The following is a 286,759-nucleotide window of genomic DNA, read 5'->3' as shown; positions in this document are numbered from 1 at the left end:
GCAAATGACCTTAAAGGCACTGTTAAATAATGAATGTCCATTAACTAGTCCTGAAATGATTGCATTTAACCAATTTCATGATCACATGGAACCTCATTTTACATCACAGTGAAGCAAGATAAAAAGGGCGCTACATTGTAGATAGGAGCCAATAACAGAGGGAGCCGTGCGAGGACGGTTACCATTCAGGACATCACAAGGCCAAGGGTCCCCAAAATATGGCCTCGCTAGCCTGTGGCACCAGCCTCCTCTACTCTCGTCAGGAGATAAACTAGGGACGCGATCAGAAAGGAGAGAATATTGTTAAAAATGTTGCTCTTAAAAGCAAATATGTGACTGGACAGAGAAGGTAGGCTCCTTATGTAGCCTCCACCACAAATGTGGGTTTTTCCAGTTAGCTATGCATCCGCTTAGAAGGTAGAGGAAACCTGCCCATAGTTATCGACAACCTAGCATATCAAGGATGCGAGCTATAGAAATACAGGACGTTATTTTGTCCTTGGTACGTTTGTTAGCATCTTCTCTTTGGATCTCACGTGAAGCGTTTATCATGGTCATTATCACCTGAGTGTTTATGTAGATATCAAAGTGTTCTAATACAGTGATTGTCCGTGTGACGAAGAACTAGACAGAGAAGCCTGTCCTTCCTACTCTTTCATCTCTCTACCTTAAGGAGGGATGCAGAGAGGGAGGGGAAAGAGAGAGGAGAGAGAGAGATTTCCTTCACAAAATAAAAAAAAATTCTAATTTACATTATTGGTATTCAGTAAGAAAGTTCTTACGCTTCTTAGGAGGTGCAGGGGAAAAAATCTTTAGGGATAAAGTTAGCATGTCATGAAACTACAGGTAGTTCTACAAAGAGTTCAAAGTGAAGAACTTAATGGCAGTTATAACCAAAAAAGGACACCATTTTAAAGATGTCAGTTGCCTTGGTGACAGCCCAGGTAGGGACAGAGTATGTCTGGCAGCCATGTGATGCCCTACCTTGATGGATCAGTATCAGGGCAGATGTTCACTGTGTGCTCCTATTATGTTATATGAGATAAAGGTGCATTCTACGCAAAGAGTGCATGCATGTATTATCTCATGGTTTCTGTGGGCTGAGACCCCAGGCACAGCGGGCCTGGGTCCTCTGGTTGCGGATCTCTCACACTGACGTTGACTGAGAAGTCTGTCTTTGCTGGAGTCTTTTATGAAGGCTCAGCTGGCAAAGGATCTGCTTCCAAGCCCATGTGGATGTTGACAGTGTTCAATTTCCTGTCAGCTTGGGCCATATTTGGCCATTTAGGCTTCTTCAACATGGTGACTTTTTCATTAAAACCAGCAAGGGAGAGAGTCTACTGAAAAAGTAGAAGTCACTCTTTCATAACTTAAACATAGAAGTGATCTCCCATTACCTTTGTTGTTCAGTGTTGGTTGAAAGTAAGTCACAAATTTCATCTACACTCAGGAGATTACACAAGAAAGTGAATACCAAGCAGTAGAGATCTTTGATATTTTAGAGTTGGACAGAAACACTGCTGTGTCTCAAGACATTAACTGATGCTCTAGAAAACAAATTAGACTGGGTCAGTGTTAGTGATTGTTTTTCATGTATATGTTCTTAGAAAGAAAAATGCAAAATATACTTTTATACAATGGCCCCAAATATCATCTGTCACCCCCAAGAAGACTTTTATTAAAAGATTAACACTTGGTGTAAGAACGTAGTGTTTACCTTCTCCACATTGTATAGGCAGCAGTGATTTCAGGTTGATCCCTGTCATTATTCAGATCAGCTGCTATATGTTACGTATCTTGTCTTACGATTTCAATATGAATTAATATTTCATGTTTCTTATATATTAAATATTTATACTACACAAATTCATTCTCTACAGATCTGTGGCTTAAAAAAAAAAAGGATGTTTTCAAGTAGAGAGTCTTGAGATTCTCAAACTATGCCACAATCGAATAATCAAAAGCTAGAACCTATAAAAATGACTACAACCTTTGCTTTCTAAAAATGCTTGGATGCAAGATGTCCAAGGTAAAACAATGAATTATTCTGGAATAATCTACATCAAGAGTACCAAGATTTTTCACAACATGAAATTTGGGCTCTTTTCTCTATAACACATATGTACAACATGGATTTTTTCAATGAAAGGAAAATATAAACTTAATTCTGCATTTAACAACTGGATTTTGATTCAACAATATCGTTCCTCTAATTAAGACAATCTATGAAAAAAACTATGATATAAATGACACAAAAGCTCTGTTTCCTTTAAAATATTTCATTTTCTAATTTTTGTTTTGTGACAACTTTATGAAAAGGATAAAAATATTAAACCTTAAATATTCTTTTCCTTGTATCTTTGTTTTGCAGAAGGGATTAAAAGGTGAGAGAAACTATGAGCAGGTCAATGAATTCACAGAAAAAGATCACAAAGAAAAGAAAGTTAGAGGCAGAGAAGTCATCGGAATTTCTTGAAGACAGAGTGTTGAATAGGAAAATTTGGATATTGTAGGTAGGCTTAGTTATCTGCAGTAGTTATTTTTTTCATTAATTTTTTTCATTTATACAACAAAAATATATAGAACTTGTACTACATGCTATACACTTTGGATCCAAAATACAAATAAGACAAGGTCAGTCTGACGATGGAGACAGCCAAGTAAAGTAGAAGGATTCAAGTACAATACAAGCATCACAAAGGACAGTCAGGGTCCAAATTTGTCATTCAGAATTTCACCCCTAACTATACAACACCTGGTGTATAATAGGTGCTCATTAAATATGCACCGAATGTGTGCATGTGACAAAAGCACAGTGAGGTCACAGGGAGATAGGGAGGAAAGGGAGGACTCAGACATAATGAGCTTCTAGGGTAAGTCTGGGGTAGCCAGCGTCCTCCAAAAAGGAGAGCAGGGCCTGAGTTAAGGGCTTGCGTGCAGCTAGTTGATCTGAGGAAGCAAGGCTAGGGATGCGAGTGGGGCAATGGAGAGAGTGGTGCAGGGAGCGGGGAAAAGCCGACGCATGGGTACCCCTGTGAGTGACCGCCACCGTGGGCGCGGAGCGCTGGATCCTGCCTTCGGAAGCTCTGAGAAGCCACTTGGAATGAACTTCACAATGTGCCCACTGGCATCTCTCAGTCAAGGGCTGCCTGCTGTGGCTTAAGCTCCCCACCATGGATGCTGTACCCATGTGCGTGCCAAGCAGGCTTCTGAGTTTCCTACTGTAAAGCCTCCAGAAGTGCCCGGTGGAAATTAAAAGATAACTGAGCACAGCTGAGGCAACATGCCGTCAGGTTTCCACGTGCCTGAAGCTGGTTGTCACAGCCGTGGCTAGGGCAGAAGGTGGGCAGAGAGAATGTGAGGTGGGGCACAACAGGTGCCGTGACCATGCATGGGCAAGAGCCATTGTCTGTCAAAAGCAGGTGGGAACAACCAGGAAGCCAGCACAGGCGTAGGCGCCGAAGTGCCACAGATGGATGGCGTTAGTAGGCAGAGGGCCATCAGCCCTCAGCAGCTTCGGCTCAGCACTCCAGAGGAATGCCAGGCTCAGCCCTAAGGACGGAGGCCGAGGCAAAGAGCCATGTCATCCGGGCTTCCAGATGTCTGCGGGGACCAGGCAGGTCTAACCGGACCTGGAGATCTAACCAAAGCACAGCTGAGTGAGAATGCAAGCTGTGGCCTAATCAAAGGTGCTGTGAGGGCACAGCAGTCTGGTCTGAATAGGGAAATGTGTGAGATTATCTATCTATCTATCTATCTATCTATCTATCTATCTATCTATCCATCCATCTATATCTATATCTACATCTCTACACCTACATCTTTATCTCTATTTATTTATACACATATATGTATATAGGTGTGTGTGTTTATTGGAGATTTTTCCAGGGAGAAGCTTGAAGGAGAAAAGAAAGCAGCACTGAACTAAGCCTTGAAAAGCTCCAACTTATAAAGACATAATTTATCTGATCCACTTGGCAGTTTTATTCCTTGGGGTAAATTAACAAGTTAGCGTTCTGATTCAGATACAACTCTCCTGGGGTTTTGTTTAGCCCCTGGAGCTCCCCGGAGTCTGAACTCCGGCTTACAACTCTGGGCTTACTAATGAATCAGGTCTGTGGACCTCCGAAGCAGAGGGTCATGCCCTGGGACTCAGCGATCACACCAGAGAGGTGATGCCCCGTGAAGTCTCGCTCACCTCCTTCTCTGACACTTTAAAACTAATTTTCTGACTTCAACGCACTATATGTGTGACAGATCATGGTACGGAACTAACAAACATCCTGTCTATGTGGCATTAGTTAACTATTGCCGCATAACAAACCAACACAAAACTAAGACAGTCCACCTTTACTGCCTCTGAGTTCCCGTGGGTCAGGAATCGGGGCATGGCTTCACGAGTTCCGGTCCTTCAGAGTCTGCCGCAGACCACGATCAAGGTGTCAGCGGAATGTAGGCATCTTAAGGCTGGACTGGGTATGGTTTCAAGCTCACAGTGTTGTTGGCAGAACTGAGGTCCTTGTGGGCTTATGGACTGAGGGTATCAGTTTCTTGCCAGGTGTTGGCAGAGACTGCCCTCAGTCCCATGCCCCAGGGCCCGCTCCTACATGGTTGCTGGCAGCGTCGAGGCCGGCAAAGGAGAGACGCTGCCAGCAAGAAGGAACTTAGGACCGTTTGGAACTCAGTTATAGAATCAACCTCCATCACATCTGCTGGTTAGAAGAGAGTCATAGGCAAACCCACACTCAACAGAAGGGGACTACACAAAGGCGCACCCGCCAGGAGGACCACCTTAGAGGCTACCTGGAGTGGCGTAGCAGGGACTCTGGTTCAGTAAGGGTGCGAGATAGGCTTCTGTGACACAGGCGTTCAAACACAGTGGCTTCTGTGGGATAGAAATTTAGTTTTCTCTCTGATAACAGGCCGGAGGTCCGCAAGCGGTCCAGGGTGGAGAGGCGGTAGGCCTCTGCAGGGGCCACAGGTCCATTTACCCCATTGCTCAGCCCACCCCAGGATGCGGTTCCAGCCCCTTGGATCAAAACCAGTTTACACCCCATCTGCGTTTGAATCCCTGGGAATGAAAAAAGAGGGGAATAAGAAACGAACCAAATTTGTTTTAAGCATGCGATGCGACACCAAAGTTGCACCAATCATTCTACTCACATGCCATTGGCGGGAAGAGGGGCATGTGGCCATTCAAGGTGGGCAAGGGAGGTCTACAGTCATGAGCACACGCAACACATTTATTCTTGTATTGTTCTTTATTTATTATATTATTTCCTTGTATCATTTTTCTTATTATTGTTGTTATTTCGTTTCTTTACTTATGATTTGCCTTTTAGGTAATGATGGCCGGTAATACGAGCTACTTCTGTCCCCGCTGTGGATGCAGTGGCAAGGAGGGGGGTGAAATGTCATCTTTTGCGGGCCAGCTGTGTGTTCTGCCTAACTCTGAGACGGTACCCCTGGAAAGGGAGATAAGAGGTGGATACTGGGGGGCCACGAACAGTCTCTGCCTCAGGGGCCAGGGGTGACTAGAGGGTTGAGCTTTTCATTTGTTACTTTCAGGTCATAAAACTGATGTTTATTTGTCCCAACTCTGACAGACTGTTTATAGTTTATGACGGTTACCTAGAAAATACTGTTGGTTGGCAGGCATGGCTGCCAATTCTGGATGAGCACACTTCTGCTTGATTAAAACATTAATTCCAGTCCAAATGAGGGTCAGTGCAAGGGAGGTGTTTTCCCAAAGTAGGGAGAAAAGTGAACCGCATCACAGATGACTTCGTCACTGCACGGCTGTGCTCTCATGAACATGGCTTGAATGCTAAAACCCAAGCTTACAACATATTCAATCATTGGGTAATTATGAATATAGGAGAAGGATTCTTAACTTTTTGTCTAGCAAATCAAGAGGGCCCCTAGTGCATTTCATTTACTGTGAAAAGTTAAATTATTCAATAAGAAAAACTCATTCCTCCATTGGCAAGAAACAAACTGGTACCTGATCAATTTTATCAGAAATAATAAGTACTGATTAGGTTTTTTGTTACCCAGAATTACTTTATTTTAATTTTTTAAATGTATTGGGGTGACTTGGGTTAATAAGATTATATAGGTTTTAAGCACACATTTCTGATACATGATCTGTATATGCACCGTGCGCCCACCACCCAAAGTCAAATCCTCTGTCACCATCTACACTTGACCCTTTACTACCCCACCTCCCTTTCCCTCTGGTAACCACCACACTGTTGTCTGTGTCTATGAGTTTGTGTTCATTTTTCTTGTTTGTTCATTTGTTGCTTTCATTTTAATATTCCACCTATGAGTAAAATCACATAGTTCTTTACTTTTCTGTCTGACATTTTGCTTAGCATGATATTTTCAACCTACGCGTCCTCTGATAGAGTATTGGATAAAGAAGATGCGGTACATGTATCCTGTGGAATACTGTGCAGCCATAAGAAGAGATGAAATACTGCCATTTGCAACAACGTGGAGGGACGCTGAGAACATCAGGAGTAGGTTTTGATTGACACATAGTGTCATTTTCAGACACTGGTGGTGAACTCGCCCCAGCAGACAGGAAAAGATCAAAATAATGTCCAGTTTTCCTTAATTCTTTGAATGTGTGAGTTATCTCTCAGGAAGACACTTAACTTTTAAAAAAAATTATGATTTCTTTTTAAAAATTTTTTATTGTTGTTCAATTACAGTTGTCCCTCCCCCCCATTACTCTCCCCTGCCGTAACCACGCCCCACCTCCCACCTTCAATCCTCGCCTCATTGTTTCTGTCCAGAGGTCCTTTATACATGTTCCCTGAAGACACTTTACAGTGAGCAATCTCTTCTCTGTTGTGAGGAACACTCCAGGCTTTCTGGAGTGGAATAAAGTTCTTTCTACTTCCTTTATTTGAAAAGTTTTCGCTTTGTGCAATAAAACTTTTAAAAGACGTACAATCTGGAAATCTATCGGTTATTCCTCCTGCCTGTGCCTGAGGCTGGTTCACTGATCCTGACCTGAACCTGCCCCTGGCTGCCAACCAAGGGTCCTGCACACCCCGCTTTTCTTGTAAATTAGTATCCTGCCTTTTTCCTTTCTTTCATTTTTTCAATTACAGTTTACATTCAATATGATTTTGTATTCATTTCGGATGTATAGCTGCGTGGCTAGACAATCATAAACTTTACAAAATGAGCCCCCTGTTATTTCTGGTCCCCAGCTGGCACCACACACAGTTACTACAAATTAGTGACTATATTCCCTGTGCTGGGCTTCACATCTGTGAGACTGTGCTGTAACTACCAATCTGTCCTTCTCAGTCCCTTTACCGTTTTCGCCCGCCCCCCGAGGCCCCTCCCCTCTGACAACCATCAGTCTGTTCTCTGTGTCTATGAGTCTGCTGCTGTTTTGTTTGTTCATTTATATTGTCCCTTAGATTCCACACATAAGTGAAATCAGCTGGCCTGTACCTTTCTCTGTCTGATTGACCTCGCCTAGCTTAACACCCTGCCCAGCCCCTGCCCCGGGGTCAACTGGACGTCACATGTCCAGTGAAAGGCAGAAACCATGGAAAAGAGACCTGATCGCCGTGAGCGCGAACGGCATTGTAGGGAGGGAGAAAAGGGACCTGCCACCAGCTGTAGGCTGTAATCCGAGTAGGAGGGAGCTCTATTCCTCGCCGACTGTGACATCACCGCACCTCGAATGGAAACCATGGCAATGAGTTACTAATGTGAAACAGTAATCACCAAACGCTGAAACTGAGGGAGAGGTAGAACAATGGAAAGGACCTGGGAGGAACAGTGCCATCCGGGACGAGTGTGAAAGGCTGGGTCCTGGTGTAATTAACACTGAGCCCTGGGGGAACGTGGCAGCTGCTCATGGTGCCACTGCCCGGGACATGACTCACCTAGGCCTGTCAGGTGACACCCAGCCTGAATAGGAACATTGCCTGACACCATAGAACCACTGTGCTTTGATTCCGTTCCATCAATGGGGAAGTGAAAAATTAAGCACAGCACCTATACCACGGCCCCGTGCACCGCCGGCCTTCAGAAGAGTTGCCTAGTGGGGGCCTCTGCCTCCCGGCTGGCCCCGCACCCTTGGTGCCATGAGTGTCCTCCTGTTTCACTTCTGAATTGGGACTGTGGGTATCGAAAGGCCCGCCAGGAGGGCAAGGGCTCTCCTCTGCCCAGTGTCAGGGGGCTCTGGAGTCGGGGACACACTGGGACATGAGCCATTCTCCAGCGACCTGCCTTCTGGATTTGCCCCGGCTTCCCTCTGGCTTCCCACAGCCTCTCCTGCCCAGGGTGTGCTTCCTCAGGGCCACGGTTACTTGGCGGTGAATACCTGGAAAGTCTCTCTCTTCCTTCCAACACTTTGGCCATGAACTAATTCAGGCCTGAAATGCCATAATTAGAGTCATTCCCATCGTTTGATCATAGTTAAAAGTCAAATAAATCTACAAGTAGAGTAAAAAAAAAAAACTGTAAAGGCAACAATATCCTTTCCTTCTTATTCTAGCTTCTTTAGCTCCTACCTCTTACATGGAGTTCTCCAGACTCCTTAGCCCACCATGGTCTCCCCCACTTCGATTCCTACAGGGCCCACCTTTGTGCATGAAGCACCCTAGTGCCTGCTGATCCGCCGTATTGGATGGTTCTCCAGTCCAGTGACTCTAACTCAGGGCAACTTTGTCTGTTGGGGGATAGTTGGCAATGTCCTCAAACATTTTTGGTTGTCACAGCTCAGGAGAGCGCTAGTATCAGCGAAGGGGTGGAGGCCAGGGAGGCTCTCAAACATCCCGCAATGCCCAGGACGGCCCCTGCAACAAAGAGTTATCCAGCCCAGCGTGTGAGCGGTGCCGAGTTTCAGGGACACGTCACCTCTGCGCTTTCAGCTGTTTTAATATCATTTCAGAAATAACCCAAACCACATCAGCGACCCACTGTGCAGGGTGAGTGACTTTAACAGGCCCTTTGTGAGAGCAGTTTGAATGGGGAGAAGTCGGACTCTCTGGACAGTAGTGGAGGTAGGGTGGTGAACGTCGGGACAGTTTGAAGGTGAAACTCCAGAGGAAGTTTCTCTGGGTCAGATGCAAAAGGGTTGCTCGCTGGTTTTTTGTATGTATGTATGTATGTATTTATATTTTCTTCTTCTAATGCAGTTAATCAGAATATATATCAAGCTTCTCACAGGGGAGCTTTCCCCAAAGAAACATGCTTGGGCTCCATCTTTGACTTACATTCAGAGCTGGGTCTGGGCACGTATTTTTAAAGGGCTCCTCAGACGCAGTCCTGGTTTCAAGCCAGCGTGCTAAAGACCATCCGCCCGTATGGCCACTCTGCCGGACTCTCTTCCAAACATGAAGTTCCCACTTTGAAAGAGCTGTGATTTTCCTGCTTGATGGCCCCTGTAAATTAAGACAGAAGGACCCTTCCTGCCTGGGCTTGAATCTGCTGCCTCAAGAGAGAATACCCGCCCAGGGCTGTTTCTCTGTTTCCATTACCAGATCCTGGCACAGAGATGGCGGTACCTGAAATGCAACTTCTACTCTGAGTGATTCCTGGATCCTGAAGACTGGACACGCATGAGAGAAGCTACACTGGGAACTGGAATTTCAAAACAGCTTACTTGCCCTTCAAAAAAAAAAACACATTATTTTATTTATTTGCTCCTCATTCTGTCAGTCAGCCAACAGCTGTGTTGGAGACTCCTTGTCTATAAAATTATATATACCCAAGATGGTGATATCACAATAATAGCTTCTTTGGGGAACTTACAATCTACTAAGGGCACAGAACAAAATGAAAGCCATGTAAAGATGAAAAAACAAACGGAAGAAAAGAAAATATTTTGGACTCTGGCCAAATAAGTCATTCATCTCCTTTGGGTCCCCATATCCCTGACTAAATAACACGGAGGTTGGACTGAATGGCCCACAATACGCCATCCAACTTCCAAAGTCTCTAAGTCTGTCATGTCACAAGTGTATAGCCCGCGTGCCTGGGGGCTCCGTGACAGAGCTCCCAGAGGGCTGTCACGTCAGGGGACGAAACCTGCTTCAGGGAAGCCACCTCGGCGGCTCCCCTGTAGAAGGTACCCTCCCGAACCAGAGGCCTTGCCCCTGGCTGCTGCCCAGTCAGTCCTGCCGTGGACGAGATACAGTCTCCCAGCTCAGCCTCCGCTGGCGGGGTTTGGACTTCACCGGTTCTCAGACCTGCTGTTAGCCTGAGCACGCGCTCACCTGCCTGATCCGGGCTGCCCGCCCAGCAGGCGTTAGCTCAGTCTGGATGTCTGGGCCTGGCTTTTGCTTCATCTTCTTCCATTCGTTCGTTCCACAAATATTTGCTAGATGTGTGTCCTTATCAGGCACTGTCTGTGGCGTCCAGATACAGTGGGAGACAAAGGAAAGGCAGGGCCTGCCTCGCGGAGCCTGCAGCCCACCTATGCCTGGCACTGGGCTCTGAGTCCTGCCCCCAGCCCGTCTTGTTGACTGCGGTCCTGACACCATTTCTGCCTCCGTTACACTTCCGCTCACACGCCAGCTTCCGGCTGGGGTGCTGCCGGGAAGGAAATGAATGCCGCCGACGGCCTGGCCTGGGCTCTGAGCACCTCCTCTGTGAATCGGCCCCTTCTCCTTTCTCCTGAAAGCTCCGCAGGGGCCTCTCGGTCCCCACGTGGCTGAACTCTCCCACTCTGGGTCCTGTCTGGCCCTGCCTTCCTCCACCAACTCATCGCCCTGTTCGTGAGGTGCCACTTGCGGCCAATTCCACCTGAGTCTTGACAGAGCAGAAGAATCAAGTCACCCTCGCTGCCTTGGTCATGGTCAGGAACATTTTGATTCAATATGTCCTTCCAGCCTCTTGTCAGAGATGGCTCACAATTGAAAACAGGAGCCTTTTAAACAGATGGCTGTACTGCTGATACAGTAATGGAGCATTAATGGCACTGAAGTGATAGCTCAGGGCTCCCTACCAAACCCTGGCACCTAGAGCCGTGTGCTGCAAGGACAGAGGGGTGGCAAGCGTTCTGCCAAGACTCATCATCAGCTTGCTCTTTCTCTGCAGGCTTGCTGCTAGTGCAAAAATAACGCTGGGGACGGGCAAAGCCAGCTTTGCTTGGAAACAGCAATCCGAAGGTTCCTGTTCGTGCTCTGCGTTCCCCTCCCCCACAGCACTCATCCTAGTAGCAGTGGAATATATACAGCACTTACGCGCCTCTCTTTGGCTGGGCCTAGGACTTTGCTCTGGGACCTATAAGGCATTGCAAACTTAAGAGCAAATCCTCCCTCCCCAGCCTCCTCTAAGCCCAGCATCCCCTGCAGCAAGGAGCAGAAAGGCCACACAAGCCCACGCCCCCCCTTGGAGGTGTTTATCCAGAGTGAGCCACCAGCCACCGCCCTAACCTTCCAGACACTGTCAGCAAAAGACAGGTCTCTGTTTTAACACAGGAGAGACTTTGAAGCTGCTGTTCCCCAGCCCAAGGAATTCCAAAGGACAGTTGCAATGGAAATTGCTGTGACCGATGCAGCGGGCTCTAAATAACTTTCTGAAGTCATCAGTATGTCATCAGCTGCCCTCCTGTCTTGTCTTTCCATCACCTCGGTTGCACACCCCCGGCCAGAGGGGTAGAAGCCCTCCTCACCACTGAAGGCTACTACAAAGACCCAAGGAACAGGTAGAGAGGTTTGACATCATCGCCTCCTTCCAGCTCTCAGAGGACGTTCTAAATCGCCAGGCATCCCTGAGCACACTGGAGAGCGAGGAACACGAGCGGTAGCTGTGGCCAAACAGCTAGCTATTCATGCCTCCTTTCAACATCCCCCACCACCACATTGGTAACAGGAGGGTGGCACTTTACCTGCCTGTTCATGTAAATGACTAAGAGGTGCTTGGAGATCACAGAGACAGGAGAGCTAACACTGAGCGCACCAGCCTGGAACCTGGCCCGCAGGACTGACTCATCCTCATGTTCACCTGGGAATTAGGTATCATCCCTAATTTTCAAATGAGGAAATTACATTTCAAAGAGATAGAATTGGTTCTGGGTTATACAATTGGTAAACTGAGCTGGAATTCTAACAGTATTGTGTGACTCCAAAGGCTAATGGCTAAAATGGTTCATTCCCCTCAAGTCTGATTATATACAATACCTTCACAGATTCACTTATGCAGTAGATAATTCTTGAGTACCTATTATGTGCCAAATGTTTGTGATAAATCAATGAACAAATTAACTTCTTGATGAACAAAACTTCTTGGCCTTATGGTTATACTCTAGTGAGAGGTATGGCCAGAGAAAGAAGACACTTTATAGTTCTTCTTGCCTGAAATTCCAAAATGTGCATTTCTATTGAAAACGTGAATAGGGACTATTAAAAACACTGTGTGAAAAATACAATATGCCCAAATGAAACTGAATTGATTACAATGATCAAAGCTACGAGATTCACTGTTAGGAAACTATATAAGAAAAAAAGAGAGAGAGAGAGAGAAAAGCAAAGATAAAAGGATTTCATTCCTGAGGACCTTTGTTGAAATTCGGTATCATCAGTCAGCTATGGAATGCTGTTCGTATCCAAAAACTTGTGGAAAAGATTAGATATCTGATAGTTAATGATTTGTTTTTACTATAACCTTCAAAGGCCTACATTTATACATCCATTTCTAGGTAAGGAAACTCACTTTCCAGGGGATGAGTTATTCATAGTCATTCAAAGGTAATTCCGATAATGGAAAAATGCAGCCCTGAGTGCAAAATCAAACAACCGATTTATTAGCAGAGGTGTAAGAGAAATGCAATGAATGGTACAGGTCATGGTCTTGACCTTCCATTCTTTAAGCAATAGGTGTCAGTGGCAGTGGCATCAATGGGAAAAGCCTGTAAAAGTCAGACTTCCCCTCGTAAGGCCCTGACTTCCCCCATAGAAAAGATTTCCTGATGGTAGAATTCCCAGAATGTGGTCCTAGCGTTTCCCTGCGGCTCGGCGAAGATGAGACAAATGGCGCAGCACCTGGGATAGAAGTTGCGGTTACGGATGTGGGATGAAGTGAAGCACTGGGTCCATCGCCAGGGCCAGGGCTCTGAGTTGCTAGAGTGTGTAGGGACCCCCCCAGCCTCAGGTGACCATTGTGATGACCGCCAGTTCACCGTGAGATGTCGAGACGAGCGTTTACAGACAAGTGGCACCACAAGGGGCCTATGCTCTGACTCTGCCACTTACCACCTGTGGGGCCTCGGCTCAATTACTTACCCTCTGTGTGTGCCAGTCTCCCCACCCGTGAAGTAGGGATAAAAATGGTGCCTGCGTCCTGGAGTCATGGTAAGGGTTTGCAGGGTTAATACAGGACAAGTACTGAGCCAGTACTCATGAAGGAGAGATGTTACTATTATTTAGGATTGTGTGCCTGCCTGGACTAATGGTGTACTGGTCGGACACAGCTCGCTTGTTTGAATAGCACTGGAGATTTCTTTTTCTTCTGTGGTGGTTAAAGTCCTTTGGAAACAACTTTCTGCCATGCCTGAAAGATCACGACATGGGTGACAAAGATACTCTATGTCGGCAAAAAAAAAATTGGATTCAAAGTACCTCACAGCCCATCCGGTGGCCAAGCACAGAGTCCACTTACATGCCTGAAGCCACTCACTTCAACGGCTGCCTGTTGAGTTTGCTTGGCCATTTTGATCGCCCTGTCCAGACCTGACCTAAGAGTGTCTGACATCCCCCCGGGGTGATCAACCTGCGTTTTCCTGTTGTCCCTGAAGTCTCTTCGACTGATACCTCCAACTGCTAAGAGAGCCTGAAGTGTCTGGAAAAATTTCTAAATTTATATCAAAAAATGTTTTGCTGTATATTTGTACACAACTTGCTTGTATACTGAAGAAATGTAAATGTCCCCTGTGGGTTTTAGAGTAATTTAATAATCAAAAGCACCTATAGATTTTATCAAATGCCTGACTTGATACTATTTGACTATAGTTTTTAAGTACAAGGATTCTGAGTATAATAATTGAAATTATTATTGGTTACTACTAGTAATAGTAACACTAGTTGGAAAACTTCTGTATTTGCTTAGCCAAGTATGTTTTCTGGGAGTAAAATTTCCACCCTAAGAAAACAATGGAATGTTGTCTTGAATGACGTGATCCTGTTAAGAGGCATGAGTCCACTCCATTCACTGCCATCAGCAGCAGAGGAAGCTGGGAGGAGAACGGCAAGCCTAAGACTGGGAGAAACTCCGAGGGGAGCGGGAGTATAAAAACTGATCTTGGAGCACAAGGACACGAACGGCAGGAGTAAAAAAAGATGCAAGTCTACCCCCAGGGGCTGGAGAGCCCCCGTGCACTGTCCGCCCGCCCTCACCAGGTGCTTCGCAGAAAGCGGAGCGGGGACCTGCGCCGCACGGTCCGCGGTCTGACCCGGACTCTCAGCCCCCGGGGCGGAGCCTGGCTGAGCCAGGCCTGCGCTGACCCCCCACCGTGCTCGCTCTCAGGAAGTTTCTATTTGTCACCAGGGCGACAGGGCAAGCCAGCCGGTTTGGCCAAATAACCAGTTAATTTCATATGAAAATGCCAACCGGTCATTTGAAATTCATAAATCAAACTATTTGAAGTGAAGGAAGCTATAGCCTGTACAGACTATTACAAAGTTTTTTGGTCTAGCAATCTGGGAGAGGGGGCGGGGGGTGGGGGTGGGGAGGGTTGGGGGGAAGCTGTAAAATTTATTGGAACAAAGCCGTGTACAAATGTCAGATATTATCACTATGCCATTATTTCCCTGCACATCTATTATTGGGTTCGCTTATGTTAGTATCACACTTCCAGTTTGGGCATGAAAGCTAAATTACTGTAGTCTAGAAAATGCATATTTTGGTACCTACGTTGAATTTGTTTTTTTAAACACACAAATAAAATCATATTAATTGCCCTTGTTGGCAGTCATGGATTTCTTGGAACTTTTATCTGCAACCAAACTAATTGGCCTTGAATCCATTCTGACAACATTTTAATTATTCACTAGTTAGTAATTCTTAAAAGCAACTTCAACATTAAAATGTCTCTAAGAGCATTCAATCCCATATGATAATTTCATACAATATTCATATCACCCGGGGTTTTCTCTGAGATCTTTAGACATATGCATAACATATTTTTGCATTCAGAAAAGCAACTTTAAAATTCTAATGACTGTGTGTGCACATTCTCCATACACCTTGTGTTTTCGTATAGTTTGAGAGTATATGAAAACTGATGTCAGTTTTCAAGAACCAGTTGAGAAAGCAATAAAAAAAAACAGTCCAGTCCTTATTGTGTGCGAAACTATACTGTGGGGAGGGCAGACAAGGGCTCGGGCTGCATCTGCCGCGCTCTGCGCAGGTCCCTATGGAGCCCTCTGCTGAACTTAGGAAAGCAGTTGAAAAGAAGAAAAAACTGAACTTAGGAAAACAGTTGAAAAGAAGAAAAAACTATGAACAGCCCAGGCTCTAATGGAACAGGTTTCTGTCTGGGGTGGGACCCGCCAGACGCAGATCCGAGTGAAAGTGGCTTGGGGAGCAGGGCCGCAGGGCCAGGGAGGGAGGTCCGTCCTGCGGGGGAGCTTTGAAGACGGGGTCTGGCCAGAGGCACCATCCCTCATCTGTCACAGGCCCTGAGGCCCTGGGCGGGGCAGGGGAGGGAGGCTGGGAGGACTTCTAAGTTGCCAGGTGCTTCCTGCTGTCTGTACAGGCAGGCAAAGCGGGCCACAGGGGAGCGGCCTTCCCACTAAGAGGCGTGGGTGCTGGCCCTTGGGAATGGAGGTGTGTCTTCGGCGGGAACAGCGTCCCCAGGAGCAGCCACACGCACCGATGGGATCCAGGGGGACGGACAGCACCTGACTTCTGCAGTGGTTGCGCTGGGCTGCTTGGGATTAATCGCCTGATTCATTACATTCGCAACAATTGCTGCGCTGCCGCGAAGAAAGGAGAGGTCCCCTGCTCACAGCAGCATCTGATCAGCTCCCTTTACTGCAAATTTTACAAGGACAGGCCTGTCCCTGCTCATTGCCACCTGTGGGTAGAGGAAAGTCCCTCTACTTCCAGAATTCTGTATAAGGCCGTCGCCCAGAGACACTAATCCACATTCCACAACAACACATTATCAGTAGCAAAGGTGACATTCTGATCATCTATTTTACTCCTTGTATGTATCTTAATTGGTTCAGTGCTCAGGTGGGGAAATGTGATATTATTTATTGGTCCTCTTCAAACCACAAAAGAACAATAATAGAGGATATCTATCAAGTACTAAGCCTCAGGAACAATTCTAAGCGCTTTGCAGAAATGATCTTGCTACATCTTTTCAGCAGGCCTGTTCCCCCTTGCCAAGCATGGAAGCTGAGGTACAGAGCGGTGAATCAGCCTGCCCAAGGCCGCACCACTCCAAGCTTTGGAGCCAGGATTTAGCCCATATTTAGCCTAGGGACAAAGCTTCTGCTTTTAACTGCTAGGTTAAAGACAAAAGAAAATATCACGTGTTTAACCAGGAACTGGTGGATAATATAGAATATGGGGAGGAGTTGATTTGAAGAATAGTTCTGAAAAATGGACATCCTCTGACTCAGCCATTTCCCCATCCTAAAGATAGATCCACAGAGGTATTGAGTACACAAGGATGTTGACTATTGGTTGCATAGGAAAGTGGTGATGGAATGTATCTTTTATGCATACATGAAATACTAGTAGCCATCAGGAGGTAGAGCTGTATGTGGTGGCAGGCAAAGCTCTACAAGGTCTATTAAGTGAAAAGCAAGTTGAAGGATGGACAGTCTCTATATTTCGGCCACGTGTGCGTAAAATAGTCAAAGAAACAAAATCATATGGGATGTGTATATTTATACAGAAAGATACTCATCAAAGTGTTGACATTTTTCCCCAATAAGTAGACAAATCAGAGGGAAAAGAATGAAGAGATTGACATTTCTGTCCATTCTGTTTTTGTATTTTGTATTATTTAAGTTATTTATAATAAGAATGTGTTTAAAAATTAGTAGTATCATTTTTAAGGCAGTAACTGTAAAATAGAAAACAACTGATGCTGTGGACCTGCCTGAACGTACACAGGGGGCCGGGGTGGTGAGGGTTGCATGTGACCCATTTCCGCTCTGCCAGGAGGCATTTCTGTGGGGTACTTTGTAGTACAGAGCAGGCTCTTCAGTGAGAAATAAATATACATAAAGCCTTTGTGTCTCTGCCTCACACACATATAGACACAAAGACACATTAATTCATTCCCCAAGTGTTTGTTGACTACAGGCCGAATTCTAACGCTGCTGTAAGTGTGAAGTGCTGACACTTTCTCATCACCCTGTGCAGGTAAAAATATGCATTTTCTCAAACTTTCTGGGTCGCCATGCCGGCCTGCAGGACAACACCGGTCTGCTGCTGCTGCTGACGATGCGTGATTTGAGGCAATTTCAGGTGAGCTGTCCTTCCCTGCCCCACGCCCACCTCAGGCTCCAACTGTTTAGACAAAGCTGAAGGAAGCAGGGTCATGGTGAGGGAGAGTTTGGGGTTCCCTGTGCAAAGGTGTGTGCAGTATAGACATGCCATCTGAGCTGTAGGAAGGAGCTATGAACCAGAATCCTCATAATATCACAAGAACCATGCACCAACTAGTCAACCGTGGCCCTTCTTTTTTAAATAGAAAGAAACAAAGACAGTAGTTGTATCTCAGGTATATACTGCATAAAGGCAGCATGAATACAGGTGGCCAAAATAAACACATACAAAAAAACAGGCATTGGAGACAGCACAATTAATTTACAGAACAGAAAAGAACTAACAACAACAACAACAACATCTTCTTTTTAATATATTCAGAAATTTGAAAAGATATTATATAATATCTATAAAATAATAAAATGATATAAAGGGGGAGAATATAAAAATTTTTGTCAATATAAGAACTGCAAATAAAATTAAGAAAATCTCTCAGAACAAATAGTAGAGGACAATCTAAATATCTGATTCAATGTCAGACTGATATCTTAGGAAAAAACAGAGAAAATAAAAGGAAGGGAATCTTTAAAGGAACAGTCATTTTACATTTCTAAAGATTAGATTCTTTAGAGGGAAAAGGGCACTCTTGTAATGGGAGTTGTAATGGGAACAATAAAAATCATCATACCTCACCCCATGGATAGGAAATTTCAGGACACCGAAGACAAAAGAGAGATGCTGAAACTTCCAGAGAAAATAAAACAAGCCATCCAGAAAAGAATGGGAATTAGTCAGCCATCAAATTTGTCTGTCCACATTGGATGTTCAAATACTTGTCTTCAAAATGTTTTTTCAACCGAGAGTTCTATGCACATAGATAGCATGTGTGAGCGCAAAATAAAATATTTTCAAAGATACAAAACTTCATCCCTTCTTAGGATATTACTTGATGACAGACACAGCAAAAAGGAGGCAAACCAAGAAAGAGATGATGGAATCCAGAGAGCCAACCCAGGAAAGCAAAGAGGAAGGTTAGATGTCGGCCATGAAGCTGGCCTAAATTGGACCAAGGACTCCAAGAGCAGGCAGGTCTCTGGAAACACATACTGTCGAGTAGATTAAATGAGTTAAAGATTGGAAAAATGTGAAGATATGATAAATTAAAGAAAAGGAACAGAAAATTAGCAGCTCCAGGAAAAACAGAAAGCTATCCAAGAAAGACATAGATCAAATATTAGACAAAACAAAACCATCTTGAAATGGTAAGCAACTGATACAATGGAAGAAAGAATATCCATTTGACCTTGAAGCTAGGAATATTTTATTTTAATTAGCTCCTGGATTTTACCACTGGACTCCCAGAAAGGTATGCAATCCTAGTCCTCAGCATAGCCTAGGAAAATAACATAAACCATGTGTTGATTTTTAACTCTTAGAATCTACTACAGACAGCACAGAAGAGAGACTTGGTTGTTGTTGCAGGAGCAAAAGTATGTGTTAAAATTTTACAGTGTACACAGTGTACAAGTATTAGAAAGATTTGGCTGGAAAGGCCAATGGAATGGGGAGAGGATAAAATAACAAAAAAGAGAAGAAAATATCTTCATTTCATGAAATGGAGAACTAAGTGATTCTGTACAAAGCTGATATAACAAGAAGTAAAAATTTCAGTATATTAAAGAGTCAAGTTTGAAGGTGACCAGTAGAAGAACTAAAAACAATAAAACATTCAAACACTGGTAGGAAGACAAGGGGAGAAAATAGGATAGTGTTAGTGAGTTAAACATTTAACTTTCATAATGAGGAGTCAATAGGTATACGTGGATAACTGAAGAAAAAGGAGTATAAACACATTATTTAGCTGTTTGGATGCATCCCAAAAAACTAAAAGTAGAAACAAAAGAGCTTGTTTCTGGAAAACAGCATTGTGGGTGGAGAGAAGTCGAGGAGACTATTGCTTTTCAACAGAAGTTCTTTGTTTGTTTTTAGGGTATGGCGTAGTCTCCATAAATCCCTGTCCCCCTTTGTCCCCCTTGGTGGCGGGTCATTTATCTGTGAGGCTACCCTCCAAGTTTCCTGGTGCCTGTCTTCCTGCCTGCCTTTCCCACACGGCTCCTTCGGACGCCATGTGAATCCTCTTCCTCCTCGCTTCCTCCCTTCTTCATCTTACCAGGTAGCTGGAGTCCAGCTCGAACTCTCCTTTCCCACAGGCAGATACTCTGTCTGCTTAATTACCCTTCTCCTGCTCCCCTTTGGGCCTGGACCCCCCTCCTCTTGCTCCCACTGGTTGCCCCCCTGCTGGCCTCAATTCCTGCCTGGTTCTTAAGCATCAACCCAACAGAAATATGTACATAGCAGTCAGGCCAAGAGAAGAGATGTCAAAAAGCAGGACATGATTAATTGCCAGAAGCATTGTGCAGCTGCTAATTGCCATAGGAGTTCAGAGGAAACACCACGTGAGCACACTAATGAGTCATTTCTCTTCCTCCCCAACAATTCTCTCACGTGACTGTTGTCTATTTAACCATTGAGGTGGTTCTCAGAAGGCGGGACCCGCAGCATCAGCAGCTCCTTGTTTGGAATTGTGAGAGATGCCAAGGTCTGGGTCTCACCCCAGACCCACTGAGTTAGAAGCTCTGGCAGTCAAGTCCAGCAGTCTGTGGTTTAACAAGCTCTTGGGTGATTTTAATAAATGCTGAAGTTTGAAAACCACGGGACTAAATTTAAAAACTCCAGACTCTGATGGCAAAGAGTGCTTTGAGTTAAAAGAAGGAGCAATTATTTTTTTGTGAACTGAAACAGGCAATACATTATTTAATACCTCCCCACTTCAGGATCTACATTTTATAGCTGCCAGCAGCCTATCTCATCCATCACTCAAAACCTACCACTTCCCAAAGGCCTAGAGACATCCATTGTTCTTTCTCTTGATACTACTACAGGGGATTCCTTTCCCCACCTCTACAAGTTTGAAGACAAAATTGAACCCCATTTCAGAGATGCTTAAGACAAAAAAAAAATCAAGATAGAGTATCTTTCTTGTTCACTCTTATTTCCTCATTGTCCAAGAGGGCCCATAGCATATAACAAATGAGAAATAAATATTGGTTAAATGAATGAACTGAGTATTAGCCCCAAGTGAATGAAAACTTTCTGACATGTAACAGAGAGGCGGGGAGAGAGATGTGAAAAGCCTTTTCACGGCTTCTCTTTTCCTTTAATCAGACCGTGTCTAAAGAACACTCATTCTCCGGACCTGAATTTTACTCATATCTCTGTATGATCTAGCGAGGCCAGGAGAAGTTAATGGAAAAATCCCAAGTGGTTGGTTTTAGGCTGCTCTTAGCATAGTGGAGGCAGGGTACTTTCCTACCCTCCTGTTCCTTTGTGACTGAGCAGGTGCCATGATCCATATCTGGCCTTCAATGTAGAATAGATACCACACCATGTACAGCAACGCATTCTCCTACTGGAAAACTTTGCTTCAGAGAGTCATGGACGGAGTGTTAGGTTGACTGATTCCTCCTCCTGGATCCAACTAGAGCAATATTTGATAACCAATTAGCTCCAAACCAGGGGAAGCTGATTTCTAGAGCCTCATTGCTTAAAGCAGCTCAACTCAAAAAAGGTGCATGAGAATCACTTGGGAACCACAGAATTTTGGGACCCACCACTAGCGAGTCAATCAACCTGGGATGAAGCTGCATTTTTCACAAGCAGCCCCAAGAAATACTAACACGCGGCCAAAGGGACATGCATGCCGACGCACACGCGTGTGCACGCACACTCACATGCCCCTGACTTAACATAAAGGAGAATGCCAGCTTGCTTCTTTCTTTTAAGGATCAACTTAATTCACAAAGAAAATGTTCACACATATTGGAAAAAAAAAATCTTGTTATTACCCAGTTCTATACTTTATCCATCTTTGTTAATATTGTTAACATTGTTAATACCTTTATCTCAATAACCGTTACTGTTATGAAACACTACTAGTTACATGTTTTGTTTGACCCACCCAATTGCCCTTAGCGAAGCAGCTCGATGAGAACCTGAGAAGCAGAGAGACTGAGGTGGTCCTAGGTTGCTCAGCTAGTAAGTGGCAAAATGTTGGCAAATTATTTGAGAACACCAAAATTATTTTTGTGTGGTCCCAGTAGTGAATATGAGTTGATCTCTGGTGCTTCCTTTTCACACTCGAGTCATTGTAGGTGCTACCAGCTCCTAGAGTCTTTAGACCGAGGGCCTGGGGCCCAAGAAGCTTCCTTGGAAAATCAGTCAAGACCACCCCTCTGCCACGCCAGGCTGCATCCTGGCTCTACCCTTCGCCTCTTTCTTCGCTTCTGTTGATTTCAGTCAGGATTGTTCCCACCATTTCCCACTGCTTTGCATTTACTCTCTAAGCCTTTGGTGGCTCCTGGGTCTGTGTGAGCAGTTGTGGGTACCTTGGTGTCACTGTCCCAGCTCCACCAGACATTAGAGTTTTGTCATTCCAAGTGTCTGGGGTTGCCTCTTAGGACTTCTGTCCAGAATTCAGCTTCGCCCCTAGTTCGGAGGCCACCTTTGTCCCACACAGGTGGAAGATAAGATTTGTCTAAATTCCCTAGACACATTGAGAATTTTCTTACTGGGAAATAGAACTTTTATTTGCAGAGAGTGCAGCTGTCCTGTCTTTTGCTCTCACATGCACAGGCTCTTATGTGTCAATTTCCCTGGGAAAGTCCTGTTTTATGCCCGGTTTCCCAGCATAATTATTAATAGCTCCCCTTTCACTCTCCAAAGTGTCTCAGATTGGACAATAAATTAGATGACCATCCAACTCATTTGACATCTCTCCACAGGAATTCAGCCCACATGTTTTAAAATAACTGCTAGTATTTGGTGCTTCTCAGCATCGGTTAGGAAATATTATCCAGGGAGCTTGTAAAAACTGATTTACAACCCCTCTACTCCCCTTCCCTGCCCCAGACTACAGAAACAGCGTCCTTGGGGTGGAGCTGAAGAATCTGTATTTTGAGAAAGTTCCCAAGTGATTCTGATCATATTTCTCTACTGACCCAAGTTTCCCTCACCTGTACTTCTGCACTAGCCCTTGGTAGCTGCATGACCGTGGACAGATGACATAAGCACTCTAGCCTATTTCCATCGGTGACAGGAGGGAAGTAGTCATAAAATGCACCCTGAGGATCTCAGTGGCTTGACACAACAAAGGGCTATTTCTCACTCATGTCGTTGTCTGGTGCAGGTTGGAAAGGGGCTTCATCTCACACTGATGCTCAAGTCCAGACCCCTTCTGTCAGACTCCATTGTCCCCTCAGAGTCCTCTGCTGTCCTCCTAGCCAGGCTGGCAGATGAGGAAGAAGAGAGGGCATGGAAGGCCATGCAGAAGGTTTTATGAGCCAGGCCTGGATGGCATACGTGACATCTATCCCAAACTCCATGACATGGTTGCCCCTAACGGAGGGGAGAAAGCGTTGCCTAACTATGCACCCAGGAGAAAAATGAGTGGCTGGATAAACAATTGTCCAGCCTCTGCCATAGGTTCCCATTCTGGCGGTCACTTTGCCTTCCACAAAGGCAATCCACAAAAGACAACCCAAGAGCCCCCAAAGCCCTTAATCAATCTGTGTACCCAGTTCATGCCTAGGATTTTCAGGGGATACATGGCCCTCTCCACTCAGTCCAGACGTGGCCCTTTCTAGTCTAAAGATCTGTGACTTAGATTAAAAATACAGTTTTTCTCCTCCCACCCCAATACACACTCAAGGCACAGTAATGATTTAGGGGACGGAAATTGTATTTACAAAGAAGCGACACACACAACACCATTTGCCCGCTGCTAGACAGGCATTAAGAAGACCCCCTTCCCTGAGGTTGGAGAAGGACTTTCATTTGACTCTAATTTTGTTTTCTGGGAAGAACTCCCTTGCCACTCATTCTCTGCGGCTGCTGACTCTGCTCCCTGTGGTGTTTCTCCCCGCCAATAACCTCTCGGCCTGTGTCTGAAGGGAGCACGGGGCGGGGGGGCGGGGGGGGGTGTCTTCCTCAGGGGTTTCATGTGAGGCCACTTCCTGCTGAAGCACGTTTGGGAGCCCAGTGGTGGTTTCACATCTTGGAAAGTCCGGGCTCCTGATTTCTCTGGCAATACAGTCCTTTCCCATACTTCACGGGCTAACGGTGTACCTGCCACGGGTCCGTTCCAGGAGCCGGTAGCCACGCCCGAAGTTCTTGCCCAGATACAATCCCCCCAACCTGGTTTCCTTCTTTCCCCCTTCGCCCCTGTCATTCTCACCCCCTGCTCTCTCACTCGCTCTCTCCTTAATGGTGGCCACCTTGACGTCGTCTCAGAGTGTGAAGGAAGGACACGCACTTTGTCTGATTTTTGTCAAAGGGCCAAGTTACTTTGTTCCATTGAGGAGTATTCCTAGATCTTTGTCAATCAAGGCTTTTTTAAAAGTCTTAGCTTTGGGGGTCAGGAAAGAGTCTTCTCAAATCTGATGCCCGCAATTCCTGGACCCCTTCTACTCCCGTAGGTAGTAGCTTGTAAACTGGCCAGTTGACTCCTGAGTGTTGTTTGCTTGTCACACCTTGTTAAAGACGACCAATAAGAGTCACACTTTCACTACCGCTTTGATAATTTCCCTGGAGTCCCTGGAGCTACAGTTTCATTACCCACGTAAATGGCCTCCCGAATGAAGGGAGGTGACAGTTTTACCAAATGTTTCTCCACTGCACAACATGGGCGGCCACCTTCTCAGCCTTAGATGTCAGCCTCCTGGCTGCTCATTACCCAGCTGCTAAGCCAATGCCGTGTGAGTGTGTGTGTGTGTGTGTGTGTGTGTATTTTATTTGCTAACCCCCCTTCAGGACACCAACATAAGTGTGCCATCTAATATTAAACAACAGAATCAACGTTTCTTTCTGGCTTGCATCACCGGGTGTGCCCTGCCCCACACGCGCACCCAGGAACCCAGGCTCCTTCTGTCTCGCAGCTCCAAGATTCCCTCCGAGCCTGGAGGTCCTCGGCTGGATCCGCTGCTTCCATTAGGCAGGTGGGGGAGGAAAGACAGGTTGGAGGCCGGGGTGAGAGGTTTTTGCGGGCCAACGGCGCTGGCCTTTATGCCCACACCCCGCAGCCACCCCAGCCGCAGGAGTGCCTGGGGTGCGTGCTCTAGCTGTGCGCGCAGAGAGAGAAGAGAAGCGGCGTGAGCGCTCACTGGCTCGTCGTTGCGCACCTCATCTGTGAAACAGGGAAGATAATAGAATCTAGCTCATAGGACTGTTGTTGGATCACATGAACTAATCCGCGTGAAAACCTTAGGCCAGCGTCAGACATACGGAAAATGACCAACATATACTATTGCGGAAATTGCTGTTTTACACATTTTCAGTGTTGGCTGAAATTAAACATTGTGTGCAAGATGTTTCTATCTAACTAGAAATAATAAAGCTCTCAACTAGTTAACGGCTCTGTTATGAGAAAAAAGCCACCAGAGAGGAATGACTGCCCCAGGCACCACTCTGTGCTGGGTTTACAGACGACAGAAGGGGTCCCACGGGGGAGGACCCTCCTCAGAAGGTCACTGTGGGAGAGGAGCAGAACAACAGGAGACAGATCTCACTCTAGTCCAGAGTTGCATTTCTTTGGGGGAAGAAAAATCCAACAATCAATGATATCAGGGTAAGACTTCTCTGAAGGACCATGGAACCTAAATGCGCACTGCAGAACTCAGATCTGCCAATGCAATAATTTCTAGCTACTAAATCTCTTTACCTGGCACATTCTGAGTCCGGACCATGGAGAAACATGTGCTTGTCCCGTGGAGTGCACTTTTCCAGATTTCTGACCCTCACTGGGGCACCTATATGATGTGACAATAGGACTCTTGAACACATAGGTTCTACATACTTAATAAAACCTTAAGGCAATAATGAAAGTCATAACACTAGGAACATCCAAAATCAAGATCATGTGCACATTTTTCTCTCTCCACACTCCCTTTCCTCCCCCGCAACACCTGCAAAAGAATTTGAGCCACTTATTTTACGTCTTCCTTCTTGCCTATAATCTCCGTAGATGTGCAACGTTGCCAATTCTACTTAATCACTACAAGGTTATTGTACTGTAATAATATTTCTCTTAAACAACTGCCAAAAACTGTATTATGTTGGTCTCTATTGACGGGGTGGGGATTTTTTTCCCCAATCTGTTTCTGACCGTACTTTCAGTCTCTAGGAACAAATCTTGAGAAATAAATAAACAAGCAATGAAGCACACTGAGAAGTAATGAGGAAAATATGTTAACAAAAATGAGAATGCAACTTAGAACTTGAGGCTGTATTTAAATATAGCCTGTCGATGAGGGTTTTGTGTTTTTTGAGCAGTTTGGACAGACATTTGCTAGTAACACAGATGTGCCAAAAGGCCTTTCAAGCAAATATTGATTACAGTTGACAAAATCTGACATTCCCTCTGGCTTTCCTGACCCCATGAAGGCACTTGCCTCTTAGTGTGTGCGTGAAGGTGGGAGGGCAAATAAGGAAGCGGGGGGCACAAGAGAAAAATTAACAATCATCCACAGAGGACAGAACTTCCCACAATGCAATGGTTTCAAACCTGGGGCAGAATTTACAAAATACACACAGATTCCTGGTCAAGGTCAGATTCAGAAATTCTGGGGAAGGGCCCAGAGTCTGTATAGGTGGAGTCTCTGAGGATTTTGAGGGACAAGCAGGTTTGGAAATGACAGCCCTAAATTAGGCTCCTGGCACAGTTCTAACCACTGGCCCAGCACCTCGGCCAGCAGGGCCCCTAAGAGCCAAGGCAGACTAAGACGTGAAGGAGGCGTTGACCTTATGTTCTACAGGAAAGTTCCCTCAAGGTGAGAGTTGAAGCAGATGGCCCCTGCCCTGTTCCCACGTCTTGCATATATAGCAGATTTTATCCCGCAGGCTGCCAATTCGGCCTCCGTTTGAAGCATTATGTTCACTTAGCAAATCAGAAAGCGAGGCTTTTTAAAAACACCATTTCAGTTAGGGTAAACTGCAACTGAGAACACCCCTATTCTCTTTATTATAGGTAGCTGTGATCACTCAAACATAACGACACCTTGTATTTTCAACATCAAGGATCTAAGGCTCTTTTGAAAATCAGTCAATCAGCCATATGCAGGAAGTGCCAACTATAGTCAGAATAATAGAAAAATGACTGGAGTTAGTGAAACATGGGTGTGAACACTGTTTCTACCTCTTATTGGCTCTGACCGTGGACCCAACTGCTTAGCCCTGGTTCTTCAGTGCCCTGCTCTGTGCGATGGAGGAACAACAGTATTTACAATATAGAGTTCTCATGAAATTATAATGACAATACAGGTAAGGCCCTCATATCCTTGTCTAGCAATCAAGTGTCAGCTGTTAGAGTTGTTATGATTATTACTATTATTTCAGACATAGAGCCAATATTCAATAGATGATGATCATGACTATGGAGGAGTCAACTGAGATTATCCCTCCAACCCACCACCTCTATCACCACCCCAGTTCTGGGGGTTTCACTAGAAGTAATTATGCTGTTATTCAGAGTCAAGTATATGTAAGATGAGCTGTGAAATAACTTAGGGCAGAGAGGAAGCCGTCTGCTCTTCCCTTGCGAAATAAAGCTGATGGAAGTATCACACAGAAAAGAGAGTCAAAGTTATGTCATTAAGAAGAAGAAGAATTTTTCCTGCAGACCGAAGAAAGGGAAATCAATCTTCATGGTGGCGTTTGATTTTCAATACATTCAAGGCAACTAGCCAGTCTGGAGAAGGACCTTTAGAGTTGCCACCCCCCCAAACATGGGACTAGATCCTGGGAGACACACAAATACAGGGACGGTCCCCTACCCCACCCCCGTCCCCACCATTAGCATTCAGTGATGAACACTGGAATTTATAAGACCTGGGAGAGAACTTAAACGTGGTATTTCCCATAGGGCGGGCATTCTGAGGACAGGGGAGGGCACTGGAAGTGGCCACGAGTGAAAAGGCAAGGGCTCTTAGAAGACGGAGGTGAGCGGGCAGCTTAGGGCTGAGAGACATTAGCAAGGCGCCCTCCTGTTGCCTGGGAGACAGCAAGGTCAGCCTTCTAGCCGGTCTAGGCAGTGAGATCTTGACTCTTGTGCGATCTGGAAGGCCCACGAAAATAAGCTGGGGGAAATGCCAACTCTTCCTCCATCCTTAAAGGTCTGGTCACCAATTCTAACACGTGTGTCTTGGGGTGGGGGGGAGCATTCCCCATACATTCAACATTCTCGGATACCGGCTGGTGCCCCACAATTCACCTCAGTTCTGACACTATCTACCTGGAGGCAACCTCAGATCCCATGGGTTAAGGGTTTAGTCCCATATTTTCAGATGCCAAATGCAAGTCCAGGTTGTTAGCTTGGTTTCTGACAGCTACAGGTCAGAGGTTCCCATAACCTCAGGATCAGTTCATGTGTTAGAGCAGCTCACAGAACTCAGCAATGCTTAGGGACGAAATGCACGGGCCACGTATGGAGGAAGGGCACCGAGCTTCCGTGCCCTCCCCAGGCGTGGCCACTCTCCCCAACTCCCACCCTTACAGGTCTTTATGGAGGCTGCTTCCATAGGCACAAATGACTCAGTCATTGGCCACTGATGCGGCCTACAGTCCCTCTCTGCTCCCCGAGGTCAGAGGTGGGACTGAAATTCCAATTCTCTAATCACAGGGGTGGTTCTGCAGGCAACCAGCCCCAACCTTAGGTGTAGTGCAAAAGCCACTCATTAGTGTAGCAAAAGACATAAGATTTCTTTATGGCTCCAATCTTGTAGGAAATCCCAAGGGCTTTAGGAGCCTGTGCCAGCAATGGGGACAAAGACCAACTGTATGTTTCTTATCGTAAGTCACAACATCGCAGTTCTCTTCTCCACTCCATGCACCTTTGGAAAGATCACCTACAGCACTTCATTAAAAGCATATCATGCCTCATTAAGTCCAGTGCGGGGTTGCTTCAGGGAAAGTAAAGAGGGACAATGTTTCTTGTCACTGTTCCATGGGTGCGACCCCCCCTGTGGATCACAGGACAGCAAGAAATCATCAGTCGTTGCCTATCATCCCTCACTGCCCTGACCCCTCAGAAAGGGTAGCTAAAGACACACCCTTGGGGACAGGATGGAGAGGGACTTATTTACATCAGGAGTTAAATGGTAGCTGTTTGAGATGCTACATATGTAGACTCTATATAGAATAGATGTTTGGGGACCTAAGGCAGCACAGACAATGTTACATACCAAGCCTTATCAGGATTCAATCACACCTTTTCTTAAAAACCTTTTATTCCGTGGAGTAAATTTGAAGATCTAATTGTCTTTTATTTAGGGATCCATCTAGCATCTAGAAGGGTGCTCCCAGGGGTTGTACTGAAAGGAAGGTTCTCATAGGCAGAAGGAGGGAGGGGCAAGAAAGTACAATATTAACAAAGAAAAGGAAGGAGTGGTTCAGGCCACGTCATCTTTTGGGGGGGCAGGGGGCTGGAGTGGGGAGGTGGGGGGTATGGGAGGTGGGGGGGTGGTCATGGGAGGAAGCAAGGGTTCCACGATGCCTCTCACCTCACAACCCTTAATAAGGAAAAGTCACATAGACTATCTAAAGGTCACATTCCTGAGAAAAATCAAAAGCATAATTAAGTCTCGGTTTACTGTCATGGGAGCAAATGACTCCATGTGGGGCTTATAAGAGTTTCTTTTTCAACACTTTATACCTGCTCACTTTGCCAGTCTGAACCCCCATCAGGGAGGGGTCAGCAGGGGTCAAATGCGGCTTCATCTCCCAGAGACTCTGGTGGGAGGATGGAGCTCTGAACACCAATCAATCGGTGTGGTTTAACACAACTGACTTAAAACGTAAGAATTCTGCTTATACTGTAAGTGTTCAGGTCAAGTCACCCTAAGATGGGCCTCTGTAGAATGCGAATTATTTTGAGCTAAAGGCCACCAAGACCCTGAAGGCTGGAGAGAAACTTCTACCTTGCCTTAATTACCCAGAAGAATGTAAATTACAAGCTTTGCCCATAATAGGTTATCAGAGATAAATGTTGGGACCTATCTATCTACAGGTGAGGCAAACGTCTAATTACTGAACATCTGCTCTTCTTATCATCCTGCAATGACCCGCCCCCTCTCTTAAGCTCCGGGACAGTTTACCCCATCCTTAGGCCGGAACGCCGTACATGCTTCCTTGTAACTTTCTATCCCTGAACCTCTCGCATATGTGGGGTTCCCATATGTACATATGCAATTGAATTTGGTTATTTTTTCTTGTTTCTCTGTCTTATATAGATTTAATTATTAGAACAGCCTAAAGAAACTTGAAGGGTAGAGGAAAGTTTCTTTACCCCACAATAAAAATAATTTTTTACATTCTGTTTGGCTTTGTTCCACTGAAATAGAAATTGAATTCTTTCATTTACTCAGCTCTCCCCCGACTCCTTCCTCTGCAGAGCACTGTGCTAGAAGCCGTGGCACAAGGTACAGGCAGGCCATCGTGTGGAACTGTGGATGACTGGCCTTTGAACAAGGACACTAGACTTGTAGGTCAGAGTTCATGTCAACTGGAATCTCCTTGTGCCTGGACAGAGACAACAAGTAAGGATGGACAAGATAGGATTGGTTTGCATTATGGTCAAAGGGAGAACTCAACTTTGATATTCAAGATAGCTTGTAAGACAGAGAAGCATCATACGGGTCCCAGGCTGAAGACTGGACAGACCAGACCTGGCCAGCAACGCTGGCTTTAGCCACTGAGGAACACTGAGCCTGTGCTGCTCTGACCCTACCGAGACTCCAGCCCGTGATTCCGAGACCCACTCTGTTAAAACTTCTTGTAAAATGGGACCTGTTTTCTCAGCATCAGTCTGGGTTCTTCCTTTCCTGCTGGTGGCACTGCCACCATGTCTTCTTCAGAAGTGTGTCTGGGGGTCGGGGGGTCGGGAGAAGAAAGGATGCCCCTCCATTGGGAGCCCCAGGGCCTGAAAACCGCAGGGAGTCCTGGGGTTCAGCCCCGGAGCCCACAGTCTTCATAACGTCCCGTGCACATCGCCATGTTCACTTGCATTTACTTCAGAAGAAACGGAACTAGAAGAATTGTGTAGGAGACGAATGAGGAAGAAGATTGGAAAGATAAGGTTTGGGCCAAATCATGAGGATCCAGAACAGACAGACCAAGGGAAGATTTTGGGAAACGCTGTTTTGGTGTTTGTTTTTCCTTTTAGAAACACATTTTGCCTCTTGTAAACCAAAGATATATGTAGCTGACTACTCTTCAGCCAAAGATTTTTATAGCATTTAAACACTGGCTTTGTACGTTTGCCACAATTTATGCAAAGAATGCATTCCCCAAAGGTTGTATTAAAGTCACATGTTGTAATTCAAATCATATTTTAAATGTACTTCAGGGATCTTGCTATTTAAAGAGCCCCTTATAAGCATTTTGTCTACTGAACACACATACACACACCTATGTGCATGTGTGAGAGTGTGGATGTATGTATATAGTAGTTTATTTTGCTTTAAAAATTGGATAAAACTGTGGTTTACTCATCCGCTAAATTTACCATTTATTAAACTCTTATTTGCTGTCTTTTCCAAAGATTGAATGGCCTGAGAGAGTAAAAACACAAAAACAAAACCAAAAAACAACAACAACAAAAAAACCCCAACAAAAAACACCCTAAGTTACCGGTCTAATTTTCAGACAGAAAGACACAAGTTCATTGGCATTTGCTTCGTGCCCCCATGAGCTGTCTGCGGTGTGAGAGTGTCTAATGAAACCGCGTTTTATTTTTAAGGGTTTAAGAGAAGGAGGAAGAGAGCTGCCTGGAATCTCCCCCAGATGTCTGTGTGGAATATTGTTTGTCTGTTTTGAAGGACAGGGTGAGCTGGTGAAACGGGGGTGGGGGGAGGGCGATGACCTTCTGGAGGGAGACCGAGATTGCAAAATCCAGCTCGGAGAAACTCCCCAGATCAAAGACCTGTGTTGCTAAAATCCTGCTCCCAGACCTTTCTGAATCACTCAGCTCAGCCAGACAAAAAAGGAGCCTGTTGCTCAGATTCATACAAACAAAACAGACTGACAGCTGCCAGAGGGGAGGGGATGGGGGGTTGGGTGAAAAAGGTGAGGCGGTTAAGAAAAAACAGCAGTAACAACAACAACTACAACAAAAACAACGCGAGACACAGACAACAGTACGGTGATGACCAGAGGGAAGCGGGGTGGGGGGTAGAAGAGGGTCCGGGGGGATAAATGGTCATGGAAGAAGCTGTGATCTGCGGTGGTGAACGCACAATACAATATACAGATGCTGTATTACAGAGTTCTTCCCTGGAAACCTATATCATTTTATTAACCAATGTCACCCTAATAAATTCAGTAACATTTAAGAAACATTTTTGTCATGAGCCTGTTGCTTGAATTGCCCCGCTCCTGGCGCTGGTTTCCCCCTCGCTGCGGCCGCGGGAACCCTCCCCACGCACGGTTAAGCACCGCCCCCACTCGCAGGCAGGTGCCATCTGTTTATTTTGCAGCTGGCACAGGCTGGCGGGGACCGTCTCTGAATATTTTCCTGGTCATCTCGAACTTGAACAGGCTCCTTCGGCGCCCCCATATGAAGGCTCTTTTGCACAAGACTTTCTGTTCCGGGATAACGTGTCCTGGGGCAGAGATTAGCACTCTGCCAGGGAGATGAAAAGTCGCCAAGAGCAGAGGCGGGGCCCGGGCACATCCCACCTGCCTGGCTCCAGGTTCACAGGCTCCCAGCTCAGCCACACCACGTCCCTCTCCACACATATTCATGACCCCTTGCAAACCTGGACCAACCACAGGCAGTGGGTCCCCGAGCTGGGAGCAGTTGTACAGCCAGAGGCTGTTTATCAGCCCAGAACAAACGAAAGCCAAATCTGAGGATATATTCATGTGACGCTTAAACATGCATTGGATTCATCCCACTGACCAAAAAAGCCCACTAATTATCTAAATTCTGTCCATGGGGGTTTGACTGCTTTTGTTTTTTAACAAAATTGCCTGACCCTTTAGTGCTGTGTTGACACCTCATCGAAGTAGCTTATCTTCAAAGGAAGGATTTCCGCCTCCCCCCCAACCCTACCATGCCCTTAGATAGTCAAGGGAAACCAAGGAAAGAACCTCAAGGCCTATGAAAAGAGCAAGTGGGGAGAGGAAAACATAAAGGATGATTTACTTGTTTTTATTTTTTGCAAATTTGCACTTAGAAGCACAGTTTGAGAATAGCGAAGTAGGAAGAGGAATGGGACTCCATGCGCAAAGCAGGGATAAAAGTAACCAAATTTCTCTGTGTGTTATTCCCATTTCCTTCCAAATATTTACTCCATCATTGGTATTCAAACACATAGATCTCTCTATGAGGTTTCAATACTTAAAGCCACTTCTATCAATATTGTATAAGAACTGGAAGCTGGTCTTTTAATAATTTCCATATGACCTCATATAATTCATAATACCAGTGACTACCATTACTGAACACTTATCCAATGCCAGGCCTTGTATAAAGAACTTTGCAAACATTATCTTGTTCAATTAATTTTCATAACAACCTTATGTGACCTGTATTTCTCTTCCTATTTTCCAGATGAGGTCATTGAAGCTGAATGTAGTAGACGTGACTTGTTTTTGCCTGCCCAAATCTCCTTCCTTTGAGGACCAGACTGTCCTCCATTCTGTAAGCTACTAAGGTTTAAAATTCCAGCTCTATCCAGTCACAGAACCACAGAGATAGACACGTGACCAAGACAGACCAATGAGCATCTATCCTGAGAATCTGAATTCTGCGCAGAGAAATATTCAGGAATCAAGAGCATTAAAGTGGCGTTGTCAGAGCTGAGCAGCCTAAAGATCCAAGAGCTTTCACAATGCTGCCAAGATCCTTGGACCTGACCTAGATCCTGTCCTTCTCGAAGCCTGGGTTTTAGCTATTCCTTTGATTCTGGGAATGACCCCATTCCTTCCAAGAAATTCCTTTTGGGAGTACTTATGTTAGCCAGAGCTAGTTTCCATTCCTTGCAACCCAAGAACAGCAACTGATGTACTTAAAAGGCGTTTAGTAATTGCTTTGGTCCCACAGGTACGAAGGGGCAAAGTTGGGATTTTAACTCGGTCTGTATGACTACAAAATTCTACATGTAGCAATTGGTTACGCTGATTCATCTACCCCATCTCATTCAGCTCAAAGCTTTTGTAGTTCTTGTAGCAACAGGTTTTGTGATTTTTGATTTTCTGCTTAAGACCTGGGCCAGTTTCTTATTAAACCTCAGCCATTAGCGGTGGTTTTTTGTTGTTGTTGTTTGTTTTGTTTCTTAATTTCTGCCAGGAAGCACATTGTTAATACTAATCCTGTAATGTTGGACCAGTTACTTCACTGATCTGGGTGTCTGCCCCCTCATTTACTTTTGACATAAAAGGGGGGAAATGCATATAATTACAGGCAGCTGTCAAAGGATGAAGGATGCAGGTAATCGGGGGTCCTCCCATAGCTGAGGAGGACATAGAAGTCAGCCACGTGAGCTTAGAGGTGCTAAGACAGAGCCAAGCTGCCCAAAAGCCCAAGGAAGGCACCAGGGCCTTGGAGACAAAGGACAAGTGCAACCAGTAATTTTCAAACTAGTTCACAGTCTCATGTCAAGTATTTTCCAGCATACACCTCCTCCCCCATGTGTACGTTATATGTGTAAATGGTCAGCATTTACAACTAAACCGTTCTATCACATTATAAAATAGATGCAAACATATTTTAGAGGATACATCAAAAAACATAAACATAAGTTATAATATTTTATTTCTGCATCTGCATAACTGTTGCCTCTACCTCCTAGGAGTCCCACCATTTGGACACCACTGGGTCAAGAGAAAGAGATCCCTGTAACACATCCAGATGATGGGTCTTTTGGACTCTGATTTTTGCTAAAGGATTTTTTAAGGCCTTCCCCTACTGCTGAGGTCCACATATAGAAATAGTGTTCATGTTAATAAATCAGCACTTATTTTATAACATGAATTATTTTTATGTGTATTTCCCCATCAGGCCGTGACATTCTTAAGGGCAGGGGCTGGGTCATATTCCCAATGTACAGCTCTGACATAGTAGGAGCACAGATAGGTGTCCAAGAAACAGCAGCTCCATTTAATAGAACGCTGCACCCTCTAGCCCTCCTTCAAGAACTGCTGGCCCAGGCACCCGCTCACCTTTGTGGTGGTCAGGACTGGGCTGCCACCGTCACCAAGCCCATCTGAGCAGCTGGCTAGGGTCCCGAAGCTCCGCAGCTGGGGTCAACAGCAAATCATTGACACATTTGAAACACAAATACAGAACTATCAAGAACTTAGCCAGGGGCCTCAGCAAAGGGACTCTATTTAAAACAGCAATATGGGAGAAGCTATTTTTGCCTTTAGATTCTGTCTCCGTTGGAGGAATGGGCAGTTTCCACTGTGCCACGGAAAGGACACTCCCACATGTGTCTGCAGGTGCTGCCCACAGCTGTGATGGAAGAGCCCCACGAGGCATCAGGACCCCTCCGCGGGGAGTTACATTTCGGTGGCTCTTTGGTCTGCAGGGAATCAGGTTTTGTAATCGAGGTCTTTAATTGTGCTCAGGTCAGGAAATCGTGCATATGTTTCTTGGTTTCTCTAATCCCTTGACTCTATATTATGTGAATTTATGGGGGCGTAGGTTACATCTCGCATTTTTGTGAGATGATGCAATTCCGTCTTCCTGGGCGTCCCACAAGGAGCCTGGGAAAACTCACAGCTTCAAGCTGTTCTCTTTCCCAGCAGAGAAAGTGGAATTCCGTTCCTTTGTGCCGCAGTTTTGCCCCACAGAGGACAGAGCTGCGTTGGAGAACAATTATCCAAGCAAGGTACTACACTCCCATCCTCGGGGAGGGGGAAATTACTCTGATTTCCAGGGCTGTCCCCACTTCAAAGACTGTTCCCCCCAACATTTTCAAGTGACAGAACAAAAAGGACTATCAGGCCACATCCCCTGTCTGGAGAAGGAGGTGGAACAACTCACAGTAGGAAGGAAAAGAAAAACAGAGTGAACAGAGAGACGTCGAGGAACTAAGCATGTCCATCCTGCCATCCCTCACAGAGCAGGCTGGAGAGGGACTAAACCCAGAAGGCTCTCTCCTGGAGGCCGGAGCTGCATGAGGCTTGACGGTCCTTGGACAGCATGACCGGCCCCACAAAAGGGTTTGTTCAAGCCCCCTCTCCTCCAGCCCAAATGCTGCCGCAGCTCTTTGCAGCGGGCACCAGCAGAGGCAAGTGCAATGCAGGGCAGCCCACCCTGGTCTCAGTCCTATCCCCTCGCTCCCCAGTCCAGGAGAACCGGCTGGAACAGCAATACTGCCGCTCAACAGGTAGTGGCATGTTGACGCGCTCACTGTGCTTTAAAAAAATGAAAAATAAAGGGAAAAGTCTTGATAGCGTTTCCCCCTCCGACAGAGCCAATTAGTTATGGGCTTTCTTCTGACTCATTGCTATTCAGTGGAAACCAACCAAATGGAACCCCTAACCCCTCCCCTCTCTGCAGTTCTCTAAGAAATTCACAATGGACCCACCAAGGGAGTGTGTCTTTCCTGGGCTGGGTTTTTCTCTCTGAATCTGTGGACAAAAATACTGCTGTAGCGTGCATCCCCCTGAGCCCGGAAGAGAAGGAAATGTTCACCGTAGAACGTTTGGAAACTCTCCTTGAGTTTCTGTCGGGGCCAGATCAGCAGCACGGGATGGAGTGGTCTGCAGGCTGTCAGCAAAACCGTATGGCCCCTTTGTGGCAGGGTGACAGGCTTCACAAAGGGTGAGGCTTAGTTTAACTGCGCACGCTGGCTGCCAATGTTGTGAAGAACAATTTTTTCCCACAGGACATATGCTAATTAAGAAAATGTATATAACACAGACAAGCCGTAATTCCACCACTTAAAGGTAACCATCATTTGCACTCGATATATAGATCTTACTTGTCTTTTTCCTATACATGAATTTTCTTTTTGACCACCTGAAAATCAACTATATATATATATATATATATATATATATATATATACATACACACACACTGTTTTAAGTACTGCTTTTTTACTAAATGAAATGTACCATATGTATTTTCATATCACATATTATTCTGAAAATTTATTTTTGAAGTGTTTTATATATGTATCTATATGAGTGTATATACACATATTTTTTTCTTACCTCGTGAGTCTACCATAATTTACTTAAGTGATTTCCTATTTTGGGAGACATTAGAAACTTTCCCTATTGAAAAAATTCTTTGGATAAAATATATACTTAGACACATTTATGATAATTTCCTAAAGATCAATTACTACCAGAAAAATTATGATTCCCAAGGTAAACAAACGAAAACTCTTTGGACACATCACCAAATCTTCCAAAAAGATTACATTAATTTACCAGCTATGTATAAAATTATTTTTAATTTCTGACATTTCAATAGGTACCTACCAAAAGGTGTTCTATTATTGTTTTGGTTTGCCTGTATTTAAATAAACATTACATTAAGCTTTTTTAAAAAAATGTATTGCTCATTTGTAGCGCCTCTTCTGTGAATACGCTATTCATGACTTTTACCCAGTTCTCTTTTGGGAACTGAGTATTTTTCATATTGATGCAGAAGAAATCTTAATATACTGTTTTCTAATGGGTAGTCATCTGGACATTGTATTTTTCCCCCTCAGTTTGATGTTTGACTTTCAATATTGTTAATTCTGTGGGGCATATAAAATAATTTTTCCTTCGTATATGTTTACTAAAAGATTTAAAAATACAGAGAAGCAATAAGATAAAACATACCATATTTTTCCATGTATAATGCACACCTTTTTTGGCCCAAATTTTTGAGGGAGAAATAAGGGTGCACATTATACATGGCTATAATGATTATATACCATGGGCATAATAATCACGTGTATAATGCGCACAAAAACGTACCTAGAGACAGTCAAGACATGCAGAAATTTTTACTTTTAGTATAATTCAAACAACTTAAATATTTTCTTTCATGGTTTCTTTTTTGTTACTCTTAGAAATATCTTCCTTATTCTCTAATCACCTGCATTTTCTTCTATCCTCTGATTAACATGTACATCTTGAATTCATCTGGAATAATTTTGGTATAAGGGAAGGGTGTAACTTTACATCTTTCCAAATTCTCTTTCTTCTGCCCAGTATATTTCTATCTATAAAGACTAGATAGCCAATTCTCTCTCTGTGTAAGTTGGGAACCATGAATATTGGAAACTGTAAGCCAAAAAGTTCTGGCAAAAGTAAGAAACTCTACCGATAACAGTAAAACCGATCAGCCTGAGTGGTTGCACACATCACCAGGCCAAAAGGAGGTCCCGCAATAGGTGGTGAAGTGACAGACCACCCAGAGATGACGAGAGGTGAGCTGGCTGTCGCCACTCAATTTCTAGCCTCCGGCTTCCCTCCTCCGCCACCACCCGCCGCCACCGCTGGAGGGAAGGCCCGAGCCTACTCAGGAAGATGAGATGGCGTTAAGGCGTCATGAGGCACGGGAACCCCAGTGGCCAATCTCAGGACCAGGACTTGATGGCAATGGGGTCAGAGAGTTGAAACACCAGGGAGCGCGTCGACTTTCCCCGGTGCCACCTCTGGATGACGGAGTGCAAAGCTGGGGCTCTTCACAAATGGCATGTGGAAGATGGTTGGCGTCTTCGACATTAAATAGCTCACCTGCTCCCAATGACCTTAGAGTGACACGGTGTATGACGTGGCTTAGACTATGTGCCACCCTTACCTATCACTCTCAAACTATCTGTTACTGGCAGTGAGAGTTCCAAGGCAGTTAAAATAAAACTTTGAGTTTATTTTCACTGCTGCAGAGGTTAATAATAGTTTTTTTCAAAATGCATGGTGAAATAAAGCTTTTCCTCCTGAGTCTTTTGCCTGGTATTTTTTTTTTGTTTGTTTCAAATGTGTTCAGTATTGCTCACTGGAGCATTTTATAATGGCTGCCTTAAAACCTTTGTCAGACAATTCTAACATCTCTGTCAGCTCACTGTTGGCATCTATCCATTGTCTTTTTTTTATTTCATTTGACATCTTCCTAGCTCTCAGTGTGACAAGCGAGCTTTGATGGGAAATCGGACATTTGGGGTGATGTGTTTGAAGACGCTGGGTCTTACTTAAACCCTCTGCTTCAGCTGCCTTCCTCTGACAGAGCTACAGCAGGGGGGAGGGGTGGGCGTGGAAGTCAGGGTCCCCTCCTTGGCCACTGACACTGGAGGGGGCTGGTCCTACTACTGCTGGGCAAGCCTGAGTGTTTTGACTCCCTCCTCGGCTCCACGGACACCCCCTTGCTGGGAGGCATTGGGGCGCCCCCTAACTACTCACCACGTGGCCTCCACTGGCGGAGCATGGGGGCCCTAATTACATGTGGGTGGATGTAAAGCCCACTCAGTGAGGCCCGGTCTGGCAGGACGGGGTACGGGTGGGGCCGCCCTCTTTTCTGTGGTGTTGGCAAGAATAGAGCGATGGTTGTCTGATGGGTTTCTGTCTTGCTAGGCTGCCCTTTTCCTGGCTCTTTGACTAGAGAGAGCAGGCTTTTGTTAGGGCTTTTTAACTCCACACCCACTGATGTTTGGGGATGCCAACTTCTTGGGATCTGAGTCTAGAGAACACGAAGCAAAAACAAAACTCACTCCTCGCCACTCCTTGGGCACTAAGGGCCTTAGCCAGTCAGCCACCCTCTCTCTTCTTGTCAGAATTATCTTACGTTAATTATCCTAAAGTCCAGGGTTTTTAACTGTACCTAGTGGGAGAAATACCAAAAAGTATGTCTATTCTATCTTTCCTGTTCCTTTCTTTCATCTAAAAAACAGAAACAAGATCAGTAATGTAGCTATATGAAAATATCTATCTCTCTCTATATATGAAACATATATTTAAAACACAAACACACACATACATTGGTTCCTACTATGGGGACACCAAATTCCATGCTTCTTTTACCTAGTTTAATTTGTCTCACTATTTAACTGAATAGGAATAGTTTATGTTCAGAGAGAGTCTTGTCAGGAAGAGTCAGAATCAGCTACATGCAGATCATCAGTCTCTTTCAACATCTAATTAGACTTGTCGCTGTCAGTCCTTCCTTGGTTACAGTCATCAGTAGTTCTTATAATTATGTCTTTGTAAGGAAGGGCAGGGCGGTTCTCTCTGATGCCAGCAGTTCAGAGCAACAGAAAAGCAAGTCTAAGTTTTTATATGGAACTTACATGGAATACCCAAATGTGTGTGTGTGTCATACGCATACATATCTATATCTATAGATACTTACTGGTGGCAAATGTTTAAAGTCATGCGGATGGATATCCTTTGAGTGTAATTTAAGGAAGAAGCAAAATTTGTGTCTTTTCAGAAATAAAGTTGAGATACAAAATGTGAAGGTATCTCCCACCAATACGCTTTTGATCAGCATAGCGCTCACCCTGAAAAGCAAGGCGAAGAGTGAAATAAGATCCCCACTGGCAGCCAGGGGCCTAGATTTGCTATTAGAATCATAGCTCAATCAATCCGATTAACCAGGTATTGGACTGAGCTGTTCAGCTTTGTTCAGTACCCTTGGTCTGGCTTTTTATGTCTCCAGGACTGGCCAAAATGCAGTGACACCGCCTCAGAGTAGAAGAAGGTAAGAGAGAGAGCCTCTGATACTGAACCTGGGTCTCCCCAAGACGGAGTCACCAGACCAGCTGTAGAAGAGCCATCTGCCTCTGAGTTGCTGAGAGCTTCCTCCCATCTACCCACACTCTCCAGGGACCCAGCATAGGAGGGAGCGAGGAAGTGCAGACGGCTCTCTGTAGCAGTCAACACAAGCCACTGACAATTGGAGGGAAGGTCCTACAGGTAGACCCGCTGGCCAGACAGGCTGAGGGCTGCAGAAGACGTACCTAAGGTACCTGAGGGGGCTCCCAGATCATCATGCCCAGAGCCAGTGCATGGTCAGTGCTGGCTGGTGCCAGACCCCATGCTAAGCGCATTATGTGTGTTGGCTCACGCAAGTCCCGTAACAACCCCAGATGTGAGGTGGGTGAGAAAAAGAGCTGTCAACATGGCGCCAAGAGTTTGAGCCTGAGCTCACAGAAGCCTAGAACTTCAAGCTAGACGAGACCTTAGCATTCATCCGTTTGACCTTCTTGTTTAATTCTGTGGGAACACTGAGAGGCGGGGTCTGAATGGCCACCCTGGTTACACAGAAAACTGGAGAGTAGACTGCGGGTCCTTAGTCCCAGTCACTGTTCTGAGTCTGCTTTCCAGTTCTCTTCTGCTCAGGCGACAATATGAATTTAACTTCCTTGAGTCCATAAAAAGAGACTCAAGGGAGAGAGATGGGCAGGCCATTTTCTAAATGGAAAGTCAACCAGGGATAAAATGAACTTCAAACAATCCCCCAAAAGGAAGCATGGTACGTGACTGGCAGTTGAACACACACACCGCACCAGGCGATGGTTGACCCTTAAATTCAGCTGCCTCTCTTTCCTGTCTCCGTTCTTCCTTCATTAGCTTGATTGCCATCTCAGCCATGAATAAATGACTGTTCAGAGTAAGGTGACATGCACTATTTAAACATTAAACGGTGCCAGAGACACGAGGGGAGATGTACAGCTCTAAGCACATGAACTTGAACTTTCTGGAAGATCCTGACCAGCAAACTAAGAACACTGTGGCTGAGGAGAAATGAGCTCATTGTTCATCTGTGGAGCTGGCCTGGGGCAACCATTTTGCCCACGTTCTACCCGCCACGCCGCCGTCCCTGTAAGACAGGCGTGCTCCCAGGAACAGGTTGTCGCGGAGGACTCCAGGATCAGCCTCCAGGATCAGCCTCCAGTGTTCCTCAGAGCTGGTACCCTGATCTTTCCTCAAGGTAGGACCCGTTGAAAGCCAAAAAGCTTTCTGCCTCAGGGGTCACAGGAAGGGACAGACACAGCTCCAGTGACTGAGCCAGCAAGTGGGCAATAGAGGTATGCAGAAGAAATCTGTTCCCTCTAATTAAATCATACACCACAGAATTGAGAGGACAGAGGAGAAGCTGGGTCCAGTGTCCACATGAGTGGCTGCTCTGTGTCAAAGGGGAGGAGGAGCAGGAAATCTTGTAGGACAATCTTGCTAATTCCTAAAAAGACTGGCAGCTTTGGGGGGTTGTCAGTCCATTCCATGCTGGACTGCCCGTTCTGGGCTTTGACTGGGGAGAAAAGTGTTGCAGGGAGAATGACGAGGAGGAGCTCAGGAATGAGTAGCCCAGACCTGCCTCTTCCCCGGTCCTGGTCCGATATTGCGGAGTCCGCACTCCACTCTCCTCTCTTCCCAGCGCACAGCACCATGCAGACTTTCTAGGTCCGTCCTAATTTCCAATACTTTCTCCCACGGCCCCATAAATACTCAAAACTGCGGGAAATGCTAACTTGTCATCACGCAAACTGCATCCCTTAGACTATTTCCTGCATCTAGAAGTGAATCACCAGCCCTCGTTTGCGTTCGCACCACATCCCTCTGCAACAGAAGGACCTGGCGGCAGAAGGGAAGTCCCCGCGGGAGTCCCCTTTCCCAGGTGTGGGCATCCACCGCCTCACTGCGCAGAGACCATTGTGATTGCCGCCTGCGGGGTCATGGCTGCGCGGGGGACGGGTGGGATGAAGAAAAGCACACGTTACAACGCAAAAGGTTCTAGCGTCAGAGGGTCGGCGTTGCCTTTATTGGCGCAGCCAATAAAACACGTAAATCATGTGACAATCCGAACGGCCTTTTCCCTGCCACTTTCCATGCTTTCAAGTGCTTGGACACATTCTTAGAAAAACTCCCAGGGGGAAGTTTTGCTTACACTCAGACCTCCCATTCCCTTCCCTTCAACCCAGTACTTGGCACCATTCGCTTCATTAAATGGCACTTTCCAGGAGCTTGGCAGGTATTTCTGTTCACTCACCCTAGGAAATCCATCTACTAGGTGCTGTGGCTTTACCAATGTGACATCTTCCTGGAGAACTTTTCATTAACACGGAAAACGTTAGTCGAACAGACAACACAAAACCCGCCGGGGCTACAGAGCACCGTTACCTTTTGGGTAATCGAGGGAGTGAACTCACCCCTTCCTTTCCTCTCCTCTTTGTAGACAAGTTATCCCAGTTCCCTAGCAGGTATGCGGTGCCCGCCACGACTGCCCCTTTCTGACAAGTGTGGCCTTTCCTCCTTCTGCTCTCCCTAAGGGCAAGAGCTGGGGCTAAGCGGGCAGAGTCAGCATCTCCTGAGCACGCTCACTTCTTTCTCTGCACGTGCCTTTGCCTGCGCAGTTTCCTCCAGCCACCAGAAATGTCTTCCACTCAAATTCCACCCGTTGAGATCCTACCTGTCCCTCCCAGTCCAATTCCAGTGCCACTTTATCCAGGAAGTCTTCCCTCGCCTACACCTCCCCGCGCCCCTACTGCACTGAATCTCTTCTCCCATTGCCGGGTCAGGACGCGTGATTATCAAACTGCGCCTGAAAGTCATCAACAGTTAATTACCAACAAGTAGTTCTCTCATTCAAAACATTTATTTTAAAGGACTTGAACTTGAGTATTTTTATAATTATCATGGTACCTAGGAAGTCACCTTGCCTAGAATACTTAGGAAATTTATAGGATACACTGACAGTAGGTAGGACTGCACCTCCAAAAATTCTGAGTATTTAATAAGAAGAGACAAAAATAATTTATATAAAATTGCTGTTTTTTTTTCTGACCAGCTGCTATGGACTCTGAAAAACAGTAGTGATACTGTACTTGTTGGTGGTTGTCCTGTTAGGGATCATAGGCTTAGACCACACTCTAGGGGGTAAAATTGAAGGTACCTTCAAAAAAAAATCTCAATTGTTTAATGTTGGGAAGAGAGAAACTCTGGGTCAGGGGATGAAGCATCAGATGGCAGGTCTGAGTCTGGCAGGAGGGCAAAAGTTCCTCTTTTTGAACCACAAATGAGTAGGTCCCAGATGTGGAGACATGGAGATGCCTGTGCAACTCCAGCGGCGGGGGGCGAGCCCCCCACGGCTGACAGATGTGAGCTTTACGTGAGGCAGGCACAGGACCCGCAGACGTTCTGGCCCTGGGCGATGTGGTTACCTCCTTTCCTTTATCCCCAAGCTCTGGCAAGTACCCATTACCTGTAGCAACCTGCTGCACCATGTGAAGTGAGGGGAAAAGGCATTCTCATCTCACACTTGAGATGAAGGAAGAAGAGGGAGAGCAATCCTGTGTCCCTACAGTCAGAGGTATTGCCACATGGCGGGGACTCATCAAGGTGACGCCACAGGTCATATGGGGAGCTGGAGGAGTGTGCATTGGCAATCTGATGCTGAAAAGAATGTGATATTATTAAATACTTTAGGTAATTAATCACTTCCTAATTAACAAGTGTGCTGAGCTTTTTATATCAGGTGTTCTCAGAATGGTTGATGACTGTAATTTATTCAAGCGATCGGAAACACGTCAAAAGTGAGCACACGTCACGAAGGTGCCGTTAAACATAACTGAGGTACCAAGATGTTCCAGCACTTTGCATTAGGGAATACACTACGTGAAAGGAATGTGTTGCAGAAGTCAATACTAAATCAGGTTAAAGATAATTAATTGCAGAATGTGTATAAAAGAACATCTCATATTAATTTCTGAAAATTATGTGCCAAGAGATTACTTTTTTGGAAATAAAGTCCATTTTGTTCCATAGTTTAGGCACTTTTTTTAATTGATATATATTTAGAGAGAGGGGAAGGGAGGGAGAAAGAGAGGGAGAGAAATATCGATCCGCTGCCTCTGATACTTGCCCTGACCAGGGACAAAACCTGCAACCCAGGCAAGTGCCCTGAGTGGTAATCGAACTGGTGACCTTTCATGTTGTGGGACAATGCCCAACCAACTGAGCCACGCTGGTCAGGGCCACAGTTGGGTTGCTCTCAGCCTTGGGCCATCTCTGAAAGTACCTATGACATTCAACCATTTTAAGCAAGAATTTATAGAGTATCTACTGTGGGCTCTGACCACACCTTGAGAGACCCCTTAAGTATTAAAACATAATCCCTTATTTTAGGGAGCTCATAGGTTAGTGGAGAACCCAGACTCCCTAGCAGATGGTTAGAAAACAAACAATATAGTGACTGCACTGACTGAGATGTGCAAGGAACATGGGAGTTCGAAAGGGAGGCTCCTTATTGAACACTTTCTGATGACAAATCCATAAAACTTCTTGCTTGCACCTGTTTCACACAGAATTAATTTTTTAAAATTACATGAATAGATTTTTAATTGCTTGCAATTATTTTGCTACCACCCCAACCAGTAACATACCTGGTTTGTGGCTAGAAGATTTGGTATAATTAATGATAGTTTCAAGCATCAAATGGAGGTGCTAAGATAGCTGGGTACTTCCAGAATGGTAGAGTGAGGTCCTTGGCAAGTCTTCAATGGTAAAACTGAGGAAATATCAGAAGCAATGACTTCAGAATTCCAATTCACCAGGAGAGAAAAGCTAAACCCCAGAGACTCCAGACGCAGCAGGAGCGTGGGTGTCACCTAACGGAGAGCTGTCTAAACCAGGTACGCCATCAGCCCCAAGAGGTCTAGCAGCAAGTAACAAAAAGCCAGTCATGGGAACTGGGAGAACCAGGGGGCTCCAGTTTCTAGAAGTGTGCTACTGGAAGTGGACGGCAGGGAAGGGTCCCATCCCAGGGGAGCAGGGTTCCTGGGCAGGTTTTAAGGAACCAGAGCAGCACTCAGAGGTAGGGACTGCACGAAGAAAAGGAACCTCTTACTGGAAATGCAGTGAGAGTCAGGAGGTCGGCACAGGTCAGTATCAGACAGGGATTAACAGGGACATCGGCTCGGTGCTGACTCTCTGGCATAGTTTGGTCAGTACATAGTGCTCGGAGAGTGGAAAGATGGCAAACGCTTGATTAGCACTGCACTTGGCTTTTCCAAAAGACAGCGTTTATTATTGTTCCCCTAACTTTCAACTTGGCGGAGACTTTTATCTGATGTTCTCAAAGCATCTTCATAACAGCGAGGCTGGACATTAACACAGAGGCTAGTAGGGCTAGTATGCTTCCTAGACTGTGCTCCCACCTGTCCCCGTGGCAGGGGACTTTTGATTCCTATCTGCCTGAGGCTTGTCTCCATCTCTGGAGCCTGTCCTGGTCTCAGTGGGAGAGACTTAAACCTTCTCAGCCCAATCAGGAATCAGAACCAATCATGCCCACGCTCACTGCTCCTCCAGCTTTGTTTCTGGAAACTCTGCCATGTTTCCAAGAACCAGGACCTACTCTTGGGCCAGTTTTTGATACCCGAGATCCTATCTTCTCTGTATCTCAGTCCATGTCATGTCAACCTTGGAAAGTCTGTCAATTCCTTGCCCAAGACCTGGAGTGAGTACAGAACTTGTAAATCAACTTGTGTTCTTTCAACTGTGACTTTTTCTAAGAATTCAAGACAGGAGAGATAGCCTGAGGAAAGAATTGATAAGCTGGACTCTGTTGAAATTAAAAGGTTCTGCTCTGCAAAAGATAAAGTCAAAAGAATGAAAAGACAAGCCATAGGCTGGAAGAAAATATTTGAAAAAGACACATCTGATAAAGGACTGCTGTTCAAAACATACAAAGAACTTTTAAAACTAAAAATAAATAAATAAATAAATAAATAAATAAATAAGCAACTTGATTAAAAAATGAGCCATAGACCAAAGAAGACATACAGATGGCAAATAAGCAGATGAAAAGATGCTCCACATCATATGCAATCAGAGAAATACAAATTAAAACAACAATGAGACACCACTACACATCTGCGAAAATAGCCAAAATCCAGAACGCTCGCAACACCAAATGCCGGAGAGGATGTGGAGCAGCAGGAACTCTCCTTCATTGCTGGTGGGAATACAAAACGGTGCGGCCACTTCGGTAGACAGTTTGGCAGTGTCTTACACAACTAACCCTCCTCTTACCATATGATCCAGCAGTGGTGGTTCTTGGTATTTACCCAAAGGAGACGAAAACTTACATCCATTTAAAACCTGCACATGGATGTTTATAGCAGCTTCATTGATAATTGCCAAAACTTGGAAGAAACCAAGATGCCTCTCAGTAGGTAAATGGATAAACAAACAGTGGTCCATCCAAACAATAGACTGTTTATTATTCAGAGCTTAAAAGAAATGAATTACCAAACCATGAAGAGATATGGAGAACACTTAAATGCATACTGGTAAGTGAAAGAAGCCAACCTGGAAAGGCTACTTTCTGAATGATTCTAACTACGTGGCATTCTGGAAAAGGTAAAAATATGGAGACAATTAAAAGATCAGTGGTTGCCAGAGGCTAGCGAGGAGGGAGGGCTGAAATGGCAGAGCACAGAGGATTTTTAGGGCAGTGAAATTATTTTGTATGATGCTATAATGGTGGATACATGTCATTATACTCATACATGTGTCTACACCCACAGAAGTACAACTCTAAGATCGAACCCTAATGTAAACTCTAGAGTTACACTGTGGGTGATAATGATGTAGGTTCACCAATTGTACCACTCTAGTGGGGGATGTTGATAATGGAAAGAAGGAAGGAAGGAAGGAAGGAAGGAAGGGAGGGAGGGAGGGAGGGAGGGAGGGAGGGAGGGAGGAAGAGGAGAGGAGAGAAAGGGAAGGGAAGGGAAGGGAATGGGAGAGGAAAGGAGAGAAAGAAAAAAGGAAGAAAGAAAGAAGGAAAGCCAGCCAGCCAGGAGCCCAGCAGGCTGTGTGGGGAGAGGACGGGTGGCATTATGAATCCTTGAGTAATGTGTGCTCCCAGCTGTGTGAGCTAGCTCGTCTCTTTCACAACTGCTGACTAATGCCCTCTCTCAGCCTCATCTTGGAAATGTGATCCCTTTCCTATGCACTCAGTGAGTGCACTAGATATGACCCCTTGATTGGAAGTGCCAATACCTCTGGAAACAAGTAGGGGAGAGACGGACGGGGCCAGCCTTGGATGAAGCTGTTTTCTAGTGCTTGCCATTAGCTCCATCTAAACTGACTCCATGTGGAAGACTTGGCTCCTGTGCTCCAGAGAAAGTGCCTCTAGTCTTGCTCCTATTTGATATCTGGGCTCCAGAGTTGCTGGGCCGGGTCCTAACATTTGGTTTGAATTACACACACGTTGCACAGATCTGCTTGAGGGAATTCCAATCTCTCTTTTAGGGTGGCCTCCCTAGGAAGGCAGAGGGAGTCAGGATAGAAATTGCTATTTGCACTCAATCATGACACGACAGATTGTACCTTAGGACCTGGTGACCCAGTCGTCTTGGAGTTTGTGAACCGAGAAAGGGATGCTGGGAAACTTTTGGCAGGAAAGCAGGAGTCAGACCCTCCAAGCAAGATAGGTAAATGCCATGACCCGAATTCTACAGGGGACATGGTTAATTGAAGGAAAAGTTTCCAAACGAATTTTAAATATAATTCTAATAATGTCATCCCAAACAATCCCAATGATGATTTCAGTGGAGCTGGCACAAGTACTTTGTGTGCGTGTGTTTCTTAGTTGAAATTTATGAAATTCTTAATGCGTTCCAGGAACCATGCAAAACCCTTTACTAACACTGTCTCACTCAATCCAAAGACAACTGTATCTGTCGGGTGCTGCTGTTCTGCCCATTTATATTCCAGAGCGCCAAGGTTTACGTGGCTACGTTATTTGGTCAAGGTCATACAATAGGTAAGCTTCCCAAATCTGATTTGAACCTAGACAGTTTGACTCCAGAGCCAGTGCACTTAACCCCAACCCACAGGAAAGAGGGGCAGGGACCTGAAAGGACACCATCAGGGCGTCCAAAGCCCAAATTAAGCTCAAGGTTATGAAAGTACTAACTTTTTAACCAAGGCAGGAAGAGGCCCATTGTTTGGAGGCCAATGACAGAGCCCACGATAGTAAATGGGTTTCCATTTGCATGACAATTTCAGGCGAGGCGACCAGGAATGAAGGAATGTGGGGTTGAAGAGGCTTCTGAGACAATGTCCCGGCTTCACTGGAAAGAGCATTGGGATTAATGACCGATGTCTGCCATGGGCGCAGGGGCTGCAGACCGTGGCGCACTTGCTGTGTTTGCCCTTCCTCTCAGATGCCCACAGATGGCAGAGAGAGCGGGACTCCTTCAAGGAGACAGGCAGAAGTCAAGCTGGGTGTGTGGCCAGCATCAGAGGGCCAACCATGACAAAAGGTGTCTATGGGAAGGCTGGCTGCAGGTGGCATTGGGAAAGGTCCTTGCTCGCTCTTCTGAGTCAGTAGCCAGGTATCCAATAGTAACTAGTAAAGGTGGGATTTTCCTTCCAAAAGAACAGGCTCTTGGAAAGAATGCAGCCAGTGACTTAGTGACTTGATATATTGTCTCAGAGACAAGGCAAGAGCCAGAGGCCTGGGCCCTAGATGCTATTGAGTGAACATGTGCACTGTGCAACTGTCGTATTCAAAATGGCTGAGCAAGTAGAGCAATGAATCTCCATCAAATTTTGCATTAAACTTGAACATTCCTCTGTGGAAACCATTCAGATGATTCAGAAGGCCACAGCTATGGACAACTGGTGATTGGCAGCTTCATCACAACAACGCACCTGTTCATGCATCACATCTCGTGCAGAGATTTTTGGCAAAACATCAAATCACTCAGGTGAATCAGCCCTCCTATAGCCCAGATTGGCATCCTGGGACTCCTGGCTTTTTCCAAAACTAAAATCACCTTTGAAAGAGAAGAGATTTCAGATCGTTGATGAGATTCAGGAAAATATGACGGGGCAGCTGATGGCAATTGGGAGAACTGAGAGTCCCATCATGCTCCAGCTCTGCAGAACTGTCTGTGCGGGATGCGTGAGTTATGTCCCTCACATAAAGGAGAGAACCCAAATTCATTGCCTCCAGCTTTTTGGCACCTTTTCATCCATCCTATTACTGTCCCATTGGGGCAACTGCATAGAATGGAAGCTTCTGTCCTGTTCGCCATGGTATTCCCAGTGCACAAGCAGAGCAGAGCAGGCACTAGAAAACTGTCTTTTCGAAACTAAGTAAAAGAGCAGTGAGAAATCCGCCAACAGTGAAAGGGAGAAAATTATAGGATCACCAGGGAGGAACTGAAGGTCAGCCTGTCCCTCCAGAGGTGTCCCTCACTTTGCGGTCATGGAGTACCACTCTGACCAACAGCCTCTTACCAGGATCTGTGGGGTCAATGGGCCCATTAGGACATTGTTCCCCACCCCTGCCTCGATGGGGATTCTTCCATAATAATAAAATCCTCTGAAATTTACAAAATTAGAAGACCTGCCCTTGTTGCTCAGGATGATCCTAAACTCCTTTTCCAGACTTATTCTCTATAATCTTGACCACCAGGACTCAGTGTCAACCTATAGCTTTGAACTTGTCCTGCTTTGACCTCCATCCTCCACTGAGGCTCACACCTGTGTCCTGGTCCAGCTCTGCTCCTGGGGCTTAGTTCCAGTTACTCTTCTGGGTTCTTCCTTGTCCCCCACTAATGGGATCTGGAAATGTGCCAGCATAGATTGCACATATCACTTGAGGAAACGAGAAAAATAGAACTCCCAGTGAACAAATCGATCCTCTGTGTGGCAAATAAGGAAGGACTCCTGCAGAAGCAAGTAATGACCCTGGAGTAGGCTGGTCAGGGGAACTGATGGTCAAAAACAAATATTTGAGAATCAAAGGTGCAGGAGGTAAGGAAGTTGAACTCCAAAACCTATCAGTTACAAGCCATCGATCAATCTAGGAAACAGCAAAGACTTCTCTTTGCTACCAGTGAGCTTTGTTTGTCAAAGACACCATTTAAAACCACACACCATTTGAGATGGTTTGTGTAGGTGGATTACTCTGAGGAAAACACTGCATCTCACAACACTGACAAGGAAGGACAATGTAGCAAATGGAACAGTCAAGCTGACTGTTTCAAAAGGAGTCAGCCAAAGGGAGTTTCTAAACCCACAGGGACTGAAAAATAGAGCTGGAAGAGATGCAAAACTTCCTAGAGCAAAGAACTAGGCTTTACAACCCTCCCAATTGCGCTGCACCTGGAGTTCCTCGGCACCTGAGAGCCGAGGGCAGGTCTGTCCTCGCCCATTCGGGGCCTGCCGTGCGTGTGTGAGGTCTGGGGGGACCTCAGAGCCACTTGGTTCTGATCTGCCCCATGGTGGCCCGAAGTCACTGGACCTATTTCAGAGTGGCATGGTGCCACCTGTCACCCCGCATGCGTGTGCGCGCACGCGCGCACACACACACACACACACTGCAACAGCCAGCAGTTCTTTCAAGGGAGGAGACTGCATTAAAATCTCAAGAGGGGAGAGAGTATCTGGTTTTTAAAAGCACGTTCAAAGTGCTTCGGGTTTACTAATAGAAATTACAGGAAGCCAAGCGCCACAGAAATCTTTGCATTGCTGTGCATTAGCAGACAATAGAGTGAGGAGGGATGCTTTGCAAAGAGCTACCAGGCTTTTAAACAAATCGCTGAGAACCACTGCCTGAGTGTGCCCTTGTCATTGGCGAGGACGGTGCTTTGGGGCCGTCCATCAGCAAATAGCACATAAGTCTCAGTGTTTGGGGGAAAAAAATAATCTGACCTCCAAGCAATTGAGGCCACAGGAAAATCTGCTTGCATTAACCAACTGGGTGCTGGAAACATTTGCACCTGCCTCGTAGAAATTATTTCACCAACAAATGTCTGATCTCCACCTGAAGGGATTACTGACCAAATAGCAGCTCTGCCTCAAACAGCAGTTTAGTGAGTCATCACTGATGGCAAGCAAGGCACTGGCTGAGACACTTGGGGATATGCAGTTGGGGGGCGGGGCTCTGTGATCTCTGGGAAGGTAGCATCTTGATGAGGAGACAGCACTAGAACCTATACGGTGGGACTTTTAATACATTGAGATTTTCTACAAGGAATATAGAATGTCAAGGCTCGTCAGCTGCAAATCAGAGCATTGATTCCAGAGCTGAAAAGAGTTCTTCCGCCTGAAAAATTAAGGCAGCGTAATACTCTGACTGTCTTTACCTGGTAGCAACATAAAATTTAAAAAAAAAAAAAAAGATTTAAGCTGTCAAGATTGACAGTGACCTTAGAAGTGAGTGTGTCCAAGCAATAAAGAGGTCAAATTCTAGAACCCCCAAAGAAACAGAAATGGAATAAAAGGGGCTGAAGTACTATTCTGTTTAAATGTTGGGGAAAAGACCTACTGAACATATTCCAAACCCTCCTGAAAGGTGTAAATGTGTCTATATGGACACATACATACACGCTCACCCACTTCACACACACACAACACTCATACTTAGACTCTTCGAACCTTCCGTCCACAGCAGCCTTGCCTCTCATTAGATTTGTCCAGAAAGATTTCGAAAATCCTGACGCTTAGTCCATACTCTGGGCCAATTAAGTTAAACGCCTCGGGGGGTGGAACACCTGTGCAATTTAAAGACCCCCTAGGTGATTCCAGTGTGCAGCCAAAGTGAGGAAGTGCTGCTCTGGAGAGAGAGTGGATTCATCATTCATTCATTCAACAAATATTTACTGAACATTTAATATGTACTGGGCACTGTACTAGATGCTACGAATGAAATGGTGACAAAAAATGTATGGAATCTTTAATCTCATGGAATTTCCAACTTAATGAGGGGAGACTAACTAGCTAATAATGAATATGTCATTTAGAACTTATTAAGTGTTCTGGAGGAAGATTATCGTTCTGTGAGCTGAAATAACAGGGTCTAATCTCCGTGGGAAGTCAGGAAGCTCCTCCCTGACAAAGTGACATGTGTAACGAGAGCTTAAGCCTGAGTGGAGCTAACGGGCAAGGCTCTAACCATTTCTAAAAAGGGAAGCAGCCCGTGCAAAGGTCCTCCGGCAGGAGGGCGGCTAACCCGTCCAAGGAAATGGGGGGAATGTCAGTGGGGGAGGTGTAAGCGATTAGCAGGAGTGGCCCAGGGAGACACGGGACAGGTCAGTGAGGGCCCTCTCGTCATGGCCCGTCGGCCACTGTGCTATTCAGGGCCTATGCCGGACAAGAGAAACCACTGTGAGCATTTAGAGGAAAAAGTAATGCAAGGAATTGGTTTCACAGGTGAAGGACAGGGAGGACGAGGCCACCTGGAAATTAGCAACAGCAGGAGCCACTTGGAGCCCTGGCCTTGGGGGTGTGAAGGCGGTGGCAACAGACTCCCCTGGGGAAGCTGGAACCCCTGTGGGTCTGCCCAGCAAGCCCCAGCCACCACGCAAACGAAGACACTTGTACCTGTCCCCAGCGAGCGGACAGCCAAGTGCCTTCAGTCTCCACATCTACCTCAGGTCCCCAGGCAGGTGGAGTCACCCCCACCGGGTGCGGAGTGGCCTCTGCTGTGCGCAGGGGATGGGCGGTGAAGGAAGGAAACCGTCGGCATTTTGGGGAATGTAACATTTTTCCTTGTTCTATTCGAAGTTATATTCTTATTCTGCTTCTCCACAAAAGCTATCTGAATATATGTTATGGGTAAAAGTTTTCTATGGGTAAATAAATCTCTTTGATCACTTCATCATACCTATAATAAAAATATGCATATTAAGATTTTAATATTTGTTTTATTTCTTGTGATCAAAGGTATTAAGTGTTTTTAAATATTTTTTATTGCACTATCATTATAAGGGTTATTAACACAACTGATAAAAATAAATATTCTTATAAATATTGATAATAATAAAACAGAAAATTATTTTGGGACTACATGTCCTAGTCAGATCAAATTTTCTCTCTATATACAGGTTTGGCCACAAGCCTATAGTTTCCTTTTTTTGCTAACGAGTTAAAAATAGTTTAAACATTTTACAAGATGAAATAAGGCTTGATTGTAACTGAAATAAATATTTAATAATATAATTTGAGACTATAGGTCTGAACCACCAATTCTGAAAAAGAACTCACATAAAAGTTTTCTCTGTGTGCTTTAGCTAATGTATCCTGGAAAGAGCCTCCGGTTATACTTAGAAGAATTACTGTCACTCTCTCTGTTACTGTTCATAGATTCCTTGCTTTCCAAGGCATAAAGGAGTAAGCAGCACTCTTGAAAATAACTAAAAAAAATTCACATGTAATGTCTTAAAAAATCTATTTTAAACATTCAGTATTTCTTACTGATGGCCTCTGCTTTACTCTTATGCGACTCTCACAAGAGTAAGGGAATGAAAGAGGCCAAGTCACCAAGCAAAACTGTCACTTCTCCCACCTCCCCACTCAGTCATAGATCTGAATCAGGACTTTCCATCACAGAGAAGGCCGCCCTCCACTGTTAACAGAAACACAATACAGCCAGGAAGGACAGCAAGCCTAGAGACTCACGGGGGCCCTTGTTCCCCTTCTGTGTCTTGGCACCTGCAAGTTTTTACATCCGCGCAATGTGCCCATGGGGCATGTCCTTAGGCCAGCATTTCTCAAGCCACCTTTTGAGCACACAGAAAACTCTTAACACAAACATACCACAAAACAGTGCGCTGCAGCCTCCCACCCGGGAACGGGAACGCTGACAACGGTCCTCCACTCTCATCCCCCACCCCGTTTGTTTTGCCTTCTGTTTTGGTCATCCGTGGTCAACCGGGGGCCAGAAATACTACATGGAAAATTTCAGAAATCAAAACCAAAGTTTTAAATGGCTCGATGTTCTGAGTTACGTGATGAAATCTCTTGAGTCCTATGTCTCCATGCTGTACACAGTCCATGCACGTAAGTCACATGGCAGTCGTCTGGGTTTGTCCGCTGATGTGGGATCTCGGTGCTTGTGTTCAGTCACCGTTAATCTAACTTACTAATGGCCCCAAAGTGCCAGAGTGGTGATGCTGGCAATTTGGATATGCCAAAGAAGCCAGAAAGGGCCTCGTTTAGTGTGAAAAGATGGAAGTTCTCAACTTAATAAGGTGTTTTGTCATCTCCCATCATCACAAGGACGGTGAATATAGTATAAGATATTGAGAGAGCATGTTCACGTAACTTGTATTGCAGTATATTGTTGCAATTGTTCTCTTATTATTAGTTATTGTTCCTCTTTCAAGGTGCTGAATTTGTAGGTTAAGCTTTATGATAGTTGTGCATGTGTAGGAAAAAACATAATATGTGTAGGCTCCAGTACAATCCACAGTTTCAGACACCCACTGGGAGACTTGGCACGCTTGCCCCGTGGTGAAGGGAGGCTACTGAATGGTGTTCCTCTGTGTGAGTGACTGGGTAAATTAACAAATTACTGATCCTAAGAAGTCATGGAGTAAGGGAACCATTCTCCTTGATTTAATCCAGCATTTTCCAGATTGTTTATAGCACAGAATACTGCCTTCGCAGCACATTTATTAACAGTCTATGGGTTAATGTTTTCCCTAGTTTGGGAAATGTGTCTTAGGCAAAACCTAGTCAGACGTCTGAATTATGATCGTGGCTAGGAATCTGGGGAGCAGCAGGGAGATGGGGCTGGGAGCAGAGAGGGTTGCAAAAAGAAGAGCTTGTGGTGTGTAAACCACACTAGTTGATGCGAGAGTCACATAGATAAGCTTCATTGTAGAAAATGGATTATTGAAGATCAAAAAATTTGATACATCTGAAATTTGGCAATAGCGAATAATGTTTTCTTCTTTAAATACTAATCCTCTTAAGTTTTTAAATTATCCCAAATTCTGTTCGTTAGCTCTTTCCAGAGCCAGAGTTCCAGACGATTTTCTGCTTTCTGTTTTGGAAGACGACTCGGTAGCCTGCCCAAACTTGGCCGTGAAATGGTTAAACAGTAAAATCTGGGCTCTCTGTAGCCAGAGTTCTTCCTGATGGTGCTGCTTCTGGCCTCTGAATTCTTCCCAATAGCCAAGGCCTCTTCACTCCAGGTTGGAGCTACACACTTCTTCCCACTCAAAAGCCAGAAGCCGCTAAACAAGCTTCCTCAGCTCCCACCACTCTGCTTTCCCTTCTTCCCCATTGGCAGCCTGGGGCCAAATTTGCCGGCAGCAGTTAAAAAGCATTTCAGAAACCAAAAGTGTTGGCAAATGACAAAAATACAGAAAGAAACCTCTTTGGAGTGATACATAACTGGTAAAAGGCACTATTTGCAAATAGTATTGGAGGACAGCATTTTCTCTAAACTGCAACTGATGAATTGTCAGTTCTTAAAATCCAAACTTTGGGGTACTACAGGTAACAGAATGAAAATTCTCTGTCGATAGTATAAGGTCCTTCCTATCAAAACAGTATAAGCTATAAACAAGAGCGTCTGGCCCAGGATGAGCAAACTTGATCAGAACAAAGTCAAGATACACAAGAATTTCAATAATCTACTATGGAGAAATTTGCAGTTCATTATTTGAACCACAATAGATAGTATATCTAGTTTTATGTAGGTATTATGCTTGACTGAGTTTATTGTAAGGCAAACAATATATAGCTAATTCATATGTAAATTTAGTCATTCAGAGTTAACAGTTGTCTGCTGTGTTTATAAAATGTATACTTCTATAACCCCTTTGAATATGTATATTGACACATTCACTTATAGTAAATACATTTTTCCTGACAACTGCAGACCACAAATTGTTTTTTAGAAGGAAAGACCGGATAAGCAACATGTCTTGTGAGAGGCCACTCTGGCCAGGCTTACTCTTGTCTCATATACCACCGTTATCCGGCCATTTATTGGTGGCTTGGTTTTCTCCAAATGACCATGGCTATAGATCAGCTTTAGAAACTCTCAAACTGACCATTCTCTGTGTTTTGCTGAAATGGAACTCTGAAGCAGCACCATGGGTCTCCTCCAGACGCATTAATGATCTGATCCAAAGGGCATCAAGGCCTTACTGTTTTCTTGTCTATTGTCTGGGAGTTTGTGTTATCAATACATCACAAGGCTGTTTTGACTCTGAAAAACAGAGCTGCTTTAGGATGCCCACTCTCTCTCTGAAAAGTGGGATGTTGATACATAACTTTCCCACCTACCCCCAGAGCTGACAGCCACCTTAATAAAATAATCAGTGTTTTCTAATACCGGAAGTGTTGAGAGGGCGGCCAAGGAGGAAACAGTGCCACCGATCACTAGGCAAGGGTCTCACCATGCTGCTGGCCACATGATGCAGATTTCACTTAGAGGGGAAAGGTCAGGCATAAGGAGGGAATTTCCCAGAGGCACACAACCTTTCAGGGGCCTGAGAGGCAGGCAGAAAGCTCTCCCTCCTCATCACCCGCCCCTCTCCCACCTCACTCTTCCCCTCCACACAGTGTTTTCTGTCTGGATCATTCATGTTGCTCTGAGAGTGCAGGGGACACCCATTCACCACAATCAAAGCAGCATTTGTGAGGACTGATTGCCCGCTCCTGCTCTCAATGCCTTCTGCTCACTGGGAGCAGAGAAAGAAAGAAAAAAAAAAAAGAAAGAAAGACTGATCCACACACCCTGAATGTCCTGTGCTGAGGGGCGGAGACTCCAGATAAGCTCCACACTACAGTCCCCTGGTTTCTTGCCTTCCTGGCCGCTGTGGGGGAATGTGAAATGATGACCAACTCCACAGAAGGTCAACTGGCCCTTAGCCCTTACGGAGCCAGAGGCACCTCACAAAGGAGGGGCACTTTTTACTGTAGGTCTCCCCTCCCACGCTGGGAGAGTTTGAATACCCTCCTGGGGGCTTAGTCAACATTCTCCTCTGTCCACTCCCATTGAGAGTCCCTATATTGAGGAGACATATCACTAATGATATTGCTCACAGCTCTCAGTTTTGTCACGTCAACAAAAACGGAACAAGAAACCCTTGCTAGAGCGGCTCTTCGCTCAACCTCTAATAAGCTAAACCTTTTGCTGAGGAAGAATGCTAAAACCCTGCTGGCAGGGAGGGCTGCGACTAATTAAGAATCTGAGTGTTCCTCAAGGTCAGGAACATCCATTGAAGGACACTGAAGGGTCTGATTGGCAAGCAGAGGAAGGGCTGGGAGATTAGTAGGCAGTGAGGCCAGCAACACAAAGAGTGGCCCGGCTCCCGTTGTGGAGCCACGTTCAGAGCAAAGGTCAGAGGCAGGAACAGTCGTGGAAGACAGTGGCTGGGAGTCTGCGCTGCAGGGGCGCTGAGCAGAGCGGAACCAGGGAGGGGGGCCCAAGGAAAGGCGTGTCGTGGAGATGAACCCCTGGCCGCCTCCGTGGCGAGTCTCAGCCTCCACAAGGCCCTCCTGCTCCCCGCAGGTGCCGGCCTGAGCACGTTCAAGTCTCGGGGGCAGCTCTGCTAACAGGTATTAGCGGATTATCCCTGGGCCTCCAGTGCCACGCAGCATCCTGAAGAAGGTCATTTTACTTGAGGAAAAGAAGGCACACTCTCCCATTGTTTGCCTGTGGTCTTCTATACGAAATAATTGCAAACGTGTCTTATTCAGGGAGAATATTTACAGCAACATTTCAGCTTTTCCCTCCTTGGGGTCTCACCCCACACTTAGAGAACTCTGACTTGCTGGAGTGGAGATGTGTTCAGGCCGGTGGCACCACACGAGCATCGTCCTGGGAACTCCAAGGCAGAAGCCTTGGACGCCATGCCTCTTCCTCCTACCCCCAACCCTGCAGACCTCACGTCTTTCCTGCTCTTTGGCTTTGCACAAACGTCAATAATGGCTGTGATGGAATGCCTGCCTAACAGGCACCTCTGGACAAGAGAGACAGCTGCCACAGTCATCGGGTGGCCAGAGCTTAGTTGTGATACATCTAAGGAGTGGCGGAGTTAAGAAGGAATGTTTTGGCTCTTGTTTTGTGAGGTTACCATCTCTCTCAGTTCCAATTTACATTTCACTCTACATAGAAGGCAGATTTAAGATAAGAAAGAAAAGCTTCTGACCCAAAGCCTCTTGATGTCTTATCCAGCCACTGGATTTGGACCATTGCTTCTGGGATTCCACCTGTGTCTTTGAACACACCTTATAAAATGAATTAAATCTAGAGCTCCCAGGTCTCTCCAAAACGAGAAAGTAAGATTCATTTAACTTTCAAATTATCATGGGTCAAAACTTTAGTCAGAGAAGATCAAGAAAAAATGTGAAGATTATATCAAGTTGGTACGGGGTGTTCTGGCAAGATTTCTGCCATATATCTCCGGCCTTTGTCTTGAGCTGCAAAAATGAGCATCATTAGCGTCCTTGATGACAACTTGTAATAATTAGTGTATTGCTACAAACATGAAGAAACTAGCCTTCTCATTTCCTTTACTGAACAAAATGTGCTTCTTCATGAAATGGTCAAGATGTCACTTCAGTTCAATGTTAACTGTAATTAATTTACTATGAAGTAACTTGGTAGATCCAGCTATTCCTTATTCTTACTATGACTATTATTAAAATAACATACAGTAAGTATGCTATAACCTGTCAACAGAAAGATATAATTTGTTTTATATTGAAATTATCCATTTACAAATAACTGAAAAAGAATGAAATGTGACAAAAATTCTGTTGAGTAGAATTTGGCCTTTTTGGTGAAAGGTAGTTTAGAATTGTTATCATAAACTTTCATTGAACTGTAGTCGGGTTAAAGTGTCAGTTGGAAAGTGTTCCTGATTTCAATTTGTTTTAATACTTCAAATTAAGAATAAAAGTTCAACCCCTAGAAATAAAATATATTCATCTGGTTTACAATGGCACCTCAGCCACAGCCTCAGCCCAGCCTCTCTCAAATACCTCTAAATGCCTAATAAATATTTAAAAAGGCAAAATCTCACATCACCTCCTAAAACTAGGACTCACAATCATGCTGTTGCAAAAGTCTCAGAGATATTTTCATTAATAATAAAGCTGATGAAATGAAACGTACAGAAACCAGCAGGGGCCTGTGTTTACTTTGCTGCTGAAAACATAGCAAACTTGTCCATCTAAAAGGAGGTAGGAAGATGCTTTATGATTTTTCAGACTGCTGCCTCTAGTTAGAAATGGCATATTCTGGAGGAATAAGAAAATTAGGCAGCAAAATCCAGGGGTACAAGGTTGAGGTGTTGTAACGTGGTTGGTAAAGTCAGGATAGTGGCTGACTACTTAGAGCCTCACAGTAGCTACATAATACTTTTTACATATAGTCAAGATTCATTAGAAGTCTCAAGATTTTTAGATTGTGAACACCTGGGTACAGGGATTTTGTTTCTGGTTCACTGTAACATCCCTAGCATCTAGTCGAGTATCAGGCACACAGAACATGTTCAAAAAATAGCTGAAAGAAAATAAAGAAAAAAGGAAGGATGAGAGGGAGGAAGGGAGGGAGAAAGGGAGGAAGTGGGGGAGAGAAGGAGGGAGGGAGGGAGGGAGGGAGGATAGACCTGCTTATATCCAACAGTGAGATTCTAATACTTCTTGGGAACATATTTTGTCTAAAATATTTTCTCACAATTAGAAGTAACTTGCAAGTCCAAACCTCATTCTGGGGAAATTATTTTGAGACGACTTCTATTATATCTACACAATGACATAACTAATCAGTGGTGTGTGATGCTAGGTACATACCCACACTACACATTATGCTTGTCTATATTTGAATAATAGGCCAAAGTATTTTTATGGCCCCTGTCCTATGCCATATTATCCTGCTGGGATCCTTGGATCTAGTCAGAATAAAATCAGTAGGAAAGGACCTTCCAGCCTAGTCCCCCTGCGCCTGTCTCCTCTTTTCAAGGATAGTCTTATCAGGAATACACTGAATCCTCCCTGCTCCTCCCCACCTCACTCCACCTGCAACCCAATTTTAAGGGGTTCCTGAAATTCATGATTCCAGAAGATACCTTATAGAGCACTGTGCCATTCACCCCAGAGAGACCAAATAGAGGCATCTGCAGTTAAATGTGAGGACCTCCATAATAAAAACAAGGTAAATAAAGGAGGGCTACTATTTCATAAGAAGTAGGGTCAACATAATGTTAACTGAGGTCAGCAGAAAAGCCAAAGCGGTTCTCTTTGTGACAGGGTATGACTGCTCTTGGGTTCTGATCAGCAGGGATGGAAAATGATGATGGAATTGAGACCCGGAAGCTGAGCATTTGTTAGAGGTTGGCAGATCACTTATCTTGTGTCTGTGCCTATCTGAAATAATCTCATACTTTCCCTGTGAGATGCTACTACAGATTTTCTACCCATTTGTCAAGAAGAACATGAAGAAAGAGAGCAACGTTGGAAAACTGTGTATAAAATAACTCTTTGTTGCTATTGGTAGCCAAGATTTGGAGTAAATGGAACTATAGGAATCTATGCCCCTTTTTGATTTTCAGATGGTTGAAACTCTTAGAAAAGGACTTAGTTTATTTTTGGTTTTTATGGTTCAACTATTTCTCAGAAGGTCAGTTGGCCTTGGGAAGCTTTATAACCCATATTTAGATGACTAAAGCCATGTTTTAAATAACAGTATTTGGGACTGATCCAAAAATTGAACTTAAAAAAAACAAAGGATTGTAAGATAAGTAGAATTTCAACTGCCACCCCAACCACTTGTGTGGGCCTGCCACATACCGCTCCTTCATGGCAGCCATGGCTCACCCTCCACACACCTTCCCAGTGTCCTCTCTCAATTTGTTTTTTCGCTCAGCCTTTACCCTGTGCTACCCTTTGGACTTGACGACAGAATCTGGCTAACCTAGTGTATACATCAGGATTTTTGCAATTGCAGGTAACAAGAGTATTCAACCGAAACTGGCCTAAACCAAACAGGAAATGTGTTGGCTCATGCACTGGAAATTTGAGAAGTTCAGGCACATCCCGGTACAAGGGCTGAAATGATATCTCCAGGACCCCCTTTTTTTTTTTTCTGTGCTATGACTCAACTTCCTCTGTGTTGATTCCATTCTCAGATAGAGCCACCCCTTAGGCCCCCAAATGGCTGCCACCTGCTCTGGGAACAGCTTCCTTCGAGGTTCAAATTTGGGAGAAAAGCGTGTCTTCGACTCAGAAGTCTCAAAAAAAAAAAAAAAAAAAAGGAAAAGAAAAAAAGCCAGAGATTCACACTGCAGTCTAGATGTCATTTCCACCCTTGTTCTAAAAGAATATGGCACACCAGTTGGCTTATGCCTCAATCCCATATCCACTCCCAGAACAGAGCCCCATCCAGACCACAAAGAACAAAATAGAGAAGGAATGGATTCCCAAATAAGCAACAAATATCCATTATATCCAGCTTTGATCATTAGTTCTTCCTAAACTCAGATTATACTCCACACTCCAGCCACATGGAGCCCTCCACACCCCTAACTCACCACGCTGTCTTTCCTCTTTGTGGCGTCCTGCATGCTGGGACGCATGGGATGGAGTCTGGCCTATCGCCTGCCCTTCATGAAAGAGAGTAAACAAGCTTGTCCTAGGACATAGATGCACAGGACTCCATCCAACGAGGCAGTCTAGTGACACTGGGGTTGCTCTGGCCTTATAGAAATGAGCATTGCGGCTTCCAACGTGTGTTGATCATATACACTGAAGCACATCTAATTCTCAAACTCTATTCTAATGGAGGAAGAAGGATGATACAATGTCTGCGTCAGATGTGTAGGACCCAGACGCACTTAGCGTGGTGGCCCGTAGCACTCGGGAGTGCTTTCATCTCTGCTGTCTTCAAAACATTGCAAGACTTACCCTCCAAGCAATTAATTCCTTTGAAACTACTGGGCACCTGACATAGCCATTCAACCCAGAGGAAAGAAGGCTCACTTCCAACTCTAGGAAGGACTGGCCGCTAAGGAGTCAAGGACAAGAAATAGAGCTATTTTGTGATTCTTTAAATGTTTTTGAGCACACGCATAGAGCTAAAAGGAGAACTTCAAACACAGCACTTCTCATCCAACATCCCTTTGTCAAGAGCCCACGAAGAGCCAGAGCCAGGCCTATCGCACCGACGTGAAATCAGTAAGACCTCTGCCCTCCAGGTGCAAATAGCCTGGCAGGAAAGGGGTGTCGTGAGCCACACACAGAGCAACGCACACATTAACTGCTGCTCCCCAAGGGGGCAGTAACCATGACAGAGAGCCACTGTGCCCTTCCCACTTCCAACATTCCCACCTGGAAAACAGGAGAGCGGTCCTGGGCTTTCCGACACGCTACGCCCTCTTTGGCATCTTCCAGCTGCCATTTCCTCCTCCCATACTTTTTCGCTTCCTGCTAAATCCTGCTGCGTAGAGTCCAGCGTGGCGCTGGGCTGTGGCTTTCCCTGCTGCCGTGAGAGGCGTGGACTGGAAGGTGGCTCGCTGAATAATTGAAAGGCAGCGTCTCCCTTCCAGGAGCAGTGCTCCGGTTACCTTGGATAGCATCCGGCCACCTAGCCTTCCACCTGTGCCTGAGACAGGTACACACTGGAGGCGGCTTCCGCTAAAGTAGCCAATGAATCAGCAGTGCCAAAACTACCCCTCAATTTTCATAAATTATGGACTCCCCCCCAAATCGAGGGACGATGCTGTGTGTGGAGGGGGAGCTGGTTAGATCTGTAGGTCAGCCCCAGGATAGCAAGCAAAACCGACCACCTGTGCAGTAACAACACAGCCATGATTACTGATAGTTTTTAAATCAAGCAAGGATGTTGTATGCACTTCCTCCGAGCTGCCAGCAGCTCCTCAGCCATTTCAGTAAGCACCTTCACCAGGGAATTCGGAGAAACACAAATCATTAATGCACTTGTGCTGCAATATAAACAGAAGTGAGCCTCTTTCCTGTGGGCAAAACAATATGCCGAAAGATCTGGAACTCCCCAACAAGGTTGGCCTATTCAAATCCCCAACCAAATTTAGTTCTAAAAATTCCTTAAATTGTGATTGTACTCACAGGATTTCTAGGTGTGACTATGGAAATAGGCTGATTTCATCGGGGCTAAATAGTGAATACAAAGCAAAATTGGAGGAAGCATGGAAACTAATCCAAGAAACAGGGTCCTCTTTATATCCAGCCTGTGAAGGTGGCTCTGAATAGTTTAATTAAGCTCCTGGATTAATGTAGGTAAGCCCCTCCTGATTCATTCCTTACTCATGCGGGGAACCCAGCGTGCTGAGCTGGGTTCACTCCAGGACTCAGGCGGGTTGAGGCGTGTTGAAGGGCGGGGTCGGGGGACGCCGTTTGACAGGAATTTGCCTCCACAAGGGACAGAGGAACCTTCTGGAAAAGATCTCTCCAGGAAAGAGACTTCTAAGGCAACCATGTTTGGTAAAGGACAGAGGTCCAACATGGAAGGGATAAAAGGGCAGAAAGAACGAGGTGGGGGCCTCTGGAAGGTTGAGGCAGCCCCAGACTATTTCTGTTTTAGAGGCTCCTGAAATATTGCAACAGTAACAAATACCAAAACTGGGTTATAAAAACAGACGTATTTTATAAATTTACATTTACATTTATCATATTAATGTTTTTAACGCCAAAACGGAAATGCATTGCAAATAACTGTGCCACCCCCAAGACAATGAAAGGATTTTTAAGCATCACTAATTGGTAATTTGATGCAGGCAGGACGACCCGATAGGAGCACAGGGCAACGGCTGCACGGGGTGGCATCTCTGAGATGAACGACCTGGTTGGGAGCCAACCCCATGAGTGGCCTGCAAGGGACTGTGTCTGTCCCTCAGACTGTCCCCCTGCCCTGCCCTCACTGGCCCAGCCTGAGTCTGAAGCCTGAGGAGCTGCAGAGAAAGAGCCTGTCGAAACCGTAAGAGCTCTTCACCCATCAGCTCAGAGAGATGCTGAGCTCACAAACCTTCTGGCGCCAACAACTTCTTCAGCAACTTTGGTGACTGCAGCCACCACGGGAGTTGGCTCAGACACCGTCGCCTCCTCCAGGCACAAGCAGCCTTGGCGCAGGTGTTGCCGGGCCATCACAGTCCCAGGAAGGCCTTTGACACACACCAGCTGTGGTGGCATCTTCCAGGCATATTGCCAGCGACCTGTCACTTTATAGTATTGATTATAAGGACGATCATCAATGAGAGCCTGACCACCAATGGCAGGAAAATCGCAGGAGCCACGCGATAACAAGAAAGATCTCGTTCCATCGATTCATCCTTCCCTGTCCTTGCCCTCGGGGACCAGCTTCCCCCCAGAGAGAACACTTTGTTTCTCCATGGCTGATTTTATAGGGAGGGACCAAGCAGAGAGTCACTATCCGTGACTGTGTGGGTGATTCTATTTAATTCTGGGGTTTAGTATTTTTTAAGCCCACCTGTCCATGGATAGAAGGTTCACTCTCCCGTATAAGCTTTAATCAGGAATTCTTTTAATGCTACAACTTGGATTCTATACGCTGGTTCTTTTGTCTTATTTCTAGATTGTTTCAGAACTCAGAAAAGAGAAGTGCTATTTATCGAGGCTCCCGAACACTCATCATCATCAGCATCACTGTATTCTCAGGGCTGGTAGATAGGTTGGCTGTAGGAGATACATAAGAACATACTTGAGGGAATGAATGAATGGGAAAATATGTGCAGTCCTCATCCCTGGGCAGTAGCAGAAATATATGTTTGGAATTGGAAGGATGTGCAGTGGGAAGATGACGTATCAGGAAAAAAAAATTGATGATTGTTATAGTGACTCAATTTTTTCCCTAAAGCTGGTATCTCCAGTAAAATCACCTTACTCACTTTTTGGCTTCTTCTTTTCAGAAATATCCTTTGGGCATTTAACATGCTCCAGGCACACGGAAAATGAATCCCCATCTTTTAAGCATTCATACTCCAGTTGGGTATGCAGACCTGGGTGCAAGTAACTGGAAATGGTTTACCAACAGCATAAACGAGTTACTGTAGTAACATACGGGAAGTGACAGTTAATTCTGCCTGTCAAGAGAGTTAGTGAATTTTTAAAAGGCCGAGGACTATAAAACACCTCCGTAAGCCCATGGATTCACAATATGGAAAAGAAAAAAAAAATGCTGGGGACATCAAGCAAACCACTGGGTAGCTTTCAGTTCTTCTTGAAGCCAGAAAATGGAGAAGATCTCAGTTGAAATGAGCTAGTGACCCATTCATTCACTGAATGTTCGCTGAGGGACTACTATTTATAAAGAACTGCCCCCTGGGTCCATGGTTGATACAACTATGACAGAAGGAGGACCCAGGCACCTACCTGGAGCTCCATGTGTAAGGGGGACCTAGACCCTCCCTGGCTGCCTCCGCAGGCCCTGCATATGCGCACGTTCCTTTCCTACAGGAATTCCTGCAAGAGGCAGTGACGGGTGTCAAGTAACTTGAGCTTTGACCTCTACTTGAACCTATGATCTTGGACATTCTGATGAAGAGGATTAGATCCAGAAAAAGCTCAGTAGCAAACTTTCAAGCAATTTCCTGTGTTACTACAGGCAGTAGAAAATATAATAAAATTATCTTAGGACAAGGATTCCTTTGCTCTGGAAACCCCAGTTATCAAAGAAATGGCCAGTTTCGAGTCTGATGCCAATTCTGACATGGATTTTTCCCTGAGTAGTTCTCGGACACCAGTGGGTGACTTCCAATTCAACTCCGTGCTGGCACTGCCTCTCTGGAGATGGCGTCAGATTCTGTGCCCCCAACACTTCAGATGTCCACTGCAAGTCCAGCCGTGCCTCTGACCAACCGGCTGTTGGCGGAGGTTCCCACAACCCCCTCTTGTGATTTCCTTCTCTGATATTAAAGCCTTTGGCAGTTTTGTTGTTACAGTTAGGCCTTGTCTCAGCTCTATGTAAGGGAAGGATCGGTGTGGGGTGGTAAAGGGGCAACAGACTTTCCTCATCCCGAGGTCAGCTTCATGATAGCAGTGTTGATTGAAGGAAGGTAGAAGGTTCTAGAACTGCAGAAAGTGGCCAGCAGGATAGGGGATGGTGGCCCACAGCGGAGTGGAGTTCGCCAACTGGTAAGGCGTAAAGCAGGGGCACAGGTGTGGCACGGCAGGCCTGGGAACCAGCATGAGGTGACCTTCCGCCACTCACCTCTACTCAAGCACGCGAGAGGTAGGAAGGACTATGGCAGAGACTGGGTAGTGCTCAACAACGTCTCTCCTGAGCACGCAGAAGACGACGTCTCTCAGACCCTTTGCAATGGCCAAAGGAATGTGACCAAACATGATACAGGCCCCTTTCAGGCCCGGACCCTAAAATCACCATGATGTCTTCCACTTGATCTCTCATTGCTTGCTGGTCAGCTCAGTTCACACGGCAGGCAGAGGACTCCAAGAGGGCCCCAGAGGACAGCAAGCCCAAAAGAAAGGAGGAGGCTGAATCTGAGTCAGCACTCAGGGGAGAGCGGTCAGACCTGTTTTGAGTTGTGACCTGAGCAAAGAATAAACATTTATTGTGTTAAACCACTGAGATTTTAAGGTGTGCTGCTCACATTAATTACCCTAATAGAACAACACAAAGAGATGTCTGAAGTCCTACTACACAGACGAGATTCTTTTGAACCATCAGAAATTCAGGTTACAGAAATATGAATCAGAAAGAGCTTGCAATCCACAAAGAGGTTTTAGTGGTGATAGAAGGAAAAGCAGGGACCTAAACATGACTTTGTTTTCCTATTGCAGACATTGGTGATGAGGTGCACAAAATGCCTCAGCAAAGATTCTCACAGTGCTGTTCCTTTGTCAGAGCTGCCAGGACTTGGGAGCTTGCCGACAGCGAAAAAGCCATCGATGCTACCTATTTTCCTCTGTCATCTGCTCGTAGGTGTCTGTTTACAACCTTGATTTATGCATTGCCACGGTTTTATCTTTTACTTCCCCATGGCTATTAAAACATAAAACAAATTTAAAAATAGTATGCCAAGTCAGTTCTTCCTCAACCAAGACTTTGCAAACACAGTGCTCTTTTAGTAGATAGAACCACGCACCAAAATATGACCAAGACTTTTTTTTTAAATAGTTGACCCAGCAGCCCTGGAGGAAGAGCGGCTCACAGGGAATGGGATGTATAGACTTCACTTCTTTTAACTCTCTTTTGGCATTTCCTTGGGACCTGGATGAGGCACAAAACCAGAGGTTCGCCATGGTGGTTCTTCTCACGGAGCGCCGAGTAAAATCGGGTGAGACGAGGCACCAGCCAGGCAAAGTGCGTGTGTGATTTTTCTTTTTTTTTTTTTTAATTTTATCCAAATGTAACTTATGATCCATGCTACCGCATGGATGAAGCTTGAAAACGTTAAGCTAAGTGAGAGCAGCAAGATCCAAAAGGCCACATTTTGTATAATCTCATTGACATGAAATATCCAGAATAGGCGCATCCATAGAGAGAGAAAGCAGACTCTTGGTGGCCAGAGGGTATGCCTGCTGTCCCATAAGGTCAGGGCTGCCTTTGGGGATGATGGGAATGTTCTAGAACTAGATTACAGCGATGACTGCACAGCACTGTGAATGCGCAAATCTAAGGCAGTGGAGAAAATGATAGGAAAAACGCAGGGCTCTCTCTCCGCACAGGTAGAGCAGGTGGCCTGTCTACCTGGGATGATTTGAGAGGCCCTCCGAAGTGAAAGGCCAGAACTCTGCCCCTCCGGCTTGCCCAAGCCTGCTGCTGCTTGAAATTCACAGGATCTGAGCACCCTCCCTTTGGGGAAGCACTGCCTCCAATAGCATCCTGTTGTCAGTTGCATCACTCATTAGCACCTTAGCCCACATTTGGGTATAAATAACTACATATGACCTTGAAAAGCACTGAACTCCTTCCCAGGGAAACAAGAGATAATTAACAGTGCTGATGTGGGGAGGGAGCCAGGAAAAGTCCCGGTGTTGGACTTGCTCTGACATCACAGCCACACAATGAGGAACCCCAGACAGCACTGGGCACAGGCACGGAGGAGACTGTCGGCCAGCGTAAGGGCTTTGCGAAGGCAGGAAAGATAAGGAGGTTGGAGTGAACCCTGATGCAGACTCTGGAGTCCGGGTGATGCTGATGGAAACGCAGGCTCATCGGTTGTAACCAATGAATGTCCCTCTCTGGTGGGCTTGCTGGTGGTGGGGAAGGCTTGCGTCTATGGGGACAGGTGGTGTATGGGAACTCTGTGTACTTTCTGGTCAATTTTGCTGTAAACCCAAAGCCACTGTAAAAAACAAAGTCTATTTTTAAAAGGATAGGGAGTTAGGATCAGAAATGTGGATCTTGTTCCGCTCCAGGCTGCAGCCAGCTGCTTCCCGGGAGTCTTCTTTCCCTTCCTCTCACCATTTAACAGCCTCCAGCGTCTCCTACCATGACGGTAACACTGACAAGCCTTGCGCAGATGTGATTATAACTTAATAAATCAACAGGGGTACATGTGTGGAGTTACACAGCCAGAGTGATGGGAAAGATGAGAGAAAGAATCCCCCCCCCCGACTCCCGCAGCAATCAAACTAGCAGAGCTCATCAATAAGAAGCTAACAGAACTCATCAAAAAACTCTTAAGGTCGTTCTTCCCTTTGAAGGTCGTCTCTTCTTTGCTCTTTAGACCAATTCTTATGATTTCTCTGTTTTTCAAACATCCCAATTTCTTTTCAGATGCACATTTTACTTTGTTAACAGTGACTGCCTGGTTTTCAAAATAATACATTTGAACATCTTTTCAAAGGTTTATTTGACTTCACTTCCCGTGACTCCTCCTCTCTTCAAATTGTGTACTTGGATTGCTCTTCAATGCTCATATCAGAAAAAAATATTTTTGATTTGTCTTCCTCCGCTTGAAAGTTTTTGTGAGGACAGATTAAGCTTCACCTCCCTATTTTGTGAACAACTTTTCCTGAAATGAATCATAGTTGACACAGCTGGGGCCATTCTAGGAATCCAGAATGAACGACCACCATGCCAGCCTCTCGTCTCTGCAGAGATGGGGTCACAGGGGGTGTCTCATTTGCCTCCCAGGTTCTCACTGTTTTTCCAAGGTGTTGCCTTTGAGAAGTTGTCGCCCCCTCCCTGTTCCAGTCCACATGGGAATATCTTCCCTTAGTGCCCCCAACGTGATGCTGGGACAAATGCAGCAGATGGCTCTGTCTTCCCAGGAGTTAGCTCTCAAGGTGGATGCTTTCTGCTTATTTCACCAACATTATAAAGGAAACCATGCAGCATAAACAGAGTACCTGGAACCCGAGTTCCATTGATGACACATAGAAAGCTACTTTTATAGCCTATATACAGACCAGCAGAGAAGATGATGATGTAGTCAATAAGCAGGAACCGAACACAAGATGACATTAGGATTACTGGTGCATTGTGTGGCCAGCTGTCTCTGGGACCCTTCCTGGGAATATCAGCCCCATAATCGCCAAACAGAGGAATCACATGGAGCAGGGGCTGTCTCCTGGGCTGACGGATTCTCCAGCTCCTCTTGATCTGAAGGAAGGCAAGCAGGGAGGCCAGGGAAGGCATGCTCTGTGGGGCCGGACGTGGCGTTGGATGTGTTGAAGCCATTTCTCAGCACAAGCTCTTTACTGGGCCTATTAGAAAAGCTGATTTCATGTCTGTCAGGCAGCATCCACTGGAGTCACAAGACACAGGCTCATGTCCTCGTGGCGGAACTCACCCTCAGCAGGGGCATCCAGGGACCGGCCGTGCTCACGGGTGATCCTGGCGGGGTCGTGGCTTCTGGGCTGTCAGTAGGGTCCGACAGCAGAAGCTAAACCACAAGAGAGGAAACAGAGGCTGGAGACGACTTTGTGGTCCCATTAGTGCCCAGGATGCTCTCGCTTTCCTGAGTCCTGCCCTCCCGGTAGAGCCTCCAAGGCGGCTGAAAAGTAATAAAAGTAGCATCTGCTGTTTGCCTGTGTGGCTTTCATCTCTGCTCACTCAGAAAGAGCTGCAATTAGGCGGGCTCTTGGACAGGCGGAGGCTGTTCCAGGCCACTAGACAGCATTCCTGCTGGAGGTGGGGGCACCTCCTAGCTGAGAACATCCCCGACGAAGAACAGGAAGGGCTATCTCGTTTGTTCCTGTCCTCAGTTCCACGACTTCTTGTCTTAGACCTTGTTTTCCTACCCCAAACTCAGGACATGTGGTCTGAAAATGGATGTCTGTGCCGCTCCCAGGGGTGTGAGTCATTTGGGAGAACCAGAGTTTAGGAACACAGACGTTGGGAATCTGGGCACATCTGGAGGTCAAGCATAAGAGAATAACATGGAAGAGTGATAGTTTGGGGGTCAGGCGGCTGTGAGTAAAAATTATATCTCCACTTCTTACAATAACAACCATACAGTCTTGGGCAAATGTGACACAGCTTTCTCTCAGAGAAAGTGGAGCCAAGCAGCTGTTTCATTGAGCTGCTCAGAATATTGAGATAATACATGTACATTAAATTGCCATAGTTGCTTTCTGTGGGATAGGGCTCTTGAGCTTCTTCATGGGTCTACCGCTTTTCTTAGCGAAGAAAGGAGAATTTTGACTTTCTGGGAAGGTCCAGGAGGGATTCCTGGAGAGTAGAATGAAAGCAGGGTAAAAAGAGCAGGTCCAGTGGGGTGGTGTGAGGCTGGGGCAGAAGGCCCTAAGCGCCTCCTCTAAGCCTTGCCGGACCTGGGTTCAAATCCCACCTCTGCCGCTTATTAACTATGGAGCTTTGCACAAGTTCAGTTTTTGCATCTGGAAAGTTGGGGTCATAATACTGCCCCCTTAAGGCTGCTTTCAGAGTTAGATGAGGTGACCATTGTGAAGCGCCTAGGGCCGGGTATCTGTTGCTGCTCCTGTTGCGAACGACAGTGAGAATGTATGGTCTGGTCTTCCTAATGGAGGGCATTTCGTGAAAGCACCTGTGGGGCTCTGGGTTTCTAGGGCGCTTTGTCCTGAGAGCAGCGACGAGGTTTCCTCCTTGGTTTTCCTTTCTCGAGGCCATGGCTGCACTCGGCTGTCGTGACCACCATCTGTACATTCCCAGTACTCATAGGGATTTGCTTTAGATCGGAACAACTGTCAGAGTAAGTTTTTACAAAAGTTTGAGTGTCCTGAACCCCTCAATAAGTAGAGACATGGGAAAGACTTGTGATCTAGGATGTTCAATACAATATTAAGTATAAAAAAATATAAATATTGTAACTAATCTAAGCTTCTAGTTATGGATAGGTAATAAATAAATTATGACACTATCAATATTATACCACCATCAACAATTATACCTTGAAATAATTTTAACATCATGGCAAAATGTTTATGATACAATACTGAATAAAAAGTCCATGCAAGTATATATAAATATCTTTCAATTAAATGTCTAAAAATATATACATATATGCATTGAAAAACAGAGTTAAAGGGAATGTATCAACAGATGGGACAGAGATTTTCCTATAATATGTAGTTATTGTCTTTAGAATAAGAAAAAAATTAGGTGAGAAATCAGACTGTCTCTGGCTTATTAATTAATATCTGGTGACAAATAAGATAAATAGCTTTTCCTCACTTGTTCTCTTCCTCCATTCAGCTCTGAGTACCCTGGGACTAAAGGCGCTGTCTGCTAGTGCTTTTGTTTCTTCCTTACAATGCAGGGCTTTTTGAACACAGAGGCAGTCAACCAATGAGTCTAAGAAGCAGTAGCTAATACCATCAGTTCAATTGGTCTCTTCTAAAAAGTGCCTGTGGTCAACCTGTTAACAGAAGGACTGTCAGCTCACTAGGCGAAATTCCACAGCAAAGAAGGTGCCAAAATTCCCAGTGTAGAACAACAGCCAAAAATAAATAAATAAACATAGGGCCCAGCACACCTGAGTGCCAATCCTGACTTTACCACTCAATGGCTAAGTAAATTTGACCAACTTACCTACGTCTGGGAGTCCCAATTTGATCACCAATAATAATACCATTCCTCAAGGTGATTATAAGAATTCAAGGAGGTACAGCGGCCAGCAAATTCTTGGTATTTTCCCTTCCCCCTTTTGAAGCATGAATCATGTTACTAAGAAAAGGATACTGTGAATAATTAAAATTGCCATCCGCTCTCACAGTTCATTAAACATCTTCTTTGGAAGAACTCAACAGATTTAAAATGAAATTTTAAATGGTATTGTGTGGACAGAATTCACCCACATCTGGAAAACTCAAAGTTGAATCTTTATTCCTGTTGCCAACTATTATATTTTTCAGTATTTCCCTGAAAATCTCTTGCTGTTTCATCAAATCTAATGGGGGAGGAACCCTCAGTTCCCCGAGGTCTGGGGCTAAGCATCAGATATTAAAGTCACATAGAGACCAGGAGAGATGTCTCAGCTCATGAGGCTCCATCTGCTGCTGTGAGAAAGGCCCCGGCTACTGTTTCTAGGCACAACACACATTAGAGTTTGAATGAATAAGGATATTTCAAAGGCCTTATGAGGCAGGAGAAGAGGTAGATGGGAGGAACTTTGAAAGAGTAACCAGGCTTATGAGGCAAAAGGATCTCATTTTTATCATTCAATACTGGGAAGCAGGATTATCTTTGATAAAATAGTTTTCTTGGAATTGGAGTAGCTGCTATTTCTTTTGTTCTCTCCCTTATAAGTACAAGGACATTATAATGAATGTAATAAAGTCATAATAAGAATTTTTCATCCTACCCCATCTCTGCCTATCTCTCCTTGTGTTTTGACTAGTTAAGCAGTAATTTTCAAAATAGTCTTATTCTTAGTTATCTACCATGTATTTTTCCTGTATTATCAAAACAATGCTGTATTCTTTCCATTTGTTTTGTGGGAAAAAAAATGGGCCTTTCTATTGCTTTTACTTCGAAAGTGGAGGCAATAATAATTAGCTGAGGCTGTTTTGCGTTAAACAAACTGGTCATTTCTGCAGAGAAGAGAAATGGATAGTAGTAATGGTTGGATTTTGGTGTGTACGAGTCAACATTATTTAATGTTAATCTGCATACAGCCCCACTTAAAATAACGCCGTTCCCCACCACACTTCGGAAAACACTGCGTCTGTCCTTGTATCATCCGTGTTGCAGAATCCTTTATTCTTATGCTGCAAAATCCTTACTGTAGCTTTTTTCTCATGGTCTCCAGATGGCTGCTTTCTGTCCTCCAGACACTGCATCCTCATTCCAGGCAGGAGGAAAGTGAAGCGACCGCAGAGTGAGCATGCCAGCTACTCTGATCTTTCAGTGGAGAGCAATAGTTTTCGTAGCATTTTTACCCAATAGAATGTATCTTGCATCTCACTGGCCAGAATTGTGTTATTTGTTTATTCCCAATAGCAAAGGAAACTGGGGGAGTCATCCTCATGAAATTGTTGCTGGTGCAGTTGTATCACATCTGCCATCAGATGCAGCTTCCTCCTGGGAGACACCCCTCCTGGTGTGCTCTGCTGCGCTTCTCCAGTCTGAGGCGGAGACACTCCGGGCTTGCTGCTCAGCCAGACCCCAGGACACTTCCGCTTCCACCATCCATGGAGCTCCCTTCCTTTTGCTCCTCTGTCAGACCTTCTGTTTCTTGGATGCTTAGTTCTTAGTTTACTCCCTTCCCAACTTTTTTGATGGTGCACATCCTTCAGTAGCTTTTTGAAAAGAATTAACTCCTAAGATCTTACATGTCTGAAAATAACTTTTATCTAGTGTCACACCTGAATGATAACTTGACTGAGTACATTTCTAGATCAATACTAAAATATATCCATTATATATATAAATGTTTATATTTAATTTTTAAATATATAAAGTTTTAAATATAATTAACAATATGTATTTTCTGGCTTCTGAAGGTATTGCTTCATTGTCATCTAAATTCCAATGGTGCCATTGAGAAAGTCTGATGTCATCCTTATTCCAGAACTTGTGTATATGTCCTATTTTTCTCTCTGGGAATTTTTGGTGTGTTCTACTACTGGTGTTCTAAAAGTTAGCTTGGTTCTTTATTTATTGCACTGAGCACTTTAGGGCTCTTTTAATCTGCAGATATATGTCCTTCAAGTCTAGGAAAATTTCTCGTATTATTTCCTTGATCATTTCCTTCTCTCCATTGTCTCTGTTCTCTTTTTTCTGGGAAATACCATTAGTTACATATTGCACTTCTTGGATTGCTCAGTGGGTCTTCTTGTTTCTGTTTTGCCTCATTAGCCATTGCTTTTACTTTTCATTCTTCTTTCTTATAATAAATAATGTGTTAACATGACATACCTTTTCTCATCATTTTACTTTTAACCTGTATCTTTCTATTTAAAGTACATCTCTTATAAAAAGAGTCTTACTCTTTATCCAGTCTGACAATTTTTGTCTTTTAATAGGTTTCGTACATTTACATTTAACGTAATTATTGATATGGTTGGGCTTAAGTCTTGCTATTTGTTTTCTATTTGTCCTATGTGTTCTTTGTCCTTTTCTTGCCTCCTTCATGCCATTAATTGGATTGAGTACCTTTGGTATTCAATTGTATCTTTGTTGCCTTTTTGGTTATACCTTTGTTTACTTTTAAGACACAAAAAAGGTTTCAAAAATATTTACCCACATATTTATGATTTCTAGTACACTTCATTTTCACATAGTTTTGAGTTTCTGATATCATTTCCCTTCAGCCTGAAGAACTTATAGCAACATTTCTTGTAGTGAAGGTTTTGTGGTACTGAATTGTCTGTTTTCATTGTCTTGAAAATGTCTTTATTTTGCCTTCACTTTTGAAGACTATTTTCCCTTGATAAACAATTCTAGGCTGGAGTTTGTTTTTTCTTTTATTATTTTAGAGATGTTATTCAACAGTCAGAGACAGACATAGGGGTATTTGCTATTATAATTCCAGCACTTAGCTAACTGAAACTATTTGTTGGACCAGGAGAGTTTCAGCAGGAAGATGTTGAGGGCAGAAGGCAATTCATTCAAATTCTAATGTGTGTTGTGCCTAGAAACAGTAGCCGGGGCCTTTCTCACAGCAGCAGATGGAGCCTCATGAGTCTGCACTTGTCTGATCTGAAAGGCCCTCACACTCCTACAGATTCTGCTCTTGCCTTTCTGCAGTGTTAGGAATCCAGCCCTCTGTAGCCTCTCAGGCAAGGAGGGTCCCCCCGAAAACCTGGGCTTCCATAACACATCATGGATCACAAAGGAAATTATTTGTTTGCTTTCTGTTTTCTCAGGTAGATTATAAACTCCATGAGGGTAGAGATCATGTCAAGCCCTAATCCTCTCCCACAGCAGACTGTTCAATAAACCATTATTGACTTGAGTGGTTCACTGCAGCGATGAGGGTCCCCGCATGATGTCCCCTTGTTCAATGACATTTCATTATAGTGTTGGTGAGATGCTGTAGGAATTTAATTTCTGTTTGTGTCAACTGGCCTATGGTAAAGTGGGTTGTGTTGCACGTCATTTCACTTTAAGTTACAGAATGTATCAGCGACATTAAGTGAGGACTTGCTGTGTGTATTTGGAGCATAATGATGTTTGAAGACAAAATTTGGAGAGGTGGGAAGACTGGGTGGGAACTTAAGCAGGGTCTAGCAGCAAGATGTTTTTACAGCCTATCTTTTTATGTTAAAAACGCCACGCACAGAGGGAATCAGACGGCAGAGTAGAGACGGGCAGATTCAGAGCTGAGCAGCTAGGCACTCTGCCTTCACGGGAAGTCCCTCCTGTGGTCTTTGCTGAAGGAGAGTCAGGACAGAAAGGTCACTGTCGCCGAGCAACATCTGCTCATCAGCTGTTGATACAAGCAGGTGGAAACGGAACGTAGTGAAGTCCTGGCTGCTACCCAGTCTGGCTGGGACCAGACAAGTCATTTTAAATGCCCAGTAGTTTCTCCTCCTCTGGTGGAAGTCAGGAGGCAGACAGGCGGTCTGTGGCAGGGATAGTGTCTTCTTTGTGTACCAAGGGGGCAAAAGTGTATAGTGTATCTTTAAGTGTGAGAGAACCAAACACAAGAACAAACTTCTTGATTCTAAAGAAGAAATTCTCAATATAAGAGAGAGCATCAACAAGGGGAGAGGCAGTGACATTTAGTTGGAAAATTGGATAATTTATCACAACTGTTCAAAAAAATTAGATATACTACATAGGTATAGTATATTAGATATACTACAGAGATACATAGATAGGTTGATAGGTAGCTTTATGTTTCTCTTTAGGTAGAGTGTGTGTGTGTGTGTGTGTGTGTGTAAAGAGAAAAATAAAGCATATGGAAAAATGTTTTTAGTTGGTGACTCTAGGTGAAGGATATAGATGGTTATTTCTTTTAGTGTTCTCTAGTTTTTTCATACATTTGAAATAGTGTAATGAAAAATATCATCATGAATAATAAAGACGAAGCATTATATTCTTAGAATATTCTATTTAGCCCATCCAGGCAGTTTGTAGGAGCTTCATTACTGAACGCCACATTCCTTTCCCCAAGATTCTGTCTCTCCACCCACTTAGCATGCAGAAGAATCTCTGCTCGGGGGACATGCCCCAGCCCTTCCCCCTCAGCTCTCCTTCCGGACATCCAGCCTCTCCAGCTGAGAGCCACTGCTCTAATGGTAGTGACATCGGAGCCACTTACCAAAGCAGGTTATGCACCATAATTTCCCTGGAGAGTTCTACACACTTTGAAGTTTCAGATACAATCTCCTTTAGAGACAGATGGTTGAACCAGATAAGCCTCCCAAGGCCCTTTTGATTTTCAATGTGCCTGAATGCTGAGCGGTGAGGGTTTTGAGTCTCTGAACTAAGTATTGCAACTCCCTTCCCCCTGGCGAATCGACTACTCAGATTTTGGAAGCTGGCACGTAGCTTTGGTCTCGCTCTGCTTGGTTTGCGTTTCTGCCTCCTGCGAGAGCCATGATCCAGTGTCTCCTTGGCAAAGTCACTAGCGGCAGCATTCCTGGAAGCTCCCGCCTCCAGATGATGTCAGACTCCATGTGACCCACCACCGAGCATGTGGAAACATGACACTGTTCCAGGATGTGATTCCTTTTGATGCACAGCTCCCTGTTCTATGCCAGTCTTGCTGCTGCCTCTGCCACCATGAGCAACGAGCTGTAACCTCGGGTGGCGGCAGCTTTGTGCAGGTTGGCAGTATAGCAAGGTAGACAGCAGGCTCACCTGAGGGTTGTACTGCCCTTCTTTCCCCAAAAATGCAGTGACTTCTGGAGCAGGCCATCCAACACAGTCAACATGCATAAAACATTCCACAATTGAAGATCCAAAATGCAAGGAAGGGGGCTTTTTCCTGGCAAGACATAGCAGCATGTGGTGCAAGTTTTGCTGAGTCGGGCATTGTGATCTGTCAGGTGTGGGTTGCATGGGTAAAGATTGGAGTGGATTGTCACCTAGGGGCCGGAATGGGATAGGAAGCCTTTAAAGGGATGATAAAAGAAGTCAAGGCTGGCTTTAAAGACATTTGGAATCCATAATCCCCTTAAAGTAGTTGTAGAGGCACAACCTGGGGGTGGAGGGAGAAGCTGAATACTCAATACCCGTCTGTAAGGATTACTATAAGTAGACCAACAGAAATAACATCATTGATTGAGCTCTTACCAAGTGCCAGGTGCTGTTACCATGTGTCAAGCAAGCTCATGGCTTTGCTAACAGTGTGACCACCTAAGCAAGCGGCCCTTTGCCTTATGGTGATCTTAACCTGGAGTCCTAGGGGGGTCCCGACAAGGTCCAATGGACCTTTGTCCCCCTAATAGTAATGCTGAGCTCGACGGCCTCAGTCAGGAGGATGTTAGCCGTCCCGCAGGCGTTCAGCCACCACGGTGGGTCCCACTCTAGTTCACCACGAGTGTCCATCAAAATGGCCTCTGCATCTATCATCTCTGCCCCATAAGCCTCCTGTTTCTGTGTCATCTCTACAGCTCCCTGGGGCACGCACCACACGCACGGCCTCACCCGGCTTCCCTGCCTCGTATATCTAAGCCCTTCGTGAAAGCTTGCTCCGTTTGCTTCCCAACCCACCCTATTTGGACTTCAGCTCCATTTGAAACCTGGATCAGGAGTCTAGAAAGTGTTTGCTTTTCCACTTACTGCAGGCCTTCCCGGTGAGCTGAGGCCTGCCAGCCCCTCCGCCCCTCTCCCAGCGACTCTCAGCCCTCCCATCTGGGACGGGCAGGGGTGAGACTCCATGAGGCATGCTCTTTGCTCCCGGCCCCCTGAGGTAAAGGATGGCTGCTTCACAGCCTTTAATAGTACAGAAAAAAGCATTCACTGTCCCTGGTCTATCGAGGACTCAGCCCAGAGGAGCCCAAATCATTTGCCAAGGTGGGCAGGGTCACACTTTGGGGCTAAGAGCAGAGATTTCTTTTAGAAATATGCTTAATGATTCCTTACCCAGCTCGCCCTAAGGACTGATGAGAAAACAGTAGGGTTCAACATGATATCTTTTTGGTACAAAAACAGTTAGACTGACTTGCCACTCACAGAGGATGTACTTCTGTTGTTCTTTGCGAGTGATGTCATTTTAGAGCCAGGCTGTGTCTTAGGATCTTGTCATTCAAGTATCACATTTTTTATAACCTGGTAAACGGAAGTTAGATTACTCACTTGGGGTCTCCCGGTAAGGCAAAGATGGAGGTGGGACTAGAACACGATGGCCCAAGGCTCAGACCAGTGCTGCCTCACGGCCCCATGCTCCCTTCCAGAGGCAGTGCAGAGGTGCGCTGGCCACGTGCATTCACATCACGCTCAAGGCCATGTGTTGCAAAACAGCTGGAGGTTTTTAGAGGTAGGTCTTGTTATAGACAGAGCAGAACTGACTGAACCACATGACCTGTGCTCTTGGCATCACCAGCAACATGTTCATTCAGGTTGAGTTAACCAGGGCAGTGAGGATATGCAAAAAAAAAAAAAAAAAAATCTAATCGCTATTCACCACTGAGTCTGGTATTGGAAGATGGAGTCTTGGCTTGGCCCTTACTTTAGGGCCAGAGGAAAGGTGATACTACCCTACGCCAAGTTTGATCTGCCTCTGTACTAGTCAAAATTCTTCATTGTGACAAAAATCTAACTCAAGAAAATCTTCCTTTAAAGAAAACGTAACAAAGGAATTGATAGGCTCACAGAGTTGGAATAATAATAACTGGGCAACTCTGTAGACATGAGAAGCTGTAGAAGCTAGGGCCCAAGGGCTGGGGTTGGGATTCAGCCCTCCACCCGGCTATTCTCTCTGGTTCTGTGACTCTCATCTCTTCCAGTAACGCCTTCTCTATTTGGTTAGGGAGATGATCACAGTCACTTAACTTCACATCCTTCTGGCACCATAAGCCCTGAGACAAGACAGCTGTTCCTCCAATTTCCGACTCAGAAATTCCAGAGCAGGATTCTAATAGACCAGCCGGATTTTGTACCTTCTCCTGAAACCTCACTGTGCCTGGGAGGAACCAGAAACTGTGATTAGCCAGACTGGTATTCCTGGTCGGTGCTCCTGTGATGGGGAGGGAGAGGGAGAAGCTCCAGGAATTAGGGATAATAAGAGAGCTTGCTTCTATAAGCAGAAGACCATAGCTAGAACCAGTGGCGCCCACTACGTCTTGTTTTCTATAAGTGCTGGATTCAGCACAACTGCCTCATGCTACTCCTCCCTCCGGCCCACACGCATAGATGTGGACCACCAATAAATAAACTTGGGCGATGACACTGGCAGGCCAAGGAATTCTTGGCAAGTGAATCAGCCTTGTCAAAACTGATCCTTATCAGTGGACCCTGCAAGGATCCTCCAAGAACAGGCAGGCAGGGGACTGCGTGCTGCAGTGAAGAGTTCTGGAAGAAAAAGCAAGAGGTCTGGGTTTTGTCACTGACCAACTCTGTAACCTCAGGCCAGTCGCTTCATCCCTGAGAGTGTTTATGAAACACTCAGGCCCAGGAGACCTCTGAGGTCCGTGGGCGCTAATGTGCTGCAGGTGCAGTTAAGGTGCAGCAACAGAGCATGTCGCTGCGCCCTCTAGTGGTTCATTTAAAGTAGGGCGAGCCCTCAGAGTATCTCCGTTTTGAAAAAGAGAACAACTTTCTCTATACAACCTGACCAGCACGTTCCCACGGACCAAGGTTAAAAGGCAGGGTGTTGGGGACAGAAGGACACCACTGCTTTGTCAATTCAAGCCCTGGAGACGTGCGAAAGCAGAGACCTCTCTCGGCATGGAAATGCCATAGCCACCTTGACATCCATTCACGAGGAGGATACCATGTGTCCCTCCATCCAGTAGAAATAGGAAACTGATAGAAAAAAAGAAACCTACTTGTGGAAGAGCATTAAAGAGCTCTGTGTACAAGAGAGGATGAAAAGGAGAGAAAGATTAGTCTCCCAAATGCTATTGGTCAAAACTCATCTGTTCCAGAAATGTTTATTGAGCACCTACTGCACCCTAGGCACTGCATCCTAGGCACTGCTTCTGCACCGTAGCACTGAGGAGGATAAGAGAATGCACAGGCCCAGCCCTCCTGGGGTTCACATTCTAGTAGAGAACACAAGCACAAGTAAGTGCCATCAAGTGGAAACCTAGGGTGTTCTCTGAGCTCACACCAGGGAGCCCAGAGCTTGCCTTTGGCGTCAGAGAAGGGCTCCCCAAGGAAATGAGCATGAAGCCGAGTTTTGAGAGCACCAGCAGGTCCAGGTAAATTGTATGGGGTAGGAAGTCAACAGGCAACAATAAGCAAACTTTTGTGAGAATTAACTTAAAAATTGTAACACACTATTTAAATGGCGACCACATTCTGTACTCCTAGGATGCGATGATGAACAGACTATAGCATTCCTGCCCACACAGATCGCAGTCCGTGGTAAGAGAGGGGAGGGTTTGGAGCCAACAGTAGCTGGGTTCCCAGAGGTCTGTGGTTACGAATCAGGGGGAATCATGGTTTTAATAGAAATGTGGAAGATATAAAAGGGAAAATGTGTGTCCATGCTCGCTATACTTTAGGAACTGAGAGTTTTGTAGCCCTGCATCTGAGAGGGAGCCTCGTAGGAGAGCGGAGGAGGGAGTGAGACAGTGAATGTCCTTGACGACTTGTGGCTTATCAAGTCCTGTGTCCCCAGCACAGCGCGCACTGCACTCGGTGGGTGTTGACTCAATCAATGAAGTTGCTTCCGTAAGACCCCCTACCTGACCTGTGGCATCCATTGAGAATGTGCAGTGCACACAGACAGGGAGACCTGAGAGGGAGGGGGGCAGGTGGTGTCAGGCCCACACTTGGCGCAGAGCGGTTTCTTAGTTAAGCGTTTAATGGTGGCCTGGTTGAATGAGTAAGTGAGCAGCTCAGACTGAGCTGAGTCAGCACGTCAAAGACAGACGGAGACTATGCTGGAAATGAAATTATTTTAAACACACCAGATGTCTCATCACGTAAAGGAAGAATTATTATTCACAGAGGCCAATGTATGGACACAAATGAAGTATCCTTCGATAGATAACTGGATAAAGCAGATGTGGTACATACATGCCATGGAATACTACTCAGCCATAAGAAAAGATGAAATACTGCCGTTTGCAACAATGTGGATGGACCTTGAAAATATTTTGCAACATAGAGACTATGAGTTTAGGAAAATAGCAATGATCTTCCTAGTGTTTGTGTTCAGAATTCACCTTGGCAATCTATTTTAAGTGAGAAGAGTCCCAACAAGTACAATGAAATCAGAAAGTTATGATAAATACATATCTTTGCCTTTGAATGTGTTAAACTATTAATGAGTTCATTTATTAAAACATACTTAAAGCGCTCTTTTCATATTCATTACTGACTTCTGTTAAATATTTTATCTATAGATCTATGGTCAACAAGGCTAAATAGTTGAAGTTGTAACATATAAAACATTCAAAGAGTTTCACTAAGATATTAACGTGCATTAACCAGGACTCCACTCAGCCCTGAAATATTTATTAATACATTAGTGAATTATTTATTCCCTTGTTTTATTCATTGCTTAACATCTCAGCACTTTTGAACGTTAATTTCTCTAGGAAAAAAAGTCTCAAAATGGATTTTGCCAGGTTTATGGAGCGTCATGTAATACCGTACAAAAAATTTTGTTCTCCAAAAGGTATGCGTTTTTAGGGAACTGATTTAGCTGGAACAGCTGAGCTTTACCAAGTCTGCACACAGTGAGTACACAATTAGGGTGCAAAGACGTAGTGAAGATGGGAAAGCGGGGAAGAGGGACAGAACAGACAAATGAAAACAGAATACAAATGAATGCCTAAGGATTAACAGTATGTGGCTACATTAGTTAATAAAATGAAAGGTGAGATTACACAAATTAAAAAAATAAATGTGGGTGGCTCATTTCCATACAAACTCTATATCGATTTCATACCATCGTTAATGATAGTAATTTTTTTAAACGGACAGTTATTATACATAATCACAGAGTCAGAGTCTATCTTCTGATTAAACGAAGGCTGGCAAATCATCTCCTTATCTCAGCGGTTAGGAAAGGCACTTGGCACATGAGACTCCTAGAGCTATGTACAGCATAAACCAAATAATAAACATTTCTTGTTTCTACTCCTTTTCTATATAAGTCATCACTCTCCAAGCGTTTGGTGATAAGAGCAGAACTCTTTCATGGCCTCTGCTGGGTTTATATCTGACTAACACCTACTCAGTCCTTCTGGTTTCAGCCTAGATGACGTTTGCTCCAGGAAGCCCTCCCTGACCCCCAACGCGAGGGGCCCTTTGCACACGCTCCCTTGCACTGCTCCTAACCTTGCCCTTTCCCCATGGAGTTATAATTGCTAGTTTATCTCCGTGTGTCACTGGAGTCTCTGATCTGTTAGGCCAGGTATGTGTTTCTTTTGTGTATTGGGTATGAGATGTGTATATGTTTAGCTCCTGGTACCTAGTAGGCTTTTAAGAAAATGCATTAAGTGAATGACGACATGGACAAATGGATGCCGCAAAGGTAAACAGGTCACAGCTCTGCCCTTGAGGACATCACCATCTAGCGGGGGAGGCAAAAATGTGGATAAGCTACAATCAAGGTGCTAAGTTTTAAAATAGCTCCATAGTAAGAAAACTATGGGGGTCCAAAGTGACTGATTTTGCCTAGGGAAGTCAGGTCCCTTGTCATGAAGGTGATCATTGGAGCTGGGTTTTGAAGGCTTTCAAAGGCTCCTGGGTAGAGGAGAGACACATAGCAGATGCTCAGTAATTACCTCCTTTAGAATGTCCCAAGCATACCTTCCAGGTGCCTATCAGGCAAGAAAGAAAAGCAGAGTATGGCCATAAAGGGTTTTATTAATGAGGACAGTGGGAAGGATTGCATTTGTAAAAATGATTCAAAAAGGCAAGTGTCAAATACAATTAAGTCAGTGGCTACCAGCAGGACTATTGTCACTGACTATGAACTACTGGAAAGAAGCCAAATCAACAAGCATGAAACACTTGATTGCCAAATGCCGGTCCACATGGGAGGAGAAATCAGAGAGCCAGAGAGAGGGCGTGTCCCCTGGACATGAACAGGGAAGTTCCACGGCCACCGCACCTTCAGTCTGCAGACCGAGGCGGGACCAGAAGCCACCAGCATTCAGTGCACACCCAGCTGCTCATCGAAGCTGGCAAACGTGTCAGGCGGAGCTGGCAAACGTGTCAGGCGGAGCTGGCTCAGGTGAACGCACCGTCACTCCCAACCTACAGAACCTCGGCCCTCCCTATGGCCCTTTTGACTGCAAACAAGCAGTGGAAAACGGTATTCATGAAGAAAATGAACAAAAAGGAGATTTTTCTCACCTTTATGCAAGCAAAGAAATGTTGATGGGGCCTCAGTCTCTGGAGGCAATGAAATGTGAGGAAGTTTCCAATCTCTCAAGCCACCTCTCTGGACTCACTCTGACCACAGCATCACATTTCCTGTTCTACAAAGCAGCAGCTTGTGTTCCTCTGTGCACACGAGTTATTGCTGCCCTTAAGTATAGGGTGATGTCGTTGGTTTTTTAAAAATAATCTTTACCTGAGAATATGTTTCTTGATTTGAGAGAGAGAGAGAGAGAGAGAGAGAGAGAGAGAGAGAGAGAGAAACATTGATGTGAGAGAGAAACACTGATCAAGCTGCCTACCGTATGTGCCCTGACTGGGGATAGAACTCACAACTTTTTGGTGCTTGGGACGACACTCCAATCAGCCAAGCCCCCTGGCCAGGGCATGATGTTTCTTTTGCCCAGGTAACCTTCTCTCCCTTCTACATCATCATCTATTCCACTTCTAAGTCTTAGTTCAAATATTACCTCCAAATAGCCTTATCTGAACCTCAAGTTTGTGTATTTGCCTCTGCTTTTTCTACTTGCTTGTATCTTGGTAACTCACCACCTCCACCGATATGAGGCCTCATTCATATTTATGTCCATAGGGACTCTGGCTATTCCTGGCACCTAAATGAGCACCCAGAAAATAGTTCGTAAATGAATGAACAAATTAAGGACCAAGGTAAGGTGTTATTGGTACACTTACTAAGTGACATGATTGGACTGATGTGTCACTCCACTGATGTGTGGAGCATGACTGAACTGGGAAGACACCAGAATCAGAAGCAAGAAGAACCAGGGCCCTAAAAAGACTCCCCAGGCAAGGGGTCATGTGGGTCTGGGTTACAGAGATTTGGATCCAAAATAAATATTGGGAAATATAAATATTATTTTCTTATATTAAAGAAAAAAGCAATAAAACATTCATTGCTTAGTGAAGTTAGTTGTCTTTCTAACTGGTAAATGCCAGCAAAAAGAAAATCCTTTTCACCTCTCTAAAAAGTTTCTCCTTTAGCCAGAGTTAAAGGCAAAGCTTGCTATAGCTAGCTACTCTGTGGCTGTTTAAAAAATAACCTCATCTGAAGAGAAGTTACAGAATGTCTGCTAAGGAAACTGTGTGGCTCATCTGCAAGCTGGGTAATCACTTGAGACTTCCCACCTGCTACATGCAGCCACACATCTAGCCTGCAACTCCCCGTCGGCTCTCTATTGTCATCAGCATGATGGCTTCACCGTTTGTGACATTTCCTTCTCCCTCCCTTGATCTCTGGGACACCGTCCTACTCTGTGTGGTTTAGTTCTTTGCTTCTTTTCAATCCCCTTTACTGGAGCTCCCTCCCCCACCCATACCAAAAATAAACAAACAAAACCCAAACCAGTCCTCCCAGCTTGTCTGTGGGGCCCATCCTTCTCTTACTCCATGTGGGGACCAGCGACACTTTTGTTCCCGCCCTTCAGTGTAACCTCGCTAAGTAGCATCATCAGTCTGGCCTCACTAATTCCATATTTCTAACTTCCCTTTATTAAAAAAATTTTTAAAAATCTAGTTCTTCAGAGGGCACTTTACATTTAACAGATTGAATACTGAATTCATCTCATTCCTGTTTGTCCCCAAATCCACTCCTTCTTTTGCACTCTTTATTCTGGTTGCTGACATGGCACGGCCACCTCTCTAGTTCTTTAGACAGAAAACTTGAATGTCATCTTGGGTCTCATCTACCCTCCCACAATCCACACATCATCATAGGTCAACAGTCCTTTGCCTCAGCCTCCAGGGTGGTACTGCTTTTCCATTGTGATTTCTTCCCATTGAGAATATTGTGATGAGAACCTGAAGTGTCTCCTGCCGCCAGTCACGCCACATACTGATTCTCCAACATGACCCAACTCCTCAACACGAAATCTTCAATTGGCTATACCTTGCACACAGAGTAAAATTCAGACTCGAGTATTGGAATGTTGAGGTTCTTCCTAATCTGGAACCAATCTGTTTATCGCCTTTCATACCTCTTCGCAACAGGCCCTCTTCTACAAGACAAAGTGAGCGATCACAGTGAATGTCTCCCTTATTTCTCCCCTAGCCCCTTCTGAGCACCAGAAGTCACCTCATCGCACTCTGCTTCTGTCAGTTCTTCGTGTTGGCCTGCTTTCCCGGTGAGGTAGTGAGTCTCTGGTGGGCTAGTCCTTATCGCCTCACTGTGCTCGGCACAGCGCCTTGAGCGTGTAACAAGACAGATGTTATCCATCCTCCGTGGACGTTTGCCAGGTCAAACTAGTGGCTTACAGACCTTGCTTCTGTTCGCATTGCAATTCAGCCTTCAAGGATGACCTGCGGCCCGGCTGCGGTGTAATGCTTCCGAGTCTCCCTGCCCTCCTTCCACGCACTGAGACACGCGGGGCCCTCGCGGTCACTGCTGCCACCCAGGCCTCTTACCGGGATGCCTACGTAGACTACCCCATTGGAGCAACTCCAACTCCGGGCCTTTCCTTCCCAGTTTCTCACCAAAACCCGCACGTTCCTGAGATGGACTGTGGAGTTCAGTTTCTTCATTTTACTGATCAAGCCAGTAAGGTCCAGGAAGGTGACGTGCGTTGCCCAAGTGCCTGTGACTATATTAGCGGCCAAGCTGAGACAGACCTTCGGTCTCCTGACTCCACGTCCACTGCCCCACCCCCACTTCCCTGCCACCCTGGATCTCAATACCGTCAGCCTCAGGCTGCTGGTAAAGGCGTGGAAGGCCCCGCTGCTCAGCGTGCTCGGTAAGCCTCTTTCTCTTAATGAGTTATCCGTGCTGTAGCTCACAGTAATGGATACTGGAGAGAGTTCACATTAGTACTCTCCTGCGATTGCGTTGGTCTTATCGCCTTTCTCAGCTCCTGAGTTCGCACCTCAGGGAGAGACAGTGTCTCTCTGCTGGGCTGTGCAAAGCCCGGGCGTTTCCTGCAACGTGCTTTCTTAGGAGTGTCCAGTTAGCAACATCCACTGTCCAACACAATCCTCCCGCACTCCGCAGGAACCATGACAGCAGAACTCCCGGCAGCTTTACAACTTCCTGGGGGAAGAGTGCAGTCCATGAATGTGTTGTAATTTCTGTGAAAGCTATCTGAAGTCCTTAAAAACACTCATGAATGAGCCTTTTCAATACCACTTGGACAGAAGTCAGGAACTTCACCATTGAAACTGAGCGGTAATGAAATTCAGTGGCCGCCACACAAGAGATGTATGAATGCTCGGGAGCAGAACAAAGGCCAGCTGAATCAGCCAAAGGCAGCCACTTCCACAAAACGCACTTACCTGAATAGGAACTTGAATGGCTTTCAAGCAACCACACTATGTGCTTCTAAAAAGTGTCACCTGTTCTCAGCTGTAGAGCTGAGTCTAAATTTAAAATTTATTCTATTTTGGTATTATGGTCATATTCTGGGGTTTGATCATTGGGACTGGATGATCTGAGGAAGCATGGCATTTTTCTCCTTTTTTGGATGGAAAATGGGAGCACTGAACACTTGCCTTTTCTGCAAGCTTTGAATACAGAGTTACAGGTCTCTGATGTGTAAGGAAACTTAGAGCACAGCTCATCCGATCATCTCTTTTATAGGTGATCCATGGGTAATCTGGTAACATAGGAATTATCAATCCTATTTTGAGAAGTTTCTTCTACTCTAGAAACAGGAACTAATGGAGTAGGAACCTAGGCACTAAATTGTAATTGTTACTTTTTTTTGGACTAAGGGTGTACATGCAGCCCTGACAGATATAAATGGTCTGGTCTTCACCTATATGCCTTCAATTTATTTCCATCCCATTTTCTGCCACACAAAGTGGACGGCCACTTTAGGTTTCTTTTGGCAAATATATGAGTGTCTGCAGTGCTTTGGGTTAACATTAAAATAACTCCTTCTTTGGTTTTTACTTTTTAGAAAAATAATTTAAATGAACGTCGAGGCTTCTCAAAGACACTTAAATTTCACTTAAAAATTAGGATAAGACACTTTCTAGATGACATTGTGACTATCCAATTGGATAATGTAGAGAAAAGTACTTTTAAAAATACAAAGTACTTTGTAAAAAAAGAGGTCATTCTGTTTACTTTATGTACACATCCCATTTCATTTATTCCTTCAGCAAATATTTATTAAGCACGATATGCCAGGTCCTATGTTAGATAACTATGGACATAAAGTGGCATTAAATGAGATCCCAACTTCCAGGAATTTACAACAAAATCTGTACCTGATCCTGGCAACTGTGAGCGCCCATCCCCCAATAAAATAGAACAAACAAACAAAAAAACTAGGCAAGATTCCCTGTTATGTTCTGTTATAGCACTTTGTACTTCCTTCCTTCCTTACCATTAGCTGTTAAATAGCTTTTTTCATTTCAGTTCAATAGTTGAGTAATTAACTGCTCCTAGAATTTTCGCTCCACGGGAACAAGCATTTAATGTCTTTTGTTCTCTGCTTTATACTCCACGCCTCGCGTGTCTGGAATAGAAACGACGAGCAACACATTTCTTGAATGGGCGGATGAGAGAATGAATGGAAAATCAAATGCAGGTCGACAGACCGTGTAAGAGTGTAACACAGTGCGACGCGCGCTGCATTGGGCGTGAACAGCACCATGGCAATTTGTCGGGGGAGCATTTCAAGCTAACCTTGACGGAGGAGAAATTAATCTTTGCGACCTCGGACACTTCCATGACACCGTCCCCCACTGTCCTAGTTTTAACAGGGAGTATTCTGAGAAAAATCAGGACCGTACCAACAGCAAGACACCAACAAGACTGGTCAAATTACCAAGGCCGACGCAGACATCATCCAATGAGGTACTGTCTAGCTAAAAGCCATAATGAATAAAAGAGCTCCTTCCCGGGTGGAGGCGCAGAACCCCGACCGACCTCGGTCTGAGGTCTCCACGTCGGCGTCAGAGCCGGCGACAGCCGCTGGTCACGTGACTGGGAGCGCGTCCGCCGGCGCCGTTCTGCGCAAACGCAATACTCTGGAGCGGAGCACCCGCGTGCGCTGACAGCTTCCGGTTCGGTTTCCCCGCCCCTGCGCGGCTGAAGCTGTCCGGGCTGGGCTGTGGCCGCGAGGGGTGGCGGGGGGCAGGGCGTGGTCAGGTAAGGTGCGTGCACCAGCGGGGCTCCCCGCAGCCATGGCCTGTTCCATTGTCCAGTTCTGCCACTTCCAGGACCTCCAGGCCGCCCGCGACTTCCTCTTCCCTCACCTGCGGGAGGAGACCTCCATCGGCGCCCTGCGGAGGGACCCCAGTAAGTGTCCCCCGCTTCGCCGCCCCTCGCCCGGCGGGTTCGGGTCTCCGTTCGGCCCCGCCGTCTCTGTCCTGGGGGCCCCTACTTCCCCGCACGCCTTCCAGCGATGACGCCCTGCCCTCCTCGTCCTGTACCCCCCTCCGCCCTGGTCGCGTCGGTGTCGCCCTCCTGTCGCCCCAGCTTTCTCCTAAACACCTCGCTCTCGGGCCAGAAACTGCGTCCAGCTTCCTCTCGTCCCGTCTCCCTCTTCTTCCCACCCGGCGCTGCCTGTTCCGTGATCGCCTCTTCTCCCCGGGGATCCCCTGCCAGCTGTCGGCGGGCGCTCCATCCTGATGTTGGCCTTCACCCCGGCTCCTCCACCCCGGGGTCTGTGGCCCTCGGCTGCCTGGCTGCCTGGCTGCCTGCCCTTCCGAAAGGGTTTATTGTTGCCCAGGGCTCTCTTCTCCCACCCCCGCCCCGCCCCCCTTCAGATTTAGAGAGTAAATGGCTGATTGACAGTTGAGTGACCCCTAAGGAGGTGAGTTAAGCGCTCCGAAGTCGGGGTAATAACCTGTCAGGAGGTGAGCGAGAATCTACAGCAAGAACTAAAATGACATGGAACGTGTCATTTCCGTGTTAATTACAGTAACGCGGCCACGCACAGTTCAGGCGCTTCATTGAGGTGAGAAGCCTTCCACCTGTTATTATCATCAAAGAGTGTGGAGGCTTTGCCCACGGAGTGTGAAATCCTAAGCCTGGTTTATTAGACTCTGCCTAGTTCCTCGGAACTTCCCACAGGTCTCCCACTGAAAGGCTGTGTGTTTTGTGTTTGTTTTCTTCCTATTTCCGATCTGAAGCGCATTTAGCTTGTAGTACGGCGCTGTCACTTTGGTCTCTTCTGGGCTGGTGATCAAAGCCCACTACATAAGTTCCTCTCTGTTTTTTAAATTTAGAAGGTATCATACCAAAGCAAAGCAAATCGAACTGGTGGTCTCTGCCCTCTCGGAGCATATAATTTACTGGGACAAATAAATTAGCAGCTACCATGCGGTTCGACTAAGATATGTACATATATAAACATGTATACTATATATTGACAAATAAGTATGAATCTATAAATATAGGTATGCTTATGTGGGGCACAAGGGACACTTCCCTGAAGTGGCAATACTTACGCCTCCCCTTGGAGGAGCAGGGAGGTGAATAAGGGAAAGGTTGTAACACGCGCAGAGGAGGGGCGGCCTGGAATGGCACGCTACTGAGAGATCAAAGAAAACCTGCGAGGGGACACCAGGGAGCCGGACGGTCACGAGAAGCCTGTGAAAGTGGCAGGGTGCCTCTGGGAGACCCGAAGCTGAGAAAGGACGTGGTCAGATGTGAACTCAATGTAGTCGGTAGAGATTGTGAATCGCTGTTATGTGCTTTGACAGCTGTGTGCAGGAGAGATGGGATGCAGGTGCATTGGTTGGGAGACTATTCCAATAACCCTTGTGAGAAGTGATTGGCGTTTGAACTAAAATAGCCCGAGCAGGACTTGAAAGGCAAGGCTGGATTAGAGCGCTCGTAAGGGGGTGGAATCTGCAGGACCTAGTGGAGACCAGGCAATGAGGGGCTATCAGAGCCGATGGGCGAGAGTGGGCAAGGATGCCTGTGGGCTTTTGACTTGAGTAAAGGCCTATAAAGAGAGAGAATGAAGTGGATAGGTTTTGGACGTTTGGCATTTTAAATGTTTGTGGTCTGTGCACGGGAGGGGGTCCAGCTGAACGCTAGATACAGAGGTCTGACACTTAATAAGGATTCCTGGCCAGAGATGTTGATTTGAGAGTTATCAGCAAAAAGCGTCACACCTGTTTCAAGGATTATGTATGCATACAGTCATGCCCCGTGCGTTGTCGTGTGCACATCATAGAGTGCACTTACACAGACCTGGATGGCTCCACCTACTACTGCGATTGTGTGTGCCGTACTTTTATACAACTGGCAGCGCAGTAGGTTTGTTGACGCTGGCAGCACCACAAACTCAGGAGTGACGCGTTGTGCTGTGACAGTAAGACGGCCACGAAGTTGTTACGCAGTGGGAATTTTCCAGCTCTGTTGTAATCTTATAGGACCACCGTCGTGTATGTGGTCTGTCATTGATGGAAACATCTTTTGCGTCACTGAGTGACTGCAAAGTGATGTGAACTGAGTACCGAAGTTTTAAGCGTCAAGTGGAGGTTAATTGGAAGAAGCCTGAGGAAGAGTTACAGAGCAAAACCACGTGAGCATGATGGTCTAGCAGCTAAGGGAGGAGAGACTTGGATGAAAGACGAGAGGGGTCAGCAGTTGCAGGTGCAGCAGAGGTCAGCTAAGATGAGGACAGAAATGTGTTCGTGGGTTTTGGGGAGGTGGCGGTGACTGGGAGCTCAGAACAGGCTTGGTGGAATGGTTGGGGCAAACAGCTTGTTCACGGCGTTTTGAGGAGTTAATGAAGTTGACTATTTCAGGGATCCAGGTTGTGAAGGGTAGTCGCTACAGGACTGTAGACGGAGGATGTAGAATAAAAGAACACATTTCCTATGTCTTGCTGCCCTAGTCCAAGCCACCGTCTCTTCTCACTTGGCCAGTGACATCAGTCTTCAAACAGATCTTCCTGCATCTCTCCACTCTTGCTTTCTTGTAACTAGTTCCCAAAAGCAGTCAGAGTGAACTTTTAAAGGCATACATTGTCTATATCATAGCATTCCCCTGTTTATAACTCTCTATGCTTACAAGTGCACTTTATATAAGATCCAAAATTCTTGCCTGGCGTACAAGACTCTTGAGGCCCTGCCTCCTGCCACTTCCTGTACCTCCTGCTCCTCTCCCATATTTCTTATGCTTCAGACACTTTGTGCTGTTAAGACAGCCAGGCTCATTTGCACCTGAGGCCTTTGCCCTTGCCCTTGTCTCTACCTTGGATGTTCTATGCAGGCCTTTTGTGCTACCTGCACCTTGTCATGCAAGTCTTAACTCAAATGTCAGCATCTCAGGGAGGCCTTTTCCACCATCTAATCTAAAGCAGTCACTCTTACCTCCTTGGCCTCACCTGTTACTCTCTATCATATCACCTTGTTTATTTTTCATCGCAGTCTGTGCCGTCCAGTATGGTAGTCTCTAGCCACATCAGGCTGTTGAGTTCTTGAAATGTAGCAAGTGCTACTGAGGAACTGAATTTTTTATTTTACTTAATTTACATAACCAGATGTGGCTAATGGCTACCATACTGTATGGCACAGTTATAGGTGCTAAAATTTAGGCACACAGGGATGGACTAGTTGTCCAAGGTCACACAGCAAAGGGTAGTTTGAGGATATGAACTCAGTCCAGGCAAGTGGGGATATAATCATACCCCATACATCTCGGTTAATTTGCAATATGCCTATGAGTTTGCAAATATTTAATTCATTACCCTTTTAAATCAAATTCTTAGGTAGGTATTTATGGGTATTATTGTGGCTACTCTCAGTTCAGGTAGAAAAGAAATGGAGAAAGAACCTCTTAACCAGTGAGCCCATTTGCAAAGCCCGCATTTTACAGTTAAAATGGTGCTTTCATTTACAAATAAAAGTCAGGAAAAGAGCTTGCCCTCCTATAGATAGTTTACTTGGAATTCTAGGAATGGCAAAGGCCATGGATTTTGGTCATCACTCCAGGCTACCTTTTATTACACATCAGGTTTTGTAAAGAGCTCTATCAGAATTTGTGGTGGATGTATGTTGTTGTTCTCATTTATCTGCTTCTAACAATAATTGCAGTAAGTCAAGTAAGAAGACAAATTTTAATACTTAGAGCCTTATGATCACAGGAAAACTTGTTTTTTTTTTTCAGTTCATATCTCTTTTGCAGAAAAATTTTTGGCCTGGTAATAAAAATTATATTAGAATAGCATTCTTTGGAGGAAATAAAGTGGAAACAGAAGGAGAAATAGGACTTATAAAATTACTCTTAGAGAAGATCATCATATTTCTTAATGGATGTTGGTAGGTGTCATTTCCCGATAATATTCAGAATCTGCTAACTTTAAGAGGATGATATAAATATATATTGAAATGTCCATGTTTATGGTATATGAGAACTTACATCATACTAGCGAAGAACTCTTTGGGGGTATCTGTAAGCAAAACGTTGGAAGACATTCTTCTAGAGGAGTCAGACATTCCCAACTTTTTTTTTTTTTTTTTTTGCATCATAGCATACATAAAAAATGAGACATGGACCCTGAATAGTGGAAATAATTTTGAAAAAGAATAAAAATGTGGAGGACTCATACTTCCTGATTTCAAAACGTATTGCAAAGTTACAGTAATCAAACTTGTATGGTACTGACATAAAAACAGACAAATAGACTAGTGGAATAGAATACAAAGCCCAAAAATAAACCCTTATATATATAGTCAAATGATCTTTGATGAGGATACCAGACCACTCAATGGGGAATGAAGTTGGACCCGTATCTTACACCACGCACAACCATTGACTTAAAATGGAATTCCTTGTCAGGGTAAACAGACGTGCCTCTGTACATGCATACTCGTCATCATTTTATGTTACCAGTTCCTTTGGCTTTTGCTCGCCCAATAAATGAAAAAGTGGTCCTCATGTGTTATTAGGATTATTATCAGACTTTATCTGTATTTCTTTTTAAGCAGCAAGTAATAGCAAGATTAGGCTGGTAGTGGAAGAATTTAGTTTAAGGAAAGTTTTCTCATAGGGACAGAATATTGGAATGGATTTAATAAGGAAGGTGTCAAATTGGCTTCTTTAAAATATGCAGACATTAGCTTTAACTGGCAGTATTTACGTACCTTCACCCACATTTCATAATGGCTCACCTTCCCTCGCCTTATTCGCTATGCCTGTCTATTTCTGCTGCTTTAGGTATGATAAATCAACGTAAGTTAGAAGGTGTAGGAAACAATGATAAGAAATATATCAGTTCTTTGTAATTACATACTATGTTATTGCCCTTACTTTGAAAACAAACTAATAGAAAGGAATAGGCATATTAAATTTCTTTATCTATTTATTATTTTGTTATATTATTTTTGTTGTCAGAAGATTTGTTAGATTTTGGTGGGGTGGGAAGAGAGCCTGTTTAATAACCCTTTTAGAGAAGGAGGATATGCTTAAAGATATTTTCAGTTCTGTAACTTCGTGGATTGGCTACCAGAAGCTTTGTTCTTATGTGATGGAGGAGATCACTTCTTTGGCAACATTAATCATTAGAATTCTAGAGACCTTAAAGGTCTAGTCTAATTTAATCATAAAGATTTGAAAGAGTTAAACGCCTGCTGTTGAAAATGGGATAGCCTCCTCATTTTAGATTGCTACATATTTTTATGTGCTAAAAGAAATATGCTCATAAGAAATTTATTTTCCCATTTCCATCTCCTTAGTAATAGAAAAAGATTAATAATTCTGAGGCATAGGAAATTCAGCAGCAGATTCTCTATTATTTAGTCTTTTTTTAAACTTTGTATTGCTATGTGATATTTTTCCTTGTTTTGGCCAGGAAGACCCAACTAAATTTTGTCAGGCCCCCGAATTATTTACAAGTCATAGCTTCTAGAGGTTCTTCCTCTTTACCGAAACAAGTACATTATCTCTGTTTTTTCTTGCCTCAGAAGAAAGGAAATGAATTTGCTTCTGTGCTAATAAGATCTTTTATTCAGCCATGGAGATTAAATTAAGTTTTCCTTTTCCTAACATTTAATGATTTCAGTTTCTCATTTAGTTCTTGATCTTGACATACTCATATTGGGAAAAGCAAATACTGTCAAATTAATTGCCCACTTCTAGAATTCAATTTCCTTTCTAGCTTCAGGTTCTTGTTAAATGAAAAATATATACTCAGTTTATGAGGACAGACTGTTCAAAAGCAAAACAGAATAATGTATTTTTGTAATTAAATAGAGCTATGGAAAGCAGAAGTTGAATTTCTTATTTAAGCTTTTGTTGGTAGAATAATTCATTCATTGGATATACCGCCCCCCCGCAAAAAAAATCTGTAACTTTTTTTGATGGTTGAACTAAAATGTGTTTTCTCAGTGGTTTGAAGGTTTGCATAAGTATATCATTTATCAAGTGAGACACTGAACAGTTTTTTTCTATACTAGTATAATAAAATCTCTTCAGGGAAAAAATTCTCTCCAGAAGGAGTTGTATCTACATTTTATATTTTGAAGTCATTGGTTTCATTCATTCAGCCAAAACATTTAACTTGATAAAGGTAAGAACAAGGGTTTATGCTTATGTTATGAATTATTCTAGTTTGAAGACACTTCAAACTAGTCTTCAGTGATGGGTATAAAAAAGTTAAGGATTGAAAAGTCAAGTTATTAGTCAACAAGGAAGTAGTTGCTTTTTGTTAAGTTGGTTAGAGACCAGCTTATGAATTTTATTTAGATAGAGGATTCAAGATGAGCTGTGCCACAAGAAATAAGGGCAATTTCTGCAAAGGAGGTAGACTAACAAAATACTTTAAATGGACATTCCTCTTGAAAGACTCTAATTGGATCTGTAATACAGTCCTTGATTTTCTGTGAATTTTAAGGAGAGATGGCTAAGAATGTGAAAAGAATAAAGAATAGATTTGAAAGGCAATTCACCCTTCAAGAAAGGTTGCCCCCCCCCCAAAAAAAAAATTAAAGACTCCTAACTAAGCAGAAATACGTAATTACTTGGAAATGCCTTTTTTTTTTTTTTTTTTTTTTTAAGTAGGTTGTACAGGAAAAGAGGTGGGAGAGCCCAATGAAAACACAAGCCTGTGAAATACTCTGCTTCTGGCCGGACACTGTCCCGGTGTAATATTGTACAATGCCGGCTCCTACCGCAACATCCAGCGCGCGAAACATAGCACGGAAGTCACACAATGAGGGCACATTCTCATGACCTGTTTTTAGATTCCCCTAATAGCCAATATTTTCCGTTTTTAAGCTGCTTTTTGGGTGACCTGTTTTATTCACTATTGGCAAAAAGAATATTTGCATAATAGAGTGCAGGCCCAGTTTAAGAATGCTGCAGACGTTCTCCAGCCCCCTATCAAAATGGTATGGTGTTGATTGGGGAACTTGGTGTTCTTCCTAGTTGTTTTTTCTAGCTGACCAAAAAATTAGGTTCTTGAAAATCACATTTAATTGAATGATGATTTACATTGAAAAATAGCTAATGATGTCAATAGTTAAACATAGCTAATGTTGAATAACATTGTCTCTCCTGTGAAGGATTTTATCAGGCAGTCTGCCTTTCTGGTGACTTTTCTGTAAAAGATGGCTTCTTCATTCAGTATCACTATCGGTGTTTTTTAATTGGTCATTGACCAAGGTTGTGGATAACCAAAGCAATGCGCTTATAGCATGCAGGGTAGGGCAAAGTAGATTTACAGTTGTGAGTACAGGAAAAACAGAGTTTGCATGGTTTGAAGGCAAAAGAAATAACCTTGGTAAAGTGCTGGCATTCTGACACTTTTTAACAGCCAAAAATAGCTGTTAGATAGCAACCTGCAACACAGCATCAGATAATTTTCAAGGGAAGTCAGGAGGCTGCAGAAATTGTATCATTGGCACTGCATAGAAGTAGCCACAGGGTAGTGCAGTTTGCAGATTTTTTTAATGTTTCTCATTTTTCAGACAACTAGAATTTGGAATGCATTTTCTTACAGAATTATAAAGAGCATTGGGATTCCAGACTGACCTTCAAAGCATCGTTAACCTGTCCAAGCTTTGTGTCGCCTCCCTTTACTCTGTGAAGCACCATGGCTTCTGTGGAAAATGTATTCCTGAGGTCGAGGGAGATGCCTGATCAAATTCTTTCCCTCTGTTTAATAGAAACGCCCCCACCAGGGGCATTGAGAAATGGCTAAGCTGTCATAAACACAAATATCGTGTACAAAGAAAGTATGTTTCAAGGTCTTCCTCTTCCTGTGGGATCTGAATTGCGGCGTAAAGGGAGATTGGACCTCTGCAGGAGCAGGAAGTCCAGACTGCTGCTGTCTTCTGTTGGCTTGTGTGAGTCATTTGCGAATTGAGTCAGGTGCTTTTTACATCAATATGGAGGAGAAATAACACATTTTTCATGGTTTTGTTTTGTATGGCATTCAAGAGAGGTTATGTGCACACACTATGCTCTCTGAAGGCTTATTTGCTTTTGTATTTCCAGCACTTAGCACAGTGCCCACGACAGAAAAGAGGCTGTGTTTCTTGAATGGATGGATGAATGAATGAATGAATGATTGAATGAGTGAGTGAGTGAGTGAGTGAGTGAGTGAATAGCCAGTCTTCACGAAGTGCTGTAAAGCCTACATGATTTTCAGAGATTGTGGTAATTTGATAAATACATTATTCTCACAGCAATTTTAAAATTGACTCATGGCTTTTAGAGCAATGAACTTTTCTAGTTACTTGGCTTTCTCATATGAGAACCAGTGTGTTTTCTAAAACTGTAAATGGGATGGCCTAGTTGCCATCAGTCTCACAGTAAGGCAGTTGTTTGTGGTGCAGTGGAAAAATTAGCAGAATAGAGATTGCCTAACTGAATTAAATTGCCAAAGAACAAACTGTAATTTTCCAAGTTACAAAAAAAAAAAAAAAAAAATTCCCAATCTCAGTAGCAAGGAAATGTTTCCATTTTAAAATAATAAGCATTCTTACTTTTGACCTTAACCACAAGGCCCACTGTTTCCTAATTGTGTCCTCCATCAGCCACAGGAGGAAGGGATGCAGCAGAATGCCCGCTGACGTGGGCTCCGGAGCTCAGGCCCCCTGACCTCAGGCCCCTCCGCCGCTTCCTCCTCGGTGGTCCTGGTTGAGCTGTGTAAACCAAAGGATGTTTTTCTCATTGGGAAAAGGGGCTGATAGAGGACCCTTGTCATACTTACGTGAACTGAAGTCTGTACAGCACTTGGCGTATAGAAGCACTGCATACATATTAGTTGTCATGTGATCAGCCCTTTACGCACATTGCATCTTTTGGCCTTTCCTCATGTTGACGTTTTTTTTTAAAGTGTATTTGAAAAGCTCCTAGCCACATTTTAAGGTCTTAGTTTGAGGTGATTCTTCACTGTGTTTTCATCTCTCCCTGTCTCACTGCCTCCTCTGAGTTCCTGTAGTAGTTGATCGCAGTACTCACCAGGTATTATAATTACATGTCTGTCCCCTACACTACACCACAAACTCTTCAAGGAGTATGTTTGTATTTTTCTCTGTTCCTGCTGCATGTGGTATTTAACAGAACAGTTGTTAAATTGTTTAATAGACACGTATATCGAAATCTTCTATAAGTTGTACAGTGTTAATCAAAGGATAGTACTCTTTTACGACTTAATAGTGTGCTTGGCATAGTAGGAAGTAGTTAGTGGTATTTAAATATCAAAGATGAGACTATATTACCACAGAGCTCATTCAACAATGGTTTCAAATACTAGATGAACATTTTTTTACTATTTGTATCCAATTGATTTTAGCAACTTGTAAAACCTTATAGATGTGAAAGACCTATTTCCTTCCTTTCTACTGCAGGCATTCTAGATGCCAGGTTCAGTCCCATCATTTTAACTGATTCTCACTCCCCCCATAAGATCGGAAAGCTGATTGATTAAATACAATATTTACATTTTATAGTATTTTAACGGCTAAATCTCGATGACTGGCCCCGCGAGCTCGTGTGCCAGGCGCTGAGGGCTTCAGTGTGTTGTCTGATGTAAATCCTGCCACAGCCCTGCCAGCTGGAGGCACTATTGTTTCACACGCTTTTACGGTGGGAGAACGAAAGCTTGGAGATGTGGGGTGACTTGCTCTAGGTCACCCGGCTGGTAAGTGTGGGGTCCAGGCTATGAACCTAGGTAGTCAGAATCGGGGGCCTAAACTTATAATTCATTCAGCTGCCCGTTCTTTTCACATTTTATTTGAATTTTATCTGTTTTTAACTTATTTTGAGGTGATGTGTATAAAGTGGCTAATGTTTGACTCAGAGTAGATGGTCAGAAAATGATAGTTTTATTTCTTCTTTCTGATGTGATACCATAAGAAATAAATTTAAAAAGATATAAAAAGAAGTAACATGAACAATGTAAGGAATCATGCTCTCCAAACCTATACAGACTTCTGATCCTTTGTTACCGTGTTTGTTGAACATCTTATTTTACTCCACAAAAATATTCTCATGTGTAAGAAATCACAGAATATCAGAAAAAGGTAGAGAATAGTAGATCTGTCTTATTTCAATATTCAGTTTTCTTTTTCATTGATACCTTGTCTTATCAAAAAACAACTTACTTTTTAAGACATCTTTGTGAAGTTTTAAGGGTTTTTGTCACTGTGTATATTTAATTTGTCTAATGTCTTAAGTAACCAATATTTGTCATTTTGGGATATTTTTTAAAAGTCACCTTTGCAGTTTGATTTAAATGTGGATAAACTTGATGTCTAATATCTTAAGATCCAAATAATTTGCACAGTTTTACTAAGACATAGATTTGGAAATTCAGGTAAAATGTTTCCGGATGATTATTACATAAGCAATATCCTGGTATAGTCTAGTGTTAACATTAGTTTCTTCCTTATCATCAGCACTATATTTATATAATGTTTATTGTATATCAGGGTTGGCTTTATTATGTTTAGAGAGAATGTTTTAAAATCTTTTAAGCTCTGTATTTCATGTAAGTACTTTCTATCTTTTTAAAAATAGGTAAATCAACGAACTGGGAAGATGATGGTTGGGGAGCATGGGAAGAAACAGAACGCCAAGAGCCTGTAAGTCTTTAGAAATGTATGCTTGCTTCTCGATAGCGGCATTTTCCTTGTGTAAAGATGGTGACATATTCCGATGTTAGGCTGACATTTAAAAATCTTGGTCACAAACATTTCTGTGCTTACTTAATAGTGCGGAGTAGAGACCTGTTATTCCTCCTGCTGTCTATAATTATGAGCAACTCCAAAGGCATAGCCAGCCCCAGAGACATAACAAGAATCAGAGTAAATTTTGGCAGTTGTATGAAACGCAGAAGTGCATGCTGTAGTCAAGGTAACAGGCGTAGCCACCTAATCAGAATGGAAACAGCAAACCCAACGCCTGCCTTCCCTGCGAGTTGCACTGGCAGGTCTTGTCCACACGAAAGATGAGACCAGTGTTGGAAGAGGCAAAATGTCTTGAAGTCAATTTCTGGTTGTGTGGTTACTGGAAAGGGACCAGGGCCGAGGCGGACCTGCCCCCGCACGGTTGGGAATGTGTGGGTTCCTGACTGTGTGCAGGAAAGATTTCATGACAGCAGTTGAGGCGATTTTGAAAGTACGTTTATTAAAGCTGGGGACAATGAAACAAAGGAAGGGCTTAAGATCGAAGAGGTAAGGTCATAGCAACAGGAGGGAGCCTAGGTGTGGCTGCCCTGGCTCTTTAGAGAGAAACTCACAGAGGCAGACGGAGTGAGCCACATGGGGCCGTGGGGACTCAGGAAACAAGTTACAGAGGCAAAAGGAGGCCCTCGGAGGCAGGTTCAGGGGTGAGCCTGGGAGGAGCTGCCAGTGCCTGCTGCTCCCCTGGTTGCAAGTCTCCTGGGAACACTTAGCGCTTAGGAGAAAGGGAGCAAAGGTACACACACCTGAGGAAAGATTGGGGGAAAGGCACAGGCGTGCTCAAGGGAGAGTGTGCAACGAATGGGTCCTTCGTCTGAAGGGTTTTTATTTGCTTTCAAAAGGCAGGAATGTTAGGAGACATCTCATTAATCAGAACATTCATCAGCTTTTTTGGTGTGTCTTTTGATATGCTGATGCATCAAAATGAGCATATAGAGGCATCAGGGTCATTCTCTGCTCAGTTTCACCTTCAACAAATGTCACCTGAAAGGGATTGTGACCAGGCCAGGGGTGTCTGCCCTATCCCAGTCTGGAATGTATAAATCATTTGCTCCTAATTGTCCTTAGTTAGGGAAGAGAAGACCTTGCAATCTGTTATCTGGCTGTGAATTGCTCAGCTGTCCAACTCTCTTCCTCATTTTTTGGTCAAGGAAAGCTGCCAGCACCTTACTTGCCTGCCTCAGCGTCAAGGTGCCGCAGCCGTAGGAATGGGGGCAGGCTGTCCGCCGGTTCCCACGGGCTCATGGCTGTTAGGACCGGCAGAGGAGAGTAACCTTTGCTTTGCCAGCCTGGCTTAGAGGGGCGCGGTGTCTGGGTCTTCGGGGGGCTGTGGAGGTGTGGAGAGGGGCCGCAGGTGCTGACCCAGGGCCGGCCGGCTGCGGCTGAGCCCGGCAGAAAACTGTGACGGCCTCAGGGCGCTGTTTGTTCCCATAAGTTTGTAGGTTCAGAGAATTGTTTTAATTCTATTTGAAATGAATTTCTTACAAGTAATGAATTTGTTTTTGAAAATAACATGTTTATTACAGAAAATTCAGATATTATAGAAAAATAGAAGGAGTAATCAAGCAACTCTTAATGTCTAAGAATAATCATTATCATTAACTTCAATGGGTTATAAAAGTAGGCATATTGCTCTGGCTATACACAGGTTGAGTGGCTGGATGAATGGGCAAACAAAATTCTATTAAATTATATATATATATATATATACACACACACACACACAATTTAAAAATAAATAATAGAATTAATCCCACTTGAATCGAAAGCTAAACTGTAAGAGTTACTGAATTATCATTAACTTCCTGTAAATTTTGGAAGAAAAGTAGTTTTAAAACTTGAGATTGAAGTTGTTGGTTTTTGTGACTAATTATGTTTGTAAAATTTTTTTCTTTGGGCCACCTGTAATCAAATTAGTAGTCACATTTAGAAAGAGCCTCTTTTCACTCTGAAAAGACCCTCGGCCTTTCGCCTGAGAGCCGGAGCCTCCAGTGTGGATGGCGGCCTAGCCCGCTGCCTGTTGTTGGGGCGCCAGGGTCCGCGAGGGGCGCTCTATTGCTCCTCAGCTCCACTGTCATCTGTGTTACACAGGAAACTATTAAACTGTTGCATAAGCTTTTGTTTGGGAGTAAAAAGTCCTGCTACCTAAGAAACAAGGTTTACCATACATCGGCATTACATATATGTGAACAGCAGGCTGGGGAGGGGGGAAGGAGAGGCACCCGCTTATTTAGCCTTATTTACATTTTGTGTTTCAGAATCCTGAAGCGCTTCTGTCTCTTGGTTTAAAATCTGTAAATGCCAATTTCATTTCTGTGATTTAGATGGTACACGGCAGAGAGTGACAGTGAATACATACACAGCCCCTGATTACGCTGGCTTTTTCTGGCCCCTCTGTAATATGTAAATGTCTGGAAAGTTAGCCCAGTGGCAGTGACAATGTAAGTCACTGGGGGACTTGGACGCAAGCTGAAAACTTCGAAAAACCATTTCTGCTGCTCCAATAGCAACCTGGCCACCCCAGCAGCTGAGGCACTAAAGCCCCTGTGCCACTATGTTTACGGACCAGCCCTGATAGTGGCCAGCTGTAATTAAAAGCCTGGTTAAACTCCTTAAAAAAAATTAGCTTTATGAAAACTTTTTTCATAAAGCCTGTGAAAGCCTCCCTAGCAAAACTTGCGGATCTCTTCCGTTCCTAATGCCTCACTGAGAAGGAAAAATGAGTGCGTGTCTATTCCAGAGGCTTCAGGCCTTCCTGGAGATGTTCCTGCAGGTGTCCTGGAACCCATATTTTATGCATGTTTTAAATATTTCTTTGATAGCATCCCAGCAAGAAATAATTTATCTTTCCTAGAAATACCACCGTAATATTTCTGACAAGGATGATTTATTTTGCTCTTAAAATCTTTTAAATTTTATTATGCTAGTAATTCATGCCTATTGAAAGCTTTTTTAAAAAGCATAAATGTGTAAGCATTTTCCAGAAAGAATACAGCCTGCGTGTCTTCCCTTCTCTTGCCCTCCCCCCGCCTTGATTAACTTGATCTAGAAGCAGTCACGTAGGGTTGAGTCTGCAGGCCATAAAACTTAGAAGCTGTAAGTGATAGATGGATAATTTAGCTACATAACATTAAAAAAATGTTTACACGAAAGAAAGTAAGCTACCACAGGGACCAGGAAAAACTATTTACAACTCTTATGTTCAAAGGGCCAATTTTCCTTATATGTAAAGAGTTTATACAGTTGATTGGAAAAAGGGCAGCAACTCCAGTAGGAAATCTGCAAAAGAAAGGAGATAACCTTTTCTAGAAAAGCCTCTTATGCATATGAGAAAGTGCCTGTTCTCATTCCAAAGAACGCAGTATACTGAGATTCCACGTTCATCTGTTAGATTGACAAAGATCCAGAGTTAAAACATCTTTTGAAACACTTCTGGGGAAACAAGCACTTTCAAAACTTGCTGGTTGGGTTGTAAATTAACACAGCTTCTGTGGAGCAGAACTGAGGTATAGCTAGCAAATTTACTAATACATATTCCCTTGACCCAGCAAATTCAGTTCTAGGAATTTATCCTACTGACATATGCCCATGCCAACTGACAGATGTATCAAGTTCTTCACTGTCACACAGTTTATAGCAGCAAGAGAGTGTGTGTACACATCACAGGTGTCCATCAGTTGGGGGCTGGGAAAATAAACTGTGGTGTGTCTATACAGTGAAATACTGTGCAGCCACTATAAGGTAAAGACACTTCAGGTGGAATCAAGCCTAAGGTATATGATAAGAGAAAATTAAAAAAAAAAAAAAGACTGAAAAAACTAAAGTAGAAGTGTGTACGGGGTGGGCAAAAGTAAGTTTACAGTTGTGAGCTGAAACATGGAATTTATTCTTTTATTACTGTTAATTATTGTGTTAGCTGTCTTCTTCTGTAAACCTACTTTTGCCAGGCCCTGAATAATGTGTGCTACCATTTGAGTTAGGAAAAGGGGGGAAAGGTGTGTATGTATATGTATGTGCAGAAAGTATCTGGAAATACACCCCAGGGCCAAGTGCATGTGTCGTCTCTGGAGTGGACAATGGGGCGGCCAGAGCTCAGGGCTAGAAGAGAGGCTTTCCAGGGAAGCTGTTGGTTTTTATGCCCCCAGGAACTTACCTATATAAGGAATAAATTTGCAGTTGAAAAACAAAAACACCTTTCAGGTCGAATAAAAAGAAAAATGGGTCAAATTTATCAAAGTGCACAGGCCTGACCGCTGTAATCGTCAAGCGGTTCTCACTTGCTGTCCAGCTGCCGACACCGCAGCTGCTTCCCTGGAATAGGGCCATCACTACATTTTTTAATACCGAATCATTTTGGAGTGGTCCCTATGTGATGTTGTTTTAATATCCTTCTACTCTGTGCTTGTTTACATTGAATTTTTTTTTTTTTGCATTGGTATTCAAAGTTGTTTGTAGTAGGTAGGTAGTTTGTCGGTCATCTTCGACATGTTTTGATAAGAAATATTATCGAGACTTTATGAAAGATTTGGGAAGATTCCTTTCCCCCTTTTACTTCCCCCTCGCCGTTCAAGGCAGACAAGTTGAGCTGACACACTCCACTGCTGTTGCATGTACATTCATTGGAGTTTCACCCACAGGAAGAAGAAGGAAATACTTGCAAAGCACAGAAAACTTCATGGCTTCAAGACTGTGTTTTATCCTTGTCTCCAACCAATGATCTTATGGTCCTGGCTTGGGGGCAAAAAGCTGTATTTCTAGTGCGTGAGTATCTATCGTTTCCCAGTGGCCTTGATTTTAATGCATTGAATTGAGCAGAAAATGTATTAGAGGGGAAAAAAATGTTATTTATTTCTATTATATGCATTATATAGTAGTCTTCGATAGTTTATGTTATGTAGTTTGTTTTATATGTTGTTTAAAACGTGTTCTTCCCTTTTTGGTATCTCTCTTTTTTCCTTTTCTGTTTTTTCGCCCCCTTGGCGGCAGATCCTTTAGCCATCTCTTTGTGGCACTTGAGAGACAGGGCTGGACACTGCCTGAAACCGAGGTTCTGGGTTTGCTTGGGGTCTGGAAACCTCGCCGATCCAAGGGAGGTCACGTAGGAAATGGCGATGGAACAGCCTTATCACGCAAATTGACCCTCCAGTGGTTAATCAGGAAGTTTGTTGGCTACCTGAAGATCAGTAGAAGTGGTCTTATAAATAAAATAGGTGGGGTACCTAAGAATTAAAAACTGATTATATGGATTAAATTGGAGGAAGGAGAGACTAAGGGTAGAGTTTTATAAAAATCTTACACAAATTTTAAACATCATCTTATATTTAAGACCCAAATTTATTCATACAGGACTATTAAATTTTGTGCTCATCATTCTAAAAAGGAAAGAGTCAAATTTATAAATTACTGTTTTAGTATACTGTAGTTGAAGTTATTTTTATAATGGAACTTAATTTTTTCAGCAAAATGGAAATATAGTGATAAAGGAAAGGAAGAAATGCAATTTGCTGTTGGTTGGAGTGGCTCTTTAAATGTTGAAGAAGGGTAGGTACCGGTTACTTTTTTGTCTCTGTGTGTGTTAAATGTGCATGTGAAAGTGTTTGACTTGTAAGTGAATCTGTGGAGAAGTTTTATCCTTTGGAAGGTAAATGTTCATTCCAACTTTGAGGTTGTAGAGCCAATTCAGTTCACAAACCTTAAGTTTACTCATCATGTGATTACTTTTAAAAAACCCAGCTATTTGGAGAGGATTTAAAGAAGCATTCAGAAAGAATATTATAACATCCTTCCTACATTTTATCTTTTTCTGTTTTTCATTACTGATTTTATTCAGCCAGAAAGTCAAGGGCAATAATTATTTTCTCTGCTTTCCTAGCATTGAGTTTGTACTTAAAGGCAACAGCGCTACATTAGTTCTTTCTTTCTTTATTTTATTGAATTTATTGGAGTGACATTGGTTAATGAAATTATATAGGTTTCAGGTGTATAATTCTGTAATACATCATATATACGTTGTATTGTGTGTTCGCCACCCCAAGGATACATGAATTCGTAAAACTCATAAATACTTTAGAAATGCAAGTTGGTAAAGTCAGGTTTCCTGCTGACTCAGTAAGAGTTTTAAAATCAAATCTCTAGCGTGGCTATGTGATAGAGCCCAGCCCAGAGTCTGGAGCCAAAAACTGTTTTGAATTAAATGACTCAAAGCTCTCTGATCAGAATAAGCAAGATTTTTCACTTTAAATTCAGAGAAAAGACAACCAAGTGGAAGCCGGTAGTACATGCCCGGCACATTGTAGATACTCAGTGAAATGTCTTCTCAAAAAATGAACAGACTTCTCTCTGAGCCATTTAGTCTAAAACATTTTAAAGACGTTTAATTTCCGTCACACATGCAAAGCAAAAATAATGGCTGAATCACTTTAAAGAAAACAAAAAGATTGATTCTGTTCAGTGATTACCTACTATGATGTACGGGGCTAGAGTGTTTATTGTTTCTTTCTTTCTTTGTTTTTTTTAATCGTTTCTTGAATAAGCTGGTGATGGTCCTGCAGTCTGACTACTTCAGTAACAGTCAGTCAGGGAGTTATTTTAATTTCAAGGCTTGGTCTCTGAGCTCCTGGCAAATTTTTCAAGTCTGCCTGTCAGAAAGGAAATCTCCTAGGGAACATCTGGGCTGGCATGTGCTTAGAAACAGGTTCTCAGGGGCAATCTCTGCAAAAGATGAAGCCGCAGCCGCCGCCGGCGCAAGGACAGTCAGTCCCTAGGGGAGTGTGCTCTGCAGACCTGCAGGAATGGGGCCGGCGGACCCTGCCGCCCTCTGCCCGCGGTCTCAGGGCTGCGGAGGGGCGGCCGACAGTGGGACGCGGAGGCCGCTGGTGGGCATCGGTACTTTCTCAGCTCCGCGTCCGAAATCCGCCCACGGTCGAGTTTGACGTTCTTTACTTTCATGCTTTTCACGACAATACAGAATGAAGAATACTGTTTGTTTTTCTTTTATTTACCTCAAGAGAATGGGACATTACGTTTCATGGCAGTGGGTTTTCTGATCAGACCTGGGGCAGAGCTTGCAGGTGAATTGGCTTGGGTGTTGAATCAGACTGGCCCACAGAGCTCCCTCCCTCCCCGCCCTCCCGCAGTGCCTGAGCCTGGAAGGAGAGCCATGGGTGCCTGTGTTGGATAAGCACACGATGTTGTTTCTGTTTTCAGGGAATGTGTAACCAGTGCTCTGTGCATCCCACTGGCGAGCCAGAAGAGGTAAGGATAAGTAAGAGCTGTTGGCTCGCTTTGCTGTGCCTTACGAGCTGTCCCAGTCACGAGTTTTGTCTGTGGCAGGAGTTCCACCGGGCGTCCCGACTGGACCTGCACTGTGCTGGGCTTCACCTCTGGTTCCGTGCGCTTCTACACGGAGGTGAGCTCAGCGCCCGGCAGGCGGAAAGCCCCCGCTGCCCGGCACCCTGGTCTTGCAGCCCCGTTGTGCTCACCGGGGACTCATTCCCTGCTTCTGGAAGTGTGTAGGTGACACTCGATGAGGGTAGGGGCTGCACAGGGCAGGGGTGGGGGTAGGAGAGCCTGGCAAAAGCGGTCAGAAGAGAAGTGGCACATTCTTCCGAGAGGAGAGGGCCTGGAGGACTAGGTGGGGAGACGGTGCTCTCTGCTTGGCCGTGCCTGTTCAGGTGTAATGCCGAGAAAACAGCAGGGCTCTCCTTTCTGCTCCTCCTAGAATGGGGTGCTCTTGCTCGCACAACTTCTGAATGAGGACCCGGTGCTGCAGCTGAAGTGCAGGACGTACGAAATCCCCCGACACCCTGGCGTGACCGAGCAGGTAGTGTGCGAGTCTGCACGCGGAGTACCAGTGGCTTTCCCCTGAGGAGTCCCTGGCCAAAGGCATTCTGAAATGGGTTTTCCATTTATTTTTACTTTTTCCCCGCCTGAAACTGTTTTGTGTGTTGGTGGGTGACAGTTGTGTAGTCATAGCATTTTTTTTTTTACATCAGTCATGACATTTGGCTCTAATAGAAAAATGGACACTCTTATTTGGCAATGATTATTTTCTTCTTCCCTTTTCCTTTGGTAGAATGAAGAGTTGAGTATCTTATATCCAGCTGCCATTGTGACTATCGATGGATTTAGCCTTTTTCAGTCTCTTCGTGCCTGTCGAAATCAAGTAGCAAAAGGTAATTTTTTGGCAGGAAGTAGCAAACTTGTGACGACGTTTGACTTGTTTAATTGAACCTACCTAGGCAGTTAAATATGTCTACTGCATTAGAAAGGCCTTCCCATACTGGATTTAAAGGAAAAAGCCCGCTGCCGTGGAAACGGGCGTACGTTGCTGGCCAGGCGGCTTAGTCAGACACAGGCGAGAACGGAAACATCAACACCGTTGCCGTGTTGCCGCAGAGAGTGTGCCCCGCGCAGGAGCAGCTCAGCAACATGTCCTGGCCAGTTAGGGGAGATTTGCAGCTGTGTCAAAGCTGAGCCACCAAATTTCTCACTCGGTTGGCAGTGGCTGGGCCAGTTTTCCTCCAGTGAGAGACACACCCCGTCAGTTTTACACCCCAATTTCAAAGATGGTAAAATAGGGGGAAGAAAAGCCTTAAAATCGGTAAAAATACCAGGATCTATACCACCCTGGGCAGGGCCACAATCTCTCTCCAGGGGAGAAATTGCTTATGTGGCTCCAATTGTGTTTTGAATTGAGCTTGATTATTAGAAATAGTCAAGAAGGTTAAGTCTTCGCCAGTAATGAAGTTAATTGCTGGAGTGCTCCAGAACCTCCCATGACAGCCAATGTGCTCTTTTAATGTTTGTTTTATGTGCATTGTCTGGGCGGGACGAGACCTCACTGTATGCCTTGTTTAGCATTACTTTGTCCTGTTATTATAAGTTGAAATTTTAGAATAATAAGTGACTACATTCTATCCTTTGTAGTCAAGTTGGGTTTGTCTAATTTTTGACAGCTGCAGCATCAGGCAATGAGAACATACAACCACCACCACTAGCTTATAAGAAATGGGGTCTACAAGACATCGACACCATTATTGATCATGCTAGTATTGGTAAGCATTACTAGTTCAGTTCTTTCGGAATTTACTTCTTATACTTTTTGATTGAAGTATCTCACTGATTAGAAATGTAGATTTATTCTTATGTGAAAAGAACATGCAACGCTTTTAATGCGATACTTGGAAGTTTGTTCAGACTTACAAATTATCACAGATTTATGTCGTTCACAGTTTCCCTAATTATGCCTTCAGCAGCAGCATTAAGTCACTCACTACTTGACTTAATTTTTCTGCAGAAAAGTTTAATCCCTATAATTACCATACAGATTAGTCTTTTTTTAACATAACCCTTAAACCAGCAGACTGCAGGTAAGAGCAGGTTTCCCCTTGCGACCAGGATTTGAAGGCCTACTGTGCTAGGCGTGAGGCGACCAGGGGTGGAAAGACAAGCACGTCCCGCTGTCAGGAAGTGTGGGTCCCGCTGACAGAAACGTGGGGCGGTCACAGGACTGCGGTCCCAGTGGCTGTGGACAGCGGACTGGCTGGAGCGGAGAGAGGGGGGCGGACGTGAGACGCATTTCGCCCTTGTAGAGGGATGGACTTTTGTTTGGTGGTTGCGGGGAAATAGATATCCTGACTTCATTCTCCTTAACTCTCTCTGATCTCCTGACGGGGCGTCTGAACTGCCTGAGCCCGACCGGAAGTCCGCATAATGCACACAGTGGCGCTGGGAGGGAGCAGGGAGGAGGGGCCGGAGCATGGACCTGAGGCCGGACTGGAGGTTCCTGGTGCACACGCCCCCTGGTTACTGTCGCATAGCATCCTGTGGACTACTCTGTGCTTAACGTCTTAGTGATGGACCTTCAGTTTGTCTTTACTCTTTTGCTACCATAAAAATGCCCCCGAATTCCAAAGTGGTAAAAATGCTACAAAATTCCAAAGTGTTGAGTTCAGTGCAGGGTAGCGTCCCTGTTCTGTTAATTAAACTTTGGGACATTGTAACAGGCTAGGGGAAATGACTGGATAGAAAATATGACTCTATTCATTTATCTCCCGGCCTACAAAATGAACAACAAGTGCCGTGAACTTTAAAGTTCTGACTAGTTCATTCAATAAATAAATGAACAAGTAACTACCTGTTGTGTCCCTGGAGCTAATGTCGGTGCTAGAAATGCAAGGCAGACGGGCCGCTGCCTGCTGAAGTTTGCGTCTGGCAGTGAGCAGACAGACAGTACACGATCAAACCAGGTGTATAAATGTGGTAACACCAGACTGTTAGTGCGCATCATGAAAAAAATCACAGGGTTGTGATAAAGGCGGAGGGTGCTCCCGGTGGACCTCAGAGGAAAGGCCTCTCCTGGGAGGGGACAGGGCGTTCAGAAGGGCCGGCCCGGGGAGAGGGGCGGGGAGAGCGTTCTCGGCAGAGGAAGCAGCAGAGATGAGACGCAATGTTTTTATAGCTCAGAGGAATGGCAGACGGCAGTTTTAGTCTAATGCGTATGTTATGACATTAATTTTGTAGCGTTCAAAAACTTCTTTTATCTGCTAAATAAAATTGAGAAGTTAGTATCTTAGAATGGAATTGAAGTAAACATTCAGTGACCTGCAATGGCAGTGCCACTTCAGTGCATTCAAGTCATGTGCTGTTGTCACTTTATCATTAGGCATTATGACGCTGTCGCCTTTTGATCAGATGAAGACTGCCTCCAATATAGGCGGATTTAATGCAGCCATTAAAAACAGCCCGCCTGCCATGTCGCAGTATATCACTGTAGGGTCCAACCCGTTTACCGGCTTCTTCTACGCTTTGGAGGTGAGAGTTCCATCCCTGAGCATGAGTAAGGCCACCGGTCGGTTTTTCAACTACAGAATGGTTGGCTACAGAATGGGCATGGTACCTTAGCCTGGGAAAAATTAAGCAGTTTACATTGTTAAGTATCAATTTAAATGCAAATAAACCTCAGCTCACGTTTTTTCTAAATTCTTCAAATGAACTGGAAAGGTGCTAAAGTCAATGTAAAATGGGCTCTTTGTTTCTGAGGCCCAGAGTTCTCAGACACTTGGGCTGTCTTTGGGGAGTGGGGCCGTGGTCCGGAGCGCAGGGCTGGGGCTGGTGGCTGCCAGGGACGCGCGTCCGCGAGGACTTGTCAGCGCAGAACAAGCTGCCAGCTGCCATCATCCACGTGGTGAAAACTGCTTCTCAAACCGGGGGAGTCAGGTGTTCGATGTGGCAGCTCTCATTTCTCTCTTGAAAAGCAGCCTTCTCGGGATTGCTCGACCTCTTTTTACTTTAATAAAAAGATTTTTTTTTTAAAGAAAAAAAGAGGGGAAAGGGCCAGTTGTGTGTGGATGGGAAATCCACATCCCTGCTTCAGTAATGCCCTCTTAATGCCCTAGTTTAAAATTTTCAATTAAATTACAACTTAAGGAGGGAGTTCCTAAAGGTAAATAGACTACCAGTGATTTTGACATTTACACTATACAGTTAAGCTTTTGGCAATGTTGCTGCGTCCTACCTTGAAGACTCTACTGACCGTCTGAAAGAAGCTGCCTATTTTGCTAGTCCAGGCTTTGCAGCTTCTCAAACGTTTTACACTGGGCCTCGTTTAGGAAGCGCATCGTGTTCCCCGCCAGCCCTTAAGCTTTCTCCCCGCGCGTCCTGTTTTCCAGGGAAGCACACAGCCGTTGTTGTCTCACGTGGCCCTGGCCGTCGCCAGCAAACTCACCTCCGCCTTGTTTAATGCCGCCAGGTAATCGCATGGCAGTTGCGTTCAAACTCATCTGATCCCTGTCCAGCTTGGTCTGGGCCTCTTATTTCAGAGTCTGCGCCTTGACCCTCCAGAAGCCCTGGTTTTATCTTCACCTTCCCTCTTTTCAGTGGTTGGCTTGGCTGGAAGAGCAAGCACGAGGAAGAAGCTGCCCCGAAGCAGAAGCCAAAGGTGGAACCGGCCACCCCGCTGGCTGTCAGGCAAGTCTGCCCTGCGTGTCTCCATCGTCAGTGCTGGCAGCGGTGGGCTGGGAGGGGGCGGCCTCCCAGTGAGTCTCACGAGTCTTCGGGGCCTCTGGAGTCACTGGTTTGGGATGAGTCCCCCAGCGGAATGCCGGTTCCAGGAGAACAGTGGCTCTTCCTGCCTCATTCCCTGCTGCCTGCCTGCCATGTTGGCAGCTGTTCTGTGTGCATTTGTTAACATAGCCTAAGTGGCAGGGAAGTTAATTTTGTGGTAGCTGATGAATTTATTTTTAAAAATAGTTTTGTTCGTCACATGCGTTCAGGCCCTCCTCAGAATGCTGGCTCTATTTCCTCGCTTACGTCAGTGGTGCATAGGACGTTTAGTATATTTGTCAGGTTTGGGAGGAGAGGGTGAGATATTTGCTGGATTTTGTTTTAAAATTAATTTTTATTACCTAATATAAAGTATTACTGTGAAGGGAAATAGGACCTCCTATCTTTAGATGCCCTTCACCTAAAGAGATAGAATGTTATCAAAATGTATTGAAGTTTATCTTCTAAGGTTTTTTGATTTTATTTTAAAATGCCAATTTTTAAATTCACCCAGGAATGAAGAAATGAGCCAGATGGCCCTGTGCGTCCCAAATCTGAGCACTTTGCCTCAGGGACTTTAGTCATCGTGAGCTCCCCTGGCCCGTTCTCAGCACCTCTTTACTTTTATTTTACTCAGAGGTCTAATGAGACTGATTATAGACCAAGAGCAGCTTAGAGGTAACTATGTAGAAGGGAAGTTCTTGCTTTAGACTGATAACACTGGAATCAGGAAGATATGATACCTATCAAAAAAAGAGAGCAGATTAGGAATAAGAACTTCAAATAGCCAAAAGATGCCTGGACAGGAGCATAGTTTTCTAAAATTTAGTTCATTGTGAGGGTATTGTTTTCTACAACATAACACTTGATTAAGGAAAGATATAATGTACTTGATGTTCTTTGAAAATATAAGGTTGTGGGTATTTATATAGAAGACAGATGGAATAAAATATAGATGTTTTTATTTTATAATGGTAGAAACTTTTTAATATATTTTATAGTACAAAATGTTAGGCATGAATAGTTGATTATTAGTCCATGCAAGGGTCATATTTCTTTATATAAAAACAGATTCAGCCTGTTTCATTTATGTATTTTGTTCTTGTGGTATATATTCCTAGCTTGAAATAATGGTTGGAGCTTTTTATTTTCTTTTGAATATCAGATTTGGGCTTCCAGATTCTAGACGCCATGGTGAAAGCATATGTGTGTCTCCATGCAACACACTGGCGGCAGTAACGGATGATTTTGGCAGAGTTATTTTATTGGATGTAGCCAGAGGAATTGCAATACGCATGTGGAAAGGTACTTCCCTACGAAAATCCAGAAAAAAAGGCTAATTTCTTTTTACCCCAATAGTTAAGCAACATTTTCATCTTTTCGCTACTGGTTGATAACACAGTTTAATTCTTTATCTTTATGCTTTTTTTTTTTTTTAAACATGAACTCATATCAGCAACACTTGATCCAGTAATCCAATTGGTGTATCTTTAAGTTTGATGAACTCATAGGCATTTCCAACCTCTTTTTTACATACTTTTCAATTCTCACTATGATTGTCAATTCCTGAACTCACTTTTTTGCCCCTGCTACATTCATTCCACTTCACAAGGCCGTGCTTGAGTCAGATGTTCTTCCCAAATCTAAAATGCCAAGTTTTTCAGATTTCAGTTAGCAAAATCTTGTAAAATCTATCTTTGCTGAGTTGACTTCCATATCCAATGCCTGGGTCAGTTCACTTGGTTTCTCGGTAACTTCGTCAGTTGGGAGTTGCATTTAGCTGCTAATAGCAGATTCAAGTACAGGACTGATACGAAATCACCACAATATCCTCAGGAACCCAGTGTCTGGCCAGGTAGCTTTCCTACCCAAGGTTACCTCATGGTGCAAAGGGCCGCTGGAGCTCCGGCCTTCTTATCTCTATCCCAGGAAGGAGGAAGGGGCCAGGAAGAACTGCCAATTGAGTCAGTCTGCTTTGGAGATATTTCCTGAAGTCCCTCCATCCTTTTTCTGTAAACCATTAGCCAGGAGTTAGTCATGGTGTTACCTAACTGTGAGGGGGACTTGAAAATATGAAGGCTCACTGTCAACCCGAACAAAATAAAATGTCTCTGGCTAAGGAAGAAGTAGAGAACGCATCATTTGGAATCATCTGGAATAGTAACACGTCAGCACAGGTTGGAAACACATTATGGTGCAGTCTGGTCTGTATTGAACAATGTGAGGATTTGAGGACCTTAAAGTATCCTGGAGCAGTTGAATCTCCTCTCATTTTCTTGCCAAAGAACGCCTGCAGCGCTTACCTGCCACGTGTCTGAGCGTCTGTAGAAGCAGGTTTCGGTGCTGCAGCTCCATCATTCTCCTGGTGTTTGTCTTCTGAAGTAGCGTCAGGGGCCGGTTCTCAGCAGGACTTTCCCAGGACACAGAAGACAGAGGCACAGCAGCCGGTCCCAGTCCTGGTGGCCCTCCTGCTGCTGGCCTTCTTGCCCGCCTGCTGGCTGTTGGTGCCGCCGGTCCCCTCCCTGTGCTGGGAAGGGAGGCACCAGTTGCCTGTGAGCGGGGCGTCCCAGGAAGGAAAACGTGCCGGCGGCATCTTCTCACGTGTGGGCGCCGCAGTCTGTCACCCCCTGGCTCCCTACCACCAAGGGGACTTGAGTAGCAGGAGATCAGTTTGATCTCTTTCTTGTATTTTAATTAGACTTTTATTTTAAATCCAAACCGATCACCTCCCCAGAATGCTTTAAAGGGGAAGAGGTTTTTAAAGAGAGGGAGGCAAGGGAGTGGGGTCAGAGAAGGGTACTCACGAGGCCGCAGCGAAACCTGTTTCTTCGGGGGAAAAAAAGTGATCTGAAGCAAATAGAGAAAAATATTAAGAGTTACTAAAACTTCACGATTGATTCTATATTTATTGTAATTAATACAATTTTCTGTTGAAGATATTTTATAATTTAAAAGTAACAGTTTTATAGCTTTTCTTAAATCCCTCCCCCTAAATCCCATAGTGCTGCAGAAGGCTTCTATTAAACTTCAGTTAACGCACTAATTCGCATCCCTTTTCTTCTGTCTCTAAGGGTATCGGGACGCCCAGATTGGTTGGATCCAAATTGTAGAGGACCTCCACGAAAGGGTCCCAGAAAAGGCGGATTCTTCCCCGTTTGGAAACGCTCAGGGTCCCAGTCGTGTCGCTCAGTTCCTGGTCATCTACGCCCCGAGGCGGGGGATTCTGGAAGTGTGGAGCACACAGCAGGGGCCCCGAGTGGGGGCCTTCAACGTGGGCAAGCACTGTAGGTAAGCTGCACCGCCGGCGGGCACCCTCCCCGCGACGCAGGGCCGTGCTCGCGCCAAGGAAAGCTGTCCTTAAACCTGCTTACTGCTTTGCACATTGAGACGTGAATTGTTTTTTATTATGGCTTTTCCTGCACGCACCTAGTAACGAAGAAATCTGTGAAAAGGCCTTAATGTGCTACTGAGTGATGGTTAGCCTTTGTACTGCCATTTGTCCTCGTCCCTTACTTGCATGGTGGAGGCTCTGAACCGAAGGTGCCTTCAGCTGGTAGACACGGTGAATGCTCTGTTTGTCATTGCAACACAGACCCAGGCTTCTGTCATCTTCTCGCACATTTTAGCAGGTAGAGTGCTGCCTGTCGGGTCCTGCTTCGCTTGTGGCTTTGGTAGCAGTTTCTGTTTGTTTACCTTATTAAGGCTCCTGAATTGCTGATGGTATTGGAGTCCTTTGCTCCAGCAGAAGCGCCTTTTGGCATCTGCCCGTTCTCCGCTGGTTTTACATATTGGTGTGTGATTTCCTCAGGCTCCTGTATCCTGGCTACAAAATAATGGGCTTGAATAATGTCACCAGTCAGAGTTGGCAGCCACAGACTTACCAGATCTGCCTGGTCGATCCCGTGTCTGCAAGTGTGAAAACGGTGACCGTCCCTTTCCACCTGGCCCTGAGGTGAGACCATCGCGTGTCTACTCACTGACCTCCCTCCGCTGCCTTTTTCCCAGTCCTGTCGTTTGCTGTTTGTTCTGTAGTTACTGTTTACTTGTTTGTTTGTTTGTTTTTCTTATTAGAATGAGACCTTTAAAGTTAAATAGGAAGACTGTAAAGGACAGAACACAGTGAGAGTGTCAGAAGTAGAAGGAAAACAATTGCACGTTCTGTACGAACTTGTGTTTATTGTTTCAGCGACAAGAAGAGCGAACGTGCCAAGGACATGCACCTGGTGAAGAAACTAGCCGACCTACTGAAAACAAAGTCCCCCAGCCTTGGTAGGTGTCCTGTAATAAGGTGTCTGCTCTCTTAAAAGTTGATGGTATATTCTCAACGGAGCGGTTGAGATCCTCGGGTGCGACTGTGAGCGGAGGCAGCGCCTTCTCAGAACGAGGCGCGCTGCGGTGGCGCTCTCCGGCCGCCTGCTCTGGCAGCGTGGCTCGCCGTTGCAACAGCAGCATGAGAGACCCCAGAAGCCCTCTGAACTGTGGTGCAAATGTATGCATTTTTGTTTCAGAATAAAGTTTACCTGTAGTAAAATGAAAATTTTACTTTGCTTAATTTTCTCTTTCTAGATTTGGTTGAAACCGAAATAAAGGAAGTAATTCTCGATATTAAGTACCCCGCAACCAAAAAGCAGGTAAGTGTCCATGTGGACTTTCCTGCTGAGCAGCTCTCACATATCCCTCTGAAGGAAATCTTTATTTTCTTACTTCCCCTCCAAACATGACAGGCTAGTCTTCTTTTCATGTTCTTATTCATGTTCATCCTTTCTGACATTCCCATGTGGCAGTTCCTGCTGCCCCTTTTTTCCTTTCTTTTTTTCCTGAAGTAAGTCATATTACCATACGTGCAAGTGCGTGTGTTTTATACCCCCCATAGGTAACATATATGGAGATGAAAGAGTGATAGAGGGAGCCCGTGGGATGGAGCCCGTGGGAAGGCCCCCGCCTGAGGAAATGGAGTGTTTCCAGGGCCTCTGAGGAGCCCTCCTCCCATCGCTGAGGCGGCCCGTGTTCAGAGTTTGCTTTCTCTCCGTGGCTGTTCTTTAGCGTTCTGTCATTTTCACTTGGCTGCTTTAAAATACATGGGTGTGTTTTCCGCCTTTTCAAGTGTCTGTAAAAGGAGTCCTGGTCCTTGTCCGTTGTGATGTCACCTCTGCCCCGTGTCTGGGCCTCGCCCACACTGACGCTCACGCGTGCGACGATCGGCCGCCGGTGCCGACTCCTCTCTGACGGCACTGGAGTCCCTCTCCCGTCACGGATGCGTCGGTTGTGACCAGTGTCTTGCTGTCATAAACCGTGAACTGTGATTACGCTCTGCGTGTCTGGGTGGGGTGCCGGCGCACAGGAGTTGGTTGGTGCACTGGAAACCTTGCCCTTCGGCCTGTGCCATTGGCTGGGCTCTAAGAAGCTCCTACCACAATTGTCTGAAAAAAAAAAAAGAACTTGTCTTGCATTTATATCTAGGGGGCACTTGCTAGGCTCTGAGCTGCTTCAGCTGCACTGGTTGCTGACGAGCGGCCCCTGAGCATTCCGTCCTGACTCGTGTTCCCGCTCGTGCTGGGTGAGGGCCCTGCGGCTCCCCAGCCTCGGCTCCGGGTCTCTCGTGTGGTGACTCGTGACTTCTTTCATCCCCGCGCCTGTCCCGGCCCCTGGCAACGCCGCTCTACCCCACCTGGCGGGCCACTTCCATGCCCACGGGCACAGCGACCGCCACCTCTGCTGCTCGCCAGAGCCAGACAGCTGAGGCTGCTGCGCTTCTGGATAGTTCATGGCTGCTGGTCACAGCTCCCCAGCTTGTTCACCTTTCGCTCTTCTAAGCTCCTTCGAGGAGGGGCCTTACTGAACGTGTCATTTTTATACTCCACCATACCTAAAACGATGCTAGATACGTGGGAGAAGTCAGTGAAACTGATTCCTTTTTGTGCCTTTTATCTTATTTTTTAAAACACTTGGTTTTGTTTTATTGTAGAATAGGCAGGTCCCTGTGACTTTCAGTTGCGTTGTCCCTTCCTCTGGCAGTGCTGTTAGGCTCCCCTGGTCCTCGGGCAGGATGTCAGGTATAAGGCCGACGCTGTTGGGACACGGTGGGCATCTGCAGAGGCAGCCTAGGGAGTCAGTCCCGGGGCCGGGGCACCAGAACCCAAACGGCCTCTCGTCTTGACCCCGTCTTTCTCCTTCTCTTACATGATGGAACAACAAAACCGGGAAACTTGCGCCTAGTGCAAACTGGCATCTTGATTTTTTTTTCCTGTGCTACTGAATTGTGTATGAAACTATGAATTTTATAAAAAAGGCTAGAAAACCTAATAGTGAAAAGCATGTATTGCTTTTGACACTAAAGGGAGAAAAGAAACCAATTTTGGCTTCGGAAGACTGAATAGTAGGGAAGAAGGTCAGCCCGCTGCTGGCTTGTGTCACGTAAACAACAGAGGCAGGTGATGTTTTCTGGAGCATTTGCCTCCCTCTGTGGCCTTCTTTACATTCTCCAGGGAGTCGCGTATTCCTAGGCCTCTCCATCCTCTCGATCCACCTGTCTGGCCTGCTTCTCCCCACAAACACACAGGCGGTGCGTTGTGATCTGGGGGTTGTCTCCTGCCACATTCTCAGGCGTGAACCTCAACTGCTGCGTCTCTCCCATTGGTGACTCTGATGGTGCTTCTTTTGGAGTGAAGAGGTGCTCAGGAACGGGTGGCGAAGGCTCTGACATTTCTGCCAGGGGAAGGAAGGCGCAGGCGGGGTGAGGTGCCGCGTGGGTCCATGTAGCCTGGCCTAAAGGCTCGGCCGTGTGCAGTGATTAAGGAGTGATTAAGTTGTTGTCAGCATTTATTACTGGTAGGACAGTAACAGCCTCTACGTTTCATTTATGTTTCTATAGTGCAGACTTATTCACACTCATCTCAGTAGTGAGTAGCTTTCTCTTTTTTTCCGTTTCTCTTTTGTCCTGGCTCTTCTGTTAAACATCAGTTGCTTCATTCCCAGCCTGGACTTTTTGTCATATTTGTCATGACATAAAATTGATTACATATTACTTATGATGCAACTTTAATTCACTGGAACGTATGCTAAAGCATCTTAAAAACAGAGCTTCCCTTTTGGGATAGTGAATGTATAGACATAAATGTCAAATTTTAAACAAAATCATTGCCTTCTAATTACTGGAACTGCTCAATTTTTCTTCTAGGCTTTGGAAAGCATTTTGGCAAGTGAACGTTTACCATTTTCCTGCCTTAGAGATGTCACGCAGACTCTTGTGGACACTTTAAAAAATCAAGGTTTGTATCCATTGGTGGTCATGGACTCACCTCAGACCTTCTAATTCTGTGAAAAGCTATTCATGGCTTACACGGTCCTGTTCCTTTAATGTGGAAATCGTGTATATGAGGTAAAGGCAAACTTGATTCATACCTTTAGGATTTGGGGACCTTTTTATTCCCTGTCCATTGTATGCAGTTGCTCTTTATCTGAGCTTTCTCTGAATATGTTGACTCTGTTCCTTACTGTAAATATTTATTTTTAACCCTTCCCCTGTGAGGAAATACCACTGTAGAATGATGAATGATTATTCTGATACAGTCATAGAAAATTTGAAAGCCATGGGCAAGAGGTGAAGTTCACTTCACTGCTTTTTTATTTTAACTTCATGGGAGGGCAGAGATTTTTGAGATGCGAATTCTATAATGTTTCGACTGAGATAATGATGAAAAATATTTATGATTTAATTAAAGTTCTGTTAGTGTATGGAGGCCACATTTTAACCTTCCCTCATAAACAGTTACCACTCCCAAAATCACAGGCTCTGATTCAATAATCGGTCCTGAGTTTTCTGGTTGTTTTACTGTTCAGAATTTATCTGTCTGATAAACAGTTACATCTGTAGCTGTGGGGCTTAACTCCATACTCTAGCCAGCTCAGGTAGCAAAATTCAACTTATTCTGATTTTCTAACATCAATTAAATTGTAGTGTGTAGGGTACTGACTAGTCATGACTTTTTGCTTGTGATGTTAATTATATAAGCCCAGCTTTCTAGTGATTGTATCTAAGGCAACTTAGAGTGACTTAATAAACGAATCATAATACACCCTTTCAGGACTTCAAGCATCCTCACGTTGAGGTTCTTTTTTCAACACAGATGTAAAACTAACTTTTGGTAAACAGTGGACTCCTTCAATGGACAGAACTTATTAAAAATACCTCTTTTAAAAAACATAGTGCACTTATAAAGCCCCTCCTTCCCACTGAGCTTAAACAAAATATCAATTTATTAAACCAAAAATTATCGTGCACTGGGCTGGGCGTAAACCAAACACCATTGTTGGAGTTTTATAAAATCATCATTGTTTTCAAGTTCTATCCATAAATGAGAGTCCTAAAAATTTCAGGGATTTAGAATTCTAAGTTTTATTGTGGCTACAACAACTTTGACACATTCCAGGTCACTAGATCCTGAATAAGAGTTTTGGGGGGTCTTCAGTGTCTACCTTTTTAAGGAATAGACATTTGATATTTGATATATAAATATTTAATTTGTCATACAGGAATGTAATATATAGTGAGTATTTTTTCAGTACTAATCTTGGAGGGGAAAAAAGCCCTGATTGAAAGAGAATATTAAGTGGAATTCTACTCATGGTCTCTTTGCCAACCTTTCTTGAGGATCTGTCCCCATCCACAGTTTCTGGTTGAATTATATAATGTCCTTGAACAACATCAGAGCAAAAAGAGCCGGCTTGAATTTTGTCTTTCTTCACTGTGTGAGCCTAATTACCAGGCAGCCTATGAGTTAGGGACTGAGAGAGAACATTTTTTTTCCTTTTTATTGAATTTATTGGGGTGACACTGGTTAAAAAACTGATGCAGGTTCCAGGTGCCCAAGCCCGCAATACCTCCTCTGTACACACTGGATTGTGTGTGCGCTGCCACGAGTCGGGCCACGTCTCCGTCCGTCACCGTCTGTTCCCCGCTGCCCTCCTCCGCCTCCCCCGGCAGTTGCCACACTGTGGTCTGTGTCCACGAGTGTCTTCTCTTTCTTTTCTTTTCCACTAGACCCCTCCACACCCCCCGCCCCGCACCATCCCCCCACCGACAGCCATCAGCCTGCGCTTCGACATGAGTCTCTCCGTTTGCTTGTCAGTTAACATTTTCAAAGCATTTCGAGGTCATCTATTTCAATTTGAGTATTAGACCTTTCTTTTTTCTTTAGTTATTTTTTTTACTGCTACTATTTGTGCACCTTATTTCATTTAAAACTTTAGATATTTTGCTATGAGAGAAAAATTGTCTTCGCCTTATTAATCGGCTGTATCCTAAGCATCCCGGAATCTGATAAAATAGAACAGGGAATTACGTAATATTAAGAGATTGAATGAAGAAAAGCCTTTTGTGAATCTGTTAAATATGTCTCTCTTAATGGATTTTTTCCTTCTGCCTTTTAGAACTTGAGTCTGTTGACGAGGGGCTGCTGCAGTTTTGTGCCAATAAACTGAAATTGCTCCATCTTTATGAGTCTGTCAGTCAGTTCAACTCCCTCGGTCGTCATTCGGACACATCGCTCTCCGATCATGTGAGTCTTCCCAGTGCTCATTATACAAAACAAAATAACCTCTTTATTGTCCATTTTTAAAGTTGGTAGTAAAGAAGTAGAAAATTAAGAATTTTATAAAGCATAAAGGTGTATTTTCTTTACAAGACCCCCTGCTGGCTCTCTCGGCCTTGCTGTTAAATTTGTGTTACTTACGCTAGAAAATTAAATTCTATTGTTAATCCGTTTTTACTACCCTAGAAAAATCTAGTTTTTCTCAACTCCTTTTTTTCATTTAAGGTTACTTCTTATAATTCAACTTTTGGACAAGCTTTGCCATTTAAATGATCGCAGTTTACTGAAGTAGCAAAACTTTAATTTCCGTCCAAGAAAATAAAAGATTCTGCCAAGCAGATGACAGCACTTTTTCTGTGTTGTTGTTAGCAGATTCATACACAGCTTATCCATTGTGTACTATATAAGAAATACATTTTTAAATGATTCTTACATCCAAGTGTTTAAAATAATTATAGTAAATGTCCTATGCTTGTATTCTGTAAAACAAAGTGATGGCACCTTGTAATCTTTATTAAAGTGCACTATTACTCATTTCTGAGGGCTGTTTATAAAATTCTTACTTTCTATACAGAGAAAGAAAGTGTCTTTAATGGGAAACGGAGAGAAATACGTCCTCTCTTCCCCTCAGATCACTGCGTGACCCTGGCTGAGTGTCTGGCTCCTCCGGAAGAGAGTAGCCATGTCAGGTTGCTGGCGGTGCTCTTGAGAAAATTATCTGGTGTCTCTGACAGTTAGTGGAAGCCTTTTATTCTAAATATACACACATGACTAAAAATCTCTTCAACATAAAAATTAGAGAAGATTTTCTTTCTGTAGTGGAAACGACCTACACGCTTTAACATCTTGTTTATCTTTCAAGCACCAGGAAGGTTTAAGTTGGTTAAGTTACATTTGTGGGATTGCCTGCACATCTCATAGATTCTTTAGTGCCGAATATTTTCATAAGATCCCAACTACCTGTCTCACGCGCTGCCAGAGAAAGTTAAATGTATGGTTGTAATAATCTCCTGTAGAATTCAGTTTCCCTTGATAGCCCCAACATAGTGTGCAAAGATAAAAGAATGACAAAATTTTAAAAATCAGTTTTCAGATTGTTGTTTTCCTTTTGAAGAACTTTTTAAGAATTAAAACCATATTTGCTATAGACTTGTTTGGATCCTTTACAAAACATACAGGCAGCTTCTAGGCTGAATGGCTACTTTTGCGCATACAAAACTAAAATTCAGGTCTGAATTAATTCACATTTGCTGTCTCTGGGACATAGTTCATTTAAGCTCATATATAAATTCAGCATAGCATTGAACTACCGGCATGTGCGCAGTAGCATTTCGCAGTTTACTACTTGTTTGTAAAAACAGCCACCTTAAGTGAATAAATAAAACTGCCCTGTTGAAGGATGCAGCTTCAATCATGTTCGTGTGGGGGGAGGAAAGCTTTCCTTGCAGTGGCAAATTTATGATCCTTAAAGTGTGTGTGCGCGCGCTTTTCTCTAGCTTAGAAAAGTAATCATGTCAGGAGATAAGAGTTATCTCCCGCACATCCAGGATACAAAAATGGTTGGAAAGGGTGGCAGGTTGTATGTGGGAGTGTCACTCTCTGTGTCGCCGAGAGCCACACTGAGGATTTATACGTAGATACAGGGAGGCGTGCTTTCCATTGCCTTTACATTACAGTGTGGATGCTGCTTCAAAAAGAGGATTCAGTTTCTTATTCACTAGTTCTTTAGTTGCCTCAGAAGCTCAAGAGTGGCAGGTGACACCCTGCTAAATCTTTTTCCAGTTAAGCAGTAACACATTTATTAAAACTGGAACATTTTTGAAAAGTGTAATCTCAAGAAACTTTCTAAAAATGGTACTGGTAGTTTACTTTATTTAAATAACCTGCTACGCAGGAACGTGAGTCAAGTTGTAAGTAATTTGAGGGTATGGTTTTAAGTAGAGTACATTATAGCAATCACATTCATTGAAGCCCACCTTGGATTTATGGTCTTGCATTCATTTCAGATGGTGGCATTGACACATATGGCAGATTTGGAGAAGGAGACCTGGTCTAACCAGAATTTGTCCCTCCTGTTTTTAAGGACTTGGCTGTCTTACTAAGGCTTGACGAAAACGAACTCCTTAAGCTCCAGACGTTGTTAGAGAAGTACAAGCAAGAGACTGCCAGGACTGGGGTTCGATTTTCTGACGATGCGGACGGCACGTGGCCTGTGAAGACATTCCTGGAATACTTAGAGTGTGAGAAGGACGTGATCAGCGTGAAGAAGATAAGTGAAGAGGAGTACGTGGCCTTAGGTGGGTAGAGGGGTGAGCTGCTCGGGTAGAGGGAGCCCCTCCCCCTCTAGGAGAAAGCCTGGGAGGAGCCAATAGTGTCTCAGAGATGCCGCTTATTTTGAAATTAAATCAATGGAAGCACTGAATGTATGTTTTTCCTTAACTGAAGATGCTCTGGATATGTAGGCGCCGTGTCGTGAGAGTCGTTTTGTGTTGATCAGTGTACCCACGAGACGGTGTGATGCTCCCTGCCTTACTGAGCCAAGCAAACGGAAGGGCAGCTTCTCTCCCCTTGAGCCGTGCTGCTGTTCGGGGGTTAGACTGCAGTTCAGGAAGGTTGTCCATGTGGTAAGCAGCCACTGGGTAACGCATTTTGTTTTTGTTTACTAGGCAGTTTCTTCTTTTGGAAGTGTCTGCAAGGAGAAAGCTCCACTGAGGACATGTGTCGCACTTTGGAGTCAGCTGGACTCAGCCCTCAGCTGCTGCTGGTGAGGCTTCTTGTCGCTGAACGCGGTTCTTCCTCGCTCACGTCATCCAGAACTGTCCATTCCTTTTTATCATTGTCTGAAGTACATCAGAGAACATACATGAAGACCTTCCAAAACTGGTCAAAGGAATTTATAATCCCCATATTTAATTAATTAATAGTAATTTCTCTTTCTCATTCTCTGTAGATTGTAACAAGCATAATCCCTGGTTGGCCTAAAACAAATTTAGAATCCGATCATCAGGAACAGTGGTCACGTTGGACAAGGAATGATCTAGAGAACAACATGAGCTTCCCTGACAGCCTGCAGAATTATCAGATACCCCCAAGCTCAGACTAGGCCAGAACCTAGTCTCTGTGCCATAGGAGATGTAGATACAAGGGTCATCCCGCAGACGAACCACAGTGCCCAACGTTTGCTTGTTCCGAAAGGGGCAAGGAAACGAGCCCCCGTCACAAGTTCTTCTCTCACCTCCCCCACGTGCACGTGGACACGGCCCTCACACACAGCGAACAGTTATGGATGGTGAGGGGAGAGGGGACTTCTCTAAAAACAGAAACAAAAAAGAACCCAAGAATTAAAGTAAGAAGTTGCGTGTACAAAAAGACAAGCTACTAAAAAAAATTCTGCTTGGTCACAGCGGTCACACAGATCAGAGGAAATGGCATCCGCTGCCCACTCTCCTTGCTGCACCCTCGGGCCGTGGGAAGGCTCTGTGCTGGGTTTGTGTGCCGGGCAGTGAGCGTGCGTCCTGCTCACGTCCTCGTTCCCAAAGCAGTCAGTGCCCAAGTGGAGGCCAGCGGCATCTTTCTGAACTATTTCAAATAGTGTTCAAAGACAGTAGATAAACTTCTCTTGTGTTGCATTAAAAGAGTAACAGACTTTTAGATAGAAAAACCATGACCAAAAAGTGGTGTCTTTCTCTGGAAAAAGCAGAGATGGGAGGTCAGGGAACCTACAAGCAGAACATGGGAGCAGACTGACCACAGATGGACTTTGGTGCAGTTTTAACTAATCTGTTTAAAACACTGAAAAGGATTTAAATTTAATTTCAGTCTCTGCTCCTGAGTGTCTGGCTTTCTAAGGAAAAGGACATTCTGGAGAAGCCACAGTCTGTCTGCTGTCTCCACATGATGCTGTCCCTCCTGAGCAGGATGAAAGGTACGATGCCGGGACACTGGACGCCGGCACCCACGGGAATGTGGTCACCTTCCGCTCTGGGAAGCACCTTGGTGTTTGAAATGCCACAGAAACGGGGGTGTGGGAGGGGGGAGGTTGTGTCTTCTAACGAAGGAGACTGCAGTCCACCAAGCGTTTCCCTCCGGGGGTTCTTTTGTGTTCCCTGAGGAAGCTCTTAACGCACTTCTAGTGTGTTTTATGAAAATTATGTTTGTGCTATCATCAAAAATCATGTAGTAGTGAACAGTGCATTTGCTTAACTTGGGTCAGTCAAATGGTCTTGGGTGAAGGTTATTGTTTTGCTCATGAGAACAATAATCTCCGTTGAAACATTTCATAGTAGCTTTCTGCAATGATGAACTATTCCAAACAGGGATTTAAAGTTGATTGAGAAGTAAATGGAACATACATGCTCTGGCTAAAATAGACTGAGGACTTTTTTTCCCAGTTCATTCAGAAATAGATGAGTCTATCTCTGGGGCACTGAGTTTTAACACCATGTTGAATCTGAAAGATTGGACCCAAAACCGAGAAACTAAAGATTGCTTTTGAACTTGGCAGTGGCCCTCGACGACTCGTGGGACTCGCAGTCCGTGTCTCCTTGGTGGCAGCAGATGCGTGCAGCTTGCATCCAGTCGGAGAACAACGGGGCCGCCCTGCTGTCTGCGCACGTGGGGCACGCTGTCGCCGCGCAGATGTCCACCGGCGGGACCGAGAGGAAGGTTGGTGGCCGAGGTGCTGCCCAGCCAGTGGGGGGCGGGGGGTGGGTGGGGGGCACGCTGCGCCCCCTGCTGTGCGGTGTCGGGATCTGAACTGTGTCCGCAGGCTCCTACTCGTCTTTTTTGGGGTCAGGAGGGGGGCGAGGGGTGCTGCCCCTCATCTGTTTATTCGGACGACACGCACACTGAACTTAGCTGCCACCACGTGGCACACGGGGGAAAGTACTGCACTTGTCCCTGCTCTCTGACAGTGGCTGGCGGTCGGTGGTGGGTCCCTTAAAAACAGGTTTCGTGGCCTCAGTCTCCTCATCTAAAAGAGGTCGGGGGAGGCTGCATCATTTCTCAGGTTCGTTCCGGTTCCTGAAAATTCAGCGACTGTGCTCACACCCTCCTTTATAAACAGATTGTTTGGGGCCTTGTGGCACCGAATGACTCAGATAAAGGTGTCCTGTTGACCATTTGCTTTGTGGTTTTTCCTCATCTCTTGGAGACTCATAGAAAGGAGAAAAAAAAAAGACCGATAACATCACGTATAGCTTCTGGTAGCTCAAATACTTTTTGTAGGGGGATGTTGCATTGAACGGGATGAGACACTTAAATAGGTTTGTGGAGAGTCACGTCACGTCATCAGTCAGTAGTTTCGAGGCTCAATTTAGTATTATTAGCTTGACGTGTTTATAATAATGCAGAGGGAAATTTGAGACACATTTTTATGTTGGTGAGTGTGTTCTAAAAAGAGGCCAGTTTCCCGATACCGATAGAAACGCTGTGACCCGTCTCAAGGGTGGCCCTGACAACGTGGGGGTGACCGCAGGTCTCCTGGGAACGTCCAGACCCCATCCTCGTTGCCCTGGCATCTCCCAGCCACTCCTGACCCTCTTGTTTCATCCAGCCAAGTAGTAACGTGTGTGGCCATCGTCTTTGTGATGTGCCCTGACTGTCCGTGAGCCTTCAAGCTCAGAGCTCATTCAACCTCACGGGGACCCAGGACCTTTGCCAGGTTGTCACCAGGGCCTTTTCCGTTAGTGTTCCCCGACAGCGCCGGGCGCGGACGCCGAGGCCCTCACGGACTCCTGGGAGGCCCTCTCCCTGGACACCGAGTACTGGAAGCTCCTGCTCAAGCAGCTGGAGGACTGCCTCACGCTCCAGACGCTGCTCCACAGCAGGGCGGGCGCGCGCCCCTCCAGGGCGCCAGCGCTGCCCGCGGAGCCGCTGCCCCGGCTCTCCGTTAAGAAGCTGCTCGAAGGAGGCAAAGGTAACCGGAGTCTGCTTGGGCCTTGGGGTCGACGCGCCTGGGTTTCCGTGGTACATGCTTTGGTTTGTTTTTTATAGAGATGACTGAAAGAATAAGAAAGAGAAATACACTCAGATTTAAAAAATATATAAATAGCACACACTGCTCAGTCTTTTCAAAGTCTTCCTTCAGTTCCCCTGCGCAGGGACCCCCGGCCTTACAGCGTCAGGGGCCTCAGCAGTGCCCCCACCTTCCCAGCTGCGTGTCTGTGCGAGGCCACGTCTTCCCCGTGCACCTCGCCCCGCTCGGCAGAGCCCAGGGCTCAGGGCGCAGGGGCTCGCTGGGGACCCCAGCCCGAGCCGGACGTGAGAGACTTGCAGAGCGTGGTGCCGCTTCTCCCCAAACAGCTTTGCTGGGCTCTGGGAATCAGTTATTTTCATAAAATACTAACGTGCAGTGGGTTTATTATTTTTATTTTAAAATGAATGTATAAAGGTTTGGGTTTTTTTACAGTTTCTCCATTTTAATTTCTAATACCGTAAATATTGATGAATGCAACCCATAAGGTAAAGTTCTTCGGGGGCTCTCCATAGTGTTTAAGCATTTAAGCAACTAAAGCTGAGATGAAGACGTTCAGAAACTGCTGGAACTGAGTGGAAATTCGAAGCTTGCTCTCCAAGACCTGCTGACTTCGAATCCAACCCTTCTCCAGTTCTTGCTTCTCGCCATTTCCCTGTGAACCCCCATCTGGGGGTCTGAGCCCGGGCTCCTCCCCCGCCCACTTTCCTCTTCTGTGTCCCTTTGAATCCCAAAGCCTGCTCAGCTCCGGGGCTGCCTCCTCCTCCCCAGGAACCTCTCCAGGGCCGCGGACTGCAGACTTTCCCCTGTTCTTCCCCATTTCCGCAGAGCTCGGTGCCTCCTTTCCGATGCACGACTTCCTGCCCCCCGGTCACCGGGCCCCTGTGCTTCCGTCTCGCGGGGCCATGAGCCTGTTGTGCCTTGAATGATCTCGACGGTTCCTCTTTCCTTCCCAGCAGCCCGGTCAGGCGTGGGATACTGGACTGACTGTTTCTGGGTTTATAAACACCCAGGTATCTAGAGATTGTTATTTAGTTTACTCGTTTTCACGTTCTTTATGAGACGTGAAATTTTCCATGACCAACTCACTGCGCCCCACGCTGCCACCTGGTGAAAGGGCGGGGACGCCGTTTTCGCATTCGCCGGAGCAGCGGCACCGGGGCCTTGATTCTGGACTGAGAACTCGCCGGTGACTTGGAAGCCAAATGTAAGACGTTAGGCCACCCAGCACACGGCTGTCATATACGCTCCTGATTGTTGCGGCTGTACCGTGACCCCTTTTTGTGGAAAGGTTCACATTTGAATCACAAGAGGAGAAAGACTGAGAGAAAACATCTGGTAAATTACAGAAGATGCATAATTTGTTTTAGGTAATAAACAGGACTCTTCACTTTGAATGTCCCCTGGGCAGGTATGATTGTTTGGACTTTATTGATTGTAACGTGGCCTATAGCATCATGTTGTTCATTAACTATGGCTACATTTTGCCACTAAATAGTCCAGAGAGGCAAGTCAGTTGACCATGAAAAGGAGCATATTGCCCTAAGAAGCCTAGGCAGATACGCTGATTCATCTGTATTCGCTCCTCTTTAAATGCGAGTAGTTGAAAGATTCATTCATCCCTTCGTTTCTGTCTGGTAAAGAATATTTTGAATTGTGAACGTAGATGGAATGTGGTATCCAGACACAAGTATTTACATGTGTCTGATATTTTAGGAAGATGCCCGTGGCTGGCACACAGCCCGCTTGCCCTCAGAGGCTGAGTAGTCGGTGGTAATGCTGCTGTGAGTCTCACGGGTTTGGGCGTCGTTTTCAGCCTGCACACCGAATGTCGGCGCTTAGATCTCGCCATTGGAAAGGCTCCCTTCTGCAGACACTGCAAATTTTCCTTTTCTCTCTTGTCTCCCAACTGTAGGTGGCATCGCAGACAGCGTGGCCAAGTGGGTGTTTAAACAGGACTTGAGCCCGGAAGTGTTAAAGCTGGCTCACAAAGAAAGAGATGCAGACAACCCAGACGAACCCAAAGAAGGTATTCACAGAGGTTTACTTGAGGCGTCCGCGGCGGATGTGGACTTGGGAGCCATACCAGGTAGCACTTCTGTGGGAGCAGCAGGAGCCCCCGAGGGCAGGGCAGCGGGTCCAGGGGCGGGACTCACGCGCCGTCCCTGCCTTGCAGACCTGCTGCGGGCGGTCTACGAGCAGTTCCCGTGCAGCCTGGAGCTGGACGTGCTGCACACGCACTGCTGCTGGGAGTGCGTGGTCCAGTGGAACAAGGACCCGGAGGTGAGGCTGCGGCCGCCGCGGGGCCTGTGTCGGGGCCCTCGCTGTCCGCTTACCTCGCTCAGTAGGAGCAGGGACGTTCCTCTTGGGGCATCTCTCCCCCGAGAGCTGTGCTAGGCCCTTCCGTCAGTGAACCCGAGAAGTGCGGGTGTCGGCCTTGTCGTTCCGCTCGGAGAAAGACCTCATTGATACATTAACAGTGACGATAGTCCTGCTTCCTCAGAAAAGGTCTTTAATATGCAACCATTTACTTATTCAAGGAAGGCATTTAAAAAGTCAGTGCTTTAAACAGATGTGGTCTGATCAGCGAAACTGAACATAAAGTGATTTGGGGGCAGGGGACCTTCTGGATGCCCTCAAATCGCCCTCTTCAGTTGGTGCCACCACCTCCTCATCACATTTAGGCTCACTCCTTAAACGGGATACTTTTCCTATGTGAAAAAAGAATGTTACAGCTTAATCGAGGACATCATAATTTCAAAACTCTGAAAGAACCAATTCCAGATTCTGGCCCAAGACGGTGACATTTAAGAGAAACGCCCGTTTTCCAAGCTCTCACTCACGAACGTCTAGAGCCCTTCGTTCACTGTTTTCTCCTTAAAGTAAATGGGGACCTAACAGTAGCTGTCTCGAAGGCTTAGAGCAGTTTCTAGAGGAGACTCGTGGAGTGCCCAGCATTTCGACCAGTGTTAGCTTTGTCTGATAGTTACTGCAACTGTTCACAGGTGAAAGAGGCGGCCCCTTTTCTTACCTGCTTGGGTTTTTTCCTGTCACCTATTTCTCTCCTTGCCCCGTCCAGTCCCATCCCAGTTCCATTTTATACACCCAGCCATGCTGGGCTCAGAAGACTTGTTTAATCTTTGTGCAGGCCACCAAATTATTTATCAAAGATCTAAAGAATTTCTGGGTAGTTTGACCTACTACATCTGAGTTTTAATGTGTAAATTACCTTGACTGGAAAGAGTGGAATTTCAGGCGTCCCCTCTGATTTTCCCGTTTCCCCTCATGGCTGTAACGTGTGCTCCTTGGCATTTATCGCTGACACCCTGCTCCATTTATGACCTACCCCCTCCCTGGGATGTAACCTCAGGGCAAGGATTTGGGTCTGTTTTGTTCACGTCAGTATTCCTGGTGCCTCATATAGCATGGAACATAGTAGACGCTCACCAAATATTTGTTGACTAATGAATGAGTGATGTTTGCAAAGAAGTAAATCCATTGTTTTCATATCTGTGTGAAATTCAAGTATTATTGAAAAGCACACTGCTGTAGAGCACAAGTCACAGACATCTTTGAACCTGGATATCAGCATATACGACCTGGAAGTTTCTAGAAATCAGCCATTATAGAGGTGACATGAATTTAAGAGAGACCATGACATTATCTTATGAAACATTTACTTCTTACCTAATACTTCCATGTTTTTATTGCACCATTCTTATGTAGCTTTATATAGACATTTATGTAAGAAGTCTCCATTTGTATTTGAAACACCTATTAATGGTTTTTTTTCTCTCTTTTTTCCTCCCTTTATGTAAGGAAGCACGTTTTTTTGTTAGGTCTATAGAACACTTGAAGCACATTGGCAATGCACATATTCAGAATGGTAAGTAAACAGGTGTTAAAAACATAACTGATTCAAAAGAGGCAAGAATCTTTAAATTCACATCCTGTTAAATTTTCATTCAATGTTCCTACCACCTGACACATTACTCTGTGTGTGTATGTGTGCGTGTGTATGCACATGTGTGTATACTGTGTGTACATACACACACAAAAAAAACTGGCTTTCTTTACTGCTTAGAAAAACACTGTGCAGAAAAGGGAGGGGGTTGGCAGTAATTGTCACCTTGTGTTCCCAGCCACCCTTTCCCAAGCCAACTATCCTTCCCAGGTGTGAGGAGACTATCACGCACACACGCGTTACTCATGCCCTCTTTGGTGCACGGGTGGGTGAGGGGAGAAGGCTGGGCTGCGCAGGACTCTAACTCCTGATTTAAAAGTTAGGCAGCCAAACTGCCTTGTGTGTCTTTAATAAACGTGCCTGTTCCCCATGGGCTCCTGTAGCATGGGGACAGCGGTAAAAAGTGTGACCGTTGTAGGAAAATTGTAAACAGGGCACGGGTCCCGTTTGATAGCTGACGAATTTCCTGTGAGAATTCACAGGGAGCTCAGCCCTAGGCAGGGCGGGGCGGGGAGGGGTGGTGAGTCCTCACGCCCAGGTCTGAGGCTGGGGCTGGGGCAGGGGCTGGGACTGGGTAGGAGGCAGCATCACCTTTATGCCCCGGGGATAGATTCTGGAAAAGCTATTTCTTTCTCCTTCTGGACCGCCTTCCTGTGGGTGGCATGAAGTCAAATAGCAGAAATTCTAAAATGTCTCATTCTGCATGAAGAGAACTTGAAAATTATTTGATTTGATTCATCTTTTTAGATTATACCTTTCTCCAAGGAAATAAGATTTTAAAGTGGTTCATTGGGGAAGTTTGGCCTCTAGATACTCTATCCTCACCCATCAAACTGCGTTACCTACTGACTTCAGGCTGGTGCGCTCTGTTTCCCGCTCGGGCTTGGCGCCAGCTGGTGCACGGAGCTGCCAGCCCCCCGCAGCCCCCCTGCTGGGCACAGGAGCGGCTGCGGGGAAGGGCCACATTCACGCTGCCTGGGTGTCAGCTGTTGCAGAAGTTTTCATTTACATGCCATAGTTTATTAAATATGAAAGTATAAACCCCATCTTTTGTTTTTTTTAATATATTTTTTGATTTTGTTTTTAATATCTTTTTTTCTAATCTATCACTTTATTTGATGGCTCTGTATGGGAAAAATCGGTTGAGGGACGTTGGGTTTACTTCCCACGTTTGGCTGTTGTGAATGAAGCTGGGGGCGGGGGTCTCAACACTCTCGTATGTACCTTTGTATTCATTTCTGCAGTGGGATCCCGCTGGCTCATGTGGTAGATGCGTAATTAGCTTGAATTCACGCTGCCAGTTTTCCAAGTGGTTTTACCAACTTATTATACTATCAGCATTGCAGGAGCGTGCATTCCAGTTGTTTCCAAATCCTTGTCAGCACTTGGTATTGTCACTTTTTAAAAATTAGCCTTTCTGTTGGTTGTATAATATTTTTGTCATTTTAATTTTTCTTTCTCTCATAATTATGGGAGCCTTTCCTTATGGTTATTGTCCATTTGGACATCCTCTTATGCAGACCAGGTCCGATTTTTGTTACAGAATAAAGATTTGTATTAATTTTATAAGTACTATCATGCAAACAGCCCTCATAGTTTTTAAGCTTCGGGAAGACAGTAATTCGCGCTGCATGATGAGAGAGAAAACATGCAAGCCTTCTGTCTCCTGCTTCTCTTTTCTCATGCCGTAGGTGTTGCTCTGATGATGTGGAACACGTTCTTGGTTAAAAGGTTTTCTGCAGCTGCGTACTTGATGGATAAGGTAATTTTACATTTCACATACTGATTTCTTACTTGGTTCCCTTCATTGATACTAAAAAGATTATGTACACTGGGCCTCGTTAGACCTTTTTATTTGATACTACACTTCACTCTTGCTCAGTGAAGTTGCCGGCTTTTTGATGACTTGAACAGAAGCCCCAAACCCTCAGAAGAGAGCATTCCCCCGTCAAAGCCTCTTAGCCCAGGAGACTGGCAGTGGAGGTTGGTTCCGGCAAGGAGTTGCCTTTATTTTAAATTAAAACCTTCAAACATGCTCTTACTCACTGAGCCTGGGAGGGAGGGCCAGACCTGTTCTTGGAATGGGGTCGATAGCAGTTCTGTGGATTTCCTAGTAACCTCCCTTGCCTGTGGTGCGTTGCCTGGGAGCTCTCGGTCCTGTTTCTATAAGGTTGTGGGACTGTCTGAGTGCAGAATCTTTAGATTTTTGTAATGTATCCCTGATCTTTGCAGTTGTTTCCTATATCTAATCCGGGAGACCAAGGAGTTCCTATATCGTTTTTAAAGCATTCAACACGATATTCATATACACAGCTTCCTTTTTTGTCATTCACATTTACTCAATTGAATTAAATTGCAATTGCAATCTGTATGCCCGGCCGAAGTTGACTTGGGAAGGGACAGAACATGTCAGCATGCTCTGGCGGAGCAGAAGCTGTCGGCCTGCTAGACAGGAGCCCCGGCCGCAGGCCCCGTTCCCGGCCGGTCCACCACCTCGCGAGAGGTGATGAGGCAGAGAGTCCTTGGTACCGGAGCCCCTTCCTCCATCATCACTGTCTCCTGCGAACTGTCCTGCCAAGTAACGCTCCCGAAGGGCAGGACTTCTACCTGCCACTGACTACCCTGCATCGTGCAGTGAACAGTGCAGTCTTCTTATCTATGAAGTCAAGGCAATCACCTGACTTTCTCAGCTAGAAGGGTGTAACTTGTGCTTTAGATTGTCCCTTCTTTCTAACCCCTTAAAATCATTGCGTATCTTTGTCAGCCAGCAAAATTCTTTGCTGCTCTTTGTGTGTAACCTTAAGCTTGGTTTTGGGTTTTAAGGCAACCCAGTTACTTGAACCAGATTTTTCAGTTTTCTAATTTAGTAGTTCAAAAATATTTATTTTTGAGAAGGATTATTTGTGAGCCCAGGGTGATTTTCTTTTCATATATGTTTTTACATTTCAATACAAAATTATTTGCTTTATGGTATAGTTGGTTGCCACATTTATTTATAGGTGTATTTGTATTTTTTAGAATTTGGTTACTTGTTACTTCCTGTACCATAATTATGTTTGTACTTAAATTATTAAGTAAATATAGCATTCTGTTTCCTTTTGTCTTAGGTTGGAAAATCGCCGAAGGATAGGCTATGCCGAAGGGTAAGTGGATCTCCTTATCTAGACATAGAGTTGTTAATCCTGCAGTTGAACTAGAGCCTCATTAACTACAGGGGCGAACTTTGCCTTTTGCCATTTTGATAACATATCAGAAGATAAGGGAAGTGGAAACAGAATACTGTATCAGGGGAACTGCTCGGGAACAGCGGCCGGTTTTAATTTGCCTTTGTGGACCGTCAGCACGCTTCAGCTGGGCTCTCACCAGACGTCTTCAACTTCGGACTGTGGGCAGGAGGGTAACACGATGCTGTTGCCGTACACTTCTGCTGCCCTTCAGATGAGAAGCTTACAATGGGCCATCCAACATCAAATTGAAGTAGAGTCATGAGTAGGAAATTTGACCTGCCTTTATGTGATGACCATTTACGGAGTCTGCAATAACATTCGGGTGGACGAAACTGGCTTTTGCTCAAAACTTTGAAATACCCTCATTACAAATATCTGAAGAAATATTAGGGCATACAAACCCAGCTGTTACTGGCTCTCGGTCCTGAGAAGTCGCCATGGCCGAAGACTTACGGTGTGTGCTTGAGAGAGTCTATATGGCTGTAGTTCCTGCACGTGCACGCCACACACACACACACAGTCTGCATTACGTAGGGGTTATTGGTTGTTGGTTTACAAAAGATGGTCTGTGAACACAGCAGCGCCTTGGACAGGCCCTTTAAGGGGGTCAACCGGCCTGGTCCGCCGCCCACAGCTTCGCCTGGTATTTGGAGGGTTCGCGTTTTGTTCAGAGGGCTCAGTTCAGTCCCTAAAAGCTGCTCTGAAACCAGACCAGGTGGTTTTCTTAGAACTTTCATGTCTGACCCTGATCATGTGGCCACTGAACGCCCGTGCCCTGTGAGTTCTGGGACAGTGAGCGCGACGGGAGCACCACCGCCTGTAGTAAATGGTGACGGCGTGTGTTTGCACTAATTTTAAAGTCAGTTAAATCTGAAGAAAGGCATTAAAACATGCTAATGCCTTGACTTTTAAATCCTTGCCTTTCTAGTCAGTGTAGAAAGTCAGGTTTTTTTGTTTTGTTTGCTTTTCCCTGACAGCAACGGTAGAGTCTTGCTGCAGGAGCTAAAGGTGTTCCTTTTTGAAAACAGGACGTGGGCATGAGCGACACGGCGCTGACCTCCTTCCTCGGCTCCTGCCTGGATCTGCTGCAGACGCTGATGGAGGTACAGCTGCGCGTTCCCTTCTGCACGGTCTGTGCTGCGACAGATCGTGAGAAATCACTGGACTGCAGGGCTGCAGATATATTTTCATGTATTCATTTCAGAGTTTTAACTTAGCCTAAAAGTCATGCTGTTTCTTATTAGAATTTGATTTTTTAAATTATGATTTGGGGGGTGGGGAGAAGCAGAGGTTTGCGCTCTGCTACTGGTGAGCACATCGCCGAGTAAGACACGTGCCAGCCATGGCTCCTCCAAGGCTGACCGGTTCTCGCTCTCACACACGTAGGCAGACGTGAGCAGGGACGAGATGCAGGAGCCAGTCCTGGACACCGAGGATGCCTGGCTCGCGGCCGAGGGGCCCGTCTCCATCGTGGAGCTGGCCCTCGAGCAGAAGCACATCCACTACCCGCTGGTGGAGCACCACTCCGTCCTCTGCTCCATCCTGTACGCGGTGATGAGGTTTGCTCTGAAGGCAGTGAAGCCACTGTCGCTTTTTGATAGTAAGGCAAGTACCTCAGGATTCCAGAGCTGTGTGGGAGCTGGGCACTTAGCAGGTGTGAGCAGGACCACTGTCGCTGGGAGGCTCTCTGCCCCGTCAGAGCCCCCAGATGCGGGGGTGGACCTGGGCTGAGAGCCGGGGCTTCCACCTCAGAGGCCGGTGCTCTTCGCGCTCTACCCCACCTGCTTCCCGGGGACTTAACCCTATTTCCTGACACTCTGCTTTGGCTCCTCAGACACACGCTTGGTCTCATACAAGATGTTTATAGACAGTTCAGTGTTTTTAAAAGGATTTAGAGTACACATCGTGTATTAGTTATCTTTTATTGCATAAGAAATTATCCCAAAACTGAGTGGCTGGAAACAGGAGTTTGTACCCATTTTTGTGGGTTGAGACTGAGGGTGTCTCTCCTGAGTCTGCAGTGAGGGTGGCGGCCAGGGCGGCGGTGGGGGGCTTGGGGGAGCGCCACCGTTGGGGCGAGGGAGGGAGTGTGAGCACACGGGGCAGAGGCCGCCGTCCTTTTGTGACCTGGTTTTGAAAGGGACTCGCTATTATCTGTGCCTCAGTGTTTGCTAGCAGGGAGTCGCCAGCCCACACGCGGGAGGAGGGGCTCCCTACCGCACGCTAGATAACTTAAATAAAATCCTAAAATGCTCTTGCTCAAGGAGGGGGAAGAATGAACCATGAGATAGTCTTGAGTGATTTTTAATCTCTCTCCTCTCTCAATAATAATCCACGCTTGTCTTCCCTCGGTCTCTTCTTTCTCACTAGGGGAAAAATGCATTTTTCAAAGACCTGACTTCAATACAGTTACTGCCTAGTGGGGAAATGGATCCAAACTTTATTTCAATACGACAGCAGGTAAATTAGTTACTGGGTTTTGCTTCTTGGGAAAAATAATAGTGAAGTAAAAATCTAGCGGGCCTTCGAAGGATGACCACTTCCAGAGTGTTCTTGAGAGCTAGTTTACCTTTAAATTGTGTCTGTTTTGAAACTTATGCATTTTTACTGGAAAAGCCACTCTGACAGGACAGGCAACAGGTTCAGTCTGTTAAGGAAACATGACATACTAACATGACGTTGCTGTATCTCCTTCCCACTCTTCAAGTTCTTACTGAAAGTTGTCAGTGCCGCTGTCCAGGCCCAACATTCGGGTGCAAAGGACAAAGACACCTCAGAAGAGGCACCAGGCACTCCCTTTAGGAAAGACCAGGATTGGCCAGCCCTCGCCGTGGACTTGGCCCATCACCTCCAAGTCAGTGAAGATGTCGTGCGGAGGCATTACGTGGGGGAACTCTACAACTACGGAGCCGACCACCTGGGAGAGGAGGTAGCCACCACCCTGGGCCGGGTAGCTGAGCCTGATGGGTACAAACTCGATGGTGGGAGTCAAGGACCAGTGAAGCTTTCTGCTTTTCCTTCTGTTAGAACTTCTGGGCACAAAAACAGAAGAATGTTTTAAAATAAGCAAATTCTTGTTTATTGTGGAGTAAAACTCCGGGGTGCCTGGCCTGCTCTCTGCAGGGGGCCCTGCAGTCAGCAAAGCAGACAGAAGCTTGGAAATGGCTCATACGGTTGTGCCGAATTGAAAAGTTAGGTGACGGCCGAAGCTTGGGTTTTTACTGCTGTTTCATTTGGGTGGTATTTTGATTGTACAACCCACCCATGAGCACCATGGGGGTTAGAGGAGCCAACCCCGTGCAGATGAAAATCTGCCTATAGCTTTTGACTCGCCAGCACTTAACTACGAGTAGCCCACTGTTGATTGGGAGTCTTCTTGTTAACAGTTGATGAACACATTTTGCATGTTACTTGGGTTATATACTGCAGTTTTACAATACAGTAAGCTAGAGAAGAAAATGTTATTAAAATTGTCAGAAAAAATACACTTGCAGCATTTTGTTGCTCAGTGCCACGTTGTTCAAGGGCCACTGTGTGCACGGCCCTGAGGTCTGGCAGCCTGGGAGCCCCTACTCTAGGGTTGTACACGTTCCCCTCCCCAGGCCATGCTCCAGGTTCACGACAAGGAGGTCCTCGCCTCCCAGCTGCTGGTGGTGACGGGGCAGAGGCTGGCGCACGCGCTGCTGCGCACGCAGACGAAGGAGGGCATGGAGCTGCTGGCCGGGCTGCCGCCCACGCTGTGCACTTGGCTGAAAGCGATGGTGAGTCGGGTGGCGCAAGGGACCGGGCACCACTGCGAGTCTCCTTAAGTGCAGTCAGCAGCAGTTGAGGCGATGTTAATTGTTAGTTTAATTGACTTAGCTCTAAAGAAAAGCGTTTTTGCCAGTAACGATTATTGCTTAGGTGCGTAGAGCTGATGGGTTCTTTTTGTGTCCCGTTTGCAGGACCCCCAGGATCTTCAAAACACGGAAGTGCCCATTGCAACAACAGCTAAACTGGTCCATAGAGTAATTGAGCTTTTGCCCGAAAACCACGGGCAGTACAGTTTAGCCTTACACCTCTTCGAAGCCGTGGAAGCCATACCCCTCCCTCCCGCAGGGCCCTGCCTATGACAGGCTCCCCCGCGTGCCTGGCACGCCGATCAGCGCATGGCGATTTTACACAGCGGCGGCCGGGCTTCGTGGAGGAGGGTGTTTTTTTTTTTCCTTTTGTAAAATGAATTTAAATATATATTATATATAACTTTTAAAAAGTACAGTCCTGGCTAAATTCCACTCCTTTGGTAAAATATAAACAGATATCAATTATACTATTAACTACTCATACAGATGTTTTACTGTTTATTTCTAATTCAAGCACTTAAGTAGCTTTATTGTTGAATTTTGCTATTTAAAATGGGTTATAATTTACAGATTATGTTCTTATGATGAGATTCTATATTTCATACTCAAATGTTATTGTTCTAAGGAAGTTTCGGTGTGGTCATGTAAATAGAGTCCCATCGGTAAAGTCAGAGAAACATCCCACTGTCCTGTGACAACTGTTGGGAGGAGGCTTTTGTCCCCGCTCACACCCCCGCTGGATGGCCCCCCGGAGTGCTGGAGGCTGGCAGGCGCCTTTCCCAGAGGGCATTCGGCCGCCATCAGAGGACAGCGGCTGTGGGAAGGGATAACGTGTTCAAGATCGTCACAGTCATCAGGAGGACATGGAACAGGACCCTTGTCCTAGTACCAAAGCACCTGTCTGTACTTGCCAAAACTGCGAATCTGAGATGCGGGCAACACACCAAAATTAATTATAATACAAGGTAAGATTTGCTTTTTGCCAAGATTCAAAGTTCTCTCCACATCAGGTATGAATTGTAAAAATGTATTATCTTGTAAAACATGTTTTAAAAAAGGGGCAAAGATGCTAAAAATTTAAGTCCTAACTTTATTTTTAGAAACGTCTGCTTCTGAGATTTGATAATGTTACGTATCTGTTCTTGGGAACAGTAGAGAAAATGCTTAGTGACATCGCAGCTTTAGTAAACCTACCTCACAGCTGGGTGGAGAGGATGAACTACAACTGACTTTAATCCCTATAGTGCCTAGCGCAGTCCAAGTGCTGGATAATTATTTGATTAAAACCGAATTAACCAAAACTCTAAAAAGTGCTTTGAGCTCTACCAATACCAAGTATGTATTATGGTGTATCTCTGGAATGTAGCCATACAGTGCAATTACTGATACCTGTCCTGGATCACAGTTGTCATTCATAGTGATCATTGTGATACAGAAGTTTGTTTCTTCACTCCCTTGTGAGAAGCCAACTCTAGCAATTGTACAAAGTTCAGGAGACAGTGTCTGAGGATATCCCAATGTGAATTCTTTTTACCTAAAAGATCACATCCAAATAAGAACTTCCCTGTCTAAAACTGAATTATTTTTTAATTTATAATCTCGAAAAATAAATATGTAGGATGATTGGAGTATACAAGGTGCAGGCCTGTAAGTCTGACTGAGGTGCATGCGTGCGGGCAGGCTCCATGAAGGATCTCACAGGCAGGTCCAGCCTCCGGGCCTCTGTCTGACTCCTCGCCCCACCCAGGCACAGACACGTGACCGCCTGTGAGCCTACGGAGCTTCCGACAGTCCCTTGTTATAGACATTTTCAAAGACTGGTTCTTTCTGTGACTTCCTAAATATTCTGGAAGTAATTATAAACTTTGGAAGCTGGTTTAAAAACATAGAATTCCAGGCGTTTTTAAAGATTAAATCTTCACTTTGATTCCACATCATCTGGGGAAGGGGGCACCTAATCAACATTTCAGCTAATGGAACTGGTTTAACACACAATCAAATGTGAGGATTGTTGAGAATAAGCAGAAATACGGCAAAGAACCTAACAAATCATCAAGTCTCTAGCTGGACCAGTAATCCTAGAATTTACCACTCATAGAATTTTAAAATTGAATTCTGAGATGTAGGGTTAAAAACAGTTAAATATTTCACTATTTCATCAAGGGCTTTTAAAATAAACCTGTACATTTGATAGAAGAAAGACAAATAAACAGCTCTGTGCAGGCCAGCCTCGCTTCACTGCACTTCAGATGCCGAGCTTTTACAGGTGGAAGGCAAGACCACCAGCAGAGCGACGAGGACTGACCTTAGCTAGCGTGCTACTCACGTTACCGCGGCGGCCTGGGACGGACCCTGGAGGTCTGGCTCTGACCCGCGGTCGCCGAGGTCTGCCTGCCCTGCACCCGTTCCGTATCTAGGAAGAGCCTCAAATCCAGGAATGAGGTTCGGTGTCGAGCGGTTGGTTCTGAAGCAAAGGGCCTGCTACACTTAGGGGCACTTACTGCTGGGAGGCCCACAGCTGGTAGCGATTTCCTGGATCCGCTCTCCCCCACACCGCTCATCATTAGCATTTCAGAGGCCTGGGGTGCCTGTTACATTCCATCGTCTAACGGAAGGAGAACGCACGTTCACATAGACACACTTTCAACATTGCAGGTTGTGTTTAGATGTAGACTCCCAAGAGCCAGGATAAACGTAGATAAAGAGGAACGCATCAGGCTTCTAAATGCTCCCTACCTTTACAAGAAGGAAAATAAATGGAGAAAAAAGTATTTCACCTCAGTTATAAAAATTCATCTTAGGCCAAAGTAACCATTGTTACATTTAAATTGCTTTGTTTAAGAAAAAAATGATTAATTGCAATTTAAAGTCACAGAAATCTCAGATTTAGTAACGCTAAGCTTACATGGACTATAACATTCAGTTAGATGTTGCTGTGCTTCATTTAATTTTTAAGAGACACACACTTTCAAAGTACTGATAGCAATAGGGAAAGCCCTCTCTCGCCCTGGCAGGAATGGATTTGTTGGACTTATAAAAGTTTGAGTTCTGCTGAGTAGAATTAGCTATCCCTAGGAAGATTTTGATCCAATACCGAGTTGTTTATAAAATCCTCTATTATCTAATGTAATGTACTGTAAGTAGTGAAATTCTGTATATACTGATGTTTTCTGTGTCTGTTCATTGTTGTGAATTTATGTATATTAGTGGAATAAATTTTCAGCTTTCATCTTGTTTCGTTACCATTCATAAACGTTAGTACATGCCTTTCATTTTTTTGCCCTCTTGTATGAGAATAACCGGTTTAGTGGTATTTTCATTCCAATTCAACCAACTACCCTAGAAAGGCTGGCGTTCACCAGTAAGGCGGGACTCGGTTGCCCTCGGCATCTCTCCCCTCTGCCGCTCCCCTTCAGAACCACAGTTCACAGCTTCTGCACCAACAGCGTCTGTAATTTTCCCAAATGCCTTTATTTGTAGACATCATAGAACTTAAATACTGAGCCAAAAAGAAAGGGCTGATAAAATATAAAACGTTCCCTGCTCAGCCACACCAGACAGTGAGTGTATTCAGTGTATGCTGTGTTCTGTATGGGTCCACGGACAGAGCAGTACCCACCCGCGTGTATGTATTTCTGCACGTATATATACACATTATGTTCACGTAGTTACAGGAAAAACTTAGAACTCTCACTCTCTCAGCCTCCACCACTTGCTCTCTACTCATGGCCCAAGTTGGGATTCCCTTCCAGCGTGGTGAACAATCCGCCCAAGCTGCGCTTAGAACTGCTGGGGTCTTGCCAGAGCGGCGGTCAGCACCAGAGGGAGGCGCTACTTCTCACGCACGACTTCTGCACACCGGGCACAGAGCGTATCTGAAGACTCAGCTGTGTGTTTCCAACAACGAGGGCACTTCTCTTTGGTAGTTGGCGCGACGATTACTTTATAGGAAGACTCTTCACGAATATCACCACCTGTGAAAGAAAAACACATGCGTATTTGCAGGTGCTCCTTGTTCAAACTTCCTCCTTCCTGCCTTGGTAAAGCTTGTTCCAGTACCGATGTCATATTACATATACAGCAAGATGGCGGAACCATGCGACTGCACAGAGCTGAGGAAGCCGAGACCCCGAGAGACACTCTGATTTCTCCCTGACTCTCTGGGTTCTGCACCTGACTCCGCAGAATGGGCCTTCTAGCTCCTGACCCAAGCCCAGTTCTGGTAAGTGTGGAGCTGGAAAGGCAGTGAACCTTACGAATTTAAAAGGGAGCCAAATTATAGGCCAACGGCAGTGCCTCCACTTAAAACTTCTTGGTTTACAATGAGGAAACAGGGCTTTCTCCACTATTAATACTCTTGGACCGCAAACTGGTAACATAGAGTGAAGAAAGTGTGTTCTTTCCTGGTCATGGCACAAAGATTATACATTCACATTTTCAAGAGCATGTTAGGCCAGGATTGTTACCACGTGGTCAAGCTGCCAGGCCTCCCACCTCCCACTGGGACTTGGAAGCTGCTCTGAAAGATACAGGCAGCATCACTTTTCCTGGCACATCTGCGTGCCACGCTCTGTCCGTGTCCGGCAACGAGACTGAATGAGGGTGACAGAAGTACCAACGAGATGCCTGCTCACGAGCGGCCACTGCACGGTGGGTTCCCTGCGTCTTCAGAACTCCTCCCTTAGAGTGACTACATGATATTTTCATTTGGGGTCTACACAAGACATTTTAGAGTCAAAGCTGGGGATGGGTAGGTAGGCCTGGGCAGTTCTAGGACAGTGAGTGTCACAGGAGAGGGACACAGAAGCCGAACAGGAGTAAGGGCGGCTGGCACCACACGCAATGACAACCACTTTCTCAGAGCACAGGAAGGAAACCCCGTCTTCTAGCCCTAGTACTGTGTCCCCAAGATCACTGGGTGGGACACTTTCGAGAGCCGTTGCCACAGGAAGCTGCCTCCAGAGACGACCCCCGGTCCTCACTCGGTTCGCCAGCTGGCCCCCGTTCCCCTCACCTCCTTCCTCCTTACCTTCCAGGTTGATGAGGAAGGTCCCCGTGTGCTCGGTGGCACCTGCAGCCATCACCTGTGGCTCCTGGGGGAGCAGAGTGGTCTGGGAAGACATCATGAGCTCGTTCAGCTGGGAGGTGCTGGAAGTCTCCTCAGCTTGCAGCATCTGAAAGCAGGCACGTGAGAGTGACCATCCAAATTAGATTTCCGCTGTACACTAAGGTTATTGACACTAAGTTCTTGTATTTAGTGAGACACCCTTTGTACCAGTCCGTCCTGATGCTAATACTATTAAAACACATCAGTTCTTACTAGTACTGGGAACTGAAAACTTCCAGTCAATGATATATACTGAGAATATACTCTATGGCAGCTCTTCACTTTGCTGGATGGTTTCTCATCGCTACAAAACACCCACACGGTGTTTAGGTCCCCCGTGTACACATGGACAATCAGGCGCAGAGAGGTTAGCGAGCCTGACTTTCTCCCCGACCCTGTGGTGGAGCCGCGACCCAGCCCAAGGCTCAGCTCCGGGGCCCACACTCCCCGCGGGTCACGCTTCTGACATTCGGCGAGGGGGTGAGACGGCCAACCTCACAGGGGGGCCGACCTCACAAGGACGGCCATCTGAGTAAGGTGCCGACCCTTCTGAAGGACACTGAACTGGGGTATCTGACAGGCCCTTTTACATTTTTCATTGTAATTCTGATCTTTAAAATAAATTTGTGAGCTACTACAGACATTCCTTTTTTAAAAAAGCTCATGAGGAAACAGATTCAAATAGGTTTTAATGAATCATGCAATTAGTAATTGTTCAAATGAGGATTCCATCTGACAGCTACTTGGTGTGAGTCCTAAGGAAAAATATATACACGTTTTTGCATTTTTTCTAATATAAGCGGCATTCTTTTTAGCTTGCCACTCAGCGCTTGTGAAGTCAAAGGGCACACGGCACGCAGGGAAAGCCCAGCGCCGGGCTGCTTGGCCTGAGCAAGGCTGCGGCCTCGATGGTGCCGTCTCCTGCCCGTAAAGCAAAGGAGTCGGAACTTTCCAACTGTACATTGTGAAACGTTAACATATTCCCAAAATTCTCTTACCTGATTCACAGTCTCATATCTACCGGCTATTTCAAGCCTCTAATCTTGATCAATTACAATATTGAAAATTTAAATAGAGTTTTAAATAGAGCCAAATAAGGTGGCCATTTTTTGGAAAATACGATACCTGTAAAAGTTAAGCTATATTCACTGCCAATTCTCTTCTAAGCAGTACAATTACAGAAAAATCTTGATTCCATATATTATGCTCTAAATCTGGCCAATCAACCCCTAAGAATCCCAAGAAGAAAAATTTGATGGATTTAGAAATAAAAATACAGTGAGTACTTTGAGATCCCATGATAATAATCTGCTGGAGCAAATGAATTTTTTCCAGAACTCAAGGAAAAAAAATGGAAATCTTGTTCTGGATTTGTTTTGAATCTGGGCCAGGCAGACAAAATTGTCAGAAAACTACACCCTTAAGGCAAAACGCCCAACTTCTGTGTGTTCTAATACTACTCCCATGGACTGACATGTCTGAACAGCCCTGAGGGCTTATACGTCATTTAGAACTTAATTATACCTTCCTTGTCCCAATACGCAGATTTTTAAACATTTCCAGTGAGACCGTTGATAACTAACACCATTTCAAAAGGTACAAATGACAGCTGACCTCTATTATCTCAAAGAGCAGTCCGGGCTCTATGACGATGGTGACCTCGTACTCGGCGGCGTTTCTGCCCGGGATGCTCCTGAGAAACGCGTCTCTCATGGCGCACGCACTCTCCACCGCCTCCTCCAGCCCGGGCTTCTTCCAGATGGAATTCGTGTTAATCCACCCGGTACGAAAAACACTCCTGGGTTCTTAAAAGTTAAGTATAAAAAAATAAAACCCACGCATGTGCATACATTCTAAACTAAATATAATAACCATTAAATATTTACTGTTCACCAGAAGAAAGAATTGTCATTTAAGGTAATCATGGGATAAATATGGAGCCACCCTCAATGCTTCCAAACATGTATATGAACATTTGGAAATAATGATGCTAAATAAGTGACTCTTCCTTCTCTCTCTAAACTTCTAATAGTTTCTGATTTTCTATAAATTTAATACAATTAGAGGAAAAAAGCTATTATAAAAAATACTGAAAAGCACTAAACTTTGTTTTAATAAAATTGAATGTATTGCTGATGTTCATAAATTTTTAAGAAAAAGTGGTTTCTCAATATGGTCCAGTTGCTAACCTTTCAGAAAGCACTTGAGGGCCCCTTGAAATCCACCCTATTCCTCTACAGACAGGCGCGGGAGGGAGCAAGACACAACCCCATAAACCTTTCACTGCAGATGGGTAAGTGCTCCTTAGATGATGTGCACACAATTAGAAGGTGCACCCTCATCGTCACCTCCCTCATCTAGAAAACAAGTCAGCGTCCTTACCTTTAGAGTAAGGTATGTGCTGGAATACCTCCTCGGCCAAGTGTGGAAGAATGGGCGCAAAAGAACGAACCATCACATCCAGAATTTCAGCCAGTGCGGTCTGACAGGAGCGTCGTCTGGGATCGCTTGCCTTCTCACAGTAAAGCCTGAACGAGAACAACCCCCTCAGCGGCTGATGTCACTGTGCTGTGGTTGCCAAGACAGGCCCTGTCTCGGGTCACGCTCATTCTCACAGTGGCTAACTGAATGGGCCTAATCATCTTCAAATTAAAGAAGATACTTTAGCATATGCCCTCCATTGTACTTTCCTCTTTCCAGGCACGCCCCCAACCTCCAACGCTTCTCAACAGCTAAAATTCCATCTTCCAGATACGGAAGTCTAGACTACTGTATCAAAGGACCACTGAGTTAGTTGATCTTTACATGTGGCTTTCACCCCTACGAGGCTGCCTCCCGCTCAGGCTCTACAAGCTCCCCAAACAAGACACTGTTCACGACCTCTTCTTAGTAGCTACTGTTGAGCACCTTACCAAACACAGCACAGTACAGCACACATTGCTGATATACTCTCTTTTCATTCTGGTAACCACCCTGAGATGGGATTAGCTTTTCCATTTTACGGAGGAAGAGACCGATTAGAGGATGAGCTGCCCCAAGCGGAAAACTAGGAAGAGGCAGGGCAAAACATGCACAACCAGCCTTCACTCCAGAATCCAACGTAACAACTGCCGAGCTTGCTCACACCTCGACGCCTAACATCTGAGCAGAAGAGACATTCAAGAACTTCTTGTGAAGTACTTTACTACCCAGCCATACGTACCTATCTTTGATTATGCTGAAATAAAAGTTAGAAAGTTCTCTGGTGTAAAAGGCTCGCAACAGCCGAACGACTCTTCCAAAATCGTACTGCTTGTATGAATCGGTTATCTAGGGAACAAAGCCACATACGTTTGGAAGCCGGGGATAAGCAAATGGGAAGGCAAGTTGTCATTAGCAAAACATTTTCCTTCTGAAAATATGTTTCAAAGGCAGACAAATACAAAACAGGTGGCAGGCAAAGCTCTTCGGGGTGGGGAATCTCCCAAACATTACTTCTGGTTCAAGTTTGACTGCCTTGAGAAAATACTGAACATTCTGCTCTGGAAACTATAGGAGAACACTCATCAACGGAAAGGATCTGGTTGTGAGGGATGAAACAACACCATTTAAAAACGGCAAAGAGTGCACGTCGCCGTTGTCACCTCATTTATGCCTGAAAGTAAAATTGGCCAAAAATCCGCACGTATGTCTCTGACTTATGGGTACATGGAAGCAACCACATTTTCAATGTTTGAGTAACCAAAATTATCTGTGTTTATATATATGATAAAATCTCTCACAAGATACACAGAAACACTTATTTCAGTTATTTCTAGACTTTGAGGGGTACATCTGCAGATAAACAAAGCACAGCTCTATTCCTTCCAGTTGGAGAAATATTCAACACATAGAGCTGATCTTGAGAGAAAATGTCGTCTGAGACGTCTGGGCCTATTGTTTCCATGAGGTAATTCTCTAGTCTTCCGAGAAACTGGGAAAGAAATCGTAAGACTTTAAGCCTAAGGTGAACCTAGGGATGTGTGGAATTTATCAAGCATAATTTTCCTCAGTGTTGTTGTTGCCATTTCTAGTAAAGGCTGGTCCCACCTACATGTACATCAGACTTCAACACATATCAGCGCTGGTGCCTCCCTTTCCCAAAAGCTTACTGTTCCCCACTTACCTTGCTTGCTAAGTCCTGCAGTAAGTGCAGCATGTACTGGTCTATGACATACATGTTGTTAACAGGCACAGAATCTGTCTCTGGGTTGAAACCGGCCACATTTCCCAAAAGAAAGCGTAGTGTATTCCTAAGCTTTTGGGACAGAAAAAACAACGTGCAGTCAAAAAAAAAAAAAATTTACAAGGCCGTAAGTTCTTACTGAAAAGTTATTTCATTTCTCTACAATTAGGTTTTATCCAACTCATTATTTTCTTAATGGGATGCTTTTAAAATGACATTCCTAAATGAGACTACAAATGCAAGGAAAACCAAAAACATCCTCATTTTAGTAGCCCAGGTTAAGAAACGATCCCTGGATTTTACACATGAAGACTGAATTTTCATTCCATTTCTTTCTAAGCTTAGGGCAGATCACCTTTCAGGGACCTAAGTTTGTTCACCTGTGTAGGTGAAAACAAAGAGAAATGGAATCAACATGAAAGGTCACTGAGCACATAAAAAGTATGTGAAATTGTCAAATATAATAGCATAAACATTAACAAATGAAAAGTAAATCTTAAAAAAGTATATAAAATTAGTAAAATTTCACATATTACATCTTTGATTACACAGTGTCTTTCTTCTCTCCAGTCCCCACAGATTTTCTTTTAAAAAAAATTACACATTCGGATTGCAGTAGACACTCCTTGTGTATTTGTATTTATATAATTACTAATATGTGACATTAATATTGTGTCAAACCTCCTTATGAAAATGAGTGCGGATGTACATGGTATGTCTGATTTTTATCCACAGAATGAATCTGATTTAGAATGCCTTTTAGCTGACAGAGAGAGAGCGCGCCAAGTACTTTAAGGCAAGTCCATGGTCTGAATCCCTGAGGGAACCCCCCCCCCGCCCCCGTCTCTATGGGAAGCTTTATGAATGCATTAGTCCTTATAGTGGGTTTTGTGCTCAGGATTTTGGAAGGGAGCCACTGACGAGGCAAAGCACTGCCTCTCAGCGTCAGCCTGGGTGCACTTGGGAGGAACTTGGCCGCTTTGTGCCTGGCAGGTCGTCATTTTCCCTTTGACACGTGGCCTTTCCAAAGTGAGTGGGAGGGGCTGCTGGCACTTCAAGACTTTCCCTCTTTTTTGTAAAACTCGAGGAGGTGTTATGGGGGAGGGAGGAGGACAGAATCTTTGAACCTTTTACTCGGCTCCTGTTAGGACCGTGTATTTTGCACATAAGGGGAAACCCTATCTTTAAAGCTCACGTCTAGACAAGAGTTCAGCTAAGGAAGAAATGAGCTGCACTGCAGAGCAGTGCCCGTGCGGACACATCTTCACCTGCCGGGAGGAGAGCGCTGCGGACGAGCCGAAGCGCACCTGCGGGTGGGCTCGGCAGGTTCTGCCTTTGTTTACGACACTCAGAGGGTGTTGGCAAAACATGGGTGCATTTTCAGATAAAACGCAGCTTCCACAAAATGAGTATAATTTCACGGATTATGCTCTTTATTTAATAAAATAGAAAAAGAAAGTATATAAAAGGATATTTTTAAATGCACACAGGTGTAGAACTCGTTGTCATTCAGTTTTGCAGTGCCAAGCAAAGTGTACCTCGTTTTTAAAAATAGCGGTTCTGTGAACTTTTCATTCAGAAGCAGGAAGGGCAATCACTGACCTTGCTAATATCATCTCTGGCCGCACTGAGTGCAGACGGACCAATGGTCACTTCAGTGAAGACATTGGACTCGGCCACCCACCAGCGAAGGACATCAGCACCGTAAGGAGGCTCCTTGTTTTGATCCTTTACATTTGAGGGGGGGAAAAAACCCAAACAAACCATACACACATATGAATGGCTTTCAATTCCAAGGAGGTGAACAAATCTTTCAGGTGGTCCTATTCGAAAATAGGTGAGCACAATAAAACACATGCATTGTAATGAAAAGGGCTACAATCTCAGAAATCGGGGTGTGTCTAAACAACACTGAAGAAAAGAGAGGGTGCTGCAGTCCTGCTTGACACCCAGCCTCCTCCCTGGTCGTGTCCGGGCCCAGCAGACCCGCAGCAGCGCTCGGCCTCTCCCGGGGGGGGGGGGGGGGGGGGGGCTGCCCCTCCCTTCAGCAACCCCAGCAGCTCTGCGCACAGAGAAATGATCAGTGCACAGGAGGCGGGCGGTACGAAGCCAAAGGGGGAACAGGTAAGTGGTGTCTTTTCTGCAAACAACTTCAAAATGAACCAAATTATCCGCCACCCCAGATTCGACGTTCATTAAGGGCACGCTTTCAAGGGTGTAATTTCCGAGAATAATGAACCGTGCATTTGGAAGTTGCAATCTCGTTTTTTTTCTCCTAGCGTTTCCATTTGAATGTAAAATGGCAGTTTAAAGCTCAAACCATTAAAAAGGGGGTAGCAGGAACTGCCTAGAGATTCAGACCCAAAATGAGCCAATCCCGCAATCCCAGTCTGCCCTGTTTTCATCTAAATCATGCGTTATTTCTGAGTTTGGATTTAAGACATGGTAAGACATCTCTATTCCTATAAAAGATGTTTGTGTTTTTTAAAAACATTGAAGTAATTACATTAAGGGTTTTGGCTGCCAACTTGAGTCTTAAAACCAAAATAAAGTCAGTTTTAGACGACCACCTACCTGTCCTCCGTTGATGACAGCATCGGGATCAATGACGTTCCCAAGAGACTTAGACATCTTTTCTCCCTTTTCTCCAAGGGTGAACCCATGAACCACCACGGTCCTAAGAAGGCAAATCAGCTATTATAACAACACAATCATAATGACCTTTTTGAAGATGACTTACAACTTAGAAGTGGTATCTTAGTTTGCCATGAAAATAGGATTTTTCTTGACAGATTATGTATGAACGCTTCTCTTGAAAGGCTAGAGTTTAGCAGCTCATTCATGATTGTTAAATAGTAAGCTCTCTACTTATGAAGAGAAAAACTTTTGAGGTTTACATTCATTAACCAAGTATTTTCTGAGCGTCTATTATATACTGGCTTTGATTATTAAAACTAACCAGGAAAAAGTGTATCTTAAAAAAAAAAAACAGATTATCACCTCAAATTATCTTCAGAAAGACAATTCCAGAGAAAAACATCTGCTGGTCTACCGGCCTCCAAAAGCATGTTATATAAGAAAGAAACACTTAAATTGTTCTGGAATGGGTTTTCATTGTAAGACAGCAAAAATCTTGAGCTCTTTAAGAATCTTTCTGATTAGAACCTCTACCCACATGTTTGCGTAAGGAAAAGCAATGTTCTACAACCAAAAACCCCAAGTTTAATAAAATTCACGGAAGGGAGGCTTCAGTTCCTTGGCCACTTCCGGAGCCCACAGGCTGTCTTCTGAGTGGAGCCCGACCGGCCGGAGACTGGCCTCTCGCAGGTTCCCCGCTTCCGCGGTCCGTGCCGGGCTCCCTCTTCTCGGAGCTCTGACCTATCTCAGTGACAGGACTTAGTCTGTCCGGTCACCTCCTTTCTCTCTCCCCCTCTTAAGAACTTGCTTCAAACTCTTATCTCCCTCGAGCCTGGAGACTGTAGACTAATACATAAACTATCGTGCAGAGGGCTCCCCACGCTGACAAGCACCCAGCAGAAGGACTCAGGGTGGGCTGGCTTGCTTAGCTCAGGGACAGTACTCACTTAAAAGGGGCTTTCTTCCTCGCTGCCACACTTGTTAACAGGGAGGACTGAAACCAACCGCCCAGCTGGTCTTTTCCTTCCAAGTATAAATCTGCCGTTTGGTCTGGACCTCGAAAATAAGTATTAACAGAGACAGAAATTTAATAAAATGCAGGCAAACAGAAATGGACATGTATTAAAGTACTGAAAGGGTGAAAATAATGATATCGTTATTTCATGTGTCGGGCTATACCCAATGGGTAGATTGCATTCACTGGAGCTATTCCTCTCACTGCCAATTTATTAATCAAGATAAAGAAAATAAACTTTGGAGTATGAACTTCCAAACCATAGGCAATTGTAATACTATCTGAATTAGGGTTTGATTCATAATTACTAACATCAATATTACCAGTTACATACTTGATGAAAACAAATTACTATTCTTATTAATCTAACAAATACTTGCTGAGAATCCAGTAACTTTGCACGTTAATTCATTTGGTTCAGAGTGACTCCGTAAGGTAGGCACTCCCACTTTCCCCCCTTTACAGGCGGGGAGGGTGAGCCCTCAGAGGCTTTATGGCTTGTCCAAGGCTACGCAGATAAGAAGCAACAGTAGGTGTGGATTCTGAAGCCAGACAGTCTGGAGGGCATGTGCTTAACCAAGAAATTAAATCAGGAAAAACATGTCTTTGTACCGGGCAGATTATAAAACAGCCACATGAGCCAGGGGCTGGGGTGGGGGTGGCCGGGAAGAGTGGCGTAGCACGGACGGATTTTAGGGCAGTGAAAATGCTCTCTGATCCTCTACCGATGGGCATGTGTCACTCTACAGCTGTCGTACAAACGCCCAGAATGTACAACACCAGAAGTGACCCCAGTGTCAACTGCGGACTTGGGGTGATTATGATGTGTCAGTGTGGGTTCAGCAGCTGTAACCAAGGGACCGCCTGGGGTTGTTGACTGGGGAGGCCAGGGGACGGGGCAGGGCGGGGCAACAGGTACGGGAACTCTGCTTGCCACTCCACTTTGTGATGTGCTTAAAACTTCTCTACAGATAAAGTCTATTTAAAATATAAAGTAAGCCATGGGTTTTGTTTTTTTTTTTAGAAATCACTGCAATAATCAATGCCTTTGCCAAGTGTTTAAAGAAAGTTTTAGAAATACAGGTATGATTTATTGCCTATATGGGATTCACTTAAAAATGCTACTCCCTTTCAGAAGTTTTCAAGTTTCAGCTTCTTAAGTTCTATTGACCTTGAACAATGAAACAGGTGCTCGGCCCGGTATTAAAATTCACAAGCCAAGCCTCTTTCACAGCTATAAAATCTGTCAGCAAAAATTAAAACCAGTTATGTATGCAATATAATCACCAAGTTCATCTCGTTAAGTAACAGTAGATACTGATGAAGTCTGGCAGCTAAAATTAAGCTCAAAATCAAGCTGATTGTATTTTTCAATAAATACTCTCAAGGAAATAGAGAGACATAGATGTTAAATCATTTCAGATTGGACTTGATACAAACCATTTGAGAAAGAGAAAGAAGTACGATAAACCTGAGGAGTCAGTGACTTCTTGGTTTTTTTGTTTCCTTTCTTTTTGTAAGGCAAGTCACCTTTGCTTTGTGGCGTTTTAAACCATGAATTCACCTACTGTCTTGACTCCCACCCACTTCTTTGTTACTGCCTATCTTTTGAAGCTTTTTTTTTTAATCACAAAAGAACAGGAAAATAGAACAAAATAGAAGCCAGTTAATCTAATTTTATTGATTAATCTCATAAGATTATTTACTTTTTGAGGAGGAATATGAGTTTTGAATGGACAGGCAGGAACTACAGTCTGAAGTTGGGCTTATGCATTATCCATAAATACGTTCTGACAGTCCCCTACACATGCAACGCGCATCTTGAAATAACAAGGTTTCTTTCTCTGAATTAATTACCTACATGCAACAGGAAAGGAAAGGAGGGTTTGCTGACCAGGTGCTCTTGCCACTAACTTCATTTAGTAAGTGTTTCTGCCCCAGTGGTCGGTCGAGACCACCACCACCTAGGAGGTGCCTGACCGCCGTCAGCACCACGGACAGCGACGCAGGGCCCGCGAGGGGCGCCCTTGCAGGGGCTGCACTGACGATGGGAAGCCACTTCCGAAATTAGAAAGCAGCCAGGCTGGTAGCAGCGATCCACACCAAGGCCAAGGCAGTTCATGACCTCGGAAACATGCTACACAAGCACAGTTCACATAATGGCACGCTCCTGACATTCAGATGGTAGCAGGTTAACTTTGTCCTGTTTATATTCTAACGCTACTTAACTTACCTGCCTTATGTAGTGCTGTTTGCCTACATTTTCAATGTAATCTATGAGAACAAAGTATCTAAACTTGCAATATTTTCTCTTAAATACGGGGAAACTTATGAACTAAGAATTCTGAAAACTACATAAAAATTATAAAAATGTTATTAATATGTAACTTACCTTTGGACATTATCATTATGTATATTTTCACTATAATACAGAGTCAACAAGAATTTACTTGCATTTTACTTTTCAAACTTCCTAAACTGAAAGAAAGGCCTAAACGAAGGGATCTATTTGTCTACTGCAACCACACTGCTCTTCTCTCCAGAGTGAGGTGCGGAACCAGTATACGCCAGCTGACACTTGAGGGCAGTCCCTTTCAGTCCAGTTAACCACGGCCTCTGTACAGACAAGCTCTTCTTCCCACACCCCTCGCTTTAGAAGGCAAACAGGGTCTCCTGGGCCAGAGTCGGCCCTCAGGCAGCGCAGGACCCGCCAGAGCTGCCGTGGCGCCCCGGGCACCTAGCCCTGACTTGATCCGCACGACGACGACCAGCCTGCCACAGGCTTCACTTTACCTCTAACTTGCCACTCAGTAGCCTCAAGAGCACCTCTTCTCAAGCATCTGAATACGTCCTCTGATGGATGCTTCCCCTTCTGCTCCCTGCTCCTGCCAATCGCTCCTTTCCCTCGGGCCAGTAAGTCAAACCTTCCCCTAACGGCGAGTCGCTGTCAAATCAGTCAGTTGCTCATAGGGCGGGGCGGGGTTGGGGGGGTGGGGGCGGAAAGCGATGCAGGAGAGAAGACAGAGCTCTCGACTCTGACTCTACGTTCTGTGACCATCGCCTCCCTTGCCTCTAATTCAGTCTCAATCCCCCCTCTGAAAAACGATGGCGTCGGACCACTTCGGTGACGTCCAGACTTTGGTTATAGAATCGCTGCCTTGGGGCTACAAAGGTAAGGGCCGGGGGGTGGGAAGGAGAGAGAAAACCCCCCTTTTTATCCATTGTACGTATTGGGGTTCCATGAAAAATTTCATTTGGACAAACAAAAAGTTTACAAATCTTAGGGTAAATGATCTCCGAGGATCTTTCCAGATTTAAAATTACATTAGAGCAGATCTTCCGATAAAGCAAAAAGAATTGCTGGTTGTAGATTTCTTCTAAGTAATGTTTATATATTCTCAAAACTGCCTGATTGGTATATAAACTATTACCTAAAATTACCTGGGAGGACATAAGACCACGACGTTCCACTGTCAAACCAGATGTCCAAAATATCCCGACCCGGCACGAACTCCAAGGCATCGGCACCACCAACCTGGTAAGACAACAGAAAAGCGTTTCCATTATATTAAAAACGTGGACAATAAATACCCCAAAACGTCAAAAGAAAATGAAATGCTTACAACCATTGCACTCACATTTTAAAATACAATTTAAAACATTTAAAAACACTCCACAATTATGTACAACGGATCATTTGCATATAAAAATGACTGGCCACTTAATTTACATATTTATTAACGTAAATATAAAGCGTTTTTATTTTTTGCTTTTGTTTTTGTTTTCTTGAAATTATCCTCCGATTTGGATTTCTGGCGTACGATGCCATCAGTCACCTCTAATTCGGATCCTACAAAGTCCTGATGTCCCAATGTTTAGGCACTGTTCTCACAAGCAGAGCTACTTAACCAGATCAGTTATAACTCTGGCCCTCGATGAGATCAATAACCCTCCCATGCTACTGCCACATTAAATACTAAGCTCCTCTAGCTAAACAAAAATGTCTACTCTCAAAGTGCACTGACTTCTCATTTCCAGTGGCTAAATTCATTCACTTTACATGATAATGTACCTACTTTTTTAACTCCCAAGAATCCCTTCTGTAGCTATTAAGTCTTGCAACGCACCCAAGGCTGTTAAATAAGTAACAGAAATGTACCTGAGCGAGGACTTCTTTAGGGAGAAGCTGCTCCGGGGGGAGAGTCCACCAGACATCACTGCCATGTTCTTCCACGAGTTTAACAATGTGCTCAATGGTTTGGCTATTTCAGGGGGACAGGATAGGGTTGTTCAATTAACTTATTGTGATTAATACCAAGCATTTTAAAATTAAAAAATAGTAATACTTTTTCCTTTCTGTAGGAGATTTTCCTATCTTTCCCCCCAAACTTTAGTGACACCCTCTTCAATTATTTGCTACTTGGCTGTCATCCTAATTTAATATAAATAATATCAATATTAATGGTATCTCAGAAATAAAATTAAGTCATATGTACCCCTTACAAGAAGAGAAAAGACTTCTCCTTATATCTCTATTTTGGTTGCTCATTTCCCTGTTTCCATCCATCTATTTTCTATTCTAGTACCTGTATTCAAAACCCCTAATTATCTCCCTGATTTCCTCCCCAAATAAAGCAACACATTCTGCCAGTCCTACCTTTGAAATATTACGCAGACTTGTTCTTTGACCTCACTAATACTGAATTAGTCCAACCTCACCACTTCAGTTCTATTGTAGATTGATGCAATGACTTCTCCCCAGTTCTCATCCCTTTAATTTCATGGTGCATCTTGAGAGAAAAGCATTCCCCAAACTGCTGCTATCACACTAATCCCCTCTCAGACACTTCCAGGGCCCCGCTCACAGCTTACAGGACTGAGTGCCCCCCGACCGCCGCTGCCACAACAGCGATGCCACGTTAAAGCATTCCCTTTGACAACAGATAGTCGAGCTTATATCCTGACTCTGCCACTTTCGATACCCATGACCATGCACAAGTACTAAAACATCTCTAAGTCTCGGTTGCGAATAATAAAATTCATTTGTTCAAAAATATTTACCGAGCACCTCCAATGTGTTGGATATCGTTCTGGGCACTGGAGAAAACAGCCAATAAGGCAGGTAAGATCGCTGCCCTAATGAAGTTACGCTTTGGTGACCCTTCCTACTTCCCTTAGAATGACTGCAAACTGAAAGAGCGGGTCCAGGTATAGCTGAGCACACTACAGAGAGCCAGTAACTGCACATCAAATGAATACCGAAATCGGCCCTATCTTGGGGAAGATGCAGAGTTACAAATTATTTGAAAATTAAACTCAGGGGAAAGTTTATACCAAATTCTCTCGCAGGAACAACATACTTTTAATTTATTATCACAGCTTTACGGGCTTAACAACTTCCTCTAGTGCTTTCTACCAAACCGCAGTGTATACAGTGTACCCTGGACCCAGCCAGCGCCGGGTCCTGGCTCTTTCGCTTTCTAGCTGTGTGACGCTGCGGAAGGCAGTTACCATTTCTGTGCCTCTGTTCGTAAAATGCAGATAAAACAGTATCGTTAAGCCAGCTATTCTGTACATTAATCCAGCTTATATAAAAATGCCTGGAACCAAGTCTGGTGCCCTTTAGTAAGAATTATATAAGCATTAGTTAGCTATGACTCAAATGAATTCACTGAAGTCAGGTAAATTTAGACAGCTAGTTTTGTTAACCAGTTACTAAAACACATACCATAATAATATTTAATTAAAATAGACACACTAAAGCCAACTCTTCTACTATCCTCCATTCTACCGCAGGCCATCAATGCAAGTCACTAAGGATTCATCGCAGGTTCACGAGCCTGGGTGACAATGGAGATCATGGGGAAGAGAAAGCTCTAAGTTCTGAACCTGGATCTGCTGCTTGTTAGTCATGACTGTGCAGGGCAAATCATTGAACCTCACTGGGTCTGATAATTCGCTGATAAATGAAGTGATTATTTAAAAAACCGTGGGAAGCCAAAATCAAATGGGTGGTATAAATTAAATATGCTCTACACATTGAAACGTGAAATACCTTATAAGAGCAAAATACCACGATGAAGCAAAATAAGCTATTAAAGATTGAAAAGTATAATGCTCCCAGCATCTGTTCTGAAGAAATTATAAATAATAAGAATGTTAAAATGGGCACATGTCCATATAGCTAATAGGGTCACCCATTTAGGTAGACTTTTAACAGTAAAGATAAACTTTTGTGGTGAGACCATAAAAACGTCATGCAATAAGTATCTAATTACATGATATTTAGTTACTTATTACTATTTTATGCAGTTTGCACAGGACATTTTATCAGTTAAGAAAATATGAATACACTATAATAAAAATTCTGAATAAACATTAAAAAATGAGATACTAGCGAAGTACATTTAGACATATAAAAGTGCAGTAGATATACTGTAAAAATGAGCTGCAGTATCAGGTAAATAGTACAGTAAAATAGAAAACCGGTCTTCAATGTACTGGAAATACGTAGATAAAAACGCTAACCATGAAAGTAAAAGCCAATGGTTCAAATTTCATATTCATTTAGATAATAAGGTAGAAATGTTGGGGACCAATGCTATTATCAATCAAAATAAACATGTACGTGTACACCGCACATCATACTTTTCAAAGCCCTCTAAGCATTCTCTAACTGGATTCACAGAAAACATCGAGGAGCTCTGTCTGTGTCTCGGGCTCCTTGCCAGTCACGAGCTGATGCAAGTGACACAGTTAAAGCCGGGCCTTGATGTCCTATCTCCTAAAATCATGGTTCAGACGCCTTCGCTTCTCCATTCAGCGTCTAGAACTCATCTAGGAAGACAGCCACTGTACCGTGAACCCCCACTCCCAGTGTCTCGGGTTTGCTAAGCAAAGGCAAAAGGACTCTTATCAGCCAGGCAGAAGGAAACCGCAAGCCTGAGGTGGAGGCAGGGCCCCAGGAAGTCTCAGGAGAGAAGTGTAGACAGAACTGGCCCAGAGTCCAAAGGCCGGCTCGACCTGTCACTTATCAGATACCGACAGGAACACACCAGCCTCTTTTTCTGAGCTTCATTCTCTATGAACACTGGGGAAAAGCTGTATAAGACATTTGAGTCTTAAGAAAAAGAAAAGGCCTAATATTTTAGTAACTTCCAGCTACAGATTCTTCCAAATACAGAATAGGTACAGATACATATTCATTTTAGAATCCCAAAGTCAACTCTAGTGGACTGAGTTCTTCTTTGTATCCCTAACTAGCAGATAATTCAACGAAGATTTAATATTATATTTTAAGTATTACTGAACTACATGCAAGTATCTACTGAGTCTGTAAATAATATACCAAACAAAGGTTCCGATTTTGCGGCTGGCCTGTTATTAAGAAACTCTAAAACCCCCCGCCTCTAGTCGAACTAAAATTCATCTTTTATGGCAACATTTTCTCCATTCTACTTTGAGATCTTAGACAATCACATTACATACATTTTTAAAACAAAAACAAATTAAATACAGTTCTGGAGTTAGAGGATGAAAACCGAACAAAATTTCTGATATGTAAGAATGCAGCTTTCAAAGACCAAAACATCCTCACATTCTAAACAAATCAAAAGTTAAGTGCATAGAATTGGTATCAAAGTGAAAACTTTCTCTTGATTTGTGCTCTGGTGGTCTGAATGATCCTAAAAAATTCTGGCATTGAGTTTTAAAAACAAAACTTGCAATAAAAATTAGCACATGCATACAATCTACAGGCAAGGTTTGCTGGATTGCAAAATAAAAATAAATGTAATGTTCAAACTAAATCTGAAAAGATAATTTGGAGAAAAAAATACAGGCAAAGGCTGCACAAGTACCCAAAGATACTCATTACAGCAAAAACCTAGAAAGAGCCAAATGCCGGATGGGCTAAGTTTACATGATTTTCATAAACAGAGAACTAAGCAACGATTAAGAGCCGAACGACCATGTTTAATGGCTGTGAATTCATTCTTCTGAAGTTGAGTTAAGTGATCTCTTTTTTATATCATTATGTCCCTTTATAACAACTGTATTAGACCGCCTTACATATATTATCTTTGTGTGAGCCACGAGTCCTCTTACTTCCCTGGGACACTCAGAAGTGTAAGTTTTCATAACAAAACTAAAAAGATCATGCTTGAAAAAATTCTTATAGGCATTTCTTAGTGACAATAAATATTCTTCAGAAAAATATAAGGAAGAAGTCAAAATTTATGTTTGAAAATTTAAGAATTTCCCCATTGTGTTAATATCCTAGACTTAATGCCGTTAACTTACAACCTAAAGGTCAGCGCAAATTACTGCTGACGAGGGAGGTGAGACCACTTATCAGCCTGTAACCTATATGCTTCCATTTTAATGCTGTATTTCATTAAGCAACGAGTCCATCATAAAACTTTGTACTTTACTCAAGAGCCTTATCTAAACACAGGCACGACGCCCCTAGGTTAATCAGCAAAAATCCCTCGGTAGTATGGGCAACTATACCACCAACCAATCACCCTGCACTTTGATATCGACTAGGCTGAAAGCTTATTTAGTCGGTTACTGGAAATTAGGCAGCACTAGGTTTACCAGCTAATGAAGAAAATGGTGCTGTCTTCCAGCGTTTCCTGAGTTTTGTCTTCCTCAAAGCAAAAATGTAAGGACTCTGCACTTTTCTTCTTCTGTAAGTTACCGGACTAAGGTAAGAGGCTAAATGTTTCATATACATTTACTAAATTTATTTGTAGAACAACATTGAAATTTGAGAAGGAAACTATTTTGAACATAGTAGTATACTTATGTTTGAAAGGTGACAGGAAACAATTCTGGAGAAACTTTTCTTTATCTAATAAACATTATGCCTTCTTTTTTTTATTTCCCAAAAGCATCATTAACATGAGGAAAAATCTGAGGTAGCTAAAGCTTACGCTCAGATTAAACTAGAAATTCCTGGTTTCTAGGAAATTTCTCATAATTTCCAGAAATAGGAGCTAAGTTCCTTAAATACATGTTAACTATTGCATAAATATTGTTAAGTTAATTATAATCATCTGAAATAGTGAAAGAAATTTAACAACTTCTTTTCCTTCCTAGGTAGCAAGTGCTTCTCTATTTTATCTTTTTTTATGCTAAAAGGTATTTATTTTGTCTTTGTTAACTAGAAATAGATTTCTACCTAAATTATAACAGCATTAGATTACAGATTAAGAAAATGACCAATGATATTAAAGACAGAAATGCAATTGAGAAAATACAAATATGAATATAAAGTACAGATGAGGATATGAAATATGCCAGTTGCTAAACTTATTTATAATATGAATGCATGAAGATTTTTCTTCTGGGAAGTAAGTATACTTCAGAGATCATTTATAGCCTCTCATCAAGAAAAGCCAAAGGAATCTTGTGACAGATGGAATGGAGTTATCAAGTGTAACAGCAACTCCATGTGGACTGTGTACCAATTTCCAGTGGAGATGCTGTTACTTTTGATGGTTTCCAACTCGCTACAATATAGGGGCACATCCGAGAAGAAAGGAAATCATGGTCGCTGTGACTCTCCTCTAAGTCAAGTCCCTGTGCTCGCTCGACCCGCCACCTGCCCATCCGGAGTGGTCTCCCCTTCCTGCGGTCTCTCCCTGCCCTAAGTCTTGGGTCAGGTCGCGAACTAACAAATGGTGCACAGGAGAATGACCTATGAATTGACAGACTGTGGCTAAGCATGTCTGTCACTTCTGTAGGCCAACATTCTGTCTGCCTCTCCTGCTTCAGTGTCAGACACCAGCTAGACCATGCAAGCAACACGAGGAAAGAATCTGTAACACAATCATGTAAATGCACTGACTATAAATAGAGCATAAATGGTATCTAATGAATATTTGCTTGTGTTTTTCTGATGAAGCTCACATTTATTTCACTCAGCTTACTGATCAACCTGTGTACCATTTTACTGTCGTGATTAAATAATGATCAAATAAACCAGTTTGCTCTACTTACATGTGGTCTACCCTCAATCAATTCAAGGAACTTACATATATACATACGGTCTGCCTCAATCAATTCATGGACATTCACTTAAAAACTTATTTGTAAACACTGAAAAGAATGAGAAACAATGACAGTGGCTTATAAACATTCCTTAAAAGAAAACACTCCAGTGTGGAATTTTAAACAACACTTATACACATTTATCTCAACTTTAAGCCCTGGCTGGTGTGGCTCAGTGGATTGAGTGCCGGCCTGTGGATCAAAGGGTTGCTGGTTCCATTCCCAGTCAGGGCACAGGCCTGGGTTGCAGACCAGGTCCCCAGCAGGGGGTGCGCGAAATGCAACCCCGCACTGATGTTTCTCTCCCTCTAGTTCTCCCTCTCTTCCCTTTTCTAAAAATAAATAAATAAAATCTTAAAAAGAAAATTGGGAGTGTAATCACTAAAATAAAGGTAATTTTGTACATTTAACTATATTATAGTTTTTTAAATTTTAAAGCATCTAAACAATTACATGATGCCACCTCCACGGAAAGGGAGGGTAGACACAGTAAGAGAGCGACTCTAATTCATAAATAAAAATTACATGCCAGGATTCCCCCCCCAAACACCGCCCATCTTTGGATTCCTGATTATGTGTCCTAGCACAAGGCCTGGCACACAGAAACAGTGAATTCTCATAGAAAAACTAAAAAAATCAGAGCCTCTGCTTCTATGCTTAAACATTGAGAAAATGTAGTTGTTACAAGTGCAATCCTGTGAAAGGATCTCTCTCATATTTACATTTTATCCTCCCCCCACCAAAGATCATTATTTTAGAATATTTTATTTAACGTATATCCGGAGTTTTCAATAATCTACTATTTTTCCATTTTTGAAGAAAATACAATTCACTTTAAAATGCTGGGAAATTTTAGAAAGTCCTACCTGTTGATCAAGAGCTCATCTTTGGTCTTGTGATGGAACACCGGAATCGGAACACCCCAAGCTCTCTGCCTTGATATACACCAATATGGCCGCCTGTCCATTGTGTCAACCATGGCGTTCAGGGCTGACCCAGGAATAAATTTCACCTTTTTTAACAATTCCTGCAATTGATTCACAAATCAAGTCCAGTGAGAGAGAGCAGAACACGTTTTCTAGAACTGTCTTTATTTATCCTAATATTTTCCCTTCCTTTAGATATGTATACTCATTCACAGGACCCTAAAAAAAAAACAAAAACGAAAAAAAAACAAAAGAAACCAAACTAAACTAAAACACTACAGATTTCAGAGCAAAAAAGGCAAAGTTAAAACGAGGCCACAAAGTCCTAATAAATAACATCAAGAGCTGATGTGACCTCTGGAGCATGCGATAAAAGTGTCTAACAATTTCCAAGGACCCAACATCAAAACTAGCAGAAACAGGTTAAGTAGAAGGATTATACTTCACTAAACTAAAATCAATTCCAATTTGAATTTAGCCATATTTTAAAATGCTTTAACAGAAGCTACTGTCATGAGTTGATGAGGATAGCTATACAACCTAATTTACGTACAGTATGGTTCAAAATATAAAAACCCTTCCTCAAAATAACTTCCTCTTTACTTGCTATTTCTTAGGTAACCTCCCTCCTTCCATCCTCTAAGAGCTACAAATGACTAGCATTTGATTTCGTGTCATTTATCAATTACCAAAAAATAAATTATGTAGAAAAATGTTTGGTAATAAGCTCAGAAAAGGTCATAAATATGTTAACTTCATTTTTTAAATCTCTCTATCCAAGAATAAAAGATTTTCGTATTTTCAGTTTCATGTTCATAGTTTCCTCACTTACCTGACCCCACCCTCCCAAGCTCCACCTACTGGCACAATGGCAAATCTGCAATGCAATTTAATTAATACCTCGTTTAAAAATCCAAGAAATGTGAACACTGACGGATATTTGATTTTGTTAAAGAATAACATTTTTTTAAGGTGTTGGGAATGGCATTGGAATTATGTTCTAAAGAGTCTTTACCTTTCAGACTCACATGGTGAAATATTTATGAGAGAAAGAATTCCTGAAACTTGCTTCAAAACAGTCCCACAGGTAGGGAGTCAAAAGTGAGTGGCAGGAGGTGTATGGGTACAAACAAAATTGGTCCTAAGTTGATTATTGTTGAACTTGGGTGAGAGAAACATGGCAATACATCACTCTATTCTATTTCTGCAAAAAGCAACTGAAAATTGTATAGGAAGACATTTTTAAAAAAAACTGGCTTCAGTATATAGACTGAGATGGTCTGCAACCAAAATCTGTGCAGAGCTGGACGTTACAAATTTTAACACTTACAAGTAAGGGCTTTGTAGGAAAGTGAAAAAAGAAAACAAAAAAGACCAATCCATACCACACTTGCCTGCTGAATGCAAATACAGAAAATGTAAGTTACTATGCATAGAGTTGGCAAGGGCCCCAAACTGCCACACCAACAAATGAGCCAACAAAATATAGTGATATCTTAGATGCAAGCTATAGAGCAAAGTGTCCGATGTTTGGCCTGGTTAACAAACACCTATTTGAGTTCTTTTGCTCAGGAGAATCAAGTTGTTTGTGAGACACACACACATTATTGAATGAAAGAGCTCAAACACATATTAATATCTAGAACATCTGCTCTAAAATATTAACACAAAGCAACAACTTTTCAAATGGACTGAATTTCAACCTTCAGGAAACAAAGGGTTTGAAAAGCATTTCATGGACTCCTCGCGTACCAGACCACAGTCCCAGGAACTTTGATTCACTTACTCCACGAGGCAGGCATTATCACAGCCTGCACGTAGACGAGGAAGCCGAGGTTCTGAGAGGTTAAACAACTTGCCAAAGTCACTTCTGTCCTAATTCTATGCTGCCTTCACTATGCTGGGCGGGAAATTTGGGCAAAGTCCCTTAACCCCTTTCAGAAAGCCTGATTCTCCTCACACGATTCACGAAGGACTGGAAATCCAAGGTCCTTCCGGATCGGAAATTCTGCTCCCAAAACTCTCCCTCAGCTCACAAGCAGCCCTTCCTTTCCGAGAACAGGAAAACCCAGCCCTTAGGGTAGGGCGCCTTTTGTACCTTGGCCGTAGCCTTCAGATCCGTGATATCGACAAACCACTGCTTGCTGGCACGAATAATCACGGGCTTCTTAGCCCTCCAGTCATAGGGATAGCTGTGTGCCAATTTTTCCTCTTTCAACAGATTCTTCGAAGCCTCAAGCATCTGTATAACTTGAAAAAATCAGTAACAGTTTGCATTAGACATAATTTCAAGGTGCTACGAAAATCCTAGTAACTCTAACCTCCCTGGGCGTCCCAACTCTGGACCAGCAGGTGCCGGGAAGAGTGGCCGCCTACCAGGGAGCAGGGGCATAACCGGGGACCCTCCCGGCAGAAAACGCAGGGACCGAAAAGCCTTAATCAGAATCCAAAGTATGCCACTCCCTTCGCTTCAAAGGAGAGATGAACAAGATGCATTTAGAAGTCTATACTCGATATTCAGAGTCATAATCTTTCTTGCCTCGGCTCCGAGGATGGTGTCCATGTATTCCAGTAGAAACCAGACACAGTGCGTTGAATTTTGTCCCCCCAACAGATATGCTCAAGTCCTAACTCCTAGTACCTGTGAATGTGACCTTATTTGGAAATAGGGCCTTGGTAGGTGTAAGCCGGTTAAGATGAAGTCACACTGGGTTAGGGTGAGCCCTTACTCCAACGACTGGCGTCCTTAGAACAGAAGAGACACATGCACAGACACACGAGAGCAGAGAAGGATGCATGACAAGAGAGGCAGAGAGTGGAGTAAGGGGGGGTGGTTTACCTCCAGGGATTACCAGGAGCCCCCAGAAACTAGCCAGCAGCAAGGAAGGATTCTTCCATAGAGTTCTCAGAGGGAACCCGGCTCCGCGACACTGGGTTCCCTCTGTAACTGTGAGGGAATACACTTGTTGTTTGAAGCCACCAACTTTATGGTCCTATGTCACAGTAGCCCTGGGATATGAATCCACCAGCCAATTAGCCTTAGTCTTTAGTGGGGGCAAAGAAAGGTTTTCATAGTCCCTGGTCCATGGATTCCAGAAAGGCAGAAAGACAGCTTAAGACTGGAGGACCCCCAAGATCGGAATACATAAACCATGCTAGGTGGGTCAGTGACTTACAAAGGTTACAAAACGAGCGACAAGTGTCTGACTCACAGGCAACACGTGGCCTTGAGCTTGTGGCTGGCCTTGCACAAAACTCAGCCCACTGACGCCCCCCTCTTGAGTCCTAACAGGACATCGCTCCCCGCTCACTGCCCGGATCTGCTCAGACAGAGCAACGTCCAAGCAAGGGATGAAACATTCCCAGACTCCATTTTAAACCATGTAGCAAAATTGATATAATTTTAGCATTGGTTTTTGTTGAAAGCGTAAGACGAAAGCGTAAGCCAAGGCTCCTGCTGGCTACTCTTCAGAAAATACAGACTTAGATCATATCAACGTAAGCGACACTCACCCACGTCTGTTCCCTCTTCAAGGACGGCCTTCTTTCGAAGGTCAGGACCTGCAGCGTCTGTGAAAATTCCATCTTCATCCACCAAACAATCCTACAAAGTGTCATTGTGAACAATTAAAGTATCAAGACACTTTACCTTATGACAATATCTGATGAGACAATATATATAAAACATCTCTTTCATTCCATTGAAAATGGGGACTTATTCAGTTACTAGGAAATGTAAATTTATACACTTACATGGACAAAGGCAAGATATCTTATTAAAGCAGAGACTTACAGTTTGGTAATAAAAATGTATACTAAAAATCATTTTTAATGTGGTCTCTTATTTTATGGATCTATGGCTACATACACAGTGATGACTTTGAGACTTGCCTTTAAATGGAAAAACTTGATAAGTAATTGATGGTGTAAAATAAATTTAAATAGGACTACTTCTTTTAAAAAACAAAACAAAACAAAAACCTGTTATTTTCACCTAGTGAAGCTAGTAAAATCCACTTGCCATTTTTCAGGGAATGAAAGTAATTTGTCTATGTGACTTTGTATTTGAAAGAAAAAGCTGCCCCCGTTTAATATATATTCTTCAATTTTAACTTTGCGCTGATTTTGTGTTAAGCCTAGGAAATCTTTCTCAATTAGTGTGAATTAATGAAGCTTTAGTGTATGGCACAAATCTGAGCATTCCACAATTATGACCACAAAAATGATTGCTTATTATCAAAAAATAGAGGTGTTTGCCAGATTTATCACTTTAATTCTACAGAAGCGGTAATTAAAGAGGAAAAAAAGAGGACTCGTACCATGGACAGGTTGTGCTGGGAAGCTACACTGTAGTCTTCCATACCATGAGCTGGGGCTGTGTGAACCAGCCCCGTGCCTTTGGCCATGGTCACGTGATTTGCAGGTAAAAGAGGAGAGACTTTATCCGGAATTAAGGGGTGAGTACAAGTACCATTTTCCAAATCAACACCTGTGGGCAAAGAAAACCACAGGTAAGAATCCTCTCATGTGTCAGCTCCTCTCCCTCTTTATCTGGAGCAGCAATACATCAGGTCAGGAGAGCAGACTGGAAGGGGACCGGCCGCGCACCTGGCTTCCACCTTACCTTCACTTGCTCCGTGAGCTCTAAATGATTAATAAGAAACAATATATTTTTTTCTGCAAGGAGAGGCCACCCCATACAAATGATTCCTTTTTAGCTGCTCCCATTCGTACCGTGTGCGGAAGCAGCAGCCTCGCTTGCCAGCGGGGAGAAGCCCGTGCACGCCCCCAAAATGCGGAGGCTCCGAACGGCAGCCCAACAATTCTCCGCACAGTGCTCACTGGAAACAATTGTGCACATCCAGAAAAGTAATTTTAACTTTAACCTTATTCCTTTCAAAAACCTTGTGCGAATGCCATCCAGCTTCCCTAACAACATCTAAATTGCCAAGTATACATTCTGCACTTAATAGGTGGGGCGGGAGGGTAGGGAGGAAAGAATATACTGGATCCTCTACCTTACCTACTGCACCAATAAGGACAAAATGATATTAAACACTAAACATTCTGTAGCTTCTTCCCTGCCTCTGACATAAAATCTTTTTTGTGTCAAAGACTGTTTAAACCTCTAATTGGCTTGGATCTGAACTGAGGCATTTAGAGGGCTTCCCTATTATTAGGCAATCTTTCCATTTTGGGGTATCTCATGCATGTAAAAAATAATTTTTTTTAATGTAAGAAACTCACAGATATATCATCCCTAAGGATCAAAGGTAAGTCTAAACATCCCTAGAGTTCCATAGCTATATTTCACAACCAGTCCCAAATTGTAGCCTACTAAGATTCTTTTGATCGAACCAACGTCTTTGGGCTGATTTTCAGAATTTATTCAATTTCCTTAGTAAAATCATATGCCAAAAACAAATATAGTTACTTCTTTCCTTGCTCCTTTGGTTACCTAATATCAAAAGAATTTCAATACTTTAATTTTGGATATTTGTACCTTCTATAACCTATTAAGGACATTTGTCCAATTTTACATTGGATATTTGCCAGAAATTTTTTTTTAATATGTTGTATCTTCATCACTGTTCATATTTTTCTATACTCCTATCATGTTTAATATATATTCTCCTTCAGTGGAATCACTGTAAAATATATTCTAGAGGCGCGGAAACCATTATCTGCTTTGATTCAGAATGAGCAATGTTCAGCAAAGTACTTAACTCAACCCAATACTTGGATGACTATCATGGTCAGAATATCCATAAATCTTCACCTGAAAATGTTGAAATAACCTCAAATGTTGTTTCCAAAGCAGAAGCAACAGTTGTTGCTTTATCTGCTGCCAGTACGTAGAGGTCCCCAGATTTAGAACATTTCACGATGGCGTACCTGAAATAAAATTTTAGGATAAAATTACTAACAATGAGAAAAGAAAAGCCACAGGTAACATTTAAAATGTTTTACATCATTTTAGAAAAACTAACTTCAAAATAAAAGAAAAAATACCATTTTCAAAGGACTTTGTCCCTTACATTTGTTTTGTCTTCCCAAAAAGCTGGAAATAAGATCTTAACATCTATATGAGCACAGTTAAGTTATAACTCATTAACTTTTAAGAGGGTAATGAGGATAAAACACAAAATAATGCTAAAGATGGAATGGATCCTTTCTGCGGGTAAATGAAAGAAATGCAGTACTATACCTACTTTGCATCTGGCATATAACAAATAGCCTGATTGGCTGGAATTGTCCAAGGCTGAGTGGTCCAGACCAAAAAACTAACAGGAGATGAACCATCTGTGAAAGTAAAATTTCAAATACGTTAGCAAGGGTTACAATGCTGTAACTTGAATAAACTTGAGCAATGAATAAATCGTACCTAGAAGAGATGCCAGCTTAGGAGCAGGTTTCAAGAGAGGGAATTTTACGTATATCGAGCGGCTGACATGCTCAGGATTGTATTCCAGCTCCGCTTCCGCCAGTGCGGTCCTACGGGGTAAGGACATTGGACATGACTATTTGGAAGCCTCAAAACTTCGCAGTTAATGAGCAAAAATACATAAATACCTTGATGAGGGAGACCAAAACACAGGTTTGTAAGATCGATAAATCAGGCCCTATAAAAAAGACAAAGCTATTATATGAAAGCTGGAATTTTTTAACATAATTTAACACAGGTGAAAGAAAAAAAATGCTTTATTACCTTGTCATACATTTGGTAGAAAATTCTCAACTGCTTGGCCTCATATTTTCCATCAAACGTATAGTAGCAATTATTCCAATCTGCCATTACTCCCCAACGAATAAACGCTGACTTTTGCTTCTCAATTGCTGCTTTAGCAAATGATCTAGCTAAACAAAGTAACAAGGGGTGGGGGGAAGCTTTTGAAAACCAGGAAATTGAAATCTTTAAACATGGTTTAGCATGTATCTCTCTAAATGCAGGTATTGTACACAGTTTAGACTGTAAAGTGTATTTAATAAGAAAGTTATTCTGAAAGTTCAAGGTGTTCCAACTCTAAAATTAACTAGAATTTCAAAAGTTAAAATTGTTAACCATCTTCTCTATTTTCCAGATTTTATACAATGAACTTATTTTCAGGGGAAGAAACACACTGGAAAAATTATTCTTCAAATTTTTTCATTTAAAAAAAGAACAGAGAGTATATTTCATTATACAAAATAATTAATCATTACATGTAGCCAGTAAGTTTCACAAGGAAGTAAAAAAATCTTCACAATCATATCCCAATGTACAAATAGTTTAACATACATAAATACAAGATTCCTTGCTGACCCAGTCTACTGAAGAATCCAATAAGAAATTAATTTAAACTATATTTGTATTTTAGAATTTATTTTTGTTTTATCACCTGACATAGGTCAACAGCCCTAGGCAGAAAAATAAATAAAAACATTGACCAAAGTAACAATTTCACAAAATATAGTGACTAAACGACTAAAAAATGCATTTGGAAATGCTAACAAATCTTGTCTTTAATCACTGGCAGTAAGTGCTCACAAAGGACCATTTAAAAAATCTGAATTTTCTGTGACAGAAAGCAGTTTCCAGCAGATCTCATTATAACTACCAAAAAAAAAAAAAAAAAAAAAAGGTCTCTTTGATAAAGCCCAGACATTTCCAAGGAAACAGTGTTTATAAATACCATTTAAAACAGACAGTTTACTTACCTTTTTTTCTAATTTCCATCGCTGAAAGATTCTGGGCTTTTCCACCAAGTTCTGATAGTACTTTTATTTCAATGGGTAGCCCATGACAATCCCAGCCTGGCACAAAATGTATTCTGGAGCCTCTCATCATATGGTATCGATTGGCTATATCTTTCAAAATCTGCCAAGAAAAGGCTAACCATCATTCATACATGAAGCAGATACCCCTAAATTTATATATTAATATTTTAAAACAGTGAAAAAGCCCAATTTTAAGAGGATTTATATAAAGTAACCTATTAAAGGTCCTAATTCAAGTTCTACATAAATACGAGAATAACAGATATTTAAAGTTTTAAAATGCCTTAATCTCCCAAAAGAAATGAAAGAATATAAGATTTCAAAGTGGAAAACATTGTGCCTCAAATTACTAATTTGCTTTGTATATGCCAATAAGCAGCCTATACTAACTGTTTAAGAAGTAATTTTAATTGTCTAACCAATAGACTACCCACCTGTAACTGACACAAAATAATACTGAATGTACATTGTAATTGAAAAAAAAATTTAAAAACAAAAGAAATAATTTTACCCTTCTAACAACAAGAATCAATTACAAACTTGCTTTGGTCTTGTGAAAAACATAATTAACATGAATAATTCAACATTCAGTTTTATGTGGCGGGAGTAATGCCAAAAGAATTAAGAAAAACTCAAGGAGTAGTAAAATAGGATTACTCAACCTAACATAGGTGGGAAATACGAATCAATAGTGAAAGATGAGTTCATAAATAGCCCGTAACAAAAATAATTGTTTCCTGGATAACAGACCATTTAACTCCTAGAACCGCGGAGTAACCGTGAAGCAAACTACAATCATTCTTACCCTTCAGGGCAGAAAGCAGAGAGAAAACCTGGATGATACACGGAAAGTCAGGTGAATTCTCAGAGAACCCACAGTTCCCATTCAACCCACAGTTCTTACTCAGCTCATTTACTATTTGAAACCAATGTAACCGTCACTCCTTAAAAATGAAAAACCAACCCTGGGCACTACAGGCTGACGACCTATGTCTCCCGCAAATGTGTATTTAATATCTCCCTTGAATGTCTCATCTCCTTTCAAAGGTAACACGCCCAGACCCAAACTCCTGACCTTCCTCCCACGGCCTTCCCCATCTCAGGCAACAGCTACTCGGCCCTAAGTGCTCAAGACGAAACCCTTGGAAGTATCCTCGACTCTTGTCTTTCTCTTATACTCTACCTCCAACTCATCAGCAACTGCTGTCAGGCCCGCCTGCAAACTACGCCTGCCATCTAGTTCTCTCTCCTACCACTTTTATGGCTTCAACCCTGGTCCCAAATCACCAATCCTTTTCTCCTGAATTATTGAAATAGTCCCCTTACTTGTCTATTTCCAAACTCCCTCCACAGTCAACTGCCCTCACAGCCGCCCAAAGTGATGCTATTAAAACATAAATCATGTTGTGAACACCTCTCCTCAAAACCCTTCCATGGCTCCCGATTATATTCAGAGTGAAAATCCAGGGTCAACTTTGCCAATGGCCTGCGAGATCTGGCCCCTGGTGCCGCTCATTTAATCGTCTGCCCTTCCTTCCCCTCAGATCAGCCACAGGGGCCTCCTCAAACTCACCTCCAGGTCTCTGCCCCTGGCTCCTCTTACCCCAAAGAGCCCAGACAGCGCACTCCCTTGCCGAGGACTTTATTCCACGGCCACCTGCCTGTTCGGTGAGGAGACATCCTACCTAAACCAAGTTCCTAAAACGGTAGTTTGTGCACCTGACTCCGTGCGCCTGATTCTTCTTCCCTGTTTTTATTTTCCCCCATAGCATTTATCACTATTGTCTTAACAGTTGGGGCTGCTGTAACGTAATAGCATAGATATGGGGCTTAAACAGCAGAAATTTATTTCTCACAGTTGAAGTCAGGGGAGTCCCAGGTCAAGCCTCTAGCAGAGGAGGCATCTCGTGAGCCCTGCTGTCGGGTTCGCCGGCCACCGTCTTCTCACTGTGACCTCATGCAGCAGAAGGGGACAAGGGAGCTCTCTGGGGTCTCTTCTCCTAAGGGCACTAATCCCATTGTTGACATAATCACCTCCCAAACGCCCCATATCCAAGTACCATCCCAGTAGGGATTAAATTTCAATATATGAATTTGGGAGAAGAAACAAATATTCAGTTTGTAGCAACCTTAACACATTTTATTTATCTGATTGTGTCTTCCCTGGCTAAATCATTAGCTGCAAAAGGTTAAGAGTTGTCTTTCCTTTGTGCACGGGCATTACCAGTCTAGAACAACAACTGGCACATAACAGGTGCTCAATAATCACTTACTGAATAAAATGAAATTTACTGGTAGAAAATAACAAGCTCAAAGCAAATGCCAGCAATGTTTTCCTGCGGTACTGAAATGGTTTATCGCTGCTTTCTATCAAGACACCCATTTTACATGTTAATGCAAAGTTACACAGCTGTCATAGTATTAGAATACTCTTTTGTAAAGTGTTATGTAATAAAGATTTCCCTCCAAGACTTATAAACCTAATTATAATTACCTTATTTAAAGCATGTCCAACATGAGGGTCACCGTTTGCATAAGGAGGTCCATCATGAAGACAAAATTCTGTCTTTACTTTTCTTTCTCTTTGCCATGAGTACAGTTCTGAAAATCCACATTTCTGTTTAAAAAGAGCGAGAATGTCTGAACACTGGATACATACATACTCCTGAATCTTACCATAAGTAAGAGTGCCAGCAGTTATTTCATATCTCATTCCAATGTACTCAGCTCTAAAACACAAATGGTGAGGTTTCTGAAATGCACGTCTTTTTTTTTTAATTTTCATTGAATTTATTGGGGTGACATAGGTTAGTAAAATTATAGAGGTTTCACGTGTACAATTCTATAACCTCTGTGTATTATACTGTGTGTTCACAACCCAAAGTCAAGTGTCCTTCCATCACCGTTTATCCCGTTCATCCCCTTCTGCCTCTCCAACCTCCTTGTCCCTCCGGGATAATCACCATACTGTCGTCTGTCTCTATTAGGGCTTTTTGTTTTGTTTTGTTTTGTTTATTTTGTCTTAATTCCTTCACCTTTTTCACCCAACCTCCCACACCCCTCCCTTCAGGCAGCTGAGGGTTCTTTTTGAAAAACGTTTCAAGAGTCTCTCCTACAGACTTCTGATTAAATCGAAACCCTAAATAGCACCCCGGACCATACGGCAGTTTAGTACCACTGAATTCTTGGACAGCCTTTCAGCTGCTCCCACCCCTCAGACCTCATGCTTGCTATCCTTGGATCTAAACACTGGCTACTCTCTAAATCTGAACCAACACTCAGTGCAATCTGCTGGGGGACCTTGGCCTGTTTTCACATTTGAAAAAAAAATGTTACTATCCATTGGGTGTGAAGAGCAAAGGAGAGAACATTTGAAACTGTTCCTGGCATACAGACAGCAGGGGATAAGACACTTCTAAATTAGATGGCCAAAACAGGCTGATGAGTCTAGAACTCTGTAAGCATATTTACTTAACCAATACATCCTAAGTGTCAGGGGTTTTAAAGACTTCAGAGTTAGAGAAACTGACGAGCGAATCTCTGCCCTTAGAAAATTCAGTCTAATACAGGAGGCTCATGCATGGTCTTGGAAGGGGAGTCAGAGGAAGTAAGTACCGCTAAGTGGTCCTGCAAACAAGTCATAATTCCAACTAGGGACCGACCAATCCCACGAAGGTGAGCTTCCACTTATCCTCACAACCAAGTTTTTACTAACATGCATACATGTTTAATTTACTTTTTATAAGTCATTCGACCTGTTTTGCCTGGGCTGAAAATGGGACTTATATCTAACCCGTGCTGCTGTCTGAGCATCCTAGTTTCCCGTACAGTCTTCTGCTCCTGAACCTGCTATGCTATTGAGGGGCTTACCTCCAGGATTCTTCACTTAAGTTTTCAGGTAGTAAAAAACCTAAGGCAACGGAACGGTTTCCACTCATCTGGTCACAACACGCCAAAGAGGCTTGGAGCCTGCGGCCCTGTCCCACCCCGCTCGGCCTGACATCGGGGACAGCCCGTCTCCCCTACACCCGGCTGCGTCGGGCCTCCCTTCCCGCTCACACCGCGCAGAGGCGGGGCCGCACCTGCTGGATCTCCAGCTCCATGTCGGGTTGCTGGCGGCCCAGCAGTTTCATGGGGAAGCTGGTCTGGGGCAGCAGCACCGTGTCCCGATACCTGCCATCACTCGAGTTCTGCAGCTGGTTACTGGCCCCGGTGACTGATCGCACCAAAAGCCGCCTCGTAGTCCCCCGCCATCCCGGGCGACGGGGAAGGCAGGGAGGTCCCCAGAGACTCCGGGCGGCAGCCAGGGCCGCCGGGCCCGGCCCGCGAGGGCTCAGCCCCCAACGCATGGCGGGCCCACCCCAGCCTCCCACCTATAGCCGGGTCTCTGGCTCCCACCCGGGCTCGGAGAAACAGGGACCCTAGAAAAACCTCCGCCAGCAGAGTGGGAGTGCGCACGCTCGCGTGCCGGGCACGGAAGGGCGGGGAGCGCGACCTCCCGAGTCCGGGTGACACCGCCAGTTCCGGGTATTGGCTGCAGCCACCGGGGGCCGGGCTGGGTCCGAGGGGCGGGGCCAGGTGTGGCCGCCCCTAGAGCTCGCAAATCAATCACCGTTCTGCCTTGAAATATATATAAAACTTAATCCAATATATCCAAGATAGCATCACGCCAACATGTAATTTATAAAAGTTATAAATAAGATACTTCGCATTCTGTCTCTTCATACACTAAGTCTTCGAGATTTGGTCTGTGTTTTACACGTACCGCACATCACAATCTGGGCAAGTAACTCGTCGGGGACCGATGGCTGCCTTAGGGAGCAGCGCCGCTGTCGTGAGCACGGAGTTCACACCAGCGTTGTAAATCCGCCTATTTTTCAGATTCCCTCTGTCCCTGTTACGTCCCACTCCTATCGTGCTATTTGGTTGTCCAGGTCATCGCAGTTCACAACTGTTACCTCTTGGAAATGGCCTTCCTAATCATGGAACACAATACCCAGAAGATGTTATTCATGAATTAAAAGACAGAAATGAAAAGAAAATGTTATATAGAAAAAGACACCCCAAAATGAGAAGACAAGCAGCAAGTAGTAAGCACTCCAGCAATGGCAGCCTGTCACCTGGCACTGTCCCCAGCTCTTTACCTGTGTCAACTCACTTAATTTTTAAACCCTGTAAAGACACGACATGCCAAAACAACCTGGTGAGGTGAGGTAGGTACTATGAGTATTCCTATTTTACAGGTAAGGAGACTGAGGCACCTGCACTTAAGTCATTTCCCAAGGTCACACAACTGAGAAGCAGCAGAGCTGGAAATGAAATCCAGGCAGCTGGCTCCAGTGACTGTTCTGCACAATCCCTGTGTTATATTGCCTCCCCTACACTCTACAGACATACCTCAGAGACATTGTGGATTTGGTTCCAGATCTCTGTAATAAAACAAGCATTACAATAAAGTGAGTCGTAATTTTTTGTACTGGTGGACGGTCTTGCCTTCAGATTGTAAAAAATGCAACACCTGTAGTGTACAAGAAAATGAGGCATGACATTCCCTTCCCATCTGTTGTGCTTGTAGCCAGTGTGTCCATCCTTAAACTAACTCATGCCAGCTACACTTGCTATAAGGAAATAAAGGTCTTAGCTCACTGAGTTATTATGAAAATCAAATGAGATTGTGTAGGTTAAAGCCTTCTCAAATTAGAACTCCATATAATGGTAGCCATTTATTGCTACTGCTCTCTGGTGAATCTTTTAAAATGGAAATTGTTTGTTTCTAATTACAGAAGTTTGGGAGTTGCAGAAGAGCACACAGAAACAAAATCACTTGCTAACGACTCTCTCACCAAACCAATTTTTTTAATGCAAAAAAGAAATTCCTTTTATGAACAGCTGAAAGCTCTGAAGAGTCCAGTAAAGGCATGTCCCTAAAAACAAAACAAAGTGTTGTTGAACTAGATGAACCTAGAACAAGTATAAAATGCTGGGGAAAACATGTAAAAATGTATAAGGATTCTGTGCTTGCTTAGAGTTTTCAGAAGTGTCTAAACTCCAAAACTAGATGGTGTATTATGCTCTGCATTATCCAGAGATACAAAGCAAGACTGCAATCTAAGGACCCATGGTTTAGGAAAAGGCCTGGACACATTGTATTGTTGGCATTTTATTTTTAACAATGAGAATATAGTTATGAGCTACCTAATTTTGACATGTTTAAAAATAAAGTAGTATCTTTATTGTGTCAGCAAAATTTTGCTACATGCCACTAATCCAATGCCAACATGAGTCCCCAATCTCGGGTGCAATAAAAGGAGAGACTATTCAGGTGAACAGTTTGCCAACCTGGGGAAGAGCATCCAGAGGAAACTAAAAGTGAGCTCCCCTAGGGCAAAGGGGGAGGCTTGATTTTATAGAGAAAGTCCCAGCCCTGGTCCCCCCACGGTCCAGTTTCATGCAAATAAGATATCCAAATTTGCAGTTTGATCTTGACTTCAATTTATAAAAAACACCACTCTTGAAGTGCAATAAAGCGACGTGCATGTAATTAAGTATACCTGCAGGGGATTTGGTTTTCTAATCAGTTGAATAATTCGGGTTTAAATGGAGGGGTTTGAGCAACTTACGTGTACTGTTTTAATTGCTATGTTTCCTCGTAGCTCTGCTATTTTCTGTTACTGGTTATGTTCTAATCGCAGTGCCCTGCTTTTTAATATTGAAAAAATGTCGTTGGTTATTCGCTCTGCTGTTCTCTTGCAGGTCTGTCCCCCACACACACCAATAACACAAGCACCGCAAAGTATGCTCTTTAAATATACGGTGGACGCCTTTGTGAATAAATAAGACAATTTTTGTTTTTGCTGGTTTTTACTTTTGGAAGTGCGTCAAGCAAAAAAAAAAAAAAAAATCATTAATATGGTACATCAGGCCAGGTAGCGACCCTCTCCCAGGACGTATCAGCAAGCAAATGTAAAGGGTCTCAGACCTCTTTAAGAATACGACGGTTGCTCATAGGAAGACACGCCCTCACTTTGACTGCAGGTTACTAACTAGGGCTAACCGAGAGCTTGCGGAAAATACGGAGAAGTGGATTTTTTCGGCGGATCCGGAGTAGGGCGGAGCCGGGACGGCCCAGCTGCTTTGCGGCTGCGCCGAATTTGCCGCATGCGTAGTAGCTGAGGAAGGTTGGCCCTGCGACAGAAGACGTCCTGAGTGTACGGAGAAAACGGTACTGGACGCCGCGAGGCACCTGTTGCTTAATAACGCTTTTGGAGGGTTATTCCTGGAGTGCTTTTCGCCTAGCTTGGTTCCAGGCCTGTCACCGTAAGTTTCTGTCCTGCGCGGCAGGGCAAGGGTAGATCCAGGCGGATCCGAGTTGTGCAACGGTTCCTAACGCCATCCCTTTGCACAGATAAGCAGGGATTCAAGGGATTTCTGTTCAGAAAAGGTTACCGTGAATCTGATTGCGTCTCCAGATACTCCTATTTCGGACGTAGACTCGTGAGTGTCAACCTTTTGGTTGTGTAGCTGTGATTTTATTTTCGCGCTCTGGGGTCTTTATGACTCTACCTTGTGAAAATATTAATAACAAGGCAGACCTAGACTGTGGGTTTATCGCACCCAAATTTGGGGACTGTCTTACACCTAAAATTAAATTTCATTAAAACAGCAGACAGTCTTCCTACTGTTTTCCCTGCATATTTGTAGGTTTGCTTGATTTATTTACGTCTCCCTGAAAATATACATAATTTCTAGTTTAAACCGTGTACACTTTGCTTTTCATACGATTTTTATAACCCAGGAGGTTTTACCACTTCACGTCCTTGCTAACAGCGCTCAGGGCGATGTGCGCTCACATGTTAGCCACATCTGGGCAAACTTCCTTATCTGTGCCAATCTCACAAATGAACAACCATTTCTCGTGGTTTTGGCTTATATCTTTCATAATTAGTGAAGTTGAGTATTTCTTATAGTTACCAGACATTGCTTTGCTTTTTCTAGGAGTTGCCTATTCCTGTCCTTTGCTCATTTTTCTATTGGGTTATTGATAAATAAAAGCCCTTTTCCATAACAGAAATGAGCTTGTGTCTAGTATGTAGTACAAAATTTATGCCCTAGTTTTTCTCAATCATCTTTTCGTATTGTTTATGGTATTTTGACTATATAGATGTTTATGTTTGGGGGGCATTTTTTGCAGTCAAGTGTATTAGTATGTTGTTTTATGGAGTCTCGGTTTTTGTCTGTTCATAAGTCCATTACCAAATTTATAAAACATTTAACCTAGGTTTTATTCCTATACTTTTATAGTTTCATTCTTTACTTTTAAAATCATGCATTGGTCTGGAATTTATATTAATATAAAGAATGCAAAAAGGATCCAGCATGTTTTTAAAATTACCAGTTTCCCCACCATTTATGCATAATTAACTCTTGCCCTGATTTGAAATAATCAGCTTTGTTGTATTTGGATCTATCTCTGGAATTTATTTGATTGCATTCATTTTTCTGATTTTGCACAGGACTAAACTTTTAATTACTATAATTTTATATCATATTTTGGTAACTGTTAAGGAGAGCATCTCTGCTTGTTGTTCTTTTTTCAGAATTTGCTCTGTTATGCGCACATTTTTATATTTCCAGACGACCTTGTTTAGCATCATTTAGTCAGGTTCCAAAGATAAATAATCTTAGAATTTTGATCTCAAACTCATTAATCCTCATATGCGCAGCACCTTGGTACAGAATTTAAAATACCTCTCCTAGGCGATGACAAAAAAAAAACAAAAAAAAGGTTCCTGTTGTTTTTATCCTTCGGAACTAGCCATGGTGGCGGCTGTAAAGATTTCTCAGGAGACGGGATATTAGGTTGATTGCCAGAAGTGTTACACCACCTTCTTTTGTAGGTTCTCTAAGCCCCAGGCCCAGAATGTGATTTAAAAGAGGCTGTGCTGTGATTCAGCGTCATATTGGTTATCACAGTACATCCTCAGGGTCATCCTCAGGTGCAAAATAATGTCGCCAAAGCTACGGGAATGTTTTAGCCAGTGCTTACTTTGGGCCAGGGGCTTTTGCAAGCACTTTTTGTGTGTTTCTCTTTTCCTAACTACAATGCTGTGCTTTAGGTCACACAGCATACAGGTCATATGTGCTGGAGCCGTGATTTGGACACAGGCAATTGGCTCCAATGCCTGCCGTTAATCACTGTGCTGTTTGTTTGTTTGTTTTGGTTTTTGGTTTTTGGTTTTTTGGGGGAGGGGTTCAAGCTTGCAGAAGGCAGAGCAGTTTCCCTCACTGTATGGTGGTGGTGTAACTCTTCAACAGGTGTCATTTACCTTTGAGCCAGTTAAGCAAGTGGTAGTGTTTTAGGACCCAGAGGAGTAAAAATGGTTGACAGGGAAGTACAATGAGTTCAATCTGAACTGTTCGGACAAGTTAACTTGCTGGTAGCTTGTTGGCCTTGTTCTGGATCCACCTGTACCTGCCGCAGGTAATTCTCATTTGGGGTCTGGGAGGGGTCACAAAAAGGCTAATAAGAGCCTCTTTTTTAGATTTTGCATTTTGAAAGTATAATGAGCTACATTTTCTTTACACAAAGAGCCAAAATTGCGTTCATTTGTTTAAAACATATGTAAGAAAATGTAGGGCTTGGGGACAGTAATATTTCACTGCCGATCAGATTGAACCAAAGGAACACTTTGGAGAAAATGGTAGAAAAATTTTCCTGTTTGCCAACTCAAAGTGATTTGTAGGATCTCTTTATAAATCATTGTGTGCTTTGCACCCAACCTAATTTTTTATGTTCACCTAAAACTGGTATTACTATTACATGGTGGTTCATCAATATAGCATACATTTTATGAAGGACATAGTAGAAAGACAAAGCCCAAAAGTTTTTCTTTGTGAGAAAATACTGTGGACTTGGCAAACGTAAAGGGAAGTGGCTTAGTCATATATGAAGCCTGGCAAATTGTAATGATTGCTCAGCTGGCTCAAAGGTAACTGATACCTGTAAACAACACCATACAGCAAGAGTCACTGATCTGCCTTTCACAAATGCCATCTTATATGAGGTGGGGCTAAATGTGCATCCCGACACAGTAAAACAGCCTTGGAGATTAAGGCATCAGGGTAGCACAGAATAGTTGCCTGGAGACTGCTTTTTCCAGTACAGAATAAATCAGATACGTGTCTGGTCGTAGGAAGGAGGGAGTAGAGGTAAGGCCTTCTGTTTTCTGTTTGAGGTGTTTCTGAAGTAGTAATTATCGTAACCCATTTTTCCGCACGTAACACTTAGTATATTGAGAAAATGAATGCAGCCTGATTATGATGGAATAAGATAAACAATTTAAATACATTGAAACCCACTTTATTTTCATCTTAATTCCAGGCAGCTATTGGTCACAGTGTGGTGGTCATTACCTTTCAGTTTGCATTTCAGTTTCAATTCTGTCTTTCTTCTGAAGGGTTTCAAACACTTGCCTTGTTTATTGTCTCCTTGATGTTCATGATCCCAGTGAACAGAATGAATGACGGTAGTAAAAGGATGTGAAGAGCCTAACAGGGACATCACATCAAACACCGCAGTCAGAAATCGGCGGTAGAATGGTGAATACTGCTGCATGCAGGTCTGCAGTGTCTATGTTGTGTTCCCTCCTTGCTCTGAAATAATCCTGACTTGAGTTCATTAGAGTGGGGAGACTTCGTGGTAGGTCGGTTCCCCGTAAGCGCTCTGCAACAGAGACCAAGTTCAGGAGGTTTACTGGGGAGCGTTCTGGGGTCACTTGTAGGGGAAGGCAAGGAGGTAGGAAGGGGGAGTGGGAGGCCTTGGGCCATGGGCAGTCTGCCCTGAGGCCTCAGCTGACCACACTGGGCATTGGGAAGCTGGCGCGGCCCATCAGAGTTGGGGCGGCAGCCCGTTTGGAGTAGAGAGAGGCCCTCATCTCCCTTTGTTGACTAGTTTCAGGTAAAGTGGCTCTTCGCAGCAGAACCCCCGCCCCCCCCGCCCCCCGCCAAGAAAGGTGGCAGCAAAAGGTCACCCATGGGGAACACTCAGTAGCTGAAAAAAAATAGGTCCTTCAATCACGAAGGGAATCTGGGGGATGCATCCCAGCGTCAGAACAGTACCGAAATGGCACGATTTGAATTTGTATTTTCAGAGATGAACATACTTGATCCTTGGGGCTGTTCCCGCTGTATTTTTTTTTTTTACTGGGGCCAGGAACTGCTGTGACATTCGTTAGTTTTCCACTTGATGAGTCCTCACTCCATTTAGTTTCCCTACTGTTCTCTGCATTGGGCTACTGACGGGCATGGTAGTAAATAATCAGCACGTTAAATTTTATTTACTCTCTAAAGGAATAGTCATTGATTCTCCAGAAGCCACCTGTAGTCACATGCAATCCATTCCCCTTTTTAATTATTCCACACATACACCCTCATCGCTTATGCTATTCATACCTCTCTTGGCACTTAGCCGTTTTATGTTATAGACTTTAGGTTTTGATATTTTACCCCCAAACCACCAAAACATTAGCTCTTCCAGGCAGATGTTATCTATTTCCAGCCCCTGAAGCACCTTCCAGTCTTTGCACATTACACGCCTCCTACATAAAACCTTTTCACGCCGCTCATAGGCCTGGGCCCGTTTTCCCCATTCTTCACAATGTCCTGTCTGCAGAGAAATAAAACCACAGAATTAACTGAGAGAGGGAGTGCTGAAATGGAGGTTTTTCCAAGTCTCCTGTAAGAATCTGTGCAGGTAATAGGCGCAGTCCCAAGTAAGCACACAAGAAACACCTGTTGAATTGAATTCAAGTAAATGAAACCAGTAGTTGGCTTTGAAAGTAACAAAAGCTTTCTCTCCGTTTCCCTGCAGGGTTTATCATGGCTTCCGGCCCCACCGTGCTGATGCGGTTGGTAGCCTCGGCCTACTCCATTGCTCAGAAGGCAGGAACCATAGTCAGACGAGTTATTGCTGAAGGAGACCTGGGTATCGTGGAGAAGGTCCTGAAAATCTCATCTGATATCAAACCAGCTTTATTTTTGTTCCTTGAGACTGAGCTCTCTGTGTGGCACTCCGTTCTAGCAGAGCAGTACTTCGTGTTGCGATAAGCAGCCAACTTCAGTGTGGCAAGAAAGAGTTGATTTTCATAATCATTCCTTACCACAATGCTTTGTAAAGAAAAATCCACCATTTCAGTTAATATAATCTGTAAATTACCTAACAAAGTGTATATATTTGCAACCTATCACAGTTCTCTGAAAGCAACAGATGAAGGAGGTTATGGCTGTCGATTCCAGGATTTCCCACTGGCTTTCACTAGCATGACTGCGTCATGCAGAGTGCGTGAGTGCCGTAGACAAGCTATATACTCAATATTATAGTTGTTCATTTTCCTGTTTCAGAAGTAGGAATTTATCCTGTGCACCAGGGAATTGCCCTGAGGACCCCTTGAATTACTAGAGTGAGGATTAGTGAGTGAAAATTATAGAAGAATCCCTATAAGGAAACCCTTTCAAATCACTGAAGATACAGTTTTTTTTAGTTTTGACTGCCCTGAGTAAGTTATTAATTTGCTCTCTCTTAGCCTGTTTAAGAAAAAGAGTGATCTAGAGATCTTACGAAAGGACTTTCTGAACTGCAGAAAAAAAGGTCTGATAATATAAAATCTCCTTTCCAAACTTTTACCAGTGTAAATCCCATGAGAAAAACCAAGCCAAGAAAAAGGTTGACTCATTTGGTGTTAAGTTCCATGAGTCTAAAAAAGCAGGCAGTGTAATTCAAATGATACGCACCCTCCTGCCCCGGGAACCAGGGGACAACATTCTCAGTGGCTCTGCTCACGGCTGCCCTCTTTGCTGCAGACTTGCGCGACGGACCTGCAGACCAAGGCGGATCGGCTGGCGCAGCTCAGCATCTGCTCCTCACTGGCCCGGAAATTCCCCAGACTGACCATTATAGGGGAAGAGGTGAGGCTTGTCAGCGATCTGTTGTATTTTTTTTAATGGCAGTTTACCATGTGGATGTATAATTGCCACTTGAATGATTTATATACCCCTGTTAGGATTTCAAGCCTTATATCCATTATTTTAACACACCAAGAATTATATTCCTTGGACTTGAAGGAAATGCCTGATTGTGAAATATCTTGGTCCATTTCTAGGCCAGGTGTCTCAACTCTTGACCATCGAAGGTGTGGTTATTGTTATATACAAACTTTAAGACAGGCAGAGTTCTAGAACTTCCGAATAAAATGGGTTTTGCTTCTGCTTTTGTGTTTTCAGTTAGGCTTAGTTACACCCTAATTCAAAGATGGTGACGCTGTGAAGGTGAAGGAATCGACACCTCCTGTAATTGAGAGAGAAGTGTCTGGTGTCAGAACCACTTTTTTTGAAAAGTTTGTAATAGTGAAGCATTCTTTTCTCTCTCAACTGTCCAGGGTAATGGAGTTGAGACTCCCCGTGATCAGCTTTGGGGAGCCCTGTCTGGTCGTGTCTGCAGTTTTATTTGGTTTGCTTTAAAGCCCTGAACCGAAGCGGCTGGACCGGTGAAAACCGTGGCGCTGCCTTCCCTTCTTAGCGGCGCAGGTGCCCGGGGAGCACTCAGCGGCGTCAGTTACCTGTGTTCTCTGCTGCAGGACCTGCCTCACGAGGACGTGGACCAGGAGCTGATCGAGGACGGGCAGTGGGAAGAGATACTCCGGCAGCCGTGCCCGCCGCAGTACAGCGCCGTCAAGGAGGAGGACGTACGGCCCATGTGTTTCCTTGGCTCCGTTAATCTCTGCCTGGTGGTGTTTGTTTGTGTTGCGATAAGAAAGGAAGTAAAATTTGGCTGCCATGATGAAAAGCGGGCAGCTGTAAAGTAGAGGCAACCAGGAACTTGGGAACTTTCGGAGTTGACACAGAGGACCAGGCAGCCATGGGGAGTACACGGCGTGCTGGTTGGGAGTTCGGGTTCTCCCGCCGTTGGTGCCTTCTCCACGCCAGGGCTGTTATGGGAGATGCTTTTAGGGAGACGATCTGATGTGTTATTTAGTGGATTTGGTAGTAAAACATGTCATTGGCAGTTGGGGCTGGAAGGAGGTGAAACAGACGACTCCTTTATATTTTTTGGAAGGCCCTGAAAATCAACTCGCTTACTTTTTTTAGTTGCTTAAATTAAACCTGTGACTTCAGATAACTATTATACTCCTTTAACTTTCTAACTTTAATCTACTTAACCTACATTACTATGGATAAATACTTTTTATTCATGGAATACTTACTGTGTGTAAAGGTGCTTCGCTCTGGGGTGTGAAGGACACGCAGAAATTGGGACAGGTCTTTCTTCCGAAGTGTATGCCTTTACCGACAGATTTGCGCCAAGTGTTATAATCTAGCGGTTCGTGGCTGCCGGTCTTGAATCAGGTTAAAGGTCTTGAGTACAAGCGGCTTCTTTTTTAGTCTACTGTCGGTTACAGAAAATGTTTGTTGTTATTTGCCATATAGAGACAGTGACCTTAGGTTAAATCAGCATTTACATATAAATGAGTAACAACCACACATTGTTCAAAACATTTTGATGCCACTGGAATTATTCCCCACGTCACCGTCCAGAGCTCACAGTGTTCATGGCATTGTAGTTAGTGTGCAGGTGACGATAAACTTTTATCCCTTTAGCAGTTCATTTTTAAAATTCTTAAATCAGACTTTTCTCCAATTTAAGGGGACTTTTTCCCATGATTACAAGACAGGGTTTTGTTTGTTTTACTGTCACAAAACTGATGGCTTTGGCTTAAGTCATCCGTAATATAATTTATTTCAAAAATGAAAGGGTAGTTTTAGTTGGTGTATTTAAATCTATTCTTTATATATTGTATGTTTAATTTGGATATTTCTCTTTTTTAGCTTGTGGTCTGGGTTGATCCTCTGGATGGTACCAAGGAATATACTGAAGGTTGGTATCTCTCTCGTATCTGCATTAGAAGCTGTAGGACTAGTATGTGCTGTTGAGTGTAGACATTTACTATTTCCTATGTCGCGTGAAGCATGGTACGTTTTATGCCTGGGCCCTAAAGCTGTATTTGTGCGCATCCTAACTGCTGTTACACATCGGTGGTCGTCGAGACAGAGGGAGAAAGCGCATCTCCTGCAGCCCCTCCCCGCACTCAGCCCCGCTCCGCGGTTCTCACGCCCCCTGCGTGCCAACCACTGACAGTGAGCCAGGGTCACCGGACTGAACCCCAGCCGTGCTGGGGGCGGCCCAGCACGCACACAGCTGCACTGCCCTTGGTCCCCCGCCACCCCGTGGCCCCTCCTCTGTGACCTGCTTTCTCTCTCTATGGCCTCACCTTGAAAGATGAGCTTGGAAACACAGCGCAGTGTTTCTCCCGTCTGAGATTATGGAACACGAAAAATAAGAAAGGAACAAATTAAAATAGAATGGGCATCAGTGAAGTAAGACAGACCAAGCTCAGAGCCAGGGTTGTAGGCATTAGGAGCATAGCGTGTACGCTGTGAGTTTTATTTACGAAGTAAAGATCTGCATGTGTTTTCCTTATGTTGGTTCTCAGCCTCATGGCTTGAAAAAAGAAAATTTCTCATGTTACTAGAGAAAACTCTCTCTCGGTCCTTGGATGAGACATATCTGTAAAGGAGTGGGCCAGAGAGAGAGAGAGAGAGAGAGAGAGAGAGAACACGTGTGTACCCGCACCTGTGCGCGCATGCCGAAAACGCCTGCGTGTTGAGAACAGCGGTGCTCGCAGCGGCTTCTGCACATGTGGATCCCCGGCGCAGTTTGTCCTGGTCTCCCCCTCCCACCTCCAGAGTCTGATTCCCCGGCTCTGGGAAGGAGCCCAGGAACCTGCATTATACACGTGCCCCCAGTTCCACCTAGTGCGGCCTGGTGGTCTCTGGACCCGGCCTTGAGAAACCTTCAGTGCAGGGCGTCCAACCTGCAGCCCACGGGCCACGTGCGGCTCAGAATGGCTGTGAACGTGGCCCAACACAAAATCGTAAATTTACTTAAAACGTTAAGAGATTTTTTTTGTGATTATGTGTGGCAGTGTATTTAATGTGTGGCCCAGGACAACCCTTCTTCTTCCAGTGTGGCCCAGAGACACCAAAAGATGGGACGCCCCTGCTAGAGGCTTGAAGTGCAAGTGTAGAGAGTAATCGTGGAATAGAGAGCGACCGAGCAGGCGGGCGTGAGTCGGTTGGTGGCACAGGCGGCACAGAGGCATCTAATGATAACGGCTGCGCAGTGGGCCGGCTTACGCGGTCAGCCTTCAGCGTGCGCTCACGAGACCCCGTGGAGCGGTCCAGGCGAGCGCCCACAGACCCTCCTTCTGTCTCTGGCCAGCTCTCTGTCACAATTTGTGTATTTTGCCCGAAGTTGATTAATCATGGATGAATCATTGCAAATTCCTTACCTTTCCTGCAAAGATAACTGGGAACAGTTCATGTGCCTATGAGTCATAACTTGAAAAAGATATGTAATAATTGTTACTCATTTTTTTATAGGTCTTCTTGACAATGTTACAGTTCTTATTGGAATTGCTTATGAAGGGAAAGCCATAGCAGGAGTTATTAACCAGCCGTATTACAACTACCAGGTATCACTCTAATTGACACAATTTTTCTTTTTAGTGCAACAAGGAAATAGTTTATTTCCCAAGGCAGCCAGATGAGGAGACTGCAGGGGGGAAGGGGGGCCCAGCCCTGCTTCCTGAGGCAGAAGAGGTGATGGTTTTTAGGGAGTTTGAACAGGAGCGTTCCCTGCAAAGGGGGAGGAACTAAAGAGTCCCAAGATCCGGTACAGGCGGCCCGTGACTGGGTGCGGAGGGCAGGGTTGCACGCCGGCCACGGTTTTGGAGGAGTCGTCCTGTTAGCAGAGACGAGTCTGCCAGGTGTCCCTCTGTGTTTCTTTAAGTTCCTGATTCCTGACGTTGCAACAGCTGAGCCATGTTCCGGACCCTCAGAACCTCAGGGGTGCCGGCTCGCATTCCTTCCCCTCCTGAATCACTTCTTGCGTGGGAAGCCAGACGCGCGGACGTGAGGCCCCGCGAGCAGGCCACGGCAGGGGTGCGTCAGGTGTCAGAAGTGCCGTCTCCGGCCACTAACCAGAGAGGATGGAGGCCGCGCCGTGCACCTGGCTGGGCGCTCCTGCTTTCCCACGTGGCTGTGGGAGCGCGGCCCTAGTGGCCGGTGGGAGGTGGCCTCTGGGAACGACAGCGCCCGCCGGCGGGGAGCTGAAGGGGGCGACACAAACATATTTTACTGGGTAAATAATGACAGTGAAATGTGATTCCTGATAGGATCTATTCTAGTGGTTTCTGGTTGGGTTGTGCGTGCAGTCATCTTTTCAAAGTACAGGGTCCCAGGGCGCACCCCAGGCCTGCTGAATCGGCACTGCTGGGCGTCGATCCCACGGAGGTGTGTGCGGCCCACCGAGTGTATTACAGGGACTTTTCTGTGTGTGCCTGATGGTTCAGGTGCGGAAGTTTGGGGATTTCTAGTGTGCTTCTTGATTAGTCTGGTCATTGAGACACCTGATTTACAGGTGGTTCTTCCAGCACTTTGAAGAAATGAACCATTTCAACCAAGAAAGATGCTAGACATGTTGTTTTCCAGGTAACAGCACATAGTGCCTAAATTACAGTCAGCGCTGATAACAGAACTAAATATGCTTTTGCAATCTTTTTTATTTTTCTTTCTCTCCTACTTTGCCTTTCTACTATATTCCCAACCAATTGTCTTCCTTAGAAACAAGAACCTAATGTAATTCCAAAGCAGGACTCTGCCATTAAATCACATTAAACTTTAAAGGAAATTATTCAGAGAAATACTTAAGGTATTTACATTAGCATGACCTTAAAAGAAAGTTGGAGAAGTAACCAGAGTGGGAACTGTTATTTCTGAATTTCCAGTTTCAGTTAAGAGCAGGATTAATCTCTTATAAGAAAAGTTTGTTTTATTCTGCTTTTGTATGATAATAACTTTTTAATGTATGATCATGTGTTTCTTAGGATTATTTAGCAAAACTGCATTATTGGGAAGTATGTGCATCATATTAAGTATTCATTAATTCTTTTAATATAACTTTAATGTTTATATAGTATCATAGGCAGACAGAAGTTTGTGGCTATTATGTAAACTTTAAGTTAATCCTGCTACTTAAAAGAGACATTTAATGCATAGATAACATTGTAATGCATGGCACCTTTCCTCAAGAAAGGATATGAGTGCTTAGAAGTTGTTAATAATTTCGGTCACTTCTGAAATCAGGACAATTGTATTCATTTTTCACAGAACAATGAAAAGCAGAAGTTAAGGGAACACAGGCACGAAGCAAAGGTGAGAAAAATAGCTAGGGCTTCGGCTTCACTAGTTGGTAGCAAAGAGGTAGGACACCCGTGGTACCAGCCAGTCCTTGTCGCGCTCACGCACCAGTTCACCTTCTCCTGTTTCTCCCCTTCGTTTACCTGTCCCTCCGCCGCGCTCCCTTCTCCGTACTATTTATCCTCTTTCTTCTCTTGCTTATGCCTTAAAATATGTGGCAGCAAGTAGAAAATTGCTCAGCTCTGTTGGTAGTATTCACGGCTGAATATTCAATTTTAAATCATTGTCGTTGTCATCACCATAATAGTTACAATGTATCAAGAGCTTACTGTATACCGCCAGGCTTGGGGTTCACATGCATTATCTCATTTAATTCTCACCATCCTCCTTTTAGGAAACCTTTTCCCTGGTGTAAAGAAAGGGAAACCAAAGCAAGTAACTTCCCAGAGGTCCCCCAGTTCGTCAGCAGCAGGCCTGGGGATGAAACCCCAGCCCCAGCTCTCCCGCGTCCCTCTCTGTTGCTCTCGGGAGAAACCGAAGCTGGTGGCGGTTCAGAGAAGCACGCGGCTTAGTGCACAGAAGCGCAGCCTGGCTTTATATCCGAGCGGCTGCCGAACCCTCGTGAAACTTAGTTAACTCTCCAGTCAGACGAAATTACTGCCCTTGTTGTCCCCAGAAAGTCGGGGTGGCACCTCGGAATGAGAGGGACAGCGAGGAAGGCTGAGGCCCGGGGTACGGGGATGCCGGCTGGCTGCCTCATGGGACTGCCCGGTGCCACCGCACCAGATGCCAGACTCTGTGGCTCCGTCCTGTCTCCATATCCACTTACATGACTTGCGGCACCCGAATACCCATGTCCACTGTCTCTATTGCCTGCCTCTCTTTTTCAGAATAACTGAATAACTAGGCGTCTTGAGAGCATGAACTTAGTCTCATTGGTCAATCAGAAGCCCAGTGGCCACGCACTGAGCCTGTGTGTGTGTGTTTCCGGTTCCGGCCGCCCCTGCGGTGCAGACTCAGGAGGGGACAGAGGAAGCACATGACCGGATACTGAGCGCCCGGGGCTTGCTCTTCGGTGCCTTTGTGGCGCCACTTGCAGGGAGCGACACCGGCGGGCAGCTTCCAGCTGCCAGCTGCTTCAGGGGCTGGGTCCCCTGTGCAGAGCAGCCTCGCCCAGCGACAGCTGACGGTTACAGGCGTGTAACAGCCTGGCGTTTCATCCCAGCTGGGCGCATCCTACAGCGCCCTTCTAGCTCCAGAGCCCCCACAGGGTCAGCCGAAGCTGTCGCTGGCTTGGCGTCCTGGCTCCGTTTCCCCTCTGCCTCCTCACACTGCTCTCCTTCCCTCCCACGGGCGTTGAGCCCAAGCCACTGGCCAGCAAACATCCCGCCATCTCAGAGCCTGCTTCCCGGGGGTCCCGGCCTGCAGCCCGGCTGCTTCCCCACGACAACGCCCCGGGTGCTGCTGTAGGGCAGACACGAAGGGTGGAGGAAGCCTTTGACAAGTGAAGGGAGGCAGTCTAGTCTAATGATGAGGAGCATTGGCTTTGAACACAGAGGAGCCTAAGTTTGCTTATGATCTTCCTGGAGTCCTTGCTCTCTCGTCATCTGTCAACAGGGATGGCAGTGCCTACTTCATGGGGTTGTTCTGGAGATTAAATGAGATGATACATGTACGCACTTGGTATGGTGCTTGGTACGTGTTCAGTATTCAGTAAAACATATGTCTGTATGTCTGTAATATATGTCTGTTAGATTAAATAATGGTGTTTTGATGACTTTGTGTTATTTTATGCATGTTTTACTTTCCATGAAATACAGGTTATATTTTTCTGTATGAAATGCATAGTTATAACAATGTGGTTGAAAATTCTTTGAGAAAATGCAGATTCTAAGATTGCATTATCATTGTCGTTTTACTACCACTCATTCTCCTACCACAATGGTTAGTAAAGTCTTTGACCTTGACCCTCATTATCCATGGCTACTCTTCAGTATCAACCTATTCAGTTGTTTTATCTCTATAGCAGCGAAACGCACTCCCACCATTACTTATTCCCATGTTAACATGATCCTTATTGTTTCTCATATATTGAAAACTAGTAATCAGTACAGGGTGTTTAAGTTCCTGAGGACTTAAGTACCTTTTGTGAACAGCTATTTTATATACGAGAATAAGATTATTTCATGGTTCAGAGAGCAACAGGAATTGGCCTTTGCTGTTTCCTTTCCTGGGGGCCCCAGGGAGTAACCAAAAGTTCCCTTCAGTACCTTTGAAACTTAATTGCTAACCAAAACAATGAGAACAATCCACTGAGTCTCTAGGGATAATTTTTGTCCATGATGTTGTTTTTGTACTTTATAACATTATCACGTGTTTATGTTCTAAACCTCGTGATGCTAATATGACTCAGTCGTCTGTTTATGGCTGACATCTTTCTCCCAGTAATGACAAACTGCTCTTGTTTCACCGCTTACATAGGCAGGACCAGATGCTGTGCTGGGAAGGACAATCTGGGGAGTTCTAGGTTTGGGTGCCTTTGGGTTCCAGCTGAAAGAAGTGCCTGCTGGGAAACACATTATCACAACCACCCGCTCCCACAGCAACAAGCTGGTGACAGACTGTGTCACTGCCATGAACCCGGACAACGTGCTGCGCGTGGGTGGAGCTGGAAATAAGGTACGGACTCCTCTGCGCCCCACTCCCAGGTGCCGTGGGATCGCTGAAGGGGATACTGAGCTTCTGACAAACGCCAAGGAAGAGTTTGGAGGAAGAGATTAAAGAGTGTAACTTGCTATGCGAAGCCCATTCCAGCAACATTTGGTGTTTCTAAAAATGTGAGGGTCCAGATCTCTGTTACCGAAGACAGTTCGGTGAAAACGTCGCGTGCCATTAGGGTCAGATCCCGGGCCTCTGGCCAGCGCTTACTTCCTCAGGGACCCTCTGACTCCCCAGGCCTTTCTCCTACAGATTTGAAAGGTAGGCCTGCCCCTCCCTCCCTTCCTGGATACTTTCCCCAGGGCCCCATCTGGGCCTCCGTCCTCCTGAGAACATTGTGAGTTGGAGCACAGTGTGGCCTGTGTCCCTGACCTTGAACCTCATCCGATTGCCCCTGGGCACCACCGGGAGCGCTTCCTTCAGCCTCTGAAATTCAGCCTCTGCCGAGCGGAGCTCGTTGTCTTCCTCCCTGCCCCCGAGATGCGCTCCTCTCGGTCCCGCTCGGGCCGGTCCCGCTCCGGCCAGTCCGGCTCCCACCGCCCTCCCAGTTGTTGCAGCCAGGCGCCTGCAAGTCCCCCTGGACTCCTCTCCTCAGCCCTGTCGGTCTGGCCCTGGCTGTAGGCCTTCATTCCTCCCCAGTGTCCCTCGTCCACCTCAGCTGCCAGGGCCCGAGTCGAAACCTCTCAGCATCCCTCACCAGGCTGCAGCAGCCTCCCGAGTGGCCTTGCTGTTTAACCTCAGTCTCCACGATGCCACTACAGCAATTAAAAATGAGTATGTCACCCTCCTGCCCAAACCCTTGCGTGATTTCCCTTTACAGGCGTTTAAAATCTAAGTCTATGAGAAGGGAATGGAAATTCCTCTGTGGCCTGCCCCCCGAGCATCCCTGCCAGCCCCCAAGTCACACCCAGGCTCTGCTGGTGCTGAAATGCATGCATCTAGTGGGTATTTCACCATCCAGTGCTGGGCACAGGGAGGGCAAGTAATACTTATGAACTGAATGGAATTCATTTCTCCTCCCACCTGTTGGAAGCAACAATCAGCTACTTTTAAATTATCAGTAAAAGCATTTACTGATAAGAGGATGAAAATGGGAGTTTAAAAATAATAGTATTTTGAAAAAAAACCCTGAAACATTTCAAAGTGAAAACATACACCTAGTACTCATGGAAGTATGATTCTTCTTTGCTCCTATTTCTGTAACCACTAAACCCCATTCCCTGTTTTAGTTCCGGAGGACGTCCCCTTCCTAGTCCCCACCCTACACCAGCGTCCCCTCCCCCGACCTTTTCTCTTTGGAATAGACTTTGTTGGGCACCTGTTAACTTTTTCGGATCAAGGGCCTCTCTGAGAATCGAATGCAGGCTGCAGCTCTGCCTCCTCAGAAACGTCCCTGGCGGAGTTCCTGGCACATGATAAGATGGCACGTGTTTGTTAAATGGAAGAAAAACCTTTTACTCAAAAGCTTACAGGAAGATTCAATTATTTGAAGGTGTTCTTGAACACCACTGAAAGGAATATTTGGTTACACTTTGTTCACTGACATTTTCCTTATTCTCTTGGCCTGGATGTTTCAAACCTGAGCTTTACAGTACTAATTTTTTGACAGTATAACCAAAAGAAAAATCAAGGAATGAATCAAAGTTTGATATAGCAAGTTACTGTTTGGAGTCATGCAGTTTCTTCCAGGGGCCTTAGTTGTGTGTGAGTATTACAGGAATTACTGAGATGACTGTCTAAAAAGTCAAGTCTTTTTTTTTTTTTCCAGTAAATAGTTTTTTTAAATTCAATTTAATGGGATGACAACGGTTCCCCAAGCCATACAGGTTTCAAGAAAATTCATGTCTTGATAATACCAATAATAATGGACATGATCCCAAAGACAAGTAACTACGTGTTAGACTGAAAGTCAGTGTCACACATCCGTTAGGACTTACCGCCATTGATACATTACTATTCTAGTTGATATTTCTCTATCCTTTATATAATAGTGGTTAATTATATAGAAGATTAAAACAACTTTTATTTTTTCTGTAGTAAATATATATTGCTTTACAGTAAGAGAGAAAACATAAACTATTTTACCTAACTTCAGTATGGAGACTGTTCAGATATCCTTTTGTAGTTTATTGGCACTTCCCCACTTCAGATATTATTAATGCATGTTTTCTGTACGTTCTTCATAATACTCTGTCATATATACCCACTAAAGACTTTAACCTACGTGGAATCTAACAGAGGAATTGAAGTATATTTGATAGAAACAAGCAGTTTTATTTATACCTCATTCATTCAATGATCCAGGGATAATTCTTATCTTTGAATTTACAGATTATTCAGCTGATTGAAGGCAAAGCCTCTGCTTATGTATTTGCAAGTCCGGGATGCAAGAAGTGGGATACGTGTGCTCCAGAAGTTATTTTACATGCTGTGGGAGGTTAGGCCATTTTATTTGAAAGGTTGACAGATTTCATACAGTGTTTATGTTATGCTAAGACATGCTATTTCGGTAATGATACTTTACCTCGACTCTTAGGACATAAAAACTAGAAAGGAAGTTAGAGATTATCCAGTCCAACTCCCACCTCTCATAGGTGAGAAGGTAGATTTTCAGCCAGTTCATTTTTCTTTACTTATAGTTTCTCTTTTTGGACCTTGATCTGCATACAGTTAATTTAATTAAACCATTATTAATTTGTGGCTTTAATGCATTTATGGATTTTTTCTTGAAAAGTAATATATTCATTATCATTATCCTCAGATCACCTAATTCCTTTTAAGCCAATGTTGGTAAATCTCTGTATTAGTGCTAAAGGTCATAGAGTTAGAATTTTTAAAATCTTAATGAAAATGTTACAAATATGTATATAGTAAAGTGATTTTCAATTCCAAGTAAACATAAGGCCACACCTTGATTCTATTTTTATTTTGACTTTTTTATCCCCTAGCACATTAATGTACTGGTATCTCATTAACATATTACATGACAAGAAAGTTAAATTCATCACAGTCCATTCTCATTAGAATGATAAATGAAACTGTAATATAAGTTATATTTTATTAACATACTTCACTTAAATTCTTCCAAATAACGTGTTGTTATTAAACAGCAGAATAAAGAAAACACTTTTGAAAATGGGAACAGTGGTGATGAAGTATAACCAATATGAAAAGTAATTGATTGAGGAAAAGATAAATGAATTGAGAGATATAAATTGAAAGTGCTAAATGAAATTATTTTAATCAGAAAAAACATAGGCCCTGGCTGGGTAGCTCATTGAGTTAAAGTGCTGTCCTGATAAGCCAAGGTCATGGGTTCTATCCCTGGCCAGGGCACATACGGGAAGCAACCAGTGAATGCGTACATAAATGGAATAACAAATCAGCGTTTCTTTCGCTTTCTCTCTCAAAAAAAAAAAAAGAAAAATCAATAAATAAAGTTGCAAAAAAAAAAAAAAAAGTAATGTTCTACCCTTCAGCTAGTTAAAATTGTTCTGTAGTCTTAAATTTCAAGCGCATTAACACTTAACCATTATTTTCCTTATTTTATCCAGAATTGATTGGATATTATTGCATAGGGAAGTGAGAGGCACTTAAAAATAATGAAATATAATGACAGAACCAGCCATTAATGTTGACTTGGTGTTTTTTCTGTAGGCAAGTTAACCGACATCCATGGAAACGCCCTTCAGTATAACAAGGAGGTGAAGCACATGAACTCCGCTGGGGTCCTGGCCACTCTGAGGAATCATGACTACTATGCAAGTCGAGTTCCCGAATCTGTTAAAAAAGCTCTTGTTCCTTAAAGGAACACCTCATTTGCTGAGCTGGGAGGAGCACAGCTGCAGGGAGGGGACGGGGGAGGGCACTGTGTTTCTGAGGTCTCAGCCCCGTGCCGGGAGCTCACCACAGTGGACCCTGACACTAAGGGAACGCTGAAGCTCCTGGGCTCCTGGCAGTCTGTCCAGCCTGCAGGTCACTCAGCCTGCAGTTGGGATGAATTTCAAAATCCCGTGGAGCCATTTGAATCTTTCTGCTGTGCTAGAATATCAATAAACCACAGAAAACCTAAAAAAAATAAATGCACTCCTTTAAAGGAACATCCCATTTCCTTAGCTAGGAGGAGGACTTAGTTCTCAAAATAATACAATTTAAAACTAATTAGATGAAATTAGAGCTCCACCTTTATTCTCTGTTGATGACTAATTTATCTTTAGGTGCATAGGAGTAGAAAATGGATCTTAAAAACTTTGTGATTAATTAATAAACCAGACCAATTTTGACATCTGGGGAATCTATAAAGTTCTTTTACTTTTTTTGAAGAAATGAAAGATAGGTTCAGTTCCAACTGACTATCCTGGTCAATTGTTCAATCAACATTCCTATTGTATAAACCAGATTTCTTTAGGGCACAGAAGCACAAGTTGTTACCTGAATCTCATTCTTGTTTTCACAGTAATTTTTAAAATTTTCCCATTATGAATACACTAAAATATCATTGTGTGTGTTGATACAGGTTTGTGGAAAAAGCTTCTTTATAATAAATTATTTCATTCTAGCTTGTCTCTGTCCAGTGCTTTTATTTATTTTAATTTTCTTAAATCAGCTGACATACAATTTTATATTAGTTTCAGGTGTATGACATAGTGATTAGACATTTACATAACTTACAAAGTGATCACCCCTATAAGTCTAGTGCTTTTAAAGAAACTTCTCTGTTACTGGATTAAGCAGGTGACTGAAATGAATCATTCCTAAACCTAACTGCATTCAGGATAATATCCAAGTTCCGTATAGTGGCATATAAACCTCTTGATATTACAGCTTCTTCCTTCTCCAGTGTCAACTCTGATCACTTTCATATACTAGAAGCCTGAGAAAATATACTTAACATTACTTAACGTTATGCTAGAAGCCTGAGAAAATAAAAGAGATGACATATAAGAGGTATAAATACCGAATAGAAAGAAAAAATTATGTAGAAAATCCAACCTTAGTTTTTAAAAAAAAAACAACCCAAAAACCTTGGAACTAATAAAAGCATCCAACAAGAAAGTGACGCTAGGACTCTCTGCTACATTTGCTTTCCTGAAAGCAGGTTTCTATTTGTGTGACACAGCTCTGCAATTTTTTTAAAAGTCATTTTTATTGGTGACATCCATTTTCTTGATTCCATGCCCTCACAATCAACAGTGATAGGTGCCTAGGATGCACTGAGTGATAGAGATGGAACTAAATGACGTCAAAAGTTAAAAAGCAATGAGATTTGCTCTATTAAATGCTGTATGGATCAAGACAAGGGCAAATTAATACATGCAATATCTTAGATAACTAGAGAATGGGGAACTCTGGGGATTTTAGTTGTTTATGATCTTACTATGAGTCAGCAGTTGACCGTAGCTGCAAAGAGCTAATGTGGTGCATTAATAGCATTATAATGGGCAACACGAGAGTGCTTCTGCCTGCATTCTCCCCTGACCACACCGCAGCCGGAACATCCTGTTTAGTTCTGAGTACATTTTAAAAGGCACGTTGACTAATGAGTGTATTTGGAAAAGGGCAGCTGTCATAGATTAAAACTACCATTTGAAGGACTGTTGACTGTGGACGTCCGGCCCACGGAGCAAAGGCACGGGAGACATAATGGCAGCCTTTGATGTATGAGCGTCAGGTGGAGGCCCCAAGGCCTGTTCTCTACAGAAAAGCAGGCCCAGGTGCACAGTAACAGGTGTTTAGAAACCGAGGGCCCGTCTTAAGCAGTCCAATGTTCTTCATCACTGAAGATGTTCTCAAACAGGTTATTTGTTTATTCATTTGTTGAATAAATGATTCTAGGATTCTCTGTATCCCTAGCGCATGATAGGATATAAGACACTCAGTATGATGTCTACGATAAGGTTTTTCAGCAAACGAGAATCTTAAGAATTAGCAGGGTGTGCAGAAATCAATTAGAACAAAGGGAGGTAGGAAAGCAGAGCTTGGTGTGCACAGAATCACCTGGAGAACTTCATGAAAAGAGGTTATGGATCCCAGCTCTAGAGATTCTGATAGGAAGGCAGGGGCAGGAGGCGAAGTCTTGCTCTGATGCAGGTGCTTTACCCATTCTGGAGGCCTGCTAAGTCCCATATTTAAGCGACATTGTCTAGTAAAAACAGGGACCCTAGGAGATTAAGAGAAAGTGGGGGTGGTGGTGAGGTTGAGATAATTTTTTCAATCAATCCTTGGCCCTTTGAGCTTGACTACCAGCCCTTGGAATATGTCTGCAGCGCACAGGAGTTCAGACACACACGAATACACTCACCGAGGATTAAAGAGCAGGAACCAGAGGACAGGCACGTTGGTCAGGCAGCCCCCGCGAACAGTGGGAAGATGAATTACAGTAGGGGTTTTAGTAGTAACGCCCTTTATCAATAAAGCCTTTCTTCAATTTTTAAAAAAAATTTAATTTTTTAACTTTTGTTTAATTAGATCACATTTAATATCATTTTGTATTAGTTTCAGGTGTATGCACAGTGGTTAGACAATCATACACTTTACAAAGTGTTCCCCCTAATGTTTCCAGTACCTACCTGGCACCATACACAGTTATTACAATATTATTGACTATAATCCTATGCTGTATTTTACATTTCTATCACTATTTTGCAACTGCCAGTTTGTACTTTTTAATCCCATCGCTTTTTTCACCCAGTCCAATAAATCCTTTCTTTTAACCATTATTTTCAAGGGCGAAAAAAGCTCCCCAAAAGTCTCCTTTTGAAAAAAAGAAAAAAAGGAGGAAACGAGATTACTACGGCTATCTGCTCGATGTTGCTTCCAGGACTCGTTCTTTCTACATACGCATACCGCCTACAGACAATAAATAACAACATTTGCGTGTTTCGTTGCAACTTTCACGTGAACTTTGCCTTTCCTCGCTTTACGAAGTGTCGTAAGCGCCTTCCGCTTCTGCGTCTTTTCCACGGCGACAAGAAAGGCCACGTTTACGCCCTTCGGTCTCCGCTGCCGAGGGGCGGATCGACGGACGCCGGCGGCGCGCGGCGATGACGTAACTGATGTGCGCGAGACGCGACGGCTACAGCTCAGGGGCGGGGCGAAAGCTGCGGCAGAGTCAGGGAGGCGCACACGTTGTAGACTTTCCTAGTCGGCGGGTCCTGGGTGGTTTTGGCAGTCGAGCAGGCGCTCTAGCAGGTGGACCCGCAGGTGGAGATGGCGACGCTGTGTCTGACCGTGAATTCAGGAGACCCTCCCCTGGGTAAGGGGCGGAGGCCGTCGACCCCAGGGGGTTGCATCAGCCGGGGAGGGTGTGGGATGGGAAGTCGCCGCGCCCTGGCTTTGCGCAGTGGCGGTCACCGCCGCGGACATTAGACCTGCCTCTGTCCCCCGACCTTCCTCGGGGTAGGTTCCGCGCCCCTCGCCTTCTGGCTCCTGGTTCTTGAAGACAGTGTTTTCGGGCCTGGAGGGAGCCGCAGTGTGAGCCGCGGCAGTTGGGCGACACTAGGCTCAGCTTTTGACGCTCTTTGAAATGGTTCTCCCTGGAGACCGAGAGCTGCTCGTAGAAATAACATTTTAAAACTTAAAATCCCATTATCTTCCCTTTCCCTCTCTTAGAATTTCCCCCTTAAGTCTGTTTATAACTCCTCCTTTTGTTCCTCTTTTCAGAAAGGATCTTCAGTCCACTTGCCTTGACTTTTCTTTACTTTTGATTGGTTTCAAAGGGACCAAAGCAAACGATTATAGTAGCATTTAACCTTGCAACTGAATCCTCCTACGAAGGCGTGTCTTTGGTTCCCTGTCTTTGGACACGTAAGAATTGGAGGCAAAGAAATGTGGACTTGGAGAAGTCTGGGGCCAGCTTGCTCCCTGCAGGCTCAAGACCAACCATCCCACATAGAGAAAATAATAATAATAATAATAAAAATAACCTTGCAACTGAGGTTGCATGTATTTTTAATCGAAGATGGCAGGGTAATTGCGGGAACACACGAGCACACTGCGGATTAATTGGGTTGCTTTGCTACTCGCCCCATAGATGTAGCAAATGTCCCTGAAACGTCGGATCTGTCATCTTCCTGTTCCACCTTAAGTTCCATTTGAAATTGTGTTTTCAACGCGGCCAAGGTTGTTTCGGCTAGGTAGCTTAGAATTTCTGCTTTTTTATTTGGAGAAGTTATGTGAAATAATGTAGTTTATTGATCTCGTATTTGCTAATGTGTATGTATAGTATAGACACGTGGATGCTTTTCTAATGTTCAAGAAGCCCAAATGTTTAGACACAGTTGGCCATATAGGGCTGATGAATTTATGCATTACATTTTCAATTTTGGTGATGTTCTCCATGCATTGTAATAAAAACCACAATTTAATAGCAACTTTAAACATTTAAAAAATGCTAATGTCCTAGCATACTGGTTCCAGTAATTATGGGCTAACCTCACAAATCAATGAACTGTAAAAGAAATGGGTTTGATTCTTGGGCTGAAAAGTGCTAGACAGTGTGGGCTTATGGTTAAGAGCAAAGGCATTGGTTCTTGGAGACCTGGGTCTAATCTTGGCTTCTACTTACTTCTTGTGGGACCATGAGAAGTCCCTTGTTTGGCACTGCACATAGTTTTGTTAGGAAAGGAGGAATGATATCATCCCCCATAGGATTGGTTGCCAGAATTAAGAGACAAAGAATTAATGAGTCAATTTGGTAAACTTGAATACATGTTGAGAGGCAGTACTGTGTTTTAGATTTTGAACTCTGGACTGCCTTGGACCTGCATTCAAATCCTGACTGCCTCATATTTAGTCAAGAACCTCTCCAAGCCTCAATTTCCTCTCCTGTAAAATGGAGGTAAAGGTTCCTACCTCTTAATATGACTACAAAGATTAAAAATTGTAATGACTGCAAAGCATCCAGCACAGTGCCTACCACATAGTAATCACTTTAATACTATTAACGACAGCTTTTATACAGGCACTATTCTAAGTTCTTCTTGTCTCCTGAGGGAGAAGAAGAGTGATTTCAGAGGCCCTAACTGGAAGCTAAGCATCTTCAAAAGCAGTTGGATGGTGTCAGTGAATGGTTTCTGTTTTGTTATGTCTCCAAGATCAGAAGAATCTAGCACTTTCTGTTTACAGACTACTGGGGGAAAAACACACCCTTTGCAGGACTTAAAATTGGTTTGTTGAGTCATCCTTACTGCTTTATGATTCAGGCTTTAATTACTGGTGTTTATAAAGAGAAATTTTTTCATATTATTTTAGGTGCTTTGCTGGCAGTAGAACATGTGAAAGACAATGTCAACATTTCTGTAGAAGAAGGGAAAGATAATATTCTTCATGTGTCTGAGTAAGTGCTTTTATATCTTTTAAAATAACTGTTACAAAACAATTTTGATGGAGTTTGATCTTACAGCCTTTAACTGAAAGTTGATAAAACTAGCTTCTCTATGTCGACATATCCTTGGCTTCGTTGCTTTGATTTACTTTAAACCAGGTATTTTCAATATCCCAATTATATTTTCATATTTTCACCACTAAATAGATGTATAGAAATTAATAGTTGGAAGGATGATATGTCATAGCGATGATCTACTCTGGAGTCAATTGTTGGATTTAGCTGAACATTTTAGAACAAATTGGAGTTTAATAGAAACAGTAAAGAACAAATTACATTTTTTTCTGTAGTAGAAACGACACGGTAAATAAAAGAGTTCTTTTTTTACATTTCTTTGTAAGTCTCATGACTCTTACTGATTTGCTAGAGCCCCAGTAACGTTTTGTCTCATGCTTATATTCTAGCAATGTGGTGTTCACAGACATCAACTCCATACTTCGCTACTTGGCTAGAGTTGCGACTACAGCTGGGCTCTATGGCTGTAACCTGATGGAGCATACTGAGGTGCGGAATGAACATTTTCATGGGTGTGTGATGGATTTTGATTTATGCTGCTGCTCTTTTGAGAACTTCATTTTATTGTTGGCTTGCATCCTATTAGTCTCTTTAAGGATATTAACAAAGTGTTTGTTATAGACCAAGTTAAAGACTCTTACTCTGTTTTTATTTTCAGAAAAGAAATTTAGATCCTAACTTTGAACTTCTAATCCTGTTTCAGCTGCCCTGTTGGGCTATTGAATGCTGTCTTTCTCTTCCTAGAATTTCATGGCTGGATGTGACCATATCGATCGTCTTATGCAATTCCCTTACTTCACAGAAGAGGCCACAGGCCTTGGAAAGTTAGATAAGAAGTGTACCCAGGGTCACATGCATAGGTTGGACCCCATTTTCCTTCCCAAGTATAGACCTTATTAATTACACCAGTAGGAGGTTAACTGTCAATACTGCGCTTTGGATGCCCTTTTTTTATTTTTGCTGTTTGTATACAGCTCTAACTTTCCTAATTCTTATAAAATTCAGAATACAAAGAACAGTTTCCCAGTGTTTACTTTTCAGGTCTGTGAGTTGGTGAATCTGTCGGGTTCATTTAGTCTGGCTGTTCTTCCTTGCTGTTAGTCGGCATGTCTTTATCTTTTTCTTCCCTGGACGCCCCCCTCGATGCCCCTGCAAAAAAAGAGAGCATAGAAACATGACAACAAAGTGTGTTTATGTAAGTGCCGTTTTAGACCCCAGGCAACTAGAGTTAAATCCACATAATGATAAATTCTGTCATTGTTACAGGAAAGGCATGGTTCTAACTGAGGTTGGTTGTTTTTATTTAAATCTAAGTTCTGGGATTTCTTTTCTCTTTTGTGTTCACAGATTGATCACTGGTTGGAGTTCAGTGCCACAAAATTGTCTTCATGCAATTTGTTTACTTCTGCAATCAGTGAGCTCAATCACTGCCTCTCTCTGAGAACATACTTGGTTGGAAACTCCTTGAGCTTAGCAGATTTGTGTGTCTGGGCCACCCTGAAAGGTATCAGTAATTCTTGAAAAATGTTGAGCTTTCATCATTTAAGGTTTTGCTGGAAAAGAGGTACACATGCTCCTATGTACATGAATGAACATCCATTTATCTATCTATTTTTTGGCAGTCACTTAGGATTTTCTTGCAAAGAAATGACCACCCCAGCCATTTTATTCCTGTCCAGCCACAGGAGTTCTATATCCTCTGTGTCCCTGGAGGTCGTCTCTCTCTCCCTCTCCCCCCTCCCTCCCCACCTCAGATCCCCTCTTGCCTTTGGACTTGGCCTTGTTCCTGCTAAAGAAGCCCCTTGTCCTGTTTATGGTAGACCTGTCCTGGCTCAGCCCTCACTTTGCCTCAGGCACTGTTGTCTCTGATTGCTCAGGGGAGCTTGGGGGGTTGGGGAGGTGACCTGGAGTTGTCCCTCCTCCAGGTCACTTTTTTTCCATCTGCTGTAACTAGTTTACAAGAGGTAAGAACGTAGGATTGAGGAGAGGTACAAAGGGGACTTGAATTTTACCAATGTAGTTTCTGTAAAAATACACCTGAAGGGAATATGCCGTAATGTCTTCTTATTCTTTAAACCTGAGTTATGTGGGATTTTAAAAATATTTTCTATACTTTTTTTGTGGGTTAAACTTTTCTCCAAATTAAATAAAATCACTGTAATAATAACCAACCTAAACTGAAGCCTTTTCTAGTTAGACCTATTCATCTGTAGGTTGCATGACATTTTTGTCTCTTGAATTGTGACAATGTTCACAAGAGAAAGATAGTATCTTAGGGATATAGCTTCATGAGGTTCAAGTTGAATGCATTTCCTTCAGCGCCTGCTTTAGACATCACTGCTGAAGAACGGAGCTGCTGCTCCATCTTCATCTTTGTGTTGCCCCCTAGTGACCTCCTCCAGGCTTTCCCTTGACCTTGAACTGCGCCAGTGCGTGGGGGGTGGGGGGGGCCAGGAGGCTGGGGCCGGCCTCAGCCTTCTGCTCAGTGAGTGGAACTGAAAAAACGACTTCATTAACTTCTGTGCGTTCTATAAAGTGTAGTAAGTTTTTGAAAACATTTCCATGTCTACCCAGATTTCACTCAATGTAGAAGCAAACCTTTAAGCCATCTCCTCTACTGAAATTAACTGTGACTGGAGCTTTGCTTTTGAAGTTGCAGATTTATTGATTGGTTTTAAAATTATGTTTGCTAATAGGAAATGAGGTCTGGCAGGAGCTCTTGAAAGAGAACAAAGCCCCTGTCCATGTAAAGCGCTGGTTTGGCTTTCTTGAAGCCCAGCAGGCCTTCCGGTCCGTAAGCACCAAGTGGAATGCTCCAGCAACTAAAGCCAAAGTGGTAAGCCTTATTGCTTTTCTAACATTGACGTCTTAGTCTGTCTGAGACCTCAGATTTGAAAAGAAAACTCTTCCTAGTCATAGTTTTTCTTTTTTCCAGGAATAAAAAAGATTCTTCTTGGGTGAATCTGCCATTTTAAGTCTTGGCTTGCCTTTGCTGCTATTTAACTACATAAAGCCTTAATCTACATAATTATATGTTAAAAGATCATAATCATGTAGTGTGTGTGCCTTAGGAAATCCAAACTCCAAGTAACTAGAAGCTTATTATTCTTCAGCTGCACCATCTGTCCTTCCTCCCAAATCTGTTCCTTGGCTTTGAGCCACTGACCATTGACTCCTGGGTGCCTGCAGGGCCTTTTGGTCAGTTCTGTGGGAGTATTTGTTGCATATATTCTTCAACATTTAACCATATAACTATGTTGTTGTTTTTTATTTTCAGGCACCTCAGAAAAGACAAGATATTGGGAAATTTGTTGAGCTTCCAGGTGCTGAGATCGGAAAGGTTACTGTCAGATTTCCTCCAGAGGCTAGTGGGTAAGAGAATAAAAGTTGAAATTATGATTGAACATATGTAGTGGAAAATCTTTAGATATTTATAAAATATTTTTAATAGGTTAATAAAGAAAAGATCTTAATTATGGAATTTAAAATTGTACATACATTAATCCTTTCTTAATTATTAACAGTTAATATATGAAATTTGTAATTTTAGTTTATTAATTCAGTGGGGGAGAGAGCACTTGTTTTTTACCCCAGGCAGAATTTTAATTATAATTAAAAAATATATATATATAATTAAGACTTTAGTTTTGAAGACTTAACAATCTTAGTTTTATTTACATTTTGATAGTTTTAGGTTTTCATTTAGTAAAGATTTATATTTGTACCTTGAGCAGTTTTCTCAGTAGCAATAGAAGTTATGGTAGAATTACTTTTTTTTTTCCCACACAAAGGACGGGGACTCCTGAAAAGTACAGCGGTTTTCCCCGCCCCTGGCACTGTGGGCATCCATAGGAAATAGCGACAGTTCCATAGCTTGTTGGGAAGAAGACGGTTGTGGCTGGAGGGCACAGCCTGGGGCTGCTCCGGGCTCGCCTGGCCTCCCCGGGGCCGAGGGGTCCCTTTGCACGCCCGTCAGCCTCTTAGAAGTGCATGAGACAAGCTTTATAATGGAGTCTTTCCAATGATACCAGTGTAATAAAATGCCTCTTACCAGGCAGTTAATAAGGCCTCAGGAACTTAGCCATTAAGAGGGTGGTGTGCCATATTTTATAAATGAGATGATTTTTTTGTTTTTCAGATTTCATTTAATCTCAGATTTTGTGTTGCGTAGCCCAATTCTTACCCACCTGTGGAGAATGGAATGTGTGGACAGTAGGAAGTGGCAGACGAGCTGTTTTGTTTTAGCTGTTCTTAGTAGTTCTTCACATACTATTCCCAAAGTTTCATGAACAGCAACAGCAAAGGCAGTTTGAGCATTCCACATTTTTCCTCTGCTTTTCACAGTTTGCAGATTTAGGTGGTGAAATGGAGGATGGGTAGAGGAGATGAAAGAGAAGCACAAAATTCACAGACTGAATCATTAAATGACTGATTGGTAGTTGACTGGAGGGAATCAGTCACAAATAATACCTCCCCAATTCCCACATACGTCTTGGGTCCCTGCTGCCTAATGTCTTGCTCCTGTGTACTTGGCGAGAGAGATCATGGTTGTCCTGTGGGGTAGTGACTTCAGCGGTTTGATAAAAGCCCCCTTCTTAGCAGTGGTGGTTTATAGCGATGTCATTTGAACATTTGTCCTTTTTGAATCTTTTTATATTTTCTGTCACTTCTTGGAATAATGAGTTCCTCATTTGTTCTCAGTTATGCCAGTTTCAGAGACCATGTTTTTGGCCAAATACAGGTTTTGGGATTTGGAATATAAATCAGTGTTCAGGTTTTTCATATTTTTTATCATATTTCCTTATATTGCTAAGGAATTCTTTAATTATTTTTTAATCATTTTTTTTCCTGTCTTGTACAAAAGGCCAGAAGTCTCAACTCTTGCCTTCTGTTCTTATTAGCCAACATGTACACATACCTATTTTGTGCAAATACTACTAAGCACTTTACATATAGTAACTTACATAATCCTGATACCCCTGTGAGGAAGGCATTGCTATGATCTCTACTTTACATATAGTTTCAGAAACGAAGTCACATAACGTTTTAGTACTTGCCAACTCAAACCCACACTGTCTGGTTCTAGAGTCCCTATGGCTTAAAATTCTATGCCTCTTTCTGTTTGTTACGTGATGCCCAATTCAGCATCAGCACTACTAATGCAGCATGATTCTTACTTTTCTTTAGCTATTCTAAAATAGGTTATCTTTTGAACTAATTATTTTAGTTATCTCGTGAATGAGTATTTCACAGTCGTGTTAGCTTTCTTAAGGTTTTAAATTGTTAGAACTGCACACGGTATTTCTGACTCATAAATAGTATCTTTAAGATAATGGTTTGATTTTATCACCTCTCATAAATTAACTCCTGTATGGAAAGCCTAGCACATTAACTGCCACACAGCGGGCAGTCAATGATTATCAGTCCTTTTCTTAACAATGGGGGGGGTCGCATGTTACGGGCATAGCACTTTAGTGAGAACTGCACACAGTATTTCTGTTTCTTTATTGAAACTCAGTTCTTTATTTTATTTTTAATAAATTTTTTATTTTAGAATAGTTTTAAATTTACAGGAACGTTGCAAAAATAGTACAGGAAGCTCGCATATCCCTACCCTCAGTTTTTCCCTAATGTTTACATCGTGTGTTTTTATGGCGCCTGTGTCACAACTGATGAGCCAACATTGATACATTGTCATCATCATCATCATCATCATCATCATCATCTAAGCTCCATATCTTTTTTGGATTTTGTTAGTTTTTCTTAATGTCCTTTTTCTGTCCTAGCGTCTCATCTGAGATACCATCTATGGCCCTTTATTTTATGCAGAAAGTTTTGAATATAATCCTAAATGCATCATAATTAACCTGTGCATTTAAATTCTTCCTAAAATGGAATCACTGATCTAGAATGTTGTATGAATTTCTAAAAAAAAGAACTGATTTTAAAATGACCTAAGGGAATACCAGGTGTTGTGTTTTTCCTCCCCTATTGATGTCAACCAAGGTCAGAGGTGTGTATGACACCAGGGGACTGTTTCTTAGGACACTGTGACTACAGCTGCCATCGTCAGTGGACAGTAACGGAAATTCATGAGACCCGTCACGCTTGCGTGCTTCACGCCTTGTTTGCTGCCGGATAGTTTGTGTTTTCAGCAACAGTAGTGTCGGATGCTGCGTCCTACCCTCTCCGCGATGGAGGGGGATGTCGATGTGTGCAGTATCACCAGCATCGCCTGCAGACCATTTTATCCCTCCTCACTGTCAGCTGCCTGTAGGAGCAGAGTAGTGTTTTCATAGACTGTGGTTCCTGGAGTGAGACCTTGGTACCTTATGAGGGCTTCAGGATCATGTAGTTAAAATCCTTTTATTTAGGTTTTGGAGAAAACGGAAGTAGCTCTCCAGTGGCTTCCTGATTCCTGCGTGCTCCTTCATTTAGTTGCCGTGGCGACAGCGGCAGTCTCAGGTGCTCGTCTCTAGTGTGACCTGTGGGCGCCCCTTCTCAGCAGCCTCAGGGCTTTGTAAAGATACTGCCATGTTGCATGGAGACAGTTCTGGAAACGGTTTTCCTCTTAAGTAAACGGCCATTGACTCCTGTGGGGAAAACAAGGAAAAGGAAAATTAGATTCTCCGTGAAGCTGTACTGTTTGTGAATAACTTGCCTCTTGGTGGGGTTTTACACACGGAATTGTTTCTTAAGCTGAGTTTATAAATGTGGTAGTCGTCTTTCCCCCTGTCGGGGTCCGATCTCCTGTCACAGTGTCCTGCGTTAGGGAGTGAAGCGCGGCCGGTGCACCTCGCGGGGGGGGTCCGTCTCCAGGGCCAACGGGCGTCTCTGCGAACCGTCTGTTGCAGGTACTTACACATCGGGCACGCCAAGGCCGCGCTCCTGAACCAGCACTACCAGGTGAACTTCAAAGGGAAGCTGATCATGAGATTTGACGACACGAATCCGGAAAAGGAGAAGGAAAATTTTGAGAAGGTAATTAAAGGTGCAGTGATGACCCTTTGTCAGAAAAGCTCTTTCAAATTAGCGACCCGATACCTTCCCAGTAGGTGAATTCAGTAGAAACTTAATTCATGAAAATACATTTTGTTCTCATAGATGCTCTTTTCCTTCACCTGTGTTTCCTGTGCCTGAGACCTAAGCCAGGCAGTACTGAACTCCCGTTCACACCAGAAACTTCAGTGTAGTTTTTACTCCTCAACTGTTGTAGAATTTTCCCAAGCGCCACAAGCACCTGTTTTTTAAATGAATTGGTAACTAGAGGCAGGTTTCCTTTTTATCACTTGAAGTCTATGACTGAAAGAAACACTCACCAGATGTTGGAAAATGGTGCAGGTTTCGTAGCCTCTTACCTTCATTCTGAAGCGATGCAGTACATGCAGAGAGAGGGCGCACGGATGACCGTCAGGGTGGCCAGTGGAAACCGGCTTCCCCCGTCACCAGGGAGCGCCGTGGGGTTGGCTTTCTCCGCCGGAAATTTAGAGGCTAGAAGAGCGAGCCTCTTTTCCATTTCTGATCTAATATCGTACAACTTCCGCAGCCATTTCCAGGCTCAATAAGGCTGATCGTGTATTATCACGTTTGCCCAAATGCGGTATCAAGGGTTGGAACAAGGAAATGGGAGAGATGGGCTCGTGGTGATTTTGGGTTCTTATTGCAGGTTATCCTGGAAGATGTCGCAATGCTGCACATCAAACCAGACCAGTTCACTTACACCTCGGATCATTTTGAAACTATCATGAAGTATGCGGAGAAGCTCATTCAGGAAGGGAAGGCGTATGTGGACGATACTCCCCCAGAGCAGATGAAGGCCGAGCGTGAGCAGAGGGTGGAGTCCAAACACAGAGCAAACTGTAAGGCACACTTAACGTTTTGTATTTTAATAGGTGTCCTTGTATTCTGTTCCTCTAGTAGCACATGATTTCTTTTTTGTGAAAGACTCTGGTTTGAAATACATTTGGGAATATGACTTCTGTGTCAATTCATCTCTTAGAAATCTTTTTTCTCTCTGTCACCTTGCCCTTATTACTGTGTTAGCATCACAGCTGTGTGTGAGCTGCGTGTGCCCCTAGCGTCTCATTTATTACGTGTGTCTTCAGCATTTCATTCGTTGCGTCTGAGTGATGCCTTCTGCAGCGTTTCTGTATTTTTCTCAGTATAAATACTCAGCTTTTCTGAAAGGTTTGGTGATGCTGTTCATGCCTAAATCTTCCTTTCAGCACATAGGTAAACATGAATATACTATCAAAGCTTGGTATTACCCTGTGTCTCTGAGATATCATTTGACAAAAGATCATATCTTCCTTATTCATTACTTGTCCCTAAGCTTGAGAATTGGGTTATTTTTATTATATAATTATGTTACTAGAACTCCCACACTATTATATTTAAAGCTTGAGTGTCCCATCTGGGAAGTATAGTAACATCAAATTGTTCTGAAGTCTTTTTTTTTTTTAATTTTCCTACATTTCTCAGTTACCAGCTGCTCTTTTACACTTGACCCTTGGAGAGCCGGTAACGTGTCCATCGCATCTCAGTAGTTTCCACAGAGAGTCGTCGTCTGACAAGTCTTTTTTATCCACACGGGGCAGGTTTTCAATGTTCTGACGTAGTAGGACCCCAGTCCCTTGGGATGCGATGTTCTTTATCTGGGATTAAATTTGTGTTGCCATCTGCTTTCCATCCTCTCTCGTTCCTCGGACACAAGTATGTCCTCCTTCCCGCCGGAATGGAAGCAGGGGGTTTTGGGGGCCCTGGGGCCCAGGCTCTCAGCCAGAGCCGTGTTCTCCAGACGGGCACGGGCTGCAGCGCCTACGCCTGTGGGCCCCGTGGCCGGGCCGGGCCGCGCCGCCCCCAAGCCCGGTGGCCGAGGAGCCGGGTGCTGCCGCCCTGCGGGATGGTGGGCGGCTGTGGGGGGCCGGCCAGCTGGGCCGCGATGGCAGACGGGAGCTCGGATGAGTGAAGCCTTCAGGCCTCGCTCAGCCTTCCCCAGTATTGTGTGTAGACTTGACTTCTGCCAGCACCTTTGCGGAGCGCAATTCCTAAGTGTTTCATGAGACTTCTGTCTAAAAACCAGGCATTTACTCTTGGTATCAGACACTGGAACTGTTCCAGTGCTTATAAACTAGTGGAATGTGCTTCTAATGTAAAACCAGAACATGAACACTTATATCGCATTACAGGGCTATTAAAATAATTTGAATTCAACCCATTAGTAATACGTTGGATAAACTAATATAACCATCATTTTATAGCTGTTGAGAAGAATCTGCAAATGTGGGAAGAAATGAAAAAAGGGAGCCAGTTTGGTCAGTCCTGTTGTTTGCGAGCAAAAATTGACATGAGCAGTAACAACGGGTGCCTGAGGGACCCGACACTGTACCGCTGCAAAATCCAACCGCACCCACGGACTGGAAGCAGATACAAGTAAGGCCGCCTCTCTCACTGCGCTTGGCAGCCCCCCGGGCTCTGCTCCGGGGCGGCCCGTTCATTGTGGGTGAACTGGCCTTCGTGAAGCAGGCAGCCTCCCGGGCAGTTCCGCGCCTGGCAGTTAAGGTTATACTGCATTATTCCTAAGGTCAATTAGAAATTGCTCCTTTATGTATTGATTAAGTATACTATGGTGTGTATCTTTAGATGAAGATATTTGTCTTCCTGTTACATACTTTGATTCTGCTAGGCACAACTAATTCATAAATGTGATAGAATTGAAAATTTAGAGAAATAGGAACAGTACAAGAAAGGGCCATGTGTTTGTTCTAGTTTTGATTGGTTTCCTGTGTGCGTTTACAAGGTAATAGATTTTTTTCTTTAAATGGTCCGTCCTTCAGTAATTCACTTTATATAAAGTAACCATAAAATGTGTTTTCTTATACTTTGAATAAACCTACTGCATACACATACTGAGTTACAACTCCTGAAGAGATTGGTGAATGTAATGATTACCTGATTAGCCAATGTGACTTTCTTTAAACTTGAGGGCGCTGATGTATCTATAGGCAAACACTTAATGTGTGTGGTTACATATGTATACTTATATGTCCTTCATTCTTAACAGGATGATTGCTCCTTGTTTTACTAACCAAATACTCTGAATACATTTGGAAAAGTGAATTTCCATCCCCATTTTCAATATCAAATAATTGCAAAGCCTAATGCAGTAGCCTCTCAATGAAATTGTATCTTAAAAATTAGAAGTCATAATGCAGTAGTTTTTATTTTTAATTTAAATTAAAACTGCTTATGGGTTGTTTACTTTTTTTTTTATAGCAGAAGTTGTTTTGGGAGTATTCTGTCTTATGTGGAATTTTTTTTAACCTAATATCTGCTCATGTATGTGCTTGAATGCAGTTAATTACAAAAGTAATTTGATTAACTTGAGTGTGGGATTAATTAAGATACTGAAAAGCTCAAGTCCCTCAAAGTCATTACATATATTGCTCTTGTCAGGATATACACTGGTCATGACAGAAATGTGGTCCTCGAGTTGGCGGTGCCAACGCTCAGTTGTCTATTAAATTGCAGCTTTGTTTTTTTGTTTCAATAGTGCCTGGGCAACTGATTCATTGTCCTTAAAGTCTGGTAATGTTTTGATATACTTTGATTATTATGAGTTCTAAAACACATTGGTCTTTAAGAATTTCCTAACTAGTAAAGAATGATAATTTAAGTTAGTATTGATGCATATGATGCCTAATCTAGGATGGAAAGGGTCACATGCTTCGTGTGGATTTTTTCCAGCGTTTACCCGACATACGATTTTGCCTGCCCCATCGTGGACAGCATCGAAGGCGTCACGCACGCCCTGAGGACCACGGAATACCACGACAGAGACGAGCAGTTCTACTGGATCATTGAAGCTTTAGGCATAAGGAAGCCGTATATTTGGGAATATAGTCGGCTAAATCTCAACAACACAGTGCTGTCCAAAAGAAAACTCACCTGGTTCGTAAACGAAGGACTGGTAGATGGATGGTACGTTTCCTGTGGCCTGGAATTGAGAGGAAGTGAGGGCGTGGTCTACCAGTGACTTAAACTGCTCTGAGGGGTGGGGAGGGTCGGGGGGAGGAGGTGGCATGGTGGGCCTGTAGGGTTCCTGGTCCTTGTTTCTATTTGTCCCAGGGTATCAGTCCCCTTCCCCTTTGTTTCAACACTGCAAACATGCAGCGCATCGTGGGCTGTGGCGTGTGGGAGTGAAAGGGCGTTTGTGAGGGTATGTCCCTGCGCAAATCCCGTTTACTAGAAAAGTACTCGTGCATTCTGGTCCTCACGTGGCCGGCCTCATGGCCAAATGTAGAATTGGGGACCTTGAATGTTTGCTAAATGAAAGGCAACTCACGTTGTAGTGCCTGGATTTTCTGTATTTGAAGACGTCGCCCCGTGTCTTTCCTGAAACGTGCTCTCGGTGTTTCTGGTAGTGCGTTGATTTCACTGAGCACCATTTGACTTGTAAGCAGTTTTCTTCTCCCATGAACTTGGGCTCTGTGGTGCTGTGATCTGCCCAATCATTACCACCAGCTCTTAGTCCACATATTGCAAACTGATATTTTACAAGTAATTTACACTCTCTGCGCCTGCACATTAAAGAGACCGTGGTATTTAACAACGCCCCTGCTTCCCAGGGATGACCCACGGTTCCCCACGGTCCGTGGTGTGCTGAGAAGAGGGATGACTGTCGAGGGGCTGAAGCAGTTCATTGCTGCTCAGGTGAGTGAGGGGTGCTTTTCCCCATTCTCCGTGTCCGTGTCCAAGTGTCTCTTAATATCCCCTTTGTCTGCATTATTTCTACTGTCTTTCTCTTCCTTCTTTGTTCTTTATAATGCAAGGGCAGAATGGTTTTTAAAAAGAGCCTGTTTAGCACTGTTTATAGTAACGGAGAACTGAGAGTGTCTCGGCCCGAAGCGCAGGTCGGACTGCGGCAGCTGTCGCGCTTTTAGCCGGGGCTGCGTGTGACACTCGCCTCGAAGCGAGTGAGGGAACCAGAGTCGCTTGTGTGGAGTGAGTTTATATTCCAACGGATAATTATTGGGCTTGTTTTTCTAATGTGTAGCTTAAGTTAAAATATTCTAATTAATACTTTTTGTCCTTTAAAGTCATTTTATTATTGTTTTCCTAGGGTTCCTCACGTTCGGTTGTGAACATGGAATGGGACAAAATTTGGGCATTTAACAAGAAGGTACATGTTTTGACTCTTAATCCTCTTTTTTCATGCCTAATTCCTACATGTAGATTTCATTAGTGTGCTCCTGGTAGAGGAAATTTTGGAAAGAATGTTATCATTTTGCAGACTTTCAGGAAAATGGAATGTTTTCCTTTTTTAAACATATAAAGAGCATTAAGCCTATTCACTCTACCAAACGAGTAACAATGATTCACAAAAGCAAACTTGGAGTTATGGGGAACAGTAACAGTTTTTTTCCTTCAATCTTTTCTGAACACTCTGCATTTCATTTTTCTGCTTTCAAGCTGCGAGCTCTCTGTAAGAAGGTATTGCTTGATGCTTTTGTTTGCCTTACTTAGCACATAGCTTCTAGCATATTACCTGCTATGACCTGAGCTGTCGTACAGCTTTGAAGCACAATCACATTTCTGCAAAAGACTGACTCCTGAAACAAACCCACTGAAAGTGCACTAGTCCTGGTTGTAAAAAGCATCCTCTGGTTTTCTCAGTGGCGGAGGGAAGGTTTGGCCGGTGCCATCCTGCTGTTCCCTGGGTGCTGAGAGAACCAAGGTTTAAAGCTGCGTACTCCACTGAGTTGTATTAAAGGTTCATGAACCATGATTCCTGTGTCTTACTGAATCTAGTTTTTTAAAAAGTGTTTCTTAAAGGAACGTCTAATGGCATTGTTAACATGACCGATTGGAAGCAGCGGAAGCAAGTGCTTAGACACTATAATAAGGCAAATCCTTCCTGTGCCATGTTTGAAACTCGGGTTCCTGTGATTGTGTTCCGTGAACTCTTTTTTTGTTTTGCTGCTTGATCGTGCTGATGCCTTTGCCTCAAGAAGTAGTTGCTTGTCTTGCATGTGTCCTGAATTTATTTTATTGTCTTTTGTGTTTAGTGAGTTTTTTGATATTTACAGGGGTTATTAATTGGTTTTTTCTGTTGCTGCACTTACTAATAATAAATACAGGTATCATTTACAGGCAAAGTTAACACTGGTGTACTTTTTATTAATAACCCAAAATGTAAAGGTTTTAAGTTGTAATAAAGTTACAGATGTGAACTACATTTCGGTATAGCCAGGTAGTTCTGATGAACAGCATATTCCCCTATCCTCTTTCCTTCCATTTTCTCACCCTAGGTAAATAACTTTCAGCTTTTTTAGATAATTCTCTTAGTATCTGTTGCCCATTTCTCTAAGTGATGTGTGTGGCTACTCCCTGGTTTTCAGTTGAGGCAGTATCAGTTGACTTCCCACAGAGGAATATGAGGTCTCTCAACTTTTTCTCACAACTCCTTGGTTTTCTTGCAGTTGATCGTTTGGGTCCCTTCCCCGATCCGTGTTTGTTCAGTTTTCTAATTCCATCCGTAACTCAGCAGAGATTGTCCTAACTTTCCTACCAGAGGGCTGTTCACGTGCCTCAGGTGCTCCTTCAGTTCCGCCCTGGAGCTGTCTGTGCTGCTGTGACTGGCCTGGACTGGCGGCCACCCCACTTCGTCGTTTCTCTGGGGCGCCCTTTGCTGCAGGGCTGGGGCGGCTCGTTTGGGCCGAGGCGCTTCCTCCTGTTACCGCCTCTGGCTTGGCCGGCCGCGTCCTCCGGGCGTGCCCTGGTGGCGGAGGTCCGGGGCCTTGTGCAGGACCTGCTTTTCACTTGAGGTTGCCTGGCGACGTGCCACGCTGCGGGTCTGTTTCCATCTGTGTCACGGGGAGAACGTGGGGCTTCCGGTCTGTGAACTTGTCCCTAGAGTTCTGGGAAATTTTCTTTCTCTTGTTTAACTTTTTTCTCTTCTGTGTGTTCTCCCTCCTCTTGGGAGCTCTTCCTGAGTAAGTACTGGGCCTCCTGGTCTCGGCCTCTCATTTTATTTTCTCTTTGAGTATTTTCTCTGGTAGATCTGCTCAACTACCTTTCTTTTGAGTTCTTCATTCATACTGTCGTATTTCCAAGAGTTCTCTTTTGTTCTCTGAATTTTAAAATTTAACTTTCTCTTCCTGTTTCATGGTCATAATATTCATTAATAGCATTTTTTTTCCTTCCAATGTTTCTTTTCTCCAGGTTGTTCATTTTGGTTTTCTTTGGTATTAAAGCCCTTGTTCAGGGGTCTGGTTAGCACAGGCTCTCTGCTCACGCCTCCCGTGGGCAACTAATGGAGGGATTGGAGCCCCAAAGAGGCAGCGCTGGGCTTGCCTGAGCCCCTCTGCAGCGTCGCCTGGCCCAGCCAGTCCTCTTAAAAATCTGTATGTCAGTCGCTGGCTGTCTGTCTGCTTCGATGGGGCCGTTTCCCAGAGGCTTTTCTTTGAGTTCCCTGCCTGGAGGGTGATGGCCTGGCTGCCCAGGCCATGGGGCCCGACAGAGGTTGGGGGCCGAGGGCCTTTCCGTCTAGTGCCGGAGCCCCCGCGCCGGCCTGCCCGCCGTGGCTGGGCCTGCGTCCCCACACCCGCTTCTTCGCAGGCTGAACTTCAGTCTTTGGCGGAAGTAGGGGAGGGGCAGCACCTGGCTGTGCACAGCAGAGAGGGGTGTATGCAGCATAAAGATGCTTCTTGGTGTTGTTTAGCTTCCAGAATTCTGTTGCTGCTGTAACTCCTTCTCTTACTTTACTAATACTTGCGGATTTGTGCCTTTTAAACAAAACAAACACTTCGTGCCTTCTGAGTGGAGATGCGGAGGGAGTGAAGGTAGGGGAGCATTTTCCCATCTGCTTTGTTTATCCCTAAGTGGGTAGGATCTTACAGTCATTAAGCACCACCCTAAAAACAGCAGCAGTTATCAAGGATGTAAAGTACAGCGTAGGGAAAACAGTGAGATTGTAATAACCCTGTGGTGACTTGTCGGGGGAGCTCTTTGTAAATTACATAAATGTCAAATCACTGTGCTGTACACCAAAACTAATTAAAAGAATATTGAATGTCAGCTGTAAAAAACAGCACGATTTAAAATTTTGATTGGTAGTGAAAAAGAAGGCGTTCTGTTCCCGCGCCTCTTGTTTCCACTGCTGGCCTTCGTGACGGCTTCCGGCGTCCCGGGACTGTCCCCTTCCCGGTGGCCTTCTGTAGGGTTCATGTCACACCCAGTCTGCACTCACTGCTCTGTAACGTTGCAGCTCGCTCTGTCGCTCCTTCCAAGCTCTGCAGCTGAAGTGTAAGTGAGGCATCAGCGCACTGAGTTTAGCACCAGGACGTCGTGAAGCAAGCGCGAAGGGCAGAGCTAACCCACCACAGTAACTCAGCGTTTTCTAACGCAGCCTCTGCTAAAAGACACGGGCACGAGCCCCGGGCGAGCTGGAGCTCTCACGCGCTGCTGCGGAGGACGAGCTCTGTTTCCAGGCGCGTTCTGCCTGGCAGGGAAGAGGGAGGCGAGCGCGTGGAGGGCACGGTGAGACGCGGGGGCTCCTGATCTTAGCCCTCTCTGCAGAGGCTGTGCTCCTTGTTTTCTTAGGCTGGCTTTCCCGGAGACTAGTACGTAATTTTTCTGTGTCATAATTAAATAAAATTTCTACATAATTTCATTTTTAAAAAACCTACCTTGATACCAGGAGGAGATGCTCTGGTACCTTACTCTGCATTAGCCTCACTAGCTTTCTTGGTTTATGTAAATGTTAAGAGGTAAACTTTTCAGCGAAGGCAGAAGAGTCACAGCTTGAGGGTGTTCATTTCAAGAGCTGCTATTTGCCTCCATCAACCTTTATTTACTGCTTTCATTGAAACATGTTAGTATTTCAGGGGTATGATCATACAACATTTTTTTTCCAGCTCTCATCCCAGGCCCCTGGCCTCTGCCCTGAACTAATACATAAAGTATGGGGAGGCCTCTTGCCCCACCCCCCAAGTAAGAAGCATCTTCCTAAGTGAGGAGCTTTTGAGTAAACCCCAGAGGGTAAAAGTGTGGCTGTCGGGGGGGAGCGTGGGAGGGTCGCTTCAGTCGCGTCCTGCCTTTCCCTCCCATCTGCCACGGCAGCTCCTTGAAATCCTTAGGGCTCTTTGGAGTAATTTGAAAACTATGAATCCAGAGATTTTTAGAATTGGCTGAAAAAAACTTAAATCTTTTAATCCAGGGTTTCCCAAACTCATCTGATCCCAACCATCCTGTGGAATGCTTGTTAAAAATCAATTTCCACACTTTCCGGCTGTGTCCAGCCTTTTGGTGTCTCTGGGCCACGCTGGTAGAAGAAGACCTGTCTTGGGCCACAGATTAAATGCACTGCACCATGTAATCTCACACACACACACCCCTCGTAATGTTTTTAAGTAAGTTTACGATTTTGTGTCGGGCCGCGTTCATAGCCATCCTGGGAGGCACGTGGCCCGAGAGCCGCAGCTTGGGCGCTCCTGCCATAATCCTTCAGGCTTAAATGGCCTGAAATCTGTGCCAGCCAATGCCCTACGTGGTTATTAATAGGTAGGCTGAGAGGCAGTCTTCCAGTCTTTATCAGCTGAGGAAATGCAGCTGCAGGGAAGGGAAGTGAGTGTCTCAGGCTGGGCCGTCTAGTTTTAGTTTCCGTAAAGCAGTTCTACTGTCTTCAACACTGAACTGAGTGGTCACAAATTCAATCTTTGGTCATAAAAGAACCCTTAACTAGTACAAATGATCTTTAAGTTGCAAGGAAGACAGGGATGAAACAGTAAACTTAGCGAGGCTGGTGCTGATGTAGCGTGAAAAACAAACAGATGAGGAGGAGTGGACAAGGGTCAGTTAGCTAGCTTTTCATACCTTTATGAATGATTCTATGAGGGTGATTTCTTCTCCGAGTTTACTCAGAATTTCCACAGTGTTATTTTTTCCCAAAGGTGAAAAATACTCAAAGCAAGCAAAACACAAAAAACAAACCCAGAAACAATGGCAAAAGTACAAAACAAAACAAACACAGCCCGAGTTAATTAGCCATACTATTACCTGTGTCCATCTAATGGGAAAAAATAGCTTCTATTCCTTTACTTAGATTTGCTTCTCCCTATGTTTTCCTGGCCTGTGCTTTTTCGGTGTTCAGACACTGCTGTCGTGATTGGTCATCATGGGTAGTTGCCGGCAGAGTAGCCTAGAGCACAGTGAGGGGGGCGTGGCATCCCCTCACTGCGCAGGTGATTATTGATCACGTATATGCGCCAGGCCCTTGCTAGGTACTGGGCGCACAGTGGCCCCTGAATTTGGAGCATGTTGACAAGGAGAAATACTTTGTTTATGCCTTTAATCTACAGAATTGCCTTATTATAGTGACCTAATGCTCTTCTGCTCTTCATGGTGATGTGTTGCCTAAAAGCGGTGATGAAAAACTGCACTAAAACACATATCTGTATTCCTTAAAAATGGACTTTTCCAACAATACAAAACTGAGTATCACATTTACCTGTAGGATTACTATATAACCCCACAGGATTTGTCCTCACCGTCTAATCCCAGAGTTAAAAATTATTTCCTAAAATGCTCTGATATTATGCCTTCGCCTATTGGTTTCTTTTCACCTGTCAGTTCTTCCTCTTGGAAAGGAGCTTTTAGTCCCTTGTGTGGTCCTCAGTCACGATGGTTTCTCTCTTCTGTACTTGACAGTTGAAGGGCTGGAGAAGAGTTAGCAGATGAATGGAAAAAATTAGTAAATGCAGTAACAAAGAAAGCCAGTTAGTACTGCCATGCTATTATTTATTTTATTTATGAAATATAAAGGGTGTCTGGATGTTTTAACATGAGATGCATCCCTTGCAGGTTATCGACCCGGTGGCGCCAAGGTACATCGCGTTGCTGAAGAAAGAGGTGGTCCCGGTGAACATCCCAGAAGCCCGGGAGGAGAGGAGAGAAGTGGCCAAGCACCCGAAGGTTGCCTTGCAGGGGATAGGACAGTAGAGGAGCGCGTGCCTTGGTGGCCGCGGTGTGCCTTTGGGGTCATTTTCTGTCCAGTGTTATTGGTCAGGACTCGATACTAATCGGAGAAAATATTTTGTAGGTTTTTCCTAAAGAAATGCATTCTAGTAAAACCCGACGCCACGCAGAGCCACGCAGAGCCGTTGGAGTGGGCTCGGGCGCTGCGTGTTGTGAGGCGCTAGGCACCCTCCGAGCGGCGGCCTTCCGTGGTTGCCTTGCTGTGCGCAATGTTAGCTGTGTTTTAATTGTGAAGATTTGAGTTATGTTACGGGGAACGCTAATAACGTGGGGAGGTTGCTTTGACTTTGCCTTTGTCTTGCATCGGATTATTCAGCCCACTACAGTTAGCGTGAGTGTGATGTCTACTGAGTGTTTGAAAATGTCAGTAGTGAGAATAAAACCTTTTAATGGTGCTTATTAGTTAAAATGAGTGTGATCCCAGACAATATAAATGGAATTACTGCTCATTGTTGAACAAGAATTAGTTGACAGGGGAAAGCACTTTAAAGGGCGGCTGGGCTTCCTCCGTTCGCCCAGGGGAGTTTCCACCTCATCATTTCCCTCGTGGGGCCGCACGTCCGCCTGCCAGCCCTCAGCCCTGCACCCAGCGCGGCATCGGTCGCTGCGGGACAGTGATTTTTCTCCAGTGCCCCAGCCCAGCTCCTGAGCAGTTGCTCGACACATGCTGTCAAACGGCTGCTTCAGAGGATCCTCCTGTATTTTCTCTTTTACATTCTCTCAAACAAAAACTGAAATTTTACTAGTAGAGTATTCATGTTAGTCTCCGGATCTCTTTATCTTCTGTATGTAACATACACTGAAAAGGCAGAAAATTCATCTGTACATACGCAGTTCTTTCTGTCTTTAAAATTTTATCTTCTAAGACACGAAAGGCCCACAGTTTCCTGCTGAGGTACGGTGTCCGTCCTGTGGTCCTCAGCCACTGGCCAGGAACGGCTTGCTTTTCGCCTTTGCTGCGGCAGCAGTGAGATTCTGAGGGTGACAGAGCCGATTCTGGTGGGAGGGACTCTGAGCGACCAATGACACTGCCATAGCCCTGGGAACCGAATGGCGGAGGCGTGGCCTCGGGCAGACCACCCCCTGAACTCCGTTAGCATCGCTGGTCAGAGCTGGGAGCCCAGCTCACATGCGGCTTCTGTGGGTGAAAGCAGAACACGGGAGAGTGTGTGCATTTCCACAGCGGGTTCAAGAAGTCGCCATCGTAACCAGCACTCCCCTTCTGTCTCATCAGAACCCCGACGTCGGCCTGAAGCCCGTGTGGTACGGCCCCAGGGTTTTCATCGAAGGTGCTGACGCGGAGACGCTCTCAGAGGGTGAGACGGTGACATTTATAAATTGGGGCAACATCAGCATCACCAAAATACACAAGTAAGAACTTCTTGTTTGCTTTCAAATAAATATGGGAGGAAAGTATTTTATGTTTATTCACTTGTTAAAAATTACCGGGCTTCACGTATTCAGAGGGCTGACTAGCGAATCTGCCCAGGCACAAATGCTGCCGGTTCTGGGTGGTGAAGTTCTCCCATCTGCGCTCCCGTTTCCTGGTAGGGCATTGGCATAGCTTTTGCTCACAAGGCTGAAAATTCCTTCATCTGGACACACCTATGTAAAAAATAGGTCCGATGCTTCGGGTCCCTTTGTATCCTCTAATTCTCATAATACAGTTGCCTGGTGGAGGGATTCTTTGAACAGCATTTATATGTTTAACATTTTTTATCCTAAAATTGGCTTTGAAATTAATTGTTTAATGATGAAGATGAACTTTCCAGTGATTATAGTGCGCTGCATTTTAATTTGATTGGAAGACCACATAAATGGAACATACTGTACTAAGATTAATTTATGTGAACTCTGACATCTTAATTGTCCCGTTGTCTAGTGAATTATCAGGATCTTGATGACAGGGATCATATTTCATTCTTTTCTTCATTTAGGATGTGCCTGACACATACTAAAAATTCAAATGTTTGATTTGAAATTTTTGCAAAGAAAATTCCTTATCCATTTGTTGCACATAATGTTGTGGCAGTTAGAGTTTATTTTTTTCACCACATTTTTCAATCTTACACCTAGAGACGCAAAGGGAAAAATTGTATCTCTTGATGCAAAACTGAATTTGGAGAACAAAGACTACAAGAAGACCACGAAGATCACGTGGCTCGCGGAGACGGCCCGAGCCCTTCCCATCCCGGCGGTCTGCGTCACTTACGACCACTTGATCACAAAGCCCGTGCTGGGGAAGGACGAGGACTTCAAGCAGTATGTCAACCAGAACAGCAAGGTAACCTGAAAGAAACGGCACTTCATCTTTCCCTGTTACGGTAAACCTGTCTTCAGAGTTTTTAAAATCAGTTTTAAGGCCTCGGTTCCTCAAGTAAAATGGAAAAGATTTGTTAGAATTTTACTCAAATAAAAAGATGTGAAAGAGTAATGTTCCCGTCTCCCAGATGATAGAAAGTGAGGCACAGTGAGGGTCAGGAACTTGACCAAGGACAGGCAGCAAATGGCGGAGGCGGGTTTCAAACCCAGGCGCCAGGGCCCAGAGCCCTTCTGCCTACACACTCTGCCAGTGCGTCTCGGCCCCTGTGCGCCTCGTGCATCGTGCTTCACGTCTACGGTGGGAAGCTCGTTGGTATCTGCAGGGACACCACACAAGGTAGTGTCGAGGTTCCTGAAGCCGGTCAGTTTGTAAATGTTAACTTTAAAAATGACAACAGATGTAATTGTTACTCACTTTAATACTTCTCTGTTTTATTGTATGTACTTAAGTAATAAAGTGTTTAATGAATTTGTTTAAAAGAGGAGCATTCCAGCTACCAGAAAGACTGAAGCATTTTAGAGTCGTTTTCGGTGCTCTGATTTTGAGGAAGGGGGTTTTCGTCTTGTGTCACCTCTGCAGCATGAAGAACTAATGCTGGGGGACCCCTGCCTTAAGGATTTGAAAAAGGGAGACATCATCCAACTCCAGAGAAGAGGCTTCTTCATCTGTGACCAGCCTTATGAGCCCGTTAGGTAAGTAAATGGAACTGAACAACTACATGAAAGCGCTTAAAGTTCTTACAGTGAATAATACTTAACAAATTGAAATTCCACTAAAATATTGTACCTGACAATTCTCTATTCAGTTTGATTTGTTCTTCTCTATTTAATGTTTCAGACTTAGCAAGCGATATACCTTTGAAACAGCATAATATTAACAAATTCATTTCTAAAACGAAACCATCTTATAATTCATCTTCATTTAGTCCAAGTATAAAAAAAAATTTTTTTCCAGAGCAGATATACAAACGGTCAGTCTGCACACAGAAAGCTGCATGACGTCATTGGCGATTAGGGAGATGCAAGTCCAGGTCACAGCTAGCGGGGGCTCCACACCCCCTGGGGCGTCTGTGATCAAAAAGGCAGCGACGTGGGGACCGTGGAGAAGTGAATGAAGTGGTCGCTCTGGAAAACATTGTGGCATCCTTCACAAAGTTTAAATCGCAGTTACTATTTTACCCAGCAGTTCCACTCCTAAGTATATACGTAAGAAAAATAATAATGTGTTCACACAGAAACTGGTACACAAAGGCTCGGAGCAGCATTATGCATAATAGCCAGAAGGTGCAACAACTCAGCTGTTCCTTAGCTGGTAGATAAGCAAAATGCCCATCCGTACAAGAGAATATTATTCAGCCATGTAAAAGAATGAAGTATTGATTTATGCTGCGGTATGCATGAACCTTCTAAACACAGGCCAAGTCAAAGAAGCTAGTCAAAACAGACCACGTATGTATATGAAGTTCCAGAATAGACAAATCTACAGAAATAAAGTAGCCAGGGTGGGGGACTGGGAAGTGATAGATAAAGGGTTTAAGGTGTCTCTGCGGGGACAGAAACATTCCAGAATTAGTGGTGGTGATTGCACACTTTATATAATCATTGGACTGTGTCCTTTCAAAGGGTGAAATTTTGGTATGTAAATTGTATCTCAAAGAGATCGTTAAAAAATATTGGAGACATGCATAGGTCCTATTGTTACTACATTCTTTCTCTTTATTTTTACTTTAGCTTTTACCACCAAATTTGAAGAAATTCTTGGCTTGCAAAGTCTTAGGGCAGTGGATTTGGCTAGTTACCCTCCCCTTTAGAAATGAGAAATTCGTATAAAACTAATGGCTTTTCGGAATGACTCTCTCCACAGGCAGGTTAGGTGGGCTGTGTCGACGGCTCCCCTTCTCAGTCAGCAGTGAGGCCGTCAGTGCCCACGGCAGCCCTTGCTGGTGCCAGGTGGGGCAGGTGCCCCGCTGTCCTGGGGGCGTGTGTGCACACCTGTGGAGGTTCACTAACTGGAAGATTCTAATTAGCACGATCAAGTGTTATTAATGTATTTCTTGTTTTCAAACTATTCTGAAGAACCTCTGATTTGAATAATAAGGGAAGGGGCTATTTATTTATACTTGAGAGCATTAACACAGTGCCATTGAATTAATCTGGGAAGTCAGTTTTAATTGCTATTTGGATAATTTGGTTCCCGTACACATGTCTGGCCCTTCACTTTCTTTTCAGCCCACACAGCTGCAGGGACGCGCCCTGTGTCTTGATATACATTCCCGATGGGCACACAAAGGAAATGCCCACGTCTGGGTCGAAGGAAAAGACCAAAGTAGAAACAGTGAAGAATGAGGTAAGTGCTGACTCTGTAATCATTGACCTTTCTTATCCTAGGGTCTCCAATCTGTTCTTTTACAAATGGTTGTCTGCCTTACTGCGGAGACTGAGGAAGACAATAACTCTTACCTTTGGGAGTTTCGTTACTGTCTTTTCATGTAAGATTTGTAAAAAATATCTCATAAAAAGAGATTTGTAAAACTCAATTTTATGTGAACAAGTCAGAGACTAGATTAAAAGAACATTTTTAACAAGGTTTTGGGGTTGGTTTGTTGGTTGTGTTTTTTTTTTTTCCTTTTTAGAGCCATAGTACATCCTTTCCTTTTTGACAGCCAGTCTGCTTTAGTCAGGAGTGTTGGGGAGCGGGGAGGACAGAGGGTCTGGGGGGCCTGTCGAGAGCCACCTGTTCTTACCGCTCATTTAATACATGAAAAGGAAAACAAAAAACCTTGCCCAGGATGATGGCATGGGTCATCACAGCCAGGACGGTGGCCTGGCTTTCTGGCCTCCTGCCTGGGCTTTTCTGTGGGACGCCAGCGCCCTTGCAGGGAGCTGCCGGCATCGGGGAGGTGCGGGAGGAGAGCAGGGCAGGAGGTGCTGTGTGGTGGGTGCCGGGGGGCTTCCACCTGCCCCTTTGTGGCCCTTCCTCATCTTGGAGGTAGTGCTACCTCTCTGTGTGCAAGGCTGAGCCAGGAACCTGCACGACCGCCAAGGTCTGGAGCACGTGCCGCCTGCGGACGCAGCTTCTGTCCTCGTCACGCAGGACGTGGACTGGAGCGGTGGCGACCTGCCTGGAGAGCCCAAGTTCGCGGCATAGGCCGGAGGTCCCCGCGCTCCTGCCGTTCACAGCGCCCGTGGTCCCTCCTTTCATGGCTCCTCACAGCCGCACGCGTTTCCAACAGTTCCTACTAGGTGGTCAAAGCCAAACAGTTAGATGCGGACGTACATCCCAGTGACTTAGTAGCTGTTAGAAAAAATAACACATAGAAGGTGAAAGAAAAGAGGCCTGAAATTTATTTTAAAAATATTTTGTTCTTAAATGTTAAATATTTTAATTTTATTTTTATTTCACTTTTACAATGATATACAAATTGAAAGAAAAATAATACTTTTATTTCTTCCTTCAACTTTGGACTCAGACTGGACACTAACCATTTCCTGTTCTGTAGTGACTTTCCGTGATACTTGATCTTTAACACAGTGGCTGTGAAAAATGCAGCTCTGCAGAGATAGGATGTCATAGAAAGGGATGTCGCACGCCCCACGTTACAGCTGCACATCACCTTGAGCTTGTGGTGCGCGCGGTGCTGGACAGCCGTCGGGGGTGTGGCTCTGTTCATCTCAGATAGTTGGGGGATCCCACGGCATCCCATGAACTTCCGGGGCAGCCTTCGGTGCACGGTGGGGGTCCGTGGACGGCGGCGGCTGGGCCGTCCCTGAAGATTTGGCGTCCGTGAAGAAGACGGTTAGAGGGTGGGCGGGACGGAGGATGAGCGTGGAGGGTACGGAGTAGGACGTGAGCCCAGGAGGTGGAGTCGGTGAGACAGCGGCAGCCTCCAGTTTGGGTTGGGTCGACTACGCGAACGAGGGGTAGACCGCCCGTGCTGGGAAGGCAGCGGCTCGGACGCGTGTTGCGGGGGGTGAGCCGGAAACTGCTCACGGGGGGGTGTCATGGCTTGCGCCTTCAGTTTATACAGGTGAGAAGCTGTGTGGGTTCTGATTTTAAAATTTTGTTTTAACTTGAAACATTATGAAACAATCGGTTTGATTTAATTTAGTGGGAAGACATTTAGCCTGAATTAATTACATTATTTTTGGTTTTCTGCCTCTGTAGACAAGCCCTACTAAGGGCAGACCAGTGGCCCCCTCGACTGATTCCTGCACGGCTACCTCTGAGGACTCCTTGGCCCTTTACAATAGAGTGGCTGCTCAAGGGGATGTGGTTCGTGAATTAAAAGCCAATAAAGCAGCAAAGGAAGATGTAGATGCAGCTGTGAAACAGCTGTTGGCTTTGAAAGCTGAATATAAGGAGAAAACAGGCCAGGAATACAAACCGGGAAATCCTCCTGCTCTAACAGGAGGGCAGAAGGCTGCTGCGAAACCCCCAGCAAGCACCGCGGGAAGTGACGCTCTGTACAATGAAGTTGCTGCGCAAGGGGAGGTGGTTCGTAAACTGAAGGCGGAAAAGGCCCCCAAGGTCAGTGTGCTGGAGGCCCAGTGACACTGTAAGGAGCCTGGGCACTATGGCCGCAGGTAGAGCTGTCCCTCACAGGACGTGTGTGTGGGCCGTCTACTTGGACAGCTTGGCAGAGCGGTCGGCATTTACTGACACCTGCTGTGTGCCAGGCTCTGGAAACGTGGACGTGAAGCAGCTCCCCAGCCGGGGCGGGGGTGGGGGGCAGGAAACCTGAAAGCTGCCACAGCCCTGTGTCATGTGACTGGCAGCACCTGTTGCTCTCAGAAATGTTCGTGGCACCAAGAGGCAGGGGAGGGGGAAACGGTTCATAAATCGAGGCCAGCGGTTATCCATGCGTCTCTGTTCAGAGACATGCTCTAGTTTTACAATTTTATTCTATTTTTCCTGTGATTTTAGAATCTCTCATTCAGTAACGAAGTGGTTTGGCCATCTTAACTTTTTCCTTTATAATGTTTCAAGTTGTAATATTGCCAAACAGAGGGTTTTTTTGTTTTGTTTTTTCCCTGTGCAAAATTAAACTCGAGTGACTACTTACAGTGTAAAATGGAACTTCCTTCAAATAGGCCTCTTCCTATAGATGTGGCTATAGGAAAGGCTCTTAACTTTTCCCCATTTTTTTCCTTATAACTGGTGAAGGCTTCTGTTTCTCTCGGTTCTTGTATGTCTGATTAGGCGTCTTTTTTCTTAGGATCAGGTAGATTTTGCTGGGAAAGTGCTCTTAAGTCTAACGACAGTGTGGACCGGAGACAGGCCAGAGCGCGCGTCAGACAGCCTGCCCCCTTCTGCGCGTGGCCCCTGCGCTCACCGTCCTTCCTCCGCGCGGTGCCCGCTGTGGCAGGCTCTCGGTCTGCGGGCAGCGAAACCCTCCCAGAAAGGCGCTGCACGGGGACATGTGGCCCCTCTTTCACCGCTGACAAGTCGCTGAGCGTGTACCAGATGTCCCAATGCTTCCTGCGTTCCTTTGAGCCCATGTTACTTCCCTGGCGTCCGATGCTGGCTCCCAGCGCTCTGGGGCTCCGGCGTAATAGGGCAGGAAGACTTGGGTGGGCTGATGTGCAGGCACTTCCTCTCTCCCCTTTGCGGATGCCTGGGCTCCCCGGTGGGGTGTTAGTTTGTGGTTAGATAGCATGGCCGTTCAGGTCAGGCGTGTGGCGTGAGCCCTTCGCCTGTGTGGTCGGCTTCTGTGCTTGGGGTCACCAGTGTCTTGGGCTGTTTCACTCTTTTCCACTATGATTATAGTGACGTATCAGAGAGGATGGTGTATGTAGGTGAGTGTCCAAAACCTCAGGCTACCTTCGTGTTTCCTGTGACTTTTTAAAAGCGTAATGTCCCTCTTCAGTAGTTAGGCCCAGGCTATGTGTGTGGGTTTTTTTAGTGTTGCATTTACTGTCTATTTAGAAATTATGAAAATAAGGTTTGTACTGGGAAAGCTGTTGAAGTGATCTGTGCTCTGATTTTAGAAATTTTTGATGCTTCAGCTTGCAGACCCAGGGCTGGGACGCTGGCAGTTTGCTTGGATGCTCTATTATTCGTCTAAGTATGTAAGAAGGAACGTTAGTGTTACCTGTGTATGAGTATTCGTGTTTGTTCTGAGGACTGGTATAGAGGACTGTAGCATGGTTTACATTTTACTTGTGCTTTGGTCAGTTGTCCCAGGCTGGCGATTTGGGCCCTTTGCGGGTGGGCCTCTTCATGATCACTGTCTGCAGGAACTCTGGCGGTGTACCCAACAGCTCTGAGCAGTCGTTGACATTTTCAGAAAGTATTAAGCATTTATCCTTTTTTCCTCTTTTCTCTCAGGCTAAAGTAAACGAAGCTGTAGAGCACTTACTTTCCCTGAAAGCTCAGTATAAAGAAAAAACGGGGAAGGAATATGTTCCTGGTCAGCTCCCGGCATCTCCAAGTTCAGACTCAAGCCCAGCCAGAAGCTCTGAGCCTTGTGGTCCAGAAACACCAGAGGCCAAAGTGCTTTTTGACAGAGTAGCTTCCCAAGGAGAAGTCGTTCGAAAACTTAAAGCTGAAAAAGCCTCTAAGGTTAGTGTGGGATCTTGCTTGTATTTTTCTTGGGCACATTACCTGCTGTTTTCTTTGCCCCGTGAAACCTGGCCAACGTATAGTTCCGGTTTCCGCTCTCTCCTCTCCCTGTCAGTAGGAGCCTCCGTTGACCCCTTCTCCCCCAGCTACACTTCGCTGCGCAGTCTCACGCGACACTGCGTTTCTCCGATAGAATACTTACATGCACTGTATTACAGTTGTCTGTTTCCCTCTGGTCGGTGAGGTCCTTGAGCGTAGGGACTTGGACCCAGCAGTGCCTGGCTCGCTGAAGGGCCCTCGGTACAGTCCCTGCTCTTTGTTTGACTCGTTCTCCTAGGCTCTCCCATCTGGAACAGCAAGTTTTACCTTGAACCATAGTGCAGTTTGTGCTGACTGTATTATCTTTTGTACAAGCAAGACTTTTTGCTAGATCGATTTGAGTAGAAAACAGTAAGTCATGACAGGTTTTGAAGTTTAACCAGTAATATAGGAACTTGACTACTGTCATCTTGATCATCGTGTAATTTGATGAGCCAGCACCTAAATTGCAACAGAGTGCCTGTTGCATACCAGCGCCGTCTCCTGGAGCTGTTCGCGGCGTGAAATGCTCTGTGACGTTCTGGCCAGTGTGGTCCCCAGGCTCTGCGCGCTGGACATGTGGCCATTGTGACTGAGGAGCTGACTTTTTAATTGTGTTTGCTTTGGATTACTTTAAATGCAAAGAGCCACATGTGGCTAATGACTATGTTTTGGACAGTGTGGTTATACTGCTATTTTGTAATTCTTTATCTATCTTCAGAAGTTAGTCTGTGTAACATTCTCCACTCCTGCCACACCCCCTCGGCCTTCAGTTGTGTTCCGGGCCGGGGCCGGGGTCTGACTAAACACGCCCGTTCTCCCCTCTTGCGGAACTGCAGGATCAGGTCGACGCCGCTGTGCAGGAGCTGCTCCAGCTGAAGGCGCAGTACAAGGCTCTGACCGGCATCGACTACAAGCCCTTGTCCGCCACTGGGGCCGAGGACAAAGATAAGAGAAAGAAAGAAAAAGAAAACAAATCCGAAAAGCAGAATAAGCCTCAAAAACAAAACGATGGCTCAAAGAAAGAGCCCTCTAAAAGCCAAGGCGGCGGGCCGCCGTCCGGCGGGGCAGGAGAGGGCCAGGGGCCCCGGAAGCAGACCAGGTGATGGGGCTGGGGGGCTCCGTTCCCCTGGGGCCCCGGAAGCGGACCCGGGGACGGGGCTGGGGGGCTCCGTTCCCCTGGCACAGGGCCTCCGAGCATTCCAGTCTTACGTTAATTTTTTTTTTCTTTTGTTAGTTTGACTCTTGTGCTCAAAGTTCAGCAGGGAGCTTTTTGTTCATCTTCTGTTTGTTTGAATAGGCAGCACATTCGCTTGCTTGGTTCAGGGGTCTCAAGAGAGAACGCTCAGTGCAGCCTCAGCCCTGTGCTGTGTTCCACCTTCCCAGTCCCTCCGACCCTGTAGTGGGTCGGTAGCCGCTGTTGGTAGCTTTTCCCGGATCTGTTGAGCGGCTTCCGCTTGGTTACATGAGCAAAATCAGACGTGCACAAATGTCTGTCCTCTCCCTTTCAACTCAGTTGGCACCTAACTATTCACATTGTTTTGCACCCTACACAGATTTTTCAGATGAAATTCTTTTGTCAGGACCCCATGAGAGCTTCATTTTTAATAGGATTTTAAAGTGGGTTTGGTTATATATAAAGCAAAGCTGGTTTAAAAACAGAGCAGTAGGGGATAGATGGTGTTTCCGTGCTTTCCAGTCTGTGTAAATAATGTGATTACCTGTCGATACTCCCCTCCCAAAATCAGGGAGGACCTTGTGCTAGGTTCCTTTAATGGCTTACTTGGGAGAAAAGGCTGTTGCTAGCAACTTTTGTTCAGAGGTACTGTGATTCGGATTTGTGTGGCTGAGTTTCAGGCTCTCCTCGCCTCACTGGTATCATCCGCACAGTCTCTGCTGAAACGAGAGAACACAGCAAGCAGTTCTCTCCTGCCTGCTGGCGGGCGATCAGATGCGCAGATGGTGGGAGGAAGGCTAGGGCTTCCCGCCTTTTGCTACCTGACCGCTCGTGAAAGGGCCAGGGTGGGTACGGGCGTTTTTTGAGAATTGTCAAAGGGAATCAGTGAAGAACTCAAGTATAAATACATTAAGATTTTAAACCAAGAAAACCTTGTTTACAAACTATGAAAAGATTTACTTTTTATAAAAAAAGAACTCATGGGTTGGTTTTTCTAGTGAGTCATAAGACCACAGTTCCTAAGTAGTCATTATTGTTTCAAGAAAAGGAATATGTGTAGAATGGTGTTTTATCGCAGTTGGAATTTATTTTGGAAGCATCTATCTGCAACTTCTACTTACTGCAGTTAAAAGAAAATGTGTAGACTATTTAAGGAAATACATACCTATATATGGGCACAGATGTACATATAGAGCCATTGTTTTTATTACTTTTACATGTTACTTTCAGTGAGACACTGATCGTACTAACTATAATTTTGCCTGGATTCAAGTTGGCAAAGCACTCTTCTCATTTGTTAGTGAGAGGTCTGCACTGAAATCATAGTTTTTGGTAGGCTGGCTGTCGTAGTGTTTTGTGGGCACCTTCTCACCACCTTTTAAGAGATGACTGAACTGTTTTCTAGGTTTAAAACATTTTTGGGGGAATGAATATAGAAGAAATACGGAAATAACTCATGCTAAAGAAAAACAAATCTATTTTGAACTTCAGAGTTTATTTCCATTTGACCTAGAATCATTTGCTAAATGAAGGAATTTATACTTTACTTTTCCTGTCTGCAGGTTGGGTCTTGAGGCAAAAAAAGAAGAAAATCTTGCAGATTGGTATTCTCAAGTGAGTAGGCATTCATTTGGTTTTTATGTGTTAAATTTCTCAAAGGCGACTTTATATTTCGGTTCTGAAGCCCAGACACAAAGTGATCGTGTATAACGCTTTTCTGTAGTAGAGTTATCTAGCATGTCACAGTTTTCAAAGCATGTTCACAGAAAACACTGAATCAAGAGGCAGCCCCGTGCGAGAGCCATTCCTTGATTTTTCTTTTTATTTTTTTTATGACGAGGTAAAGGAACTAGTCCAAAGTCACAAAGACAGTAACAGCAGAAACGAGATTAGAACTTCAGCCTCCTTAAGAGTTTCGGGCCCCGGCGTTTCCGAGTACAGGAAGGCTGGTTGTATGCGCACGTAAGGGGAGTGTGCCGGTGGGGGGCCTCCAGGCAGGAGCTTGGCTGTCCCGGTCCTGGCACCTGGACCGTGATGTTGGGTCAATTTTGGCCTTATAGGCTGCATTTTTCTTTTAAAAAGGTCATCACAAAGTCAGAAATGATTGAATACTACGATGTAAGTGGCTGCTACATTCTCCGCCCCTGGGCATATTCCATTTGGGAATCCATCAAGGACTTTTTCGATGCTGAGATCAAGAAACTTGGTGTCGAAAACTGCTATTTCCCCATGTTTGTGTCTCAAGGTGCCTTAGAGAAAGAGAAGACGCACGTTGCTGACTTTGCCCCTGAGGTGAGGTCGCTTTCTTTATTTTTGCAGTTTTTTCCTCAGACTGAGAAGTGTATTTCCCATTCACACTTGAATAGTAATTTAAAAGGCAAGTTATAATAGCCAATTGAGAGGAATTTTTAAAAATTTAAAAGCATTTAAAAAATTGTATTTCTACCTTTGGGGCAGGTTATGATTGTTTGTTACATTAAGTCACTACCTGGCTTTTACTTTTCTCTCGACATTTCTAAGGACAGTTAAGTCTCTGCCTTTTCTCACAGTGAACAGCAGTGATTATCTTCACTTGCCTTGATTCATGTAGCAAAAGTTGAATCAACAATTTGGTAGCACTTGTGCTGTTCCTTTAAGTGCCGTGTAAAAGCTGTGTGAAAACGATTTTCCCTACTAGGTGGCGTGGGTCACGAGATCTGGGAAAACAGAGCTGGCGGAGCCTATCGCCGTGCGTCCCACCAGCGAGACAGGTGGGCACAGGCCTCGGGCAGGGGACAGAGCACCAGAGACTGCTCTGGAGGGGCCTCGGGCAGGGGACGGAGCGCCGGAGACCGCTCTGGAGGGGCCTCGGGCAGGGGACGGAGCGCCGGAGACCGCTCGGGAAGGGCCTTGGTTCTCATTTTGCGATTTGTGTGATCCTGGTAGACAGGATATAAAGTTGAATGAGTGCATATAGAAAGGTGAACGCAAACTGAAGTTGTATAGGATTTCGTTCTATGTCTTTAGCAATAGGAAAAAGGTGTTTTTGTTTTATTTTAAAAACCAGTTTCATCATTTCATGTTCATGCTATAATTTCCCAGAACTATGCAAGGAATTGTATTCTTGAAATAATTTTTATTCCTGGAATTAGTTATAAAATTGCCAACTCTAATGTTTTATGTCATATTTATAAATTTTGTTATGTTAATATTACACTTACATTCATGTAGGTTTTCTGTGGGTCACTGAGTGGCTTTTATTTACATCCTGTACTGTTCTTACAACAGTGTAATGAGGAAGGATGAGGCAGCTGTGGTTATTTCCATTTTACAATTGAAAAAAGGTCTCTGGAAGGTGAAGCAACTTTCCTAAAATGACACAGTAAATGGAGGGTCCCTGGAAAGTTTGAGCCCTCGGTCGTCAGCGTGCTCCCGGGTGGCTGTCCGGTCTCGCGGAGGGCAGTTGGCGCTTTGACCCCCCGGGAAGCTCCGTGCACTCTCGTGGTGACGCAGCATTGAAATGATACCGCGGCAGCTGCCCCTCCCACGCCGGGCGCCGCAGCTTTGTGCTGCTGACGGTGCCGGCCCCGAGGTGGCCGTGGAGGGACGGCGCCTCCCCTCAGGTCAGCGGCTCTTAGCAGGAGCTTTCAGGCGACAGACGGATTGAGCCCGCATTCTGGTTCTGACACGTCGCCAGGCAGGAGTCAAGCAAGTTCTTTAACGTCTCTCGTCTCGGCTTCCGTGTCTTTAATGTTGAGATGCTGGGAGCTACTTTGTGGGTTGAATGTGAGAGCTGACGGGATAAAGAATGCAAAGAACTTCACATTGAACATGGTATATACTATATGTTCTTCACTTAGCGTTTTTCAAAACAAAACAGCAGCAGAGCAACTTAAATATTAAATGTAAATCTCATTGCTAGGAACACAAAACGCGGTCAGGTTTAGATTTATTCCTTGACTAATTTGCTTTATGAAGTACATAGTAATGCCATTCAGTGAGCATTACGAACATGGGACACACTCTGACACAAACACAACAGCCTGAGGCCTGCGCGTCACGCGCAGTTCAGCTCTCGGCGGCCGTGGGGAGACGCGAGCCCTTCCGGGGCTCACCGGCCGCTGTTCCCCGTGTCTTTCAGTCATGTATCCTGCGTATGCGAAGTGGGTGCAGTCGCACAGAGACCTGCCCATCCGGCTCAACCAGTGGTGCAACGTGGTGGTAGGTGCACCCCTTCCCCGTCCTCCCACCCTCCTGGCTCGCTGTTTCACGGGAAGGACGTTTTGGTTTTCCTTATTTGTGTATTCAGAGGACTGGGGGTGTGGAAGCCCTTTTGAAGGGTTTTGGATCACAGTTGTGATTTCTGATTACGTACACATAAAATTGTTAATAAACACCGAAAAGCCGTCTCTAACGACCAGGTTGTCTTCCTGCCCCTTCCAGCGCTGGGAGTTCAAGCACCCGCAGCCTTTCCTGCGGACCCGGGAGTTCCTCTGGCAGGAAGGGCACAGCGCCTTCGCCACGTTCGAGGAGGCCGCAGAGGAGGTATGAGAGCGGCGTCCTCTTCGGTTCGCGGTCTGGTCTGTTTCTCTGTCCGCACTGTGCGGCTCTCTCTCTTTCCAGCTGTGGGTAATGCAGTGTAATCGTTTGGTAAATAGCTCTAAGTTGAAATTTGATCTCATTTCAAAATAACATTAAAAGAATTTCCTGGTATAAATTACTTTGTTACTTAAAATCGTATCACCTTAATGTTCAGAGGAAAAACGAGTGCATTCAAATGTGCAGGAACCTACGAAACTGCTTATTGAAATTGTGTTAGAAAATTTTTATTTTTTAAAAATGTTATTTATTGATTTTTGAGGGGAGAGAGAGAGAGAGAAACACCAATTTGTTGTTCCACTTATCCATGGATTCATTAGTTGATTCCTGTGTGTGCCTTTACTGGGGATCAGACCTGCAGCCTTGGTGTATAAGGACAGTGCTTTAACCAAATGAGCTGCCTGGCCAAGGCCTTTTTAGATTTTCAGAGGAAAGTATTTTTGGACTTCAGTGTACTCAGAAGTTATCACATGGGTGAAATTAATGACTCTTCGTGAGATTTTCACCCTGGTCATTGTATGTTTCAAAAGCTTTAGCTTTTCTCGTATCCTAAATTTATGTAGGTTTTAAAAAGTTCTTCAACTTTTTTTTCACTCTGCTCTGTCGGAATGTCTTCCCAGTGTCTGCTTTAGCCTTTCCATAAAAAAGGGTTTTATCGTTTGAGTGCTTTTCTCCCACCACAGTTAGTTTTAAATGGTACAGGTTTATAGATCTGTACTAAATACGTATACCATAAATTTGAACATGTCTACATTTCAAATGTTGTTACAGGTCTTGCAGATACTTGACTTATACGCTCAGGTGTATGAAGAACTCCTGGCCATCCCTGTTGTAAAAGGAAGGAAAACGGAAAAGGAGAAGTTTGCCGGAGGAGACTACACCACTACGGTGGAGGCCTTTATATCCGCCAGCGGGAGGGCTATCCAGGTATTGGCCGCTGCCTCCGCTTCCTAGGGGGCTTCCTAGGGAGCTTCCTAGGCGTCTCCCTAGGGGTCTCTCGTGAGCGCAGCGGGCGGGCACACCCGGCGCATTTCTTCTGTCATCTGCGGAGGAGACTCCAAAGGCCTGCAGGTCGTGTGCCTTCCCGGCCACGTTCCGATGTCAGGCGCTGCTGTCCCATTTGTCGAGGTCCCCGAGGTCAGTCAAGTCAGGGCTGTGTCCTGACTGACCAAAGCGGGGAGTCCCGTCTAACCTTGGCAGCGGGTGTCACTCCTAGGAAAGGGCGGGCCCCAGCAGTGCGCCTCGGTGGTGCTTTTTGCTTAAACTTAGTCTCTTCGGTGTATCAGTTATACTTGAAAAATGTATTCGTATTTAAAAACTCAAGGAAGAAGAATTAGGTCTGGTGTCATCTTAAGGCGGGTGATCTTACAATCATTTCCAAAGGCATAAATATTATTAAAATGAAGCTATTTTTCTCTCTATTTCAGGGAGCAACTTCACATCATTTAGGGCAGAATTTTTCCAAAATGTTTGAAATCATTTTTGAAGACCCAAAGGCGCCAGGAGAGAAGCAGTTTGCCTATCAGAACTCGTGGGGCCTGACCACGCGGACAATCGGGGTCATGACCATGGTTCATGGGGACAACATGGGCCTCGTGCTGCCGCCCCGGGTCGCCTGTGTTCAGGTGAGGAAAGTCCTCTGTTCTCACGCCTGTTAGAAAGTGCACTTCCCGTTGACACGTGGAGATGTCTGAGCATCATCCAGGTGTATTTCGCTGGTAGAGAAACTATGTAGAACCCAGTCTCGACCTTGGTGTTGTGCAACTGTGTGTATCGTTTGTGTTTTTGTTTTTTACTCCTTTAATTTTCAGCTACTTTATATAAAGCTTTTTTAGAAGTCATTTTTTGAAGTGATTTATAATAGGCTAAATGAAGTACAGCAGGTCAAGCAAAAATGCACTTAGCGGGGCTGAGCAGCGTGCAGCCGGTTGGCAGCATTCCGTGGGGACTAGAAGTCGCACCAACGAGTCGACGTGTGTTAGGATTCGGAGTCCCCCCTCCCCGTTTCTCTGTGTAACTTTGTGGTGCTGTGCTGGGCCCCAGGTGGTGGTCATTCCCTGCGGCATCACAAACGCCCTCTCCGAAGAAGACAGAGATGCCCTGATCGCCAAGTGCAACGACTACCGGAGGCGGCTGCTCAGCGCTAACATTCGCGTCAGAGCGGACCTGCGAGATAACTACTCGCCCGGGTGGAAGTTCAATCACTGGGAGCTCAAGGTAAGCACTTCCCCCACGTCTTCTGCTCCCAGCTCGGAGGTAGATTTTCTTTGTATCTTTATAAAATGTAAGTCTTTCTCTGTTTTGATCGTTGTGGGTTCTTCACTGAAACTAAGTGTTAAGCACATTTGCTAAATTAAAGTGTTTTTGCGGAAGGTTATTTGATTGTTAGAATAAAGAGTGATCTTGAAGACCTTGTTTATGACTAATAAGTAAACCTCAAGCAGCACAGTTTTTCCCTTAGGTTTATGCCTTATTGGAATAGGTTTTGGTAATAGCTCAGGAACCTCACCTGCTTTTGTTTACTGTTTGTGCATGCCTTTCTTTTTTGTACTTTTATGATTTATTGTTAATAAAACCATGAAATAGTCTATATATGGGGTAAGCAAAAGTAGGCTTACAGTTGTAATACAAAGAAAGAATACAGTAATTAATAAATAGTAGTACAAGATTAAACTCTGTTTTGGAAACTCATGACTGTAAGCCTGCTTTGCCCACCCTGAATTCAGCTGGGGACGTTCATCTCTTACCTTCCCTGCCTTCTTTGCCTCCTAGGGAGTCCCCATCAGACTGGAAGTTGGGCCCCGTGACATGAAGAGCTCTCAGTTTGTAGCTGTCCGTCGAGATACTGGAGAAAAGCTAACGATTGCCGAAAATGAGGCTGAGACTAAACTTCAGGCCATTTTGGAAGACATCCACGTTAACCTTTTCAGAAAGTTAGTTCCTTAGGGTGGCTCGTGTCTCTCACCTCAAACCCTACTCGACCTTTGAGATCTAGACTGAGGAATTCTTTGTCCCACGTGGAAGTCATCTTTCCCTCTGAAAACCCGTGGTTCTTATTCTGCCTTTTTGTGTTTCGACTTGTACTAGGGTTATTTTTCTCAGTGCTTTCCGCCCTCTGCTGGGTTTGCAGCAGTGGACTGTCTGTGTGTCCTGTGGACTTACTATGGTTAGTTTTAGATCCCAGCCTCTGTGACATACAAATGGGAGGAAGTAAGGCGTTGCTTCTTCCCTGCTGGATTCATCTTAGCCGCCCCCGGGAAGCTTTAAAAACTGCCAGTGCACGGTGCTCCCCCCCTCCCCCGATGCTCGTGGGACTGGCCTCCAGTGGGCCTGGCGCCTCCCCGGGCGCTGCCCTGACCTGTGGAGGGGGGTCTTTTAGAATCGCACATCTTAAGGCAGAGGCACCCGAAGATTGGTGGCCTGTGCGGGGCACCTCGTTTTCTTTCCTGCCCACCTCGCGCAGATGGGAGGGCCCGTGCCGCTGGAGATGGAGGCTCTGTGTCGGGGAGCGTCTGCATCTTGTTCATGCACCGTCTAGAGCCTTGTACCCACCTCATATTGGCCCTCAGTAAATCTTGCATTTAGGGAGCGGACTAATTTTAGCCTTGGCTTTGGTGCCTGCTTAGGTGTTTGTAGGTGAAGCAAATGACTTGGCTCTTCTTCTTGGCTTGCTCGCCCTAAAATGGGAGTAACGATAACTCTCTTGAGGAGTCACTTGAGGGATTTGTTCGGCCTGCAAACGCATGCTGCATTTGGGGTCCTTCTGGGCTCAGAACGGCGCGGTAGCCGGAGATGAAAGGGTTGGGAGCTGCCTGCCCTCGTCGCTGCCGTTCAGAGGTGCATCCAGCGCGGTGGCTCCTTGCTGGGGATTCTCTCCAGAGCCACCCGGAGCTTTGGAGCAAAAGCAGACCTGGCCTCACGCCTGGAAAGTCTGCTCTGTCAGCTTTAAAGTAGGTCCCGGTCGTCTGTGGTGTCCCATTGCTCTCCGTTGATTCAGATGCGCCTCCTTGGGTGAAAAACCAGTGCTTTAGTGACTAAAGAAATTTTTTGGTGACATTTTTTACTCAGTAAATTTGCTAACATAAGTTGCATGAGTTTCCTACCTTAACGCTTAAGCAAGTCTGGAACGTGACACGTTCCTTTCTCTGGATCTTAGTGGCTAAATCTTCGTCACATGGGCCCATCTCACTACAAAAGAGCTGGACGGAGGGGAGGCCGATTGGGTGGACAGCTAGCGGTCGTGGGCAGAGGTCATGTGGCCTTAACCCTGCGATTCAGCGAAGAAAGAGGCCTCTTTTTTGGTCAGCACCCCTAAGCGGTCCTCATCTAATGCATGGCTTCGAATATGGAAGAGAATGATGCTTAATTCTATTTCTAAAAGCGTTGCATAGTGGGGGAGGGGAAGCAGGAGAGGGAGGAGCGGGGATAAACGGTGACCGAAAGAGACCCGGCTGGGGCGGTGAGCACCCAGTGCCGTCTACAGAGGGTGTGCGATAGAATTGTGCCCCGTAAGTCAATATGATTTTATTAACCAGTGTAACCCCAGTAAATCCAACTAAAAAAAAAAGTTATGTAGTGTGTGAAAATAGCTTGAATAATGGACATTTATGAGTTTTTCCTTTTCAAGACACTGCGTATCTTCATGTTTGATTCTCAGAACAATCCTGTATGGTAGTTAGAGTTACTTGAGTGGTGTTCCAGTTTCGTAGAAATGTAAAAAAGTTAAGATCAGAGAGGTTTAAAAAATAACCCAGACTTTCATAAGGTAGTGGTCTAGCCAGGAATAGAATGTTGGTCAACAGATTTAATGGCAATAACAACAGTAATTATTACCTGCTGTGTGCTTGGTAAATTCCTCATCATTTAATGTTCACAGTAATAAAATGATGAGTTAACAGATTTACTGACTCACTGCTAGTGACAAAGTTGAAGTTCAAATTGAGTTCTTCTCACTTCCAGGTTATTGTTTCATTAAATTATGCTTATTTAAAAATAACGTATTCGTGGGGGTAATTATGTATCCTTTTCTAATTATTTTTTGAAAGGGCTTCTGAAGACCTTAAGACTCATATGGTGGTGGCTAATACAATGGAAGAGTTTCAGAAAGTGCTAGATACTGGAAAGGTAAGAGACTTCTGAGTAGTTTTGAATATAAAGATACTTTAGTAAATGGTGTTTTAAGACTCACTGGGCTTAAGAATTAAAGTCTATTAATCCCTTTTTCAAGGCCAGTCACACAGAAAAGATTACATATTACTCACTGTTATATACTCTTTTCCACTGGCTTTCTTCGACTTTCACAAAGTGTATTGTTTTGGGATAACACTGTGAACTGAGTATATAAAAGCTTTTTCTTATGCCTGATGTGCTGGCTAAACAGCATTCACTGTATTAGCCCTGACGTGTTCATTATGGAAATCTTCATTTTATTTTCAGTTTGACCCAAGTTCCTAAAGCCAGTCTTGTTCTAGCTTTAGAAATGTCACATGCAGATTCTTAAAAGGTTAAAAGTCTGTTTCTCTCAACTCTGTCCCCGTATTTACATGTAGCTATTGATTGGGTGAACTTCCTGAGTAACGGCGGGAAGCAGGGCTCATGGCCAAGCCCCTTTTTTAGAATGAGTGGGTGCTTCTGACGCCTTCAAACTATTCGGGCTTTCTCATGAGGTCCTAAGTGTCACTTTAAGATTTTATCAGCTTCACGTGTTGTATGCGTGCGTGTGTATGTTCCCAGCCAGACTTCCAATTTTCATAAAGAGGAGTTCTTGATTTGCAAAAGTATTAATTGCTGAGGTGAATCAGTTATGAACCTTAGTATTCTGGTATGCATGTTTGATTATACAACCAGTCCTGTGTCCCCACATTATAAATGACAAAACCACGGGCCAGAGGCTAAATGAATTACCCCGAGCTATGCAGAAGCAGACCTGGTACTGGAATGTAGCTCTCTCTTCTGACTCGGGAAGGCGAAGTGTAACTGTTTGGGATCAAAACCTCTTAATATGTCTCTTATTCCATGAGCTGGGAAAATGTTAATCTCTCTGGCTCTCAGTTTGCTGGCTTGTAAAATGAGTACAAAATAGAGCATTTCAGTTTGCCCTTCAAATCCATAATTGTCAGTGTTTGGCCTGCTTTTATTCTTGGAATATCGCTTCTGTAAACTCCCCCTTTCTGGTTTCCATAATTTCTCTCTTGACTCGCACTACGTCCTTGTAAGAGAAGGCTGGACAGTGGGTCGCCATCTGATGCTGTGTGCATTTTTCCTTTCACTGTAACTTATGACTATTGTAGTTTTGTTCCATCGATGACTGAATTTATAATTTCCTCTTTATACAAATATGGTAGTCACAGTTGCAGTACAGTCTGGGAAGACATTGCATAAGAGTTAATAAATCAATAGAGTAAACACCAGTTAATCCATTGCTTTCAGAGAAATGAATCTCAGCAGATGTTAGTGGAAACCACAGATTTCAACATCTGTTCTAAAGCAAAATACAGTATTTTAGTTGTGTGTCCAAAGGACACAGGGCCCAGAGCAAATTTTGTTACTCGAATGAAGCAGCCCTGCCCCCGGCCCCGCCTCTCCTTATGCTGGTCAGCGAATATGTTGACTGGCCACCACGCAGCCTGTGAAGTTACTGTAAATAAAATTGTATTTACTGGGAGGGGAGAAGGTGGAAGGGATCTTTGGGACTTGAATGTAGGTGAAAGTTTGATTTTCTACTTTCTCTGTTAGTATAAAGAAAAAAAAATTATGTGTAGGACTTGATTTTAGTAAATTTTCCAAGGGGTGGTCTGAATTAAATTAAAAATAAGTGTTATTTATATATAATACATATTTTTTACTGTTGGCATACAGTAGTAATCTATTGATCACCATAATTTTTGAGTATTGTTATTTTTGTTATTAACATTTCTGCTACAGAATGCAAGCTATTATGTGTGGCAAGAGATTGTGTCTTTTTTAATACACAGATATGGAAATTATAAATAAAAATTAGGAACTTTCCATGGCTGAATAGTCTAAAAATGTATACTTTCCTTTCATATTAATAAATTATATGCATAAATAGAAATTTCATATCTTACCATCTATACATGACTTTGCAGCTAGAAAGAATTAAAACATTTTTTTGAATAAAGTTATCATATATGAGTCCAAGTACATTTAATAACAACTTCAGTTGAATTTTTCACATGCTACACCATTTTAAATTTTAAAAATTATATTAGAAATACTTTCTCAAGGCTCAGTAATTTTTTTGTAAGAAAAAGAAAGTAAGATTACTATAAATTTTGTTAAAGTTATTTAAAAAATAGCTGTTATGAGTCAATAAAAGTAAAATTTTATTATCCAAAGACATTCTCTGTAATTGTCTTAATATTTTTATCATTGCTTAAATAGTGACAGTGATTAAAGTTTCTCCCCATTGTGTCTTTTGTAATGAATTTTAACATTTTTGTGAGTGTACGTTTTTTTCATTCTTTTTGAGTTCAGAAATGCTAATGGTTTACCAGGCTTCAGGACAAGGAAGTCACTTTGTGTGATTTCAGCTCTGATATCCACACTGGTCTTTGCTTCAGTTTGCATTGCATAATTTCTATATTAAATTTTTACAAAATATTTATTAATACCAACCCTTCCACCTTCCCATTGCCCACTCATCCCTTCCCTCCAGGATTTGCCTAGGAATTTACCAGCTCTTCACTATCGTAGGGTACCGTAGATTATTAAAATAATGGTTTGCCAAGATTGGAATTTTCGCTGAAGGAACGTAAGAGAAGTAGATAACTGACTCTTCCTCACTCTGCGTTAATGCTCCCCTGATGAATTACTCAGTTTTTAGAATAATTTCTTCGTCTGTATTTCACTTTATCTTAGAGAAGCCTTTTGGAACATGTTTTAACCAAGTCCCAAGTGCAAGGAAGAGTTTGCAGGGGGGCCTCGGTCTGAGCCTGGGCCGTGTGGCTGCACGTAGTTGGGCAGAAGCTGACGAGGAAGCCAGACAACTCTCTAGCGGCTCTGGACCCGCATTCCAGTGGACGGCGGCTGCCCGTGCCTTCGCGTCCCCGACCGCTAACACGGGTGTCCCGGAGTTTCTTATGGGGCACTTACGAAGATGTTATTGCAGGCAGATCTCATTTTGAAGTAGACATGCTAAGAAAAATTCAGGATTCACAGCTGAGAGAAACCTTCCTTTTTGTCTAGCCCAACATCCACATTTTAAGAACGAAAACTTGGAACTAGAGATTTTCAGATAGGCAGTGAATTTCAGAATCAGGATAGAATCCCCAGTTCTCTTGATTGTTCTGATTCTTCTAAATAGTCTGTGAAAAAAATTTGGAGGGGTGTTTTTTTTCTGATGCAGAATGAGTCTTGACTTTCACATGCTCTTGGCCTTTAAAAAATGATTCACGCACCTGTGACATGTTAAAACAGCGGGTCATAAAGCGAGGTTTACCTGACTGCTAATTGTTATTGTGAAAGTGCTTTAAAAGTCAGGTCACTCGTTGTCAGCTCCCCTCCACCCTCCTGCGAACCGTCGCGGAAGGGCAGGCGGTGGTCCCCGTGTGAAGTGGGGAGGTGCCGCCGCTGCCTGGACCGAGGTCCCCCCCGCTTTGTTCCTTCTCTCAGGCTCTGTGTCGTAGCCACTTGGTTTGGACAGGTCAGTGCCTTGCGGAGATGCCTGGGTTGTGCCTTGATGCTTCGTGGTGTGTGGGTTTTGGAGAGTGGGCAAACACACTTCGTATCCCTGCGTCTCTAGGCCAAGTTCCTAGCAGGTCGGCAAGGGCACCATGGCCCGGAAAGGGCTGGGAGAGCCCTGCTTTACGCCTGTAAGTTTAGTAGGGGACTCGGCTGCCCTTTTTATAGCATGGAAGGCGTTACAAACACTGAATACTGTTCCCTGTTAGATCGTTCAGATCCCATTCTGCGGGGAAATTGATTGCGAAGACTGGATCAAGAAGACCACCGCCAGGTAAGGAGAGTTCACGGATCCCACGGGAGGAAGGGCAGCGAGAAGGAAGAGAAATGCGCAGCTTAAGTGAATGGAATTCTTACTTGTCTTTAATTTCAGGGATCAAGATCTTGAACCTGGTGCCCCCTCCATGGGGGCCAAGAGCCTTTGCATCCCCTTCAAGCCGCTCTGCGAGCTGCAGCCCGGAGCCCGGTGCGTCTGTGGCAAGAACCCTGCCAAGTACTACACCTTGTTTGGCCGAAGTTACTGAGGATGAAGCCGCACCCCAGTCTCCAGCCCTCCTCACTTTTAAAAAAGCTGATACTACTGTCTTCCCAGATATAGACAGTTTTATGATTTTTTTAAAATAAAAGCTCGAAAAGGAGGTCACATGAAATAAACTCCTATTCTTATTCCTAAAACAACAGTGCAAAAAGGCTTTTCTGCATACAACCCCAGTAATAAATATCATGAACTAATACTGCTTTATGTATCTATTTATTTCTGAAATACTGGAATTATGTGCTTCAGGGAAATTCCTACGAAGAGATGAAAATAACTGAAAATAATTTCTCTGCATAGGAATTTCCCGAAGTTTCCGATGAGTAGAGCTAATCACAGAAAAGCTCGAAGTTATCCGCTTTAAAGGAATTCATTATTTACAGGAACCCCACAGTAAGTAATTAGGTTAAGGAAGGAATCACCCCAAATCTACATGTGATAGACTTTTTTCTTAAATTGAGATTCAACTAAAATACCAAAACTTTTTCAGACACCTTAAAAGTGGTGGTGCTTTTCAAGAAGGTGCATAAACCTGAGTCCAAACAATGTCCTTTAAGAAATGTCACACTTGCAGATGACAGCCGTGAACTCTAATAGATACGTGACTGATGGTCACGTATGCCTAGTGTTCAGTGCGGCAAAAAGAAAAATAGGTCAAGGGGTGTTTTCCAGAATTGGACCATAACAGCAAGTTCTCATCAGGGGAGACATGATTAGCAAGTGAACCGTTAAACCCAGGTGAACTGGTAGACCGGGGAAAGCGCCCGCCTGTTGGCGGCGTGGGCGGGCCTCGTCAGTCAGCCGAAGTGAGCAGCCCCTCTGGGCTCCTCCTGCTCACTCTTCTCTACTGGAGAGGCTTTGGGTCTTCAGGTCAGCAGCAAAAACACACCCCAGAAAACAAGTGAAGAGAGTCTGGACATACCACCCTACCTATATCTGATTCTACTTAGTAATCTTAGTCCTCCGTGATACGGTGGTGGTCAGGGTTGTCGGTAGCTTCGATAGTAGCCACCTCTGCTGTTATCTTTGGCCCTTTGCTTGTCACTTTTACTAGGTCTAGAAGATGCTAGCCCTTAAGAAATTTACCTAGTAAAATTTAATAAATGGTCTGTGCAAAGTGCCAGAGCAGACGGGAGTAAAACCAAACGTGATTTCCTTCCCTTGAAGTAGTCCTATTTTAGATGCAAAATCAGGCCACCGAGTGAACTAGGGGATGCAGCGAAGGCTCGGGCTGAGCATCAGCGGCTGGAGGCACGGCCTCCCTCCCCCTCCCTGAGCGCGGTGACGCCGTCCCCACCATCCGTCCCCACCACCGGCGGCATGCTGGGGACTGTCCTGCCCCTGAGGTGATGCCTGGAAAATCGGTACTATTCTCTCCCACCATCTGGCTTAAAGTAGCAGAAACAGCTCTCGCGGCTCAGCAGGGAATATGAAACCACTCTGTTTATTCAACTGTACTGGAAGGTTTAAGCTTTTGGAGCATCAATGACACTGAAATGGAATAAAAGGGTTTTTGTTCTCGGGTGATGGGAATATTTCAAAGTATGCATTTCAAGTATGTTGCCCAAACCCAATTCTGTGAGTAAGAAATACCTGTTGAGTGAGTGAGTTTCTTGCCTCTTTCACGTCTTCACTCAGGGAACATCTCAGCAAATTCTTCCCTGATCACTTTATTTAAAATTACAACCCCACCCCATGCCAACGTTCTGTCCTTCCTTTCTGCTTCATTTGTCTCCACTCTTAGTACCATCTGACATTTAGTACATTTTATAACTGACTTCGTTAAGCTTCGTAAAGGCAGGGGTTTTTGTCTTTTATTCATTGCTGTCTTCCCCAGAACCTAGAACCGTGTCTGCCGTGTGGGAACTCAGTCAATATTTGTTGCATGAATGGGTGAATGAGGAAGTCTTAGTGCCCTTGGCGCACAGTCTGGTTGTATGAGTGGTCTGTTAGACTTAATTGGAGATTATTTGTGTGATGCTAAGAAATTAGTAGGGCTACATTTAAGTTACAAGGATTTAATCATAGTGTATCAGCATTTTCCAGATAAAAACCAGTAGGAAGGATGTGTAAAAAGATATAAATTTATTCATTTTTTTAGAGAGAAGGGAAGGGAGAGAGAGAGAGAGGGAGAGAAACATTGGTTGCCTTTCACACGCATCCTGACTGCGTACCAAACAGGTAACCCAGGCTCGTGACCTGACCGGTAATTGAACCTGTGACCTTTCGCTTTGCAGAATGATGCCCCAACCAACTGAGCCACAGCGGTCAGGGCTATAAATAGAGGTTTTTAATGAAGAATTGCAATTACGGGGGGTGAGAAGTGCCAAGATCTGCAGGGTGAGGCAGCAAAGCAGGAAGCTGAGGAGAGCCTATGGTATAGGTTTCACCCTGAAGGTCCATGATCTTAAAGCCCAGGAAGAGCTAACATTTCAGTTCAGACCTGAAGGAAGGACAAAGCCAGTGCCCAGCCTGAAGGCGGTCAGCAGGCAGAATCCGGGGGTGGGGGTGGGGAGGAGGTTCTTTTAGGCCTTCAACTGATGGAGTGAGGCCCACCCACCCTGTGGAGGCAAATCTGCTTTACTGATCCAAAACGCCCTCACCAGGCCAGTCAGCAGGGTGGGGGAGGTGGGTGGGACCTGCGGGGTGTGCAGGCCTTGGTGTCCTGGTCGCGCTGCCCAGGGGACGTGGTGCCAGGCAGCTCCTGGGGCATAGTGTAGAACGAAGTGAAGAGCTCTGGAGTGGCTTCTGCCTGCGACCCCAGGGCCCTTCTGCTTTGGGATACTTGAGCTAGCGAAGAGGTGACTTAGGCTTAGGGCTGGCCAGAATAATGGAAGAAAAGACGCTTTTCCTTCCGTCTAGCACCAGATCCTTACTGTCAGGCTAAATACGCTGTCCAAGCTGGCCCACCTGTCCCCGTTAGGAAGGGTCACAATGTCATTGAAGTCTTTCGGTTGTAAACCCCAGTACGGGAATTTAAATATGGAGACCTCCTGGGACACTTGACAATTATGCACGATGCCATTAGATGCAAGAGTACTGTAATGGGCAAGAACTACACAGGGAATGGTACAAGCTTTTCCAACTTGGAAACTGCACGTTTCCTGAGCTCCGACCTGAAATGAATGCATCATTCTGGCGCAATCAAGGAGCTGCCTGCTTTTTGGAAGGAACTGATGATATTCACTGGAAGGAAAGTGGGACGGTAGTTCAAGTAGCAACCATATCAGGAAACGCAAGCAACAAAATGGCAAAGTGGTTAGAACGGGACAATGAAATGGATTTATTATGAGACATGGACCACCCAAGTCAGCCCAGAAAAAGGGCAGAGACATTGTTTGAATCCACAACTGTTCCAAATTTGTGTTAAAGACATACAAGAAGTTGTCTGAACTTGGAGCAGAGCTCAAGAAGATAGAAACCAACTACACAAGAAAAGTTCTTTACAGTGGAGAACCTACTTATTTGGGAAATGAAACATCTGTTTTTGGGCCAACAGGATATAAGACTCTTGCTTTAGCCATAAAAAAATTTCATTACCCCTTCAAACCATATTTGTCAACTAAAGAATTTCTGTTGAGCCTCTTGAAAGTTTTTGATGCAGTGATTATACACAGAGTTCTATTTGTTTTATAATCTTGAATATTGGTTTCTACCTATAAAATTCCTCTTTTATTAACATGTGAAGAAACCCCTTTACCTAACAGAAGCAAAATAATCTCTGGTTTATAAAACTTTTATTCTACTGCTTTCTTCCCTCCTACCACCAGCATATCAATTTTCCATGGAGTGGTTTTGAATTTGTGTATTTTTTAGGTCTTTCTTCCTTGGGGCAGAACGATAAAATGCGCAGGGGCAGAATTGCTGCTAAATATATCTCAGGGGTGTTTTGTTTTCGTTTTGGAGAGAAGCGGAAACTCTTACAGCGTTGGCCAAAGTGAGCACGTTACATGATTCTGATTTCATCCCCTACCCTTTATTAATATGGAGAGTTACAGTTTATATCAGCGATATAGGCTGTTTAGACCCAACATTTTAAATCTGTGAATATGGTGTATCAACATTTTAAAATTACTGTCAGTGACATTTTCTGGTATGGTAGTTACAGTTTTTTACTCATGTACTTTTTGGTAGTATAGACTGACTTTACAACAACTTTTGGAACCACTCTGTTAGTTTGATTTTATCAGTTCACCTGCCCTTAGTAAATACAGTGAAAAAGAGCCCAAGTGTTTGGCTAGCATTTTAGAACTAGCCAGTGACCGGCATTGTGTGATTTAAGCATCTTAACATCTTTGAACCTTAGTTTCCTAATATCTGAAATGATTCATCTGTCAGGATTGTTCTAAAGACTGAAGCCATGTATGTTTGGCATAGTAAGGTCACAAAAAAATGGTAGCTATAATGACTAATCAAAGAGGGGAAAAACACCCTTACAGAAAACCCTCAGAACAATGTTTGATCAAATGTCCAGGCACCTGGTGGCCCCGTCAAATTGATGCTTAAAAATGAACCCCCGCAGTCTTTAAATTCAGAAGATTGGCTATAGTAATTTCAGTTTCTGTTTCTTCACAGGATTGAGCATAGGCAAGCTACTCAGAGCAATAGAGGCCGCTATTGTTTCGCATGTTGAGGAACTAGTAAACCTTTAAGGATTATAAGCGATAGACGATAAGATTAAAAACAAAAATATTTGTTAAGTCATTATAATTTGGCTTTATTCCTGAAACTGACGGGGGTTATGTCTTCAGCTCCTGCAGTTTAAAGGTATTTTTCTATCTTTCCTGAGCATGAGGGGTTTTTTTAAGCCTTACTGTGGAGAATGTCTGGAAGTAGGGTGCTTGTGTGTTCCTGATCAGTGGGCCGGCGGCCACAATGTACCCTCGCTTCATCGTTGGGTTTCACTTGCTGTAGCTCCGATCTAGAATATTCCCCGTTCCATGCAGTGAACAGCACTCAAAGTTGTTTACACGCCAGGGAGACAGGACAGGGTGGCCTTTGTCAAAGGGCTTGTCTCACCGGTCACTGCGAGTGTGGAGGCCGGGAGGGCTGAAGCCACAGGTGCGCCACTGCATGAGTCAAAGACACACAGACACCCCACTTCTGTAATGGAACACAAACAGAAGGATGGCCTCCAGTCGCTGTCCGAGGCCCGTGACTTCCATTTCCACAGCCCCAGCTCATATGACATCTCCCCTTTAATTGCCCTTTAAACTGCTTTATGGCTTTATAGCAGCCTATAAAAGCTGATTTCAAATCTGACAAGCGCGGAGAGGCGGAAGGGGAGAGGTTTGCAGGAGCTGTGATCGCGAAACCCGGAGCTGCTCCGGGTCCTGCCGCGGGGACGAAGGCGCGCCGGGGCGCAGCGCGGCGCCATGGGGCGCTACTCCGGCCGCAGCTTCCGCCTGGTCTTCATGTGCGTAGTGAGCGTCCTCCTCTTCGTCATGGAGCTGGCGGTCGCCCACATCGGCAACTCGCTCTCCTTGGCCTCGGACGCTTTCGCTGTCCTCTCCCACCTGCTTTCCATGATCATCGGCCTCTTCGGCCTCCGGGCCAGCCATATCACGCGGCACGAGAGGAGCACCTTCGGCTTCCTGCGGGCAGACGTCGTGGGAGCCTTTGGCAACTCCATTTTCGCCGTGGCCCTGATGTTCAGCATCCTGGTGGAAGCCATCAAAAGGTTCATTGATCCGCAGAAGACAGAGGCCGCGGGGCTGGTTCTCAGTGCTGGGATTATCGGGCTCTTCTTCAATGTGCTCAACTATGTTATCTTGGACTGCTGCTACTGCTCCGCGCACGGGCCCCAGCCAGGCGCCGGCACAGGTAACGGGCTGCGCAGGTGTGGCGGCCGGGCTAGGGCGGCTGCGGTCGTGGGGGGCCTCCGGAGGGGGGCCCGATTCCTCGGGTCGGCTTCTTGTCTCTGTGACTTTGCCAAAGAGTCGCCTCCCGTCCCAAGTTCCTTGTGAGCCGGGCGGCAGCAGGCTGCTTCCGATGCCAGGGTCTTCTTTCACTTTGAGTGGCAGGGAATGAAAATGTACCCAGACAGGTAGGGAGGAAAGCGGCTGTCACCAGAGCCACTGAGGGAGCGATTGGAAGGGAAGCAGATGGGGCATTGAAAACAGTCTCTTTGAATCAGATACTTTTGCTCACCCGGCTATGGCATGGCTCTCTCTGAATTTAAAAATAATATGTTAGTGTCCCCATAAAAGATGTTCAAAAAATACTGGACTATATAACCAGCTCATGTTGAGCAGAGTATTACTGGCCAGGATGATAAATCTCTTAGGAATATATTCAAGGAGTTTTACTTAAAATGGAGAGGGGAAAAAAGTAAATGATCTAGTAAACCGAGTTCTTTTGGGGGTGGAAATATTTGTGTGCATTTATTACAGAAATCTGTCTGATTTGAGAAAAAGGGAAACTTGTATACATGAGTTTTGGGGGGAGGGCTTCAGAGTGGGCACCGCACTTATTGGGCCACCTGTCAAAAGATGAAGTGTTAGATTTTGGGAGAGAACAATAAATCTTAAACAATCAAACCACAAAACAAATTATTAGATAGAACCATTTTTTTTAATTGCCATAAGAGGAATTCTTTTTAAAAACATAGTTAAAGCTCTGGCAGAAGAGAAATCTGCTGGCGGCAGCAGACCAGGCTCAAATCTGGGCCCTCCCATGGGGCAGTGGTCGAACCTCATTACTCACCCGTGTGCTCATGTGGGAGGCAAGGCCACAGGACTAAGTGGGATCCTCAGTCTTGAGCACTTAACAGGCACTTGGTAAAGAATAACTGTTGTTTTTCTAAAAATGACAATGCAAGCCTTTGCATTATGTGATAATCCGGGATCCTTGCGTTCTAATGGCTCACCTGGATTTTAAGACATTTCAAGATCTTCCTCATTTGATATGGATCAGTTTTCTGCCCCCAGTAGGGCCATTTACTTGCCAGAGGAGCCTGGGTCAACGCTTGCCTTTTTTATGTACGCCCCCTGGCTTTGCTCCTACTGTAGACCACGTCAGCTGGGCCAGTCCTTTATCCAGTCTCCATCTCGATTTTCCCATTCGTACAATGCACTTGAGGAGAGCGCCTGTGGTATGTGTTAAGGACAGAAAACTGAGAGTCTCTGTCTTTAATCAGCTTAAGGAACAAATTGGCCTCATCTTTTTAAAAAGACAATAATGAGTTAACATGAGACCCTACACCTTGTTTACATCAGTCATCATAAGATACGACTTGAGGTTCCAGATCATTAAATCCATATATACATTCGTGTGTGTGTGTGTGTGTGTGTGTGTGTGTGTGTGTGTAATGTATTAGTGGCTAACTAAATTTAAGGTAAGAAAGCTGGCATCAAACAAGTTCTTATATAGACAATGGAATTGTCACCTTTACTAAATTCACCATTATGGTTGTAGTTCGAATTTTGTCTTTACTCTTGACTTGTTTTCCGGCACACAACAAAAGCAATGTAGGCAAGGGCTTTGGGCCTTTGGCCAGCAGGAAAATTGTTAAACAACTATTGTTCTGTTTGTAAAAATTGGAGTGTTATTGGATAGGTCTTAAACTCTTGTTTGTGTCAGTTCTGAGATAACAAGAAGAGGCTGAAGACACATATTTCAGTGCTGCCTTGATTCCAAAGTACCTATTTTCTTGAAGTGTTCGATGCTGTATAGTACTCTACTCTAAATAACTAAGTATAATAAGTACTGCATATACATAGCTAGTCTTTAAGACCCATGTTCTATATTAACATTATTATTTTGGTAGCTTTAGGTATTGATGAATTTTTTTTGTTAGGCATTTTAGAGTGTTTAAATCCGCCAAGTAATTTTAGGATAGCTACTTAACTTCTTAGCATATATGTCTCGAGTTATATATTTATCACTTTTACTAAAACATATATTTTGATAGTCTTCCCATCACCTAAATTAGCTTAAAGTGTAAATATTTGGGTTAGATGGATCTCAAAAACAGACATCAACCCAATTTCAATAGTCTTCTATTCCAAGAAGAAATGTAATTAATCCATACATACCAGTTTATACCAGGAGGTTTAAAACATGAGGGAAAAATGATTCTTGGCTTCAAAAGATTCAACCTACACCTAGGATAAAGAGCTTCTATGTGTCTAGAATCCTAGCTCAAAGCATTTTGAAGTGACTGTCAGCTAAAGCACTGTGGTACCCTCTGCTTTAGTGATCAGAAGCCAGTAATCATCGCTTCTGTGAAATCTGTGGCCAGAGAGAATTTTTGACTTGGCATGTCTTCAGTCTGCCCTGGTTCTGTGCGTCTTTTACTTGTCCTGCTTTATCCACCTGGTGCAGGGATTGTTGACACCAGTTAGATTTTGTGTTTGAGGTCCTAGAAAAGTAAAAAAATAAGACCTTGAACTTTAAATATTAACAAAACAGGCTGTATCTATAGTTAAGACGTTAAACATTAAGACTTTAAACATCTCTGGGGAATCATGGAGTAAGGTACGTTGGTAAATCAGACAGACGAGCCAGAGAATTAAAAAGAAACACACGCACACACACACACACACCTGGGAGAAACGGACGTCTGGAAGATTTGTTTAGCTGAGATGAGGGGGCCTGGAAGCCTTACTCAGTAGCTAGCCAGGGTGAATTTACCCCAACATGGAACAGTGATGGTGAAGCAGGTTTGGGGGCAAAATGAGAAAAGCAAATAGTACAAGCATGAAAGGAAAAAACAAACAAAAGAGATTTAAAGTCCAAAATTTGGATGGCTCTGTGTGGGTGTGTTTGGGGTAGGAAGAGGGGGAACAAGATCCCTAGGGTTCAGACCCTGGGAAGTGCGTGGCCTTCCTGTTTTCTCTCGCTGGGCTTAGGGACCAAATTTGCTTCGTTTCCATGTTTTCCTCTTCCTTGCTTACTTTATTTGATTTCCCTTGACTTTCACATTATCTTTTATGTTTGCGTTTTATTTTTGATAATTTTTCAGCCTTGAGTTTTCTTTAAAATGTCACTAAGGTTTCTCTTATGCCCTTGACTTGGACTTGATCAGATACCTTGCTGTGTGTGTGCAGTTCTGTCTCAGATAGATCAGACTTTTTGTTTATCTAATTTATAAGTGACAAATTTACATCTGAAATACCCCCTTCTTCTTCTCCTTCCCCCTCTTCTTCTTCTTCTTCTTGCCATTCCCTTTTTCTAATTTATAAGTCACAAATTTACATCTGAAATATCTGCTTCTCCTTCTTATCATTATTGTAACCAAATGCCCTTCCTTCCATTTTATTTGTTATTTTTGTTTTGATTCCGGATTGCACTTGCATCTGGGAAACACATTGCATCTTTTACCAGAGAGTGACACTTACAATATTCCTGCTCACTACAGAGTTTAGAAATTTCCATGAATTCAAGGCTCCAGATATTTGTTTGTTTGGCTGGTTGGTTGGTTGGTTGGTTGGTTGGTGGCACTTCCTTTGAGCTGTGTAGGCCTGTGAATCCTGTCTCCTAAGGAGACTTCTCTGTCATTCTCTTGATTTCAGCCTGAGGGTCTGCCTCGGCAGGGGTCAGGGGTCGGAGCTGACAGGTTTGGAAGGTTGAAGCTGGCCCCCAGGGCCCCTGCGCCTGTCTGGGGCTCCTCTGCTAACTGTCTTCGCACGGCTTCTGCGTGCTGTGGGCCTTGACGAGCACATCATCCGGCTACACCTTTCGTTCGGAAGTTTGTGAGAAGACCCTGGTGTTTTGCTTCCTTGGCGTTTTTCTCACAGGAAGGCTTGGCTGAATCGTTAATGTTTAATGGTTTAATCAGGTTCTTAAAGTTCTTCCCTTCCTTCTCTACCACATGGAAGGCTGGCGTTGTTGTTGGACTTTTTCCCTTTGACTTTGCCATTGTTTTCTGTGTCAGTCACTTGTTTTTCCAGCGTAGATTGTTTTTTGCTTATCACAGTGAGAGAAATGAAGTCAGTGTTTTCTGGATCTGCCAAAAGCAACTGTTGTCCAAACAAATCCTGTCGACTCTCACCTCTGAGTTGGACAATCTCACTTGAAAGGCATTTTCCAGCTAAAACAAAAGTCGAACTGTTACGTTCTTTCCTCGACCCCCGTCGGGGTATCTCATTCTCCCCGTACCTGTCCTGGGGTCCTAACTGTGTCTTGATTGACCTGTTCCCACAGGAAAACAGGCAGCCCCCACACCCACAGTAACTGTTTGGCTTTGAAGCTCACCTAATACTTTAAATGCCCATGATAACCGTCCCAGGCTCATCTTCTCAAATAGTTCCAAACTCTACAGGGGCTTTGTATAGCTCTACCAGCCTTCCATGGTAATTTCCGGTTCTGGGTGCTGCCTAACAAACCCTCATGAATTTCATGGCATCAGACAACAGTCATTTTATGATGTTTGGGATCCGGGGGCCAGGATTTGGCAAGGGCGCAGCGGGCACAGCCTGTGTGCCCCACGACGTCTCAGACGTCTGAGCTGGGGAGACTCAGAGGCTGGGGGACTTGGTGGCGGGAGGCGGCCTCCTCACAAGGCTCTTTCACTCGGGTCTGGCTCCCGGGTTGCAAGGTCTCCAAGTCTAGGACTGCTGACTGGACCACCCACACATACCTCTCCGTGTGGCGTGGCTTCCTCCCACTCAAGCGGCCATGGGACACCGTGTGTGATGGCTTGGAGTTTCCAATCTGAGTGTTCATTCATTCCCCTGACGTATGGGTTCAGCGCCTCTTCTGGCCCAGCCTCCAAGTGTCTGGATTACAAGCAAGTAACAAGGTGGAAGGGGTGTCAAGCCCATAGACCCCACTTCCGGATGGAAGGAACATCAAGGCCACCCTGTGAAGGGCCCTGTGGACTCAGAGACGTGGCTGTGGCCGTGGAGTGGCTATTGGACAGAGAGCAGCTCTTCTCCTTGACTCCGGCTCTCATCTTCGGAACAGACGGTCCGCACTGTCTGCCCTCGGGCGGCACATCTATCACTTCCACGGGCAAAAGCCACGCCCTGCGCCCCAAGGCCCCGCAAGTCTCATGCCCTGGACATCAGCTTCTCATCTGGGACCTCATCCTCTTCCTCAGGGCCACGGCCAGAGAGCGCCGCCAGGGAAGAACTGGGAGCTGAAGGGACAGAGGGCCCGCTCTCCACACACCCAGCATCAGCCGTGGGGCAGATGGAGAAAACCGCCCATTTCCCTGGTTGCTTTTTTCCGGACAGTAGTCATAGCTTTAAGGGGGTGACTTCCAATAACTCCCTGGGTGTGGTTTCCTGTGGTGGCAGAGGAGGGGGGGAAGGGGCATTCTAGATCTCAGTCAGCTATTTGACATCTTGCCTTTCTGTCTCTGATCCTACCTCGATATCCCAGCCCCTAACCCTAACCCTAACCCTAATCTGATCTCCCCTTTAAAGAAGATGGAGTTACCTGTGCATTTTCTTCTTTCCTTTCTCCTTCTGTTCCTCCCTTTCTTTCTTTCTTTCTTTCTTGCACCTGTGTAGCCTCAGGAAAGCCGCCTCTTCCCCAGCTCAATCTGTCTGTTCTTTCTGACTGCAAACTCTCCCTGCTCTCATTTTCTTTGCACAGTAAAGACTGAAACACAAAGTAAAGTCCAGTCTTAAAAACTCACACTCACGCGAAGACCTCAGAAAATAGCCCTCTGTCTGCAGCAACGCCCATTCCTGTGTAGGCTGTGCAGAGGAATCGCCCGCTCTGATCCACCAAGGTCAAAACACTGCCTGGCTCACGCTTACGGGGCCTTAGAACCACCAGCTCCTGTCCTGGTCTTACCAGAAACCTTGCTCTCCGGGTGTTACTTTGGCCTCTTGCTTCTTACCTTTATGCTTCTCAAGGTTCCTGCCAACTCACCAGTTTGTAGGGCTTTAGGGACTCATGAACAATACAGGGTGGGGCCAAAGTAGGTTTATAGTTGTTTGTCTTGGAAATCATACAATAATAAATAGTAACACAAGAATACGCTGCATATTTCGGGTACTCACAACTATCAACCTCCTCTGGCCCCACCTTCTACTTCTTTCTTACTCTCCTGAGTTTGGAAGCAACAGATTGGTAAGCTGTAGATGCCAGCTGAACGTGAAATATCAATTGTATTACAGATGTTGAAGGCCGTGGCTTAGACAGCGGCAAAGAGCTTCTCAAGAGTTCATCCCAGATTAAACTCACTCTGAGTCAGAGCCCCCAGGCCCTGGGCAGAGCTGCCCCCCTTCAGTGCCCATGAGCACACAGCCCAGGATTTCAGGCCTCTGTGCGGAGGCAAAGCTGACAAATGAAATGCCCAGAAGAGTTTACAGTTGAGCACGCTTCCGCTCTCTAACCTGAGCAGCAGTTGTCTGGCCTCTGGCAAGAGTTGGGGAGCGAGAGGAAGAGCCAGGAGCATTATTCCTGTCCACGGGCCCTGGTAGAAATGGGAAGCTTGGGGAATGGGGAGCCTGTTTGACACACACAGCTGGGAGCTGGGGGGCTCCAGCGTGAACCATGGAGACGCTCCACAGGGCGACCTGTTTCTGGTGGGAAGAAGCGTATTTGGGAAAGATGTTCTAGGACCATTGGAAGTCCCCAAACACCTGTGCTTGAAGTCGCTAACCCACCCTTCCCATGCAATTAGCAGATTTGGGTCGAAGTGCTCCATTCAAAGATGCTCAAATAGGGGAGATCCAAGGGGACTACTTAGAGATGTTACTGAGAAAGAAATGGAAAAAGAAAGCAGCAAAAAGGCAGATGAGAGATATGTGGCAGAATAATAATTACCCCAGGTAACAGAAGAAATTTTCAGACAAAAACATGATCATTAGCTGTCAGAATTTAGGGTGGGAAAATGGAACATCAGAAAATATTACAGACATGAAAGCCCACATTGGAAGCAGTGAGACACAGAATAAATGCTGTTGAAAACAACTTATGGTATGGAAGACAGGCTTGAGAAATGGACCAAGGAATTTAAAGTTATTGGAAGGGAGATAATATATAAGGATGAGGTGTTTCCTGAGGTATGGATCAGACAAAGATACCAGAAAAAACTATTCAAAGATATAATAGAAGAATATATCTTGAACTGAAGATTAAAAAATGGCAAATCAAAAGGGAAAGTTGATGTGGAACAATCAATACATATTTTCTGGAAAAGGTTCTGAATATCAAGCATAGAGAAAGAATGCCATAGGAATCCAGGCAGAAAAAATCCTATCATCTGTAAGGGAATGAATACCAGGCTGGATTCAGATTTCTCCAAAGCAAGGCCAAGGTACAATGAATCAATGTCCACATAGTCCCCAGAGAATATATAACATGAAACTAAGAATTTTATCTAAGTTTTGTTCATTTATTATTGGCAACAAAGTATACGTAAAACCTAGGAACACGTCTTAAAAAAACAAAACACTCAAGGAAGTTCAACTGACCAAAATATGAATCAAGATTTTGTGAATTTGAAAGCCATAGTCAAAAGACTATTAGCATTAAACCAGTTTAAAGATAGAACTAAGGCCAAACCACTTTCAGAATTTTAGATATAGAATACAATATAAATGCTTTAGATATTAGTGAGAAAACCAACAGAAAAAAAATCATTGAATAAAGTTAAATTTTCCCCCTAAAAAGTATTGAAGCGCTCATGGGATAGTGGTATTAGAAGCCTAGTAGAAATGGAACTTTCATACACTTCTTTAAATAAAAGAAAAAGAATACAATTGTTTTTCTTTGCAGATATGATTATTTACCTAAAAAAACCCCCAGGAAATATATGAAACAGCTATAAAAACTAATAAGTGAATTTAGCAAAGTCAGAGGATAGAAAATTAATATAAAAAAATCAATTTATCTTATACACTGGCAACAAACAACTGGAAAATAAAGTGAAGAAAACAATCGCATGCATTTTTGATAGAACATACATTTGTACAATATATTTATGTGGCAATTTGGCACACTATAAACAGCTTGACATACCCGCACTCTTTGACTCAGTATTTCTAGGAACTTATACTCCAAAAGATGATCAATGATACTTGCACTAGGATGTGTACTATGGAGTGTTTACATACACAATCACAGTAATGACCTCAACGATGAAAAATACAAGTGGATTAAAATGAAAACTAAATACCCATCAGGTTGCTTAAATAAACCATGTGCACCTGAGGCAATCATACGAGAGCCCACGCATGGTCTCCTAATTACAACAGTAACAATGCCTTTCCTCCTTCTATGTATTTGTATCTTCATTATCTTACTTGATGTTCAGAACATTTCTATACACAAAGTCGTGTGAGGTTCTTCTTTGCATTTTTCTGATTAGGAAACTAAGGCTCAAGAATTCAGTGAGAGACCCAAGCTGTCTAATCATTCAGGGCCAGAAATCAAGAAGCTTAGTTCCCCTCCGGAGTTTATATGAATATTCAATGCAGCCCCTCCTTTTGTGGTGATCATGAAATTATGTCTGCCAGTCCAATTACCCTGCTTCTCTCTAGTCTTCCGCCATAAAATAATAGACAATAAAGTTTTGATGGACAAAGAAGTATATTTATGATAGCTGAGAAGTTAGGAGTTTTCAAGTTGTGAAACATTTGATTTTACTAATCAGTATTTTACATTATTACTGTGTTATAGTAATCAATAGGTAATTAGTTCTGAGCTAATTATATTATTAGAACCAGGGGGAAAGAGATATTAAAAAAGAAAAAAGGTCAGTCCAAATCACCGTGAAACAGATTCCACAATGTAACTTACTAGAAGTCAGCAGTAGGTCTGCGAAGACGAGAGCCAGGAATTACGGAAAGGAGCCAGTGTCTGCAGGTCTACCCCAGGCACCTTAGAAGGCCCCCATGCACCGTCTTCTTTGGGTCTCACAGTGACCGCCTGAGAAGGGATCTCTACCTCCAGATTCCCGCTGAGAGCGCAGGCCTCAGAGAGGCGAAGTGACTTGCCCATGGCTAGCAACGGACAGAGCTACGACTGGATCCCGTATCTGAGTGGCAACAAAGCCTTTGGCACTCCATCACACACCCCTGAGCATTTATTTAACCAGTGCATTCAGCAGATCAAGGTGAAAGTATTTACTTACAGGTTTTATTTGAACCTCCCTGGCCAACACACAATAATCCCCGCAATGTCTCGGGCCAACGGCCTTTCTCATTTTCACATAGTCTAAAAATGAAGTGAAGAAATCCACAGCTTTTGTGAAAGCTTTCTGGAAATAATGACATAGGACTTAACTTAAAGCTAAAACTATGACTAGTTTTAGAATCAACATCAAGGGGGAGTTGCCCCTTTTCTTATGACTTCTAGTGCTTTTTTGCTTCCATTTGGATTGGAAACGGTCCAAAACTGACATTTCTTTTCTCTTGTTCACCAAACAGGAGTCCCACCCCAAAAGCCCTCAGTAAGTGGTGAGGAATTTTGGATGATACATGTTTCTTAAAGTCCCAATTCTGCCTTGCGTCCTTTTCCCCCTTCCTCCCAAGAGCCCCCCCCCCCGGCCCCCGCTTGTCCTCACGCTCTCTGCGCTCCCTCTCCAACCCTCATCCACAGGACTTCCCCGTGACCGAACGTCTGGCTGTGCCCTTGTGATCTGGGGACGGTAGGAAACACGTAGACCAGACCCCACATAACATGGCATTGGTCGGTACGGTCAAACCTATCAAACAGCTCAGACCCATCCGCTCTGGTGCCACATAAACATCAGCGTCTGTCTTTCCCACCGTGCACTCAGCCGTTGGTGACTTGGACTCCTGTCCTCCATGCACGGGGTCTGGCGGGAGGAAGGCCTGCTTGAGTGTGGTTGGTAGGGTGAGAATATGGGTGTAATAATTTATAGTTTTACTTTGAACATTTCACCTAAAAGGTCCTGTGGTGTGCTCGAGTGTGGTGGTGTGACATTACGGAATTACATGTTTATGATTTTGTAGAAAAAGATTTTGTAATAAAAAAGGGGCGTTATTTGTGCTGGACCCTGTGTGTTGAAGCGCTGTAATTCCCGCCATGCTTCCTATCTTAGTCCCTTTGGGCCGATGTAACAAAACGCCACAGACTGAGCGGCATACAAGCAGAATTTCTTCCCCACAGTTCGGGAGGTGGGAGTCCAAGATCAGGGCGCCAACATGGTCAGGGGAGGGCTCCTTTCTGGGTTCATGGCCAGATCCGTGTCACCGTGTCCTCACGTGGCAGAAGGGGTGTGGGGAGCCCTGAGGGGTCCCTTTTACAGGACTACAAATCCCATTCACGAGGACTCTCTCCTCATGATCTCACTACCCCTAAAGCTCCCACGTGCTAATACCACCATCTGTGGGGGGTAGGGTTCCAACACAGGAGTTATGGAACCCTTAACTCACAGACGTTCAGACCACGGCACTTTCCTTCTAGGTGTAGGGACTCAAAAATACCTTATGTCTGTGAAAGTTTCACTGCTTCTTTAACTCAGTCGCCAACTTTGGGGTCGGGGAGAAACTTTCCTCCGCCCTCAAGGTTCTTTTGGCGTAACCAGTGGTCAAAGAAACATGAGACAGATTAACGAGAGAAAATGACCAAATCGAATTATGTACATAGGGCAACTGCACATACATCAGGGAACCAACAAGAGAGGTTCAAAGACAGAAAGGGGCCCTGACTGGTGTGGCTCAGTTAGTTGAGTGCCATCCTGCAAAGAGAGAGGCCACCGGTTCGAATCTCAGTCAGGGAACAAGCCTCAATTGCGGGTTTGCTCCTGGTTGAGGTGGACACAGAAAACAACTGACTGATGTTTTTGATGTCCCTTCCCCTCTCTCTGTAAAAAAAAAAAAAAGAAAAGAAAAAGAAAGGGGATATTGGGGTGTATATGACATTCTGAGCTTCAGAGGGGAGGAGGGTCATTGCAGGGCTATAAGAAGAACCGATGTTCAGTGATTAGAAATTTGTCCTGCCCTACAGATAGGTCAAAAAAGGTCGCCTCTGATAATGTCTTATTAGGAGCAACATCCCTAAATCAAATTCCTGTAGGTAGGTAGAGCGGGTCATAAGTTTCTCTCGAGCCTGCCGGGTCTCTGTTGCCTTTAGCACGAAACAATCCACACACCCCAGAGGCACATTTCGGGGTTTTTCATTCTGAACCCAAACAAGACAAATCCTTAAATGTATATTTTTCTCGAAAAGTAACCTTAGGTGAATCTTTTGGTAAAGAGAAATATTTCCCTCTTCCTAAACTTGGATTTAAAAATCAACGTGGTGGCTATTTTTTGTCCATACTGATTGAGTCTTTTCTAAGAACCTGGCACCACACTAAGCATGATTTATATAATTTTCCCACTGAAGTCTCATGACAGCCCCATGAGATACATATGGTTATTCTCCTTAATTCGCAGATGAGGACAGAGGAGACATAAGGAGCTCACCCGGGTCACAGAGCCGGTGACTAGCAGAGCCACGATGTGGTTCCATGCCTGGCTGACGCCAAACCATTAACTCCTCCGCTCCTTTGCTTTTTGAGTTTTCCTAAAGCAAATGCAAAATTTAAGTGATCCAGAGTCAGGTCTTTTCTTAAGAAGCAAGTCATATTAATAGATGTTATGTTGGGGCTGGTATTCTTGACCACTTCCGGGACTAGTGCTCGGAGAAGATGTACCCCTTTGCTGTAAGGACAAGTGGCATTTTGGAGAAATCATGGAGGCGCCACTCAGCAGGCTGACGGGCACCGCTCTGAGCGCCTGTGAGCGCTGCCCCCTCCTGCGTGGGCTGCGACCCACAGCGCGGCCGAGTATGTCTCCCCATCAACAGCCCACCCAGAGTGGTCTTGATTTTACAATTTAATCTGTATTGTATTTTTTCCATTACCATTTAGTCCCCTTATACCCCCTCCCCCCAGCGATCACCACACTGTTGTCCTTGTCCATGAGTCCTTTTTACTTTTGCTCAATCCCTTCACCCCTTAACCGGCCCGCCAACTGGCTGTCATCTGCTCTCCATCCATGAGTCTGTCTCTGTTTTGCTTGTTAGTTCAGCTTGTTCGTTAGATTCCACATATGAATGAAATCATATGGCACTTGTCTTTCTCTGACTGGTTTATTTCACTTAGCATAATGTTCTCTAGGTCCATCCATACTGTTGCAAAGGGTAAAATTTTCTTTTTTACGGCCGAGTAGAATTCCATTGTGTAAATGTCCCATAGTTGTTTTATCTACTCATTAATTGATGGACACTTCCATATCTTGGCAATTGTAAATAACGCTGCAATGAGCATAGAGGTACTTATATTCTTTTGAGTTAGTATTTTGGGTTCCTTCGGATATATTCCCAAAAGTGGAATCGCTGGGTCAAAAGGCAGATCCATTTTTAATTCTTTGAAGTATCTCCCTACTGCTTTCTGCAGTGGCTGCGCCGGTCTGCAGTCCCACCAACAGCGCAAAAGGGGCCCCCTTTCTCCATGTCCTCGCCAGCGCTTGTTGTTTGTTGATTCATTGATGATGGCCTTTCTGACCGGTGTGAGATGATACCTCACTGTGGTTTGAATTTGCATCTCTCTGATGATTAGTGACATTGAGCATCTTTTCATATGTCTGTGGGCCCTCTGTATTCCTCTGTGGGGAAGTGTCTGTTCAGGCCCTTTGCCCATTTTTTAGGTGGGTTGTTTGTGTTTTTCAAAGTGGCCTTGACCATGACCTTACCTTTCCTTTTCACACTCATGTCTCTGTCATGGAAGAGGAGTCACCTCAAGGTAAGACGCTCCTAAAGTGACGGAATTCTAAAAAAGTTCGAGAGACAAAATGCTTCCTCTTGGGTACAAAAAGAACCTTTGTGCTACATATTATATAAATTCACCAAATCACAGTTTCACATATATAAATATTTATATAGTATATATACACTTACATATTCATATTTATAGGTAGTTATGTAAAATATAAATAAGTAAATAAAATGGATAAATATATATCATTTTATATATTACATATAATATCAGTTAGAACATCTTTCTTAAGTTAATTTTTATGACTTTGTTGGGGTGATATGGGTTAACAAAACTATGTAGGTTTCAGGTGTACGACTCTATAGCATTGCTTTGTGTGTTCACCACCCCAAGTCACGCCTCCTTCCGTCACCATTTCCCCCCTCTTATCCTCTCCTGCCTCCCCCCACCCCTTTCCCTCTGGTGTTCACTGTTGTCCGAGTCTATGAGGTGCTTTTTTATTTACGTAATCCCTTCGCCTTCTCACCCGGCCCCTTTCCCCCCTCCCTCTGCCAGCTGTCAGCCTGCTCTCTGCCTCTGAGTCTGTTCCTATTGTTAGTTTATTTCGTTCATTAGAGTCCACATATAAGTGGAATCATATGGTATTTATCCTTCTCTGATTGGCTGGTTTCACTTAGCATTACGACCCAGCGATTCCACCTCTGGGAATAGATCCTAAGAAACCCAAAACACTAATTGGAAAGAGTACGTGCTCCCCTATGTTCATTGCAGCCTTATTTACAATCGCCACGATTTGTAAATAAGCAGCCCAAGTGCCCATCAACAGATAAGCGGATGAAAAAGCTATGGTTTATGTATACCAATGGAATACTACTTGGCACTAAAAAGGAAGGAAATCTTACCTTCTGGGACAGCATGGGTGGACCTCGAAGCATTTTCCCGAGTGCATTTTGCTGACTCCCTTGGCCATCTTCACGTCAGGAGCGAGGCCCTGGGCCAGGCACGAAGGCACATCCAGGGCCCTCCTGCGCCCCCTCCTGCGCCCCCGGGCCAGTGGCAAGGTCTTGTGCTCTGCCACCACGCGTGTCTGCTGACCTCAGGCTTTTCCTCCCGCTGCGAAGCACTGAGAAGTGCTTGGGCGGGAACACCGTAGCCCTGCAGGCAAGTGCTTCCCCCAAGTCCTCCTCTCTCCCTTCAGCTGCTTTGTGGGCTGTCCTGCCGCAGGTCCCTGCGGTCTCTTGGCCTGAACGTGGCAGCAGCCAGAGCCGGGACGGAGCACAGCCTGACTCACCTGTTTGTGTATTCGAGTGTGTTGCCTGTGATTCAACGGCAATTCTGTTCCACAGGCTGTAATGACACTCACACACCAATGATAACATGGGGACCTCTGGACCTCCTCCCTCCCAGACTCTTCCTCCTCGCCCTGAACTTTTATTTCCTTCCTGTCAGGTCAGCCTTTTTTTTTTGGTTAAATAAGCAGCTCACGTTTACCAAGTACCTCCTATGTACCTATTAATCCATTTAATCTTCACTATTATTTACTCCCTTTTAATAGCAGTTCAGACACTTTAGATTATTTTGTGCCAAGTTACATGTTTTCAAAACTTTGACCGCCTGACTTCTTTTAAATTATTGATCATTGTAATACTGATTTTTTGAGAATGGTCTAGAAGATCGGTCTCCCCAAGTTCTCTGTGCAGGGTTACTTTCCTGGCAGGGCTGGAGGGGTGGAGGAGGTGCCTCTCAGGCTTGCTGAGTGTGGAGGCTTCCCTGGGAAAACGTGGAGACCTCGGATCAAGGATGGTTTAGCACAGAGGGCATTAAAAGACAAGGCTACGCTTTACAAGGCTACGCTTTACAAGGCTAAGGCAGCGAGTGAGGCTGGAATCAGAATGTTCTGCTACCGGGTTCTGTGGTTTCTTCGCGTGAGACATTTGTGGTCATTTCCAAGCCAAAAAGCACTGTGTTTTTGCAGGAATGGTTAAAGTTCAGGGTTTGCAGATGGGGGAGAGAGAATAGCAATCACCAGACTTCCCCTTCAAATCTTTTTGGGAATGAGGCAAGTTTATACGAAACCAAACCAGTAAAGAAGCCTGCAAGGCCCCCACCCCACTCCCTACGCTGACCAAGCGCGAACACCCTTCTCCGAAGACCCCTCGCTGGGCCTCTCTCGCAGCCCTGGATCCCACGCTCCTCTGGACAACTTTCACTTGGAACAGATCCTCTGTCAACACTGAAGACGATTTGGAATGAGCCTTCATGGGGGGTTAGTCGGTTGACCTGTGAGTATCAGGTCATGCTGTGGGGGACGCAGGGGCTGCACTGAATATCCTCTCCAGGGGAGTATGATACAAGGACACAGAACAGGACTGCCCTGCCTCCCCGATGGGACCCGTGCTTCTGGGGGCTGGGTGGGCAGTCCCATGGGCACAGTGGTGTCACCCGTGCGCTCCTCGGGGCTGTCTGTCCTTCACCTGGGAGGGCAGGCCTTGTGCATGACGATCCCTAAGGGGGGGGGGTCAGGGGTGGCACTGTGCGAAGAGGGGTGACAGAAGCGATGACGTGCCCTTTATGAAGGCTGTGAGCAGGCAGAGAGGATACAAGTTACACCGCGGGTGGTCGCGGAGTGGGAGCGCTGCGCGAGGGGTCAGCTCAAAGTGCTCGGAGCGCCAAGCAGGGAGCGCCCCGAAGGGCGGGGTTGGCCAGGGGAGCGCACCCAGGCCTTACCTGCTAATCAGGACTCTGTAATGCAAGCCACGTCTGGGCCTGTACGCAAAGCTGTGCACGTCCACTACGGCCAGCACACCCACAGCGGGCAGGTCCTTATCATGAAGGGCCGGCAGGGTTTTGGTGATGGAAGGCATTAGACAAGGGAGTGAGTCCTTGGGTGGATCGCACTTCGGCTTGGGGGTGGGGGGGCGGGGTCTGTGAGAAGTGACAGGCAGACACGCTCCCTCTTCTCAGCAGCTCCCTGCCGTGCCCAGTTCTGTCCTAGAAGGCTAGACGTTGGCTCTTGGCTGCCTGCCAGGGGAAGCCTGGGACGCGAGGGAGGGGAAGAGGCCACCGGCGGAGGCGGCGTAAGGTCTGTGTAGATACGGCCGCCGCCCGGCCCAGTCCTTTAGACTCTGGCCATGCAGGGACTGGACGCTCTGCCTCCGCCTTATAAAGAGCCCAGCGCAGGGCGGCGGGGAGGCCGGGAGGCGGGTACCGGGATCGGCGAAGTTGGGGGCGCCACCTGTCGCAGCGGCCGGTCCGGCGCGCGCACCGCGGAGGCATGGGCCGCTACTCGGGCAAGACGTGCCGCTTAATCTTCATGCTCGTGCTCACGGTCGTCTTCTTCGTGGCCGAGCTGGTGTCGGGCTACCTGGGCAACTCGATCGCTCTGCTCTCGGACTCGTTCAATATGCTGTCGGACCTGATCTCGCTGTGCGTGGGGCTGAGCACCGGCTACATCGCGCGCCGCGCCCCCGGGGGCTTCCGGGCCACCTACGGCTACGGGCGAGCCGAGGTGGTGGGCGCGCTCTGCAACGCGGTCTTCCTCACCGCGCTCTGCTTCACCATCTTCGTGGAGGCCGTGCTGCGCCTGGTGGAGCCCGAGCGCATCGACGACCCTGAGCTGGTGCTCATCGTCGGCACCCTGGGGCTGGCGGTCAATGTGGTGGGGCTGCTCGTCTTCCAGGACTGCGCCACCTGCCTCTCCTGCCTTCGCCGCTGCCGCCGCCGCCCGCAGCAGGTGGCCAAGGGCGGCGCTGACGGCGCTTTCGAGGGACCGCAGGGCGCCGCCTGCACAGCCCCCGGCCCGGACGCGGCCGTGACCCTTCGCGTGGCCTCTCAGGGGAAGACCGCGGGGAAGGGGGCGATCGTGTTCGCCAACATAGCAGGTGCCTTTCTGATGCATCCTCTGGACCACTTTGTCCTTCCCTCCTCCCGCCTCTCGCGGTCCCCTCCTCCTCTTCCCACGCCCTTTTTTTCTCCTCTCTTCTTTAAAAAAAAAAAAAAAAATCCATTTCCTCTGCAGTCCTGCTTTAATCCTCTTCTGCTAACTCAACGTATGTCCCACGATTTCTTTTATTCTCCACGTTTCTCCTGGATCCCCGGGTCCGCTTTGTGTGTATTCCCTTCCCCCTATTCTTTCTGTACAGAAATATTGATTTCCTTGGAAATCAGTTATCGTTGGGCAACAGATAGCACTCCCCACTCCTCCCCCCTTTTTCAGATGCTATCTGCACTTTTTCCCCCCTCTCTCTCCCTTTGTCCATGCTTCTGTTCCCTCGGGAATTATGGGTGGGTGTGGGGGGGAGGTGCCACTCGCCTCTTTTTATTATAATTGTGTGAAATTTGTGAATGAAGTCTAGGGGTAGACGGCAAGGCTAATGTCAAGACCAGCATGGACTACTGGTTCTGTGTGTGTGTGTGTGTGTGTGTGTGTGTGTGTGTGTCTGATAAGCTAGGAGAAATTTGAAATAACAAACCTTTTTTTTGAGACCATTGGTTCTTTTTGTTTGTAGAACTTATACACAACACAAGGTTTCTTCTTTGAATGCAGGTGATCCCCTGAACATCCAGAATGAACCGGAAGAGACGATGAAAAAGGAGAAGAAGTCGGAAGCCCTGAACATCCGAGGTAAGGAAGTCTTCGGGTCAGCTGGAAATCCTTTTCAGAGATCCACATGGGCTGGGCTGTGCTCTTGGCTTTCTGTTTGCCTTTGAACGAGGTGTGTGAGACAGCAGGCAGGTTACATGCATAGACTATGACCCTGGCTCTTGCACCATCGCCTCATTGATTCCGAGGGAGATGCTCGCTGCTACTGACCGACCCTTGCCCGACTCAGACCCGAGCTCGTGCTGCCTGCTCCAGAGCCTCCCAGGTCGGGGCCTGTTCCCATTTCCCCCGCTTTTGCCCAGCCATGGATCTCGCTACCATAAAATGCGGCCTGTTTTAGCTGACGATCATTTTGGTAAACGCGGGAAGTGAGTAGGTGGGCAGCTATCTAAGGCAGCATCGGTGAATGACCCTCATCGCCCCGGTTCTTTCTGCCAAAGATCTGCTTCCGCGATGGGCCTGTTGCCTGACTTGAATGGCCACGTCCAGGGCCAAAGTGGGGGTTCTGGGGAGGCACATGGAAGGTACCTCCCAAGTGCTCAAGGTCAGAGCACGGGGCGAAGGCCAGCCCAGGGAGTCCTGAGGTGCAGTTCTCACCAGGCACCAGAACTGTGTCTACCATCTCTCCTTCCCAACTCGTCGGACACTGACTTTGTTTTGGGTCAATCCTCAGCCTTGATTTTGAGAATTTCAACAAAGACTCTGCTACCTTTTACTTTCAGACGGTTTGGGGAAGACCGTAGTGGGCTTAGATGGAAATAATATAAAGGAAAACTAATAATCCAGGAGACAGCTTTATTTTTGAGTCTCACAACTGTTTTACAAAGTGATACCCAGGATGGATCTATAGGGAAAATCAGAAAATAACAATAACATGTGAGCTCATAAAAATTCTAAATGAATTAGTTTGTGAAACTTAGCTGCAACGTGGGAATTTCTTTCTTTTTATTTGTTTAGTTTTTATTTTATTATGGGCATGATAGAATCAACTAAGGGAAAGCTCTTAGAGTAGAACAGAATATATAGACATTTCTAAATAATAAATTAACATCATTAAGCTATATAGTCTTATATCCACAGAAACAACCAACGCCAATGAAAGCATTGAGATTTTTAATAGTTTTGGGATTTTAAAATGAGACATGACTTAGTGACACTGGTTTTGTTCTGTGACATGTGATAATCTGCTCCTCTCAGGGGTTGAGAAAGTTTTCTCTAAGAGCTTTCGTTCTTCACCCATTATTTTATTATATAATTTTTTTTAAAAAAAATTTTATTTCTTCAATCACAGTTTATATTCAGTATTAGTTTGTATTCATTTTAGGTGTACAGCATGGTGGTTAGAGAATCATGTGCTTTCCAGCAACAGGGAACTGCTGAAGAGCTCAGTGGTGAATCTTCTTGGAAAGGGAATCTGTAATAAACAGTCACCATCCTTTATCTTTCTTCTTTTGGGTTCCCTTTAAAAAACGTATGTTGTAGGTTTTTAAGATTGAGCTCACCATCCTATCACTTTAACTTTTCAAAGCATATTCTGCTAACGAATCATTCTTCTGTCATAGAAAAAGAGAACAGGTAAGTGGAAAGAGGCCAAGGAGAATTAAGAACAGGTACTGATAGATAGTGTGGCCTAATTTGGGAAGCATAACGTAGGGGACACGTGGAGTCTTGCTAATTTTCAGGCTAAAGCCGCCAGCGCTCCTGGGTAGAAAACCGCCGGGGGTAAAACGCCTTATTGTACCTGGTGGTGCCTGTGGTCCTCAGGCACTGACGTGAGCGCACCCCTAGCTCCCTACCCAGGCAAGTGAGGCAAGCGGCCGAAAGGCTGGGGTGTGGGCTCAAACGGCCTGCGCTTGGGTCCTGGCTCTGCCCCGTAAGGCTCTGTGACCTCCTCTCTAGGCCTCTAATGTCCTCGTCTTTAAAATGAACACAATCATATCTACTTCCTGGATGGTGCGAGACAAAGTACACGCAGTCTCAGGCCCAGGCCCGAGGGAGGAAAAGCAGCTGCGAGCTTTATGGCGTGCCTGCTCCGTGCCAGGCCCCATTCACGATGAGTCACTCAGGGTTTGCTGTGGTCTCACAGGCGGAGGTGCTGGCGTCCAGGTGGCGAGCTCGGGGAGCTGCCGGGCTCACCGCTGGGCTGCCTCGGCCAGGCTGAGCTCAGAGCTGAGCTTTGGCCAGCGGGGACCACCCGGTATTTCGGAATGGGGGGAGGCTGGCCTCACCTTAGGTCCAGAGTCTGCATCTTAGAGCCATGATTCAGGGGAAGACCACAGAATGTTAGGGCTGGGAAGACCTTAGGGAAAAGACCTCTCCCCTTTCCCCTGCCCAGATGAGGAAACGGGGTCCAAGGAATCTGGCAGCTTTCAGAGTCACCGCCGCTCGCTGGTGTCCTGGTGTCCCAAGGGCAGGGCTGGTGTCCCAGGCTCTTCCCAGGAGCGCACACTAACTACTGCCTCTGGGCTCCACCCAGCCCCCTGGATGCTCACATGTGTGACAGTTAAGCCACCGCTTTAGGAAGCAGGCGTCTCCCCCAACCTGCAGGGGATCAAACAGCCGATGGGGATCATCGAGAACAGAAATCATTTCTTGGTTTGCATTTCCGTTTCTCTCATTCCAATGAAATTTTAAAAATGCGTTGTATTGATATTCTATCATCCTCCTCACAAGATCTTCACCTAAATTCATTAAATCGCAGTTTACTTTGTCTAACAAGCCATTGGACATCTAGGCTTTCTTTGCTGGGACTGCGTGTTTTCAGTATCACAAGGGAACTGAAGGGAAGCCTCTGGAAACTGGCTCCTTCATTAAAGGCATCCACAATTTTTGTTATCTGTAGAATTTTAATTTTCTTTTACTGGCTCTTTACACAGTGGGAACAGGGCTGGAGTCCCTGTTCTTGAGGATGTCTTAAACCAAATGTGGTTTAGGCCCTGGCCGGGTTGCTCAGTGGGTTAGAGCCTTGTCCTAATGTGCCAAGGTTGCGGGTTCAATCCCCAGTCAGAGCACAAAGGAGACGCAACCAATGAGGGCATGAATAAGTGGAACCACAAATTGATGTCTCTCTCTCTCCTTTCCTTTCTCTCTCTCAAACCAATAATTTTTTTTTTTAATTCCGTTTAAATGACCACGGGCTAAGTGAGAAGGAGGCAAAGGCACGTAGGGGAGGGGCAATGGGATCCAGGTAGAGGGAAGACAAAGAATAAAAGATGTATCCTATTCCCTTTCCTCTTAAAAATGTTTAAACCAAACAGAAGTACAGGCTGAAAGAAAGAGAAATCATTTGCGCAGCCTCTGTTCTCCAGCTCGGCGCCCTCTGAAGGGTGCTGGGTGGCGGCAATGTGACATGGTGACCTGGCCCAGTCCCTCTTCCTGCAGGTGACCGCAGCTCAGAGTGGTCCCAGGTCGGTCCCCCTCCCACTTCTTAGAGGCCGGGGGTTCTGTTTTCTGCAAAACAGTGGCCATTTTTTAAAAAGAAATTGGAATCCACCCTGGTGTTCTAACCCAAAAGAAAACCAACAGCAATACGTCTTCACAGACGTGGGACCCTGAGTCCCTGAGGGTCACGGGGCTCCGCAACCTGGATCTGCGCCCCACGGCCTTGCTCTCTCCCCGCCAGGTGTGCTCCTGCACGTGATGGGCGATGCCCTGGGCTCGGTGGTGGTGGTCATCACGGCCATCATATTCTACGTGCTGCCCCTGAATGAGGACGAACACTGTAACTGGCAGTGCTACATCGACCCCAGCCTGACGGTCGCCATGGTCGCCATCATCCTGTCATCTGCCTTCCCGCTCATCAAGGAGACCGCCGCCATTCTGCTGCAGATGGTCCCCAAAGGAGTCAACGTGGAAGAGCTGCGTAAGTCGGATGCCCCTTCCTGTGCCTTAGGCCGGAGGGCCAGCGCTAATGCAGGGCGGCGCCTGCGTCCTGCATCCGGGACGAGGCGCGCCCGCGGGAAGGGAGACACCGCTCCCCTGTTCTGGAGCTTAGCGGGCCGGAGCACGGGCTCCAGGAGCCCGAGGTCCTTTGCAGCGCGGGACTCGGCGACACAGCTGCCCATTTGGGGAGAACGTCGTGCTCAGGCAGTAACGCTTCCTGGCTAGCACGTCGGAGATTCATTTTCCCTCCGGGGAGGCCACTCTGCCAAGGACTTGCTTTTGCGCCTCCTCATTCTGAAGCCACGATCGCTTGCACCCTAGGCCCTGCTTTCTCGTCAGCGGAGTTTTATGGGCGCGTTGCCCGCTGTGTCTCTTACAGCACTGCAAAAGGATAGTGTGTAAATTCCCATCATTTGCCACCTCGCTCCACGGCGAAGAATGGTTGGGTTTTTTTATTGTTGTTCGTTTGGGGTTTTTTTGCCCTCTTCTAACACAAGGTCGAACTCTCACTTGAGTTCTGTGCCTCTGAGGGGAAGTGTTAGAGACTTTGTAGAATTTCTGAATGGGAACTATCCAGATGTTGGTGAGAAACACCGCATGTGCCACTTCATTTTTAGTGTTTCTAAATGGAAGTGATGTTTCTACAGAAAAAAGTTTTTGTGGGGATTTGCTAGTGTGCGTTCTACCATGGAGCCAGTGAACATGACATAGAGCCCCGGTCCGCCACGCGGCTATGAGGCTGGGAGCTGGGAGAACTTGTTGAGGAAAAATACCTGAAATTAGATTGACATGGGTCTTAATACACTGGGTGGCCATGGCTAGACGGTCCCCTGCGGAGGCCGTGACGGCCCTGTGAAGGCCGTGGCCCGGCGGCCGGCTGCTGATAGCGGCGTTGGGGCCCGGCCTTACGCATCGGCTTTGACTCCTTCTGTGATCTTTCCCCTGGATATTCTTTTTACTTTTTGTTGTTGCTGTTGTTGTTGGTCTCTTCTTTGGCAGCATTGGTGAATTGACTGTCCCTCTGAGAGGCAGGTAGGTGGGGACAGCTCTCTGGCCGCTTTCAGGGACGGAGCTGAAATAATCAGCCTCCATTTCCTGGGCCTGCTCTGGGCTCAGTGACGTGGGCAGGTTGGGAGAAGGAGACACTGAGGAGCGGATATATATGTGTGTGTGTGTGTATATATATATGTAAAAAGAGATATTTAAAACATAGATAATAATCACAACAGCCACACTTTTATGGCCCTTATTAGACGCTAGGTATTCTAAGAGATTTACTTAAATTAACTCATTTTCGTCCTTAAAATAATCTTGTGAAATACTATCTTTTTCATTTCTAATTTATGGATAAGGAAACTCAGGGACAGAGGGGCTAGGTAAATGGGCCAAGGTCACGCAGGTAGTGACTAAAGGTCATGACCTAACTGGGATTCAGACTCCCGTTGGCTGTAGTGGCTCTCTGCCCGTAATCACTGTTCAGTGCCATCTCTCTACATCCTAATTTAAGACAGTATGGAAAAAATAGAAGAGCCTAAATAAGAGAAGGGAGCTCTTTTATAATCCTGCCCCCCAGAAATTACCACTCCCAATATTTTTGTATTAATCATTCAGTAAAACAAGACTTATCTGCCTAAAAAAATTTTTTTGATGTATATACACTGATGTTTTGTAAAAAAAAAAAAAAAAAGGTCATGCTATATGTATAGTTTAGCTATTTGCTTGTTTCTCGTATCCTTAAATAGGCAACTTAATTTTTCACGACCGTATCATATTCTATCACAGAATTGATTTAACTATTTCCTCATTGTTTCCGTTTTTTAAATTTATACGAAGAATATCGCCCGAACCATTCTTGTAAGTAGTATTTGGTGATCTCCTGTAGGTTCAATTCCTAGTATCAGAATGGCCGACAAACGTCCTAGGTCCGCACGACCCAGTTACCCCCTGTGGTATAAGCTCCCTGCTTTGTATTCCTGCCGGCTGTCCACTAGCAGGCCCTTCCTTTGTAACCCCAGCCACCCTCGGCATCTGTGGCTGCTGCTGTTAAACTTATTTTCTCGAATTGCCTTCTATGGGCTAACCATGTCCGGTAGAGGAGTTCAGAGAAGAGAAGGAAGGTGATAGGGAAACGGCCTGGTGTAGGTGAGGCTCTTTTTCTTCCTGTTATTCTTAGTAAATACATCATTCTGGTGAGAATGCTTAAAAGGGATGATACCCCCCCCGAAAGCAGTTCCACGCTGCAATTCTAGCTCTCACCCGGGCTGTCGTCTGTCTCCCCTGTTCTAGTGAGCAAGCTCTCCGCCGTGCCAGGCGTCAGCAGCGTTCATGAAGTGCACGTCTGGGAGCTGGTGAGCGGGAAGATCATCGCCACGCTGCACATCAAGTGTCAGAAGGACAGGGGATACGCAGACACCAGCGCGAAAATTCGAGAAATCTTCCACCACGCAGGAGTCCACAATGTGACCATCCAGTTTGAGAGCGTGGACGTGCAGGAACCCCCGGAGCAGAAGGACATGCTGTCACTCTGCAGCTCCCCTTGCATCTCCGAGGCCTGTGCCAAGCACCTGTGCTGTCCGCCCCGTGCGCTGCCCCTGGCCCACGTCAACGGCTTTGCCGAGCACAATGGCTGTCCTCCGCGAGACCTGTACCGGAGTGAAGGCCTCGGCGGCGGCGAAGTTAGAGAAGCAGCTATTGAAGTGCCTTTGGACAGCTGCGTGAGCGCTCATGGACGACAAGATTTCACCAAAACTCAGGAGGACCTGTGTTATAGCAACAGCACATATTTTTAACCTGGGACCCACGGACACACACTGGACAGATGAGGCACTTTAAACCTGCCGGCGAGGCTTGTGGAGAGAGCTGGCTGGGCCGCAGGCGCTGACCACACCCACAGCGTGCACTCTCTGTGGTCAGCGAGGGGCTGGCTCTTTGGGGTGTTCACTGACTGTGTCTGTTCATTCTTATGTGACTGGTAAGGTGACCCTTTGCAGGATCCTGGTGTCTCAGGCTGCTCGTCAACGGTTCGAGTTTGCTCTTTTATTGTCTGAAGCAAACTGCGCTCGTGTATCTACCGGGGACGTTGGAGGCTGGGACTCAGTGGCTGAGGACACGGGACTCGAAGAAGTGTTTGTTTTACACTGATTGGAACTTCCAGCCGACGCTCAGGTGAGCTCATTGCCAAGGACTCCGCAGAAACTTCGGGACTGTGATGGCTGTTTTTTCTCCATTCCACTGGAAGATTTTAAAAGGGGAAAAAGAGTCTCGTCACTGCAACCATTTTTTCTTTAACTCGTTTTTAAATAAATATAAAATGGATACCCAGTAAGACAGAAAATGCTCTCAGAACAGCAGAGGAAGTAGAGTTTCTTGGGGGTCAAAATGCTTTTTGACCATTTTGTTTTGTGAAGTGGAAAGAAAATGAATGTTTACTTTCTGCTGTGAACTGGGTGTTTCAAATGTTTAAATATATAAACTATTTTTCTTTTTTCACTTGGAAGTACAAGAATATTTCTATTTCCTTAAGTATGACATAAGGATTTATACACTGTCTTTTAGAGTCAGTCCACTGGGACTCGGTTTTCATGTATTCCTTAGTAATGACTTACTTATTTGTCCAGATTTCCTTTGCGTCTTTTTTTTTATATGATCACATTAATCTATGAAGCATTTATCAGGAGAAAGTGAGCACTTCTTGGACAGATGAACATACGACCTTGAATACTCATTCCTGCCCCCACATGAAGCGAGATTGATTGTCCTTTTATTAGATATATTTTAAAGTATTTATTACAGTTGCCAACTGTAGTAACTTGATGCAAAAGTATATGTCCAGGGGAGAAATGAGAAGGCATTTTGTTGCTGACTTTATTGTGTTCTGAGGAGCTGACAGTTTTATGTCTCTGACCCATGTTACCAAGTTATATACATCTATTAGAATCTGGTTTGGCTTTTTCACCATAACTGACCTATATTGATATTGGAGAAGCAACTGTTGTATATGTAAAAAATAGTGCAGGCAGCGATATTTTAATCAGAACAGTCTCAAAATAGGTATGAGAAAATGGGCAGTACCCCGCCGGAGGACTAGAATCTTCTTTGATGGGTTGCAGAGTTGATGGAAAATGATCCTCTCCTAGGCCCTGAGCTTTGGATCCTGCTCAGTATTCCTCAGAAGTACTGAGCTGGCAACAGACAAAGCAGCCACACTTCCCAACACAAGCACCATTTAAGAAAAAGTAGCTCAGTCTGAAATCCCAAGTCTTAAAAATAAGTAAACCGCTGTCCTCAGTAGGATAGGGATTTTTTTATTTCTTGAAAATCTATTATCTGAGTTTACATTGGCCGTGACTTAGGTAAATAGAAAAATACCTAAATATGTTTTACCCCTAGGAGTTTATTGGATTAGGCTATATATGCTTTATTGCTTAAAAAAAAAAGGGGGGGATATATGATATTTTGTTTTTAGTATTAAAAGTGTGGCATATACTCACACGAAACAGGGGATTCTCTATGAAACTCACCACGGTGATCCATGAGCCAAATTCTCATACATAAATGTTGCTTGGAGTGCCCTTCTGGAGCCAAAGAAGAAATTTATCTCTTCCATATTTGAAGGTCTAATTTGATTTCACGTTATTCAGCTTTTATTAAAAGGGAAAAATGGTAATTGCATAGCTTTTGTGCAACTGGCTACAGGAATGCATATTCGTTTCCATCTAAAGAATGTTCTTTAATTAATCCCTAAAGTGCTCTTCTGGAAAGGAAGGAAAAGGCACTTAATTCCAATATAATGAAATCTAACCTCCCAAAAGTTATCTTGACAGACACTTATGAACATACCAAATTATGGAGTAGAGCCAACGTGAAATAATACCATTTTAAGACATTTTGACGGAGTGCATTTAATAATGTCCCGACAAGCTGAGCAAGTGCAATATTTTTGTATCGGTGCTTCGTTTGCCATCCCAGGCACCTTGACGCCTGCTGTGGAGTGTTTTTATTTTTACCTGGGTTTCCCGAGCGCTTCACTGCTCCTGCACTTCCGTTCTCCCAAGGGGAGGGGAAGAGTGTCCTTTCAGTCAGCCCCGCTGGATTGCAGTAGCAGCGGGCAAGCAGTGGATTTAAAGAACATCGTTTTTTTCTCTGAGATTAAAAAAAAAAATACTATCACTCAGTTTAGTGTCCCTGTGTGCTTAGTTAATGTCAGAAAATTCTCTCTCTCTCTCTCTCTCCCTCTGTCTCTCTCTCTCTCTCTCGCTCTCTCTCTGAAAAAATCTTTACAAAGTCTGAGGCATCGTTTGTGTGTTGGGTCAGGACTGGCGGTCCTGTACGCTGACCTGGAGGACGAGGGGTGACACATCGCATTGGTCTTCTGTCCTTGCTATGTCTCCAAAAAGAGTCCTTTCCACCGTATTTCAGCACAGTTGCAGGAAGTGCTGTATCCACTTTCATTTTCCAACTTTCAGTCGGTATTTGAAAATAGAGGTTAATTTTTTTCACGTTAGTTGGCCATTACGAATATCCGTAGGCCTACCAGATTCTGCTGGTGATAGAAAAAAGTTATTCCTCTAATTTTTTTTGATAAAATATCAATAGGGAAACACTGTTTGAAGAAGAATTTAAAATATTCTCCATATTTAGTTACTTTTCCCTTTTTTGGACACCAGCTAACCGAACTGTAGTCGGGGGCAAATCAGGAACTTCCATGGAAATGGGCGCTTTGAAAGTCAAAGAATCTACGGAGACAGATTTGGGATTATAACAAGCAGCCCCCTCGGGAGAGAGTAAGAGCTTCGCTGTGCTTTCCCAGTCTCGGCATTGCTGACATTTTAAACTGGTTAATTCCTGTGGCGTGTGGCTGTCCTGTGCACTGTAGGATTTTAGCAGCATCCCTGGCCTCCACCTGTGAGATGCTGGTAGCCGCCTCCCAAGTTGTGACAACCAAAAGTGCCTCCGGACATCGCAACACGCCCCCTGGGAGGCACAGTGCCCCCGGCTCTGAGCCGCCGACTTCTGAGCGGATCGCTGACAACCGTTCTGCCAGCCCCCAATAATCCTTTTATGATAATCTGCAGAATTTGCTCTTTTATTTTTTAATTTTTTTGATTTTAATTTTTATGTAATTGTTGTTGCATTTTTTCCCATTACCATTCAGCCCCCGTATACACCCCTCCCCCCAGCAATCACCGCACTGCACTGTGGTCCCTGCCCCTGCGTCCTTTTTCCTTTTCGCTCGGTCCTTCTACCCCTCAACTCCGCCAACTGTCATCTCGCTCTCCATCTAGGAATCTTTTGCTCTTTTAAAGAATATTTTAAAAGAGGAAATCGAATTATTTATAAACAGTGTGACTCATAAAAAGTATAATCACGTCATCTCTACGTAAGAACTTTAGAAGTTTAGAGAAAAACTGTAATTTGTAAAAAAGCCCTTGCAAAGTCGATTATTTAGATTGGTCACTGTAACACTGAATGGAATGAAGAAAAAAGCATTTGCTCTCATTTTCCTGGAATGTCTCTTCAACCCATGAGTATCCTCCATGTGGCAAACCCACTACAAAGTTGGACCAGGTATCATCAGCCCAATTGATTCTTGGGGTTAAGGTACCTAATTCTCCACAATTTTAAACTTAATGATCTTTCCTGTTTTTGGTCCCTGCCAAGCAGCTCATTTTACTGCTGGCAACAAGTTCAGATGTCAGTAGAAGGACTTTATCGATTACGGCTAACTTACCCATTGCCAAATCATATCCATTTTTCCCTGAGACAACAAAATGCATTTTCTGCTTTGCAATTATCCTGCTTTTAAATGTACCTCCACACTTTTGCAGTCGACAACTGGGAAAAAAGACTGGTTTGGAAAAAAAAAAAAATGAGGAACCACGACCTGATTTGTGTTTTGAATTCAGACTGAGTAATGATCACTGATTGATTGCCTGCTCTACAACTGTCATGTACCCGCTACACCGTCACCCAGTTGTACTTCTGAGTGTATTTGCCTGTGAGTAGCCCCGGGAATGCAGTTATTGAATTAGGAAATTAGTGGCTCAGATGGAACTTGCCTCGCCACCCTCCTCGTTATCTAAATGTTCCTATGAATTGGGAGTTTACCTAAAGTAGACACGTCATTTTCTGAAGCTTCTCTTTCCCAGTGTTTTATTCTGGACCTTGTTGTTTACATGGAACTTTCTGGAATGTTGCTAGATGGATCAACTGTCTCCTCTTCGTACAATGCCAGGCAGAGACTCGGGACCTGCTTTGCATTCTAATGGGAATAGTCGGACAAGGACAATGATTTTCAAAAGACAGCGACCCCTCTTGGCGGTCTGAAGTTATGTTACAGTACGATGGGGAGTTCTGTTGCTTAAAGTCTTCCTTCTGTCCTCACCGGCAATTCTTGCCAAGATGTAATTGTCACATTTGGGGAATTATTGGAGGAATTATTAAAAGCCTACGAGGGGCATCCAACCTGCAGCCCAGGATGGCTACGAGTGTGGCCCAACACAAAATCGTAAATTTATTTAAGACATTATAAGTTATTTTTGTGATTACATGTCACAATGTATTCACTGTGTGGCCCAAGACAAGAACTCTTCCCCCAGTGTGGTGCAGGGACACCAAAGGGCTGAACACCCCGGGAAGATACAAAGTTTAAAGAACTCGGGGCTGATCGTACATGGGGTCCCCCAGTGATGGGCGCGCCAAAGCAGACCTTTGACAGTGAAAGATGTTCAATGGTGCTGTAAATAAAAATTACAAAGGGTAAACACACGGCGGAGATGTTTGTGGACGTTCCACAGACAGCGCGAGGTCACTGAAGTCATCCTGTCTTTGTCACGTTGGTCACATGGTTACGCAGTGGCTCTCCATCACCTGCAGTCACCACCTGCCCCGGCTGCCTTACTCCAAGCGGGACTGGCCTGCTTTTCTAGGGGGACCTACTTGGCCCTGGGTCCCACAGCGCGGTTTGTGTGGGACGGGAGCTCCAGGACTTAGGGGATGGCGGAGAGCTGGGCTTATTCGAAGAGACGCCCTATAGATTTGGGCATCTCCCCAATGAGCCAAACATCCTCTTTATGAATATTGAACAAGGGGAACCCTCTCGCAGTTCTTTCGACTGCTTTTAGTGTCTCAACCAAGTGATACGCTCATCAGCATATCCTTACTATGAGCCGTGTGCTTGCCTCTAAGGAGTTGACAGTCTGCATTCTACACGTGAAGCTACGTGAGGCAGCTGAACTTTGTGGGAGTTTAGGGAGAGCCACCCCTAGTCTGGGGGTGCCAGGGAGTGGGGGGATCTTGTGCTGCGTGCGTCCCAGTGTTCAGGGATGCGCATTCTAAACCCCTGGCAGCACCTGCTAAAGGAGAGGGCTGCACATTCATGACCCTCAGCTTCCTTCAGGAATGAGTATCTGCAGCGTGGAGCAGACGGCTGAGCCCAGGCACCGAGTCCAGAGTCTCTGGCTCCTCCATGGGAAAGAGAACCCTGCCTCTCTCTACGTCTCCTGCCCTCATTTTCTTCATAACAATCACATTGGGACATTCTGTTACACTTACTGGCTTATGTCCTGTTTCCCAGGTAGGGCAAGGCTTTGTCTAGTCTACCATGATGTTCATCCGTCCCTGTCACAGTGCTTGGAATAATGTCACAGGGCCTGGCACATGGCAGGAACGCAATAAATACTTATTAAATTAATGAACGAATGAATATGTTCAACTCTTGACATTACCGTTACAAGCTTTGGACAAATCATTTAACTTCAAAGTGCTATATATAGTTTTCTTATCTGTAAATGGGGCTCGTGAAGAAAGCCTGTGTTACCTTCCTTGTGGGGTTGTTGTAAAAGTCCTAAGAGATAAGCCGTGCAAGAGCAGAGTTAAATGTCGACGGATTTTATTATTTTACACTTTCAACCTGGCATCCGCATTCCTCGTGTGCTTGTCCTGCCTCTTCTCATCTCTGTAAGTCCATTTTCTCAATTAACCGCCCTCTGAAGCCACATTACATGGACTAGTGGTGCAGCTGATAGGCGGGAAAGAGAAGAGGAAAGATGAAGAGTCAAGAGTCAAGGGCGGCTTCGCAACACGCTGTGCATGGAAACTGGCTTTGGACCAGGGCAGTGGGTGGAGGGGGAGTGAAAGGACAATCTGCCCTGAGAGCTCAGGCTTCACTCTTAGGCAGCTGGCCCTAAAGCTTCGGTAGGAGGGAGGTGGGGGTGGCGCGCTGGGGAACGTCCCTGGAAACGAACTTTCTTCAGCTTTCTTCCCCACCATGCTCTCTGTTGTTCTGTGTTCAGTGCGCCTTCCATCCTGTCTGGACTCCTGAGCGCCACCTTCTGTTGCCACGGACTCAGTGGGCATTGTCCTCGGGGCATCTGCAGACACTGCAAATTCAGGGGAGTTCATCCAGGTCTGCAATCAGCTTGCAGCGATGCTTGTCTGTGGGTTTAAGTGGGCGCGCTCTGCCCACAGCCCCTGGCCCCCAAACCAGCTCGAATCTGCTGCTGTGCCCAGTGCTGTCCCTACTCTCATCCTGTGACCAACTTAGACATTATGCTCCATTAATGTTCCCTTCAAAGGACTCTTTTTTAATATTTATTGATGAGAGAGAGAGAGAGAGATCGATTTGTCATTCCACTCATTGATGCATTCTTTAGTTGATTCCTGTATGTCCCCTGACCAGAGATCAAACCTCAACCTTGGCGTATTGGGATGATGCTCCAACCAACGGAGCTACCTGGTCAGGGCCAAAGGATTCTTGATGTCAGCCCCTCCTTTTCTATTCCTGTCCCCTCTCTCCGGTTCATCTGTACCGCCTCACTCCTTTTTCCTGGCCACCTTCAATCTTCTTGTCAACCCCTGGCTCCTCTCAGCTCCAGGAGGACAACCCCTAACCTGTCACCAAAGCTCCTTCCCTCTCCCAGCCCCCCCGCCCCCCCTTAGCTCTTCAGCAGAGGAGGTGAGCGCAAAGGTGCCTACAGAAGTTACAGCCCCAGAGGGTGTGAGGATGGACTGTGTGTGGACTTGCAAATCCGGGGCTTTATGAATTGGCATACAGCAGCCTGTTCCTTTTTTGCCAGAAAAGACATTTTCATGTTTTCGGATTATGAAGAGCATTCGCCTAGATATTTTCTTTCTGGTTTCTTCCCTCCTGCCCCTGATTTTTTTTTTTTTTCTTTTCTATGTGAGCTTGTCCCTTTGCCCCAAAGGGTGATTTCCTGGGGATGACAGACTGCCACCCTTCCACGTCTGGCGTCCTGGGTGAAGAGTTCACTCTGAAACGGACATACCCCATTGGTAGAATCAGAGCCACGATCTCGCCCGTCTTTCTGTGGGCAAAAAGGCTGGTGGACTGTCATATTTTCACCACGTGGTCACAAATGTGGCCTCGCCATACAAATGAGGGCTAGTACTGAGCCCGAGGTGGTGTTTGGGCTTGGAGAGGCAAGATTTACATTTGCATGGGATTTACGAGGACCAGGCAGGTGACATTTTGCTTATGTTTTATCAGGGAAGGCAGGGCAGGGGAGGAGAAAGTTCTTGCAGTGGCCTGGGCTGATAAAGGCCTGCAGTGCGGACAGGAAGCGGGGCCCCATCGGCCTCAGACAGCTGGCCCCAGGGACAGGCATGCTGCAGCCTCTGTGTTTATGGCTGTAATCTGATGTTCCAAGCCCTGCAGGAAAAGCTATTGTGACAGTTTTGGAAGGAGAGACGCCTGATGCTGGCTTTTTGCTTTTGTTTTCTGGTGTTAAAACCTACGACTGCCGTAGCCGGGTAGTTCAGTTGGTTAGAGCAGTGCCCCGATGTGCCAGGGTTGTGGGTTTGATCCTTGGTCAGGGCACATACAAAATCATCCAATGAATGCATCAATAAGTGGAATGACAAATTAATGTTTCTCTCTCTTTCTCTCCCCCTTCCTCTTCATCACTAAAAAGTCAATAAATTAAAAAAAAAAAACAACTTATGCTACAAAAATACCAAAACAAAACAAAACAAAAAACCTAAGTGGAGAGACACAATTTGGCCTACGACATGACCAAACCTAGGTTATATAAAAGTGCTTTACGGAGCGAGTTTATTATAAACATTTGCATACACTACAAAGTGTAGCTTAAAGTTTGCGTGTTCTGGTTCCGGAGGCTTCCTGCTGTCTAATCCCTGCTCTCCCCCAGGTTAGCTGCTTGGCTTCAGGTAGAACCCTGTCCATGAATTCAAAAAAGTTGTCTGGGCCTCGCTTTTGCTGCTGTAACAATGGAGAAAATAGGAACTCCTGCCTCCTGAGATTGTTGTGAGGGTTAAAGGAGATAAAACTCAGCCCAGGGCTAAGTTCCATAAATGCTTGAGGGAGGCTAAATATTCCTTAAAATGCCAATTTCAATAAATAAGATTTCAATGTATTGCTATTTTAATTTACAACTCACAATGTATAGGTTAGATCAATCTGAGTGCCAGTACCCAATTAGGTTTTAAAACTTTTTAATTTTTATTTTGATTTTAGAGAGAGACGTAGGGAAGGGAAAGAGAGGGAGAGAAACATCAGTTGGCTGCCTTTCAAATGTGTCTTGACTGGGGACCGAACCTGCAACCCAGGCATGTGCCCTGACTGGGAATCGAACCAGTGACCCTTTGGTTCTTAGGCTGGCATGCAATCCACTGAGTCACACCAGCCAGAGTTAGTGGAGATAATTCTACAACCGGGCATCTTTGTTTTTATTGAGATGTCACTGACATATAATGTTATGTTAGCTTCAGGTGAATAACATAGTGATTCAATACTTGCGTGTATTGAGAAAGGATCACCACAATAAATCTAGCTGACATTTGTTACCTTTTCCAGTTACAAAATTTTTTTCTTGTGATGCGAACTTTTAAGATCTACTCTCTTAGCAACTTTCAAATAGGCAATACAGTGTTATTAGCCTTAGTCACCACGCTGTTCATGACCTCCTGGTGACTTATTTACTTGATAGCTGGAAGTTTGTACCTTTTGAACCCTTTTGCCCACTTTGTTCCCCCGCCCCCATTCTCTGTGTGACTGGGTATCTTAATAAGCCCGATCTCTAAAGCGGGAGGCTCGAACCAAGGCTTACACTTGAAGTGGTCAAGAAGCAGTGGTGGCTTGTTATTATCCAGGATGAGGGGATGGCTGGTCTTTTTGTGGTTTGCAGAGTGTTCTTGTTCTCGTCTGGGCTTAGACAAGAGTACAGAGTGCCCTTCTGTCTGGTTCTGGTGTTCTGAGAAATTGTGTCCAACAGGGGAATACCCTGGTCTAGCTCTGAGCGCCGGGCCAGTCCTAGCAACACCAAGCCCGAGGTGGGTCAGTTTTCCGACGTCAGCCGGTCTGCTGGTCTCTTTCTTAGATTTTGGTACTTAGTGTATTTGTTGGGGTATTTTAATGAAGCAGGTTATAAGCCTTTAAATCCCGGTTGGAAGGCCACTTAGAAGCAGTGTGACTCTGGGCAAGTTGCTTGGAGTGACAATAGCCTTCATTTTTCCTATGTGAGGTACGATATCTCTTTCCAGGGGTGCTGTGAAAATTAACTGAGATCGTGCGTGTTCCTGGCAGAGAGTCCGTGATTTAAAATGACAGCTGCTTTAAAAAGGAAACAGGACTCCCGGACATGGACAGCAGTGTAGGGACTGTGGGGGGAGGGGGGATAAGGAGACTAACTAGTAATGAAAAAAATGCAATACAAATTTATTCAATAAAAATAATAAAAATTAAAAAAAAACAGTGGCTAGCCTGAAAAAAGAATAAAATGACAGCTGTTTTGTTGATTCCCTCTGTATACGTCTGCCTCCAAGACTGTCTCGTTTTAGGACAGAAATCACATGCACTCTCTTATTTTGACTCATTTTTAAAAAAAATTTTCTTCCATCATGGGGGTAGTGAATAAAACACAACCCTTTAAATATCATGCTTAGAAGACCTGCCAGATGCCTATGGTTATTTGTTCCTTTGTATCCCTTGTAGGAAACACTCTGGTGTCACTGCATCCATCACCAGCACTGTCACCACGATGACGACGTAGAATAGCGTGGCCTGGAGAGAGCCTGGCTAACGGGTGTGTGGTAGCGGGGGCAGGGGCGGGGGTCCGGTGGCTTGTGATTGGCTGGACCTATCCAAGTACCCAGGTTTCTGTCTGTCAGTCAATACATGTTGAATACATGAATGAATGAATGAATGGAAACAATGAAGTGTAGTGCCCCTCCCACATCACGGTCTATCAAGCAGCTGTTTTCTTTACCACCACCATTCAAATGAGCTCCATTGTCACAAGTCACGCTCACCACGTCAATGCAAAGGATGGTCTCAGCCAGATATCTGTGATTTCAAAGAGTCCACGGTGGTCGGGGGAGCCAACCGCCTATCTCCTCCTTACAGAGCCCCCACCCCGCCTCCACCCCCTTTGGCTTCCACACCCACGCTTGTCTCGGGCCAGCACGTTTGAAACAGCTGTTTGGCCCCATTTGATAAGATATTGTCCTGTGTTACTCTCGCGGCTGTAATGTCTCTTGTTCCTCCTTCTCCCTCCCCTCCCTTTATATGGTCTTCTTGTTTTTCTTACAACACTTTTTTAGAGGAGTCTGTGCCGTTATTGGCTGTCCAAGGGGGGATGAAGCAGGAGGAGCGGGTGGCCCCAATGCGGGCGGCTGTGCTTCCCCGGCTTATAGGTGATGGAGACTTTGCCCAGGTAGTGGCTGATCGTCTCCGGTTGACTTGCACCTCGCGGAAGGTCTGGCCGTTGTAGATACCGGGCTGCCCACCATTTCGGGCAGGACGGTCAAGTCCCGCGGAAGTGTCTTCACCCCCTGGAGCGGCTCCCTGGGCGGGGCCTCCTCCCTGGGCGGGGCCTCCTCCCTGGGCGGGGCCTCCTTCCTGCCTGGCCTTTGGCGCGGGCGCCTCAGCGCCAGTTTCCCGCCACCACCGCCCTGCGCTCTGAGGCTGCGCAGGTGCCGTACCTGCTCTACGACGAGGCCAGCGGCTGGTCCAGAGCCCCCCCCGCCCCGCCCCCGGTAGGTGAACTTGCGGATGGCCCGCTTCACCTTCTGCTCCACCTGCACCGCCTGGCGGGTTGTTGAGAAAGGACCACCCATCCCTCAGCACATTTTTTGACTCACTAAGTGGTATTATAATGAAATGGTCCAGACAGGTGTAAAGTGTTTGAGCTAATCCCGAACCTCAGAGGAAAGTGGCAGTAACGAGAGGGAAGGAAGGAGGAGGGTAATGGGGAAAAAGGGAAGGGTCAAATCAAGGAACATGTATAAACGACCCATGGACAAAGCCAAAGTGGGGAAGGATTGAGGGTGGGAGGTGGGGCTGGGTGGGGCAGGGGAAAGTGGTGGCAGGAAAATGGAGACAAGTGTATTTGAGCAATTAAAATTTAAAAAAAAACTTTTCATACTATATATTTTAGACTTCAACTTGCTTTTTAATTTTTTAAATTAAAAAATTATCAAGTACAGTTGACATTCAGTATTAGTTTCAGGTGTGCAGCATAGTGGTTAGATATTTATAGAACTTATGAAGTGATCCCCCCATAAGTCGATTACCCACCTCGCACCATACCTAGTTATTGCAGTGTTATTGACCATATTCCCTATGCTATATTTTACATCACCCCATGACTGTTTTGTAACTGCCAGTTTGTACTCCTTAATCCCATTACCTTTTTCACCTAGCCCCCCCCCCCCACCCTCTCATCTGGAAATCATCTGTTTTCACCTTGCTTTTAAAAATAATATATTCTGGCTATCTTTCCAAGTTAGGACATAAAGATCTATTTTTATTATATAGCTGTATAGTATTCAATTGTACAGCTATATCAACTGAAATATCTACTCTCCTGTTGAGGAATTTACTTCCTCTTGAAAATCATGTGGACTTTAACTTCCACTGACATTACTCTAACACTTTATGGGTCCTATGTGTGCGTGGATTTCAAATTAATGTCACTAGAATGTTCATTCTTTATACTTTGTGCACCCAATTTTCTATAACGAGTATGTGATACTTATATAAGATCATAAAAAGTTATTTAAACATGGTATTTGTTTTGTAAATGTTTTTCTCAGTTCTGAATTCCATTGGTATTTACTGCTATTACTACACCATCTAATACTTGATTATATATCTCATCTGGTCAAATAAATAGTTTGTTCCTTGAGAACATGGATTGCGTCTTAATGATAACATTGGCTCAGCACCTCTATGTGCCAGGTACTTGATATGTGTATGTGATCTCATTTAACTCTCGTAAAACTCCTGTGAAGTCAGCCCCTTCTTTTAGCAATGATGAAAATAAAGCTTAGAATTAAATGATTTGCTCATGCCCAGTTGCAGTGGGGGTTAGGGTTAGAACCCAGGCTTTTTCCTACTTCAATGCCCTTTTCCCTGCCTCGGGCTGTCCCCTGCTTTGGAATTCACAACAGCATCAAGCAAAGGGATGGACACACAGTGTATGTTCAATGCCAACTTGTTGATCGCCTCTGATGGAGGACAGTACTTCCTGTAAAGACATATCCCAGGCAGCACACCCGCACCGGCCTCCTCCAAGGCCAAGTCCATGGGCTTGGCCCCGACCACCTGGGTCTCCACTAACCCTTCCTTCCTTCACAGTATTAGCAACTGAATTCTCCTCTGCCTGTTGGTTGGACTTGAGACATCCCAACATGGAGAAAAACAACTGGGGACACAGTAAAGTGACTTCTGAAGCCGGAAGCCCTTGCTGGATGACAGAGGGTGAAGCTCAGTAGGTGACAGCCAATGGCTGCTATGGAGCCCTGCTTATTGATATTGAAATGTGGGGGTGCCTATTAATTAACCCTCTTATCTAACAGTTGCCCATTAGCATTCTTAATTGCCTTGTCATAAAAGAGGGCTTGCTTTGGGAACTGCTGGGAAAGCAAAAACTCTGGACTTCTTGATGTTTTTGGACTTAGCATTCTTGGAAAAGGCCACACCTCACGGTGATATCATCCAGGCCACAAGTCCTGCCTTGCAGTAGTGTCCTGGACTTTCTTTCTTTTTCCCCCCCCCGTGGTGTTCTTTGTTTTGAGCACCTCTCATTGTGTTCGATATATAATAAGCTATCCTTAACTACAAGTTCTCATTTTATTAAATCCTAACATCAGAGGCTTTATTTCCACATGGCTTTTCAAGGTCTCGGAGAATTTGGGTTCTAGAGCATGTGCAATGCACGGCAGCTCCTGGGAGGGTAACATGGCAAAGAGGAAGTCAAGAGAGAGAGAAAGGAAACAGTAGACAGAACATAATTAGAGCTGCTTGCAAGGACTTTTTAGTGAAGATAAAAGCCAGTGAGGGGAATTTAACCTTGGCCTTGAGTTTGCACGTGCACTGGTGTGTGAGTGAGGATGAAGTGAGGGCAGGGGCTGTGGAATGAGTGGCCAGAAGGGCAGAGGCGACAGAAGGCTGGGTTGTGGGAGCAAGTTTGGGAAATATTTACTCAAGGGACCACAGGACCCAAGGTTGCCCAACTTCCTCACATTTCCATTTCGAATCCCAAAGGCGCTTTGAACCCCTGAGTTTCTAGGGAGCTTGGGCGGGACAGAGGCTGGGGAGCCCTGGGAAGGAGGCAGTTAAATGACTTCAAGTCTTCATACTTGGCTCA

General features: G+C 44.7%; 5 protein-coding genes, 2 non-coding genes and 1 pseudogene across 14 annotated transcripts; 7 read left to right on the top strand and 1 right to left on the bottom strand.

Annotated features, from left to right (window-relative positions):
* Nucleotides 1-89,173: 89,173 nt before the first annotated feature.
* Nucleotides 89,174-142,125, top strand: RAB3GAP2 (RAB3 GTPase activating non-catalytic protein subunit 2). Its single transcript, XM_054576606.1, has 35 exons — nucleotides 89,174-89,399; nucleotides 100,086-100,150; nucleotides 104,887-105,010; nucleotides 105,709-105,790; nucleotides 107,456-107,503; nucleotides 107,582-107,657; nucleotides 107,970-108,071; nucleotides 108,324-108,423; nucleotides 109,207-109,305; nucleotides 110,916-111,064; nucleotides 111,922-112,001; nucleotides 112,130-112,219; nucleotides 113,460-113,599; nucleotides 115,366-115,582; nucleotides 116,103-116,246; nucleotides 116,481-116,563; nucleotides 116,861-116,925; nucleotides 119,472-119,562; nucleotides 121,724-121,851; nucleotides 123,968-124,181; nucleotides 124,551-124,648; nucleotides 125,704-125,809; nucleotides 126,389-126,549; nucleotides 127,573-127,801; nucleotides 129,774-129,947; nucleotides 130,035-130,141; nucleotides 131,678-131,744; nucleotides 133,514-133,584; nucleotides 134,930-134,965; nucleotides 136,078-136,152; nucleotides 136,436-136,654; nucleotides 137,420-137,509; nucleotides 137,757-137,978; nucleotides 138,652-138,810; nucleotides 138,994-142,125. The coding sequence occupies exons 1-35, from the start codon at nucleotides 89,285-89,287 to the stop codon at nucleotides 139,159-139,161; spliced, it is 4,194 nt and encodes a 1,397-aa protein (XP_054432581.1). The 5' UTR covers nucleotides 89,174-89,284; the 3' UTR covers nucleotides 139,162-142,125.
* Nucleotides 110,186-110,317, top strand: LOC129073102 (small nucleolar RNA SNORA36 family). Its single transcript, XR_008529411.1, has one exon. It is a non-coding gene; the product is annotated as a small nucleolar RNA SNORA36 family (small nucleolar RNA).
* A 218-nt stretch (nucleotides 142,126-142,343) lies between the features above and the next one.
* IARS2 (isoleucyl-tRNA synthetase 2, mitochondrial) lies at nucleotides 142,344-175,094 on the bottom strand. Of its 2 annotated transcripts, none has more exons than XM_054576607.1 (23): nucleotides 174,677-175,094; nucleotides 173,089-173,211; nucleotides 170,535-170,694; nucleotides 169,546-169,694; nucleotides 169,410-169,459; nucleotides 169,222-169,331; nucleotides 169,049-169,139; nucleotides 168,616-168,731; nucleotides 167,156-167,325; nucleotides 166,350-166,440; nucleotides 164,935-165,086; nucleotides 162,777-162,937; nucleotides 156,014-156,116; nucleotides 155,296-155,389; nucleotides 151,787-151,895; nucleotides 150,777-150,879; nucleotides 149,805-149,930; nucleotides 148,143-148,274; nucleotides 147,201-147,307; nucleotides 146,381-146,526; nucleotides 145,613-145,803; nucleotides 143,921-144,065; nucleotides 142,344-142,865 (listed from the first exon to the last, which is right to left on the bottom strand). In XM_054576607.1, exons 1-23 carry the CDS (start codon nucleotides 174,941-174,943, stop codon nucleotides 142,723-142,725), a joined length of 3,039 nt encoding a protein of 1,012 aa, XP_054432582.1. In that variant the 5' UTR covers nucleotides 174,944-175,094; the 3' UTR covers nucleotides 142,344-142,722. The 2 variants fall into 2 exon arrangements, with proteins under 2 accessions (XP_054432582.1, XP_054432583.1); XM_054576608.1 differs by having other exon boundaries at nucleotides 151,787-151,889.
* A 2,660-nt stretch (nucleotides 175,095-177,754) lies between these two features.
* BPNT1 (3'(2'), 5'-bisphosphate nucleotidase 1) lies at nucleotides 177,755-196,135 on the top strand. 4 transcript variants are annotated; one of them, XM_054576603.1, is made up of 10 exons: nucleotides 177,755-177,816; nucleotides 182,464-182,591; nucleotides 183,453-183,557; nucleotides 184,226-184,333; nucleotides 185,475-185,523; nucleotides 187,089-187,180; nucleotides 188,877-188,921; nucleotides 191,388-191,585; nucleotides 193,956-194,061; nucleotides 195,282-196,135. In XM_054576603.1, the coding sequence occupies exons 2-10, from the start codon at nucleotides 182,472-182,474 to the stop codon at nucleotides 195,428-195,430; spliced, it is 972 nt and encodes a 323-aa protein (XP_054432578.1). In that variant the 5' UTR covers nucleotides 177,755-177,816; nucleotides 182,464-182,471; the 3' UTR covers nucleotides 195,431-196,135. The 4 variants fall into 4 exon arrangements, with proteins under 4 accessions (XP_054432578.1, XP_054432577.1, XP_054432580.1 ...); XM_054576602.1 differs by having other exon boundaries at nucleotides 177,768-177,911; XM_054576604.1 differs by lacking the exon at nucleotides 177,755-177,816 and adding an exon at nucleotides 177,936-178,088.
* Nucleotides 196,136-198,689: 2,554 nt separating this feature from the next.
* EPRS1 (glutamyl-prolyl-tRNA synthetase 1) lies at nucleotides 198,690-243,134 on the top strand. 2 transcript variants are annotated; one of them, XM_054576600.1, is made up of 33 exons: nucleotides 198,690-198,879; nucleotides 200,877-200,961; nucleotides 201,414-201,513; nucleotides 202,372-202,528; nucleotides 203,721-203,860; nucleotides 204,302-204,396; nucleotides 207,879-208,005; nucleotides 208,691-208,883; nucleotides 210,285-210,456; nucleotides 211,771-212,004; nucleotides 212,652-212,736; nucleotides 213,146-213,205; nucleotides 213,496-213,516; nucleotides 218,887-218,997; nucleotides 220,295-220,431; nucleotides 221,137-221,344; nucleotides 221,963-222,075; nucleotides 223,612-223,729; nucleotides 225,548-225,910; nucleotides 227,711-227,944; nucleotides 228,862-229,124; nucleotides 230,762-230,813; nucleotides 231,282-231,491; nucleotides 231,877-231,949; nucleotides 233,320-233,399; nucleotides 233,622-233,723; nucleotides 234,549-234,704; nucleotides 235,205-235,402; nucleotides 235,821-235,994; nucleotides 236,550-236,710; nucleotides 238,823-238,901; nucleotides 242,690-242,754; nucleotides 242,854-243,134. In XM_054576600.1, the coding sequence occupies exons 1-33, from the start codon at nucleotides 198,834-198,836 to the stop codon at nucleotides 243,002-243,004; spliced, it is 4,563 nt and encodes a 1,520-aa protein (XP_054432575.1). In that variant the 5' UTR covers nucleotides 198,690-198,833; the 3' UTR covers nucleotides 243,005-243,134. The 2 variants fall into 2 exon arrangements, with proteins under 2 accessions (XP_054432575.1, XP_054432576.1); XM_054576601.1 differs by lacking the exon at nucleotides 213,496-213,516.
* Nucleotides 199,388-199,518, top strand: LOC129073104 (small nucleolar RNA SNORA38). The gene has a single exon (XR_008529413.1). It is a non-coding gene; the product is annotated as a small nucleolar RNA SNORA38 (small nucleolar RNA).
* Nucleotides 243,135-244,364: 1,230 nt separating the features above from the next.
* LOC129073087 (ceroid-lipofuscinosis neuronal protein 5-like) lies at nucleotides 244,365-246,956 on the top strand (annotated as a pseudogene).
* Nucleotides 246,957-248,390: 1,434 nt separating this feature from the next.
* Nucleotides 248,391-273,571, top strand: SLC30A10 (solute carrier family 30 member 10). Of its 3 annotated transcripts, none has more exons than XM_054576453.1 (4): nucleotides 248,391-248,838; nucleotides 266,193-266,270; nucleotides 269,872-270,111; nucleotides 272,418-273,571. In XM_054576453.1, exons 1-4 carry the CDS (start codon nucleotides 248,391-248,393, stop codon nucleotides 272,918-272,920), a joined length of 1,269 nt encoding a protein of 422 aa, XP_054432428.1. In that variant the 3' UTR covers nucleotides 272,921-273,571. The 3 variants fall into 3 exon arrangements, with proteins under 3 accessions (XP_054432428.1, XP_054432427.1, XP_054432429.1); XM_054576452.1 differs by lacking the exon at nucleotides 248,391-248,838 and adding an exon at nucleotides 264,921-265,527; XM_054576454.1 differs by lacking the exon at nucleotides 248,391-248,838 and adding an exon at nucleotides 265,878-265,930.
* Nucleotides 273,572-286,759: the final 13,188 nt, after the last annotated feature.

This window comes from Pteronotus mesoamericanus, unplaced genomic scaffold (assembly GCF_021234165.1).
Source record: "Pteronotus mesoamericanus isolate MK-2021 breed Mesoamerican mustached bat unplaced genomic scaffold, CSHL_Meso_final contig_347, whole genome shotgun sequence".
Lineage (NCBI taxonomy): Eukaryota > Metazoa > Chordata > Mammalia > Chiroptera > Mormoopidae > Pteronotus > Pteronotus mesoamericanus.
Note: the sequence above shows the minus strand (reverse complement) of the source record. Positions and strands in the feature narration are given on the sequence as shown.

Bases quoted from the DNA above. Each gene is read 5' to 3' on its own strand.
- RAB3GAP2 (XM_054576606.1), top strand. From the start codon at position 89,285: ATGGCCTGTTCCATTGTCCAGTTCTGCCACTTCCAGGACCTCCAGGCC. The intron at 107,658-107,969 runs GTGAGCTCAGCG...TGCTCCTCCTAG, and splicing joins CCGTGCGCTTCTACACGGAG to AATGGGGTGCTCTTGCTCGC. The intron at 138,811-138,993 runs GTGAGTCGGGTG...TCCCGTTTGCAG, and splicing joins GCACTTGGCTGAAAGCGATG to GACCCCCAGGATCTTCAAAA.
- IARS2 (XM_054576607.1), bottom strand. From the start codon at position 174,943: ATGCGTTGGGGGCTGAGCCCTCGCGGGCCGGGCCCGGCGGCCCTGGCT. The intron at 170,695-173,088 runs GTAATTATAATT...TTTTCTTGGCAG, and splicing joins TTGGACATGCTTTAAATAAG to ATTTTGAAAGATATAGCCAA. The intron at 166,441-167,155 runs GTACGAGTCCTC...GACACTTTGTAG, and splicing joins CCCAGCACAACCTGTCCATG to GATTGTTTGGTGGATGAAGA.
- BPNT1 (XM_054576603.1), top strand. From the start codon at position 182,472: ATGGCTTCCGGCCCCACCGTGCTGATGCGGTTGGTAGCCTCGGCCTAC. The intron at 187,181-188,876 runs GTATCACTCTAA...CATTTTTCACAG, and splicing joins AGCCGTATTACAACTACCAG to AACAATGAAAAGCAGAAGTT. The intron at 191,586-193,955 runs GTACGGACTCCT...TTGAATTTACAG, and splicing joins TGGGTGGAGCTGGAAATAAG to ATTATTCAGCTGATTGAAGG.
- EPRS1 (XM_054576600.1), top strand. From the start codon at position 198,834: ATGGCGACGCTGTGTCTGACCGTGAATTCAGGAGACCCTCCCCTGG. The intron at 218,998-220,294 runs GTTGCCTTGCAG...CTGTCTCATCAG, and splicing joins AAGTGGCCAAGCACCCGAAG to AACCCCGACGTCGGCCTGAA. The intron at 220,432-221,136 runs GTAAGAACTTCT...TCTTACACCTAG, and splicing joins AGCATCACCAAAATACACAA to AGACGCAAAGGGAAAAATTG.
- SLC30A10 (XM_054576452.1), top strand. From the start codon at position 264,921: ATGGGCCGCTACTCGGGCAAGACGTGCCGCTTAATCTTCATGCTCGTG. The intron at 265,528-266,192 runs GTGCCTTTCTGA...CTTTGAATGCAG, and splicing joins CGTGTTCGCCAACATAGCAG to GTGATCCCCTGAACATCCAG. The intron at 270,112-272,417 runs GTAAGTCGGATG...CCCCTGTTCTAG, and splicing joins AGTCAACGTGGAAGAGCTGC to TGAGCAAGCTCTCCGCCGTG.